This window comes from Pinus tabuliformis, chromosome X (genome assembly GCF_031772625.1).
Source record: "Pinus tabuliformis cultivar Carrire ecotype Pingquan chromosome X, CPIR1, whole genome shotgun sequence".
Classification (NCBI taxonomy): Eukaryota; Viridiplantae; Streptophyta; class Pinopsida; order Pinales; family Pinaceae; genus Pinus; species Pinus tabuliformis.
Genome location: NC_142308.1, coordinates 837,985,760 through 838,274,117, shown reverse-complemented (window position 1 = coordinate 838,274,117; position 288,358 = coordinate 837,985,760). Strand labels below are relative to the sequence as shown.

The following is a 288,358-nucleotide window of genomic DNA, read 5'->3' as shown; positions in this document are numbered from 1 at the left end:
ACACTCTTCTTCATTCTTGATTAATAGAAAGTGTGTTTCTCCCAAACTTGGATATTTGCTGACATCTGTAACTGTCACTACATCTAAAATATCCCTGTCAAAGTTTTCCATAAAAATATCCTTTTCTTCTAGGCCATCTAACCATTACTACTTATATCTTCAAATTCCATAAGGAATTGACATTCTTGATCGGACTCACCTTCTTCACCATTTGAAAGACCAGCATTATATTCATGTGTATAAAAACTTCTCTTGTTTTCAGCCCTTCTCTTACTTATTTTTGTAGTTTCTTTCCCTTTCTCATGATTTTCTCTATAGATACACTTAGCATCATAATGATCAACTCTACCACAAGAAAAGAATTTGAAGGGAAGCTTATCTCTGAATCTTCCAGTAGCCACTTGGAGTTTCTTTACGAATTTTTCCACTTCTTCTTCTTATACATAACCCGATTCTTCCTTTTCTTTTCCCTTTACAGTAGCTTTGAAGGTTGCTTCTCTCATTTCTAAAGGAGCACCTTTCCTCAACTCAAATGTTGTCAATATTCCATGGAGTTGATCAAGTGTGAGACTTTTTAGATCCTACATTTCTTCAATAGTTGAGACTTTGGAATCGAACTTCGAATTTAGTGATCTCAAAATATTTTCAACAACAATAACATCTTTTATTTCTTCACCAAGATTTCTCATGGAATTATCAATTTCATCTACTCTAAGATAAAATGTTGCAATGTTCTCATCATCATGCATTTTGAGTATCTCATATTGTATTCTGAACGTTTGGAGTTTATCACTTTTTACCTTGGTGTCTGTTGCACAAAATATTGTCACCATGACATTCTGCAATCGGTGTGAGTCTATCACCACTCATACTTTCCTCCTTTGCAAGTCTTAAACCTCAGTTCTTCATGTCAAACCTTGAAAATAAGAGAAAGCCCTTAAAATTCTCTAAAACTCTGGTTCCGCACTTTCTCTTAGCATTACTTGCGGTCTCGCACCTACTGGTCATGTCCCTTGCATACCTAACCGCTCTGTCTCTGTGTAATGGGTGCAAACCCCTGTAAAAGTCAAAAAGGCGCAAGTACATTCTTAAAAATTCACTTTGAGTCATTTTTGGAAGCTTCTAGAGGGAATCTTGAGGTGGCAAGTTCGCTCCTTTAAGATTCATGCATCCCATACCTTAAGGAGCTAACCCCTTGATGTGAGGAGCTTATCCCTTTGAAGGAGGACTCTATCCCTTCATAGGTGGACATGTAGCTTCCTTCCTCTGCACTATAAAATGAAGCATTGGGCTGGTTACTGAGGAGGTTGAAAGATCAATATTTTGAGGTGAAATGTTGTTGGAATTTAGTCTTCCTAATTGAGCTTGAGAGGAGAGATTACATACCTTTTTTGATCTCATTGGGAAGAGTGTGAGGCTTGTCAAAGTAGAGGAGATTCCTGTTTGGACCCTGGGAGGAGCTTGTACAATATCAAGGCACCAAAGGTTGTAAAGTTCTTCTATTTTCAAAGTTAATACAATCAACTTTATTTTTCTCAATACGCTGTGTTTTATGGTTTATTTCATGGATTCCTTGATCACCATGATGAATATGATTTATTATATTAGCTATGCAGGTGTTATTTGATGTGTGCTTGTTTGTGATTGCAGGTTCTCAAAAGGAAACTCGTTCGGACGATCGAAGCGTGGCTGCGACAAACTAGCATTAGACTTATGGTAGGGTCTAAAACACCTCTTAGTTTTTATTAATGAATCGCAATATATTTAGAGAAAGGTAGATTTTCTTGTCCTGCTTGTTGCTAGATATCTGTTGATACTAGGGAGATCGGTCTTGTCCGCAAGAACGATTTATCCGGCCGACAAATTGGCGACTCCACTGGGGACTGGAATTTGGTTTTTGCTTTTCCTTTTTCTTTGACTTGAGAAACTTTTTCTTGTTTCTGGTTTTTTCTTGATGTGTATGGGAATTGATAGTTTTTAGGATCTGGAGTATATTTTGTTTTTTCCGAAATTTTGAAGAGGACCACACTTTCTTTTACAAGACAATGCGGACATCCCCACACTGTTCCTTTAGTGCACAGAAAGGTACCGCATCTAGTTCTACTGGAAGCCTGCGGACCCTGTAAAACTTTTTGAAAAACCCAAAATGTGTTCATCCAGTTAAGCTTAGGATTTATTTACGCTTTTTAGTCTCTGCCTAGATCTGCATGTGTCCTGTCAAAAATTTCTTGTATGTAAGTTCCATTGGTATTTTTTGTTTTAGGTGATTTTCTAGAAGTTTTGCATGCCTGGATTGGTCTTCACCTAGTCTTTGTAGTGACTCAGAGATTAGAAGCCTAAGAAACCTTAGATTACCCTGGTTTTTGTGTCTTCTTGATGAGTCTGACTGGTTTGTGAAATCTGACCTTGGTGAGAAATAGATTTCGTTTTCTCTTTGCGAATCTTTGAAAGAACTTGGTTATAAGTTTTGGAATTCATTTTTATAAAAGAAAACACAGCTGGATGTTTTTTTATTGATTTGTTATTCTGAAAAAATTAGTCCTTAGTTTTCTTAATAACTAAGTAAAACGTCCTCAAAAAGATTTCAAGCTTTTATTTCCATTAGGTTTTTAGAAATTTTTAGATCTCAAGCCTAGTTTTTTATAGTTTTGAGTGTTTTCTAGAAATTGTAGAATCTCTTTTGAAGGAATTTGTTTTTTGTAGTTTTTGAGTGTTGAAAAAGAAAGGGATTTTTCGTGAGCATAATTAGTAGTCTCGTTTTGAGTTCATTGAAAAAGACAAAAATATTTTCTTTTCATTTACATGTTGAAGGAAAGATTTGTTTTTCAAAGTATTGCATTCTCAACTATTTCTTTTAGGTAGAAATTCATTGAAGAAAAAGAATTGTTTATCATATTAGGTGCATTTTTAGTGTTTTTGGAGTTGAGTCTTCACACCATAAAGTTTCATCTCCATTCCTATTGACTTAAGAAACAACCCATAAAAATAACGCTTAAATTAAAACTGATCTAGCAATCTTTTTATTTCTAGGGCTCTTATCACCAATATAGCATAGGCTAGTATCTTGGAGTAGGGAGTAATTAACTCTCCAAGATAGTTAAAATAAATAAGTAGTTATATCTTGCAGTAGGAAATAAATCGAATAGTAATTGATATAATCTGGTAAGCTCCTCTTAAAGCAGTCAATCACGAGATCATGTCTGAACCTTTGAGACAATCAAGTCTGTCTCATTGGGAAAGATAGAATATTTGCGTGTATTAAAAACGGTAAACCTCGGATTAACCATTGTCGAGGAGCCTGGGGTCACTTGTTGGTAAACCTCGGATTGATCATGTCGAGGAACCTTCAAGGGGATTGAGCTTTGTTACTCTGCCCTTGCGCATAGACCAGATCGTAGACTATTCCCCCAGTTGTATTTGTTACTGTTGGTATCCTTAGTGACCATAATCTTAAGATTCTTTCCTAAGGTGACGGTGAAGGACGAGTCTCACTGTACCTGGAGCAGACGTTGACTAGATTCGCTTGGACTCACTGGGGGGTTCTCTTCACTCGAGACGGTTTTGTGAAGAAACTTGTGCCAGTCTGTTTCATTAAGCAGGTTGTCGGGGTAACTGTTCCAACCGCCCTTTCTGTATTGAATTCTATGACATTGGATTTCATCACCAACTAGTGTTTTTGGTACGGAAAGTTACTATTTGTGTGTGGTTTGAACTCTTAGATTTTTAGGTGTGCGATTCAATTGTTTGGTTCTTTAGAGACTTTAGGTGGTTTTATTGAGATTTTCTTTATTTGTGTGTGAAGTAATTAAAATATTTAATCGTGGTTGAATTACCGAGACAATCTCGTAGACTTCGGGGGTAACCTCCTGAGTATACACCAAGCTAGCTTGAAGGGCTACGAGCTCTTGTAACACCTAGTGACAGTAGAGTTGGGTCACCGAAAGCTAGAGAGTCTTCTTTAATAGTTCATCCTGATTATCAAGTTCAAGCAACAGAGTATATTTCTGAACCAATTTTGATTTTCCGAAGTTACTGGTAGTATTTCTTCTACTAGTGAATTAGCTAAAGAACCTGAAATTTCCGAGCTTGAAACTTAACCTGCTGCTACTCCATCCTCAGGATTTGCTTCTCCAACTTCTAGTGGTCCTGGTTCACCCAAGGTAGGAAGGACCATTACCCAAAATCTTCTGTTTGGACTTATTTCTATTGAAGAACTTGTTAGTCCGGAAGAAAATATAACTCTCCCTGAAAATCAACCAAATTTAGAACTTAGGGAGCGTGAATCAATTTTCTACAATCCACCTAGGAGGGACGCTTGGTGTGTCTCATTGACCAACTTTTTGGAAAATCCGGGTCTTAGTTTTTTGCCACCTCGAATTCCTTTTCATCCAACACCTAGAGGTTATTATCCTCCATTCAATATGTCGAGACATTCATCCATGTTTTCCCAATCACCGAAAACATTTTTATATGGCGGTCCTTCTGTTCCTTCTGTAAATCAGTCACTCACTGGTACTTTTTCAGGAGCATCTCCCAACCCATTGAACATGGGATATCAACTGGTAATAATGGAACTCAAACGTTGAGCGTAGAAGAAATTCTTATGATGTCTGGTACTATTCCAAATCCGCAACCTCAAGGTAGTCAGTTACCGCCTAGGGGGCAACCTCAAGGTACTTAATTACCGCCTGGGGGGCAACCTCAAAGTAGTCAGTTACCACCTGGGGGGCAACCTCAAGGACAGTACATACCTTCGGGATAGTACATACCTCAAGGTCAACCCCAGACTCAATACATACCTCAAGGTCAACCCCAGTATCAATATATACCTCAAGGTCAACCCCAGTTTTAGTACGTGCCTCAAGGTTATCAACCTCAAGGTCAGTACCCAACCCAAGGTTTCCAACCACCTTCTGCTCAATCATTTGTACAAGGAACTGGAAATGTACCATTTAATTAACAACCCTATGCTCAACCTGGTTATGGTCCTCAATATGCTCAACCTTCTATGGGTCCATACCCCAGAATGAATATGGTGTGGGATCCATCTCAAACTCAACAGATTTTGCAACCTAATGTGCAGTTGTCATCTCAATCTGGACAACCTTTGGTTTCTGGTTCAATCCAGCACCCTGTCCAGCCTACTATTCAAACTTCTGCATCTGGCGTAGCTCATTAGTCCGGGCCTAGTTCGCCTCGAACTCCGCCTCAAACGACTGCTGCAACTACTACAGCTTTTGTTCAATCTACCCCACCTACTTCTGGGGTATCGGCAGCTCCGGTTTCTATTGTTCCTGCATCAACTCCTCAAGCCTCTTTACCTCAGTCGGGACCTACAATTCAAACTTCGATTCAGATGCCTATAGGAAAACCTGGTCCAAGTACGGTTGCCACAAGTCAACCGCAATTCACTTATCAACCGTACCAGGGACAGTACAAATTCAGTCCTGCTGTGCAAAGCCCAGTTTACCAGTATCAACCGTACCCCGGATATACTTATCAGCAACCTCAATAACCCCAGTTTGGTCCGGTTAATCTTGGCTTTCCAGGAGGATAAAATATTCCAAATGCAATTCCAATTCCAAGTTATCCTGGATATCCTCCTCCTGGGGCTGGTCTTATGACCCAAGGTTTCCGTGACCCTAACCGTTAGTTACCGTTTATTGCAACTTTGGACTTGCCTGATTTGTCGCACATTATGAATGATCCGATTAATTATCTTCCATTTTGGCCGCCAATGCCGAATAAGTTGCCCAGTGATATCCCAAAGTTTGAAGGTAAATCAGGAGAGGATCCGTCAAACCATGTGATGACTTATCACCTCTAGTATGCATCTAATTCCATTATTGATGATTCAATTCACTTAAGTTTTTTTCAGCGCACTCTGATTGGTCTTGCAACCAAGTGGTACATTGAGTTACCACGAGCTTATTTTTATAATTTTAGTCAGTTAGCCACTTCTTTCTTAACTCATTTTCAGTTGCCTGTCAGATATGACAATGGAACGGAATTATTAACTTCATTAAATCAGTCAACGTCCACATATATTTCAGATCATATTCATGAATGGCGACGTAGATGACGTTTAGTGAAAGTTTTTATTCCAGATCAAATTTTAGCAGAATGGTTCGTTAAATCATTATTACCTAAAATCACTGAGGATGTAGCTAAGGCAGGATTTGTTACTGAAGAGCAAGTAATTGCTCAAGCTCAGTACCTTGACCTCGTTTATACGGAGTTGGGTACTTTACACGAAAAAATCCCCGACCTTCCGAAACAAAATCAAATAACTGCAGCTCCTTCAGGGTCTCATGCTGTTGATGGTATGATTGGTTCAGTTAGCACCAAAAGTAAGAAGAAATCTTCAAAGAATTCTTCTACTATTATAACTTTACTAGATTCCCCGACAGGAGACTCTTCCGCTGAAATTCCTACCGATATTCATGTCGTAGAATCATCTACGGCCAAATCAAAATCCGGTGGTAAAAAGAAAGGGAAGAAGAAAAATAAAAAAAATCAAAAGAGAAATCAGATAAAACTGAATCTACTGACGAGAAACGTAAACCTCGCTATCCTTGTCTCATTTGTGATGAGGAGCATTTTACAAGATATTTCCCACATCGAGCTGAGGTTGCGAAAAATCGTCAAAGTTTCTCAAACACCTGCTGTCTTGAAGGATCATTTTCCTAGTCAAGATAGTAAGATGATTGGTTCTTCCTCAAATGCCTCAGAAGAACCCATAATGATGATGTCTCATGTCAGGATTGCGACGTGATCGCAAGATTATGGTAATAAAATTCCTGTTGGTGGTAAGGAAGTAGAATCTTCTAATTCAAACCCATCAACTTCAACTCCTTCTGGTTCTGATCCGTTACAGATCGAGAAAGCTAACCCAGACTTAGTAATCAAACCGCCTGCTAAAGGTATACTTTGGAAGTCAGCTTTCAATCCGCATGTGAGAGCTGCTCAGAATTATAACATTTTGAAGACTTAGCTATTTCCCCTTCAGCAATGTCAGCTTTGGAGGTGCTGCAATGACGCCTAGCACAGCATAAATTACTATTGTCGGCTATAGGAGCTGTTGATATTCAGGATTTGAACCTTATAATCTTCGATTTAGAGAATAGTACTATCACACGAAATGAGTCGATCTTGAGGACAAGATAGACCTTCCTAGAATCTAACGATATCTAGTGACAAGCAAGCCAATCAAAAACTATCTTTCTCTAAATATGAATTTATAAACAAAGGCAAACAAGTGTTTAGGCCTACCTTGGGTCCAATGCAAGTTTGTGGAAGCCTCACTCCTTTGATCCAAATGAGGTCCCTTGTTGCAAATCTACAAACACAAACAAGCAAACAAATTAAATAGCACCTGAAAAGCCAATATCATAAAGCATACTTAACATGACGATCAAGGAATTCATGAAACAAATGACATAAGACAATTTGTTAAGAAAAATGAATCTGATTGTATTAATTCAAATCAAAGAAGAACTTTACAACCTGTGCCTTGATGCTGTACAAGCTCCTCCTAGGGTCCAACAAAAAGTCTCCTCTACTTTGACAAGTTTCACTCTCTTCCCAATGAAGCCAAAAAGGTATGTGATCTCTCCTCTCAAGCTTAACTAGGAAGTCTCAATTCCACCAGCATTTACCCTCAAAAATGTTCAGCTTCTAACCTCCCTAGCAACCAACCCAATGCCTTAATTTATAGTGCAATGGAGGGAAGTTAGTAGGTCCTCCTTCAAAGGGATAGCTCCTCTCATCAAGGGATTAGCTCCTTCTCTTTTGGGATGCATGAACCACCTAAGAGTGACCAATCCACGTCAAAATTCCTTCTAGACTCATCTAGAATTAACCCAAAGTGAGTTTTTTAGAATAAACTTGCGCCTTTTTTACTTTCACAGGGTCCCGCACCCACTCCTTTAGGGACAGAGCGGGCAGGTCCGCAGTTTTTGTGAACAGGAGGTGCGGGACCGCAGGAAACAGTGAGAGAAAGTGCGGAACCAGAGCTTTGTTGATTTTCAATGTCTTTCTCTCATTTTCAAAGCTTGACTTGAAGAGCTGAGGTCTGAGACTTGCTTAGGAGGACAGTACAAGTGATGATAGACCCATACTGACTGCAAATAATCATGGTGACGATATTTTTGTGTAACAGATTGCCCCCTAAAGTGCGAAGTCTGTAGTAGATGAGGATTTCATTTATCATTTAGGAAGAGTGAAGTACTTTATCATTTCGAGGATCATCTTGTGGAGAGCCCGGTCGGAACCTGTAAAAGACATTCAATGCAAAATATATATATGAGATCATATCATCGCTGAGGTAGGCATTCCCATTCTCAGATCAAAACTGACTTAGAAAACTAACTACTGCTCTGATATAGGAATGATCTTGTAATACATCACAAGTATAGACACATGTAGACACAGTATGGATGCAGCCATCTGTTTATGAATAGTCCACAATATAATGAATATAAAATTCCTCGCAACCTGGATTGCGGAAACTAGATCCAAGGTCTTCATTTCTACTTCCAGAAACAGTACGATTCTATCCATGCGAATGAATGTGTTGAAGTCGAACATGGTAGAAACCACTTGATTACCAGTCAATGATGTAAACAGTTAACAAGTGTGAGAGAAACCACCAGTGATGTCAATGGCTCTCAAAGCACCCAGTACAATCCATGAGATGTGAATAGATGTGTTGATGTCGAACATGTCACGAAATCCTTTGATCGAAGGTCAATGATGCAACCTGTCGTCAAAGGCGAGAAACCTGCCATTGAGGCATGCAGATCCCAAGGTACTGATGATTTCTAGATCATCTTTCTAGATAATGAGCTGAAGTCGATAGAAAGCGATCCGTCGTAAGCGAGCCCACAACACGAAATCATAGATCAAGTTGAAGAAATTTAGTTGCAAGGACTGACTCAGGGATGGTCAAGATGGATGACAGATATTTTGCAGATGAATGGCTTTATTGGCAGTGACCTCTTGAACACATAACGACACAGCAGATGGTTTGGTGACAATTGACCCAAAGTTAATACCCAGAAACCGACTGAAGACTTTCAAATGTGGTTTGATCAACTGTTAGGCAAAGGATTTCCCAACCCAGGTGAATAAAGTGTCGTGTTCAAGAGTGGTTACAAAGTATGATAAACAGGCTCATTTTTCTCTCTTTTCCGCCACCATTTCTGGCAAGTACCTCTTTATTTTTGACAAGCTTGAGGAGGATAACATTTGCTTGATTATAAGCTCATCCTTCGGATGAGTCCAACTTAGTTTAAATTCAAACCCTAAGAATGAGTGGTTCGTTCCTGTTTGTAATTGAACAGGTCCTTTACTGTTAAATTTTAACGAGTCCAGTATAGGAGAAACTCGTCGTTTTTCAATTTTAGAGAGTCTGAAAAAACTTAAGAAGACTCCAGGGTTGACCTTTTTTGTTAATTTGTGTCTCCCAAGCCCGAAAAAGTATAAAATAATACCTGAGAGAACCGCTTGATCTTTACGACCAAGGAGTACTTTTCGTAATTAGTGCCCCTGATCCGAAAAAGTAAAAAAGAGATCAACGACACATCGTTTTATAACCAATATCGAAATTTGAAATGACAAAAATCTGGCAATCTTTTCATGTTTTTACGGTCAGAAAAGAGCTGTAAGTGGACCGTCTTTTTAATTCCATTTTTAACGAGTTTAAAAAGAAAAACTCGCCGATCTTTTCATGTTTTAGGAGTCAGAAAAGAGCTTAAAGGTGACTCTAAATGTTTTTTTCGTCGAAAATGATCGTTTTCGCCTGAACAATCCGTTATCCTGAACAAAAATTGCAAACATTACTCATACCTATTTGAGATGGATAAAAATGCTGCAAAAGTTACCTTTCTAAAGTGAAACATAAACAAAATTACAATTCATTTATTCAAAAAACTTATAAAAAGGGCTTTCGTCAATTCATTTTTACCGTTTAAGATTTGGGTGAGAAAATAGTGCTTTTGTTCAGAAACTTCCCGTGAAGATTGCGGAAAATCCATCCATCGGAATCGAACGCCGTCTCCTCCAGGTAATCCACATCATCCAACTCTTCAATTTCAACCGTTTCAATTTGTGTTTTAGGGTTTTATTTCATTTTTTAGAGGATTTTTAGGCTAGAAACCCGCGCGCGGGGGCCCGCATGCATAACACTGGCAGCCCGCGGACCCCAACTTTTTCTCAATGGGGAAAAAGTCAGGGGTCCGCACCTTCCATGAAGGCAAGGTGCGGATCCACGCGTTGTCTCTAATAGAGAGGGTGCGGTCCCCGCAGCAAGGGTTTTTAACCCAAAAATTCTCAAAATTGACCCAAACAATTTAATTTCTTGCATTCTAATTTGCCTTTTCGTTGGATGTAGAGCGTACATCATGCTTGATTGGCGAGAATGGGAGCATGAGGACGTAGATCTTGCCGCGTTAAATCACCAACATTCGATCGATGCATTGAAGGCATGCGGCTTGTACAAATTCTGGGCCATACCTGGCATGAGGGCCCAGATGGACTTCTTGCAATGGTTGGTAGACAGGTGGAGCATACAGGACCAGTGTTTATTCATTGGTAGCTACCAGCTCGAAATTGAGCTGGCAGACGTATACTTTTTTATTGGTTTGCCTAAGAGAGGTGAAGACTTGACTCTTTTCGGACTAGACCAGGTGGTCAGTCTGTCGATAGCCTCCGACTAGAGTTCTGCAACAACCAGGCTAGAGACAAAGGGATAGACATTAAAACCATATCCGTCCTGAACTCATGGTGATCGCGTTTACTGTTAGCAAACTTTGCGGGAGTGCCGCACTACATATTGCCACCGGTTCCCAAATGCGGATGGCAGTTGACTGCTTTTGAGGCACCATCTTCAACTGGTGCGATGTTGTGTTGGCTAATGTAAAAGGCAAACTGACCAGAGCCAAGAACGAACAACTGAAGACCTTTGGTTATGGGGCTTTGGTTGTGAGCTTTGGTCTGGAGAGGGTCCCAATGTTGGTCCCGCAACACCTTACTGTTGGAGCTGGGCTTCCTCGAGAGCCCAAACTGATGCGATGGGTTGCAGTTATGGCCCATCATCCTGACGAGGGGGCAGAGGTCGTTCGATTCAAACCTGAGTATTTCCACTGGTTGGAAAACCAGGTTTTTGCTATTCAGGACTTCCCTTACGCTGGGGTAGATTTTCGCGGTGACCCAGACATGGCTCTTCCACCAGGAGAGCAATGGGATGACTCAGGTAAAATCATTTTCAAAATTTTCCTATTTAAATTTCTTTTTTGTTTTTATGTCGTCCCAAAACTGATAGTAAAAGTTTCAATGCAGATGTGGGTCCACAGTGACCAGCCGCTCTCCGGCCTTACGAGAGGAAACAACCAGCTGCAGCGGTGCCAGCCCCACAGGATGAATCAGCAGAGACCTTGGCCGAGTTGGAGAGTCATCTAGAGCGCTTGACAAGGGACATTCCAGAGACCGGCATAGATGACATTCCTCGTCGACTACAGCACTATGTGATTGGGGTCCCAGGACCTTTTAGGAGGTTCCTTTGTAAGGTGGCCCGTACAGTGGTTTCTTATCGAGATCATCACCAGTGATAGGATGATCGCCTATTGTAGACACATATGACATTTTTGCTTTTTGTACTTATCATTTTTTCCGATCATAAGGTGTTTTTCAACCTATGATCGAGGACGATGTATATTTTGACACACTCCTATATATATCACTATTACCGGCTTATTTTGTAAATCATGTTATGGAATGCTTTTAAATTTACATGTATGATTATTGCAAATGTCTACTTAACATTCGAGAAGAAATTGCATCTGCTAATGTATTTAAAGATCTTGGAATATGCTGATATTCAATATAATCAAATTCACGTTCCAAGAGACGCACTCTCAAAAATAATCTCAATAACACTGGATTTCTAATGGCATACACTCTATTAAGCTGTAATACAACGAGTTCAGAATATGACCTCACTATCAAACTCTGAATCCCAAATGAAATAGATTCAGATAATAACTCAATCACTGCACTATACTCGGCAATGTTGTTCGTTGTTTGACCGAGGCTTACCCCATGCATAGATACCAACTCGTCAGAGGGTGAATAGATAACCCAAGCTGCGAAAGTAATGTTCCGTGTATTACGAAAAGCACCATCAGCGAAACCAATGTATGTTTGGAGAGGCATTGACATCTGCAATATCAAGAGTAAAACCAAGATAAGCAGGAATAATGACAAAAAACACTCTCTAAGCTAAGCCAACTTTTTAAACTAAAACACACTAGCTAGAAAGAAAACTATCCTAACTAAAAATCTCCATACCCATTCTTTAAGCATAATACCTCTTCAGGTAAAGACCATTTCTGGGTTTACCTAAAGAGTCCCCGTCAAAGTCTACCAATTCATAGGCCCCTTTTGCTAGCTTTCGCTTGACAACATAGGGACCATGACACATAGGAACGAATTTTCCAACGCCTAATTTATCATTAGCTTGATCGTACAATAAAACTAGATCTCCTTCAGAAAAATTTCGAGGGGTCACATTTCGATCATACTGAGCTTTAATACGTTTTGCGTGAGTTTCGATCGCCAATGCAGCATCACGTCGATTCTCATCTAATTGAGCCAAGTATAACAAACGTTTTTCCTCTTCGGAAGTGGCTGGAAGTAACTTGATGGCCATTTGCAATGACGGGATTTCGCATTCAATGGGTAACACAGCTTTCAGACCATAAACTAGTTGGAAAGGAGTGAACCCTGTTGACGTTTTTACGGAGGTTCGATACGCCCAAAGTGCTGAAAATAGCATGTTATTCCAATTCGACCGATGAATCCCAATGATTTGTCGGATCATGATGACTAAAACTTTGTTGATGGATTCAACCAGACCATTATCTTGTGGATAATAAGGAGTTGAACTATCGTGACGTAAGCCAAGCTGGCTTGTAAGTTCGGTCATCATAACGTGTCGAAAATGATGGCCATGATCAGTGATAATCGCTTGTGGAACACCAAACCTAGAAATTATATGATTGAACACGAAAATTGTAGTTGTTTTGCCGTCTGCCTCAAATGTAGGCATCGCCTCGGCCCACTTGGTAAAATAATCTACCGCAAGGATGATATACGCATACCCCCCGGCCGAGTGAGGGAAATCGATACCCCATTTGGCAAAAGGACCAACGGCAATTATAGGGTGGAGATGAGCAGGTGGAGCGCGCATCTTTCGATAAAAAATTTGGCAGTTGTGGCATTTTCGGACCGCATTAATACAATCTTTAAACAAAGACGGCCAGAAGTAGCCAGCGTGCAATATCTTTTGGGCTGTGGCATACCCAGACATATGACCACCACACGCTCCAGAGTGACAGTCATTTAGAACCCTTTCAGCTTCCTCGTGAGTTAAACAACGTCAAAAAACAGAGTCCGCCCCACGGCGATAAAGAGTATCTCCAATAATTCTGAATTGTTGGGACTGGAATCGTATTTTCGACGTTCTGACCTTGAAATTTTTGGCCGAAAGGATTGGGTCTAGAGATAAACGATGATATCCCCATACCATGGATCTAAAGTGCTGATTAGAAACAAGGATTCGTCCGCAATGGGCTCCTCCGCCACAATTTCCGTGTCAGCATGCGGGAAGTCACACATTAACTCCGCAAAAACTAAAGATTTCTTAGACTTAGATTTTTCAAATTCCAAGTCGAACTCCTGCAGGATTACAATCCATTTGGATTACTTGCCCCCTAGCAATTTCTTGGTCAAAATGTAGATCATAGGGTTGCAATCATAAATTACTGTAGTTTTACGTAGTAAAATGTAGTGACAAAAACGTTGGACAACTTGAACAGCTGCCAATGCCAATTTCTCCACATGTGAGTATTTTAGCTCAGTTGGATTTAAAGTTTGACTAAGGTAATATATCACATGTTTAGTACCGAATTCATCTTCCTGAACTAAGACCATTCCAATGGTGGAATGAGAGGCGGCGAGATACAAGAAGTAGTCCTAGTTGTAGTTGGGAGGATGCAATAACGGTGCATGGGTCAACGCGTGTTTTAGTGCATCAAAAGATTTTTGAGCTATCACATCCCAATAGAATGGAGTATTCTGTTTCAACAACCGGGTAAAACCCTTTGTAACCTCGGCGTAGTTAAGAATGAATCGTCGTAAAAAGTTTTCTTTCCCTTGCAAACTTTGGAGTTGGCGAAGACTCGAAGGAGGAGGCAATTTGATAATAGCTTCAACCTTTGAGGGATCGACGCGAATGCCGACTTTCGAAACAACAATCCCCAACAATCGACCCGTTTCTATATAGAAAATACACTTGTGTGGATTCAACCTAATCTGATAATGCCTACACCTCATAAAGATTGATCGTAAATGGATGAGATGATCAGCTCGATGTAATGAATGAGCAGGAAAATCATCGAGATAGGGTTGCACAATGTGCTTGATGTCATGAAACTCATAAGACATGGCCCTTTGAAAAGTTGCCCCGCCATTCTTGAGCCCAAAAGGTAATTTGCAATAAGAAAATGTCCCCCATGGACAAATGAAAGTTGTTTTTGGTTGATCGGCAGATAGAATATTGATTTGATTGTATCTGGAAAAACCATCCATGAAGGAGAATATTTCACTGCCAGCACAATCATCAATGATTTGATCGATATAGGGAGTTAGGTAATTGTCCTTTGGACAGGCTCGATTAATGTCCCTATAATCGATACATATTCTTATTGTCCCTTGCTTTTTGTTAACCGGAACAATATTCGATACCCAATCCGTTAATGGAATCGGATAAATGAAACCTGCTTTGAGTAATTTTTCAACTTCTACTTTAATAGCAGTAGCTTTTCTTGGGTGAATCTGATGCAAATGTTCCCGGACGGGTTTAGCGTCTGGGTAAGTTTTGATTTCATGAACAACAATTGCGGGGTCAATTCCTGGCATTTCCTCATATGACCAGGCAAACACGTCGCGGAATTCTTGAAATAGGGCCTTATATATTTGAATTTCATCTTCTGTACACGAGGCACCTATATGAATGTTCTCAACAATTCCAGGCTTAACCGAAATGTCAATAGGAATAGTTCGAGAAATGTTTCCCAAATTTAACTCCGAATCAGGATTTTTCATTGGATTCTGAGGTTCCTTGAAATATTCAGTCGTAAAAATTGATGAAAAATCATTTTCAAAGTGATCATTCTCGGATAAAAACGAAGATCGGTGATGGAGATCTTCCCATGGTAAATTTTTCGACACATAGGATTTCACGAATTTGCTCATCAGAGTGAACAAGTTCGGAAGACGTTGTTGAATCCGAGTTTGATGTGAAAAGTGATTCCTCATGGACCACATTCATTAAGTCAATTTTGGTTGAAGATGGGTCGGAAAACGACTGCACGGCCTGATACGCAATTTCATATGGACTCAAAGGCATAACATCACCAAATGAGTATATCTCAGATTCAGAAGGTACGATCCAAGAATCATCATAAACAATGGTGTCTGGCGAAATCATATGAATGGTTGAAAAAGAAGACGATGCGTTGATCGGAGGAAAATGAAAAGTTCCCAGTAAATCGACATCTTTAACTAGTCCTACTCCAACATCCTTATACGGGATAGTCGTTTTACTGACATGATGAATGCTTTCAGAAGAGGTTGGGTTGGACGAAAAGTAAGCCAGCTGGTCTATTGTTATGATCTTTCCATTATGAGGAAACTTTATAACCTGAAAGACCGCTGAAACGACAACTATCATAGCGTAAGACCAACTACGACCCAAGAGAAGGTTGTAATCTAGAGGGGCATCAACCACCTCCACATCTAGATTAACAGTTTTTCCTTCAACCCCTATAGGTAAATCCTGTAGAATGCCAAAAGGATGAAACCCATAGCCATCAAAGGCCTTTAGAATCATCGGGGATTGATTTAGTGAAGGAGAACCAAGCGATCTCCAACACTGTATCGACATAATACACGTTGAGGCTCCCTCATCAATCACAGTCCTATGAATAGGCCTGTTTTTTACTATCACTGGGATCTGGAAAGCCATTTGATGAGGTAAGCGCGGTGTACGATTGTCTTTACATATTTAACGGAGGATAATAACCTCTAGGTGTTGGGTGATAAGGAATACGAGGTGGTGAAAAACTTAGCCCTGGGTTTTCCAAAAAATTAGTCAATGAAAGATATCAAGCACTGCTCCTAGGTGGACTGTAAAAAATTGATTCACGCTCCCTAAGTTCAATAACAGGTTGATTTTCACGGATAGGGATGCCTACTTCTTCTTCTGAAGTAGCAACTTCTTCGATAGCTATAAGTCCAGAAGGAAGATTTTGGGTAATTATTCTTTCTACCCTGGGTGAACCAGGACCACTAGAAGTTGGAGAGGTAAACCCCGATGTTGGGGTAGCAGCAAATTCACTTTCAGGTTCGGATATTTCAAGTTCCTCACCTATATCACTAGTAGATGAAAAGCTACCAGTAATTTCGGAAACGGACACTGATTGTGGATTGTAATCTGCTACTAAAGCTTGAAAATCAGGATGTACCACCAAAGAAGACTCTCCTTCTTCAGGTGACCCAACTCTACTGTCTCTAGGAGTTACGAGGGCTCTTAACCCTTCAGGGTGGCTCGGTGAAAACTCAGGAGGTTGGCCCCGAAGTCTACGGGACTTCCTCGGTAATTCAGCCACAATTAAAAAAATTTAACTACTTCACATGCAAACAAAGTAAAATCTCAATTAAAACCACCTAAAGCCTCTAAATAACCAAACAAATTTGAATCACACGCCTAAAGAATCTAGGAGATCAAACCACACACAAACAGTAACTTTAAGTACCTAAAACACTAGTTGGTGATGAAGCCCAACGTCACAGAGTTCAATACAGAAATGGCGGTTGGAACAGTTACCCCGGCAACCTGCTTAATGAATAGACTGGCACAAGTTCCTCCACTAAACCATCTCAAGTGAAGAGAACCCCCCAGATAATCCAAGTGAGTCTAGCCGACGTCTGCTCCAGGTAAAGTGGGATCTTCCCACCACTGTCACCTTAGGAAGAATCCTATAGAATATGGTCACTAAGGTTACCAACGGAAACAAATGTACCTGGGGGAACAGTCTACGATCCGATACGCACGCAAGGGTAGAGTAACAAGCTCAATCCCCTTGAAGGCTCCTTGACATAATCCAAGGTTTACCAACAAGTGACCCCAGGCTCCTCGACAATGGTTAATCCGAGGTTTACCGTTTTTAATACATGAATATCTGGCGTCGTTCCCAATGAGGAAGGATTGATTCCCACACTGGTTCGGACACGATCTCGTGCTTCTCCTTTAAGAGGAGCTTTCCCAGAGTACAGATGCAACAATTGGATTTTTCTTCTACCACAAGATACAGCTACTTGTTTGTTTTACTGTCTTGGAGAGTTAATTACTCCCTACTCCAAGACACTAGCCTAAGCTATATTGGTGTATCAGAGCCCTAGAAATAAAAATATTACTAGATAGATTTTACTTTAAGCGTTATTTTTATTGGTTTTTGTTTAAGTCAAGAGATGCAGAGATGAAACTCGTGGTGTGAAGACTCGACTCGAAATCACTAAAAAATGCACTTAAGATGATTAAGCAATCTTTTCCCTTCAATGAACTTCTAGCTAGGAAAGAGTTTGAGAATGAAAATACTTGTAAACACAAATCTTTCTTAACAAACAAATTAAAAGAAGAGCTTTTTGTCTTTTCCAATGCACTCAAAATGAGACAACTAGTTATTTTCACAAAGATTTCCCTTTTCTTTCAAAACACTCAAACACTACAAAAACAAACTTTTTCCAAAAGAGATTTTTTATTTTTTATAAAACACTCAAAACCCTGGAAATGACTAATCTTGAGATCTATAAACTATAAAAACCTATTTGAAGTCAAAGCTTACAAGATGTTTTTTTCAAGGATGTTTTACTTAGCTACAAGCAAAATAAGGACTAATTTGTCCAGAATCACAAATCAGTCAAAAAACAACCAATTTTTGTTTTCTTTTCTAAAAATGAAATCCAAACTTTTAACAAAATCTTTTTCGAAGTTTCGTAAAGAGAAAACACAAGGTGGATTCCTCAACAAAGGTAGATTTTGCAAATGGTCAGACTCATAAGAAGGCTAGTAAAAACCAAGGTGATCTGAGGTTTCTACATCTTCTAAGCTCATAGCTACCACAAGACCAAAAGGAAAACCAAACCCATCTATCAAAACTTCTAGGAATTTCACCTAAAACCCTAACACCAATGGAATTAACCTAAGAAAAGCTTCTGACAATTTATATGCAGGTTTGGGCAGGGGATAATAACATCTAAACAAAAACTAAGCTGACTAACAGAGAAAATCTTAGGTTTTCCAAAATTTTGACAGGGTCCACAGGCCCACAGTTAACACAGGTGCGGTACCGCTCTGTGCTAAAAGCAAAAGTGCAGATAGGTCCTCACTGTGTCCCAAGCCGAGGGTGCGATCCTCTCCCAAAGTTATGAAAAAACAAAAAATAATCCTAGATCTACTAAATCTACCCAATTCCACACACAACAAGCCAAAAACAGAAACAAAAACACAATTTCTCAGGTCAAAGTAAAAACAAGGAAAAAATCAAGTTCCCCAGTGGAGTCGCCATTTTGTCACACGGAATGAGTCGATCTTGCGGACAAGATAGACCTTCCTAGAATCTAACGATATCTAGTGACAATCAAGCCAATCAAAAACTATATTTCTCTAAATATGCATTTATAAACAAAGGCAAACAAGTGTTTAGGCCTACCTTGGGTCCAATGCAAGTTTGTGGAAGCCTCGCTCCTTTGATCCAAATGAGCTCCCTTGTTGCGAATCTGCAAACACAAACAAGCAAACAAATTAAATAGCACCTGAAAAGCCAATATCATAAAGCATACTTAACATGATGATCAAGGAATTCATGAAACAAATGACATAAGACAATTTGTTGAGAAAAATGAATTTGATTGTATTAATTCAAATCAAAGAAGAACTTTACAACTTGTGCCTTGATGATGTACAAGCTCCTCCCAAGGTCCAACAAGAAGTCTCCTCTACTTTGACAAGTTTCACTCTCTTCCCAATGAAGCCAAAAAGGTATGTGATCTCTCCTCTCAAGCTTAACTAGGAAGTCTCAATTCCACCAGCATTTACCCTCAAAAATGTTCAGCTTCTAACCTCCCTAGCAACCAGCCCAATGCCTTAATTTATAGTGAAATGGAGGGAAGTTACTAGGTCCTCCTTCAAAGGGATAAAGCCCTCCTACAAAGGGATAGCTCCTCTCATCAAGGGATTAGCTCCTTCTCTTTTGGGATGCATGAACCACCTAAGAGTGACCAATCCACGTCAAAATTCCTTCTAGAATCATCTAGAATTAACCCAAAGTGAGTTTTTTAGAATAAAATTGCGCCTTTTTTACTTTCACAGGGGTCCACACCCACTCCTTTAGGGACAAAGCGGGCAGGTCCGCAGTTTTTGTCAACAAGAGGTGTGGGACCGTAGGAAACAGTGAGAGAAAGTGTGGAACCAGAGCTTTGTTGATTTTCAATGTCTTTCTCTCATTTTCAAAGCTTGACTTGAAGAGCTAAGGTCTGAGACTTGCTTAGGAGGACAGTACAAGTGATGATAGACCCATATTGACTGCAAATAATCATGGTGACGATATTTTTGTGTAACGAGTACACCTCGCCTACCTCATCAAATGGCTTTCCAGATTCCGGTGTTAGTTAAAAACAGACCTCGCTTTAGGAATGTAATTGATGAGGGAGCTTCTACGTGTATTATGTCGATCCAGTGTTGGAGATCGCTTGGTTCTCCTACACTCAATCAATGCCTGACGATTCTAAAGGCTTTTGATGGCCATGGGTTCCATCCTTTTGGAATTCTACAGGATTTACCTATAGGGGTTGAATGCAAAACTGTTAATCTAGATGTGGAAGTGGTTGATGCCCCTCTAGAATACAACCTTCTCTTGGGTCGCAACTGGTCTTATGCTATGACTGTTGTTGTTTCATCGGTCTTTCGACTTATCAAGTTTCCTCATAATGATAAGATCGTAACCATAGACCAGCTGACTTATTTTTCATCCGACCCAGCCTCTTCTGAAAGTATTCAACATGTCGGTAAAACAACTATCCCTTACAAGGATGTTGGGGTAAGATTGATTAAAGATTATGGTTTACTAGGAACTTTTTCCTTTCCTCCTCCTAACATATTGCCTTCTATTGCAACTATTCATATGATTTCATCAAACACTATTGATTTTGATGATCCTTGGATCGTACCTTCCGAGTCTGAGGTGGATTCATTTGGTGATGCGATGCCTTTGAGTCCCTATGAAATTGCATATCATGCTGTACAGTCGTTTTCTGACCCTTGTTCAACCGAAATTGATCTAATGAATGTGGTCCATGGAGAATCACTTTCAATATCAACCTCAGATTCAACAACTTTTTCCGAGCTTGTTCATACTGATGAGCAGATTCGTGAACTTTTGTCTGTTGATGATTTACCATGGGAAGATCTTCATCATCGATCTTCATTTTTACCTGAGCTTGATCATTTTGAAAATGATTTTTCATCTATTTTTACTACTGATTATGTCAAAGAACCACAGAATCCATTGCAACATCCTAATTCTGAGTTAAATTTGGAAAATATTTCTCGAACGGTTCCTATTGACATTTCAGTTAAACCTGGAATTATTGAAAACATTCATATAGGAGCTTCCTGTATGGACAATGAACTCCAAACTTATAAAGCCCTATTTCAAGAATTTCGCGACATGTTTGCCTGGTCATATGAAGAAATGCCAGGAATCGATCCATCAATTGTTGTTCATGAAATTAAAACTTACCCGGATGCCAAACATGTCCGGCAACATTTGTGTTAGATACATCCGCGAAAAGCTGCCGCTATTAAACCTGAAGTTGAGAAATTACTTCAAGCAGGTTTCATTTATCCAATTCCCTTAACGGATTGGGTATCGAATATTGTTCCTGTTAACAAAAAGCAAGGAATGATAAGAATATGTATCGATTATAGGGATATTAATCGAGCTTGTCCTAAAGACAATTATCCAACCCCCTATATCGATCAAATCATTGATGATTGTGCCGGTAGTGAAATTTTCTCCTTTATGGATGGTTTTTCCGGTTACAATCAAATCAACATACTCCCTGCTGATCAACCAAAAACGACTTTCATTTGTCCATGGGGAACATTTTCTTATTGCAAATTACCTTTTGGGTTGAAGAACACTGGAGCAACTTTTCAAAGAGTTATGTCTTACATGTTTCATGACATCAAGCACATTGTGCAGCCTTATCTTGATGATTTACCTGCCCATTCATTATGTAGAGCCGATCATCTCACTCATTTATGAGCAATATTTATGAGATGTAGACATTATCGAATTAGGCTGAATCCACACAAATGTGTTTTCTGTATAGAAACGGGTCGTTTACTGGGATTTGTTGTTTCAAAAGCCGGCATTCGTGTCGATCCCTCGAAGGTTGGAGCTATTTTCAAATTTCCTCCTCCTTCGACTCTTCGTCAACTCCAAAGTTTGCAAGGGAAAGCAAAATTTTTATGTCGTTTCATTCCTAACTACGCCGAGCTAACAAATGGTTTTACCAGGTTGTTGAAACAGAATACTCCATTCTTTTCGGATGAGATAGCTGACAAATCTTTTGATGCACTTAAACACGCGTTGACCCATGCACCGTTATTGCATCCTCCCAACTACAACCAAGATTACTTCTTGTACCTCACCACTTCTCATTCCACAATTGGGATGGTTTTAGTTCAGTAAGACGAAAGTTCAACAGTGAACATGTGATTTACTATCTTAGTCGAACTTTGAATCCGACTGAGCTTAAATATTTGTGTGTGGAGAAATTGGCCTTGGTAGTTGTTCAAGCTGTCCAAAGATTTTGTCATTACATCTTACTACGCAAAACTACAGTAATTTCTGACTGTAAGCCTATGATCTATAGTTTGACCAAACAATTGCTAGGGGGAAAGTATTCCAAATGGATAGTTATCCTGCAGGAATTTGACTTGGAATTTGAAAATCCAAGGCAAAGAAATATTTGGTATTTGCGGAACTGATGTGTGATTTCCCGCGTGCTAATACTGAAACTGTGGCGGAAGAGCCCATTGCAGACGAATCCTTGTTTCTTATCAGTACTCTTGATCCATGGTATGGAGATATCATTGTTTATCTCCAAACCCAATCTTTTCAGCCTGAAATTTCACGATCTCAGCGACGGAAAATATGTTTCCAATCCCAACAATACAAAATCATTAGAGATACACTCTATCGTCGTGGGGCAGATTTTGTTTTCCGACGTTGTTTAACTCATGAAGAAGCTGAAAAGGTTCTAAATGACTATCACTCTGGAGCATGTGGCGGTCATATGTCTGGGTATGCCACAGCCCAAAAGATATTGCTCGCTGGTTATTTCTAGTCGTCTTTATTTAAAGATTGTATCTATGCGGTCCGAAAATGCCACAATTGTCAAAATTTTTATCGTAAGATGCGTGCTCCACTTGCTCCTCTCCACCCTATAATTGCCATCGGTCCTTTTGCAAAGTGGGGTATCGACTTTATTACATGTAACCCTCACTCGGTCGGGGGGCATGCGTATATCATCCCTACGGTAAATTATTTTACTAAGTGGGCCGAGGCGATGCCTACATTTTTGGCAGACGGAAAAACTGCTACAATTTTCGTTTTCAATCATATAATTACTAGATTCGGTGTTCCTCATGCGATCATTACTGATCATGGGAGTCATTTTCGAAACATCATGATGACTGAACTAACAGATCAACTTGGCCTGCGTCACAATAGTTCTACTCCATATTACCCACAGGCTAATGGTCTAGTTGAAGCTATCAACAAAGTTCTAGTCATTATGATCCGATGAATCATTGGCATTCATAGGTTGAATTGGCATAACATGTTATTTTTAGCACTTGGGCGTATCGAACCTCAGTAAAAACATTAACTGGTTTCACTCCTTTTTCACTGGTTTACGGTTTGGAAGCTGTGTTACCCATTGAATGTGAAATTCCGTCATTGCAAATAGCCATAGAATTACTCCCAGCCACTTTTGAAGAGGAGAAACGTTTGTTGTACTTAGCTCAGCTAGATGAGAATCAACGTGATGCTGCATTAGCAATCGAAACTCATGCCAAACGAATTAAAGCTCAATACGATCGAAATGTTACACCTCGTAATTTTTCGGAAGGAGACCTAGTCTTACTATACGATCAAGCAAACGATAAGCTAGGGGCTGGAAAATTTGTACCTATGTGGCATGGTCCTTATGTTGTTAAGCGAAAGCTAGCAAAAGGTGCCTATGAATTGGTAGATTTTGACAGTGTCTCTTTGGGTAAACCCAGAAATGGTCTTTATCTGAAGAGATATTATGCTTAAATCTGGGTGTGGAGATTTTAGTTAGATTAGTTTCTTTCTAGCTAGTGCGTTTTAGATTAGAAAAGTGTGCTTAGTTTAGAGAGTGTTTTTATCATTATTCCTGCTTATCTTGATTTTACTCTTGATATTGGAGATGTCGATGTCTCTTCAAACATACATTAGTTTCACTGATGGTGCTTTTCGTAATACACGGAACATTTCTTTCGCAACTTGGGTTATCTATTCACCCTCTGATGAGTTGGTATCTATGCATGGGGTAAGCCTCGGTCAAACAACGAACAACATTGCAGAGTATAGTGCAGTGATTGAGTTATTATCTGAATCCATCTCATTTGGGATTCGAAGTTTGATTGTTAGGTTAGATTCTGAACTCATTGTATTGCAACTTAATAGAGTTTATGCCATTAGAAATCTAGTGTTATTAAGATTATTTTTGAGAGTTCGTCTCTTGGAACGTGAATTTGACTACATTGAATATCAACATATTCCAAGATATTTAAATACATTAGCAGATGCAATTGCTTCTCGAATGTTAAATAGACATTTGCAATAATCAAGCAGTAAATTTAAAAACATTCCATAACATGTTATACAAGATAGCCAATAATAGTGATATAGCATAGCATAGAAGTGTGTCAAATATACATTGTCTTCGATCATAGGTTGAAAAACACCTTATGATCGGCAAAAATGATAGTACAAAAAGAAAAAATGTCATATGAGTCTACAAAGGTGATCATCCTATCACTAGTGATGATCATGATAAGAAACCACTGCTCGGGCCACCCTACAAAGGAACCTCCTGAAAGGTCCTGGGACCCCAATCACATAGCGTTGTAACCTAAGTGGAATATCATCTATGCTAGTCTCTGGAATATCTGTTGTCAAACGCTCTAGATGATTTTCCAATTCGGTCAGGGTCTTTGTAGATTTGTACCGTGGGGCCAGTACTGCTGCAGCTAGGTGTTTCCTCTCATAGGGTCGGAGAGTGGCTAGTCGCCGTGGACCCACATCTGCATTTGAAACTTTTATTATCAGTTTTGGACGATTTAAAAACAAAAAAAGTTAGTTAAAACTTAGAAAATGTTGAGAATGATTTTGCCTGAATCATCCCACCGCTCTCCTGGTGGAAGAGTCATGTCTAGGTCACCATGATAATCCATCCCAGCATATGGAAAATACTGAATCACGAAAATTTGGTTCTCCAACCAACGAAAATACTCAGGCGGAAATCGAACAACCTCTGAACCCTCCTCAGGATGACGGGCCATAACTGCAACCCAACGCATTAGCTTAGGCTCTCGAGGAAGTCCAAATCCAACGAAAGATGCTATGGGACCAACATCGGAACCCTCTTTAGACCAAAGTTCACAACTAGGAAACCATATCCAAAGTTTTTTAGTTGTTCGTTCTTTGCTCTAGTTAGTTGGCCTTTTACATTTGCCAACACAGCTTCGCACCAGTTGAATATGGTGCCTCGATAACAGTCTATTGCCATTCGCATTTGGGATCCGGTAGCTACATGCAGTGTTGCGCTTCCGCAAAGTCTGGTGATAGTAAATGCAATCACTTTAAGTTCATAATGGGAGATAGTTTTGATATCGATCCCTTTGTCCTTTGTTTGGTCATTACAAAACTCTAGTTGGAGACTATCGACAGACTGGCCACCTGGCCTAGTCCCGAATAGAGATAATTGTTCACTTCTCTTGGGCAAACCAATTAAGAAATAAATGTCCTCTAGCTCGATTTCGAGGCGGTGGCCACCAATAATGAAACACTGGTCCTGTATATTCCACCTGTCTACCATCCATTACAAAAAGTCTACTTGGGCCCTCATGCCGGGTATGGCCCAGAATTTAAATAGTCTGCATGCTCTCTATGCATCCAATGAGGGTTGATGATTTATTACGGTAAGATCCAGATCTTCGTGCTCCCATTCCAACCAAATGAGCATTTTGTATATCCTACATTGCAAAAACGGCAGATTAGAACATTTTAGTTCAAAATGTTTGGGCGGAAATGAAAAAATTGAAGATTTAAAACCTATTTCGCGGGGTCCGCACCCGCTAGTTAGGGACAGTGCGTAGGTCTGCACTCTTCCTTAGCGTTAGGTGCAGAACTCTAGCTCTTTCCTTTGTGGAAAAAAGTCGGGGTCCGTAGATTCCGCATGTTGCGTCTGCAGACCCCCACGAGCGGTTTTTTAAACTAATTTTTCCCTAAAAAATCAAAATGGAAGCCTAAAAACGAAATGCAAATGGTTGAAATGCAAGATAAGGATGATGTGGATTACCTGGAGCTGACGGTTTTCGTTTTCAACGGACGGATTTTCCGCAATCTTCACAGGAAATTTCTTACCCAAAAGCTCTCTTTTCTCACTCTGAAGTCAAACGGTAAAAATGAATTTACAAAAGCCCTTTTTATAAGCTTTTTTTAATAAATGAATTTTCAATTTGTTTATTTTTCACTTTAAAAAGGTAACTTTTTGATGCATTTTTATTTATTTTAAACATGTATAAGTAATGTTTGAGTTTTTGTGCAGAATATTGGATTTTTTAGGAGAAATTGATCATTTTCAAACAAAAAACATTGGAGTCCTCTTTAAGCTCTTTTCTAACTCGTAAAATATGAAAATATTGCTGAGTTTTTCTTTTTAAGCTCGTTAAAACAAAATTAAAAGGATGGTCCACTTACAGCTCTTTTTTGACCTTATAAGCATGAAAAGGTTGCCGGGATTTTCTCGTTTCAAGTTCGATATTGGTTATAAAATGACGTGTCTTTGATCGCTTTTTTACTTTTTCGAATCAGGGACACTAATTATGAAAAGTACTCCTTGATCGTAATGGTCAAGCGGTTCTCTCAAATATTATTTTATACTTTTTCGGGCTTGGGAGACACAAATTTACGAAAAAGGACATCCATGGAGTTTTCTTAAGTTTTTCTTCTATCCCTAAAATTGAAAAACACCGAGTTTCTCCTATACTAGACTCATTAAATTTAATAGTAAAGGACCTGTTCAATTTTAAACAGGAACGAACCACTCCTTCTTATGGTTCGAATTTTAAACTAAGTTGGACTCATCCGAAGGATGAGCTTATAACCAAGTAAATGTTATCCTCCTCAAGCTTGTCAAAAATAAAGAGGTACTTGCCAGAAATGGTGGGGGAAAAGAGAGAAAAATGAAGTTGTTTGTTACACTTTGTGTTTTAGAAAAGCATTTAACCACTCTTGAACACGACACTTTTAGTTCACCTGGGTTGGGAAATCCTTTGCCTAACAGTTAATCAAACCATATTGAATGTCTTCAGCCAGTTTCTGGGTATTAGCTTTGGGTCAATTGTTACCAAACCATCTGCAGTGTCATTATGTGTTCAAGAGGTCAGTTCAAATAAACCATTCATCTGCAAAATATATGTCATCCATCTTGACCATCCCTGAGTTAGTCCTTGCCAAATATATTTCTTCAAACTTGATCTATGATTTCGTGTTGTGGGCTTGCCTACGACGGATCGCTTTCTATCGACTTCAGCTCATTATCTAGAAAGATGACCTAGAAATCATCAGTAACTTGGACTCTACATGCCTCAATGGCAGGTTTATCGCCTTCGACGATAGGTTGCATCATTGACCTTCGATCAAAGGATTCTATGACATGTTCGACATCAACTCATCTATTCACATTTCATGGATTGTACTGAGTACTTTGAGAGCCATTTACAATACTGGTGGTTTCTCTCACACTTGTTAACAGTTCACATCATTGACTAGTAATCAAGTGGTTTCTACCATGTTCGACTTCAACACATTCATTCACATGGATAGAATTGTACTAGTTCGGGAAGCAGAAATCAAGACCCTGGATCTAGTTTCCACCATCCAGGCTGCGAGGAATTTTGTTATTCATTATACAATGCACTATTCATAAACAGATGGTTGCGCCCATACTATGTCTACATATGTCTATACTTGTGATGTATTACAAAATCATTCCTATATCAGAGCAGTTTAGTTAGTTTTCTAGTCAGTTTTGATCTGAGTATGGGAATTCCTACCTCAGTGATGATATGTTCACTTATATATATTTTGTATTGAATGTTTTTACAGGTTCCCACCAAGGTGTCCATAGGATGATCCTTGAAATGATAAATTACTTCACTCTTCTTAGATGACAAATGCTATCCTCATCTATTACAGACTTCGCACTTTAGGGGGCAATCTGTTGCACAAAATATTGTCACCATGACATTCTGCAATCGGTGTGAGTCTATCACCACTCATACTTTCCTCCTTTGCAAGTCTTAAACCTTAGTTCTTCATGTCAAGCCTTAAAAATAAGAGAAAGCCCTTAAAAGTCTCTAAAACTCTGGTTCCGCACTTTCTCTTAGCATTTCCTACAGTCCCGCACCTACTAGTCATGTCCCTGCGTACCTGACCGCTCTGTCTCTGTGTAATGGGTGCGGACCCCTGTAAAAGTAAAAAAGGCACAAGTACATTCTTAAAAATTCACTTTGAGTCATTTCTAGAAGCTTCTAGAGGGAATCTTGAGGTGCCAAGTTCTCTCCTTTAAGATTCATGCATCCCATACCTTAAGGAGCTAACCCCTTGATGTGAGGAGCTTATCCCTTTGAAGGAGGACTCTATCCCTTCATAGGTGGACCTGTAACTTCCTTCCTCTGCACTATAAAATGAAGCATTGGGCTGGTTACTGAGGAGGTTGAAAGCTGAATATTTTTGAGGTGAAATGCTGTTGGAATTTAGTCTTCCTTTTTGAGCTTGAGAGGAGATATTACATACCTTTTTTGATATCATTGGGAAGAGTGTGAGGCTTTTCAAAGTAGGGGAGATTCCTGTCTGGACCTTGGGAGGAGCTTGTACAACATCAAGGCACCAAAGGTTGTAAAGTTCTTCTATTTTCAAAGTTAATACAATCAAGTTTATTTTTCTCAATAAGCTGTGTTTTATGGTTTATTTCATGGATTCCTTGATCACCATGATGAATATGATTTATTATATTAGCTATGCAGGTGTTATTTGATGTGTGCTTGTTTGTGATTGCAGGTTCTCAAAAGGAAACGTGTTCGGACGGTTGAAGCGTGGCTGCCACAAACTAGCGTTAGAATTAAGGTAGGGTCTAAAACACCTCTTAGTTTTTATTAATGAATCGCAATATATTTAGAGAAAGGTAGATTTGCTTGTCCCGTTTGTTGCTAGATATCTGTTGATACTAGGGAGATCGGTCTTGTCCGCAAGAACGATTTATCCGGCCGACAGTGTCGCCCTCATAACTTTGGATAATCTTATCCCACATTCCTTGTGTTGTGTTCAACTGCATTACCTTCACAAACTCGAGCTCGGTCAAACTTCCCAAGATGGAATTTATACCCTTTGCATTGATTTCATATTATTTATTTCCTACAGTATCTGTGGGAATGGAGGTTGGATATTGATATATGCTTTCAATGATTTCCCATACATCATCTCCCAGTGCCTGCAAGTATGCTCTCATCCTAACTTTCCAAAAGACAAAGTTAGTTCGATGAAATAAAGGTGGCCTAATAGAAAATAGTCCTTCTTGACTACTCATCTTGATGGATCTCCTTCAAGCGATCAAGCTTCTGCTGAAGAACCTAATTTGATACCAATTGTTGGGAAAACTGATGGGGGGGAAGGTGAATCATTATTTTCAAATCATTAAAATTTTAATTTCATATCTAGGTTTATGTACGTGACTTTACTGAGAACCCACATATGTATGCAATTGTTACTTAGACAACTAGAGTAAGAACAAAATAAACCATCACACATAAGAAACACATCAACACACATGAACACCGGGATTTTTAGGTGGAAACCCAATGTCGGAAAAAACCACCGTTGTTGTCATCTCTGTCTTCATTTTATTATAACAAAAAATTCTTAAAATATTGTACAAGCGCAAACTCATACAAGCACTCAAGAACTCACCTACAGAAGGCTACAAACTTCACTTGTTCTCCTAGACCCACTGGAAGGGAGCTCCAACCTCTTGATCTCATTTATCGACACCCACTCAAAGGAAGATCTAACCCCCTGATCTGATTTACTAGCTACCACTGGAAGGAAGCTTTGACTTCCTTATTGAAGGCTCCAACCCTCAACACCTTTGTGGACCATGTTTCATAAATTTTCATACTAGATCCACCTGCTACAAAACATCACAAATATTGGTTTGGAAAATCCCCACAACTTTAAGTCATCTTCAAGGATTTCTTGGTTTGACATGATATTATCATAAGTCTGTTAAGAATTATGGGAAAATAGCAACACCTCTAACAACATTACTGAAGAAAGATGCATTTTCTTGGATTCCAGAACCAACTAAGACCTTTGAACATCTTAAAGAGGAAATGTGCCAAGCTTTGGTCTTAGCTACACTAGACTTAACAAAAACCTTTATTGTGAAATGTGATGCCTTAGGAAACAGAATTGATGTTGTTTTAATGCAAGAAATAAGACCCATTTCCTTTGAAAGTTGTCCAATCAAGGGAAAGAATTTACACAAACTCATTTATGATAAACAAATTTTGGAAACTCTATGTGCCCTAAAGTAATGGTGCCCTTACCCTTACAAAAACTATCCTTGAGAAATTGAAAATTATGTCTAATCTAGAGAAGCTCTTGCTAGAAAATTGCAACCAAGAATATAGTCCAGACCTAAAAAATTCCAGTTACTCTGAATACTTGTAAATAAAACACGTAAAGAAATCAGATAATTTGTTTAGAAGGGAAGAAAATGCCGACAAAGTAAATGATTGTAAAAACTTTTGTAAACAAATGAAAATACCTTTAGAATGAACACAAATTGTGGTAATGAGAAACTTTGGCTAGCTACTCTAGAATAAATAGAGGAGTTTACCATAACTAATAATTGAAAACTTCAACAGTAATAGCATACACCAGTCACAAAGGAAATAAAGCACTATCCAAAGATAAGTGAATGAATGAGTTCACTTGTCGTTGGATGAGGTAGTCATTGAAATGGTTAATAACCCTAAAAAATAATCACTGTTGATTTTCTAAGAAACACCAATAACCAATGATTGTAGGGTTTGTTCATAACCCTTGTGTCATATCAACAAGCCAACACGTGGAGTTCTACTTACTCGCCAAGTTTTTGAATAATCTTGAAGGTCTTTATTGTAATATACCACATGTAAGTCACATACAAAGAGTTTGTAATGTATAGTAAGGCCGTTCAGAGTGTAGACATGTATGATGTTTATTGTAAAGGCCTCATAATTAATAAACGTATGTGGTGGTAGTAAACTCCTACACAATCTTAGTTAAATGTTTATATATATATATATATATATATATATATATATATATATATATATATATATATATATATATATATATATATATATATATAACGACATCAATTAACCAATTATAAATTTGGAGACTTAGGACATGCAAGTATACAAATACATTTTTAGGAGTGACATTGAATCAAAGCACAATGGCGTGGAAACAACCTTAAAGATGTTGTTAAAACAATAAAGAGTCCATGAGTTGGGTTCAAATCACATATGCAACTATGAATATATGAAGTATCAAAACATTTTTTGATGGTTGATAATGTAAACAAAAAGGAAATGATAAGTTTCACTAGAAACATTACATGGTTAAAGAAAAATATCAAATTATACAAATGATAGGATCATGAGGTTAAGAGTTGTGATTGGATACCTTTTATAGGATAAAAAAAATAGTTGGCAATTGAAATTATTATGTCTTTTGGAAACTCTGTCTTCATTCCATTACATAAGAATTGGAATTAGAAAGGATTAAACCTAGACGGGAGTAAGATTTAATAATCAAAAGAAGAGTAAAGAAAAAATTCAAGATCTTGTTACATATAATTCGTTGTAAATGGTTGTGAAGTTGTGATTGATGAGAAATAACAAATTATAAGACAAAAATTATGAAAGGTAGGAGCTATGCATACTTTTAGTAAACATTTTTTTATTTTATTATGTTTATTGTATCAATGAGGTGCATTACAAGTGGTATCGGAGTTGTAGGCTACAACATTGGGCCTCTTATGGGTTCTAAACTAAAACAATTATTTTCTTTCTGTCATAATTAGAAAATAAAACAATTGTAGAGCCTCTACTCTACACCTACTTGTCTACCATTTTCCTCAGTTTTTCCTCATCTTTTCTTCACTTTTGCCTCATTTTCACTATAAAACCACCCAGATCATTACATTAGGTGTCATTAAGCATGATCAAGCAAGTTTTGCTAATGGATGACTATTTGTTTAGATTTTGACTTACTTGCAGGAATCCCGCAGCTATCTGATGATCCTGCAGCTATCTGATGATCCTGCAGCCTTTTTGTTAAACGCAATGTTCCATGTGTCAGTTTGCCAGATGAGCCACATGGGCACTTAGGTATCAACGTGCTCGAGGTTCCTGTCCCATTTTTCCAGCCATCCACGTCGTCTTTACCCTTGGTCAAAGCTGGTCAAGATACGGTCAACTAAAGGTTGTTTAACGGTGATTGTGAGCTGCTAGGTCACGTCAGCTTAAACGGTGACTTGTCCATGTTTTGCAGATGGTAGGGGACATGATCCAACATGGGATTCACTCCCCATGACGACAGAAGCACCAGCTCATCCACGCAGCCGTATGATGTGTCCAGGAACCATAATTACGCATTACAGTTAGTTGTTTTTCAGTTAGTAGCTGTACGTGTTAGGCTATCCTAGAAATGTCTATAAATAGTTGCGTCTGCGTACGCTCAATAGACTTTTTATCGGTTGTAATTTCTGAACTTGTGTTAATTTTAAGAGCGTTGTGAACTCTGTTTTTTTAGTGCTATTCTAGCACTCTGTTTTGTACACTTTTGCAAATGGAGGAATAGACATAGTACTGTTTTGAAGCTTCCAGATCTCTGAGTTTTCTTGTGGCTGAATGAATAGAGGGCCCCTGTTCATCTTAACCTCTGTAAAGTATTTTATGTTCAGTATTTACTTATTTTCTCATTCAGCATTCCTTTAAGCATGTATAGTTTCATTTATTTGATTTCTTTTCTTTCACGCTGATCAGTATTACTTCTTTGCAGGTTTCTTTTAGCCCGGGATTTATTTTTATGTGTGTGTGTTTGCTTTACAAACTAATGGTATTTGAAGTTGACAAATTCAAGCTGCTGCCTTTGTTTTTATAGCTGATTTTTAATCTTATTTCTCAAGGAGCTGCTAACACATGAATGATCTTCTATCATAAATTGTTATCTTTTAAGATCAGAATATCACTAACTTGCAGCTGGCTTTGAGTGCTTTTTAGACTATTCTTTCACTACTTTCTAATCATACTTTGCATAGTACATATGGCTGAAGTAGAGAGTTAGAAAGAGCAAAACGTTATCACTAGTCTTTAAAGTAGATTTTTGGTTTTAAGAGCTTTCTAGACTATTCTTTCACTACTTTCTAATCATACTTTGCATAGTACATATGGCTGAAGTAGAGAGTTAGAAAGAGAAAAACGTTATCACTAGTCTTTAAAGCAGATTTTTCCCATTTTTAATCACTTTTCTAATTCAACTTAAGCTACTTTCTTTCCGTGTTTTACACAGTACATGTGTTTGAAGCAGTGAGTTAGAGAGAGATAATCTTTATCTTTGGTTTTAAAAGTGACTTTCTTTTCTTTTATTTGCAGCTGCATGAATGGTGTCTAGTGCCATTGGAAGTGGTCATTTGCTTTCAAAGTTATTTCAAGATCTTTCAAGTCATTTATTTCTTTCAAGCATTTCCTTTCAAGCAAGTAGTTAGAAATCACTAATCACACACTCTCACTCATTTAGGATTCACACTACACACACACCATCACTCACTTGTTTATAAATCATCATTCCATCTTAGGAACATAATTAACCGCAACAACACCCCAACGATAAAAAAAAAACTCTAAGAGGTTACTTAAGTACATATAGTACACCTTCACTTCATCAGCTTACGAGCCCCGGGTTGACAATTAATACTAGCAATTTAGACAACACTAAATTGACTAAACATTTTGGCGTTGTTGCCGGGGAAGTGAAATTAAGTAGCCATATTCTTAGAAGAAAAAAAAAAACATAAAATTTCAAGAAAACAAGTTAATAGCCTATCTAAGTATGCTCTCCTCTTGCACTTTGAAGTGATCTGGAGGATCAGAAAGGAGAAAGTTATTGATTTAATAGTTTCTTGAGTATGCTCTCTTCTTGCACCTAGAGTGAACTGGAAGATCAGAAAAAGAACTATTTAACTTGACTTGAAGATAAAATAAAAAATGACATGCATAGAGCTAGAGATTCTAGGGGAAGGTTTTTAGCTAGAGCTCGAAGTTCAATTTTTACAAGTCTATCTGCTTCAAGAGATAGACAAGAGACACCTCCCTTATCTCCAACCGAAACTCCTAGTCCCAGAATTCCTGAAATTCAAGAGCCAAGAGTTGACTCTCCTACACCTTCTATTGAGTTTGAACTAGGAAGAGACTCTTCTCTTTCTCCTACAAGAAAACCAATTGTAATCGAGGAAATAGACTCACCTGAAGAGGAAGGAGAAATCTCTTCTCATTCACCCTCTGTAGAAGAACCAGAAGATTTTGAAATCCCTAGGAGAATCATCATGGTAGAGGTAGAGGTAGAGGAGGAGGAGGAAATAACAATAACAATGGAGGAGGTAGAGGTCCCATTGGAGGAAATAGAGATGGGGATAACTCATTTGGGTTTCCCATTGTTAATGAGGACTCCCGAGCCACCATGAAAAACATATCACCATCCGTCCTCCCAAATTTTCATGGGTTAAGAACTGAGGACCCTGAAACATTCTTGTTTGAATTTGAAGTTGTGTGTCGAACCTATGACTATCTGGATGATACTCAGAAACTCAAATTGTTCCCATCAACATTAAAAGATCAAGCTTTGAAATGGTTCATGGGGTTACTTACTCAATCCATTAGGACCTGGGATGAAATGAAACAAACCTTTTTGGATAGGTATTTGGACTATTGTATGCCTACTAATCACAAGGACGAGGTTTTTAAAATGATGCAAAAAGAAGATGAGAGCTTAGAAGATTTACTTGAGAGATTTCAATATAATTTAAAAAGAGCAAAAATGAGTACCTTGGATGAAGAGACCTTAAAAGCCCTCTTATTAAAAGCCATTAGGGATGAATGGATAGATATCTTAAACATGATGGGGAAGGGGGATATTTCTCAACTTTCTCTCAATGATATAGCAGAACTTTGTATCCATCTCTCAAGGGGCAAATCAAAAACTCAAAAAGGGCCTAGAGATCCTTCTCTCCTTAGGGCAAATAAATCTGCAACAGGATCAGTGAGTAGGGCTGAAATCGGTAATATGCTAGATGAATTTAAAACTGACATCTTAGGGAGTCTTAGTGAACAAATTGATACCCTTAAGATTCAAAATAAACAAAAAGCAGAAGCCGAGGCTATGACTATCTTTTGCCCGAAGTATAGAAAGAAGCATGCTTTAAGGGAATGTCCCTTGGAAGCACAAGTTGTGGAAACCTGTGTAATTTGCTCAGAAACCCATGAGACCAAGGAATGTCCTTCAATCCCTGGCCTCAAAGCAGTCTTTCAAGAAGATCCAAGTACGCTTGAATCTCTTTGTTTTGTTGCAAGAAGACCTTGGCAGGGGCAGCAAAATCAAGGGTTTAACAACTCTATGAATTTCCAACCCCCACCAAATTGGAATCCTTGGCAACAACCTTGGTCACAACCACAAAATCCTTTCCAAGCATGGTTGCAAAGCATGCAAATGCAAAATCCTTATGGGAGATTTGCCCAATTCTATCAATATCCTCAATCCTTTCAAAATCAGCAAGCTCCCCAACTTCCAAATCAAGGTCAACAATTGTCATTACCATTCCCTCAACAACAACAACCTCCTCCACAAAATCAAAATTCTCAACTCTTGCTACAATCTCAACAGAGGCCAAATCAACTTCCTTCTCAACCTCAACCAAACCCCAATAATAGGAATCCTCAAAGTGCTTATGTGATGGAAGGTCAACCACTCATGGAAGGTCAACCATTCCCTACCTATATGGTTGTTCCTCTCAATGAGGTACAACTCAGATCAGGTAGAATCCTAGACCAACCTTCTACAAGTGCTCAACAACCAAGCATTTCCGAGGAAGAATCTCTCAAAGTCAATAAGGGTTCTGAAGCATCCCTTCAAAACCCAAGCATTCAAGAAAAAGAAAAAGAATCAACTCCCTTAGTAGAGCAACCCACATCTTCAGCTACTCCTCCTTTTCCTGAAAGATTGCAAATTGACAAAGGAGTGGAGAAGCAGATTTGGTTGCCTGACTATAGCTTTCTAGATGAATTGAAAAATGTCTGTATCAAGATTCCCTTGTTAACAGCCATTAAGGAGATTCCCATTCTAGCAAAGACGATAAAGGAGTTGAGTTTGAAAAAAACAATAAAAAGAACCAGAGATACCAAAAGGATACATCTAGTTGGAAAAATTGCAGATATTATGATGGGTAAAATTACCATGCAAAAATATGTGGATCCCGGTAGCCCTATTGTTAAAACTCATATTAATGGGGTTGAAATCCCAAATACCTTGATTGACTTAGGAGCCGCTATCAACATTATGAGTAGACAGACCATGGATCAGTTAAAACTTCCTAACCTTCTCTTTACACCTACTTTGTTGCAACTTGCAGATAGATCAATCATTAAACCTGATGGTGTATTGGAAGATATTCCAGTCTCACTAGACTCTTGGGAATATCCAGTTGATTTTATGATTTTAACTCCCAAGAACAATCTAGGAGGACATCCTCTTATTTTAGGAAGACCTTGGTTGGCCACAGCTGATGCTTTCATAAGTTGTAGGTCTGGAGACATGTATATATCAGATGGTAATTCTACCAAGAAATTCAACTTGTATCCTCCCGCAAAGGCAATAACAGAAATAGGAGAAGATGAGTGGATTGATGATGAGGATACTCTTCAACCTGTTCTAACCATTTCTGAGATTAGTGAGGACAGTCAAATTCTAAATACATTAGAAAATTTTGAGATACCTTTAGAATATGACTCTTCACAGTTTCAGTTAGATGCAGACATTGAATATCTCTCCTCTAGACAGATGTCTCTCTTCTCAATGGAAGAGTTTGGTAGTTCTACAGTTGAAATCTTTCCAGGAAAAACATTAAACATTAACAAGAACTTGGAAAGACTACAACAAGAAGAATTAACTAAACTGTTGCAAAAACATTCCACTGCCTTTGCATGGGAATATACTGACATGAAAGGAATCGACCCTAAGACTTGTATTCATCACATTTATATTGAAGAAAACAGCAGACCTATTAGGCAGCCACAAAGACGGATGAATCCAAATCTTAGGGAAATTGTGAAAGAAGAACTTCAGAAATTGCTCAAGGTAAACTTCATTTACCCCATTTCAGATAGCCAATGGGTTTCTCCCTTGGTTATAGTGCCCAAAAAGAATGGTAAATGGAGAGTTTGCATTGACTATCGAGAATTGAACAAGGCAACCTTAAAGGATCATTTTCCTCTACCTTTTATTGATCAGGTACTAGACACTTTAGCAGGTAAAAAGTATTTCTCATTCTTGGATGGTTTTAGTGGTTACAATCAGATTCAGGTAGCACCTGAAGATCAAGACAAAACCACCTTTACTTGTCCTTGGGGAACTTTTGCCTACCGAGTACTCCCTTTTGGATTGTGCAATGCACCCGCTACATTTCAAAGGGCTGTACTAGGAATCTTCTCAGATCTGATTCATGATTGTGTAGAGGTATACATGGACGATTTCACAGTTTATGGTAATACATTTGAAGAAGCTTTGGCAAATTTGGAAAAAGTACTGGTAAGATGTAAGGAAACAAATCTTTCTTTAAGTCATGAAAAGTGTTTTATGATGTTTACTGAAGGGATTGTTTTAGGACATCATATTTCAGGAGATGGAATCAAAGTTGATAGATCTAAAGTAGAAGTCATCTCTAAGTTACCTGTTCCAAATTGCCAAAGAGATGTTAGAAGTTTTCTTGGGTTTACTGGTTATTACAGAAGATTTATTGAAAACTTCACTAAGATAGCATCCCCTCTTTTCAAACTACTTACTAAAGATTGTGAATTTAAGTGGGATCCTGAATGTCAATCTGCCTTTGAAGCTTTAAAGACTAGAATATCTGAAGCACCCATTCTAAGGGGTCCAAATTGGAAACTCCCTTTCCACATTTCTACTGATGCTTCAGATACAGCTTTAGGAGCTGTTTTGGGACAAAAGGATTTGATCCCTTATGCCATTTATTACACAAGTAAGAATTTGACTCCTACTGAGTTAAATTACACTGTTACTGAAAAGGAATTTCTAGCCGTTGTTCATGCTATAAACAAGTTTAGACACTATATAACCGGCTATGAAACCTTTGTCCACACTGATCACTCTGCCATTAGATACCTCATGAACAAACCAGTCACTAATGGTAGAGTTACAAGATGGCTTTTGCTTTTACAAGAATTCAACATAACTGTGTTAGATAGACCAGGTAAACAGAACACAGTAGCTGATTTCTTGTCTAGAATCCAAAACACTAATGAGGACTCTCCTATAGAGGATAAATTTCCAGATGAGTATTTGTTTGCAGTAACTACCAAAACCCCTTGGTATGCTGATATTGCTAATTATTTAGTTACTGGAAAGTTACCTTTACATTTATTTCCTAATGAGAAAAGGAAAATCATTCAGGATAGTTCACATTATTCTTGGATTTCTAATGAATTGTTCAGAACAGGGCCAGATTTGATGATCAGAAGATGTGTACGGGAGGATGAAATGCCTGACATCCTTAAGGCATGTCATGACGAACCTTGTGGCGGACACTTTGCTGATAAGAGGACTGCTTATAAAATCCTTTCATTAGGATATTATTGGCCTTCTCTCTTTAAGGATGCGAAGCAATATGTTAAAAGGTGTGACAGTTGTCAGAGAGTTGGGAGACCAACTCTTTCAAATGAAATGCCACTACAGCCACAGGTATGCATCGAACCCTTCGAGAAATGGGCTCTAGATTTTGTTGGACCAATTAATCCGCCATCCAAGCAAAACAGATATATATTGGTTTGTACTGATTATGTTACTAAGTGGGTAGAAGCTATAGCATTGACTTCTGCTACTGAAAATTCAGTTGTTCAATTTCTTTTTAAGGATATTTTCACTCGTTTTGGTGTCCCAAGAGAAATTGTAACAGATCAGGGGAGCCAATTTACATCAAGGATGATGGAGAAGCTGATGGAGGAGTATAAGATCAAGCATAGAACATCTACTCCATACCATCCGCAAGCGAATGGTCAAGTAGAATCTACAAATAAAGTTCTTGAAAGCATCATCACAAAGACTGTTCATCTTCATAGAAGAGATTGGGCAGAAAGGCTTCCTGAAGCCTTATGGGCCTATAGAACTACGTGGAGGAACACCACAGGACATTCTCCCTATGAACTTGTTTATGGGAAGGAAGTCCTGTTCCCCATTGAGTTCCAAATCAAGACCTTCAAGACAGCAGTCCAATTGGGGATGAGCTTATCAGAAGCCCAGAAGCACAGAATGGACCAGTTAAATGAACTAGATGAAATGAGACAAGATGCAATTCTAAGGACCGATCTAGTTCAGCACCAAAGAATCAAATGGCATGATCGACATATCAAAGAAAAGAAGTTTCAAAAGGGTGATTGGGCACTCTTGTTTGATTCAAAATTTAAGGACTTCAAAGGAAAATTTCAAACTCATTGGCTTGGGCCATATGAGATTGACGAAATCTTCAATAATGGAGCAGTTAGAGTGAAGACTATTGACGAACTTCAAACTCCCTTTATTGTGAATGGCCACCGGTTGAAAGTTTACCACAAGCCACTTTCAAAAGAGGAGTTTGTTAAGTTGTTCCAAGGCGATTCTGAAATGAGGCTGGTGGAGAAGAATTCTTCTCCTCCATTAGCCTAATCTCTGTTTCTTTCAATTTCAGTTCAATAAATTAAAAAAAAAAAAAAAAGGAAAAAAAGAAAAAAAAAAAAGAGAAAAAAAATAATAAATGTATGAGCCTGAAAACCAATCTCTGATTGGCAGTCTCATGCAGAAAACATGAGGTGAAAATCAGGGTCACCTGACACCTCATGTTTTCCAAAAAAAAAAAAATCGCTCTCTCTCTCTCTCTTTCATCTCACTTCGCCATTCCATCTCACCATCTCATTCCATCTCACCATCCTCACTTCACCTCACTGTTTTCCACCCATTCATCCATTCATTCATTCCATCTCATTTCATTAATAAAAGTTTTTTTTCAGACAACTAAGGTTATTCTATGCAGCTGGAGGACACTATTGCAGTTCCCGCAGCTATTTGGCAATTCTGCAGCCGTTTAGCCTTTCTGCAGCCCCTCTGCACCTGCACAAAGAAATACAGTCTGTTTGAGAAATTTTTCACAGTTCAAAAATCACCAATAACAAGGAGGAAAGAGTCATGAATAAAGTTGACAAAGGGTTAGTGGCAAATTATTAGAAGGCAAATCAAATGCGGATCTGAGGTATGTTTTAAAATCTTAAACCTATAGTTATTTCATTACGCAGAATTTTCTGGGTTATGTCTTTTTGGCCACTAAATGTAATGATTACCCATTTTCTCTACCACGCGACCACATATCCACGAATCCTCCACGTCTATCAGTTCATGATACCCACGATTTTTGAAATCACATATGGCTGTTTTTGTCATTAAGGTTTTTGTACCCTAATGACGTAACCTACCGTATTACGACTCTCTCAGTCCTCATCCCGCAGCCATGTGTTAACCTACAACCAAAATCTGAGAATCTAGCCGTTTCACTCATTATTTCGAAACCCTCTACGCTCATAACACTCCATTTCACGCTGTTCCATTCTCTCATCTCCCTCATTCCGTTTCACTCACTACGATTGCCTCCATAAACCATACTCTGTTTTTCCTCTCTGCTCATCCTGAGAAACAGTGAACACGTATAGCCAGTAAACGTATGTTACGGTTGTATTACGACCGCTAGCCACCGTTTCACTGTGTTAACGTTGTTTATCCACCATTTAACTCTGTTCAAGCCGTGAATTCTCTGTGTCTAAGGCTGTTGCTAAACCCATATATCCTCTGTTCCACAAAGTCTGAACAAGAACCGAGGATTTACTGTGTAAAGCCACCATCAAAGTCGTGTTTTAAACAGAGCTGAGGAGTCAATGGGAAAACTTTTAAGGGCTGAACCAGAAGGTTCGAAATTCTTGGAGGCATACCCTCAAGTTGAGGAGGCATTGCAAAAAGCCAATTGGCTACAGTGCATCAAGAAGTTTAAAGGCTACCACAAAGAAGTAACAAAAGCCTTTGCAAGGTAATTCAAAGATAAAGACAGTCAAGTAGAGGTGGGTGATTTAACATTTGCAGTCAGTGAGGGAAGCATAGCAAAGGCTACATCTCTTCCACAAACCGGGGAACGTTGGTTCAAAAATCGGGCAGTCCAGGATCAACAATGGAAGCGGATTTTTAAAAACCCAGGTATGGATACAAGTGTTTTCACAAAAGGAATTCCTATCTCTCATGTTAAGGAAGAATGGAAAATTCTACTGTTGTTAGTGCAAAAAAATTTCACGTGTGAAGGGAGATTTGGGGTATTATACGTTTATCATGGTAAAATTATGCTGCAATTTCAAGGAGAACATGATATAAATCTTCCCTACTTTCTATTCCAAAGCCTTAGGAAAATGTGTTCCATGGCCCAACGGAATCCACGAAACATTGAAGCATACCTCTGTCATCATAGTCTTGTTAAGTTGTTAGTGGAAGAACAATTAAAAGCAAAACAAGACACATGGGAGAAATTTCTTGTAAGGAATCATTTTGAAGAACCTGGAGAAACTTCTATACCTAGGAAAAGCAGAAGGAAAAGAAAAGAAAGTACCTCTGAGACTGATATCTTAGAGGGAACTGTTCAAGGACAAACTGTAGAGGAAATAGAAGTACATCATCCTGAACCTGAGATTGAGCTTGAACCTACTGAGGACAGTGCTCAAGAGATTATCTCAGAAACCCTCGCTGAACTTGCCAAAGAAGCTGCCAAAAAGAGAAGAGAAGATAAAAAGAAACAAAAGCAAGACAAGGGAAAATCCATAATTCAAGAAACTTATCAGACTCTAGAGCATTCTAGTGATGAAGAAAGAGATAGCCAGCCCTTAGCACAAAGGTTAGCTAAACTCCATGAGAAAATTGCCCTCTCCAAGAAAATAAAAGTACAAAAACCAAGGAAAAAGGCACAAAAAGAAACACAGAGTGTTGCCACTGTAAGAAGGAGTAGCAGATTGCAGAATAAAGGGAAAGCCACAAGGACACTTTTCATTGATCTAAGCACACCTGAGAAGGGTGCTATAAAAACAGACCTTGAGGATAGTCCACAACGTGAGGCAGCTACTCCTCCAAGGGAGGACAGTCCATTCCAGCCGGAGTTTGAAACTGAAATTGAGCATGAATACAGTCCAAGGAAGTCACCAATTGTTGACCCAGTTCAACAAGAGGTGTACAACTATTTTGAAACATTGGAGCAGAACACTGCTGGCCCAAGTAATGTCATACCTCATGAGCAGCAAATAGACTTACTCAAACAAGAGATCTATGAACTTGAGGTGCTAAACCGCCACATTAAGCAAAGAAATGAAGAAATGAAGCAGCAAGCTGATATTGCCAAAGCAATCCAAGATAACACCTTGCTTCACATGGGCATGTGGCAGAAGAAAAACAGCAGACTCAAGAAGAAATGTAGAAGGCTAAACAGAGCCTTAATCAATTTGAAATTCAGATGCATGTTCAAGAGACCAAAAGTTAATGTTTCCACACAAAGGAAGAAGAGGAGATTGGATGTCTTAGCAGAGGCATCCCAGCAGGTGGATTGAGTTGTGTTTTCATTGCATGAGGACATGCAATACCCTCGGAGTGGGGGTATGTAGAGCCTCTACTCTACACCTACTTGTCTACCATTTTCCTTAGTTTTTCCTCATCTTTTCTTCACTTTTGCCTCATTTTCACTATAAAACCACCCAGATCATTACATTAGGTGTCATTAAGCATGATCAAGAAAGTTTTGCTAATGGATGACTATTTGTTTAGATTTTGACTTACTTGCAGGAATCCCGCAGCTATCTGATGATCCTGCAACTATCTGATGATCCTGCAGCCTTTTTGTTAAACGCAATGTTCCACGTGTCAGTTTGCCAGATGAGCCACATGGGCACTTAGGTATCAACGTGCTCGAGGTTCCTGTCCCATTTTTCCAGCCATCCACGTCGTCTTTACCCTTGGTCAAATCTGGTCAAGATACGGTCAACTAAAGGCTGTTTAACGGTGATTGTGAGCTGCTAGGTCACGTCAGCTTAAACGGTGACTTGTCCACATTTTGCAGATGGTAGGGGACATGATCCAACATGGGATTCACTGCCCATGACGACAGAAGCACCAGCTCATCCACGCAGCCGTATGATGTGTCCAGGAACCATAATTACGCATTACAGTTAGTTGTTTTTCAGTTAGTAGCTGTACGTGTTAGGCTATCCTAGAAATGTCTATAAATAGCTGCGTCTGTGTACGCTCAATAGACTTTTTATCGGTTGTAATTTCTGAACTTGTGTTAATTTTAAGAGCGTTGTGAACTCTGTTTTTTTAGTGCTATTCTAGCACTCTGTTTTGTACACTTTTGCAAATGGAGGAATAGACATAGTACTGTTTTGAAGCTTCCAGATCTCTGAGTTTTCTTGTGGCTGAATGAATAGAGGGCCCCTGTTCATCTTAGCCTCTGTAAAGTATTTTATGTTCAGTATTTACTTATTTTCTCATTCAGCATTCCTTTAAGCATGTATAGTTTCATTTATTTGATTTCTTTTCTTTCACGCTGATCAGTATTACTTCTTTGCAGGTTTCTTTTAGCCCGGGATTTATTTTTATGTGTGTGTGTTTGCTTTACAAACTAATGGTATTTGAAGTTGACAAATTCAAGCTGCTGCCTTTGTTTTTATAGCTGATTTTTAATCTTATTTCTCAAGGAGCTTCTAACACATGAATGATCTTCTATCATAAATTGTTATCTTTTAAGATCAGAATATCACTAACTTGCAGCTGGCTTTGAGTGCTTTTTAGACTATTCTTTCACTACTTTCTAATCATACTTTGCATAGTACATATGGCTGAAGTAGAGAGTTAGAAAGAGCAAAACGTTATCACTAGTCTTTAAAGTAGATTTTTGGTTTTAAGAGCTTTCTAGACTATTCTTTCACTACTTTCTAATCATACTTTGCATAGTACATATGGCTGAAGTAGAGAGTTAGAAAGAGCAAAACGTTATCACTAGTCTTTAAAGTAGATTTTTCCCATTTTTAATCACTTTTCTAATTCAACTTAAGCTACTTTCTTTCCGTGTTTTACACAGTACATGTGTTTGAAGTAGCGAGTTAGAGAGAGATAATCTTTATCTTTGGTTTTAAAAGTGACTTTCTTTTCTTTTATTTGCAGCTGCATGAATGGTGTCTAGTGCCATTGGAAGTGGTCATTTGCTTTCAAAGTTATTTCAAGATCTTTCAAGTCATTTATTTCTTTCAAGCATTTCCTTTCAAGCAAGTAGTTAGAAATCACTAATCACACACTCTCACTCATTTAGGATTCACACTACACACACACCATCACTCACTTGTTTATAAATCATCATTCCATCTTAGGAACATAATTAACCGCAACAACACCCCAACGATAAAAAAAAAACTCTAAGAGGTTACTTAAGTACATATAGTACACCTTCACTTCATCAGCTTACGAGCCCCGGGTTGACAATTAATACTAGCAATTTAGACAACACTAAATTGACTAAACAACAATTTTTAGGAAAGGTTGAAGAATAGTTGAAGACAATAATGGACAAACTTTTACGGGAAAGGTTGAAGAATAGTTGAAGACAATAATGGACAAACTTTTACGGGAAAGGTTGAAGAATAGTTGAAGACAATAATGGACAAACTTTTACAGGGTCACCAATGGAAGGTGAGGAGCATAACACTGAGATAGGAATGATGGGAGGAGGAACTGGTAATACAAATAGTCATGAATCTGAAATATTACAAGTAATGTGTAACTTGAAGGAAAATTTAGATAGTATAAAAGTGAATCAAGAAAAATTGTCCAAAGCCAAGGAGGAACAAGAAGAGATTAATGGTTATTTACTCAAAAGAATGGAAGGAAAAAGAGGCAGTAAGAAAGCTGAAGAAACCCATAGGAAAAGGTATAGAAGTGAGCCTATAGAAAGGTTTGATTCTATAACTTCTAGTGAAATCACGGGGGTTTCATAGGGGAATCAATACCATACCATGCGTATTCGTATTAGGGGATATATTGATAAAAAAATGACATAATATATTGAGCATATAAGATGGGATAAAGGGTTTTTATATGTTGTGTACACAAAATTGAGCTCAAATTTAATGAAAAAATATAAAGGGGTATAAAAAATGTTAACGAAAAAATGGATACCAACAATATATAGTGAAAGTAGGGATTTTTTAGATTGGGAAGGTGTATTAGGTTTGTATTGGTAGGGGGTTAAATAAAGTTATTTTTAGAGATATTTTCCAATATGTAGTTAAATTAAGGGTATTATTTGTATTCCACGAATGCACGTGCTATGTTAGAGGTTGATTTAGTGAAGCCCTCGTGAGTGAAAGTAAGACACATGGTTTTGATGAAAGAGAAGAACAAAAATATGATAGTAGTACTTCTATAACAAAAAAGAAAAGGGATACATCTCAATTGCAAGGAGAATTTAAAAAGATCAAACCTCCAAACTTTGATGAAGAATCTGAAGAAGGAGCAAAATCCTGGCTTCTGAATATGTCAAAGTATTTTGAAGTGTACGGAAATCCTAGCAACTTGAAGGCCAGATTGGCTATGTACCAACTAACTAGTAAAGCATCCTTATGGTGGGAGGAAAATAAAGCCATAAAGATGATCATAAGAAAAAATCTAACATGGAAATTGTTTAAAAAATAGTTTAAAAATAAATATCTAACCAAAATGTATTTTGATGAAAAATCTAGAGAATTACATGAACTAAGATTGGGACAATCTACCATGTACAAAGTTGTAAAGAAATTCATGACCTTGTTGAGGTATGTACCTTACAAAAGAGGAAAGGGAGAAAATACAAAGATTTATTAGTTACCTACCTTTTTCATACAAGGAGAATATTGAATTTAACAATCCAAAAACCCTGGATGAAAGACTATAAGGAAGGGAGAATTTTGTTTTAACTAGAACAAACAGAAGAGTGACAATTCTAAGGGTTGGATGGTCAAGAAACAACAAAATTTCAATGCTAAAAAAAAGAGGTTTAAGAAACCTTATTTTTCCAAAATCTTTGAAATTAATCAAGGAGAAAATTACAACAAAGGTCTAAATCAAAAGAAAAATCTAGGATAGAAAGGTGGACAAGGAGCAGAAGCGGGAAATAAGAATTTTGGTGAATCAGCCAGACCACCAATCAAGTGTTGGGGTTGCAATGAGAACCATCTGTGGAGGGTCTGTCCACAAAATCCTATAAACAAAAAGACAACAGTAAATAAACTGCAAGAAGCCTCTACAGTCAATGATATTGCTTGAAATATACCAAGGATTAGTGCGACACTGGATGGGAGACAAGTAGATCACTAGTCCAATATGGTGAAAATACAAGGTTAAATTTCTGAGAAAAATGACACGGTACTAATTGACCTCAGTTCTACTTTAAGTTATATTTTCCCTACTTCAATTGAAAAGTGTGGAATTAAAAAGGAAAAGCAAAGTAAGCAGTGGTTTGTACAATTGGCCATAGGAAAATAAGAGAAAAGTTACAAAAATAAGTAAAAAATGTTCATTAAATTTAAATGGAATGAACACTCATTTAAATCTCAACATTTTACCTTTGGGGTCATATGATTTTCTTATTGGTATGGATAGTTGGAACCACAAAAAGTAATTTTAAATTTCCTTAAAAAAGTATTTCACTTGCATTAATGATGAAGGGGAAGACTATATAGTCAAAGGGGAGCCAAGAGCTATTTCGGTGAAGTAAATTTATGCCTTACAATTAAAGAAACGTGTTTGAAAAGGATTTCATGTGTTTGCAATTCAAATTAAAGACCTTTCTAGTAGCATCATAAACCATCTTTAGAGGGTTACCCTATATTAAAACAATACAAGGATGTTTTTCTTGAAGAAATACTAGGACTTCCTCCAAGAAGAGGTATGGACTTCAACATTTATCTCATTCCTGGAGAATTTCTCGTATCTAAAGCCCCATATAGAATCAGCATTTACGAGTTGATGGATTTAAAAATTTAGTTACAAGAGTTGCTAGATAAGAAGTACATAAAGCCCAGGGTGTTACCTTGGGGTGCACTAATCTTATTCGTTAAGAAGAAAGATGAGACCCTTATAATTAGTATAGATTATAGGAAGATCAATAAAATTGACCATAAAAAACAAATATCCTTTGCCTCAAATTGATGACTTGTTTGACTAAGTTAAAGGATCTTCATTTTTCTCAAAACTTGATTTAAGATCTCGATACCACTAGATCATAATCAAGGATGAAGATATTCACAAAACAAAATTCAAGACAATATATAGACATTATGAGTTCATGGTACTCCCATTTGGACTTAGTAATTTACCAACGAATTTCATGTGCTTGATGAATATTGTGCTTAGTCCATTTATAGACAAATTTGACATTGTATTAATACACGACATTTTGGTTTACTCAAAGAGTAAAGAAGAACATGATCAACACTTGCATATTGTTCTTTAAAAACTTAGAGAGAATGAGTTATATGGTAAGTTTAGAAAATTCTCATTTTACTAGAAAAATATTCAGTATTTGGGACATTTAGTATCAAAGGAAGGGATTTTGTTGATGGTGCTTGATACCGCCAACATACAAGGGGTCTCCTCAATGTGAATTATCAATTAAAACTCACACCATTTGGAGTAGGAGCTGAATCCGGAGTATCGGCTCAACCACCATAACTCAAGGTTTTCCTTGGTTGCAATGAATAACATAAGATACTATGCACATAACCATTGAAATCAAAAAGTAAGTTGACGCTATGAAACACTAATTGTAATGTGTAAAAGGAAGCCTTCATGAGAGGGGAGAAAAGAGTGAGTCTCTAGAAGGAAAGTAATCGTACTACCCTAAGAGAGGCACAAGAGAGTAAGGAAATATTCATTAATTATCTAGCAAAATATTTCACATAGACACAATGATCATTAAAGAAAATACAACACACATTCAACAAGATAAGTGTTACAGATCCATTTGGGCACATCAAATCTCAACATCCAGACCAGTGTTTTAGGGCTCATCAAACCCTAATTTCAGTTGCTTCATGCCCTAAACAAGTCACCCCTTTGAATGCCTCCTTCCCAGAAAGTTTTGTGAGTTGAAGACATCTAGAAATAGCCTCTAGAGGGACCAGCGCAGGTAATCCCTTGTAAAGGTGCGTTGCAGAGTAGTTGAGTCCACTTCCAAGGTGCTCTGCAGAGAACTTAGGCTTCCTTTTACCTGCGATGGGCGAGAATGAGCGAAATTCACATAGGGTTTGGGGAATATTCTTATCTTTTGGATTCATTTAGAAGGTTCCCTCACTTATCAACTCCTATGAGCTCGAAAATGGATGAGGAATGAGTTAAGGTGCATCCTATCCTCTCATCCCTTCCTCCATGGAACTAATTCTAAGTATGGAAGGCCATTCAATGCCACCATTTATGACAAAACCTCCTTCATATTCCTATAAATTTACCACTCATCTAAGTGATCAAGGGCTGGATTATGTTGAATTTTAAGGAGATAATGCTACTATGATATTTGTCTTTGAAGCAAGTATTGTAATGCTACAAGTTTGTCATGCTTTTGATGTGATGTGGATGGGATCCAAGCTGGAGGAATGGCTTTGAATCAGACACCAATGGTTGTAATTCCTTATTCTATCTAATAAAGTGTTTGAACCTTTTTCCCATATGTTTGTATTGTTTCATAATGCTTATATGTGTGAATTGTATCTGATTCCTTTCACTTATATTTAATAGATCATGTGCTTTGATTGGTTATTTGTTTTATGTTGTGTTTGCAGGGTACTTCTAAAGCACATTAAGTATGGGAAGGAGTGACAGGATCGATATAGGGGAGACAAGAGGAAAGCGGTACTCCAAGTAGGTCTTCTTACCTTCTCATCTTATCTATTGCTTATAGGAAAAGTCTAAAACACTTTAAACTGGTGTTCTAGATACAACTACTTATCTAGGGAATTAGTATTTATCCGTAGATACCAAATTCTCCAAAACAAATTGGTGACTCCGTTGGGGAACTATCACCTTTCCTTGTAGCTTATCCACCTCCTAGGACATTCTTGTAGACCCTACTTGTGTTCATTGACTATATTTCAGCTCTTTTGCATTGAATTTTGGTCAAAAATTGAGGTTCGATGACTCTTGAGTGGCCTCTCAAGAATCAGCGCAGGCTTGGTCAGCGGACAGTGCTCTGTAGAGCACCCTTGAGTGAGAGACAATGCTCTGTAGCGTAGTTAGGCCCTATTTGACGTCGTTGATCCACCTTTGGAAATTGTTTTTGCCAACTTTCCTCTGTTTATTTGTTTGTTGATTGATCAATGAATGTTATGTCTCAGAGAATAAGTTTCTATATCCTGGTCTAGCCCAACTTTGATTGGATTGATTAATGTTTATTAATGTTTTCTTTGTCATTATCGATCTATAGTCAAAGTTAGAATATAGTTGGTCAATCTTCATTCGAAAGAAAGTGTCGTAAAGTCTTCTCTTCCTTCGAATCAAAACTATCGTAAAAGTCTTCGTTCTTATGAAAGATTGATTGATTGTATGTGCATATTTCCTTTTTTGTTCATAATAAAATTAAGGGATTCAAAAAGAAATACTTGTATCGTTCATATTGTAGTTTGTGAATGCTTGAAAGGAATAGCTAGGGAAATTGCATTAGAAGTGCTATTTGCTCTTTGTCAAAAATCTGATTGCTCTATCCCTACTAGCTAAGGTTTTCATTATTCAATTGAATGAGAATAATGCTTATCATATTAGTTGCATTCCTAGGAATTTCATAATACATCACGTGGTGAAATTGAAAGGCAAATTCCTAAGAAATATCAACTTAAAATTAACATCAATTTACCTAATGGAGCATTGTCATTAATGATAACATTTAGTGGTTCTATGCTAGAGACGTGTTCTAGCATCGTAAAACAAAGCAGTTGTCACTAATTTGTCTGCAATACATCCCGAGTTTGATACGTCATTCCACGTATGTGAGTATATCGTAGCTCGTTCGCGTACCTTCGGGTATATAGGGTGGTGTTACAATACGTAAAGTATATGGGAATGCTCTCACTGTGCGGTTTTGCATTAGACAACGCTTATACGGATTGCGCCTCCACATACTTTCTGGTATATATGGGAGGAAAACACTAGGTTTCTATCCATCCTTAGGTAACCGAATCGGCCGCCTTGTACACTGTGATACACTAAACAAAACATTTGGGGAGATTGCCTGCCCGTACTTCTTGGTTTGCCGAGAGGTATTATGTAGTTCACAGTTGCTTGGTAAACCTTTTGCCTAGATTATCCTTCTTTTGTTTTGTTATGTTACTTTGATTAAAATAAAATTAATTGACCGCAGATAACATCCTCCACGCTCACTCCTTAGTTGATCTTAGGTTTAAACATATGGTGACAAATCCGAAGTCCACTGATCAAGGAATTCCTTTTGATGGGAATCCTAGTCCTTTTCCTCCTTTTGGAAATATTGGTGCTCCTTATATGGCTACATTGTCCCTTCCGGGACTTACCATTGGCTTGCCAGTATGGTTGTTTTCAGCCTCCTTGGTTCAAAATGTCGTGATTTCTCCACAATCGAGTACTCCTCCAACAGGACAAAATCAACCTCCATTTGATCCTAAAGTTGACCCTTTGCCTTCTTTCTCGGTTGTTTCTTCCTCTTCGCCTAGTGAAAGTATTGGTACTAGTAACCAGGTGGCTAGAAGAAGAAGCAAATTCAGTAGAGGGACAACCAAGCAACCATTGCTTTGAATGCAACATCTGATGAGAAACCGCCTGTCAAGCCTCACAAAGTTCGATATCCATGCAAACTTTGTGCGGGAGACCATCTTCTTCGAAATTGTCCTGATATTCCTCATATCTTAGAAGAATGGTCTTCTCGTTCACATCATCTTGTGCCATCAACTTCTAGAGATCATGCTAGTGACACACCATCAACTAGTGGTAGTAAAGTTCATGGAAATAAGGTTAAAGTTAAGTTTCCCTGTAGGTTATGTGAAGGGAATCACCCCATTCACCTTTCTCCCTATCTAGATGAAGCCAAAAAAGTGTTGGATAATCATCCTGCTTCTCCACAGTGACTTCCATCTGGTTACAGGAAACTCTCCCTAAATCCTTCACTAGTTGATGAATTGACTGACCAAAATCAATCGCTGGTCAAACCCACTCTCTTTGAAAGTGAATCCCATGAGTCTATACCTGACCCAAATCAATAGGTCAAGGAAACAGTTGACTCGATTTCACCTTCAGTTAATCGTACCTTTCCCGAAGAGAGTGAATATGATACCACTCATGTTCTTTTCATTTCTTTAGATTCAAATGATCTTGGGGGAAATCCTCTTGTTCCATCAAGACAAGAGGAAAATCCTCCCGTTCTCGTAACTCAAGGGGTTAATTCTCCCATTTCTACGGTACCCCCTCCAAGTAGTTTGGTCACCTCCTTTGATTGGAATCGAATGACAGGATTCCATCTTCCTTCTTATGTGTCTTTCCAGATCATAGTACAGGTTTGTAATATGATTGTATCTAGCACTATTATAGACAAAGGTGCATCTGTGAGTATCATTTCCTCCACTTCTTGGCAAGCGCTCGGTTCACTGCCGCTTGTGCCTATTACCCAGAATTTGTTAGCTTTTAATAGAGGAACCATTCAACCATTAGGGATCCTTCCTCAATTGCCTATTACTTTGGGAGGAAAAATCATTTATCTGAATGTGATGGTAGTCCCAGGCCCTTTAAATTACAATTTACTTCTTGGGCTTGACTATGTTTATGACATGGAAGCTATTGTTTCAACACTCTTTCGATTGATTTTCTTCCCGCATGAAGGAAGAATTGTCACTGTTGACCAGCTTTCATTTCCTGGTCCAAATATGGCTTCAAGTCAACCATCTTCCCTAAATGGTCCTTTTGTACCAATGGTATCATCCCCGGCATGAGTTAATTATGTGGCAACCCATTCCATGCCTACATAAAATGATGATCAATTCAGTGATGTTATACATTATGTACTGGGGGAATTGAACCAGATCTCTCTAATGGATTCCTTGATATGGATCCCTTCCAGAGCATTGTTCTCCCATCAGATGAGAACCTCTTGGAAGTCATGACATCGTATGGGTTATGATCAAAGAGTATGAGGATAGTTCTTTTACTGTGTCAACCTCATTAAAAAATGAAACAAGTCAATGAGGATAGTTCCTTGTCTTGTGTCAACCTCGTTAAAAAATGAAACCAAGGATATGAGGATAGTTCCTTGTCTTGTGTCAACCTCATTTAAAAATGAAACCAAGGATATGAGGATAGTTCTTTTACTGTGTCAACCTCATTAAAAAATGAAACAAGTCAATGAGGATAGTTCCTTGTCTTGTGTCAACCTCGTTAAAAAATGAAACCAAGGATATGAGGATAGTTCCTTGTCTTGTATCAACCTCTTTAAAAAATGAAACCAAGAGTATGAGGATAGTTCCTTGTCTTGTCTCAACCTCGTTAAAAAATGAAACAAGGAACCAGAGCATAGTTCCTGGCCTTGTGTCAATCTCATTAAAAAAATGAAACAAGGTCCCAAGTTCCAAGTCGAGTCTTTGATTAGATCTCGTAAAATCCCAGTCGAGTCTTTCACTTGATCTCATAAAAGAAGCTCATTCCATCCACTTGATAGCTATGAGTAGTCTACTTAGGTGAATGTAATGAAGCTTGGGGGGCATGCACCTAGTGGTAAAGTTAAGTTTCCTTGTAGGTTATGTGAAGAGAATCACCCCATTCACCTTTGTCCCTATCTGGATGAAGCCAAAAATGTGTTCGATAACCATCCTGCTTCACCGCAACGACTTCCATCTGGTTACAAGAGACTCTCCCTTTCATCATGTTGGGGGCATGTAAACTGAATCCAAGCATAGTTTTTCATTTCAAGCTTGTGTAAACATGAAACTGAATCCAAGCATAGATTTTCATTTCAATCTTGTGTAAACATGAAACTGAATCCAAGCATATTTTCCCATGGTTCAAGCTTGTGTAAAATGAACCCATCTTCATTTTAACCCTCGTGATTGCCATTTTATCAGCCTCTTTCATCAAATGAGTCTTGGTTGTTTTCATCCCAACGCCACCATCCCTTTGGTTGTTCATATGCTTTCACTTGGTTGTTTTATCCTTTTTGAGGAACAATTGCAATGAGTGGACTTATTAGCCAACCTCTTCACATAAATCTGTTTTGAGAAGTTCCAACATCACCGGAACCAGTTGCTACCCTAGACACCACTCGTTCCTCAAAGCAGAGCACACTTATATATCTTTCTCGAGCTCTATTAAAAAAGAAAAAGGAACCCCCTTGGAGTCCTCTTTAAGCTCTTTTCAGAAACATGAAAATATTTCCTAGCGCTTGTCCTTTCCAACTTGTTAACGGATTGGAAACGACATCTCTCTTGTATTATTTTACGATTTTTCGGGCTTGAGAGATTAATTTACAAAAAATAACTTGTGGAGTTTTCTTTTTGTCTTTTCAAACTCTCTAAACATGAAAAGGACCGAGTTATATTTGTCGTTAAACTTGTTAAAACATCAAATAGCGACAAACTTTCCCATCTAGACAAGACCGAGTTTCACCTTCGCTAGACATGTTAAAACATCAAATAGCGATGGATTCGCCTAAAGGGTGAAATTATACAACAAGCATATGTTATCCTCCTCAAGCTTGATAAAAATAAAGAGGTACTAGTTAGTAATGATTAGGGAAAAAGGGGGAAAATGGAAAACCACTGTATGGTAGCAGGTCGCTCTTGAACATGACACTTTCACTTCATCTCTGTGATTATTTGGGTTGGGTTATCTGCTTGACAGTTATCGTACCTATGGTCTATCACACCATCCATCACTTTTGGTTTTGGGTCAATGCTGCCAATTCATTCAGAATATTTGGGTTGGGTTATCTGCTTGATGGTTATCATACCTATGGTCTATCACACCATCCATTACTTTGGTTTTGGATCAATGCTGCCAATTCATTCAGTGTTGCCGATATGTTCAAGAGAAGTCATTCAGTCAAAATTCATCCTTTGCAATACCATAAACCTTCATTTTCATGACCACCATTCCTGAACCTTGTGTCGTTAGTCAAATTCCATCTCTAAAATCACTACACTCGTTTTTTGTCATTGATGTGGGATACATCAAGGCCCTCCTGCGATGAGTCGCTTCTTGTTGACATCAGCACATTATCCAAGAAGTTGATTTATGTTAAAATTGGCAACTAGGGCCAAACTCCATGTGGGTCAAATTATTTATGGCAGCTGATATTTTTATTGGATCCCTCTCATTGAGAGGTGTAGGATTGATCTAAAGATCATCTGATTCCGATAAGTATTTATGAAGTTCTGAATTTATTTATGTTATGGACAAATTGTTAAGTCGGCCAGCAACTTATGTAGGCTCAGAAGCCCAACAGTCATATCTATTCAACCTCTACGTTTTAGTATAAATAGAAAAGGACTTCAAGTCATTTCTACACACACTTGGATCTCTTCCTCTCTCTACTTGTATTTGGGTTTTAGTAGGAGGAGAGATCCTAAGGGAAAACCAAAAAATTCAGAAAAACCAGAAACGCCGGAAAAGCTGGAACTACCGGAAAAGCCAGAAAAGCCGGAAATGTCGGAAAAGTTGGAAAAGCCAGAAAAGCCGGAAATGCCGAAAAATCTGGAAATGCCAGAAAAGCTGGAAAAGCTAGAACTGCCGGAAAAGCCGAAAACGCCGGAAAAGCTAGAAATACCAGAAAAGCCAGAAAAGTCGAAAAAGCCGAAAAAGCCGGAAAATGCCGGAACTGTCGGAACTGCCGAAAAATCCGGAACTTCCGAAAAAGCCGGAACTACCAGGAACTACTGAAATAGTCGGAGCATTTGTCTCCAAAGGAAGGCAGCATGATGTATGAGATCATGGGCAGCATAATAAGCAGCATGATGATATGAGCATGGGCAGCATAATGATGAATGAGATCATGAGCATGGGCATCTTGATGATGAATAAGACCATGGAAGATGCAGCATGAAGATGAGAGCAGCTTAGTCATCAAGGTTCAACACATGTGACAGTACAACAAGGTGTCACATGGTAATGTGCAGCAAATAGATGATATGCAGCACTATGATAGGTGAACGAGTCACCTTAGAGAATCAATTGAAGCGATATGTCTTCAACTGATATCATGTCGATATCAAAAGTCAAAGTGATTGACTTCTATTTTAAATGTACTATCTCTCTCACTTTCTTTGCTAAACTTTGAAGAACATAAAAGAAGAATTGATAAAGGGTTTCCCCACATTAGGGTTTGTCCCTGGCTAGCACCACATCTTGTGTCCTTTTGTCTTGGCTTGCCTTCTGTGATTTATATTTATGTTCTATCTGTAGTTTACTTTATGCTGATGTGATTGCTAATGTGGAAAAGAAATTGAAATAAATTGCTCTAGCATAGAACATACCTAAAATTAACATGGGATTAGAGCTGAGGTGAAGACAATCCCCAAGCAAGAGTGAAAGAGAAATCACCAAAGACAATAGGGACAAGACAAAAGGATCAATGGGTTCCACATATCTCTTCTAAGTTCACAAAGGGTGAAGTCGGAGCATAACATATTATCAGAATGGTGTAGCGAAAGTTTTTGATGGCCCATCTAAAGATCACTTCATTGGGAAGTTCGGATCTAAGGGTGGAAGGAAAGGCGGATGCCTTGGTTGCAAAAAGTTCAGCCATTATGCGAAGGATTGTCCAAAGGTAATGCAGGTCATCAAGGAAATGGTCGACTCTTCAAAGAAAGCAAGGAACCCCGAATCACTTTTATGTACCTGATCGCAAGAAGAACCTGGTATCCATCTCGGAAATGGAAGTCAAAGGCTTCAGGGTGGCACTCATCGATGGAAAGGTACGTGTTTGGAAATAGAATTTTCAAAGATGTTTTTGAGTTCAAGGCTGTATCAAATTGCAAGAAGTCCACTGGGGACCATGTCCATTGTCACGTAGCGCCGAAGGTCTATGAGTCAGATGGTGACAGGGATGCCTGAATTCAAAAGGAGCATGAAAGTACATGTCTAAGATGTACCGAAGGAAAATCTTACAAGGGGACCATTCCCCTCATGTAGCAAGTCGACAGGTCTGGAACAACCCAAGGGGTTTGAGATTGATAATAAGGAATCTCGCATATGCAGGTGGAAGAAAGCCTTTATGGCTTGAAGAAAAACACCCCGGGCATAGTATGAGAGGATTGATAGCTGTCTGATAAAGCTGAGATTCACTAGGAGTGAAACGAATCCAAACCATCCGAAGGTTGTGGATGATGGACCTCTCATACCAGCACCTTATGAGGATGACCTACTTCTAGTAGGTGTAGACCCTCTCATTTACAGAAGTAAGAGGGAGTTGGATTCCAGATGTGGAATGGTGAACTGCAAGCTTGTGACTACCTCGAGGATCTTAACCTTCAGAAGTTATATGGTAGTGATGTCGGACCAGATTTTGGAAATGCCTCTAAATCTCATAAACTCATTTGCGTTGATGTTCTTGGTGAACTTCCGTCTGGACATATGTTTTGCAGTTAGCATGGTGAGCTCATATTTGGTTGAACCTCACTGGATTGGTGCCAAGAATCTTCTAAGATGTCTTCGGGGCACAATCTCTTATGGATTGAGATACACTGCTGGAAATATGAAACTGCATGATTATTTGAATGTTGATTGGGCAGGCAGTGTGGAGGATCATTAGAGCACTTCTTAGTGTTGTTTCTCTTTGGATTCTTCTTCAATATCATGGATGAGCAAGAAGCAAAAGTCGGTTGTTATAAGCACTGCTGAGACCGGATACATATCTACGAGTATGATCTCGTATGAAGCTACATGTTTGGGGAAGCTCTTCAAGTGAGTTGTTTGTACCACTGTGATTCTTTGTGACAACCAGAGGTGGGATTCAATTATTGAGGAATCCCATATTTGATGATTGCTCCAGCAGATAGACATCATATACTACCTTATTTGGGATATGGTAAGTCTATGAGCAAGGAAGCTCCATCGCTATGAGATGATGTACAGGTCACTACACTTTGTCTAAGCCCCAGGGGAAAGATCAAATCTGTGATTTTCCCAAATGACTTGGAGTCGTCAAGAGACCCTTGTACAAGGGTCCTTCATGTTGTATACATTGAGCTTTGGGAGCTCTGGGGGCTTGTGGTTCTTACTGGAGCAACATATGACCACAGGGTGACTCACCCTCCCCTGTTGGTGCGCACTGGGACAGGATGATTCGCTCTCCTGTGGACAGGATGATTCGCTCTCCTGTGGACAAGATGATTCACTCTTTTGTGGGACAAGATGATTCCCTCTCTTGTGGGACAGGATGATTCGCTCTCCTGTGGACATTATGATTCACTCTCTTGTGAACAAGATGATTCGCTCTCTTGTGGGACAAGATGATTCGCTCTCTTATGGGACAGGATGATTCGATCTCCTGTGTAGCAGGATGATTAATTCTCCTGTGAGGTCTCAATGATGTGTTCTCCATGAAGATTGTGTAGTAGGATGATTAATTCTCTTATGAGTTATGGATGATGTGTTCTCCATGACGATTGTGTAGCAGGATGATTAGTTCTCCTGTGAGGTCTAGATGATGTGTTCTCCATGATGATTGTGTAGCAGGATGATTAGTTCTCCTGTGAGGCTTGGATGATGTGTTCTCCATGGCGATTGTGTAGCAGGATGATTAGTTCTCATGTGGGGACAAGATTGATTAAGTTCTCCTATCAAGGCATCCTACCCATGTAGTCTAGGATTCATGGGAAGTACCTCTCATCTGATCAATAAGCAGGGAAATGAGGATAGGGACCATAGTAGTACCGATGGACGCATCGTTGTATCTACCATAATCCCTATGCTAGGATGACCTTCATTGATCTGGGATCAATGATACTGGTCTAGGACCAGTGGTAGGAGTTGTACCCACTATGACACTGACTTCGGGTCGGTTGAGGACTAGTCTGGGACCAGTGGTACATACTCTGAGACTGACTTCAAGTCGGTAGAGTACTGGTCTGGGACCAATGGTAGGAGTTGTACCCACTATGACACTGACTTCGGGTCAGTTGAGGATTAGTCTGGGACCAGTGGTACATACTCTGAGATTGACTTAGAGTCAGTAGAGTACTGGTTTGGGACCAATGGTAGGAGTTGTACCTACTATGACACTGACTTTGGGTCAGTTGAGGACTGGTCTGGGACCAGTGGTACACACTTTGAGACTGACTTTAGGTCAGTGGAGAATGGTATGACACATTCTCGATCAATTATTCTTCTTCATGGTTCAGCAGAGCTAAGTTGAGCATAGCAGAGCCAGCAGAGTTGAGCTGAGCAGAGCCAGCAAAGCTAGAAGAGCTTAGCAGAGTTGAGCAGAGCAGTGCAGGGCACTGATAGCAGAGATAGTACAGTTGGACATATGGATTAGCGGATGGATTTCTCCCTAGTTGAGAGGGAGTGTTAAAATTGGCAACTAGGGCCAAACTCCATGTGGGTCATATTATTTATCGCAACTGATATTTTTATCGGATCCCTCTCATTGAGAAGTGTAGGATTGATCTAAAGATCATCTGATTCCGATAAGTATTTATGAAGTTATGAATTTATTTATGTTATGGACAAATTGTTAAGTCGGCCAACAACTTATGTAGGCTCAGAAGCCCAACAGTCATGTCTATTCAACCTCTACATTTTAGTATAAATAGAAGAGGAATTCAAGTCATTTCTACACACACTTGGATCTCTTCCTCTCTCTACTTGTCTTTTGGTTTTAGTAGGAGGAGAGATCCTAAGGAAAAGCCGGAAAAGCCAAAACTGCCGGAAACGTCGAAACTACCAAAAAAGCTGGAAAAGTCGGAACTGCCAGAAAAGCCGGAACTGTTGGAAAAGCCGGAACTGCCGAAAAATCCAGAAACGCTGGAAAATATGAAAATACAGGAAAATCCAGAAAAGCCGGAAATGTCGGAACTGTCGGAACTGCCGGAAAAGCTAGAACTACCGGGAACTTCTGAAACAGCCGGAGCATCTGTCTCCGAAGGAAGGCAACATGATGTATGAGATCATGGGCAGCATAATAAGCAGCGTGATGATATGAGCATGGGCAGCATAATGATGCATGATGATATGAGCATGGGCAGCATAATGATGAATGAGATCATGAGCATGGGCAGCTTGATGATGAATAAGACCATGGAAGATGCAGCATGAAGATGGGATCAGCCCAGTCATCAAGGTTCAACACATGTGACAGTACAGCAAGGTGTCACACGGTAATGTGTAGCAAATAGACGAGATGCAACACTATGATAGGTGAACGAGTCACCTTAGAGAATCAGTTGAAGCAATATGTCTTCAACTGATCTCATGTCGATATTAAAAGTCAAAGTGATTGACTTCTATTGTAAATGTACTATCTCTCTCACTTTCTCTACTAAACTTTGAAGAACATAAAAGAAGAATTGATCAAGGGTTTCCCCACGTTGGGGTTTGTCCCTGGCTAGCGCCACATATTGTGTCCTCTTGTCTTGGCTTGTCTTCTGCGATTTATATTTATGTTCTATCTGTAATTTAATTTATGCTGATGTTATTGCTAATGTGGAAAAGAAATTGAAATAAATTTCTCTAGCATAGAACATACCTAAAATTAACAACCTAGAAAGACCCTTCCAGTCCCTTGAGGCTTGCATGCATCAATGGCAGGTTTCTTGCTTCTGGCGATAGGCATACATCAATGGCCTTCGACTGAAAGACTTTGTATGGTGTTCGACACCAAATCATCCATTCACACCATGCAGAATGTACTACAGTACCTTGAGGATCATTATCATTATTGGTGATTCCTCTCCCATGTGTTAACAACTTACATCATTGGCTAAGAATCAGATGGTGTCTTCCCATGTTCGACTTCAATCACATGTTCACATGGTTAGACTTGTACTTGAGCAAATGATTGAACGAGATAGAAGACCCCAGATCTAGTTTAATCCATCCGTGCTACTATTTCAGGAGTACTAAATCATATGTACAATGGCTTTGCATTGATAGTCATTCCAATCATGAGTCTATATCTGTAAATGACTGTTTATGTACATGTAATGAAAGTTTATAACCTGAGCATGGGTATGCCTTCCCTCAGCAATTCATCTAAAATCAAATATCATGATATATGTATTGTAATTGATGCAGGTCACCTTCCACTTCGATGCCTCCTCATCACATCGTAAAGCATTTCATTCAACATTGGAATTTTTTCAACTTCATGCTTTAGGGGGCAACTGTACAGATCCATTTGGGCACATCAAGTCCCAACATCTAGACCAGAGTTTTAGGGCTCATCAAACCCTAATTTCAGTTGCTTCATGCCCTAAACAAGTCACCCCTTTGAATGCCTCCTTCCCAGAAATTTTTATGACTTGAATACATCCAGAAATAGCCACTAAAGGGACCCGCGCAGGTAAGCCCTTGTAAAGGTGCACTGCAGAGCAATTGAGTCTACTGTCAGGGTGCTCTGCAGAGCACTTGGGCTTCATTTTACCTGTGTTGGGTGATAATGAGTGAATTCACATAGGGTTTGGGGAATATTCTTATCTTTTGGAGTCATCTAGAAGGTTTCCTCACTTATCAACTCCTATGATCTTGAAAATGGATGAGGAATTGTTATAGACATTTTTGTGCCTTACAGCATAGAGCATGAAATGTCAATAATCTAAGGGATCCAAAGTCCCTAAACATGTTGTTCTTACCCTTAGAGGAACAAGGTCAGCAAACCACAGCACTGCAAATCAGTTCTCCACTGAAAAACACTCAAAAACAGGTCAGTTTTGGATCAAAGCAGCTGCTCCACTAAGCATATGCGCTGAATGTCAAAAGCTCTATGGTGTACCTGCGCTGCATAGAAATTGCAACAAAGGCTACCTGCGCTGGGCGTACTTTGACATGTGGAGGAATCTTTTTCTCAATGTGCCAGTGCCCAGGAAGCTTCCAAAAAGACACTTGATCAAAAGATTCGCCTAATGATGAGTAAAGAGGTTCTAAAACTCCAAGTGGAAGGTAGAAACTCCGAGTGAAGGACTGAAGAACAACTGGAGTTGAAGAGGACAACAAGTCACACATCAAGCTGACTTATCTTCACTCCAAAACTCTATATAAGGATCTCATCCCATGGGATCTAGAGGGCGGAATTCGGTGCAAAGAATTGTTGTTGGTTTACAGTCGAGAGTATTGGGTGATTGCTTGAAGGAGGTGAAGAAGAGATTTCTCTCCGTCGGGAAGGTGATGCTGGATTGGACCTCTTATGGTTGTATCACCGCCTGAACCTTACTTCTATATTAATAAAGCATTTGAGGTTCTTCTATTCGCATGTGTTTCAATGGTGTATTGTCTTACTTGCGTCTTTGATTTATGCTAATCCTTGAATCGATTATGAATGCATGCTTCTTGTAGTTTCCTTTTCTTGTCTTATTTGCAGGATCTCGTGTAGCTGGGCCCGTGAAAAGACTTGGAGCTGGGAGCAAGCGGCAAACAAAGGAGATTGGATCGACCATTTGCGCAAGACATCGGTAAGTGGATCTCTCCCTTTTATCTCTTGCATGTCATAAAGAAGAAACTTTAGATAGCTTTGCTTTCGGCTGTTGCTAAGGAACTGTCACCCTTAGAGTGGGTTAGGGTCATTCCGAGTTGGATACTTTCCCCCACAACAGGAATGAGTTAAGGTGCATCCTATCCTCTCATCCCTTCCTCCATGGAACTAATTCTGAGTATGGAAGGCCATTCAATGCCACCATTTATGACAAAACCTCCTTCATATTCCTATAAATTGACCACTCATATAAGTGATCAAGGGTTGGATTATGTTGAATTGTAAGGAGATAATGCTGCTATGAGATTTGTCTTTGAAGCAAGTATTGTAATGCTACAAGTTTGTCATGCTTTTGATGTGATGTGGATGGGATCCAAGTTGGAGGAATGGCTTTGAATCAGACACCAATGGTTGTAATTCCTTATTCTATCTAATAAAGTGTTTGAACCTTTTTCCCATATGTTTGTATTGTTTCATAATGCTTATATCTGTGAATTGTATTTGATTCCTTTCACTTGTATTCAATAAATCATGTGGTTTGATCAGTTATTTGTTTTTTGTTGTGATTGCAGGGTACTTCTCAAGTGTATTAAGTACAGGAAGGAGCGATAGGATCGATACAAGGGAGATGAGAGGAAAGTGGTACTCCAAGTAGGTATTTTTACCCTCTCATATTATCTATTGCATATAGGAAAAGTCTAAAGCACTTTAAAATGTTGTTCTAGATACAGCTACTTATCTAGGGAATTAGTGTTTATCCGTAGATACAAAATTCTCCAAAACAATAAGAACCAAAGCTAATGAAGTAGTTTAATTGCTTTAGTACACATTAGCATAACATATAACACAAACATCTAAAGAATATTCTTACAACATTCATGATACATGCATGAAAATGTGTTGGTTCAATGAGATTCTAATGATTAAGTGAAAGATCCAAGTACAAAGTTACAGTGGTGAGCCACTAGTTTTAGTAGTGGAACATTAAGTTACTTCTTGCTTCTCCAAAGAATGATATTATCTCCTATGCCAGCTAAAGAAGTCAAGGCTAGCTATCCACAGTATAAGACTACCAAAAGCCCAAATTTTCTTGAGTTATGAGGGTGTATTCATAACAAGAGGAATGACCTTTCATATCCCCATGACTCTTAAGCTTCCCTCATGACTCTTCGACTCCCTAAGTGACCTTCGAACTTGTATTGACTCTTTGGTCCACATGTGACTTTTCATATTCCACATATGAATCTTGGACTTCCACACATTTACATTTTTCCATTTTCTTTAAAATATATAATTACATTCCACATCATGTGGCAAGACACATTGGCATATATGACACTGTGATGACACTTGTACAAGCCATGAATTGGCAATGATGACATGGAACTTCATGATGGTGTGGAAAAATCCAAGCTCTTCTCTTTGTTGTTATGGCTTTAAATTCTCCATGATAGATCTTTGCTTGTTCTTCATTTTCACACTTCAAAGGGTTTGAATCAAAGTTGGAACCTTCCAAGGCAACATGAGATGCCATCACTCTGTCATGATCCAAGATTTCTTCATATCTTCATTATGGTTATTCTTTGTTTCTTCTCCTTGGCATCTTCCTTTAGAATCAACTTTCCCTATGAGGTGGTACACCTGCCAATGAAGTTCACTCATGACAAGGCAAGATTAGTCTGGAAATCATCTATTTTATCCCTACTTTGCTCATGGAAGAAGTTGATTGTGATGGGCCTATGTGAGGGTTGAGAAAGGACGCCTTGTTGGGGATAACACAATTGAGGTCAACAATGACTAGGGAAGGCACTACTGCTCACTAGTAATGCACAATGTTCTATAAGGAGGGGATATTTAGGGCTCATCACAGTGAGTAAGTGCAAGAGATAGGGTTGATGAGGTTATTGACTAAAATTGCATAGTCCTCAATTCTCAAGGGAGAAGGAGACAATGATAGCATAGTTTAGATTCACATTGATTGTGGGAGGACCTAACTGTGCACTAGAACTACACAATTTGTTTAGGGAGACAAGGTAGAACAATTCATGGCACAGTGAGGGGTTCCAATAAGCAAAGGAAGTAAGACAAGGCACTGCAACTATGCAATGCACAATGCTTGAGAGGTAATTTCCTATGCTAGTACAATTGAGGCCTGCATTGGCTCAGGGGTGGACTCACTATCCACTAGAATGCGTATTTCACTAAGGGAAGATATGTACAAGAGAGGATTTTTCAGTTGTCTAAGGCAAGCAATAGAAGGTTAGGTCGCTTTGCATGGAAGGTTCTCATTGTACTGTGAAGGAAAGGGAGCCTATGTATGGAACATTTTTTCATTGCAAGTAGATGGAGAAGGCCTTGCTATCAACTAGAAATGATCCATGCACTACACAGGTCAGAACTAATCAGAGCTTAGTGCAGTGAGTTATTACAAGCAATAGGGTTTAGTGACTATGCTTTGAAGGTGCTCAATGTGAAATCATAGGAGCTGAACTTGAGAAAGACTTAGTGCACAAGTCTGGGAGGGAGATATTTCATTAAAGAGGTTCATGGATAGGAAATTTTCATCACCTAGTGAAAGATTAAAGCCTTCGTAACTTGCACTAGGCAGGAGGACTAGGATCGGTAGAGTAAGAGAGAAAAAACATCCGAATGAGACTCAAACATCGATCAAACACATTATTTCCATCAATACAAGCTAGAGGAATGCATAAGACTCACAATCAACAATCACACCTTGAAACGATAGCAAAGCGACAATTATTTCTAAGCGCGACAGTTGAAACATAGCATTACGACACTTAGAATACAACTTGTGACACAAGTGTCAATTGAAATTAGAAAGTGCTATAATCAGTGGGAGATGTCTAGTGCATGCTATCATGATATATATCGATCAAACACATTATTTCCATCAATACAAGCTAGAGGAATGCATAAGACTCACGATCAACAATCACACCTTGAAATGATAGCAAAGCGACAATTATTTCTAAGCACGACAGTTGAAACATAGCATTACGACACTTAGAATACAACTTGTGACACAAGTGTCAATTGAAATTAGAAAGTGCTATAATCAGTGGGAGATGTCTAGTGCATGTTATTATGATATATAAGATCCACTAACGCTGAAGAGTGTGCTAGTTCCACCTCTAGTGATATGAAAGAGTGCAACACATGCAAGAGTGAAACAATCAAAAGCAACACTTGCAATAGTAAGAACATGTGAAAATGTCACTTGCAAAACCTGCAGAAAGTGAAAGTGACACATGTAAGAGTGAAGCTAAAGTGAAAAAACACTTGTTAAAGTGAAAGCGATAAAAAATAACAATCACAAGAGTGAAAGTGACACTTGTGATAGTGAAGGCGCGCAAAATCGACAATTGAGAAAACTCATTGGAATAGTAGTACAATTGCAACCGAAAGGAGAGAGATTACTAATGGAGAGTGAAAAATAACTGTCAACATATCCTACAAAGTGCATTATTATTTGGAACTATGCAATGTATGCCTTCGAGGATAGAAATTGATTACTAAGCTTTCTAGGAAGAGGTACAATTTTGAATGTTTTGAAGCTACACATATGTAAGCAAGTGGTTTCAATAGTTGGACTCATAGGAAGAAGACTTAAACACTTTGAAAACATGAACCACCCATAAGGTGACTATGATCAATCTGGAATGAAAGATCATAATATCACAAGGGGGCTCTGAAATTCAAGTATAAGAAAAATTTTGGAGGGTGTTTTTCATAGTGACAACACTTGGCGACACACTGGTAGAACTCCAACTTCTCTGTTTAAGTCTTATATTTAAGTGCAAGGTCTCAGTATTTCCAAAAATATTGATTCACCGTGTATATTATCCCAAATTTTCCACTTATCCCAGATAAATATATCGTCTCTTCTATTCCTTTCTCAACTTCGAACACATCGACATAAGACTAGTCACATCCCAATTGTTTCAATAGGGGAGAAAGATAATAAGTATACCAAGATTTTGATAATTAGAGTTAAGAACATTCCCAATGTTTCTTTGTTGCTAGTGAGCTTGTTCAGTGCCCTGGCAAAGTCACTAAAGGAAATACAAGCATCACTTTTCTACCAACAGACCTATTTAGGACCCCAGTGAAGTTTCCGGATTCACCTCTCTGCAAAGAAATCCTTTCTCTTCTTCACCCTTATTTATTTGAAAAATATGATTGAAGCATTTATTGAACATTTGTAACATGGGTGGAAGAGGGATCCCGACTTATTTTACAAGCAAGATAGGTTGTTCCTTGTTTAAGGAAACTGAAAGATAACTAAAGTTAGTATGCTTGTTTTAAGTTTTCTCCTTTCCCTTCTCTACTTGATTGAGTCGATAGGTCAAAACACCATTCAATACAAGGATGACTCAATAATGAAGACCCTAATAAATATACAGGCTTAAGGAATCTGAAAGATAACTAAAGTTAGTATGCTTGTTTTAAGTTTTCTCCTTTCCCTTCACTACTTGATTGAGTCGATAGGTCAAAACACCATTCAATTCAAGGATGAGTCAATAATGAAGACCGTAATAAAGATATGGGCTTTGTATTTTGGCCAAAGGCTTTCCATCTGGAACAAATCGTATTTTCCATTTAGACATCATTTACTTTGAAGAAATGTAAGCCAAAATAAAGAACAAGATAACAGATTAGCCAATCATTGTTTGTCGTCATAATTTCCATTTTCAAGCCTTTCCACATTGTCTTTTGAGCCAAATAAGATAAATTTCATGCACGTCCTTATTAAACAAAATACATAAGAAAGGAAAAGAAAATCAAGAAGGAAACTGTAAAACTAAATGGAAAGCAGGGTGCAAAACTAAATCAAAGACTAAATGGAGAGAAAACTAGAGGGTGGATGCAATGGAAAGGGAAACTAAAATGCAACTAGACCTACTTCTATCCTAACCAACTAGAAGGTCTAAGCTAAGTGCAATGTAATGTACGATGTAACCATCGTAACTAATCCCAACTTGCAAACACAAAGATACAAACAATTAAAAACCATACAAAGCAATGTGAAAAAGTAAACATAACAACTTGAAAATCTCGCACAATGAACTGAAGGTCTTGCTTATTAGAAGAAAGATGTTCCATATTGACTGGTCTGAATCAGGTTTGAATATTACCTTGTTGATTGCAATATCGATCATACAAACCTTGAAGTTTGTTTACAAATGTACATTCATCTGTGCTTTTAGATTTTGCAAACGTTAAGAAAGATTGAAACTCATTATTTGGAGTGGAGCTTACTAGGTAATATTTCTCTAACCATTCAGTGATTGGATCATGATATTCAAATTGATATACATGAAAACCTTTAAACATATTTGAATCACAAAGAGTATCTTGTGAGAAATATTTGATATGATCTTATTTAGAAATCTTGTCAATATGGTGAGGACCTAACATAACCATCAGCTCACCCTAAAGTTCCTTCACTTTCCAACAAGAAACTAAATAGTGAAATGATGAATCATAGAAATCAATGGAGTTAACAAGATCAATCGATGTAAAACAAATATCATTATATACATTGGTGGGAAAATGTGGGAAAATGATACGTTGAAATGAAATTGTTAAAACCAGTGTTATGATCAGATTGGTCAATTAACATATAATATTCTCAATTCTCCATTGGTTCCCTTTGTATCCAATTATATGCAAGACCAACAATATGAAAGTTTAGGGCATTAAAAACAATCACTGGCACTGTAAATTTAGGAACCCAATTGAGGCACTAGGCTGGAAAAATTTTGGAAACAAGTGTCAAATCAAACCAAATATTCATGTCAACACAAGGGTTTTGATTCACCTAATGATTCAAGGATTTGCTAGAACTCAAGAAGATATATTGTGTTAGAAAGATGATTAACTTCAAACATGCATAAGAAAGATAAGAAAATAATCAATCTTAGAAGAGTTTGGTAGGGAGGGATCCTCCAACCAAAGATTACCTTTATCTTAGTGATCAAAATGACATGCTTTAAGGCTATAAGTGTCTGTGAAAAATGTGCTCTCCAATCCCTAGTCTAATAGAAGGGATCCAAATGATGAAAAATTAATCAAGAAAGAGTCCTTTATTTGATCAAAAAGTTTATCTTGAGTATTAGGAGGATTAACTTGAAAACGTTGAAATTTCTTCAAGGATGAGCTCACATCCAATGGATGAATGTTAAGGAAAGAATTATGCATGAAAATCCGGATCCAAATTAGTTCAGAAATATCAATAGGATAACAAGAACCTGACATAACCATTAGTAGGGATTGAAGTGCCTCGACTTCCTGACAAGGCTCTGAAATTTCTAACGATGGATCATCCATTTTGGGTGGCTTAGAAAAATAAACAGGTAGATACACACCACTATCATCATATGTATTAGTGGAAAATTTAGTAATGCCACTGTTTGATCATATTTAATATTAAGCACATTAGACTCTTGACGGATAGATAATTTAGATGCATCATTTGGAAAACTCCCTTGGTCATTTAGAGTTGCAACATATTCCTCCTAACTTATGAAAGATTTATAGTTGAAAAAATCATGAATATTGGATTCAATTTTTTTATCCTTTGGTTGTGGGATCACACCATCCTGTACCTGGTTGCAATCACGACCAACCAAATAAAGGTTTAAAGGATTTAGAGAAATTGTTGGTACAACAAACTTATCAAACATATTGGGGTACAATGAATAGTGTGCTAGAGGTGAGGAAAGATGAAAAGACTCAGGAGGAGAAGCATGTTGAAAAATGTGTAACTAGGTTTGGTCTTCATAAATATGAAATGTACCTTTGATTCTTATATATTGTAAAATGAAAGAAAACTATTATTATTATTTTTTGAGCATGGATTTCATTATCACGATCTTTTATTTTATAGTTCAAGCACCCATTGAGTGCTTCTAGGGTTTTTCCTAGGTCAAGAAGTCAAAAGAGTCATTGTCATAAGTTGAAGACCCCATCGAGCACATTGTAACTTGTAAAGAAAATTATTCTTGCCATTAAAAGTGTCAAAATACCTTTCAAGACCAAGTCGGCCTGGAAGCTAGGAAGTTGGCCTATTTTTAGGAGCCCTGTCCACCTTCTGAATCCTATATAAAAAAGGGAACTCAACCTCCTTGAGACACATTCATCATGTTGGCATTGATGTCAACATACTTATGACTAGACCTAGTGGAGGTGATTTGGAGATGGATTCTACATGTGATGTTGGATTTAGGTTGACATGTTGAGTTGGTTGTAGATGTTGTTACTACAGGTGGTTAGAGTGTTTCTATAGGTGTTACATATGTATCTACATGTCTTGGAGACATTGGAGTTGTTGCTACATGTGTGAGTTGTGGTTGTTTGTGTTGGAGGTACCTCTATCAGTGTTAGAGGTAGTTGTATGACATGATGTTGTCATTGTAGGAGTTGGAGATGTTGCTACAGGTGCAATAGGTGTTTGCACAAGTTGTGGTTGCTGCTTGAGGAGTTGGAGGTGTTGGTCTTGGTGATGAGGTTGGAATATTAGGTCTTGTATTTTATTGAATTGTTGCAGATGTTCTTGGCCTATATCATCAGTTTAATACTTGTTATAGAGGTTCTAGAGGTTTGTCATGGTGTCCCTTACACCCTCCTAAAATTTTGTTCCAAGTGGTGGCCAAAACAAGTTGGAAACTGGGATTTTATAGGGTATATGCTAGTTTCATTCATAGTAACAACATGCATACATAGGTTTCCCTCACAGCAGTAGCGTATGCATTCTGGAAGTGAATTTTCCCTGCATTCCTTGTGTTTCTCAGTTAATTAATGGTTTTTCTAGCTTATCTTTGTCGAATCATGTAAAGGTTAGAAAAGGTTAACTAAATTATAGAATATGGTTAAAGTGAAGAATCTCTCTCATTAAGTGAAGTTAGTGGTTTGATCAAGTAAATGAGCTGAATCCGGATCAAATCAAGCATATGAATAGAGTTTTAGAGCTCAGTAGTTCTTTATAATTATTGAATTGAGCATCTCAGCTCATATATTTATTGGAGATAGCTCAGTGATAGTTGGGTTGATTTTCTGGTTGTTTGGAGTGAGAGTGAGATAGGAGAAGTGTGTCAAGCTATGTGAGGATTATATTTCATATTTTTTGAAGAAGTTTACAGTTGTTACAACAGTTAGCTGAAGTATGTTTCATCCATGATACTTATTTAGTGAGTGAGAAGATGAAGTGTGGATTGGAGTATTGTCTGGTGAGATTGTATTGTTGCTTGTGGTGTATTTGGAGTTTGAAGTTTTGATTCAAATTTTGTTTGAGATTTGATGATATGTTGTTGCAGTGCTCATGTTGAGTAGTTCTCAGTTCCTATATGAAAATGTATGAAATAAGAACCACATAGAAGAGTGGAGTTGGACTCTAGAAAAATCAATATAAGTGAGCATTTTTTCTCAATCCATTAGTGGTTGGATAGTTCGGCAGAAACTGGGAGAGGCTCGTTGGTCATGGTGACTTCCAACAGATCGGAGTCTGTAGAGTCAATTGATAGTTCAGGAGTAACCGAGTTGGGATCATTGATCTTGGTGGCCTTCAACGGATGGTAGTCTGTAGATCTGCATGAGAAACAATATCCATTTTATAGTAGCCATATTTATATCTATATGTAAATAATTGTTTGACATAATAGAATTTGAGCAGTGCAATAGTAGAGGGTGGTTTTTTTCCTAGGAGAGGGTTTTCCACCAGAAATATGTGTGTCTATTGTGTTGATTGCTTTCATGGCTTATGGTTTATGTTGATGCTCTAATCTATGATTATGTGTTTCAATTTATGCATGGTTAAATAATAATTAATTGGAGGAAAACTTTATAAGTACCTTCACTACTGATTCACCCCCCCCTCCCCTCGTCCTCTTAGTGGTGATCTAGTTTCCAACACATCACTCACTAATTCAAGAAAAGAAGAAGAGAAAGAATGCAAGTGAATTATAAAGAGGATGAAGAAAGATTGTTTCTAGGCTAATTCTCTCTCACTCGTACAAAGAAGTGAAACTAGGGTTTGCTACTTCAAGGTCAAAATTATATGTCTGTTGGAAGAGGATCAAAACTGCTAGAAGAAGCGTCTACTATGTCACTTATTAGCCCTAAACAAGGAAAAAAGGAAATAAAAGTGTATAAGAGGCCTTGAAAGGCTAATTTCTATCACACGTGTGGATGCAGTAGCAGTTGCAGGGGGGCTGAAAATTTCAAACTTGTAGTAGAGGCCGAAATTTTGAAGATAGGGGTCAAATTTGTGTTGCTGGAAGAGATTTGTCTTGGTTTGACTTGAACAAGGGAAGCACATCATTAAGAAATGTGGGAGTTTGTCTTGGAGGGTATTAGTATTAGTCTAGAGGTCTTGGAATTTTTCTACGGAAGAATCTATAAGAAGAGAAGAGATTTTGTTGGTTTTCCTCTCAAGTGGAGATGTTTTGGCCCTAGCTTGCAGCCTACAATTTGTGTTCTTGTGTACTATTGTTCTTATTTTTTTGGTATTTGTTTGATGATATTCCAAAATAATAATAAGTGAAGAAGCTAATAAAGTAAGAAAGAGTAAAAATACATCAGAAGCAGTTATCATTGAAAGAGAAATCATCTTAACTATTTCCCTATAGATTTCTCAACATGGTATCAGAGCTAAGGTTGGCAGAGGGCATTGTGAAGATCTCCACTACAATGAAGAAGTTTCTAAAGAAGTGTTCAAAGGTGGAAAGTCATCTCAATAAATACATCAAAGAAGTATGGAATCTCCTATTCACTCCAAAGAAGGAAGTGACCAAGTCAAAGGACGAAGAACTCTTCTCAACACTCACTGGTGAATTTAAAGATGAGAGCATTAGGGGGATCAATAGTTGAGCATCAAGACACATGACCAATCATCACAACAAACTAAAAACATTGTCAAAATGAAAGTTTTCTTACTCTATAGAGCTTAATGGTAATAATATCTGTCCTATGAGAGGAATTGAATTAACCTCAATAGAGTTGGAGAATGGAGGCAATATTCATTTCAACAACATCCTATTTGTTCTAGGTCTTCATAATAACTTATTCTCCATTTCAAGACTAGAAGATAAAGGTGATATATTGGCTTTCATTTATGGAAAGATTGTGGTATGGGTTAAAAAATCAAGCATAGAAAATGCTAGAGTGATTGGGATTTGTGAAGGAGGACTTTACAGGTTGCAATCTCCTATTGCTCAAGCTTTAGTTCACATTGAAATCAGCTCATGTGAACTTTGGCATAGAAGATTCAGTCATCTCCATTTCAAAATACTTCCAACTCTAAATTCAATAGTAGATGGAATCCCCGAATTGAAAGAAGATCATGAAGGAGTATGCAAGGGATGTGCATTGGGTAAGAACACCAAGAGACATTTGGAAGCAATGCTTCACGATCAAAGGATGTCTTGGATATTATTCATTATGATGTTTGTGGTCCTATTACTCCTAAATCACTTGGATGTCATCTATATTATGCCACATTTATAGATGACCATTCAAGGAAAACTTGGGTTTACTTAATGAAATCCAAGGATGAAGTATTTACCAAATTTCAATAATTTAAAGCTAAAGAAGAGAACCTTACAGAAATAAGAATCAAGATATTAAGATATGATAATGGAGGAGAATACACATCTAAGGAAATCATAGATTTTTGTAAGGAATATGGGATTAAGAGGGAGTTGATAGTCCTATATAATCCCAAACAAAATGGAGTTGTAGAATGAGACAATCGATCCATTGAAGAAAGTGTAAAAGAAATGCTACATGATCAATATTTACCAAAATTTATATGGGGTGAAGCTACATATATAGATGTATACATACAAAATCAAACTCCCCACAGGTCACTAGATAATAAGAGTCCTGAAGAAGTGTTCACTAGGAAATAAAAAACCGTATATTATCTCTGAATTTTTGGTTGTCTTGTATATATTCATATACCTAAGGACAAAATGAAGAAGATGGATCCATATGGCATGAAGGGAACATTTGTGGGCTATAGTAACTCTTATAATGCCTATAGGATGTACATAAAGAAAGGACATCGAATAGAAGTCAGTTAAGATATGATATTTGATGAAAGTATTGCATTCAAGAAATCAAAGGATCTCTGTATGGAATCTGATGATGAAGAACTTATGGTATTTGAAGAAGAAGTTACTAGGGAATAATAAGCAAACCATGAATACAAAGGTTCTAGTGAACCTCTACAACCTTCAATAATACCAGAAACTAGAAAAAGGCCTACCTTGTTGAAGTATACACTTGTAGATGCAAAAGGTCATGGAGAAACTCAAGGTACATTTAGGGAAATCAGGAAGCCCAAATGATATTCTAGGTATGCAACATACATGACAAAACTAATAGAAGCAAATCCATCCAATTTTGAAGAAGGTGTCAATCACCAAGAATGGAAGGATGGCATGAATGAAGAATACCAGTCTATAATGAAGAATGGAGTTTTGGAGATCGTACCTAGGCCTCAAGACAAATCTTTGGTAAATTTCCAATGGCTCTGTAAGATCAAACATGCAATAGATGGAAGCATTGAAAAATATAAGGCAAGATTTGTGGCTAGGGGCTTCTCTCAACAGGAAGGCATCAACTATGAAGAGACATTTGCTCCAACAATCAGATATATAGCTATTCGTTCATTGGTCTCTTTGGCAACATCGATGGGATGGAACATCCATCAAATGGATGTCAAGACTGCATTCCAGAATGGTACAATTGATGAGGAATACTATATATAACAACCCTTGGGATTTGAAGTAAAGGATAGAAAGTCATATGTTTTCATATTGAAGAAGGAATTATATGGCCTTAAGGAAGCACCAAGGCCATGGTATGTTAGAATAGATGAATACCTACAGAGATTAGGCTTCACAAAAAGTTCTTCTGATCCGAACCTTTATATTAAGGTTGTGAAGGGAGAGTCAGTAATGATTCTTATATATGTGGATGATCTTCTCTTGACAGGTGTGGAAGGTTGAATTGAAGAATGTAAGAAGCAACTAGAAGAAAAATTTGACATGAAGGATCTAGGGTTGATGCACTACTATTTGGGACTGGAAGTCTAGAAAGGACCTGATGAGATCTATATAAGTCAAGGAAATTATGTGGTCAAGATGTTGAAGAGGTTTGACATGAAAAATTGCAAACTCGTGACAACCCCAATGATCATAAACTTAAAAATACGAAGGAGTGTCGAATTGAGCCATGTGGATCCTTCCAAGTAGAGAAAATTAATTGGCTCACTAATGTACTTGGTGAATACTTGACCAGACATATGTTTTGTTGTAAATTTTCTTAGTCAATTACAAGTAGACTTAAGGCATGATAATTGGATAGTATCAAAACATTTACTGAGGTATCTACAAGGAACCATCCTATATTGCCTGAAATATGATAGAAGGAATGATGTACACTTGATTGAATATATAGATTCTGACTAGGGAGGTAGTGAGAAATATGGAAGGAGCATTACATGAGGATGGTTTAGTTTAGAATCCTCCATGACCTCATGGATGAGCAAAAAGAAAGAAACAATTGCTTTGAGTAGTGTTGGGGCTGAGTATATTTCAACCTTTGAAGTATGCAGAGAAGTTGTTTGGTTAAGGAAGTTGTTATCTGACCTATTTGAAGGACCAATGGACCCTACAGTGATACATTATGATAACACCATTTGTACATGATTGTCTGAAGACCCAATATTCCATGGAAAGACAAATCATATCAACAACAAGTATCACTACATTTGGAAGCTAGTACAAGATGGTGTGCTACACCTACAATACATCTCCACCAATGAAAAGGTAGTTGACATATTGACAAAATAAATTCCTAATAAAAGCTTGTGTATTTGAGAGACAAGCTTGGTTTGGTTGATGTATCCTCCCTAGTTGAGAGGGAGAGACAGACACAACATTCTTGTCTTCACTTGGGAAGACAAAATGGAGGATTGGGTAAGAATCTGGCATCTGATACTCTTTGAGGATGAGGTAGGGCATCCAAGTTAAGAGTAGTCGTGGAACGATATTCTTTGAGGACTAGCTATCCAAGATAAGAATAGTCCAAGGAAGGTCATACCCTGTGAACACCTGGGTGGGGTATGTACCTTGAGAGACAATGATGATGGTGCTTAAAAATCATTGGTCTCACTAGCATTGTGCTTTGATCTTTTGGAGAGATAGAGTTGTTTGTCAAGGAAATTCTATATGACAATGTTGGTTGATATGATGCTAAACAGATGGGTTACCAATTTGACTCCTCTTATGAGATCTCTTCAGATTGAGAATATCTATGTACCATTTATGAATACCTCCCTAGTTAAGAGGGAGTGTTGAAAAATGTGTAACTAGGTTCGGTCTTCATAAATATGAAATGTACTTTTCATTATTTTATATTGTAAAATGAAAGAAAATTATTATTATTATTTTTAGAGCATGGGTTTCATGCTCAAGGTCTTTTATTTTATAGGTCAAGCACCCATTGAGTGCTTCTAGGGTTTGCGAGGTTGGTCTTTGAAAATGTTCAAAGTCAAAGTAACATTTCCATGCATCATATCCTTGCATTAAACATGGGAAGGATTTCACCAAGTCATCTTCAAACACAATGTTAGTATCAACTACATAATTTATAAAATATTCCAAACAATCTTAAGTTAGCCATGAATTTCCATTAAAATTTGGGATACGAATATGAAAATTATTTGTGGGTAAATTTGGATGTCTTGTACAACAAAATATATCCATGGGAACTAACAAATAATCAAAAGATAAATTCTTATTAAAACCCATACTTCATACATTAGGATGATGATCCCTTAAACCCAATAATTTGCCTACCAATCATAAAATTCCCATAGATGTGGAGTCACCAGTATAACTTAATTATTAGCTTTGGAAGGTTTTTTCTTGTACTATACCTCTTTTTTATGTTTTATTCAACTGGAATACTCAAGTGAGACCCTTCAAGTTAGCAATAATAAAAATAATCTCACCAAGATATAAAAAAAGACCAACTTACCAAGATGATGCCATTGGAATACTAGGCCAAATGTTCTTATTTCCTGGCAATAATGCCAAAAAAAATGTTATTGACTGATTTAGTGATCTCAACAAGGTCCTCTCAAGGCACTAACCTGGTACAGCACAAGATAAGTATCCATTGTCACCTTAGCACAAATCCCCTCTTTAAGTTCAACTCAAACTAAAGGCTATGGGAGGCTTCCCTAACATATGCAATAAACTTCACCTAAGGTTAATAGACCAGTGCCTAGAATTCATGTCTAAGGTGAAGGTAGGAGTTAATTATATTATTAACTGACCTAGAAATGAGATTAAATTGCAAAAAAAACATGTCAGCAAGCAAATTTTTGTTCAAACCTTTAATTATTTAAGCTTAATAGAAAAAGAGTGAGTGATGAATACCCTTACCAAGTACAATATGTATTCGTTGTTTTACCCTTGGATGATTGGTTGGAATTGGACAAGTATCTTGTTGTTTTTCACTTTTCAAATTTGCAAAATAAGCAAAAACATATACAATTGATATGCAAATATTATTTTTAAGGCCACCCACAAGATCAATAGATTTGTAGGTAGGAAACTAGGGAAACTAATTAATGATAATGAAAACACACCAACAACTTAAATTTACAAATAAAATGTAGTTTATGACAATCTAGAAATTACTTACAATGACACAGGTTTAAGTCCCCCAATTGTCAAAACCCAACAAAAATTCCAACAAGATATTTGATTAACTACAAGTTGGATAATGCTTACTTCTACCCCAATAAGCTAAATATATTCTCTAGAAACAAATATGGAATAGAACAAAGAGTTATTTGTTATAAAATACTTACTTGATTAAGCCCTTTGTATAAATAATTTTGTTGGACCGATGTAAAATTATGTTATAATAAATTGCATATCGACAAAAATACCTTAAAAATACCTCCGTGAAAAATGTAATTTAAATGCAAAAAATAGATGCATACAAACTCTTATGGTACATGACCATGTGGAAAATACATAGGTGTGCTTAAGACATGGGTTGGACAAGACTTACATAGTGCAATAACCCCTATAAAACCAATGGCTCCCATAAAATGTGTGTCCCAATAAATCCATCTCAAAGCCTCCAATCATATCTAGGACAAAAGGAGCTGAGGGTGGTGACTAAAGGAATCGGGCAAGGTTAGACATAAGAGGGCTAGGATACCATATACATATTCATCACATCGCCTACAGACCGTTGGGACTTTCATCTTATTAGTCTTACAATGGTGTCATCATGAAAAACATAAAGTGCCTCCTCAAAGGTAACAATACCTCCTTTTAGAATCTGTACGACGACAACTTTATACAATCAAAAAGCTACTTGTTTAATTAGTTTTTGCATGCTTTATATCCCCTCTGGAAGGAATGCTCACTCGCATTTATTTTTGTAATTTTGTTAAAATTATTTAACTTTTTTTTAAATGTTAAAAATATCAAATTTTAAGCTTAAAAAAACGATACCACTAACATATACCAAATGAAATAAAAATAAGAAAAAACATTATTAACCAAAAAACACTTTGGAAAAAAGTGAAACTATGATAATTTATAACTAAAAAGATTTTGAACGTCAAAAAATTACCTTGAAAAAAAGGTAATTTTGAAGGAAGATTTTTTGAAAAGGAAAAAAAAAAAAAAGCAAATGCAAACTTCTAAAAACTAAGAATCCTAGATGGCTCTCATCAAGTAGGTAACTATGATTTTACACATCCAACAATGTTATTCCATATATGGCATGAGCATAACATACCAATGGGGTAGGTAACTATGATTTTACACATCCAACAATGTTATTCCATATAGGACATGACATGGTTGTAGAAAAAGGTGTGAGGCATCTTTGACATCGATAGAGAGATTGACTAGATACCTTCGTGGATGGAGGTGGACCCACGCATAGTTTTCCAATCTTAAAATTTTGCAATGCAATGATCTAAAATTATCTTAAGGCTTGTAAAACTCAACACTCACGTTAACGTTAAAATGGCCATTCTTAATGTTAATGATGGCTATTGACTATTAATGTTAGTATTAAATGTATAAAACAAGTCCACGTTGATGAATACAATGACCACATTAATAAATAAGTAATACTTTCCCATATATCAATTTATTTTCTCTTATAACTTCCAATAATGATATTAGGGTACCACTATATCTTGGTATATAAAATTTATGGGAACGAAGATTACGTCTATAAAATTTAACCATGCAAGTCAATATGAGCTAGCATTTCTCTGTTTTATTACAGCATGCTTTCAATTATCATTCTGACAAGAATACCCTTCTCGCTCTTGGGAGTATTATAATGGAATGTTTTTTTCTTATTCACTCACGAAATATTCATTTCACTAAAATGTCACGAGTGCAAAGCTTTTGTTTAATCAAATTTGTTTGAATGTGTACCTAGTGTTAATCAGCAAATTTGAAAAGAGGCGATTTTCTATGTTACCACAAAATCTAATAGTTTAATGCAAAGCCTTACTAGGCACTAGTTAAGCACAAAAATAAGATCAGTGATCATTATCACCTTAGTTGTTGTTGCATTGTTGTTTTGTTGATGGATATTATCCCCACAAGGGAGACTTCCCCAACAGGCCTTGGAGATTAACTAACTAAAGAATTCCCACTCTAAATACCCTCTAAGGACTTTGTTAATTAGACAGGCCAAAATAATATTCAATAAAATAAGGCTCTGATTGAATGAAGTAGCAAGTTCAATGAACCTATCGCTAAGTATAGAGGGTCAAGATAAGTCCTGCAGATGCTCAAATATATTTCACCACATGCTATCTTAAATAAATGATTGTTGTCATAAATTAGGGTTTAAAAGTAGGACAACTTATAGCATGCAAAATTTATGACAGCAATACAAAAAACAATCCACAATTGATTATAAATAGTAAACCATCAAAGACTATTTAAAGGGAAAACAAAGGAAAACATTACAACATTTTTTAATGGCTAAGAATGCAAAAAACATCTATTAAACCCTATACGTCGACCCCAGAATTACTATTGAAAATGCATAAAAATTATACTTTTCCTTTTTCATTTTGAGAGATGCATAGCCTAACCCTAGTACCATAATAGTTAAGGTGATTTATGTTATCCAGTGTAAAATTTATCATAAAATAAACTTTAATTTACCATTTAAAATAGACGAAAATTTTAAATATTCACACACAAGGACTAATGTCTTATCAATCTTGGATATATGGAGTCAAATAAATGGGGTGAGGTCAAAGGTGGAAGACCTTGGTTAGAACAAATAATAAATAACATCTCAATCAAACCTTAGCAATTTTCAATCAATTAGAGATTTAAGGTCAAGGAAAACTATTCCAAGTTTCCTTGATGGGTTCTAAGTGACAAACCCTGCAAAGGATACTTTAGAGCCATAAAATATTCAACATACCATGAAAACTTCAAATAGTCCCTAATTCTACAATGTTGCAACATGGAAGAACATACAACAAAATAGAAAAATCCACCATAGCATCACTTCATCAATCCAAGTAAAAGTCCTCCAAGCAATTTCATCCTCCACAAGACAATTAGTTATTCTTTAGTGATTCATTGCATCCAAGAGACAAGAGAACAAGTATGCACTCTCTAACAAGAAAAATAATGTGTGTGACAATGATCCTCCCAAATCAAGTTCCCTATGTTTATATGAGGGCAAACAAGTCAACTTAGGGAAAAATTAGACTAAAATCCTTAAAATAATATTTTAAGTGTTTCAAGTAGGTCACAAGTCAACCTAAAATGTAACTATCCCAATGATAAAACATACCAAAAGGCCTCAATTTATCCCATGTGTTAGCAAAGGCTATCCAAGGGTTGTGTCATCCTCTAATGGTGAATATCTCCATCAAAAATGTGTTACGGATAAGTCAAAATAGTGCTTCGTACTCCAAGCCATTTCCTCAATATCAAATGTGCATCATCAAGCAAAACGCTCCTCATCATCAATCAATCCCTATGTAATCACTCTAGGCCTCATGAAGGTGAGGTCCCAAACCTAGGTGATCCAAATGGATATTGGTGGTCACCCACCTATTCCCCTTGGACCCCCACTATTGTTTCTTTCAGTTTTTCAGTTTCCTTAATTGTAGCACAGTTTACGATTTTTGGTAGTTTTTCAGGTCTTGAACTTTCGGAGCCGTTTTGAGGCCCTAAAAAAGGTTTTTTTGGAAAACAAGAAAATGGGAGTGCTTAACTCTCATTTGCAGTTAAAAGTTGTAGTACTTGGATATATCTTTTTAACAATATATCATGCGCGTCAAACAGAGATCGTATGCCAAAGTTATGACCTTGAGAAGCTGATGTACCAATTTACCCCAATAGGGACCACAATTTTGGCTTCATATCCTATGGTTAAGTTTTTGGATGTTTAGGGTTTTCCATTGTTTCTCAATAATAAATAAGCCTTTAAACCTCATTGTAACACAATTCATAGTCATGTAGCTGCCACATCTCTTCTCAGAGATAAGCTACCATCGCCCGAGCTAGTTTATTTCCATTATGTATGTAAGCATATTTCTGTTCTTTGAGGTTAATGAAATGAAGTTTTATTGTTGTAGCATCTTTGTGTTTATGTTTATATTTGTGTTCTATTGCATTCCTGCATAAGTCTAGATCAATGGTATAAGAGAAGTTTTCTCTTTCTCTATTTTTATTTGTAGGTCCCCAATGAGGTCAGGGTATAAGGAGTTAGGGCTCGAACTGGTTGAACCTTTACAAGACCAGCCTCGCAAACCCTATGGCCTCCCATGGCGAAAGAAAAGAAAGACGAGGGAGTAGGAGATCCTTTCAAATATTGTTCGAAGAATCCCTTGAGCGACAAAGGAACTCGATGATGGACAACTTTGCCCAAATCCTTCAGTGGCTACCCACAGGCGATGCATCTTCATCCAGCAGCCACTCTGGAGGCACCACTCCCTTTAAGGTACAGGTCAACTTTGACATTCCCGTATTTGAAGGTAAGATAGATGTAGACTCCGTAGATAGATGTTAAATTTTCTAGAATGATATTTTTTTATTCATGAATTTTCCAATCGGGAAAAGACTTCTTTTGCACTCCTCAAAGTCGCACCCCGTGTAAAGGACTGGTGGGAAACCTACATGAACAGAAGGATGAGAGGGAACCCTCACTCTTTTCAAACACACCCACATGGAATTATTTTCGAGGAGCCATAGAGAAACAATATTACCCTGTCGAGAGAAATGAAGATAAATACATAAAGTGGACCACGCTGAGGCATCGAAGGGACCATGACGTGTTGGACTTCATAAATATTTTTCATACCCTTCGCACGAAGTTGGGTATCAAGGATTTTGGGTGGAATTTGGTACTCAAGTACTGAGGTTGTCTACAAAAGTACATCTAGGAAGAGATGGAATTCGTGGACATATCCTCTCTTGGCGTCACTTATCAATACATGGTCAAGATTGAGAAGAAATTTAAACAAAAGAAGCGAGACATTGGATCTATGAATCTGAAGCAAGGGAAAGGTGCCCCAAAACCATAGATAAAAGGAAAAATCCAAGGAGGGGCGACCCAGGACAACCCATTGAAGCCTCAAGCAAATAAAAACACCATGAAGACAAAGAAGGACACACAAAAATGGTGTGAGTTCCATAAGATCCCCACTCACAACACAAGTGAGTGTCGAGCCAAGAAGACATTAGTGGTCGAGATAGGGAATGACAAAGGGAAGCAGATTACTGATGTGGATCTCAGTGCCACCATTTCCACCACCAAGATCCAGAAGATTGAGCCCGAAGATCTAGAGGAGGGGGAGTGATTCTTCCACTCATAGATGTGAGTGAAGGGTTCTACACTGCAGTTCATTGTCGACAGTGGAAGCCAAAATAACCTCATTTTAGAAGAGGTTGTGAAGCAGTTGGGCCTACCAACTATACCACACCCGCAGTAGTACACCATTCGGTGGCTTCACCAAGGACAAGATCTTCATGTCATCGAGTAGTATCGCCTTCCCTACAGCATCAAGCCCTTCACATATGAGTTAATATGTGATGTTGCATCTCTTGAAGTTTTTTATGTATTATTAGGCCAACCATACTTGTGGAAGCGTCATGTTATGTATGAGTCTAGGCCTCGCACTGTTACTATTACCTTGGGAAATAATTTATACAAGATATCGTAGGTAGCACTACCTACCACCATCTCTTTGATCTCTGCAAAGAAATGCAGTAATATCATTTCCCAGACTAGGCAATTTGTCTTCCTTATGATTCACCCTCAAGGAAAGAAGAATATTGTGTTCACATGCATGGCCTCTAGACAGGTCTCCTTTGCATGGCAGCAGCAGATGGACAAAGTCATGGAGGAGTACAGGGACATCTTCACCTCACCCGCAAGGGTAACCCTACACTATCAGGTTAAGAACTCCATCGATTTGACACTGGACGCGCCGCAACCCAATGGATTGATCTATCGACACTCAGTTCTGGAGAACGATGAAATCAAGAGGCAGATTCAGGAGTTATTGCAGAAAGGGCACATCAGGCCAAGTTCTTCACCCTATGGGAGTCTGATCGTGTTGATACAGAAGAAGGACAGACCCTAGAGACTCTGTATTGCCTATTGGGCATTGAATAAGATCACTATATGGAATAGGTATCCAATCCCATGGATTGATGAACTTCTAGACCAGCTCAAGGGGGGAAAATATTTCAGAAAATTGACATAAATTCCGGTTATCACCAAGTACCAATTGAACCCTTTGATGTATGGAAGACTACCTTCAAATCCAAGGAGGGCCTTTTCAAATGGTTGGTCATGCCTTTTGGGTTGACGAATGCGCTCGCAACCTTTATGAGGCTAATGGACAACATCTTGCGGCCCTTCACCAACTCATTCGTGGAGTGTGTTTGGATGGCATCTTGATCTTCAACCAGATTTGGGAAGAGAACCTTCACCATATTCAGCAGGTCCTCCAGACTCTGTGTAAACACAAGTTGTGTGCCAATTCGGAGAAGTGAAATTTTTTTATTACCCAGGTTCAATATCTAAGGTACATCATTGATGAGAAGGGTGTGCATGTGGACCCAGCCAAGATACAAGTTATTTGGGATTGGCCAGCCCCAACCACTCTAACAGAGCTCTGCATCTTTCCAGGTCTACTGTAGGTTTGTGTTGGGTTTCTCTCTATCACTTGGCCTTTGAGTCAAGTCACCAAGGGTGGAGCGAAAGAAAATTTATTTTGGTCCAAATCCCAACAAAAGGTGTTTCCCAAGTTGAAGCATCATCTCTTCTCTGCACCTGTGCTCACATTACTAAACCTACAGCAACCATTTGAGATTGAGACAAATGTCTCCGACTATGCGATCGATGTAGTTCTTACTCAATAGGGGTATCCGGTGGCATATCACAGTGAGACACTTTCAGAAAAAGTCTGAGAGTATCCCACCTATGACAAAGAGATGTGTTCCATTATGCAAGCCTACTGACAATGGAAGAATTACATTCTGGGGAAGGAAACAGTCATCCACATAGACCACCAACCCCTATAGTTCATACAGACACAAGGAAAGTTGCAGAACGATTGCCATTAGAAATGGTCCACATATTTGCAACAGTTCCATTTGAGCATTACTTACAAGAAAGAAAAAACCAATAATATCGCAAATTTCATCAATTGACTGTCGGTTATGGCGTTGACCACTATGCTCGACTCTTGTGGACACGAGACTTCGGGATAGCCACATCTTTACAAGAGTGATCCAGAATTTGGCACCACATACCGAATGCTCCTGGAAGGCAAGCAAGTTCCATACTTTCACTTCCAATATGCATTGTTATGCTAGCTGGGACACCTTTGTGTTCCTTCAAGCAAGCCTGCCAAGAGGATTTGGGCAACACACTATAGTCAGGTCGCTATAAATTTTGGTTTAGAAAAGACAGTTCTAGTGTTGCAAAAGTATTTTTATTAACCGAACCTTTGACAGGATGTTTGGAAGTACATTGGATCCGCATTGCCTATGTCATTTCCAAACCTAAAATCAAGAATCAAGGCATGTATACTCCTCTGACTACCCCTATCCAGCCCTGGGAATCCATATCCATGGATAAACTATCGGGTCTTCCTTCTACCAAGCATTGCAACGACTGTATTTTTGTGGTCATTGATAGATTCTCTAAGATGGGAATTTTTGCGGCTTGCAAGAAGAGTATCACAGCATAATCCAATGCTAAACTCTTCTTTGAATGAGTATGGGTACACTTTGGGGTCCCACAATCCATTATCTCAAATCAAGACAGTAGGTTCCTAAGTACATTCTGGCCAAACCTCTGGTGGTTGTTGGATACCAAGCTCACTATGTCCACAATCTTCCACCCAGAAACTGATGGCCAAACAGAGGTCATCAACAGGATAACCGTGCACATCCTACACATGTATAACTTGAAGAATCCACACACATGGGATTAAATCTTACCCTATTTCCAGCAAAACTAAAACAAATCTCTCCACAGCTCAACTATTCATAGCCATTTTCACGTGGGATTGGGATTCCAACCACTATATCTCATTGATGTTTCCATAGCACTTTCAGCTACTCAAGAAGATTCGACTCATGTCTAGTTTGAAGCTGACAGAGCTAACAACTTCATTGAGTGCATTAAGCACATCTGCTAGAAGGTCCATGACATATTGGACAGAGAACATGCTAAGTACAAATAGCGTTATGACCAACATCAGGCGCCACACAAGTTTTAGGTGGGTGACAAAGTTTGGTTACATTTACAAAAGGAACAACTCATTAGGGCCTACTGCAAGCTTCAGCTGCTATGATATGGGCCTTACACCATCACTACGGCTATAGGGGACAATGCTTTCGAGCTCATCATTACACCATTCCTTGGACTGCACCTAGTGTTCAATGTGCACTGCCTTCGACCATACTTTCCAACATCATTGGACACATCAGACATTGCAGAACAACTCACACCAACAAAGCTAAACCCATATTGCATGGAACAGGCCACAACAAATCGGATCATGGACACGTAGATCAAGAACACTCGCCAGCAGAAGATCCAACTGTATCGGGTTGTCAAATTCAGCCAACTCCTGCACCAAGGCAAGTGGCTCACCAGGGACAAAGTTCAGTAGAAGTTCTCCATCACATGGAGGCACTCAACGCAATGAGTACCATTGCTTCCTAAGGAGCGAGAACAGATCTAGGCAGATACTGGTGGCCACCCGCCTATTCCACTTGGACCCCCACCATTGTTTCTCTCAGTTTTTCAATTTCCTTAATTGTAGCACACTTTACTATTTTTGGTAGTTTTCGGGTCATGAACTTATGGAGCCGTTTTGAGGCCCTAAACGATGCTTTTATGAAAAATGGACAAACATGAGCAAACAAATCATGTTTGTAGTTAAAATTTGTAGAGCTCAGATAGTTCTTTCTAATGAGGTATTGTGTGTGTCAAACAGAGATCGTATGCCAAAGTTACGACGCAAGGAAGTTAATGTACCAATTTACCCCAATGGGGCTCGCAGTTTTGGCGCTTCATCTTCTAGTGTTAGGTTTTGGATATTTAGGGTTTTCCATTGTCTCTCAATAATAAATAGGCCTTTAAGCCTTATTGTAACACAGTTCAGAGTCATGTAGCTACCATGTCTCTTCTCAGAGATAAGATACCATCGCCCGAGCTAGTTTATTTCCATTCTATATGTAAGCATATTTCAGTGCTTTTATGTTAATGAAATGAAGTTTTATTTTTGTTGCATCTTTGTGTTTATGTTTATATTTGTGTTATGTTGCGTTCTTGCATAAGTTTGGATTAGTGGTATCAATGCAGTCTACTCTTTCTTTGTTTTTCTTTGCAGGTCCCCAATGAGGTCAGGGTATAAGGAGTTAGGGCTTGAACTATTTGAACCTTTGCAAGACCAGCCTCGCAAACCCCGACGGCCTCCCATGGCCGAAGAAAATAAATATGAGGGGGGAGGAGATCCTTTCAAAATATTGCTCGAAGAATCCCTTAAGTGACAAAGGAACGCAATGATGGGAAACTTTGCCCAAATCCTTCGGCAGCTACCCACAGGTGATGGATCTTCATCCAGCAGCCACTTTGAAGGCACCACTCTCTTTAAGGTACAAGTCAACTTTGACATTCTCGTATTTGAAGGTCAGAGAGATGCAGATGTCATAGATAGATGGTTAAATCTGTTGGAAGTATATTTTTCGGTTCATGACTTTTCCAATCGAGGAAATATTACTTTTTCACTCCTCAAAGTCAACCCCCATGTCAAGGACTGGTGGGAAACCTACTGTGAATAGAAGGACGAGAGGGAACCCTCACTATTTTCAGCCACACCCACTTGGAATTATTTCCACGGTGCCATCGAGGAACAATATTACCCTATCGGGAGCTATGAAGATAAATACATAAAGTAGGCCACGCTATGGCAAGGAAGGGACCAAGAAGTGTCGGAGTTCACAAATATGTTTCATATCCTTCACATGAATTTGGGTATCAAGGATTCTGAGCAGCATTTGGTACTCAAATGTTGTGGTTATCTATACAAGTACATCCAAGACAAGATGGAGTTCCTGGACATATCCTCTCTTAGATTCGCCTGTCAATACGTTGTCAAGGCTGAGTAGAAATTTAAATGGAAGAAGCGAGACTTTGGATCTGTGAATCTGAAGCACGGGAAAGGTGCCCCGAAATTGAAAAACAAAGGGCAAAGCCAAGGCAAGGTGACCCAGGAAAAACCACTGAAGTTGTAGGCAAATAACAACACCATGAAGATAAATAAGGACATAGGAAAATGGTTTGAGTTCCATAAGATCCCCACTCACAACACAAGTGAGTGTCGAGCCAAGCAATCACTAGTGGCCAAGTTGAAGGCTTCCGAATCAGATGCATATTCTGACTCGAATTCAGAACCTGACTAGGGGAATGACAAAGCGAATCAGATTATTGATGCGGAGCCCAGTGCCATTGTTGCCACCACCAAGATCCAGAAGATTGAGCCCGACGATCCAGAGGAGGGGGAGCGACTCTTCCACACAAATGTTGGTGAAGGGTTGTTAGTTGCAGTTCATTGTCGACAATAGAAGCCAAAAGAACCTCATTTCAGTAGAGGCTTTGAAGTGGTTGGGCCTACCAACCACACCATACCCACAGTGGTACACCATCAAGTGGCTTCACCAAAGACGATATCTTCACGTTAGCCAGCAGTGTCGCCTTCCCTACAGCATCAAGCCCTTCACAGATGAGGTATTGTGTGATGTTGACCCTCTTGAAGTTTGTGATGTATTATTAGGCCAACCATACTTGTGGAAGCATCATGTTATGTATGAGTCTAGGAATCACACTATTATTATTACTTTAGGAAATAATTTATGCATGATGCATTCAGATCATTTCCCATACCGGGAAATTTGTCTTCCTTCTGATTCACCCTCAGGGAAAGAAGAAGATTGTGGCCACATCCACGACCTCTAGACAGGGATCCTTCGCACGGAAGCAGTAGATGGACAAGGTCATGGAGGTGTACAGTGACATCTTCACCTCACCAACGGGGTTACCCTTACACTGTCAGGTCAAGCACTCCATTGATCTCACCCCGGGCGCGCCGCTACCCAACGGACTGATCTATCGATGCACCGTTCTGGAGAACGATGAAATCAAGAGGCGGATTCAAGATTTGTTGCAAAAAAGGCACATCAGGCCAAGTTCATCACCCTGTGGGAGTTTGATTGTGTTGGTACAAAAGAAGGACGAGACCTGGAGACTCTGTATTGACTATCGGGTGTTGAATAAGATCATTGTACAAAATAGGTATCCAATCCCATGGATTGATGACCTTCTGGACTAGCTCAAGGTCACCAAATATTTTAGCAAGATTGAATTCTAGTTTGGTTATCACCATGTACCAATCGAACCCTTCAATGTATGGAAGACTTCCTTCAAATCCAAGGAGAGCCTTTTCAAATGGTTGGTCATGCCTTTCGAGTTGATTAATGCACCCACAACCTTCATGAAACTAATGGATGGCATCTTGCAACTCGTAACCAACTCATTTGTTGTAGTGTATTTGGAACACATCATGTCCTTCAGACAGAGTTAGGAAGAGAACCTTCACCATATTTGACAAGTCCTCCAAACCTTGCATCAACACAATTTGTGTGCCAATTTAGAGAAGTACACTTTTTCTATGACCCAGATTCAATATCTGGGGTACATCATTGATGAGTAGGGTGTGCATGTGGACCCAGCCAAGATACAAGTTATTCTCGATTGGCCAGCCCAAGCCACTCTAACATGGCTCCACATCTTTCTGGGTAATTCCAATTTCTACCATAGGTTCATGTTGGGTTTCTCTCATATCACTTGGCCTTTGAGTCAAGTCACCAAGGGCGGAGAAAAAGAAAAATTCTTTTGGTCTAAATCCCAACCGAAGGCATTTGTCGAGTTGAAGCATTGCCTTTTCTCTACACCAATGTTCACATTACCAGACCTGCAACAACCATTTGAGATTGAGACAGATGCCTATGATTGTGTTATTGGTGTAGTTCTTACTCACCAGGGGCATTCGATGGAATATCACATTGAGACACTTTCAGACACAGTAAGAAAGTATCCCACCTACGAAAAAGAGATGTATTCCATTGTGCAGGCCTGCCGACAATGGAAGCATTACATTATAGAGAAGGAAACGGTCATCCACATAGACCACAGACCCTTGCAACTCATACAAACACAAAGAAAGTTGCAGAACGATCACCATCAGAAATGGTCCACATATCTTCAACAATTCCATTTGAACATTAACTACAAGAAGGGCAACACCAATAATGTTGCAGACTACTTCAGTCAACTTTCGGTTATGGCGTTGACCACGGTGCTTGACTCTTGTGGACATGAGACTTTGGGATGGTCGCATCTTTACAAGAGTGATCCAAAATTTGGCACCACATACTAGATGCTCCTAGAAAGCAAGAAAGTTCCATACTTTCACCTCCAAGATGCACTTTTATGCCACTTGGGACACCTCTTTGGTCCTTCAAGCAAGCATGCCAATATGATTTGGGAGGCACACTACAGTCGGGTCATTGGAAATTTTGGTGTAGAAAAGACAGTGGTAGTGTTGCAAAAGTATTTTTATTGGTTGAAACTTCGATAGCATGTTGGGAAGTACATCAAATCCTACATTGTCTGTGTCATTGCCAAACCTACAATTAAGAAGAAAGGCTTGTATACTCCTCTTCCCACTCCTATCCGGCCCTGGGAATCCATATCCATGGATTACCTATTGGGTATTCCTTCTACCAAGCATGGAAACGAGTGTGTTTTCGTGGTCGTCGACAAATTCTCTAAGATGGTCATTCTGGCGGCCTACATGAAGAGTATCACAGCAGAAGCCACTGCCAAACTCTTCTTTGAACAAGTATGGGTACACATTGGGATTCCACATTTTGTTATCTCAAATCGAGACAGGAGGTTCCTAAGTACATTTTTGTCAAGCCTCTGGCCGTTGTTGGATACCAAGCTCACTAATTCCACACCCTTCCACCCCCAAATTGACGGCCAAACAGAGGTCGTCAACAGGATCATGCACATCCTGCGCATAAACAACTCGAAGCATCCATGCACATGGGATGAAATCCTCCCCTATGTCATGCACAACTATAATGGAGCTCTCCACATCTCAATTATCCATAGCCCCTTTCAGGTGGAATTGTGATTCTAGCCACTATGTCCCACTGATGTTGCCATACCACTTGTAGCTACTTAGGAAAATTAGTCTCATGTCTAGTATGAAGTCCATAGAGCCAACAAATTCATTGAGTGCATTCAGCACATCCACCAACAGGTCCATGACATATTGGATAGAGAAAATGCTAAGTACAAACAGTGTCATGACCAATATCGGGTGCCACACAAGTTTCAGGTGGGCGACAATGTTTGGTTACATTTGTAGAAGAAGTGCCTTGTTGGGGCCTACTGCAAGTTGTGCCCACTCTGATATGGGCCTTACACCATCACTGAGGCTATAGGGGACAATTATTTTTAGTTTAGCATTCCACCGTTACTTGGCCTACACCTAGTGTTCAATGTGGACCACCTTCGACCATACTTTCCACCATTATTGGACACTTCAGACATTGCAGAATAACTCACACCAACAGAGCTAAAACCATACTACATGGAACATGCCACAACTAATCGGATCATGGACATGTAGATAAGGAACACTCACCAACAGAAGATCCAACTGTAACAGGTTCCCAAAGTTGGCCAAATTCTGCACCAAGGCAAGTGGCTCAGCAGAAGTTTCCCCATCTCATGGAGGCACCCAACACAATGGGGACCATTGCTTCCTAAGGCAGGAGGGCCAATCCAGGTGGATATTGGTGGCCACCTGCCTATTTCACTTGGACCCCCACCATTTCTTCATTCAGTTTTTTAGTTTCCTTAATTGTAGCACAGTTTACTATTTTTGGCATTTCTTCGGGTCTTGAACTTCCAGAGCCATTTTGAGGCCATAAAAAACATTTTATGGAAAATGGGAAAACTTAAGTTTTAAAATCACATTTGCATTCAAAATCTGTAGTCTTTAGATAGATATTTCTAACAAGGTATCGTACGCGTCAAATGGAGATCGTATGCCAAAGTTACGACCCCAAGAAGTTGATGAACCAATTTACCCCAATGGGGCCCACAGTTTTGGTGCTTCATCTCCCAGGGTTAGGTTTTTGGATGTTTAGGGTTTTCCATTGTTTCTCAATAATAATTAGGCATTTGAGCTCCATTGTAACATATTTAAGAGACATGTAGCTGCCACATCTCTTCTCAGAGATAAGCTACCATTGCCCGAGCTAGTTTATTTCCATTCTGTATGTAAGCATATTTCAGTTCTTTAATGTTAATGAAATTAAGTTTTATTTATGTTGCATCTTTGTGATTATGTTTATATTTTTGTTCTATTGCATTCATGCATAAGTCCGGATCACTAGGACATGACATCATCATCCAAAGCGGTGTACCATCCCCTCCAATCAAGCCAGCATCATCATCAAATTGGTATAGGAACAAGGAAACGTCCATTAAGAATGTGTAAAGCTAGCCTATGGGCTTCTTGTGGTCTCTGGGGTATATCCTTTTTCTAATCAAAATCATGGACTTAATAATCATCGTTTCAAGCTTTGGAGGGAGAGGAGGTGTTCATCCTCAATGATGGATCCATCACAAGGTTAAAGATCTTCAATGTCCTATTTATAGTTCCATGAGGTGTCAATAAGTGGGGTTGGATGTCCTTTATGAACTATTGGAAAAGTCTCAATCAATCTATTAAGGGACAGCAGTTGCACTTGGGAGAAAACATTTGAAACATACCCTCAAATTCAAGTAAGATAATCATCGTAGATAAATAAATCATAAGAGTATCACATTGGACCAGATTTAAAGTAAAAGGCACAAGAGTACTTCACACAAGCATCACCTTCAAAGTTATTTCTAGCTTACAGTTTGTAAACAAGTTACCATGCTTAAACATGGGATGGTCCTATCCAACGGTCCTAATAGGTGCACTCAACCCTATGGAAGAAACAATTCCTAGGTTGACACATAAATCAATAGGTGCAAATAAATAATGGTGTGGTGGGGGTTTACTTCGGAATATGTCGCCATCTACATATCAGTTATGAAATACGATCATTTTTTAGCACTATAATGTGAAAAGGAAGCAATCATGGGACCTAAGTTACCCCTTTCCTCTACCTATTTTTGCCACCCTTATTGTGCGTATTTTTTCCATGATGATTTTACTTTCCTGGAATAACTCTGATCACAAGATTTTATTTATGCATAAATTAACCATTAAATATGAATCAATTTATTTCTTATCAGAGTTGGGATATCAAAGTTCCTATCATTTTGATTTTCCCATGCATTAGCAAGGAACTGGATGAGGGCTAATGAGGGGGGTAGAGCTCAAGCTAGGATTTTTTCCACATATTTTATTATATCCCAACCAATATTTTGCATTTTATCGTAATGGATTACACTTGTTCATTCCTTTCTACTACATCAACCTCTTATGGAAAATTTTCCAGCTCGCTAATCAAGAATGAGGAAAACATGGAACCAATACTAGTGATAGGCAGAAATCAACCCGAAGATTGGGATTGTAATACTAAGTGTTAAATATGGATTACCATGAACATGAAACATCAATCAATGTCTCCTATGTGTGCCCCTCCTAGACAATGGAAAGAAAGGTCTCAAAGAAGTCCACACTAGACTATGGGCTACATACAACCACCAAGATGAAGCATGGGAATAAGAATACAACAAGAAGAATTCAATCATCCAATTCAACCTATGATCCATACCAATGTGCTCTTAAACATTAAATGAAAGCATTTGATGACCAAAAGGGTTAATATACCTTATCATTTATGACCCACCTTCATCTGAAAAGTAAGTTACATGTCACAAAGCACTGACTGGAGCATAAATGGAGGGCCTTTAAGGTTTTCTGTATAGATCACATAGCGTTGTTGGTTGGAAAACTCAACAGAATGGGAGAAAAAAAATTCTCCTGAGGGTCACCTCATTGGGTGGGTAACAATTCCCAATGGGTGAAACGTGTCTCTAGGGGATTTGGAACTTAGTGATTTGAAATTTGGTGGGAGGCATGAAACACCCTCACTTTACCATCAAACAAAGACCCCATTGAATACACTTATATTTTATAGTATTGATTTTATTTCAAAGAATTTAATATAATATGAAAATATGAAAATAAGGAAATAGGGAAAGAACAAATAATATAAGAGAACCTAGACATACATGGAGGAGTAATCGGTGTGACTACAACATATATAGAGGAACATGCAGAAACTAGAGTATCCTAGCATGACATACATAAATAACTATAAAAATAAATGAAAAAGTAAATTGGCAATTGTTGAGTATGTGTTATATTCTTTGCACGACTACCTCTGGTAGTTATATGTTGGGTTGGACACTAGCGGGAGAGAGAGAGAGATGAATATATTAAAAAAACTTTATGGGGGTGACTGCAACATATATAGCAACAACCAAATTGTGCTAACATGACATACACAAATAGCCATAAAAAAAGTAAATGAAAAAGAAAATTGGAAATATTGAGAGGGTGAATCAGTATTTCCTATAAACTAGTTAATTTTTAACTTCATAAAGCATTAATTAACATCAGAATTAGATCAAAAATATAAATAAACAACACCATTCAACAATGCACAATATCAAAGACAGTAGACACAAGATTTTTAAGTGTAAACCCTTCCGAGAGGAAAACCACTGAACACTTCTTAATGTAGTTCTTCAAAATTTACATCAATTAGGAAGCTCCAACTTCCAAGATTTATAGCTTCAACTGAGGGAGGCTCAACCTCCAAGTTTACAGGCTCTAACTTGAAGGACTCTTCAGTGCCCTGATTTACCATATCTAACTAGAAGGAAACTCCAATGCCCTGGTTTATAGGTTCCAACCTGAAGGAAGCTCCAACTCCCTGATTTTCCACCTTCGACCGGAAGGATGCTTCAATGCCCTGCACAGGCTCCAACCTATCCCAACACCATCCTGATGTCCTAAAGTGTTCTTAGGCTCCAACCTGAAGGAGACTCCACTCTCTTGCCTTACACCTTCCTGCCACCCTATTCAACAAGCAAACGACATTTCAAAAGTTTCAAAATGGATCCACCTATGCTAAAAAACAATACAAAAGAAACTGCAACATAATATTTGGTCAATCAAATCTATTTATGCTCAATCTATAGATCAATCCCTAGATTATGCCAAACATATTTCTACACCAAACCCTAGCTAGACAACCTCAACAACTTTGTCTTCTCTCTGCTCTTTGTCAACAATATTCTCTACTCATCAAGTTTTCAAATTATAACTCATCAGACATGCATCAATGTCAAACTTCTCTGTAATGCACATACACAATACCAATTTTCCTCAATTAGGAAGCAATACATGTCAAACCCTAGTTGCTTCTAACCAACAATAATTTATCAAATTTTGTCAATGGCATGTGATGATGGCAATTGTCAACAAGACAACTTCACTACATGTATTCAATCAATCAAAACAGAACCTATGGAATACTGATGTAGGCTTAAAATATGCAATGGTGAGTCAACCTTCCTTGACTCTTCAAAACCTTAGAATTTTCTCTTTTTTTATTGCAATAATGTAAATCCTTCAAACATCAATATTTATTTCAACAATTATTTAACATGTTTCATACCTCAGGATGTGTCATTTTTATACCTGGAGATGACTATTGATGCAAGGTATCTTCAATATTGATCTGACCTTCACAGCCATTATCTCCTACAAACTTCACGTTTACAGCTTGACTTTATGTCTCATAACTGTGAGCCACAAATGTTGCTTCAAAATTGTATCCTATGCAATCTCCTATATAGATCTTAAGATTGAGACAATAGAAATGTCACAATTATAGCTACCACAACTTTTGAAGGTTCCTTGAATATTGTCAAGTTACTTCTGATTAGGGCACGAATCTACCTTTTGAAAAGCAACCAACTAATAAGCAATGATGATATAATGAAGGACTAATAATCTAGTGACTTTGGCTTCAAATGATATATGAAAACAAACTTCAGAAACATGATTGTCTAATCAAACCACTGGAGGAGAACTAAATACTTGTCTCAAATATAATGTGTTTAGGAGTCTCCAAATTCTCCTTTCGATAACACAGAATAGGGCTTACAGTAGTGTCAAAACCCTATATATTTTATCATAAAAATGTGTCATGAATCAGTTGTGAAGAGAGGGATCCAAAGGTTTATGTACCACGGTTTATACTACTGAATGAATCCTCAAAAGGCTTGAATGAAACATATGGGTGTATGCCCTTATAAAATTCCAAATTTACCACATAAGATACTACGAGAAGATCAACAAGTCTTACCAAAGTGTGAAGTCAAGCTTTCCATTTAATGTCTGAAGAATGTCACTATAAGTCTAATCAAGTGAGATGGTGAAATCACACCTTAGAGGAGCTTGGATGGATGTCTTCAAGATGCATCTACTACTTGCATGAGGGCTCAAATTACATTGATTTATCTCAGTCGAAGCCTTCCAAATATTATGCAAGGGTTTTACTCCAATTGTATAGTGATCAGTCTGAAAAGCATGTAATAACTAATTCCATGACTAATCTAAGATAGTTCGAGCAGTGCTTAGATTTTTATCTTGAGAAGGCATGAATATGGTAGGGCTACTTGTGAAAATATGTCAAGATATAGTAGGAAAAACTTATCCACAGTTAACCTCGGGTATGTGCATGAATGTGCACTCAAACTGCTTCAGATGAATCCAAAAGGGTCTCAAGAAAACATCATATAACTTCCACTTACAAAAACAAAATATGTGCTTCATTTTGATCCCTAATTAACCCATAAAGGAAGTCAGGTGACCTCAAAAACCAGTGAATCTCATGACCATAAAATGAAGAATGTGCTAACACCCACTGTAATTTTGGGCCATCCGTAAGATCAAAAGTTACTCCACATGGTTAAAATAATCTCTGAAAATGATTCTCAAAAGGTCAAGACAATGCATAGGTGGTCAAACAAGAAACCTCGGGTGACAAATTAGATTAAATGCAGAAGGGACCATTTTTTTAGATAAGCATGCCTCAAAATTTCCTCAGAAATAAGCCTAGACTTAGGTTGAATAGCCTCTAAACCCAATGAATCCCTTTATCCAAATTAGAAACAAAAAAAACCCAAAAATTCCTTCAAGTTGGCCTCTTCGTCAGGTTTAACTTTATTCCTCAAGGTCGCAAGCTATAACAGATATTAGACGTTGAATTTTTCTTGAGTTTTGAGGAGAAAATGAGATCTTTTAATAGTGAAGAGAATAGGCCCTTACTGAAGTTGACTTATTCAATTAGGAGGGAAAAATTTTAAATCAAATTTTAAAATTAGAGCCAAAACAAACTCCCTTGTAGATTGACTTCTACATGGAAGAAACCATTGAATTTTGAATCGACTTGGAGCCAAAACCCCACAACCAATAGGATGATAATATTTTGACCACAAAATTTTTAAATTAATTCTTCAATGAAGGTCCTTCTTGGCCTCATAATTTGAGTAATTTTCTAGCTAATGATAAGTTGCCACATCATCTCTTTTTGGGTACTTTGACCACAGGAAGGGGGCTTTTGACCTTTCAAGAGGTATATCTCTCAAATTGTGAGGAGCCTCGTGGCATGATACATACCATTGGAATCGAGTGCCAGGTCGAGAGCGTGTACCAGTTTACCTACCGGTCGAATCAACAGTGGCGGCTGACCAATACCAATATGAAGTAAGGAAGGGATAGGTTACTCCAATGCCCTTTAAGGCTAGATTGAGTTACTATTCTGATTTTCATTACATACGTCATTATGGATGGAGATCGCTCTATCTGTCAAACGAAAACACTTAATAAATCACGTTGACCAGTCGAAGAACCAGTCTGGCGGCTCTACGGTGTATGCCGTGCAGCAAGACCAGCAGTGGCCGTGGGGGTCTATCTATACGACTACATATCACCAATCGGGCTCTACTAAGTATCGTAAGTATCGCTCGTCTACGAATCATAATAAGTATCGGAAGGTTAATAAGCGTATGGCTCATCAGTAGAAGTATCGGCAGGCGTGAGGCTCAGTCAAAGGCAAAGCGTAAGTCGGCTACGAAGCAGAACTACTCAAACTCTCACTTCAACGGCAGCTAATGGGTTTAAGCGTCTCGTATTAACACAAATCACAACTCAAACCAAACCAAAACAACCACTGGCTTAACGCGGCTACCTCACACTGGCTTACCAATGACCAAAGAAAAAGAAATCGACTGGCTGTGCCGCTACCAGCAGAAGCTGTGCAACAAACAGTTTTGAAAGGCTAAGAATCTAACTCACTCAATCAATCTGAAGAGTCAGAATAAGTAGTATGGCTACTCTCGCTCTCGTACTGGTCGCTATACGACTCACTGTGGCACAGTCGTCACATCGAATCTCCGATGGTGCACTGAGGCTTCTTCTTCTTCTTCGAAAGTGGGGCCACATGGGTAATTTATTCTTCGAAGTGATATGGCTCAGTTGCCAATCCGAAAGGTTACGTACGCTTGCAATTAAAAGAGGCTCGCTTGCCACACAAATGCGGTAGCTGCTTCTTCGAATGGGAGGCTCATCAGTCTGACTTCAGGCTACAGTGTATTATTTACAAAGTGGTTCGAGTGGCACGCTAGTGGTGCTTTTATTGCGATGTGGGGCAGCTTCTTTAGGGTAGGGCACCAATCTTTATTTCTGCTAAGCTCGAAGCCTTCAGCCTGTTCTTTGGTGTGTGTAGGGTGGCCTTTCCTTCAGTTAAGTTACTCTATATATGATTCCGCACTTCGGGCAGTAACCTCCAGCTACCCTAAGCCCCAGTGAATGAATCTATCCAGTCACTCTCACCGCTGTTGCCCCAGTAGATCTGGTGATTTAGGGCTTCGGGTGCTATACCAATAGCTCTGGGAGCTGTCTTTACAGGTCCAGGTCCAGAAGAGATAAGAGATAAGCCAGCCAATAAGATACATGTAACGTATTCTAATATAGTGCTATTAACGCGGCTATTCAGGAGAGTATAGCAGGAGAGCAGGAGTAGCTTCAGTATTACCGGTTCGAATCCGGCCGATCTCGAGTAAAGAAGGTCATTGCCATCCCCGATATTTGAGATTGTGGCACTATCCATCACTCACTTACTTACCTAGTGGGTCATCCCATCCCACCCACCTACCTTAACTCAGGGAGTCTAGGCACGAACTAAAGCTCACCTACCCTGATTCAGGGATGGTAGGGACCTATCTTCACTCACTCACCTATCCCCTTTCCTTCCCCTAACTCACCTGCCTTAACTCACCACCAGGTTATTCTACCTGGCCGGACCCGGGCTTCTACCTGTGCTTGCTTCTGCCGCTGGTTCCTCCTATGCTTCTACCTGGTTTCTACCAGCTGGCCTGCTTGCTTGCCTGCTTGGCGGATTATAAGAACCCATTACTTCTACCTCCTAATCGGTTAATGCTTCTACCTTGCTTGGCTTGCTTGTTCGGCTGGTTGAGTGAGTGCTTTCCGATTCATGGATCTCTTCTGGATTCGATTCCCCCTCCAGCAACTACCTTCCTGGTCGGGGACCTCCCTACTCCTATAAGGCTGCCTGCCTGCCTGCTAAGGGGAGTTGATCTCACCACCTTTCTCCGGGACCTATGACCTTTAGTTAGCGCCTTTCTCCAAGCCCCCTACCTATGCTCCGCTGCTAACCATTACTGCTCGCCCCCTAGAACTGCCCCTATCAATCAACAGACATAATATTGATGCCCTTCGAACTGTCTGTAGAAGAAGAGCAACTCTCACGCCGTATTTCCTGAATTACTATTTGGTATACTTATTATATAGGGGCCATATAAGAAGTAAAAATAGCGGGAAAGAGCTAACGCACCTTCATAATTCCCTGCGAAGAAGTGAAAAGACTGGGTGCTGGGGGCATGCTGGGGGGCCCAACAATAAGGCGCTTATTCACCCTCCCCTAAGATTCACCCTCCCCTAATAAAATACTCGACGGAATAGAACTACCCCAATGATATACTTGAATGATGATTTCAACTATATCATTTCCGATACCGGGCAGAGGAGACTACCTTATTTCTGGGTGGGTTGGGCAATGAGACGACTGACTAGCTAGCGGGGGAAGAAGAACTAAAAAGAGTCCCCTGCCTTATTCTTTTTGACTGGGAAAAAGAGCGGAAAATGAAAGGGCCTTCAACCCCGAACAAACAAATGGGTAGAAACAATAAGTAGAATAATATCTCCGTTAGCCGCATTCCGTCTAGTTCCATTCTGGATTGTTTCTCATTAAGAGCATTAAGAGAATGAATCAAACAATCAATTCATTTCATAAGCTGTGCGTTCTTCCTTTTCCTATTGGTAAACGACACATTTCCTTCCAGCCGGTTGGAATCCTGCCGTCCTCCTCATTATAGTACTATAAAATGGTGATGGTCTTAGGATAAAAAAAATTATACTCTACATCCACTTTCCTCAACCAATGTTGTAAATCTAGGGCTTCCCATCCTTTATTCCATGATTCTTGTCATTTGGAGCTTCCAACTAATGCAATCCAAACAAATATTAAGAGCATTCATGGACCAACATTGGCATCAATGACAACACCATTCAACAATCAACCCCTTTTTCATTGATGGAAACACACATAGTCCCTTGTGATCATTGCTCCCCCTGACTCTAATCTTCTTTAACTGATTTCTCTCCCCCTTTGACACTAATCACAAAGGTTACTTCCCTTAATGAAATATCTTCCTCTATCTACCTGCAAAAATAACCTGACTCATTTTGACTATTTTTCTCCCCTGACATGTTATGCTTCTCATGGCTTGCCACAGTTGATTATATTTGTCAATATGCATCAACGACAATGAGTCCTTTTGCAATTTTGTCAATGAATTTTCCTACCAAAATTTCTACTCCACTAAAACTACCCCTAATTTTGAATGTTGCTCTAACGACTTTTGTCATATTCAAATGTGCACCTATTGCTACATAGACTCGCCCTCTTCTAGAATTCATACAACAAGGATTCATCAAGCTCAATCATTTAGAATGATACATGAACCTATGTTGCTTCAGGATCATCATCGTGAACCTCAATTTCTTCACCACCTATAGATTCATCATGGTCTTCTATATTTTCAACTCCTTAAAGCATGGTCTTTGATATTTCTTCATTTTCCTATTATTCATGTCCAATTTTTCTTTTCCAAACATTTTTGTTCCTAAAATTAGTGTTTTCTTTCATGGAAGTCTTCATCATGCTCCTACAGTCATGAGCCATATGTCCATAGTTATGGAATTTGAAGAATTCAATGTTGAACATGAATGATGGTGCAACTCAATAACTGCCTTGTGTTCCTGTGAACTTGCTTCTAGTATTTTCATAATGACTTTGATAGGAATTACTTTCATAAGCTCTGTAATCCCTATTTATGTGCCCAAATTTAGTACATGAATAAAAATAACCAAGAAATATTCTAGAGTACCTGGATGGGGGAAATATTCTTAGTCGTGCAACTCTTTTGTAATCTTCATCTTGAGTCTTCTCTACTGCAGATTGTTGATTTTGATTTCTCTAATTTTCTTTTGAAAGCATGTGATATTCCTTTTTGATGGAACCCTTGATGACAGTTGCATAACTTTTCTTCTCTGCTTCTTTTCCTGTTGTCATGGATCTTGAGCCCTTCTCAACATGAGAGGGTTTGTAACCTAGTCTAGATTTATCGTTGCATGGTCTTTGATTGTTAATGATTTCATACAACACTTTGGAGTTTCTCACAAAGTTCTGCTAGACATTCCTGTTTTTCACTTCCTTTCGTAGAGAGACAATTTCTACTTCCGGGCCTTCTTTTGACTTGATGTTATCTTCCAACTCTTTCTTGAGTGATTCTTTTATTTTGTTTGCCTCTTCCAACTGCACTTTGAGACTAATAATAATATTTTTTTACTCTTCCATCCTTTTTTATACCTTTAACATTTTTCTTTAGGTTACTCAATTTGGCTTCCAGTGTCTCGACATTCCTTCTTTCTATTTTTATATATTTAAGAGAACTAATCAATTCTCTTTCAATATCTACCTCGCCTTTTTCTTCATCCTCTTTATCATATTCTTTTTTATTATGCTTTGCCATGAATAACACTCTTCCTATGTCATTTTCACTATGGGTGTTGAATTCTTCATTGGAGGATCGGTTATCTTCTTTTGAATAAAATATTTCTTGAGGGCTTTCTTTTTACCTTGTTTCTTAGATTTATTTTGATTATTCTTTACTTTCCTAGGAGCTTCCTCTTCATCGTCATTATCTTAATTCTTTTCATAAGGAAAATTTGAAGCAAAATGAGTAATTTCGCCACAATTAAAACACTTTAAGGGAAGCTTACCCTTGTACTTTCTAGTTCCTCTCTTCAACTTCCTCACAATAGTGGCAATCTCTTCATATGAAATATCGTTGTAGCTGCAACTAGTGCTTGGATTTGATTTTTGCTTGTTTTTCCATGTATTCTTAGATGTTGTAAACGTTGCTTTTCTTTTCTATGGATTCTCCTACTTTGTTCTCATTTAGTAGGCTATAAGTATTCCATGTAGCTCATCCATGTTGACATTCTCTAAATCTTATCTTTCTTCTAGTACTAAAACTTTAGCATTGAATCTCATTGGGAGAGATCTCATTATATTTCAGACAATCACCTTATTTTCCATTGGTTCTCCAAATCCTTGGATGGCATTTACTACTTCATCAACCCAGAGAAAATAAGTTGCAATATTTTCGTCTTCTTTCATTCTTAGCTACTTAAATTTTCCTCTGAAGGTTTGAAGTTTGGCCTCCTTGACCTTCTTGTCCCATTCATATATATTTTGTAGCTTATCCCAAACATCTTTTGTTGACTTTAAATGCGTTACTTTAACATATACCAACTCTGTTAGACCACTCAAAATAGCATTCATGGATTTAGCATTACTATCATAAATATTTTTACCTGTGTCATCAAATGGAGGAGTTGAGGGTTCTATATATCTAGTCATTACAGAGCACCTAAAATCATATCCCTATGCTTGCAAATATGATTTCATCCTTCCACTCCAAAGCACATATTTTTGTCCATTAAATATTGCAACTCTGGCCTTTGTGCACTCCATGGTCTCCCTTCTAGTAGTTAAACTACTTGTGAAGGAACCTGCTCTGATACCAATTGTTGGAAATACTAAGAGGGGGTGAATCAATATTTCCTACAGAGCATTAATTAACATTAACATCAGATAAAAAACATAAATCAACAATAACATTCAACAATGCAAAATATCAAAGATAGTAGACACAATATTTTTAGGTGGAAACCCTTTCGGGAGAAAAGACATCAAATTATTCTTTAATATAGGTCTTCAAAATTTGCATCAATTAGGAAGCTCCAACTTCTAATATTTACATATTTAACTAAAGGAGGCTCCAACCTAAAGGACACTCCAACGCCCCGATTTACTAGCTCCAACTGTAAGGATGCTCCAACATCCTGGTTTACAGGCTCCAACTCCCTGATTTTCCAGCTCCACCTAGAAGGAGGCTCCAATGCCCTATACAGAATCCAAACTACCATAACCCTGCCACTTTGAAGTGTACATAGGCTCTAATCTGAAGGAGACTCCACTCTCCTACCTTGCACCACCCTACCACCCTATTCAGCAAGCATATTGTGTTTAACAAATTTTAAAATGGATCCATTTGTGTTAAAAAACAACACAAAACAACCTATAATATAATCTTAGGTCAATCAAATATGTTTCTACTCAATCTGTACATCAAACCCTAGCTTCAGTTAAATCTGCTTCTGCACCAAACCCTAGATGGACAACCTCAACAACTTTGCCTTCTTTCTTCCTTTTGTCAACAATATTCTCTGCGCATCAAGTTGTCAAATTCTAACTCATCAAAAATGCATCAATGCAAGACTTCTCTGCAATGCACATATTCAATACCAATTCTGCTCAACTAGTCAGTAGTATCATATCAAATCCTAGTTGCTTCTAAGAAACAACAATTTATCAAATTCCTTCAATGTCATATGATGATGGCAATGGGAAACAAGACAACTTCACTATACATGTTCAATCAATCAAAAAATACCCTCTCGAAAATTGATGTAGGCTTCAAAGATGCAATGGTTAGTTGACCTTCCTTGACTCTTCAAAACCTCAGAACTTTCTCTCTTTTTATTGCAACAATATAAAGCCTTAGTCAACAATATTTATTTCAACAACTATTGAACATGTTTTATACCTCAAGATGTTTCATTATTGTACCTGGAGATGTTTGTTGATATAAGATGTTTGCAATATTGATCTTACCTTCACGGTCCTTATCTCTTGCAAACTTCACCTTTACATCTTGAATTTATGTCTCAAAACTATGAGCCATAAATGTTGCTTCAGAATTGCATCTTTTTCATTCTCCTAGGCAAATCTTAAGATTGAGACAATAGCAATGTCCCAATTATATTCTACCACAAGTTCTAAAGGTGCCTTGAATATTGTCAAGTTACTTCTAATTAGGGTAGGAATCTACCTTTTGAAAAACAAGCAACTAACAAGAAATGATGCTCTAATGAAGGACAAATAAGCCAACAACTTCAGCTTCAAATGATCTACAAAAAGAAACTTCATAAACATGAATGTCTTATCAAACCACAGGAGAAGAACTGAATACGTATCTCAAAGATGATGTGTTTAGGAGTCTCCAATTCTCCTTCAAGGATAAATATTAGGGCTTACAGTAATTTCAAAACCCCATAGATTTCATCATAAAAATGTGTCATTGATTGGTTTTCAAGAGAGGGATCCAAAGGTTTCAGTGTACCACAGTTTATACTACTGAATGAATCCTCAAAAGGCCTTAATGCAACATTAGGATGTATGCCCTTATAACATTCTAGATTTACCACACAAGATTATACAAGATGATCAATAAATCTTACCAAGGTGTTGAGTCAAACTTTCCATTTAATGCCTAAAGAATGTCATTGTAAATCTCATCAAGTGAGATAGTGAAATAAAACCTCAAAGGAGCTTGGACAGATGTCTTGAATATGCATCTACTACTTGCATGAGGGCTTGAATTGCATTGATTTAGCTTAGTCAAAACCTTCCAACAATATGCAAGGGTTCTACTCTAGTTGTACAATGATCAGTCCGAAAAGCATGTAATAACCAAGTCTGTGACTGATCTAAGATATTTCAAGCAATGCTTAGATTTTTATCTTGAGAAGGCCTAAAGAGGATAGGGCTACTTGTGCAATATGTCAAGATATATGTGTAGGCAAAACTGATCCACAATTAATCTCATGTATGTGCATGAATGTGCACTCAAACTAATTTAGATGAATTCAAAAGGGCCTCAATACAACATCATAGATTTGCCACTTATAACCTCAAAATTTGTTTCAACTTGATCCCGAATTTACCCATAAAGGAGGTTGAGTAACCTAAGAAACCAGTGAATCTCATGACTAGAAACGGAAGAAGAATCTGCCAACACCAACTGTAATTTTGGGCCACCCTTAAGATTAGACGTTACTCCACAGGGCTAAAATAATATTTGAAAATGATTCTCAAAAGAACAGTGCACATGATGTCTCTTTTGGAGGGCTAAAATTATTTTAGAGAAGAGGCCAAGACAATGCGCAGGTGGCCAAACAAGAAATCTAAGATGACAAATCAGATTAGCTGCAGAAGGGGTTGATTTTTGTGATAAGCATGCCTCGAAATTTCCTCAAAAATAAGCCCAAACTTAGGTTGAATAACATTTGAACCCAACAAATCCCTTTAACTAGATTAAACACAAAAAGCAACCCAAAAATTTCTTCAAGTTGGCCTCTTCGTTAGGTTTAGCATTACTCCACAAGGCTGCAGGGTATAACAGAGATTAGATGTTGAATTTTGCTTGAGTTTTGAGGAGAAATCAACCTCCTTTTATAACGAAGATAATATGCCCTTATTGAAGCCAACTTAGGCAATTAGGTGGGAAAAATTAAAAATCAAAATTTTTAAATTGGAGCCAAAACGAATTCCCTTTTAAGCCGACTTTTACATGGAAGAAACCATTGCATTTTGAATTGACATGGAGCCAAAACCTCACAACCAATAGGATAATAATATTTTGACCACAAAATATTTAAATTAATTCTTCAACGTAGGTCCTTCTTGGCCTCATAATTTGAGTAATTTTCTATCTAATGATAAACTACCACATCATCTCCTTTTGGGGACTTCGACCACAGGTAGGGGGATTTGACCTTCTGATAGGTATATCTTTCAAATTGTGAGGAGCCTCATCATGTGCCACACACCGTTGGAATCATAACGACGAGGACTCTCAAATGGTGATGGTATTACGATCAAAATCATTGTCCTATAAACCCATTTTCCTCAACCAATGCGGTGAATCTAAGCTTCCCATCCTTTCTTCTAGGATTCTTGCCATTTGGAGCTTCCAACCGATGCAATTCAGATAAATATTAAGAGTGTTCATGGACCGGCGTTGGAATCAATGATAACACCATTCAACAAAAATACCTTGACAATTGTTGAGTATGTGTTATGTTCTTTGCATGACTACCTCCACTCACTATATGTTGTGTTGGGCACTAGTGTGGAGGGGAGCGGGTGGTCATAGGGAGGGTGGAATTCCCCCTTATTCATAGGGGTCATAGGGGGAGGGGGAAGCGCCTAACATGGAAACTTAGAGGCGAAAAAAATGGGTGATTTTTCATCTGTTTTCGGTGGTTTTCAGCACATGGTTTTCACTTTTAGTGGTTTTGTGGCAAATGTTTTTGTAGTTCTGATTAAGAAACTTTGATTGTATTCTAATCCAGATAAATGGATTAGCAGTTTATTATTTCGACAGGATATATATATATATATATATACACTCTAAAGATGAATATATTGAAAAATATGTATGGTTTTCCCGGTTTGGATTTCCAAGGTAAAATCTCTATGCTAGTATGTGTGTGCCATTCCATATCTTCTGTATTATTAAGAAACTATTTGTAGAAATTAATTATATCGGGTTAAAACCTATAATTGAAATTAGAGCAGTTTTGATTTCAATGGAATGCCTTTGTGGTCAGGAGGCTTGGCTCGAGCCTATGGTAAACATTATTACAATGGCATATCTGTAAAATTTGTTCTTGCGGTTAAAGGAAATGGTGAGTACTTCAAAGATAAAGATTGAGAAATTTAATGAGCATATTTTTGAGTTGTGGAAGTTCAAAATTAAAGATATTTTGGTGAAAAAAAATTATTGGATCACTGTAGATCTAAGTACTGCACCAACAAGGATGTCGACGAAATACTAAACCAAGTTAGATTGAAAGGTAAAAAGCACAACGCAGTTGTGCCTCTCGGATTTAGTATTAATGGATGTCTTAAGAGAAGCTACTATGAAGGCATTGTGGAGAAAGTTAGGGACTTTGTATTAAACAAAGTCCCTTGTGAACAAATTGTTCCTACATAAAATGTTGTATTAACCTGTGGATGAAGTATGGAGACTTAGAAGAAAAACATCTACACACCCTCAATATTGTGGTAAATTAGTGATTATTTGTTGATATTAAGGATTTGGATAAAGATAAGTGTATTAGTTTGTTGTGTTCTTTACCAGACTTGTGAAATAGTTTGTTTGTTGTCATAGGTAGTAATGCAACTACTTTAAGGTTTGACAATACAGTCTCATCCTTGATATAGAAGGAAATGAAATGGAAAAAACATGGAAAGTCAAAACACAGATGGCTTCTCTATAAGAGGACCCTCCTATAATAAAAATAAAAATAAGTCCTCAAGTGGGAAATCTAAATTTAACAGAAAATATAAATCTTCAGGGAAATCCATAAAGATATGTTGGAGATGTGAAGAAAAAGGGCATTACAAGAAAGATTGTAAATTCAAAATTACAGAGAAAGGGAAGTGACCTAATAATGCTCCTTCTACATAAGCAAAAACCTCTTTAGATGAAAGATGGGATGTGTAGTTGTGCTTCTACAAATGCACACATAAATTACGACCCATGGTTGGTCAACTCAAGGGTGCCCTTTCAAATGACTCCTTACAAGGAGTAGTTTTACGAGTACAAAAGATATAATGGTAGTGATGTTTTCCTAGAAGATGAATCGACATCTAAAATCATAGGATGAGAGAAAAATCAAGTTGAAGCTTGTGGGTGGAAGGATTAGAACACTCCATGGTGTTCTATACATCCCAAGATTGGTTGTAAATTTGAATTCTATAAGAAAGATAAGAAATGCAAGTGTAACAACAATGTTTGAAAAGGATACTTGCAAGATGGTTTGAGGAGTGATGGTATTGCTGAGGGGATTTCAATTTGGAACTTTGTATAAGTTGTTAGGAAGCATTATTAGTGATGGGCACAATAGTTCCATTATTCCTAAGAGTGGAACTAAACAATGAAAAAATACCATAGCCTCTATAAAAAAAAAGACTTTTATGGCATCAAACATTGGGACATATTAGAGAGAAGGCCCTTCGAGAGTTGTATGGTAATGATATGGTAGAAGGTATTTCTAATTGATCTATGGGTTTTTATTTATGTGAATATTGTTTATATAGGAAGAAAAATCGCCTAAGATTATCCTTTAATGGTGCTACAAGCGCAGAGGGGATAATGATGTGATTGGACCTATGATGGTTCCATCATTGGGTAAACCAGTGTACCTATGTCTTATTTATCAATGACTCCTCAAGGAATAAATTGATTTATTTCCTCGGAAAGAAATTTGAAGCCTTTAACAAATTCAAAGAACTTAAGACCCTGTGGGAAATCAAATAGAGAAGAAAAACAAGGTGTTGAGAACAAATAGTGGTGAAGAATTTTGTGGAAAATAATTTGCAGAATTTTGTAAGTGTGATATAGAAACGAAAAAACTACTCCATACGCACCTCAACAAAATGGAGTTGCAGAAAGAACAAATAAAAGGTTGATGGAGAAAGCAAAGAGCATGCTCAATGGTGCTCTGTTGGGATGAGATATCTAGGCAAAGGCAATGGACATTACATGTTACCTAGTAAATAGATCACATTCATCAGCATTGGATGGCAAGACTCCACAAGAGGCATGGACTAATAAGAAACCCTCTCTTAAACATCTCAAGGTATTTGTTTGTGATGTTTATGTTCACATCCGAAAGAAGAATAAAAGTAACCTATAGATAATAATAAATAAACAAATGTGTATTTTTATTAGATACAAAGATGGTATGAAAGGTTATAAACTTTAGAACCCATAAAATAAGAAGGTTGTGTATAATTAAAATATGATATTTAAGGAAATCAAAGATGTTGTCAAAGAGGAATTCCTAGCAATGGAGAAAGACCCAGAAAATATAGAGTTGGAATTGAAAGATGATGAATTAAAGCCTACAAAAGAAGAAGAACCATATACTTTGGTATTGAGAAGATAGGTTCAAGAAAGAAGTTAACCAGAAAGATATACTCCACCTCATTTATGTTCAAAATTTGCTTTATTTATTACTAATGATGATCCTAAAACTATTAGGGAGAATGAATTCAAAGGATGGCAAACTCTAGAAAAGGGCCATGGTTGAAGAAATGGAATCTTTGGATAAGAATGAGGCTTGGAATCTAGTGGAGTTTCTTGCTAAAAGAAAACCCATTGGCAACAAATGGGTGTTCAAAAAGTTCAATACATAAGGAAAAGTAGAGAAATACAAAGTTTAATTAGTAGCAAAAAGTTATTCCCAAGTAGAGAGAATTGACTTTGGTGAAATATTTTCTCCTATTGTCTAGTTAATTTCCATTAGATTTCTTTATTTGTTGCTATTGCTTTTTATTTGAAGTAAAATTGATGCACATGGAGACAACATTCTTACATGGGGATTTGGAAGAAGAAATAGACATGAACCAACCCAAGGGCTTTATGGTGAAGGAAAAGAAATAGTTGGTATGCAAGCTAAAAAATGTTTTTATGGATTAAAGCAATCACCAAGAATGTGGTATCAAAAATTTGATACTTACATATCGAAACTTAGCTTTACAAGGAGCAAAGTGGATCATTATGTATTTCAAATTACTTGGTAATCATTTTATTTATTTGGTGTTGTAAGTGGATGATATGTTGTTCATTGAAAATAATAAGGAAATCATTCAAAAAGTGAATAATCAATTGTTCTCAAAATTTGACGTGAAAGACCTTGGTGTTGTAAATTTCATTTTGGGCATAGAAATTAAAAGAGAACGAGCATACAAAAAGCTCTATTTGAATTAGAGAAAATATGTCTAGACAATATTACAAAAGTTTAATATGCAAGGATGTAAATCGGTAAAAGACCATATCCCTATAGATGTAAAGTTATCTATCAAATAGTGTCCCAATACATAGGAAGAGGAAAAGAATTTTCCCATGTACCATATATCAATGGAGTTGGAAATTTGATGTATGCAATGGTGTATACTAGACAAGACATTGCACATGCAATGGGAGTATTAAACAAGAATATGTCAAAACCAAGTAAAGAACATTGGATAGCAATGAAGATAGTTTTCAAGTATTTTGTAGCACTACTAGTTATGAATTGTGCTACCAAGGAAGACTAAGATTAGACAATGTTGGAGATACATCATTTTGTTGATGCAAACAGGGGATTACGGAATTGGATCATAAATATCTACAAGTGGGTATGTGTTTGACCTATTTGGAGGATCAATCATTTGGATGAGCAAGAAACAATCTATAGTGGCACTCTCAACTACAGAAGTTGAATACATGGCAACCACTCATGCAAGCAAGAAAGTAGTATGGTTATTACACTTTGTTTAGGTATTGGGTTGGTATAGTGAGCTACAAGGATAGATTGTGACAGTGATAGTGCAATCTTCTTGGTGAAAAGCCCAGTGCATCATTCTAAGAAAAAACACATTGATATTCAGTATCACTTTGTGAAAGATATGATTGAAGATAAGAAGGTGCTACCGATGAAGATAGACACTTTAAAGATTTGTAGATTCATTAACAAAATTTGTAAGCATTGAGTTCTCTTGGTATATAGAAACAATGGGCATTATTGCCATGGATTGTTGATCATGTACTCTAGTGCATCCCTGTGTGCAAAGAAAACAAGTGTGAAAATGTTGGGAATGTATTATATTATTTTCATGACTACCTCTATGCATTGTGTGTTGCATTAAGTAAAATGAGGGGGTTACAGGGGGGCAGCAACCCCTCTGTTCAGACTGAGGTTGTAAGGGGGTGAATCCCCCATACTCAGGTAGTTCACATGAGGGCAAAAGGCCCCCGTATGGGGTTCAGTGGTAGCACCCCAAGAAAACAAATTGGTTGGTTTTGTGTTTGTTTCTCGCATTTGTCAGCTCACAATTTTCATTTTTAGCAGGTTTTTGGTACATGGTGGTTTAGAACATGGTTTTATAGTTTCAATTAAGGAACTATGTATTTTAATCCAAGGTAAATGGATTGGTGGTTTATGGATGCCACGGGATATATATTGTATTGTAATATTGTAAAGATGAAATATTGAAAAATCATTCTGGTTTTTTTTGTTTGGGTTTCCAAGATAAAATAGTTGTGTCATTGTCTGCACACCATTGTATTTTTTTGTATTATTAAAAATATATTTGCAACCATTAATTGTACAAAGTTAAAGCCTAAAACAACAAGCCATATGAGAGAATAACAACATATGTAGACATACCCAATAGTGCATTGTCCAAACTGAAATGTAGAGAAGACAATTTTCAATTGCATGCAACCAACAAAAAGCAAATTTTGCATATATATTGAGGGATGTTACAAAAGAAGGGTAAGCATTCCACACATGTTTCATAGTAAATACAACAGCAAATATATTTAACACACAGATCAACTTATAGATAAATCTTATAATAAGGAGAAGAATAAAAGCATTAACCATCTCAAAATGATCATAGACATTGCAACAATGGCTTCTTCTAAAATTGGAGATGGCAATAACAACAAAACATAACCAAAAGAAAAATAGATTCCTACACATACAAATGAAGGTTTATAAAGCCAAAAAATAGATTTCTACACATACAATTGAAAGTTTTTTTCAACCTACTTTCTAAGAGATTTAGCACAATACTTCTAAATTTTCTATTGAAATGGAATTCCCTCGAGAAAATTTAATGGACATGACTTCCATGCTTAGAAGGTTAAAACCCTATCACACCGAATGTACAAAGACCTTCACATGACAGTGAGTGGATTTCATTGATCTAAGCCAAAGCAAGAAGACAAAATTGTAGAGTGTTAAAATAGGGATGATAGAGAATACATTTTCATCGTTATTATAGGCGACATTGAGTTACACCATCTTGACATATCAAAATTGTCAAAAAAAAAACTTGTGATGAGTTGAATGGATTGTTGGAGTCAAAGGAACCGAATATCAATGTCTTTGAAACAACAATGTTTTAGATTCAGACCAGCTAATGGAGTAACTATCTCAAGTCATACAAATGACTTGAAATCCTTGATAATGTAACTAGAAATAGCCATCAATGTTAAAGAACAAGACGCAAAAGTTGTACTTAACCAATTAGTAATCAACTTTTAGCAATTGGTGTTCACACATAGTATATTGCCTTGCAATCTTTGAAAACCTAAATTTTATCTTATGGTCATCATTAACAAATTGATTTAAAATATAAAAATATAAAACTCGAAAATATGCACATCTTACTAAAAATAAACACGCAATAAAGCAAGGTAGGAAACAAAGCATTAAATTGTGACCGCTATGGAAAAACAAGCCACACACCTTAGAATTGTTAAACATAACAAGACAAAGAAAGGAACAATCTTGATATTGATGATATTGTTGACAAGGATGAGGACAATTATGCCATAATTCGCAATGATTTTTTCTAACGCCATATCTTTAAGATGAGAATAGCAGAAGGTTTTATCAATGTGGATCTCTATCTAAGGGAATTTGAAAATTTGAATCCAAGAATTTGAAAACTCTACCTTGGTCCTTTATGAGGGTCACCACATCTTGATGAAGCATCTATAAGCATTGAGATCTATTAGAAAGGAGCTACAATTGAAATTTGTGTGAAATTTTAAAATTCATTACTAAGAATTCGTTAACATCCTTTTAAAATATATTCTAAGCAAAATTTAGCTTATGTATTTAAAAAACCTAAAATTACAAATAGTGGTTCTTATTAAATGGGTGTGTATGTTCTCAATAAAGTGTCAAAGAGTTTTGTGTTATATGTGTTGTAAATAATGTTATTGACCACATTAAACTATACAATAGTTAACAAAGTTATTGAATAAGTTATTACATGGTGTTTAAAAGAAATTTGAAATGATGTATTTGGTAACTCTTTTATTGATGAATAATATGTTCTTTATATATTTGTTTTTCTCTCATGATCATGCATATCTCATTACTAATTATTTTGACATACAAAAAATTAAGTTTGTATTAAGAAGAGAAAAATATTTGAGGAAAATAAATGTGTATGAGGTCGGAATATGTATTGACACAATATTTAAAATAAAATGAAATTAAGCAACCTAATATTTAGATTCTAAAGTTAGATACTAGGTGGTTAAACTACCCTAATCACTTAAAGGTATTATAGATTGTAATGGGACATGATATAGAAGTGTGAAAAAATTATATCAACTACAACATTAATGTTAAAAATTTATTTCTTATTTTCTCTCCACCAATTTCTTCATCAACGTCTGCTCCCCTTTGGCTGTGGGTAAAATTTAAAACTACTTTTAATTTGCTAAGGGTTTGTCTTTCTCGGACACAAAGAAATAAGACGGCAACCCAAAATGAAGAGGCATTTGGCAGGAGTTAAAGTCTGCCCCATACAAAACACCAATAAATTATTTTACGCAACAAGGTTTTCTTTGAATAACAATAGTGCATCGGCCCATATGCAAAAATAGCAACCATTACCTATTAACAACAAAGATGTGATAAATTTTGACAACTCTAAAAAAAAATGATGTATCTTATAATATATTCATGTTATTTTTTATTTCCGAGACTATTTTGAGAGAAATGGAGATTATTTTAATGAGAAGAAAATCAGCTTTGATGGAAAAACACATTGGCTAATTTTCATCAAATGATCCCGCAATCTAGGTAGCGTTGTTGATTAGTGTCCATGCACGAATCATTTAATTAATGAACAATGCTATGAGAATTAAGCCATTAAGAGAGATGGATGCAAATACACAATAGCACCGACACGTCGTTTGGCAAGATATTCAAAATAAACGCAAGAGGCAGCTACAGAAGGTGGATAATAAAAACACGTCGCATGCCACATGGAAAAGAAACAAAGATGCAACAATGTAAATGTGCTTCAAAAATTACATGCATTCCTAACAGTCTATAGTATGTCAGATAAATGAATCTAGTAACAGAATAAAACTTTCATTTTGATTCGTGCTGGTAACTCGGACACTGACATAATCATACACTATATGGAGGTGCCATATGAGGACGAATGCACACTTAAGGGAATCTACTGAACTGCAGCTCATCTCACATATATAGTTAACAACGTGATGCCATTGTTTCATTCTGAATTTATGAGCTACTCTACAAGAAATTTGAAAATCACCAGACCAAGTGACTTGACAAAGGCCGCATTGTGCACTTTGGCAAAAGTAATGGAATTCCCTGGCTGTCATATAAAAAGCATCTTGACCTATACTGGAGATGATCTGCTGCATTGATTTAGAAAACCTAATCTACAAAATGGAGAAAAACTCTGAATCTTCTGATTATGGTACAGTGGAACGGAATCTCTGTCTTCAACCCTTTTACCCCGCTGCTATTTAACAAGATACCTCAAGGTTCTTGACTGTGCACGCGACTGTGAAGCTCCATAATTTCCTGATGATTTGGGTCCACAGAAAGTGCTGCACGACAGTCCCTCAAAGCCCCAGCCACATCCCCAATACATTCATGAAAAGCAGCACGGAGATGAAGAAGATGCAAGTCAGCTTTGAATGCAATAGCCCTGGAAAGTTCCGCAATAGCCTCTTCCTCTTGGTGACTATCCATCAGAACTGTTCGCCCAGAACATCAATACGCATGTTAGCCTTGCTTTAACAATGAGGAGATTCTCTCACAATTGGACTGTACAGCAAACTAAGCTATGTTCTGATGAGATATCTAAATACCGGTTAAAAACAGACAATATGTTTACTCAAGAAAACAATCACCTTTAGTATTTCAAGGATCTCTACAAATCAGAAATATCCCTCATCATCAGAATGAGATGTAGATTCAATGATCAAGGCTTGATTTTCACAAAACATTACTATTGTTAGAATCTTTGATGCTGGAAAGTTAAAATTGCTCTCTTTCAATATGATTTGCATGTTGTGTCACTCAAGGTGTGGATCACGCCAAGAGGGAAGGTCGAGGTTCTGTGAAGTTCATTTCAGTTTGTCCTTTTCCTTTTCTTCACCCTTTTTGGATGGCCTACGATTGAGTAAGCACTTGATATTGGTTACTGTTTATCACAGAGCTTCTTCAAGCCCTTGAGAAAAAAGGATTGTCCAAAATCATAATTGGACAGGCTTCGAACAAAATGTCAACATCTCACAAATAAAAAAGTCAGCAGTATGTGTTTTGCTTTTTTGTAAAACAAAACCCCAAAGACCAAGCGCAGAAATATGCACAGTGATCATCTCTCTAATATACATGGTGATTGTAAGAAAGTGGAAACCGCTGCCAGTTTCTAAAGTTCATGGAAACCACTAAGAAACAGCCTCAGCAGTTTCCCGAAAAGAATGGAAACTGATGAGTTGTTTCTGGCCTTTTAGAAACGTTTTTTGAAGTTGTTTATGGCATCCAGGGACGTTTCTGGTATTGAAAATGCATCCCAAAGCAGCTATAAAGCTTTCTAGATTCACAGATTAAAATGTGCCATGCTTGATCTGATTTCTAGTAAGTTTATCAAAAAAGACAATTTCCAGCAACAATTTCACTTCCACACTTAGCCTCGTGATCTGATTTGAAATCTTGAGCCAAGCGTGTAAGGCTTGGACACGGATAATATTTAATATAGAAGGCAATCCCAGCCAGTCTCTCATCACTGGCTTTATGAACTGCTCTACCAACCAAAACCAACCCTGTCTAAATGACAGAATTCTGTATTGGTCACCACCCTATTAACAGGTGAGACAAAATTCGAAGAAAATTATGAATGTTTCTAGGATTACCTTCAAAATCATTAAAATGACTAACCAGACTTCATGAATATTAAGTTTTATTGAGTACCATGCGTGTTTCTAGAAAAAACAACTAGTCCTATGGCAACAAATTAGTTACTATAACAAGGAAAATATGAGTATTTGTGGTACTAATACGTCAAAAGAATTAAGTGGAGAATGCTTGCTTACATGCAAAAGAAGAGTCCATTTGTAAAATTAGTTTGTAAGTTAACAAAGGTGGAGATTACAACACAAATGTGAAGAAGAAAAAGGAAATCCCATAATCTTTTGCATTCCTTAGTCAGATAGCCCAAAGGGTTACCTCAACCAGTTGTCACTAATTTTGCTGGGCATTTGACTAATTCCATGTTGGCATGTGCCCAGTTCAAATCCCCCAGGCTGAGGCACACTAATTTATGCCAACAAGTTTAATACAGATGCCATCCACAAATATGGAGAATCATCCCTTGGGTTTTCCCACAAGGTTTTCCCTGAAAAAAAGAGATATAGACAACCATGTGTTCAAGACTGAGAGTTCCAAGTAGTCTTTATATCTTATTACTTTCATTTGCATCTTTTAATGGTTTCACGTGAGCTCCAAATGTATGGATCAAACTTGAACAAAAATATACAAGCACACAAATGGGGTAGCTACAAGCACACAAACTTGCTCAAATGGCTTATTTAAAGTTGTACCATATTCCTTGTACACATTTGTACTTTCACAATTTCTATGCTATAATTGATAAGTACATTAGTTGCAAATCACGCTATTAAACTTTGTAGTAGGAGTCGATCATTTTGTCCCATATCGGACAGGTTTTCAGTAAAATTGTCTTTCAGTGTTTCCAATTAGACTTGTAACTCCCATATAGGAATTTCAGCTTTTTCTTGGCGACTTGCGCTAGGTATCAAAACATATGAATGGTTCCTTTCTCTATCCAAGGATGCTCACTTCTTTTGTACAGCATGCTAGATTTTTTAAATGAGTGTAATTTTATGTTTTCTTCAAGCCAATCCTGTGCAAATTTCATCCCTATCCATCTTGCTTCCATCTCGACTGATAGCAGTTAGTATCATCAGTTACACTCCTTCACAGCAAGGCATGAAGTATCCACTTCCCATCTAACTTCCATCTCAACTCATAGCAGTTGGTAACAGAAGATACATTCCTTCACACCATGTCATGGACTCCTAGACGGGGCCAAGTGACAATCTCTCTGGTTAGCAAGAATGGAAGCCAACCTTCACAAACAAAGTATAATTTACAGGCTATTTTCGAGCAGCAATTTACCCTTATGTGCTGGGGGCAATTTGAAGCAGGGTCCAGGGAGGAAATAATAACAACCTTGACTGAGAATTCATTCAACCCATTATACGTCAAAGACGAGTGTCTGAGTATGATTGTCTTGTAGAAGGAGTGGGTGTTCCCATCCCATAGCAACTTGTCTCCAGCACATTTTGTTGTTTTAGTGCTTGTGCTTTAGTGCATCCAACCAGAATTGTAACACCCATCTAGGAATTAGAGCAGTCTTTTGGTGGGTTATGTTAGGTGTCACAGATATGAAAAGGCTCACTCTTTTACAGGACCCTTACACATTTTGTACAGTTAGCTGACTTTTCTGAGTTAATTCAATTCTGTATTTTCTGAGAGTAAGTGCTGCATCCTTGTTACCCCCTCACACAAAGGTAGCTAGAGGAGATTTTTCAATGATCCACATTGCAGACAGTGGTCCCAGTGATGAGTTTCAGCACTCTCCATAGACAGCAGCCCAAAGATGCCTCACATATCATGCTCAACTCACTCATCCGACAATGATGGTGAACCAACATACATGAGGTACATTAGCCATTATTTCATACAAAGTGTTTAGATTTAAGGCATTTGGCATTAAGTAGGGATTGTTACCCACCAAAAAGTGGGTAACCCATAGAAAACTTTTCTCCTCCTCGGACAGCCAGCCAACTAGCAGCCCTATTTCATCAGCTCATAACATGATGCCAGGATACTCCACTTCTTGCTCCGGTCAGCTCTCTCTCTCCCATTCGGCATTCCTTCTTGAAGGAAGGTGGGTTATCCATTGGCTGGTACTTTAACCATTTTGTAATTATGTGCTTTCATTTAATGTTATGGGCATACTAATAATGATCAAGGGGAACAATGGATGATTGACCAATCTTGACTGTATTCTTGTTCCCTCACTTCACCTGGGAGGTTAGTCTTTGATTTTAGTCGAGTGGGACCTCTCTGACTCTCCACAACTACACTGATGCCTCCATTCAATTGGGCAATGGAGTCAATTAGGGTGATTTCAATGGTGGAAGGACTTGGATAGAGAGGGTGGAAGCCTAATTTACTTCTCTTAGAAACCCTAGCAACTTCTTTCATAGGAGATTTAAAGTCAAAGGATGCATGAAAACAAGTTCCTTTGATGGATTCTTGAATGACAAATTTTTCATAATTGCATAGAAACAAGAGTTCGTGAAGGATATTGCACTTGGCACAAGATACATCCTAATTTCAGAAAATATTATGTAAAATGGAAGAAAATAAACATTAAACTTACACAATTCAAGCAAGAATCAGTTCGTCAATCCATAAGATAGTCTCTCCATGCAAAAATATCTTCCCCAAGACAATTCACACCATCATTTAGCATCCAAGAGAAAACGAGAAAAGAGCTAGTGTGCACTCACTCAAGAGGAGAGATAAGTGTGCTATCATGATTCAATGAAAATGACTTATCTCTATTTATATGAATGAAACTAAGTCAGTTTTCATTAATTTACAATGAAAAACCCTAAAAGTTTGCTTGAAGCATTAAGCTAGGCCAATAGGCCACAAGCCAACTTAAAGATAGCTTTACAAATGATAAATCATAACAAAAACATCATCAATTCTCCACACTTGTCAGAGAAAAGGTCCTCCAACATGACATCATCCTCCAAAAATGGGTATCTCCATCAAGCGACAAAGTGGGTCCAAGAGTGATCCTCTCTCCAATGGACATAATCAAAGTGCATGGGTAGATCTCCAAGTAACATCTCCTCCACCAAGACATCATCATCAAGAACACTTACGTCACCCTCCTAAGGCATGCATGGGTGACGTGGCAGGCCCTAGGATCAAACTTTTGTATCAAAATAAGGTGTTCTTGATCCGAACTTAAACAGGAACTCAACAAATCACAGCTATAACCATAAATACAAAGATGCAGCAGAAATAACACTTCATTTCATTAATATCAAATACTGAAATATGCTTACAAACAGAATAGAAATAAACTAGCTCAGGCGATGGTAGCTTATTTCTGAGAAGAGATGTGGCGGCTACATGCCTCTGAACTGTGTTAAAATGAGGCTTGAAGGCCTATTTATTATTGAGAAACAATGGAAAACCCTAAACATCCAAAAACACAACCCTAGGAGATGAAGCGCCAAAACTATGGGTCCCGTTGGGGTAAATTGGTACATCAACTTCCCGGGGTCGTAACTTTGGCATATGATCTTCATTTGATGCACACAATACCTTGTTAGAAAGATCTATCCGATGACTACAACTTTTGAGAGGCAAACATCAGTCAAAAACTCATGTTTGCCGCAGTTTTTTCCAAAAAAAACGTTGTTTAGGGCCTCAAAACGGCTCTAGAAGTTCAGGACCTGAAAAACTGCCAAAAATAGTAAATTGTGCTACAATTAAGGAAACTAAAAAACTGAAAGAGACAGTGGTGGGGGTCCAAGTGGAATAGGCGGGTGGCCACCAACATCCACTTGCATCAGTCCTTCCCCCTTAGGTAGCAATGGTCCCCATTGCGTTGAGTGCCTCCATGAGATGGGGAAACTTTTGCTGAACTTGGTCCCTGGTGACGTGAGCCACTTGCCTTGGTGCAAGAGTTGGCCAACTTTGACACCCCGATATAGTTGGATCTTCTACTAGCGAGTGTTATTGATCTGTGTATCCATGATCCGATCAATTGTGGCCTGTTCCATGCAGTCTGGGTTTAGCTCAATTGGTATGAGTTGTTTTGCAATGTCGGATGTCTCCAACAAACGTGGAAAGTATGGCCGAAGGCAATCTGCATTGAACACTGGGTGTAGACCAAGGAACAATGGAATGTTGAGCTCGAAGGCATTGTCCCTTACAACCTTGGTGATGGTGTACAGCCCATATCGAAGCGGGTGAAGCTTGCAGTGGGGTCCAGCGAGACGCTCCCTCAGCAAATGTAGCCAAACTTTGTCGCACACCTAGAACTTATGTGGCACCCGATGTTGATCATGGCGTTGCTTGTACTTAGCATTGGCTATGTCCAATATATCATGGACCTGCTGGCGGATGTGTTGAACGTGCTCAATGAAGTTGTTAACCCTGTCGGCTTCGGAACTGGACATGAGCCGAATCTGCCTGAGTAGTTGCAAATGGTATGGCCACATCAATGGGACATAATGGATGAAATCCCAGCCTTACCTGAAAGGGGTTGTGGCCGTTGAGTTGTGGAGAGCTCTGTTGTAGTTGTGTTGGACATAGGGGAGGATTTCATCCCATGTACATGCGTAGAATATGTACGATCATCTTGTTGATGACCTCTGTTTGGCCATAAGTTTGGGGATGGAAAGTCGTGGACTTAGTGAGTTTGGTATCCAGCATCGACCAAAGACTTGACCAAAATGCACTTAAGAATTTGTTGTCCCGATTTGAGACAATGGACTGTGGGATCCCAAAGTGTACCCACACTTGCTCAAAGAAGAGCTTAGCAATGCCCTTTGTTGTGATACTCTTCTTGCAGGCCGCCATAATGGCCATCTTAGAGAATTTGTCGATGTCCACGAAAATGAAGTCATTGTCGTGCTTAGTAGAAGGAAGGCTCGACATGTAATCCATGAAGATGGATTCCCAAGGTCGACTAGGAGTAGGCTGAGGAGTATATAGGCTTTGCTTCTTGACGGTTGGTTTGGCAATGGCGCAGGTAGTGCAGGATTTAATGTACCTCCCAACATCATGACAAAGGTTCGACCAATAATACTTTTGCAGTACTGTCACTATTTTCTTTACGCCGAAATGTCCAGTGACCCGACTGTAGTGCACCTCCCAAATCATCTTGGCACGCTCGCTTGAAGGAACACAGATGTGTCCCAAGTGGCATAACAGTGCATCCTAGAGGTGAAAATTTGGAACTTGCTTACCTTCCAGGAGTGTTTGGTATGTGCTGCTGAATTTTGGATCGCTCTCGTAAAGACGGCCACCCTGAAGTCTCGTGCCCATAAGAGTCAAGCATAGTGATCAGCGCCATGACTGGTGGTCGGTTGAGGCAGTCTGCAACATTATTGGTGCTGCCCTTCTTGTACTTAATGTTCAAATGGAATTGTTGTAGGTATGTGGACCATTTCTGATGGCGATCGTTTTGTAACTTCCATTGCGTCTATATGAACTGCAGGGGTCGGTGGTCTGTGTGAATGATCGTTTCCTTCCCCAGAGTGTAATGCTTCCATTGATGGTAGGCCTGTACAATGGAATGCATTTCATCATAGGTGGGATATTTTCAGACTGTGTCTAAAAGTGTCTCACTATGGTAAGCCACTGAATGCCCCTGCTGAGTAAGAACTGCACCAATAGCATAGTCGGAGGCATCTATCTCAATCTCAAATGGTTATTGCAGGTTTGGTAATGTGAGCACAGGTGCTGCTTCAACTCGGCAAACGCCTTTTGTTGGGTTTCAGACCAAAAGAAATTTGCTTTCGCTTTGCCCTTAGTGACTTGACTTAAAAGCCAAGTAATATGAGAGAACCCCAACACGAACCTGCGATAGAAATTGGCAAGGCCCAGAAAGTTGCAGAGCTCTGTTAGAGTGGTTGGGGCTGGCCAATCACGAATGACTTGTATCTTGGCTAGGTCCACATGCACATCCTACCCATCAATGATGTACCCCAGATATTGAACCTAAGTCATGCCAAAAATGCATTTTTTCAGATTGGCACACAACTTGTGTTGACGCAGGGTTTAGAGGACTTGTCAAATATGGTGGAGATGCTCTTCCCAACTCTGGCTAAAGATCAAGATGTCATCTAAATACACCACCATGAATGCATTGGTGAAGGGTTGCAAGATGTCGTCCATCAATCTCATGAAGGTTGCGGGGACATTCGTCAACCGAAAGGCATGACCAACAATTTGAAAAGGCCCTCCTTGGATTTGAAGGCAGACTTCCACACATCAGAGGGTTCGATAGGCACTTAGTGATAACCAGACTTCAAGTCAATCTTGCTAAAATATTTGCCCCCCTTGAGCTGGTCTAAAAGGTCATCAATCTGTGGGATTGGGTACCTATTCCGGACAGTGATCTTGTTCAGCACCCGATAGTCAATACAAAGTCTCCAAGTCCCGTCCTTCTTTTGTACCAATACAATCAGGCTCACACAAGGTGATGAGCTTAGCCTGATGTGCCTTTTCTGCAACATCTCTTGAATTTGCCTCTTAATCTCATCGTTCTCCACAACAGAGCGTCGATTGATCAATCCATTGGGTAGAGGCGTGCTCGGGGTCAGATCAATGGAGTGCTTGACCTGACAGTGCAGAGGCACCCCCGTAGGTGAGGCGAAAATGTCCCTATACTCCTCCACGACCATATCCATATGTTCTTGTTGTGCAGAGGAGCCATGTTTGGAAGTCGTGGTCACAATCTTCTTCTTGCCCCTAAGGGCGAATCATAAGGAAAACAAATTTCCTAGTCTATGAAATGATCTCACTGCATTGCTTTGCAGAGATCAACGCGATGACAGTAGGCGGGGCTACCTCCGATATCCTGTACAACTTATTGCCTAAAGTAATAATCACAGAGCGAGGTCTAGACTCATATACAGCATGCCGCTTCCACAAGTATGGGTGTCCTAATAATACATCATAAACTTCAAGAGGAGCAACATCACACTGTACCTCATCCGTGAAGGGCTTGATGTTGTAGGGAATGCGGCACTGTTGGCTGATGCAGAGATCACGTCCTTGGTGAATCCACCCAATGGTGTACGGTTGCGGATGTGTTGTAGTCGGTAGACCCAGCCGCTTCACGACCTCTGCTGAAATGAGGTTCTTTTGGCTCCCGCTGTCAACAATGAACTGCAGCGGAGAACCTTTCACCCACATTTGTGAGTGGAAGAAGCGTTCCCCCTCCTCTGGTTCTTCAGGCTCATTCTTCTGGATCTTGGTGGTGGCCATGGTGGCACTGGGCTCCGCATCAATGATCTACTTCCCTTTGTCATTCCCCTTGTCGAGTTCTGACTCAGAGTTAGAACATGCATCTAACTCGGAAGCCTTCGGCTCGGCCACCAGTGACTGCTTTGCTCGACACTCACTTGTGTTGAGAGTGGAGCTCTTAAGGAACTCACACATTTTCCCGTGTCCTTCTTTGTCTTCGGGGTGTTGTTCTTTGCTTGCAGTTTCGTCGGGTTTTCCTGGGTCACTCCGCCTTGGCTTTGTCCTTTGCTCTACAATTTGGGGTCGCCTTTCCCTTGCTTCGAATTCACAGATCCAAAGTCTCGCTTCTTTTGTTTAAACTTGTGCTCAATCTTGACAGCGTATCGGTACGTCATGTCAAGCGAGGAGATGTCCAGGAACTCCATCTCGTCCTGGATGTATCTGTGTAGGCAGTTGTCGTACTTAAGTACCAAATGTCGCTCTGATACCACTGATTTGAACTTAAAGAGGAACGCAACAAATCACAGATATAACCATAAATACAGAGATGCAGCAAAAATAGCACTCCATTTCATTAATATCAAACATTGAAATATGTTACAAACAGAATGGAAATAAACTAGCTCGGGCGATGGTAGCTTATCTCTGAGAAGAGATGCGGCGGCTACATCCCTTTGAACAGTGTTACAACGAGGCTCGAAGGCATATTTATTATTAAGAAACAATGGAAAACCCTAAACATCCAAAAACCTAACCCTAAGAGATGAAGCGCCAAAACTATGGCCCAGTTTGGGTAAACTGGTACATCAACTTCCCGAGGTCGTAACTTTGGCATACGATCTCCATTTGACGTGCACAATACCTCGTTAGAAAGATCTATCTGAGGACTACAACTTTTGAGTGGCAACCATTTGTCGAAGACTCATGTCTGCCCTGGTTTTCCAAAAAAATGTCATTTAGGGCTTCAAAACAGTTCTAGAAGTTCAGGACCCAAAAAATTGCCAAAAATAGTAAATTGTGCTACAATTAAGGAAACTGGAAAACTGAAAGAGACAGTGGTGGGGGTCCAAGCGGAATAGGCAAGTGGCCACCAACATCCACCGGGATCAGTGCTAGACTCGCCCAAACCCTCTCACGTGGTCTCCATCATCATCTGGCCTTTGGAATAGGGCAAAGTCCATCAAGAAAGATAAGGGTCAGTTTGGGGGCGTCCTAAATCGATCTGGGCACATCATCAATCAAACCAATGCCTTGGCTTCTTGGCTCAATAGTTCAACATCTGGAGGCGTTGCAAGGGGCATACAACCATGTAGAGGCTCCTTAAAGCCCAATGCTCATTTCAAGAAGGGCAACATCATGGCTAGAGTGTCAATGTGTTCTCAAAGCTAGGCTAGATGTCCTCTTCACTGTGTTGGAAAGGTGTCAAGCCATCCCTCAAGGGATCTTTGTTGCATGTGTGACAAACCACCTCAAAAATACCCTCAAGGTCAATCGAGATCAACATCATTAGGGATCAAAACCATTGAACTATCATAGTGGACCATAGCCAGTGTTAGGGGCACAAAAATACTTCACAAAAACCTTTCCTTCAAATGTCTTTCTAGTTCATCATTTGTAAGCAAGTTATCATACTTATGTTAGGAATGATTTTGCAATTAACCCTATTAGGTGTTTCCATCCCCGAAGGGGAGGGACAATTCCTAGGTAGGCCCATCAATCCATAGATGCATTTGATAAATGTGGCAATAGAATAGGAAAGACTTCAAGGAAGATGCCACAGCCATGGTACCAACGAAAGGAGGTCCAACATCTTGAGTATAATGACGATAAGAGGGAGCAATCATGGAGGCATGAGTTACCCCTTTCCTCGGCCTACTTTTTCCACCACATTGGTGCACCTTTTGCTTTAATGATTTTCTTTCTTTCTCGCAAAGCTTAGGTGACCCAGCTTGCTTTATGCTTTTTTGACACCCCTTAAAGATGTAGTAGTTTATCACTCATCGAAGTTGGGACATTCATAAGTTTATTTATTCAGATAACACATGAAATGCTTAGAAATTGGGTGATGGCTAATGAGCAGGGTAGATCTCGTGCTAGGCTTTTACCCACACACGCTATTACATGTCCAAGCGATCTTTTGCATTTTTCATTTTTTTTTCATTTGTGGCTTCATATGCTTTTATCTTTCTTTCAGCTGCATCAACCTCTTAGGGAAAATTTCCAAGCCCTAACTCAAAGATGAGGATATAGGGTGCTAGTCCCAATGACCAATGACAATCAACCCAAATAATGGAAGTGGATATAAGGGAGAGGTGGAAGGTGATAAGTATGGATGATGTTGGGCATGCTATATCAATTAGTGCCTCCTAATAGTGCCCCTCCTAACAGTGGAGGAAAAGGGTCTCAGGGGAGGTGACATTGGACTAGGGGCAATGAATAATCTCACACGTTAAGTATGGAAACAAGGGTACAATCAAGAGCAGTTAATCATCCACCTTGGTCTGTGATCCATATTAGTATGCCCCAAACATTAAATGTAAGCACATCATTACAGAAATGCTTAGTGTACCTTTAGATGGATGACCCACCTTGCTTTGAGAAGTATGCTAGATGGAAGAGAGCATTGACTGAAGCATAGGTTGAGAGCTCTAAAGTAAAGCTATATGTGGATCATCATAGGGTTGTTGGTTGGTTGCCTAACCAATGGGGAGAAAAAAATTCTCCAAAGGGTTACCGACTTTTGGGGGGTAACAGAGAAACTTCTTACTATTCTTAGAGGTGTATATGTATTTATTTCATGGAGCTTTGGCATGGTCAAAATCATAATTCGCCCTTACCTCCCTAGATTTGTTTTGTTGGATGTTGTCCACTTACTATTTTTGGGTTTGAATACTTCATCTTGCACATTCATCCATGGAGGTAGTTACCTAAGGGTTTGCACATGTGGATTGGTTGTATGCATCTTGTGGACAACTTTATATTTTTAGAGGTTGGTTATGGAGCATTCTCCTAGGAGGAATATTTTTATTTTTATATATCTAATACACCTTGGAAGACACACTTTGTGAGCCCTTCTATGTGGACCCTTGAGTACATCTCCTTGACTAAAGAGTATTTTATTATATTTTGCATGCATCCATTCTTGGAGGGAAAAATTTATGTGGATTTGACTCAAAATCCTTATATAGGATTTGACTTGGAATGATACTTATGGTGCATCCTCTCTTGGAGGCTATTGTTGCTTATTATTTCCTATTTTTGGATGACGACAACCTCTCATGAAGAGGGTAGTGTCCACATGCCTTGATATTGTCAACCATGGACTTAAATACTTCATTTTTACAATTTGTTTATTTTTCATGGGATTAGAAAGATAATATATTTTATTGTATGAAAAACTTAACTCATTCTATATAAAGAAGAGATTTCCTCCATTTCATTTGTAATTAGCAATTGGAAATTTGGGGATTAGAATGGCAAAGTATCAAGATTAGGAATTGAAGTTTGATGGAGCTCCTTCGCACTACAATTATTGAAGATTAATGGAAGATTGAGGTATTGATCCACTTTGAAATATGCTTTATTTTGCCCCTCAATTTGTTGTTCATGTTATTGCAGATTCTTCTTCTTGTTATTCTTTTATAAAGGCTTAGGAATGAACTTATTTTATATTGCACTTGTTCTCCTATCTTCTATCAACTAAGTTTCAGATTTGGAAGCACATCTCAGCCATAAAAACAACACCTTTATAATTTGACTAACAAATGGCGATCTAAGCCCTCCAATACTACTTTTCTACAACACATCTCAAGAAAATACTTGGTTCAAATGTATCAAATTAGGCCCCTTCTACCTTAAGTATACAAATTGAATGTATCAAATAGTTTCTTCATCTAATAATTAATGGAAGAAGGTAATCAACTAGCAATCCTTTCTGCCATATGACATGCTTGAAAGTAGTTGTTTGTGACACATTAGTTCTTTCATCCATCCAATACCTTATGACTCCATTGGCCCATGATTGATAGGCACTATTAGTTTTTCCACAAACCCAACATACGGTATTTAATTCCAAGCAATAAAATTACTGAATAAACACACAACTAGATTCCTAACAAAAAATATTTAGTAGAAGTTGTTAATAAATCTAAGGCATTGAGATTAGGTGATTTCTCTTAGTTAGGTCACTGCTTGTGAATGCTTTTTACTTCTTGATTAGGATCTTCTTTTACTTATGTTATTATAATGTTATTCTTCATCAAACAGCGACCAAGCATAAACCATAAAGAGACAAGAGACACAGAATATATGCTATCAGCCAGGACCAAAACCTCTCACACTTTAGAGGAAAACCAAAACAAATTCTTCTTCTTATAGAGATTCCATTTGACAAATACCAAGACCAAGATTCTTGACCTCTTTTCCACTCCAAGACCAAGACACAAGTTCCTTCGATGAGATCCTTAGTCAATGTTAGTCAACCCTCTGCTCCCTCCTTCTCGGTTCCTCTTCAACTTCGGCTTCCTTTCGCTTCAGACTTTCAGCCTCCTTGAATTAGGTCTACAATCCTTACCCTAATTCAGAAACCCTAACTTATGCATAATACCTTTTCTTATGCCTTGATTTCCTTCACTTGGATAGGGTCTCCTTCTAGCTTGTCTCGGCCTCCCTTTTGACTTGTACTTATCCCAATTCGGTTACCTTGGATGATTGTAACCTATTCAGCCTTACTGCAGCAGATGATCTCCTTCTTCTTCACACGTATGACAGTAAAACCACTCTAAAACAGACCCAAAAATGAAGCTAAGAACTTCGCTCTACTTCCCTCTCCTTCGCTGAAGATTAGGCTTCCTTCTAAGCGATCCTCACACTTCTAGATTTCAGAATTGCTTCACCAAAAATCTAATCCTGAAATGGGGCCGAGTTGCCCTATTTATAGTTGTTTCTTCATCAAATAAGCCGACTTGTTGGAGGGTGAGCCGACATGTCATTTGGAGGAGATCATTTATTCTATTTTGAAGTCGACTTGAAGGAGAGGTCTTGTGCTTGTCTTGGAGGTTTTTCGTACTTATTTAATGACATACAAAATGTAACATGCCCAAGAAGGGTCCTTCATACATGACATTGACTCAATTTGACTTTTATGACTAGATGACAAAACCTAAAGGCTCACAATGGGAGCCATTATTAAAAATAAAATTCCTTGCTCATGAAACCCATTAGACAAGCATTACAATAATAATTTTCTTTTCTTTTCTTTTCATCAATTACATAAAATCACAATTACACATGTCATTATGAAGACCGAACATAGTTACACTTTTCAACACTCCCTCTTAACTAGGGAGGTATTCATAATGGTACTTGGTCATTCTCAATTTGAAGAATTTCTCATAAGAAGAGTCAGATTGGTAACGCATCTGTTTAGCATCATATCAACCAACATTGTCACATAGCAAGGCCTTGACTAACAACTCTATCTCTCCACAAGATCTGAGCACAACTCTGGCGAGACAAATGATGTATAGACATCCTCATCATTGTCTCTCTCGGAACATACCCCACTCGGGTTCTCAAGGTGTGTTCCACCAGGACTATTCATATCTTGGATTCCCAGACCTCAAAGAATATCGATCCTCTACAACTACTCTTATCTTGGATGCCCTAACTCATCCTCAAAGAGCATTGAATGTCGGATTGGGAACCCATCTGTTTAGCATCATATCAACCAGCATTGTCACATAGCAAGGACTTAACTAACAGCTCTATCCCTCCACGAGATCTGAGCACAATGTTGGCGAGATCAATGATGTATAGACACCCTCCTCATTGTCTCTTTCGGAACATACCCCACTCAGGTTCTCAGGGTGTGTTCTACCAGGATTATTCTTATCTTGGATTCCTAGTCCTCAAAGAATATCGGTCCTCCACGACTACTCTTATCTTGGATGCCCTAACTCATCCTCAAAGAGCATCGAATGCCAGGTGTTTACCCAATCCTCCATTTTGTCTTCCCAAGTGAAGACAAGAATGATGTGTCTATCTCTCCCTCTTAATTAGGGAGGACATATCTATTCCAATAAAGGAATGTACTCATTCCTACAAAAGGAATGTACTCATTCCTACAGAAGGAATGTACTCATTCCTACAGAAGGAATGTACTCATTCCTACAGAAGGAATGTACCTAAGCTCCCTCTTGGCTTAGGAATTTTGCTTCCAAGTTTCTACCAAGTAAGAAACTTGTTTCCAAGCTCCCTCTTAATTAGAGACCTACAGCAGCTCCTTGGGTGGAGATGATGGGACAACCAGCTGCTTGAAGAACTCCTCATGATGTCATGAACTTCTTATTTTCGTTATTCAGGAATCTTCATGTTTTTGGGACTTCTTTGTAGGGCACAGACCATCCATCACTTTTATCCATGAGTCAGTCATGTCATCATTAGAAAGTGATCTATCTGTTCATATTTGGCCTTCCTTCATGCCATGTTGCCTTCTTCATGCCATGCTTCCATCAGGATCTTTCATCCTACTACATGGGCATCAATGATGGAATATATATCCATAGATTTTCCCTTGGAATCCCTACATAAGCCCATCTAGATATTTGTTCAAAAATAAGAAATGAACATTTAAATCAAAATTACCTTTGTGATGGTCTTTCATCATGACATCTTCTAGTTTGCATCAGCATCCTGCATACATATCGACACATCTCCCAAAGATATATATATTGTCAAGGGTCTCTTTCTTTTTCCAGATTCCATTAGAATCTTCATATCTTTCATGGAGATATCCTAGTCAAATATTCTTGGTCTATGGATGTTGATTTCCTTTTTCCATGGTTGCATATCCCACGATCTCTTCCTTCCTTTCTTCACACATTTCATTCTCAGGAACTTCCAATCAAAGTTCCTCCAATTAATGTCAACCACCTCATACTTCATATGAGGACATATTATGTTGATTTCATCTAGTGAATGTGTGACCCATGCATTCTTGCATTCCTTTGAGGGAGGAGATCTTTCCTTTTGATTATGCTCTCAATATAGAGCATTGATCCATGTTACCTACAACCATATGACTCTACAATATTGAATGTAAGCATACATACCTTATTTTTCTTTGGGTCATCCAAACTTCCTATAGCATCTCCCTTGATTGAAAAAGCTCCAATCCCTTGCTTTGCTTCTTTTATGTCACGATACCATCATTCCCATGAATTCCACAAGTTTGGAATTCTTGATGAAACACTTGCTTCCTCTCTTGATCGTTGAACCTTTCAATGAAAATTCAATCAAAGAATCTTGAGGATCTAGAGTATCCTCATCTAGCAGATGTTTCCTTTTGATAGATGTATGATGAGCCTTGTACTAGATGACCCTTTTCTTTCTTTTCCATAAGCTCCACTTATGTTACAAATGACATTTCCAAGAGCCATATCCTTCCATAGTTGACTGCCATGCTTCAACCATCTTTCATGCTTCTCTATGATGAAGTCACGAGCTCTGTTTTCAATGCTTCTATGATGCCTTGATGTATCCCAGTATTTTCCTTAGTGAATCATGATATCCATATCTTACAACACAAGACTTAGGAGGTTGAAAAGAACTTATGTGAGGAATACTATCTCGGTCATAATAGAGATCTCTTACTTCCTCTTTCTTGGACTTCTTCTTTTCAGATTCCTCCATTTCTTCAATTATATGGCCTTCTTCTCTTCCTCTTTTGTTATCACCCTTCTTGATCTTCGGACAGTCTCTTTTGTAGTGCCCATATTCTTGACACCCATAGCATTGAATCTTAGCCATGTCCCTTTTCTTTTTTCGAGAACCAGACTTCCCAAATTTTTCCTTTCTTCTTGTCATGGTAGCATAAGCTTGATTTTGCTCACCTACTCCCACATCAGATTTGGCCTTTAGTCTAGATTCTTCAATCTTGCACAGAGACCATAGATCCTGGAATGGAGTAGCTTCTTTCTTCCCATAAATACTTTAAGTAAAGTTACCCCACTCCTCCAGTAGTGCATTTAGTACAACTATAGTCATTTCTCTATCAGACATGACTTCTCCCAGATCTTGAAGTTGATCTCGAATCTCAGATATCCTCATAAAGTATGAGGCTATTCCACCTTCCCTTGACATCTTTAGCTTGTAGAGTTCTTGCCTTAATGAGATGACTTCTTCAGCAGTGCTTACGAAATACAACTATACCAGTTTGTCATAGATTTCTTTTGAAGTTTCGAGTTTGGATACATATGGGGTGAGGGGATCTTTGATGGATTCTATGAGAATCCTTTAAGCCCTAACTTCCCCTTTCATATATTTTGCAAGAGCTTGTGCATCTTCCTTTCCTGGTTTTGTGATAGATCCCTTGACATGTTCCATCACCTCATTTTCAATGCAATTCAAATTTGTCTTTTTCTTCCATGCAAGATAGTTTGAAGCCCCAACCAGTTTGTTGCTTTCCTTGCAAAAAAACATTTTGACAGATTCAGATGTGGACATAAATATACTTACTTGATAGGATGCTCCTTGTTGCTCCCTTGATGTTGATAATGATATAGAGAATAGAAAACTTATTCCTACAGAAGATAGTTTTCTTCAATAATGATCCTCGATCTCACAAAGAGAGAGATCCTTTAGACCCTTTTATGGTGGTGTCTTTGTTCATAAAGATCTTCAACGGTAAGGATCTAGCTTCAACAAGAGAGAGATCACCTTATAATCTTGATGACAACGCCTTTTTATCTAGCTTCCTTTGAACAGTCTTCAAAACACTTCAACTTCAAAGTGATTGAGAGCAGATCTCAGGAATGGTTCTTTGATTGATGATAATATGATCTTGATTTTGAAATGTTTTTGTTGGATGAATAAACTTTTAGCTTACCTTGATTCGTAGATCTCTTCAACTTGAGTAGATGTAGGGTTTTTATTGATGATGAGGCCAATACTTATTTGTAGACTTATTTGATCTAGCATTATGATGCTTCCTTTGTAGATCTTGACTTCTAGATGATCTTCGCTTTGATGCCCTCCTCGAGATTTGATCCTTGAGTGTCCCTTGATAAAATGCCCTTCCTTGATTTAGTCACCTTAACTCTGATACCATGTTGAGAAATCTAGGGCATTGAGATGAGGTGATTTCCCTTAGTTAGATAGTTGCTTGTGAATGCTTTTTACTTCTCAATTAGGATCTTCTTTTACTTATGTTATCATAATGTTATTCTTCATCAAACAGCTACCAAGCATAAACCATAAAGAGACAAGAGACGGAATATAGGCTATCATCCAGGACCAAAACCTCTCACAATTGAGAAGAAAACCCAAACAGATTCTTCTTCTTATAGAGATTCCAATCAATGAATACCAAGACCAAGATCCTTGACCTATTTTCCACTCCAAGACGAAGACACAAGTTCCCTTGATGAGATCCTTAGTCAACATTAGTCAACCTTCTGCTCCATCCTCCTTCTCAACTCCTCTTCAACTTCGGCTTCCTTATGCTTCAGACTTCCGACCTCCTTGAATTAGGTCTGCAATCCTTGACCCTAATTCATAAACCCTAACTTATGCATAAGACCTTTTCTTATCCCTTGATTTCCTTCGCTTTGGATAGGGTCTCCTTCTAGTTTGTCTCAGCGTCCCCTTTTGACTTGTACTTGTTCCAATTCAATTACCTTGGATAACTATAACCTTTTCAGCACATGTGACAACAAAACCACCCTAACACAGATCCAAAAATGAAGCTAAGAACTTCTCTCTACTTCCTTCTTCTTTCGTTGATGATTAGGCTTCCTTCTAAGTGATCCTCACACTTCTAGATTTCATAATTGCTTGACCAAAAATTTGATCTTGAAATGGGGCCAAACTGCCCTATTTATAATTGTTTCTTCATCAAATAAGACAACTTGTTGGAGGGTGAGCTGACGTGTCATTTGGAGGAGATTATTTATTCTGTTTTGAAGTCGACTTGAAGGAGAGGTCGTGTGCTTGTCTTGGAGGACTTTCATACTTATTTAATGACTCAGACAAAATGTAACATGACCAAGAAGGGTCCTTCATACATGACATTGACTCAATTTGACTTTTATGACTAGATGACAAAACCTAAAGGCTCACAATGGGAGCCATTACTAAAAATAAAATTCCTTGCTCATGAAACCCATGAGACAAGCATTACGTTAATTATTTTTCTTCTTTTCATCAATTACATAAAATCACAATTACACATGTCATTATGAAGACCGAACCTAGTTACACTTTTCAACAGAAGCAAATTACGATCTAAATCACAATCAGATATTTGCTCAATAAATCAGTTCATCATTAATAAACTCAGAAATTACTTGGGCTCCCGTCTTGGGATAATGACCCAACTGAGAAAATACAGATTACAATGCTCTGGATCTGATACAGCAAATCTACTCTCTCTTGCAGATCTGGATCTCCAGCCCCTCTGCACTCTCTCAGACCCAACACACGCTCACTGAGATGTCGCTCTCAATCTTGTGTTGTTGTGCATCTTCTCCTCACCTTAGCCTTGCCTTTATAACTTTTACACTGAGCCAAAACCCTAATCCTAACCCTCACCCTAATCTCAGTGATTAACAGTCGAGATTAGATCTCGCATCACTTGAGATCAATGGTTAAGATTAAAACCTATTCACGAAAGTAAATAATTTATTTTATCTAATTTTTTATTTTAGCTCAATGAGCCAACATATTAATATGTGTTTTTTTCCTAAGTTAAGCTTCAGCTAAGTTACAACAACAACTTGCTCAACCTAGAGCAAGTGTTCTAAGGTGATGTGGGTGACTTCTACATGCCTAGACACAAGGCCTATGCAAAAGTACCTGACCGAGCTACAATCTTCAACACTCCCTCTTAGCAAGGGAGGTACCTCTGGAAGAACCTCCTCCACCTAGATCTGTCTCGAAGCCCATCTTAGTATCTATAGGTGCTCCCTCTAACTCTAAAGCTTGTCTTGCTACCTAACCTAAAACTTGAGCTAAGAACCTATCACAACTAGTCATGATCTGAGGAGTACTATCACACTCCTAAGCATCTATCAATGTCATATTATACCAACTGAGTCTCCTGGAACTACCTGAAGAATCACGCTTCCTAGTCAGTCGTCCCCTCAGTAACTAAAATTGATCCTGTATCCAAGATCCCTTTGGATACACCCACAGGATGTCCTAGCAACCTATATGACTACCCTTGTTTGATACCAAGCACTAATGCTTCATCCAAGGTCGCTCCCTCTAAATATAGAAGCACCTATCCATCCCGAAATAAAACTTTATATCCATTATCCTCCAAGGCTGATACTAAGAGAATGTGTACCATCAGCCCTGGAACAAATAACATCCTTGTCACCTCCAGAAATCCTCCTAACTCTAGCTGGAATCTGACACATCCAACCCCCTTCATTGCATGCATGGTACTAGTCCCAAATATCACACTGTAGTCTGAGCCTGTCTCTGAAATACTATGGAAGACTGACCTCATCCCCATCATGTGACTCGATGCTCTATTGTCCACTAGCCATAACCCACTATCCTCATACAAAACAGTCCTATCGTCTGAAATACAGGTAGCAAGAGAAAACTCTTTCTCAAATTTCTCTGCAAAGTCATCAATCTCAGTTGATGTTGTTGTAGCCACCTGAGTCTCTTTCTTCTTCTTGTATGGACATTGGCTCACATAGTGACCAACCTTGTTACATGCAAAGCATTTCACTTTGCTCATGTCCTTCACAGAAGCAGATCCCCCACTTCCCTTTGCTTTGGCCTTTTGCAACAAGAGAAACATTTTGCTTATCATCCCCACCATCATGTTGGCCTACATTTTTGGAACGTCTCCTTGTCTCTTTTGTACGAAATCATCCCACAATCTATCCCAACTGGGCAGATTTTCCCGTGCAATAATCCCATCAACAAAGTCATCCCATTTCGAAGGAAAGCCACTCAAGCTTGATCTAACCAACTCTTCTCTATCAATAGTTTCCCCTATTGTTGCCAAATCCTCTTTAATCTGAGTAATCTTGGTTAGGTATGATGCAACTATGTCAGTTCCATACATCCTGGTGTTTCTCAATTTGTCTTCCAACACAATTTTTCTATTTTGGTTTGCACTCTGGTATAACTTGGTTAAGGATGCCCACATCTCAAAGGCATTCTTCTTCCTTGTTACATGACGTAAAATATGGTCTTTTAATGGAATCCATGATTATTCTTTTGGCCTTATGTTCCTCTTATTAAGCTCATCCAACTGAGTAGGCTCTATATGAATAGTGACAACCTTCTCTACAATGTCACACAACTCCTGCTCAAACAACAGAACAATCCACTCCTTCCATGGGATGAAGTTTTGGCCAATCCAACCTATCCTCAAAATGTAACGCAGTAGCCATCACAAACCCCACTGACCAGTGCTGCCTTGTTTAGGCGTTGACCTCTACAACATTCCCCGGACTGTGCCCTCACAAGATCAGTGTTCCAATGTTGTTGCACATCTTGGCTGCAGTTTGATGACAATCTTGTTGCCTCTTCTCTATCAACCCACAGCACCCTCACTTTGTTCACACAGTTGATCTGCCCCACCACTTCGTTTTCCTCGACTCATCTGGTCTATTATGCCCAAGTCCGACTCTTTTGTTGTTGTGCGGACTTTCTATGGTGGCCAGCCTGCTCAAATCTTCTCTCATGCAACGGCCCGTAAGACCCGCTCCTGCCGTCACTGTGTGTGATCTGCCTATCGATTTCTCCACCTCCGTCTCTGCTTCTGGAGCCACAAACCTTCACTTGTTCGCCACCAAACTTTCTTCCTCTCTGTAGTTGTGTTGACCCCCAACTGGCAATATTGCGCGATTCCTCTCCGCTGCAACCCACATGCTCGAAGCATGTCACAACTGGCGATGGCATTGTTTGGTTTTAGCGTCTAGCAGCTCAACTGTCACTGCCTCGATCTCCTCTTGCTCTCAGTCAGTGGCAACTTACAAAGTCAAGGTCGTCATTAAAGTGGCAACACTGACTCAACAGACAAATCAAAACTTGATAGTTGTTTTCTTATTGATCCGTATCAACGAATCTGTTTTAATTAAAAAACTTGAGTCTTCTTTACCCTAAAATCCGACTTTATCTAAGTTTTTATTTTAGCTCAATAAGCTTGTTACCACACAATCTCGCAAGGCCCTAAGGAAGGGAAAACTTAAAGGGCGACTACTAGAATAAGTGACAACAATGGGACAATGACCCATTGTCACCTCAGTCAAGGTCCCCTGCATTTTACGAACTTTCACTGAAGGGAGGAGTCCTGGTAAGAAGGAAATCACATGGAATGAATACATCAATAATTTAGGTGTGAAGTGATTCTACCAAGCCCATTCAATGAGAGACACAACAATGGCTCAATGCTTCAAGGAAGCTAACACACTCTCCAAGAAAAGATTTAAAATGAAGAAATCAAGACCTAGGGTTTTAGATATGATGATGATAATAAGTATTCCTAAGGTCAAGATTCTAGGAGATAAGGCAGGACCTCTCAAAGAGGATCTATGTAATGATTTAACACCTCTAAAAGACTCTTCGCTCTCTTTGAGAGATCTAAGAAAGACTTGCGCTAAACCTAGGGTTTTATGAATAATTGTGGGAAGAAAAGCTTCCAAGGTACTCACTAGGTCAAAGCAAGGGAGGAGAAAGGGTCTCTTGAGATTTATTCCAACAAATATTATACTCTTACAACCCTCAAGAAAGTCACCTATCCTAGGAAATACAAGTTAGGTATCCCTTCTAGGTCACTCTTAGGGAACAAGAATTTATAGATGGATTACCGTGAGAAATCCACCAAAACTGGAGGATCCTTTAGGCGAGACACCAAGGAAGTGTTTTATCTGCACAGAATCAAAAATTCTCCCCTAGCTAGTCGAGACACCAAGGAAGAGTTTTATCTGCACGAAATCCAAATATTTCGCTTGATGCCCTAGCTAATCGTCCTAGGAAAGAGAGGTCGAAAATTGAAGAAGGAGAAAAGATGGAGAAGAGAAGCGTTGATCACCAAACGACTTATTTCAGTGCCTTCTCCCTTGGGTTTATGAAGTCCTAGATGCGTTAGATAAGCAAAATTTGTCTTCAAGGAGGTCAAAAGAGGATGCCCCTAGGTACCACCTTTCAACAATTACCTACTATTAGAATATGGAGTTTCATGAAGAAAAATAACATCCCATCACTAAGAACATTCATCGTATGCCATACCATGAATAACATATGCAAGAGCCAACCAAACAAAATCATTTTCAACAAAATTAAGGCACAATAGCATTTACTCTAGTTGCAACAATGACATGCATTAGAAAATTTGCAAAGAAAGCTTTCATTCAATAAGAGAACTTACAAAATAGCCATGCAATATATCCATTCATATTCAAGATGTAGCTCCAAGACAAGAACAAAAATCAGCTCCAAATATCATAGTGCATCCAAGATACTCCAAAAGATCCAAGAGAAAAAATGTGAAATAGCCTAAGAGGGTCGAAAATCCCAAGTGATGATGATGATTCAAAACAAATGAGGCTTAGTTCAATTTATATAAGCCTCTCTCTCTAAATCAAATTAGCCTAATTAGCCCCAAAACATTAAAATAATGGGCAGGAAACCAATGTTGCAAACATCACGATTTTATTGTCCGATTATATCAGCGATTTTTTAAACTTAAAAAAAAAATCATGAAAAAATCACGATTTTTTGGTAAAAATAGCAAGTCGATCCATAAAAATTGTGGGGGCGTAAAACAACACGGTTTAAAAGGCTAAATTCAGTCTTTTTTTTTTTTGGTCTCATTTTGTAGATAGAGAGCAAGAGTGAAAGCTAAGGAGGAGGAGAACTCATCTACAAGGACAAGAGAGGAGAAAAGTGAAGGAATTTAGCATCCCAAGCAAAAAAAATTCAAGTTTGCACCAAGTTTCTTCAGCAAAGAGTGGTTTTCAGGAATGGGCATCAACTTTGGCCCTCTTTTTGTTTTTTTCTTGTTTTTCCTTGGGTTTCTATCACCCATTTATTTTCCATGAATTTTGTTTGGATTTGAGTGTGTTTTTTTGTCATTTTTGTTGCATTTAGTGGAGAGGGTTTTTTTTGTCAAAAATGCAAAATCTTGATTGTTAGTTTTATTTGTTTAATTTCTTCTTGTGCCCTAGTTTTTTTCCATCATTTTTGTTTGGTTTTGAATGTGTATTTTTTTCCATTATTGTTGCATTGAGTTGAGAATTTTTTTTGTCAAAAACTCAAAATGTTGTATGTAAATTTTAATTTCATTTGTTTAACTTGCAATTCTTCTTGTGCCCTAGGTTCAAACTTCAATCTCACATTAAAACTCAAGATTCAACAAAGTTACAAACATGCCAAAGAAATTGGATCCTCTATGGGAATTTGGTAAACCTGATCGAAGATTTGAAAGATCAAATTTGACTTGCAAGTTATGCAGGCATCATATGACAGGGGGGTATACAGATTGAAGTATCACCTTGCACAAGTTCCTAGACATGATGTAGGGCCTTGCTCAAAAGCAAATCCAGAAATCATCCGAAAAGCCCTCAAATCATTGGAAGAAATAGAGACAACCAAATTTTCCAAGGTAACTCTAAAGAGTCAAATAGCAGGGAGTAGAGTGTCAGGATTGGGAGGTGACCATGAGAGTGGCACTGGTTCTACTTCACCATCAGCATCTACACCCAACCCTGTAGCTACCTCATCATTTTTGTTTCCTAGAACCACGCCTGGTGTACAACCATCTATCTCGTCAATTATTAAAAAAAGGGAGAAGGAAGACGCTGACAAGTTGTTGGGCAAGTTTCTTCTTTGGAGTGATATTCTTTCAGTGTTTCCAGGGACAATCCATTTTTCGAGCTAGTTGTTGATGCTAATGCTATTGTTGACCCAAGGTATAAAGTCCCTTCATATGATGACTTTAGAGGGTGCGCTCTTCAAAATGAAAAGGTTGACTGCACTAAGAGATTGGAAGAGTTTAGGGAATCATGGGCACACATAGGATGCACTGTGATGTTAGATGGTTGGACCGATCAAAAGGGTAGAAGCCTTATTAACTTCTTGGTTAATTGTCCCAAGGGGACAATGTTTATGAAATCTGTTGATGCATTGGCACATATCAAAGATGTGTGGTTATTATGTGATTTGTTGGATGTGTTCATTCAGGAGGTGGGTCCACAACATGTTGTTCAAGTCATAACGGACAATGCTGCAAATTATGTTGATGCTAGCAAGATGCTTATGGAAAAGCATCCTAACTTATTTTGGACACCTTGTGCTACACACCGCATTGATTTGATGTTGGAGGACATATGAAAATTTCTTTTTGTCAAGGATATGGTTGAATCATCAAAAAGCATTACAAAATTTATATATAATCATGCATCTGTGCTTCATTTGATGAGAACATTCACCAACAAAAAAGAGTTGGTGCGCCCTGCCATTACACGATTTGCCACAAGTTTTATATCTCTTCAATCCCTCTTGAATTCTATGTGGGATGTGAAGAGAATGTTTCTTTCAGAAGAGCGGTGTGCTTTGTCATATAGTCGCAAACCAGAGAGAGAGGTCATATGCAGGTTAGTTTCATACCAGGAAAGCTTTTGGGCGGGAGTGCAGGAAAAATGTAGCATTACTGAACCTTTGGTAAAGGTTCTTGGATTAGTTAATGAAAACAAGCCCGCAATGGGCTACTTGTATGAGGCCATGGATAGGGCCAAAGAATCCATCCAGAGCTACTATGATGATGAGGGGGTGAGGGGTTTGAGAAATAACAACTCCTATGGGAGGAAGTGATTGATGAGCGATGGAACAATACACTCCATCGTCCCATTCATGTTGCAGGGATCTACCTGAACACCGCATTTTCTTACCGTTGTGGTTTCTTATTTGATGCTGAGGTCATGGATGGAATCTTCACCTGTGTTCAGAGGATGGTGCCATCTCCAGTAGAACGTGCAGAAATCCCCAAAGAAATGGAGATATACAGGATGGCAGGTGGCACATTTAGCTTTGACATGGTTGTTGTGGATAGGAAGACTAAAATGCCAGGAAAGCTTTAGTTTGTTTCAAATTTCATTGTCTCTTCAAGTTCGTACTTTGATTCAACTTTCAAATTTTATCTTTTTTCTTATGTTTATCTTATTTGTTGTAGATGCATGGTGGAGAAGCTATGGTGGTAGAGTACCCAATCTCCAAAGGCTTGCCATTCGAGTGCTCGGCCAAACATATAGCTCCTCAGGATGCAAGCGCAACTGGAGTGTATTTGAAAAAATACACACCAAGAAGCACAATAGATTAAAATATTCTAAATTTCCAATTAATTTATTGAATTCATTAAATAATTATTTTTTATAGTTATTAATTTATTATTTATAATTTATTAATTTATGACCCTTTTGTACAGGTTGGAGTCCCAGCGACTTAATGGCATGCTCTATGTCTACTACAATCTTCGATTGTGGGTGAGGCTTGAGAGGACATCTAATGTGGAGGCCATCTCATTGGATGGGATTGACACCATTGCTGCATGAAGGGTTGAGGGCCAATAGGCCTATCATGGAGTCTGCCCCTGATTGGTTAGAGCAGAAGGTAGTGGAGGGGGCAGAGGAGGAGGAGGAGGAGGTGAGACCACCTATCCCTATCACTAGTAGAGGACATGGCTACCTCCTATAGCTCCTAGTTCTTCAACTTCTAGAGCACAGCAGCGTCCACTGCTAGCCCCATTGCCTTCTTCATCTAGAGGGAAAGGTATTACATTTTCTCACAAGAGGGGCAGAGGAAATCAATAGTATTAGTTATTTGGTTCATTTCATTGCATATGACATTATGATTCATGATATGAGATACATTATTATATTTTTTGTTTATATTTTGAGGAAGAGTTGGGACTCAGCACTTAGTATTCACTGATTCGGGACATGATTCACTGTTATGTGTGATGTAGCACTAGACATGATATTACACATCTTATATATTGGTTCTCTTTTGATATTTATGTGTCAATGCATTTATTTTATGTGGTGGATGCTTTAGATATTAAAAAAATTGAAAAAAATGAATATTTTTGTATTTACCGATTTTTTTGCCGATGTTTACAGAGTTTTTCCCAATTTTTACTATTTTTCCCGATTTCATACCCTCGCCAATTTAATCTCGATCTTGATGTTCACAAAATTGCAAGAAACTAGCCTTGGTCACAAACCGACCAAGTAGCTTTGATAAATTATCAATTAACCATCCAAGAGCTAGCCGAAATGGTGATATCATGTTGATACAAGGTTCATTGGAGGACCACATTGAGTCCTCCTTGTGCCAAGATGTGAGGCTCTATAAATCTCAAACAAGGGGATGGCCCCTTGGTCTCCATGCAATACACCATATGGGGCCCCAAAGTGGGTTTGGGGCACAAATACTGGTCTCATGGGTCTCTGGATGAAAGAAAAGCTTGTACATTGCTCCAAATGAGGGCTTTGATGATGGTTCATTCCCTCCCAAGCCTCTAAAGGTGAGATAAACCTCCTCTAAACCTTGGATCAGTTGTCATGATCATGCTAAGTCGATTGGGCCACACTAGTCCAAGTGCATCATCTCGCGAATAATGTGGGGAAATGAACAAATTGTTGAAGGTGCTGAGGGTGCCCATGGCATGAAATGATGCTCTAACACATGATGGAGTCCCATGGCTCTCAACGCATCCCCTAGGGGTGTCAATATGATCCTCTAGTGGGCTTGGGCCCCAGTTAAGTTGCCCAGCCCATGATGAAACCACCTACCAATTACATATAAGATCCAATGTGCTTCCTCACCATCAAGTACAATAATTCATTAGTGCATCTAAGTGAACCAAGTTTGTTAATCAAGGGCACATTGAGACTTCATAATGGGCTTCCCTTCCAAATTTGGGGCTTTAAGCTTGTAATAGTGTTACCTCCCTAGGTAGGAGTGGCTAATAAACAACCCTATTAGGTGTTCCCAACCCCTAAAGGGAAAGACAGGTCCAAGGTACATCCTTCAATTGATAGGGGTCATGTGAATAATGATGAGATGGATAGGGACATAGGGGTCTCAAAGCCAAATGCCATGGGTTCAAAGATGGTAATGATGAGGGAGCAATCGTGGATACATGAGTTACCCCAGCCTTTGTTTTTCCACCATTCTTCATTTTCCTTTTGCCTTTTCTTCATTTTTCTTTGTATCACTGCTCGGGGCTCCAAGAGATGAGATCATGTTGTGTATGATATAAGCAGTTATTACCCCCTTATGGTGGGTCAGTTCATCGCCCACCAGGGGTTGGGACGTGCATGGGTTCCTTAATGATGCGGGGGCACTCACGCGGCCTGTTGACCATGTACATGTCAACAATCCCAAGAAGCAGAGTATAAAGCAGTGGATAAAATTTTTGAGTCATTATCATTATTGTAATCCCAAATTCTGCAAATTATTGAAAAAGATATTCTAGTATGACTATTAAGCCATGTAACAACACCTAAGTAAGCCTATGATTCTTCTCAAAGGGTTTCACCCTAGGGAGTTTTTTAACCTCCCCAAATTATTTGTGTTTGTAAACACGAATAATTGGCAGAGCTTTTCTCCCAAACATACCGCAAAGCTAGGGTGGAACTTATTTATAAAGTCTTAGATGAGTCCTAGTGTTATTGAGTCAATATATTTTCATCATACTAGATCATGTGTCTTGTGTCGCAGAATTTGGTTGTGTCTAAAGAGGTTGTGTCTATGTAAAATTCCCCTTCTAAGGGATGTTTATTATAATATCGTGATGTAAAAGTGTGTCGAAAAATATTTTTGGTGAATGGTTCCTCATAATTAGAACGCCATTACCAAAATATTTTTTAGACCCACTTAGAGGGTGGAAAAATATTTGTAATTCCCTTTGAATCTATTAATTAAATTTCTGGCAAAAATAGAAATAAAATTAGTCAGAAATTGTCAACAAATAAAATGAAGGGAAAAATTAATTACCCTACTAGTGGAAAAATCATTCAAAGAGTTATTGAGGCTATTTTCAAAGGAAGAAATTCAAGTCAAAAATAAAAAGCCTCATTTCCAAGGCAGGATGGCCCACTCAAAAAATTCGTTGAACCCAGGGAGGTTATTTTCCCAGCAATTCGAACTTTTTAGACCAAGTAGTTTATTATTTTGCTCAAGTAATGATAATTCTAATTTTTGAAGATTCTCTGGTGGTCCAAAAGTCAAAGTTTGATCCCGCCAACCTAGTAAACAAGGAAGATCGAATTCTTTTGGAGATTTGTGCCAACTTAACAGGGTTCAAAATTTTTTGACAAGGATCAAGACATGGATCGAGCTACTAGCCATTATTTTCCACTTGGAGGGGTTTATCCCTCTAGTTTTCTATATAAGGAAGCTTTCTAGCTTCTCATTGTAATAGGGACTTCATTTGTTGATGATGTACTGAGCTAAGCTTTGTTGGATTTCTTTTGATAATAAAGCATAAGTCTTTGGGGTTTCAATACAAGGTGTCTCTCTCTCAATGATTTATGGTATGTGTTGAATTTTCTTAATGATCTAATTATGTAATATGGAATATTTTTGTTTCAATAGCCAGCAGTTGGATCGTCTATTAGCACAGGTATCTTGCTTTAGGTGTTGGGTTCTAGAGAAACATTTTCTACTCACTCTGTCTAGCAGGTATCTCTATATCTTAAGGGATTTTAATGTGTATCTAAACCCCTTTTGAAGCTAACAATTTATCTATCAAAGTGTGCAATGATCTTCAGGTGATTCAGAGCTTGGGCAACCCCCAAGTACATAGATTTTGAGGTGACCACACCTTGTTTGGCTTCTTGGCTTGATCTAACGATTTATGGTGCAGGATTTGGCCAGTATATTAAAATAAAAATATTTATCTAACTTATCAAAATCTACTTGGGCTATAAAGATCTATTTGCTAATTAGAGCATGAATTTTATTGTAGATATTGTAAATAATTTGTAAATATAACCCTACTAACCCTTGTATTTTTTATTTTTCATTTCGCAAATAACTACTTGGGGTTTTATTTTCAAATTTCTTTTAGATCTTGGGATTGGCTCTATTTATCTCTACTTGCAGGTGCCAAAGACTAGGTTTTCAAGGACACATCTGAAGCAAGTGGGTTTAAGCCCTCAACTAGCCTAGACGTCTAGGGTTTGGGCACGCATTCACCTTTGGAAGACTCGTCCAACCTAAGGGAAGAAGGCATTCAACTTTTAGAGGAGGATCTAGGGTCTACAAGCCCTAATCTACCAAACCCAAATCATCAAATCTCAACGCCAAGCCTTAAAGGAGCCACTAGCCCTAGAGGGCCTAATCCACTACGGAATCAGCGTTTATTGGCAAATAATTATCATCTAAGGGTTTTGCAAGCAAGTTTCTTGAATATAATTATATTTTGTGGCTAACATCTAATTTTGTGACTCATTAAAGGTATTCGTAGGGGTTTTCATCCTCGTTAGGCTTAGCCACAGGCCTAATAGGCCTTTTCTACCCTAGTCGCGGGCCTAAAAGGGCTAGGAACCCTAGCCGCATCCCTTGGAGGCTTAAGAATTTCACTACAATTGATATTTGACACTAATATCTTGTGTTTGCAGGCAGGCCTAAACACCATCTTGGCAAGGGTTTTGAAATGGTTTTCCATCATTAACTTGTCAAAGCACTTTCTTGATATCCTAGGGCTTGGAATCTTGTGTTTTGTGCGCTAATTCTCTTGTTTGCAGGCTTAGCATTCACTTGAGGAAGGAATACAAGGGATTATCTATGATTTTTCCATCACATTACCCCTTCTAGCCCTGGCTGCAAGCCCTAGGGCCTCTATCTCACTAGGCCGCAAGCTCTAGGAGGCCTATTATGCCTAGCCACAGCCTCTTGAGGGCTTGATTCATCACTGTAAATTGTCTTTGGCTAACATCTTGTGGTTGCAAAGGTTTCAAGAAGTTTTGGTGCTTGAATGAAGGCTAGATCTCAACATTTTAGGGCTTGAACTTGTCACATTTACTCTTTGGCCTTAGTCACAGGCTTAAGAGGCCTAGTCAACCCCAGTCGTGAGGGTTTGAAGGCCTTCTCCTTCTGTTTTCAGACTAATACTTTGTGGTTGCAGGTGTTGGGAGGCCTAAATATTTCCATTTAGTGCTTCAAACATCCAAATTTTCCATTGGACTAAGGCCTCTAGGCCTAAGGGGTTTGCTCTCATCCTATTTCCTTTCTTTCCTTCATTGTCATAAGCAATCGGATCTAAAGTCATTCATAACAGTGGCATAATCACCTTAAAGAGATCCTAAAACTAATCTTAATAAGCCTAAGACACTTAAAGAATATTGCATATTAACTTAAGGGCGTAAATCTAGCTAGTTTGCAAGAGATTTTTGGCACTGTTTTCATAGTGACAGTGGGCTGATCTGATTGGCATAAGTATTTATTGAAGTCTAGTGCATATTATTAATGGTCATTGAATGATAAAAGCATTGGTTGAATAGTTGCATTAGTCTCTCTTTAATTTTGAGGATAAAGCATACCACTTTTGCATTACTCATTTTGCATTTTTCGCATCTTTACATAGCATCTCAATGTTAGTTTAATGCATTTGTTAGTCTTTTCTTACCTCACTTATCACTATTAGCAATCTCATTGCTCTATTGGTGCTTGTTTCTATTGTGCTTGAAGAACATTAAAGTTGCTCTAATGTTTCTAATTGTCTCATAATATAAGTGATAAGAAGATATTGCTTTCATTATTGTGCTCTAAGTTTCTCTTGCTCCTAACCGTTGCATTATAAATAAGAGAAATTCTAATAAGCACTTTGGATCATTAAGTAGTTAACATTGCTAATATTGTTTCATTGGGATGATCTCTAAGTGCTTCGTGTAACCTTGTGTTGATAAGCATATCTTGCTTTCAAGTGGTTTGATATTGTCATCTTGGAGCATTTCACATATTTGTAATCTCATTGGAGCAATCCAACATCATTTGCATATTCATTCTAAGTTAGAAGTGCATTTTTTAAATTTACCTCCAAGCATAAGCTTGGTTGTAAGAGAGATAGGACCACCTTCTTCACCCAATTTGAAAAATCTATACCTCATTCACAGTTAACACAGGTGACCTTGTAGTTCTCTTGTGGGCAATCCCTTGTAGGAACGGAGGCATCTAGGTGTTTGGAAATATAGGGAAGGTATCATTAATGAGGCATTAGCCTCCTTCCCGTGGACTTCTCTCTACAACTTGAGTTCGAGAGTAGCTTCAAAATAATTGAGAGGAAGGATTCACCTAGATTAGGCATTTAACTAAAATTGACCAAGATCTTGCATCTCACATTAGATTAGGTCCTGCACTTCATTTAGGATAGATTTTGCATCTTGCAGCAACTGTTCATCCGGTAGCTTGATATATTAATCTCTATTGTGCAATTACTTCCTAATTTCAAGGCACTGCTCTATCATTTGCATCTTAAGAATCTAATTGATTGTGCTTAATAATCTTACTTGTGACATAATTCTAATTCAAGTTGCTAGGACATTTAGTTGTATCTCCTAAAATTGTTGGTTTCCACTGGATTTCTCATCATTCCATTTGTAGGGATTACCCCCCTCAGTCTGCACTTAGGAGATAGCTTAAACAGAGTGGGCACAGATAAGAGTGACAGCCCCTGCTCTGAGCGTTGTCACTTTGGGTGTACAATTCGGGTGACAATAGAGCCCTAGGAACCAGTGTGATGACCATAATGATAAGGGGTAGAGCTCATGTTTGGCTTTTGCCCACGTACTATTTTAATTTCCCAGTCATTTTTTGCATTTTATAATGTTCTTTTCTTTTGTTTCGTGCTTGTGCCCATGATATGCTTTTAATGTTCTTTTAGCTGCATCAACCTCTGGGGCAACATTTCCAAGCCCAACCCAAACGTGTGGACAAGGGGAGGGGGGATACCAGTGACTTGTGGACTAAGTGGTCATGTGCAACCAGAGAAGGAAGATTAGGGCTTGTAATGTGCGGAGGGGAGTGAAAAATGTGAAATGGGAAAACAAGACCATGTTAAATCGGGGTTTCCCAAGTAGTGCCCTTCCTAAAGCTATACAACAATAAGGGATATCCTACAAGACTAGGATTGAGGATTAACCCCGATTTAAGGTGAGAGAACAAAACTACAGCCGAAACCCTTCCTTCTTCCAAGTCACACAATAATCCATGACCAAAGTGCCCAAGGAAAAACAAGCATAAGCACCCAATTGCATAATTAAAAACATACCTTTAGGATTGAATTTCCCACCTTCAAACATATGCTCTCGACAGATGGGTAAGGGGACATATGACTAGTTTAGGGAGCGAAGATCAAATGGCACGACATCTCAGCTACACTGGTGGCTATCAAGCGTTGTTGGTTGTCGACTGCGTTATCCTCTACAATGTCCCAGGCTGAGGAGGAGATCAAAAGAGGTAACTTCAAACCACTTGCAATTCAGCAGCTAGCCCTGCTAAACCAGAGAGGGATCTCTCTAAGGATTTCACAGTCAATGACTGGAAGAGAAATGGATTTTAGGCTAGATGTAAAAGTTTTAGATGAGTTTTTGAAAATTTAGGGTTTTTGGGTTGCTGGACCAGGGATGAGAAAAAGCAATTAGGTCAAGGTCTCAAAGGGTTGCAGTAGCAAGCATAAGGAGGAGCAAGATAGCAGTGCCTTGTGATGAATCTGAGAATTTGGTCAATGTAGTGTAGGGTCTGAAAAGCTTAGAAGGTCATAATGAGCATGTATTGCCATGAATTCATTAATCTAGAAGAAGAAATACATAGAAATGATTTTCCACATAAACAAAGCTTTGAATATAAAGAATTATGCCTATATAACTGTAAGGAAAATCACTTGAGGAAAGCAAAACATGTTAAGAAAGATGGATTCATTCATAAGAAACTGACATAGAAAGAAAACAACATCACAAACTCACTGCACATGTATTCTTGAAAAATAGTTGCAACTGCTCCTGTGATTAACTGAGTGAAAGCATAAGATACAAATTCTCTCCTCTGAAGTCCAACCCTTCTCTCTGAATGAGAAATGATACATATAGACTAAAACAAACAGCTTCCCCACCTTCAGGGGTCAAATCCCTAAGTGGTGGAACAGTTTCCAAGAATCTCTCAACCAACAAGTGAGAGTGAGAAGGTCAAAAACAAACTCTTCTCTTAGACTTTGATTTGAGTTTTGCTTCATTTATGAGGCCTAATTAACCATAAAAACAACCTATCATACTAATTTATTCATGATTACATCATCTAGACTTCAAACTACTAAAGTTACATCATCAAGTTACCTTTCACCAAGTCAAACTAGAAATCTGAGAAATTACACAGTGAAATTTTAATTAAAATCTCAGAAAATTTCAAAAGCACAGCGCCAACTTTAAGGCCACTTTTAGGTGCCTCCCTGAAGTCAAATTTGAAATCTAGAGGAACGTAAACTAGCCTTGCATGTCTAGTTTCCAGAACATCTTGAATTTTTGAAAATCACGCATGGGAAGGCCTTCAAAAACTGATTTTCCCAAGGTGTCTCCAAAAGCATAGCGTCTGTCAAAAAGAGGAGCAGAATGTTGATTTTTGACCCATTTTTCTCATTTATCTCAAAATTTGAGCCCTGTCTGGAAAATCCGAGGAAATGGGTTTTGAGAGGAGGGCATAAGCTTTCCAAAAATGCAAGCCACTTGTCATTTGGAGCTCTGAGGAAAAAGCGCAATGCCCTATAACTAGTGCAATTTCTGAGTTTTGCACCAAATTTCACCAAAAACCAAAAATGCTCGGAAAACTCCCAAAATTGGTCCATAAGTGCCAAATGAGGTATATTATGCTCTCATGGATGCTTTAGCAAGCATCTCCAAGTTGTTCATCTCATCTTTGCCTTTTAGGGTTTCCTTCAGCTTGTTTTGCATTTGCTTGACCTTGATGTTGCAAATCATGTTTCTGGTTTGGTAGTGATGGGCCATGTGCCTCAGCAGCTGGTTGCCCCTATTAGCCTTGTCAAGAAGCTACTCTAGATGGCCACTAACTTTGCCTAGCCAATATTCTTTGTCTTCATTGATTTCCATAGCAATCTTGTGTTCAATATCCAAGTCCTCATCCAGTAGTTCTTTTTCCTTCTGCAATGCTCTTTTGAGACCCTTTGTCCTAGGCTTCTTCTTTCCAACTTGTTTTTCCTGTTCATCATGCTCATCATGCTTTAACACTGTTTTACCTTTGACCTCTTGCTTCAACATCTTGGATTGTTCTTTTTCCATGATCAGTTGTTTGGCTTTGAGTTGATTGTTTTCTTGCTCAAGGAAAGAAATGATAAATCTAGCCCTTGCCAAATTGTCCATGAGCTCTTTGATTTGGGAATCCTTCTCCTTGATAACTTGTTGCAAGGTTGAATGCTCATCTTCTGCCTCCAAGTCAACTAGTTCAAAATCATGCTCAATTAGCTCCTCATCCTGTAAATGTGATCCTTGTTGTGTTGATGTAAAAGGCTTGGCCCTTTTCTCAACTTGAGAAGTAAACACAAGTCTTTTTCCTCTCTGATATATTTTGGTCACCTCAGGTCTAGGTGCCTTGGGAACCTCCTCTAATTTGCTTGATGACCCTACCTCCATAGGTTGTGCTGATGTGTCTTGGTGATGGCTTGATGAAGTAGTTTCATGCCATTGCAAGGCTGTTTCAATGAAGGTATCCCATGCCATTTTCTTTTCTGCCAACTAAAGGAGGACTACAACCTTTATCAAACTGTGATGGAAAAGGCTAGGATAATGCTCTTTGTTTTTCATTTGCACCTTTTCAGACATTTTGATGAGACTTCTATACAAGTAGTTACACAAGTTAAGATGTTTCACAGCTGTGAAATGCATTAGCAGCCTAATGTGGTATTGATATAGTCTGGAAAATCTCCCCTCACAGGTGAAAACTTCATTACAACCTTCATCAGTGGTGCATACTTTTCCAACAAGTATCTGAATGGAATGATGTGTGAATGAGCCTCTTTGTAGGGTGATTTCAAGAAAGGTTTCTATTGCTCAAGGTCTAGGCTCATGCCTTCGAACCAATACTCCCCGTGATTTGGTATCCCTGTGGCAAGAGAGATGGTAGCAACTGAGAATGTAAAATCAATCGCTACTATGGTGGCTTTTTCTCCCTTTAGATTGGTGGCAATCCAATCAATGCGCTGCGCATGAAAACCTACTTCACCCACTCTTTGACAAAAAACCCTAGGTAGTTAACATATTCAAAGCACTGTCTAATGAATGGTGAAGGGTTGATCTCATTGCAGTTTCTGGACTCATACCTCAGAATCCTCCCTCCTTTATGATGTTTTCTCTTTTCTGATGGTGAAGAATCTCCCTCCACCCTAGATGACAGGAAAATGGAAAAAAACAGTGAGGAATGAGTGAAGTGGTGAAATGAGGGAGTTAGGGAAGGGAAATGGTGATAGGGAAATTTTGGGAGATGGACAGGGGTTTTAGAAATCTTTAGGAAGTTAAATGGGGGGAAATGAATGAGGGAAAATGAGCAAGAAAATTTAAAAATAGTCCTAGCTAGGGAAACTGCTCAATTTGATAGGTAAGAGCTAGGGTTTGTAAGAAGGTGAAGTAAACTGAAGGGAAATGATTTGTTTGGTGGATGGGATGGTGATTTGTATGCAAACAAAGGTATGGGATAGCAATTTCTAGGGTTTGAATGTTCCAGCTAACTAAACTCACCATTTGCAAGCTTTAAAACATGAAATTCATACAAACCCTAGATGACTAAACTCACCATCATTTATTTGTTTTGCCAAAGGAAAAGAGGGAGTGAAATGAGTGTACTTACTTGCTAAATGGCTTAGAGCAATAAGAAACTGGAATGCAAGCTTAAATTTTGAATTTGGGTGATTTTCTATGAGTTTCGGGATACTTTGTCCTGTGTGAAATGCAGTTCACAGAAGCGCAACGCAATTCACAGAAGCGCAGCGCCTCTCCCAGAAACGCAACATAGTTCACAGAAGCGCAACGCCAAGGAATTTTTGCCAATTTGAGCTGAAAAACCCGTGTTTTTTCACCTAAGGAGGAAAGAGCTCGATAACCAAATGAGGTAAGGATGCAAATGAAATGTGTATGAGACTTTTGGGCTTTTATAGACATGGAATGATTCTATTTTGAGTGAAAATGGGCCCCACGTATATTTTTCAAACATGACTGTCATTCTTTTTGAACTTGACAACCTTGAAGATTTGTAACCTGGAATTCTTTTTATCTTTTTGAATAGTGAACCTTCTTCCTTTTGGAACCTTGAAACTGTAACCATGAAGTACTTATGAAATTACATCAGAATTTATTGAAAAGAGTTGCTTATCACAACTCATCCTATGTCGGATTTTTATGCATGAAATGAAAGTATTGGTGACCTTGAAACCCTAATGACCTAATGGAGACATTAGACTAAGTGGAATCATGATGGTGATGACTGACATGATGATGATATTCTCTTTATGATGAAACACACATCTGAGTGATGTAAGCGACTAGCATGTGAAATTTTTGAGAGAATAGAGATAATCCTAGACAAACTAACCCGTGACCAAATTTTATTATGAAACCCTAGTGACATGATAAAATTTGACCTCGAGACCCCTAACAAAACTTGGTAAAAGAATATTTGATCACTGGTGACAAGCAGAAATGACTGACACTAATAGGCTGAAAACAAATCTAGGAGAAAAATTCTCCTATTGGGTCACCCACTCTTGGTGGGTAACAAAGCCAACATATTAATGTGTGTTTTCCTAAGTTAAACTTATGCCAAGTTACATCAACAACTTGCTCAACCTAGAGCAAGTGTTTTAAGGTGATGTGGGCGAATTTTGCATGCTTAAACACAAGGCCAGTGTAGAAGTCCTTGTCCGAGCCACAAACTTCAACAGGCAATGGTTTCCTTCCATCACTTTTTACCCCTTGCTTTTGTCTTTCATTTCCTATCTTGTCCTTATCCCATTTCCATCTCATTTCATATACTCCTACAACCATACATTTTGTTAAAGCTTACTCTTCCTACATCGCCTAAGACCGCCACTCCATAGCCTTAGAAATCTTATTTAGAGTAGCCCCCCTTGAGTCGGACAACAACTAACCAAAAGAGAGAGGAAGAGCTACTAAGGTAACAGTGAGTAACCTTCCTAGGTTGCACAAAACTAACACCTTTGTGATTAGGGCTTTACACTTTATGTGGGTGTTAGATTTTATTACAAGAGGGAGCAGCACCAAAGTTGCATTATTTCATGTTTTTCCCAATTTATCTTGCCATAGCACCTCATAGTTTTGGTTGTGGCTTATACCACACTTTCTCATATGCTATATTTTATCTGCTAGAACCTGGCATGCTTCCATTTGCTGCTCGATGACTTCCTTCCGATCAAATGTCTAATTTGTGTTTATTGTTGTCCCCCATAACCAACTCATCAGAACCAACCCAGATCAACAGTTATGTTTTATGTGGAACTTGAGTGAGATATACCTCTAATATCCATGTTAAGAGATTGATTCAACTTTGTGCAGCTGACCTGAAATGAATCTTATACAATAAAGCTGGAACAACCCAACATCTAAGCCTGAAGCCATCACAAATAATAGAAAAGTTCAGTACCTTCTACACAAAATATTTGAGGTGTCTCCTAGGCCTGCTCCCCAACTTCCTCTAACTTAGGTTACAATCATTTTGTTTATTAAGTAACCCATACCAAATCACTAGAAAACAAATTACAAAACAAGACCACCTTTTAATTGATAGAAAGAGATTGAAACAAAATATGAACGGCAAATGCAAATCAAACTATTAATTTTACGACTTGACTCAAGAATGAAACAAGATATGGATTATCTCACCAGCTGCACGGTATCTGTACGGGTAAACTCGGAGTGGATCGAGTTCAGTGACCATCTGCAAGTCGGCCATTGTCATCTCACGATCACAATATTCAGATCTCTTCTCATATGCCGAGGCCTTATTCCTAGCTTTCTCTATCAGCTTGGTCATTTCTTCATAAGCAGCAGCCTTATCATTTTTCAAATAGTACACGCGAGCAAGGCCTTGGTGAGCCCTAGTGTGACGAATTTTAAGAGCATTCACATAGCAATCTGCTGCTAGATCCAACTTGCCACAATCCACATAAACGCTACCAAGATTATTCAATGCCTGCAGTATCTCAACAAGAATATTCAACAGGAAATTTAAAAACAAGTCAGAATGGTGCCTTCAATAGCAGCAAAGCTTTCATGATTTATCCTATTGTTGAATAATGATGATGTCACCATCAAGCATTTCAAAACATTTCTGATTTATCCTATCAATGAATAATGATGATAGCACCACCAAGCATCTATCAGAATATTATAAACTTACGAAAGACATGTTCAATCAACAAAAACACTGGAATGTATGGCATATGGGATGCTAGGCGCAGAGAGCAGTAGACGGCAATTGAAGTTACTATCACGAGAGGAGGAAAAATGGGGAAGGATAACTAGAGAGGAAGAAAAAAAACATGCAAGGAAACAAACAGGTATGGAAAGAAGGGAAGCATATAAAGGAGAAATAAATCAGCAAAGGGGTCAAATAAAACACTCTGAAGATATTCTAGGAGGAGAGTATTAATGTGGAACAAAATCCCAGCATAGGGACAAGTTGAGTGAATATTGCTCTTGAGTACAAATCAAAACAAAAAGAAAAAGTAGCTGAGCAACTCTCCCAGGGAACCAAAAAGTGAAAAACATTGAAGGACCCAGCTGAATTTTTTAAAAATGGGTGTGAATATCATCAAGGATTTTCTTTGTCTCATTAGAGAAGACCTAAAAAACTAGACAGAGAAGCTGATTATTCCTCTTTTTGAGAACAGAGATGAATGTAGTCCATCAAACTATCACACAACTCTAATAAGTCCAGAAATGGCCAAGCTGTACAAGGCCATATAACAAGAAAAAACAATTATTTTACTGATAAGCATAAGAAAGAGCTAACAACAGATGGGTTTCAAACCATCCAGCTCAACATTAAACCATTTCGTCACATTAAAAACAAGTACAGAATGCAGAATACAATCAGCAACCATAAAATCCAAAATATAACAAGTAAAATGTGTGCTGCTGCGTATATTTTTGGAAGGCATTCAGCAGATTCCCAAATTGCCATCTATGGAGAAGAATGGATGAATTAAGGAAAACCCACAACCTAAAAGTTGCTATTGCAGGTTATACTGAAAGGCAATGTTGCATACTGTGTCATTAGCAGACACTAATATAACTTCCTTCTTTCTTGCTTTCTAACTCATTGAACAAAATACTTATTAAAACTTGTTATTTTCGGCATGCTCAAAGCTTTTGAAAAACAATCAGCATGAAAATGAACACAATATAAACATGTGCATATATAAAGCATATACGAGCCATTCACCTTTGCAGAAACCAAAAGAGAGATAAAACATAAAATATAATTTAAACATATTGGTGATGTGACCGATCAGGGAGAAGAACTACAGAAAACTGTGGCATAGCATGGTGGGAGATGGACATCACACAATTAAGACTCTAGTGGAAGAAGACACTTTCAATCATGATGAGAGTGAGACCGGATAGACAGCTACAGACAGATCCCAAAGCGATAACAGAGATTGACAAGATGAAGAAAAGACCAGGTGCCAGTGCAGCAAGGAGAGGTGAGGACAGGAGTGATGAATCACAGATGGCAGCCACCTCACCTACCAGAGAGGACATCCCATACATGACTAGGCAGGCAAAGGCATGTCAATTTTAATGTCACAACCACCTCACAGTACACCATGATAAAGTGGACAGAAGCCGAATGGCCGATTGGGAGGTGAGTTAAGGTGGTACTGCCCAGAATCCCATCCAATCCTCATGGCAGAGAGTAGCAGTGGAGGCACAAAAGGCAAGGGAAAGAAAACATGATTACAAACAGTGGGATAAAACCTCAATCATGGCAAAAAATAGACAGAACAAATAAGATTTGCCTCAGATTAATATGAGAAGAAAGTTCAATATTGCATGCAAATGCAGTAAGCCTCGACCCATCTCAGACTTGAGCATCTCACCCACTTTGGCTTTGTAAATGAAACCAGTTTGTCAAAGGGTGAGGTCGATGGTTGGTTCAGGACTTCAATAGTGTATTGAGGAAGAAAAATGTAGAACCACCTCCTATAGATTTGATAATGAAACAAGATGGCAGCAGTTGAGAGAGTGGGAAGAACCAAAGAGTAGATGGAACTCAATCACAAAAGCAGAGGCAAAGGGGGTGTTATTTGCCCAAATTGCATCTACATGATGAAATCCCCATTCCACAATGCACAATCTGATGGGAAGGAAGGGCACCCACTATCACTTTTGCAACCTGTCCCCTCGCTTTAGGTCAGCTCTCCTCTGACTCAAGGGGGTTTTCCCTACTAGGATCACCAAGGCAAAGTCAATTAGCACAAGGTGATGTCAATAGCCTCAGGGAAACATATTTTCTTGGAGATTTTTAGGTACTTCTGTTAAAAAGGGGAAAAAGGAGTGATGGGGGATATGAAGATCAATGCCAATATCCTATTAGGGTTATGGAATCAAGTGGCAAGATGAGATCAAGAAGAAAACTGAAAACCCTCTTAAGTCAGCCATCGGGTACTTTGTGGACTGGGTCAAAAGGTTAGAACCCAACAAAAATTAACCACATGGCTAATCAAGGAAAATTATGAATCCACGGCCCCACTAGAAGGGAACCCTCTAATGTTATATAAAAATAATTATTTTGTAACTATTAGTCTAAATAAGGCAAAGGGCATGATCATGCCCATTCACCAAGAGGTACTTTAGGTTGTATTTAAGCCAGGGCCTCTCACTCTGTAAACCATCCATTCATTCATTATTAATAAAATATATATCTTTGTTGATAAGTGTTGAGTTATTCTACTCCATTTGGTATCAGAGCGAGTTCATCCCATCACCCAGGGTCATCAAGATCGTGTTAATCGGTTCCGTGAAGTTGTCTTCTGGTCTTCCACTACACTGATCGTCGGTACCTCAGTCGCTGATGAACCTGCCTACCCCTGATAAAACCGTCGCCCCTCTCCGTTGTGCCCCCGCCCTCGATTTCCGTCATAGTGCTTCCCCGACAGTGCCTCCCCATTTGTGCTCCCTATCATTGTCTTCCTCTCCGTTGGCTTACCTCCACGACCACCACCTATCCCTTTCCACCGGAACCACCATTATCAATCTGTTCCACCTCGATTGTCTGCCATTCCCCACCTCATCACCTCTGTCATCGTTCCGTCGATCCCTCGTGTCACCCTGTCCGTTTTCAATACGTTGTCTGCCCACTCTCATCCGCGACGACAACATCCACTATGAATTCATCGACATCGCCATTAACCATTGAGTTATCGATTCAACGCATTAATTCAAAGTTACATTTATAATCATATTCATTAATATATAAAGTGATTATAAATAAAAGTCCATTTATTTATATTAATTATAAATTAAAGTCACATTTATTTATATTAATTATAAATAAAGTGGTTTAAAAAAATATATATATATATATATATATATATAAATTAAAGTCACATTTATTTATAGTAATTATAAATAAAGTGATTTAATAAATAAAATAAAAATAAAAATAAAAAATTATTATTAAAGTCAAATTACGATGGATAAGTATACTATGTCACATACCAGATCAATGGCTGCATCAATGTCGATGGTCGATTTCAATAAAAAATTGATAGATCTTGAGGCTAAGGTGACTGGACATGGTGAAACAATCGAAGCGCTCCAAGACACAACGAAGAGAATAGAGAGTCAGCTCGAGGAGAACAAGAATGAAATTAAAAAGGAGCAGGCAAACCTTTCAGTTAAAGTGGATAAAGCGATGGTGATGTTGACCTGTATTTGTAACACTATGAAGATTACACCCGATCAAATACCCCAGAATAATGAAGCTACTCAACATCTCAATTCTCCAGATTCGTCAAACTCACATGAGAAGCCCGAGTCTCCAAAGACATCTTCCACACCTAATCAAGGAAATAGTAACACGAATTTTGAAAATAGGCAGCTCTGGAATCCATACACCAATATGTCATTTTCAAATCAATACCCCTTCTTCGCTCCGCCGATAGCGACATATCAACAAAGAGAAAAACTTGAGCTATCCAAATTTGACAGTAATGAAAAATGCAGCGTTGCTTGGTTCAATAAAGCAGAAGAATATTTCGAGATTTACGGTATTGACAATGATGACAAAAAGATTAGGCATGCTTCCATGAAAATGGAAGGCGAAGCATATAATTGGTATATGTGGTGGAAAAAGATGACACTTGCTATCAGTTGGAGGAAATTCAAAAATGTGTTCTTTAAAAGGTTCCAAGGTGTCAAGGAAGAAGAGTTCTTCTCAGCACTCACCAGATTGCAACAAAAAGGAGATGTGGACGAATACACTCAAGAATGGGAAACTTTGGCCACACGAGTACCTGGGTTATCAGAAACTCGTCTGATTCAATCATACATCACGGGACTTAAACCCTATATTCAGGTTGAACTTGAGCTTCATGACATCACGTCTATAGAGGTAGCCAGACAGAAGGCAAAAGTTGTTGAAAAGAAGCACGAAAAAATGCAGTGGCCGAAGGTTGAAAGAGTATATTCAAGACAAAGATTTTCCCAAGCCGCGAACATGGATAACACAAAATATGTTCCACCACATCTTCGTGAAGGAGAAAAAACTAACGTGGAAATGCAAAGGATGAAAGAGGGCAAGTGCAAACATTGTGGCAAAAAATGGGACCCTAAACATAGGTGTGCTAAAGGAAAAGAGACCAAAAACCTGTATAAATGCGAAGCAACTAATGATTCAGACAGTGATGAATCAGATGTAGAAGAAATCGAAGATTCCCCGAAATTCTCTCCAGAACTAGATGACGAGAGCATTCTGCAAGTATCATTATTGGCCATGACAAGTATATCACAGCCCCAGACATTAAAATTAAAAGGACATATCAAGAAGAACAATGTAATGGTTCTGAGCAATACCGGTAGCACCTACAATTTTATGGACTCAACCATGGCGAAGAGACTCAACATTTTCTCATTTCCCATGCCCAGCATGAAGGTTGTGGTAGCTAACGGTAAGAAAATTGAAAAGGTAGCGAAATGTCATAAAGTCAAATTGCAAATTCAAGACTTTAATTTAAAATCTTCGTTCTACACGGTACCATTAGGAGGAGTGGATGTAGTCTTAGGTATCCAATGGCTACAAATCCACCATACTTACTCTGCCAACCATCAAAAACAATTTATAAAATTTAAATGGAAAGGGCAGAAATACAAATTATATGGGTTCCAGCCACCTGAGAACCAAATTGTATTATCATCCCTGATGATGAAAATGGTTCGGAAGGGAGCGCCAACCTATGTAGTACAGTCTCATCAATTAGAAATGATAACTTTGAATCTAGTCAATGAAAAAGCACTAGAATTCCAAGAGCTAATTCGAAAGCACGAAAAAGTATTCCAAGACCTTCTGATGAAGATGTCGCCTAAAAGAGATATCAAGCATACATTAGAAGTTAAAGCAGGATCAAATCCCATCAACATCAAACCATATCAATATCCACATCATCAGGAAACTGAAATTGAGAGATTAGTCCAAGATCTTTTAAAGTGTGGCATCATCTCAAAAAGTAAAAGTTTGTATGCTGCCCCAGTTGTATTAGTTCGAAAGAAAGATGGATCGTTCAGATTATGCGTCGATTATCGAGGACTAAACAAAATAACAATTAAAAAAAAGTTTCCAATACCTTTTATCGATGAAATGTTGGATGAACTACATGGCGCTAAATATTTCTCAAAATTGGACCTAAAGTCAAGATATTACCAAATCAGAATAAGATTGGAAGATGTAGCAAAAACTGCGTTCCAAACACATGAAGGTCATTACGAGTTTAAAGTAATACCTTTCAGTTTAACCAATGCACCATGTTGACCACTCCATATCAACTACCCCATAGTTATACATCCTTTTGCGCATGGCTTTCCATCATGTCCGAGCACTCAGATGATCCACAGATTCATCATTATCAACTATATGTACACTGGAGTTTTGTAAACCCATTCTGCATTTTGCAATGTAAATGATACTAATAAGACAAATGTATGTAACAACCTAGGTAAATTTATTTTTATGATGATGATTTCTATCCTAGGAGGCTTTTAGTCTCACCGATTCATGTGTGTTTCTAAACACAGATGATCGGCAGAGTTTTTCCCTCCAACCTCACCCCAAAGCTAAGATGGATTTTGTCATTGGGATTTTAAATGAATCCTAGTGTTATTTATCGAGTCTTTGTAAAAGTGATTTGGGAATAATTCTAACTATTTGGTTAGATTATTTTATTACAAGTCACTTAGTCTACTAGATCATATTTGTGTCGCAAAAACGGGTAATTATTGAGCTTCTATAACGAATGGGTGCTCCCCCTTTATGGGTTAGAAATGTAATATTTCATGTAAAAAATATATAGTGTATGGTCCCTCATAGTTAGACACCATGGCTAAATATTAGAGGGTTGGAAAAATTAATAATCCCCTCATGAATCAATTAATTAAAATTTCTGGCTAAAATAAATTAAAATGTTAAATCCAGAAATTTAACTAATTTAGGTCCTAGGAAAAATTAAATTCTCCAACATTTAAAATTCGTGGGTTTTAAAGTTCTTAATTTTTGGAGGTCCCCGGCCAAGGGAATATTGAAAATTTTAAGATATTTTGAACCCTTGAGCCATAGTAGTTAAGTCAAAGTCAACTTTTTTCGGCAATTAACTGAAAATAATCATTTTTGAGTTAATTAAAAGTGAAATTCGAATTTCCTCAAAAAGTAACTTTATTTCAACGATGATGATTAAAAGATCATTTGATTTTCATCAACAGCTGAAATTGCTTTAACGAGGATCAAGCCAACTAGCTGTTGGAGAATTTTTATATTAATGAGAGGTCTCTCTCCATTATTTGGATCCGATTTCTGAATTGTGTACTTGCTCTAAGAAAGCTCTTGCAACTTTTTCTGGTTAATAAAATGCAAAGAATTTGGGGTTTCAAATCGTGGTGTTTCTCTTTCAAATTTATGTGGTAATATTGTTCTTAATACTTTGTTGCTTTTATTTACATTTGCTGGTTATAGTCTTTGAGGATTGATCTGTGTACAGATATATTGCACAGATTTCTGAGTTTTTAGAATATCATTTTGATTTGATAGAAATAGCAGGTATTTCTATTTCTTGATGATTTTATGATCATTTTTAAATCTCTATTAATCTAACAATCAGATGTAAGTGTACAAAAGTTATCATTCAAGATTTGGGCGTTCAAGGAAGTCCTCAGCTAGACCCACTGACTCTCAGTTTGCAAAATCTAAAAGATCCCACTGTCTTTTTAATTTCTAAAGTCATTTTATAAAATATCTTACTTAAAAGGTTTTTCTTGGGCTTGTGCCTCTTTAAAATTTCAAATTTATTTCTAAATATTGTGCAAAATTTGTTTAAATCTGGCTAATAGAGGGCTTTGATCTGCTAGATCTGTAGAATATTATTGTAGATTTGTAAATAGCAAATTTTTAATTCATTGGGGTTCTGGGTATTTCATATTTTTGTATATACATGCTTTGGGATTTTTTGTCTTTTATTTGTGCAAGAAAAAAATACGAAAATTACAAGTGTTTTTTTGTGGATTCCGGAGAGAGATCTAAGCCCCGGAAGACATCTCCATTTTGTTTGCAAGTTGAAGAAAAATTGCAAGAAGATCGTGGGAAAAAAATTTTAGGGCCTTGAGGCCTTATGCTGACCATCTCCCACCTCCTTACGGCCTCCCATCATTCTCATTTCAAACTCCCTTTCTTCACCCTCCTTCATCATTAAATTTTCTTCATAAATTTCCCTAAAAAATTTATGAGTTTGGCATTTGCATTGGCGAATTTTCAGTGACTTGGGCAGCCCATCTTCAAGTGTCTTCAAGCCCCTAGGGGCTGACTGGTGCACATCATCTAAACCCTTACCTCTTTGATTTATCTAATTGAAAGCAAGATTAATACTGGCATAAAATTTTGGTTATCTAAAATTTAGCAGCAAATTAGTTTGCATATTCCACTGCATTACATTTCAGAAATATAATTACTTTCAGAAACTTTTCATGTTATTTTCTGAATATTATTTTACTATTTCTTTTCAATAATTTTCTGAGTTTTTTAGATCAAATACATCAATAGATCATAAATAATTAAACTCGAAAATTTTCTGAATTTAGCAGCAGATTTAATTTACATTTTTATTGTTGTATAATTGCATAAATAGAAGTTAGCTTCAGTAACTTTTGCAAACAAATTTCTGAAAATTGTTTTACTATTGTTCAGTAGTTTATTTCCGAGTTTTTTAGATCAAATACATCAATAGATCAGAAATAATTGAACTCAGAAATTTTCTGAATTGTAGTTATCAGTTTGTCATTTAAAACTTTCTGTTGTTATACGTAGAAATTTCTGAATATTGCATGGTTACAGGGCTGTTGTTTTAAAATAAATTGTTGGTTTAACATTTGATGTAAAAGCAAATTACTACACTGATATTTCATTAATGTGATCTGAGTTTAAAACATTTAGTTTAATTTATGAAGTTCATTTTTTTTACATGCTTATGCAAGTAGAACTAATCTAGTTTTACTTATGCATCTAATGATCTTGATTGAGTATTTCATACAAATGAATTTTTGTATTTAAAGGTGTTTTATTCCACAATTTTACATTTCAGTCCATTGTGCATTTTAGTTATTATTTGTGCAGATTTTACATTTTGCAGTGTTGGTATAAGTATCTGCTTTCACATTTAGATCACCACCTTTTTGAGCCTTAAGTTAAGTAACATTTAAGACATATTTCAGAAATAATTTTAGGCCCTCATTTAATTAAAATTAACCAAATCCCTGCATTTCACATGGTTTTAAATTTTTGCATATGAGACAGTGGAGTTTTTTCGGCAACAGTTTCTCATCCTTTACTTGAACCTTATTTTCTTCGCAAGATAGTTGACTCCACAAGGAACTGGGATCCACTTTCTTCAAATCATTTTGATTTCTTAAAATCTTGCGCAATCTTAAACAAGTATTGGTTGCTTAGTTGTGTCTCCTAGGTTGGTTGGTTCCCAACTAATATTTCATTTTTCCATTTCCATAGGGTCTATCACCCTTAGTCTACTATTGGGAGACAACTCAAACAGAGTGATTGGGGATCAGTGTGGCAGCCCCCAATCTGAACCGTTGTCGCGGTGCTTAGACATTTTGTGTAACAACACACCGGCAACATCCCAAGCTACTGTGAACAAGCTATTCCATCCATATCTAAGGAAGTTTGTGTTAGTGTTCTTTGATGACATTTTAATTTACAGTAAAACTTGGAAGGAGCACCTACAACATTTGGAGAAAGTTCTTACTGTGTTGGAAGAGCATCAATTCTATGCCAAGAAGTCCAAATGCACTTTTGGGAAGGAAGAAGTAGAATATCTCGGACATGTAATATCCAAGGAAGGAGTAAAAGTAGATCCTAATAAGATCAAGGCTATAAGGGAATGGCCCAAACCAATTAATATCTCCAAGCTAAGAGGATTCTTAGGGTTGACCGAGTATTATCGAAAATTTATTAAAAACTATGCCCATATAATCGCACCCTTATTGAACCTTCTAAAAAAGAACTCATTTCGATAGAATCATGAAGCAAAAAAGTGTTTTGAAGACTTGAAGGAAGTTATGTCTAATGCCCTTGTATTGGCAACTCCAAACTTCTCAAAACAATTTGTAATTGAATGTGATGCTTCGGGTTTTGGCATAGGAGTAGTACTAACGCAGGATGGTCACCCAATCGCGTTTGAAAAAAGAAAGCTCAATAAGCACGAACGTCTCAAGTCTACATACAACAAGGAAATGCTTTCTATTATGCACGCATTAGCCAAATGGAGACAATATCGCTTGGGAAGTAAGTTCTTAATATGAACAGATCATAACAGTCTTCAGCATCTCCTCCAGTAGAAAATGCTATCTACAAAACAACAAAAATGGATAGAAAAAATCGCTACCTTTGACATGGATATATTACATAAGGAAGGGAAAGATAGCGTAGTAGCTGATGCATTGTCAAGGAAAGACGAAGAACCATCATTACTTGCAGTTTCAGTGGATGTGCCTGAATGGCTTAATGAGATTCGAAATGAATATGCAAAAGACCCATAAACAAGTTATAATCAATAATTTTCCTCAAAATTTGAAATGAAGAACGATATTCTATGGTACAAGGGAAGAATTTATCTGAATGCAGATTCCAAATTTAAAGCCAAGGTTCTCAAAGAATCGCATGATTCATTGTTAGTCAGACATGTAGGATGCTTTAAAACCTACTATAACGCACGCCAGTTATTCTTTTGGAAGGGAATGAGCAATGATTTTCAAAAATATGTAGCCAAATGCGATAAATGCTAGAGGAATAAAAATGAAAATATTATGACACCCGGACTACTTCATCCCTTAAACATTCCGAATCAAAAATGGGAGGAAATATCAATGGACTTTATTAAAGGTTTACCTGTGTCTGATGGTAAGGATAAAATTCTTGTAGTAGTCGACAAACTCACCAAGTATGCTCACTTTATTGCAATGAGGAAATCAGACTCAACAAAACAAACGGCTGAAATATTTTGCAAAAATTTTTACAAATTACATGGATTTCCCAAAGTCATTGTGGGTGATAAAGATGCCAAATTTAAGGGTAATTTTTGGAAGGAATTTTTCAAACATATAGGAACCTACCTCAACATGAGTTTAGCTTACCATCCTCAAACGGATGGCCAAACAGAGGTTGTCAATAAATGTTTAGAAGCCTACTTACGTTGTTATGCCACAGACAAACAAAATAAGTGGGTTCAGTGGTTACATCTCGCTGAATGGTGGTACAATTCCACTTACCACACGTCAGCGAAAATGACTCATTTTCAAGCTCTGTACGGTTACGAACCTCCAAAATGGAAGGACCTTGCTATCATGGAGACAAAGCTCCCAGTTGTTAAAACCCAGTTAGAAGAAACCCAAAAAGTCGTCCAAACTCTAAAAGAAAATCTAAATAATTCAAGGAATTGTATGAAGTAGCAAGCTGACCGAAATAGAACCGAGAGAGAATTTGAAGTTGAAGATTGGGTATTTGTTAAACTCCAACCTTACATGTAGTGTCCTTAAAACAAAGGGGAAAAAACAAATTGGCACCAAGGTTTTATGGACCCTACTAGATCAACAAAAAGATCAACCAAGTAGCATACAGTTTAAGCCTTCCTAATAAAAGTCGTGTTCACAAAGTTTTCCATGTATCCTGCCTTGAAAGGGCAATTGGTAAACATCAATCAGCACAAACAAGACATCCAACTTTAGATGACAAAGGAAGGGTTATTCTAGATCCAGAAGGTATCATATCCAGCAGGGAAAGGAAGTTGTGATCATGAGTAATCAAAGAATAATTGATCAAGTGGAAGGACTTACCAGAAGAAGAAGCTTCTTGGGAGACTGAAGTGTTTCGTCAACAACATCCATCGTTACATATGCTTTGAGGACAAAGCATCTTTTTGGGAGGAAGGCAATGTTATATAAAAAATTAATTATTCTGTAACTATTAGTTTAATTAAGGCAAAGGGCATGATCAAAGATCATAACCATTTACCAAGAGGCACTTTAGGTTGTATTTAAGTCAGGGCCTCTCACTCTGTAAACTATCCATTCATTCATTATTAATAAAATATATATCTTTGCTAATAAGTGCGGATTTATTCTACTCCATCTAAGGGGAAAACCTCCAACCACAAAATCAATTATGGAATGAAGTGGAATCAAAACCCTTTCTAAGGAACTTGAGAGTATTGTTGATTTGGTGTAGCACCGGATGTGCTCTAGCCATGAAAACTGGTGGAGACGCTAAAGCACATGAGATCTCCAAGACCCAAAAATGGTTTGGGGAAATTCCACCAAGTTAGAGAGATATTAAAATAATTAATATTTTTAAATGGGTTCGTCAGTCTAAACTTAGGAAAATAAAAATATTAATGGGTATTGATATAAAACTAGGTGAGAATGTGCTAAAAGACATGGATCAAGCCAAATCTAATTTTAGCCGCTGATTAAAGATTTAATCTTGGCCGTTGAAGACTCAACAGAAAAGTATAAGAGGAGGCTTGAGGGTCAGTTGGAGACACACCAAGATTGATCAGTGAGTTCGATTTTCTGGAGTGGGGTTCCTGAGAAAATTCAAACAAGTGATCTGAGTTGCAGCGAGGGGAATTGAGTGCATAGCAGAGAGGCATAGATAGTGTCGGAGAGTCAGCGCAGTGACAGAGGAGGCTACGCAGAGCTAGCAGAAGCCACGCAGAGGCCCAGAGAGACTAAGCAAAGGCTAGCAAGGCCTACGTGGGTGACGTAGAAGGCCAGAGAGCTAGTGCAAAGCAGTAGAGGGCTGACGCAAAGGGTTTCAGAGCTAAACAGAAGCTAGGACGGCTAATGCAGAGCCTCAAAGAAGCGTTGGAAGGAATTTTGTGGAGCAAACTTGCTGAATATCTGCTTCCGAAGAGAGGTATTACTGCCAAATAGATATCTCTGTTGGGTGAGCCAGTTTGGCACCCTAGTTGTACTCAAGAAAGCTACTTAATAATAAAACCCTCAGAACTGTTGCACCGGTTTTTCGAAGTTGGGTTTTTCCGAGGACGATTGTCCAAAAATAACGGTGTCCCTTGTGTGTTTGTCTGTTATTTCAGTTGTTGATTTGTAGATGGTTGAGACTGCATTTGTGTTTATTTTCAGTGTTTATATGGTTAAATAACTTGTTGAGTAATAAACAAGTAGGTGAAATAAACTAGATAATGCAGTAGGAATTTCTGATGTGTTAGATTCAGAAAAATTCAACATGGTATCAGAGGGTTGCAGATCACAGGAGCGCTGAAGGCACCAGCGAAATCAGAGAATTTGCAGCAGAAACAGTGGTCCCGAGAGACAGAAGTTGTTCCTAAGCAGAAAGCATCAGAGGAGGAGTGACACAGAGGGCCTGCGTCATCATTTCGAGCCAGAGAAAGGGCCAGCGCAGAGGCAAATGAAGGTAGAAGAGGCTCACAAGGAGCCACGTCATCCTACTCAGTCAGGTAGGCTTGACGTAGTTGGTCAAAGGAGCGATTCAGCCTTGCCGGGATTGCGTAGAGCTAAGAGGCTCAGTTTCTTCAACTACTGGGGCCTAGAAAGCTGTGGGCAGATTGTGGATTGAGAAGCTGGTGGGGTGTTGTTGTTGTCAAAACAAAACAGTACCTAACATGACAGAACCAAGGTAGAGGGAGTCGCTACCTTGAGGGATTTCTAGCTAAGAAACCCAGATCCGAGTTTTGCAGTTGCAAAGAGGATCGGAGAGGAGCAGTTCGATGGTTGGCAGAGGATTTCCAGGAGGGAAATCGAGACTCAGAGGGAGATTAGGAGAGAACTTCCAAGAGGGAAGTCGAGACTCAAAGGGAATCCAGTAGAAGAGCGAAGATGGCAACAAACGGACTAAGGGATCAGGACAGGTTAGATGGGGCGTCCAACTTTGTCATTTGGAAGGCCAGGATCCTATCTGTTCTGGATAGACATTGCATCAAGGGCTTCACCTTGAGAACAGTGGCTATCCCATTTGACCCAGTTGATAATGAAAGGTATGAGGATACAATGTCGAAGGCAATGTGCATAATCCTTAATGGGGTCAAGGATTATGTGATACCGCATATTGCCGAGAAGAACACGGCAAAGGAAATGTGGGATACCTTGACGACATTGTATTAGGGCACTTCCATGCAGAGGAAGATGTTGTTGGAGAATCAACTGTGGACGTATCAGATGCAGAAGGGGGAGTAGATAGATCTATACCTCAGCAGGTTGCAAGAGATTCGGGACCAAATTACTTCCATAAGGGCCACACCGGATCAAGAGTTCATGGTGGGGATCGCCCTGAATGTAGTCTCTGAGCATTGGGAGACATTTGTCCAAAGCATTTTGGGCAGAGCTAATCTTCCAGGTTGGGAAGAGATGTGGGCAGCTCTTTGCCAAGAAGAGATCAGACAGTCGACCAAGGCGGGAAGTAGCAGCAAAGGAGGTCGAATCAAGAAAGAGGAGGAGGAGGATGCAGCTCTAGCATCTACGAGACAATAGGGGAAGAGGAAGAAGAAGGACATCTCCAAGGTGAAGTGCTTCCATTGTGGGGAGTTGGGTCAATATGCAACCCAGTGTCCTAAGAAGAAGAATAAAGGAGAGGCTTCTGACTCCAAGGCAACTCCGATTAAGACGAAGAAAGAAGTCAAGACAAATGACAACTGTGCCATGAGTGCTCATGCACCTCTAGAGAAGAGGTGGGGAGACATTGAGTTGTAGTCAAGAGGACTACAGAAGATGTAGGGGCAGGATCCTTGAGATACCCAAACTCTTGGATCATATCCGGCTACGGGAGCCCCGAGTGATAGTAGCAGGATGACGGATATCGGTAGAAGCAAAATGCAGATGGAGCGACAAGGCAGTGCTAGAGTACAGTGGTCTGTGGCAGCATAGTGGGGTTGCAGTAGTGCGAGAGGCACAGAGGAGGTTGCAGCAATGCAGAAAGGCATAGAGGTGGTTGCAGGAGGCATAAATGTGTTGCAGCAGCGCAGAGGGAGCAGAGGGAGCACAGGATAGCAGCAGTTGGGTAGATTAGTTACTTCACAGTAACTGAGTTACAGTGCAGCAATTAGCAGTGGTAGTGCTATGGGCAGCACGATGCGGCATGATGAGAGAGAGCTACAGTGCAAATACAGTGTTGGGAGTAAGGACCAGCAGCAGCACATTTGCAGAGGGAGATGCAGTACAAATGTAGTAGTCGCAGTGATAGAGCCATGGGTAGCAGTACAAGAGGCAGCAGTGCAGAGGATGTTGGGCAGCAAGCCAAGCATCAGCACAGGTACTGGCGTCGAATGATCAAGGTGATGTTCAGTGGTGGAGCATTACTAGAGCACATTCCTCGTTAAGAGGGAGTGTTTAGTTGGGGTAGCATCGGATGTGCTCTAGCCATGAAAAATGGTGGAGAGGCTAAAACACATGAGATCTCCAAGAGCCAAAAATGGTTTGGCGAGATTCCACCCGGTTAGAGAGATATTAAAATAATTAATATTTTTAAATGGGTTCCTAAGTCTAAACTTAGCAAAATAAAAATATTAATGGGTATTAATATAAAACTAGGTGATAATGTTTTAAAAGACATGGATCAAGCCAAATCTAATCTTAGTCATTGATTAGAGATTTAATCTCGGTCGTTGAAGACTCAACAGAAAAGTATAAGAGGAGGCTTGAGGATCAGTTGGAGACACACCAAGACTGATCAGTCAGTTCGATTTTTTGCAGCAGGGTTTCTGAGAAAATTCGAACAAGTGATCTGAGTTGCATTGAGGGGCAGTGAGTGCATAGCAGAAAGGCATAGATAGTGTCAGAGAGCTAGCGAAGTGACAGAGGAGGCTACGCAAAGCTAGCAGAAGCCACACAGAGGCCTAGAGAGACTAAGCAGAGGCTAGCAGGGCCTGCGTGGGTGACGCAGAAGCCCAAAGAGCCAACGCAGAGCAATAGAGGGCTGACGCAAGGGTTTCAGAGCTACGCAAAGGCCAGGAGAGCTGACGCAGAGGGTTTCAGAGCTACATAGAGGCCATGAGGGCTGACACAGAGCCTCAGAGAAGCATTGGAAGGAATTTTGTGGAGCAAACTTGCTGAATATCTGCATCCAACAAGAGGTATTAATGCCAGATAGATCTCTGTTGGGTGAGCCAGTTTGGCACCCTAGTTGTACTCAAGAAAGCTGCTTAATAATAAAACCCTCAGAACTGTTGCACCGGTTTTCCCAAGTTGGGTTTTTCCGAGGACGATTGTCCAAAAATAACGATGTCCCTTGTGTGTTTGAATTGATTTGGGGTAGCATCAGATGTGCTCTAGCCACAAAAATTGGTGGAGAGACTAAAGCACATGAGATCTCCAATACCCAGAAATGGTTTGGGCAGATTCTAAACAATTTGGGAGATATTAAAATAATTATTATTTTTAATGTGAATTAATATAAAACTGTGTTAGAAGGGTACAAAAGTCATGGATCAAGCCAGAGTTAATCTTAGTCATTGATTAGGGACTTAATCTCGGTCGTTGATTTGTCAACGAGAAAAGCATATAAGGAGGCTTGAGGATCACTTGGAGAACACACCGAGTTGATCAAGATTTCGATTTTTTGGGGCAGGGTTTGCTGAGGAAGTCGAAAGAGTGATCAGAGTCGCAGCTGAGGGGCAGTGAATATAGAAGCAGAGAGGCAGAGAGGGTACCAGGAAAATCAGCGCAGAAGCCGAGAGAGAGGGACGCAAAGCCAGCTAGAGGCCACACAAAGCCAGCTAGGGCCCACACAGAGGCAGCCAGGAGCTCCACAATGCTTCAGAGAGCCAGCGTGGGTGACGCAGAGACTCTAGAGGCTGACATAGTACCTCTAGAGGTTGACGCAGGGGTTATTGGGCTGACGTTGGGCCAGGAAGGGCTGATGCAATCCCTAGAGGCAGACGTTGGGGCTTTCGTGGGGCAGATTGGAGCTGGGAGCTATCGAAGTGTTCGTCCGGGGTTTTAGCCGGAATACCTACTTCCAAGTAGAGAGGTACTACTGCCGAAATTATTCTTTGTTGGCTGAGCCAGTTTTGGCACTCAGATTGTATTCAGAAACTGCATAATAATAAAACCCTCAGATAGCTGCACTGGTTTTCCCGCATTGGGTTTTTCCGGAGACATTGGTCCAAAAACAATGGTGTCACTTGTGTGCTTGTTTTTGTTTCCTTCAGTTGATGATCTGTAATGTGTTGAGCATGTACTTGTATTTATTTTCAGTATTTACATGGTAAATAACTTGTTAATTAATCAAAACAAGTAGGCAGAAATAAATCAGAAAGTACATGAAGGGTTTCTAACAGGTTAGACTTAGAAATTTCTACATGGTATCAGAGCGTGGTTGCAGATCACAAGAGAACTGAGGACATCAGCCGAGCAGAGCAGTAGCAGCAGAAAACAGTTGACTCGAGTGACAGAAGTTGTTCCTAGCAAAAAAGCAACAAGGAAGGGGTGACGCAGTGCCTACGTCATCAAGTTTGAGTCGGGAAGAGGATCAGCGCAGTGGCAGAGGGGAACAGAGTCTACCTACGCAGTGCCCGATCATCTTTCTCAGTCAGGAAGGATTGACACCCGTGGCCAGGAGGTGCAGATTTTGTTGGTGCCAAGATTGCGCAGAGCTTAGAAGCTCTAACCTTCAGTTTTTCTGGGACTTAGGAGGTTGTGGGTAAGTTGCAGAGTAAAGCTGGTGGGGTACTGTAGTCAGAACAGTACCTAACATGGCAAGACCAAGGAGGAGGGAGTTGCTACCAAGGGTTTCTAGCCAAGAAATCTGGATCAGTGGTGCAACGGCACTAAGGATCAGAGTGGGGGCATCTCGACATTGGCAGAAGGGTTTCCAGGAGGGAAATCGAGGCTCAGAGGGAGTCACACCGAGAACTTCCAGAAGGGAAGTACAGGAGCAGCGAGATGGCAGTGAACGAGGTAAGAGACCGGGACAGACTGGACGGAGCCTCAAACTTCGTAGTTTGGAAGGCCAAAATCTTATCCATTCTAGACAGGAACCATCTCAAGTAATTCGCCTCAAGGACAATAGCAGTCACAATTGACTTGGTTGATAACGATAAGTACGAGGATGCAATGGCGAAGGCCAAGAGCATCATCCTTGATGGGGTCAAGGACCATGTAGTACCACACATTACCGAGAAGAATACGGCAAATGAGATGTGGGAGGCCCTAAAGAAGTTGTATCAGCATACTTCCATGCAGAGGAAGATGCTACTAGAAAATCAACTGCGGTCATACCATATGCAAAAGAGAGAATAGATTGACCCCTTCCTCAGTCGATTGAAGGAGATCCGGGATCAGCTGACTTCCATAGGAGCCACATCGAATCAAGAATTGATGGTGAGAACAACCCTGAACGCAGTCTCAGAAAACTAAGAGGTATTTGTCCAAAGCATACTGGGCAGGGCGACCCTTCCAGATTGGGAGGAAATGTGGGCTGCTCTTCGCCAAGAAGAGATCAGAAGGCTAAGCAAGGCGAGAAGCAGCGGCAAGGGGATCAGAATCAAGAAGGAGGAAGAGGAGGATGTTGCCCTAGCATCTGAGGGAAAGCAGGAGAAACGGAAGAAGGACCTCTCCAAGGTCAAATGCTTCAACTGTGGGGAACTGGGTCACTATGCGAACTAGTGTCCGAGGAAGAAGAGCAAAGGAGAGGCTTCTGAGACCAAGGCTACGCAACAAGGGCGGAGAAGGAATTGGAGACAGATGATGATTGTGCCATGAGTGCTCACACGCCACTTGAGCGGAAGTGGGGAGACATCGAGCTGTAGTCAGACAGACTACAGGTGATGAGGGGCAGGATCCTTGAGGTACCTAGCCTCTTGGATTATACCTTGCTACGGGAGCCCCGAAGAGGAGTAGCAAGATTGGCATGTGTCGGTAGAGACGGATGCAAATGGAGCGACAGAGGGAGCTACAATGCAGGAGTCCCAGGACAGCGTGAGGCAGCAGTGCGAGATGCACAGTTGTTGCAGCAGTGCGAGGTCAGAGAGGGAGCACTTGTCAGTGACAGAGGGAGCTCAGCATCAGAAGTGTTTCTAGCCTGACGGAGATGTCAGAGTTGGGAGATCAGTTACTTACTTCTCAGTAATTGAGTTGCAATGCAGCAGTTAGCAGTGGCAGTGCTATGGGAAGCACGATGCAACACAATGAGAGGTGTTGCAGTGCAAATGCAGCAGTGGCAGTGGCAGGGCCATGGGCAACAGCAGGGATGCAAGGGGAGCTACAGTACAGATGCAGCAGTGGCAGTAACAAAGCCATGGGCAGCAATGCAGAGGATGTTGGGCAGGGAGGCTTAGCATCAGCACAGGGACCGATGGCGGATGATCAGGGTGATACCCAGTGAAAAGTATTACTAGAGCAAAGTCCTCGCTAAGAGGAGGTGTTGATTTGGGGTAGCATCGAATGTGCTCTAGCCACGAAATTGGTGGAGAGGCTAAAGCACATGAGATCTCCAATACCCAAAAATGGTTTGGGCAGATTCTAAACAGTTTGGGAGATATTAAAATACTTATTATTTTTAATGGAGTCCCTAAGTCTAAACTTAGGGAAAATAAAATATTAATGTGAATTAATACAAAACTGTGTTAGAAGGGTCCAAAAGTCATGGATCAAGCCAGAGTTAATCTTAGCCGTTGATTAGGGACTTAATCTCGGTCGTTGATTTGTCAACGAGAAAAGTATATAAGAAGGCTTGAGGGTCACTTGGAGAACACACCGAGTTGATCAATATTTCGATTTTCTGGGACAGGGTTTGCTAAGGAAGTCGGAAGAGTGATCATAGTTGCAGCTGAGGGGCAGTGAATACAGAAGCAGAGAGGCAAAGAGGGTACTGGGAGAATAAGCGCAGAAGCCGGGAGAGAGGGACGCAAAGCCAGCTAGAGGCCACACAGAGCCAGCTAGGGCCCACGCAGAGCCAGCCAGGAGCTGCACAGTGCCTCAGAGAGCCAACGTGGGTGACAGAGAGGCTCTAGAGGCTGATGTAGAGCCTCCATAGGTTGACGCAAGGGTTATTGGGTTGACGCTAGGCCAGGAAGGGTTGACGCAGTCCCTAGAGGCAAACGTTGGGAGCTTTCATGGGGCAGATTGGTGCTGGGAACTGTCGTAGTGTCCGGGGTTTCAGACAGAATATCTGCTTTCGAGTAGAGAGGTACTACTACCGAGATTATTCTCTGTGGGTGAGCTAGTTTTGGCACCCAGATTGTATTCAGAAACTGCATAGTAATAAAACCCTCAGATAGTTGCACCGGTTTTCCCGCATTGGGTTTTTCCGGGGACATTGGTCCAAAAACAACGGTGTCACTTGTGTGCTTGTTTTTGTTTCCTTCAATTGATGATCTGTAATGTGTTGAGCATGTACTTCTATTTATTTTCAGTATTTACATGGTAAATAACTTGTTAATTAATCAGAACAAGTAGGCAGAAATAAATCAGAAAGTACATGAAGGGTTTCTAACGGGTTAGACTTAGAAATTCCAACAGTTTGTCTGTTATTTCAGTTGTTCATATGTATATGGTTGAGACTGCATTTGTGTTTATTTCCAGTATTTATATGGTTAATTAACTTGTTGAGTAATAAACAAGTAAGTGAAATAAACTAGATAATGCATTAGGAATTTCCGATGTGAGAGATTTAGAAATATTCAACAAGTATGGCCTAGCAAAGCAGTGTTGAAGGAACCGTCCCCCCCCCCGCAAGGATCTGGAGGCAAATCTGCATCTCGTACGGATCCGCCACTGATCCTTCGGCGGAACCACTGATCAGAAAATCAGATCCGCGGTTTCGCCTTTTTTGGCGACTCTTGGAAAATTGGATCTTGTGGGGGCCCAATCCGCGGTTCCCACTGCCTAATCCGCGGATCCAGAAAGGATCGCGTGCGGATATGTGGAGGTTTGGGCATGTATCCATCGTGGATCGCGAGCAGATCTGAGAGAAGGTGGACAGTTCTGCTGGGCTTTTTTTGTTTTGTTTTTTTTTTGAAATTTCGAACTGTTATGTGAGGAACTACACTTTTCGAATACTCCTAAGGTGCCCCTTGATGCTCCCTAGACACTTCCTAGATGCTCCCTAATGGTAATGTTAAATTCTTAAAGTAAAGTGGCATTCTCCTTTATCTTTCATTTCCATCATTTTACTTAAATTTTTAACATTACCATGAAATGACTCGGGATGTTTGAGAGTGGTTCCAACCTCATCAGACTTCATATGGAGAAAATAGAATTTCATATCCCATTCAAAACTCAACAAACTTAATATTTTTCAGGATCAATAGAATTCTAGCGTTTCATAGATTATATCATGTATGAGGGCATGTGATTGGCATTTAATCAAGAGCACTAAGCCCTATATGTACCCCAGTTTTGGTGTTATTGATTGTTGAACTCCTTTGTCATGGCCTTAGCAATTATGTACCCTTCACTCAAGTCAAAATCATTGATCAGGCATGTTAAGCTTTCTCTACCATATTATAAGGCTTGGATTAAGTTATTTGATCAAAATTAGGCAATGTTGACTAAAATCCCTATAGAATTGAAATAGAGGCAAAGGCTAGACAAGAGAAGAGGAATCTAGATTGTAGATGGTTGATGTTGGAATAATTAATCATTGATGTACAATGGATGCCATATCTATCTTGATTTATGTAAAAATATGCATGTTTTCTTGTCTTCTGAACCAATTTGGTATTTTGGAGGATTTTTTTAATACAAATGCAAAAAAATATATATATATATATATAGTAGACGCTTTTGAGACGCTTCGCTTCCTAGATTTTTGGGAAATAACGCTTCCACGTCCCCGCTTCATCCCTGCTTCGTGCAACGTTGTAGCAAACAAAGTTAAAACTTATTACCCCAAAACAACAAAGGAGGGCATGTCAGAAGACCCTCTAGACATCCTCCCTCCAAGTAGTAACAATGTCCTTTAACTGAGTCGATTTTCGCAGCCTTGTAGTAGTCTTGAACAACCACAATAATGCCTTTAATGATATAGAAGAAATAACCAAGAAAGAAAAGCTTCAAAGTCAAAAACATTCACCACATAGATAAGCCCTTAACACCAAAATACCTCCCACAAATACTTCCATTAAGATCCAAGGAGAGCAGTGCTCTCACAACCCAACCACGAGTATAAATGAGGAAGCTCTCCTCCATTTATAGAGTGAGATCTACTCCTTTTACAATAAAATAGCATTATTTGATCTAATTCCTTAGATCTAGCCTAATGAAAGTTCTAAATCTAACTCCTAAATCAAGTAAACTATCACAACATAAAAATAAAGTGGTCAAGCCACATGTACAATGATTTGATTAGTAAAACCCTCAAAAAAAGGGGTCAATCCCCCCAGGAAGAGAACAAATGGTTCAAGATGCCAATGTCTAACCTCCAAAGGCCCCTTGAATGGTGCGAGTGGTCAACACTCACTTGAATATGCCCTGAGAATGGTCCATGGTCAAACCTCAAAGTATGGTGAAGTGTCTTCACAAGTCAGAGGGCTCCAACAACCTCCCTCCTTTAGTGCAATGACCTCAAAAAATTGTGCCAATATTCCATCAATAGGGCGGCATCATGCTAACAACTCCAAAAATCAAGTGAAATAACGGTCAAACTCCAATTTGGCTCCAAATGAAGGCCCAAGGTCATACCTTGGGTCAAGGAACCGCCATGATGCATGCAAATGACTCTTTAAGACAAATTTGGGTCATAAAACCCCAAATATAATGCAATTAATCCTTATTCCAAGTCACTTGTTTTTCAAGATATCTTGCCCAAGCAACATCCAAGCACACTAAGAGAGTGACACAGTGTCCACATCACCCTTCCAAGTCATCCAGATTCCAGAGGCTTCAATAAAACCACACAACTTCCATGTGTACAAATCGGCCCTCAAACTATGTGAAAATCTGCTCCAAAATGACCAATAAGGACAGTGCTCCAACAATTTCCATGTGGCATGCATAGGACGTGTCCAAGTGTCCACAAACAACCCCAAAACTGCCTCTAGAGGTGTGACCAATGCCTCGGAATACATAAGTTCCTAGAACAATGTGATTTGCCTTGGGAAACATGAAAATACCAATGTTCCACCAAGTTTCCGGGACGTGGGGGGAAGTTGGGGTCTTAAAAACTTATAAATATAAAAATATATGATATATCATTGAAATTTTAATATTTATAATGTAACTGTCTTTATCATTATATAATATATAACACTTACATCCTGAAGGATAAATGATGAATCGATGAATCATATAACTGAAGTCTAAAACAAATTTAAAACGAAAAGCATGATATAATATAATCATAAATCATACATGTAAGTTTGTAACTACTAATCATGCATGTACAGTGTAACTAGTAACAATGTACAATGAAAATAAATGTTTAAAGTTTTAAAGTTTAAACCATATTGAAGTTCCAAGTTCCAACTATGAATACTAAATATTGAAATAAAAGTCAAGACTGATACATCAAGGGTCAAATTTTTATAGAGTCAAGAATCAAGTCTAATATATCATATATCAAGATTCAAAATAAACTGAAGTCTAAAACAGAAAAGCAAATAAGTTAATGACATAAGAACATATCAAATGATAAATCATAAATGAGGACGAGAGGACCACTGAGCAGAGTGATATCATGAAAAGATGAAACAATGTGAAATGAACATTGAAAATAAAGTTTAAACCCTTCGCGATTCATAAAAAATAGGATTTTTTGTTTCATTAAAAAAAATTGCGCTTTTTGTCTAGGGAAACGACCCCACATGACCCCTTTCGCCTAGGAAACAACCCCATTTGGAGGATTCGACCCCAAAAATCGAGGAAACGCCTCCTTACAAGTTTCCGTGCGTACCCTGCTTTTTGGGAGCATGGGGAAACGGCCCCCTGTCGTCCCCAATTCCCAGGAGCGCGAGGGAGCTAGGAAACTCGACCCCCATGTGAGTGGACATGACCCCGTGGAACACTAGAAATTACCCTAACATTAGAATGCAACCTGACCATAGAGGAGAGCAACCATGCCAAAAACTACATTGTTCATCAAAAATTTTACTATGGATACTGCTGCTAAATGGAGTGCGAACAGGGGGCATCCAGCTTGAAGAAGTAAGCCCCCCAGTATGAAGGAATGGTGGGAGCTTAGGTTGTTGAAGGTTACTTTGAGCAAATTGAGCAACACAAATATGCCTTTATCATGTGTCACCCCTTGCCAATCCAAGACAAAGTTGAGGAGCTTAGATGCATAGGGGCAAAGGAGAGAACCATGACAAGAGGGGAAAACGCAGTGGGTCCTTTCATCTTCTCCTCTTCCCATCCCAAACATATGCACAGCAGATTTGAAACGTTTTAAAAGCAGTAGTCGACACAAATGTTGTGACAAGGGTCATGAAAGAAAATATTGAAAGCATGGAGGAAAGAGGAGAGAAAGTAGCCACTTTGGGACCTATGTTTTAGCAAAAATTTGAAAAATCCATGACAAGAGGGGAAAATGTTGTGGGTCATTTCATCCTCTCTCCTCATCCCAAACATATGCACAGAAAATTTTCAAATGTTTTAAAAGCAGTAGTCGACACAGAGGTTGTGACAAGGGTCATAAAAGAAAACACTGAAAGCATGGACGAAAGAGGAGAGAAAGTGGCCACTTTGGGACATCTTCTAGCAAAAATTTGAAGAAGACAATAAGAAATGGAAAATGTTCCCTGGCATGGCTACAGGAATGAATGCTCTCGTGCAGTAGAACAATGAAGCTACACCCACTGGGGGGCTATCTCACAGAAGGGAACCCATGAGGGCAAGCAAACTGCATTGTGATCCATCAAATGTATCAAAGAAGACACCAGGATAATCACACAGTACATCCTAGCCAAAGTTGGGGTCAATTGCACCTTAGGAATGGGTCATTGAGTCATGGATCCCATGGAGATGGCAAGCCAAAAGCTTGGAGAACCTACACGCTTAAGCTTTCTAAATCTATGTAATCGAGTGTACTTTAGGAAGTTTTTCTTTGTTTTTGTTGCTTTAATACATGGTAACAAAGGAGTTAAAACTGAAAATCTCACAGGAATCATCTATTAGACAACAAATTACACCAAAACCATCAATGATGTTCATACCATAATGAGGGGAGATGTTATCAGTTCAACCCACGAACTCACAATGCAAAGCCAACAATCTAGATTGGAAAAGCTTGTGGTGTTAGTGATGCCTTATAAACCATGTACTTCTCACAATTATTATGCATTTGAAATTATTCACAACATACACACAAATGGCAATGTTAATACACACAAAATTTAGAAGACTATTAATGTGAAACAAAATCTCAACAAAGAGATATGCCATTGTTGTAAGATATCCTAGAACATCACAAAAGCAACAACAACAAGACAAAACATGACCCACAAGGCTTTACACTTGAATCATTAATGATGTTAGAACTAGACTGAAGGAGGATTTTATCACATCAACTCAAGGGCTTCACCCCAAAGCCAACATCCAAATTGGCAAAGGTTTTGGTGCAGTAATCCCTTATAAACCATCTTTTTCTATTCTTATGAATGTGGGATTATTCACAGAATACACAGACAAGGCAATGTTAACATACACACACACAATTTATAAGACAAGATTAATGTGGAATGAAATCCCAACATAGGAATATTCCAATGCGTTATGTAGCAAGATAGCATGTAACATCACATAAATGACAACCAACAAGGCATGATACCAAAACTACTAGTGATGTTAGTACCAAAGTGAGGGAGAATGTATCACATCATCCCTAGTCCTTACACCCCTAAGCTAGCTTTCAAACTGGGAAAGTTGTTGGCGCACATAATGCCTTATAAATGTGTTGATTTGGGGTAGCATCGGATATGCTTTAGCCACGAAATTTGGTGGAGAGGTTGGGGCACATGAGATCTCCAATAGCCAGAAAGGTTTTGGGCAGATTCTAAACAGATCAGGAGATATTAAAATAATTAATATTTTTAATGGAGTCCCTAAGTCTAAACTTAGGGAAAATAAAATGTTAATGTGTATAAATATAAATCTGTGTTAGAATGGTCCAAAAGACATGGATCAAGCCAGATCTAATCTTAGCCGTTGATTAGGGACTTAATCTCGGCCGTTGAGATGTCAACACAAAAAGTATAAGAGGAGGCTTGAGGGTCACTTGGAGAACACACCAGATGATTAGTCATTCTATTCTCTAGAGCAGGGTTTGCTAAGAGAGATAGAATCAGTGATCGGGAGAGCAGCTGACGGGCATTAAGTACAGAGAAACAAAGAAGGCAGAGATTGTGCAGGAAGAGCAGCGCAACAGCCAAGGAGGTTGACGCAGAGCCAGCAAGGGCTCACGCAGGGCCATGCAGAGGCAGCCATGTGCTACGCAGAGCACCAGAGGGGTCCAGCGCAGCTGACGCAGAGGCTCCCAGAGCTGACGCAAGGCCTCCTGGGGCTGACACAGGGTCAGCGTAAGCCAGAGAGGGGTAACGCAGTCCAAATTGGGTAGACGCTAGGGTTGCAGGAGCAATTTGTGCTAAGGAACTGCCAAAAGGATTTTCCAAGGTTTCAGCCAGGAGATTTCTCTCAAACTGTGAGTTATAGCTACTAAGGAAATTCTCTATTGGATAGGCCAGTTTCGGCAGCCAGATTGTACTTTGATATTGCTTAATAAGAAAACCCTCAGATAGCTACACCGGTTTTCTCGCATTGGGTTTTTCCGGGGACACTCGTCCAAAAATAATGGTTTCATGTGGTGTGTTTGTTCTTGTTTCTTTTAGTTGTTGATCTGTAATATGTTGAGCATGCACTAGTGTTTATTTTCAGTATTTACTTTGTAAATAACTTGTTAAAGAAAAAAATAACAAGTAGGTAGGAATAAATTAGAAAAAGTACATGAAGGGTTTCTAAACTAAGTAAACTTAGAAACTTCAACAAAATGATCCCTTCTCATAAGTGTTTTGTATGTCAAATTATTCACAACACATGCACACCCATCACAACGTTAACACACACAAGATTTGCCAACATCCAAAGCTGCACTAGATGACGATTAGACACATAGGGATTTTGGCATTTCCTAAAATTAGATATATGACATCGGCATGATGTGAACTCGTAAAGTTATAAATAATATAAAACAAACCTAGAATGGCTTGCTGGGAGCAAGAGGTTGGCTATGATGCTACAAAAGGTGGAGATGGTGAAAGGGATAGTGTCCATGCAATGTGTCAATCAATAAACATTCTTCCCATGATTAAAGATGTATATACCATATAACAACTTTAGAATTACTATGATAGCATATCTTCTATGCACATATTGCCATTTATCTTCTTCCACCACTTAGTTTATTATTTGACATTGTTTGCATTGGTACAACCAAAGTTTGTGGATTGATGTGAACAAGAGAGCCAATTTTCTATCCCGTGTTGAGTCTTGATCTTCATGAGCTAATACATTGCTCAAAGCCCCACCAATGGAGGTTCAATGTTGGGGTTCTTGGTTGAGTAAAGTTCATCTTAGCATAATGCCCCACTTACTAGACTTGTAGCTTAATTGGCATTTTCATACCAAATATTATGTAGGCATGGATATTTTGCTTAGGTGTCTGACGATGTGGGCTTTGTGTACCTATGATGTATTTTAGAACATATATCTTGAAGTTTCCTTGTGGGATTCAAATTCCAAAGCCCCACTAGAGAATGATTAGACACACAAAGATTTTGGCTTATCCTAAGTTTAGACATGTGACATCAACATGATGGAAACTCGTAAAGTTGTAATTAATATAAAATAAACATGGAATGGCTAGCTAGGGGCAAGAGGGTGGCTTTGATATTACAAGAGGTGGAGGTGGTGAAAGGGAAGTGCCCATGTCATGCGTCAATCTATAAACTTTCCTTTGATGATTGAAGGAGAATATGCCATATAACAACTTTCAACGTATTTTAATAGTGCATCTCCCATGCACGACTCACCATAATACCCATTTTGTCATTAGGAAGCTTCTTCTAATTCCACTGCTTTGTTTGTGACCTAACGTTATTCACTCCAACCCCTAAATGTTAAAGTGAGCATGCCGTTTGTAAGCCAAATGAGCATTGGTACATGCAAAGGTTGTAGACTATTGTAAGCATGTGACCCAAGGAAGGATGTTGCAAATTTGCCAACCCATGTTGAGTCATGATCTTCATGAGTCGATAAACAATGCAAACCCACACCAATAGGAGGTCCAAGGTTGGGATTTTTAGTTGCGCAAAATATATCTTAACAAATCCATTACTAGTCTTGTAGCTTAGTTGGGATTTTTGTACCAAATATTGTGTACCAATTTTTGCTTGGGTGTCAAATCTTGTGGGTTTTGTGCAAAAAACACCATGTGATGTATCTTTGTACATATATCGTAAAGGTTCCTTGCACGAAAGTCCAAGAACCCAGTAGAGAATGATTAGATACTTAAGAATTTTGCTCATAAGTTTGGACATATAACTATGTATGGAATTGGTACCAACATCGCCGAAAATTTAGGTTGAAGCATTAGTTGACTACAAAATATGTAAAATATGCACATGTTAATAAATAAATAATATATATTATATCCATGTGCATCAATGTAAAGCCAAACCAATGGACACCAAAGATGCAAATTTTGCTCATGTATATAGTATTTAAGGGTGAATATAGCAAAATGGCACCAAGTGCAATATATATCCAAAATAAAATACATAAAAATTGAGATTTTAAATGGCCTCTAGAATCCAAAAAACACCATGCTAGAACAACTAACTACATATCATCAAAATCATCCCCTATAATATGCTCCTCATCATCACTCTCTACCTCATTCTTTGACATCATCATATAATGATGAATCCGGGTTTGGAGGGAGTGACACAATTTCTTTCTTATTATCTTGTTTTTTCCTATTTTTTGGTCATGATGGCATGCAGGTTGGCCTGAGTTCATTGAAGTGCAGTCCAGATCATCTCCCTTCCAATATGAACCGTTCCAAACAAACTAATTCTAATCCTGTCCAATGGTGACAACATTTATTGAGTATTACCACTTTAACTGTAGAAATTTCTGGCAAAATGGCTTTTAATGCAAAACAGAAATTTCACCTCTTCACTAGAAGTTTTCCAAATCTTGACCCTATGAATTTCAGCCTTAGGGATGTTACGAAATAATGTATACAACAGCAGTGGAGAAGATAACAATTCACTCCAACAAGCCAATCGTCTAGGCAACCAAAGGAGAAAACATGCCAAACTGTCTAGACTCCAAATAAGTTTTCAGCTCTCAAGGACAACTTATTATACATAAATCAGATCTGAAAATTCACGTTTACAGACGAAAAACAGTCCCTAAATTCTTCAATGATAATGTCAAATCAATCAAGAAATTGTCCTTTTACTTATGCTAAATCAGCCAGATATATATAGCTGTAGATAACAATACATGAAGAGCATATATGACTGACAATCAAATCTGGAAATTGTACGAGTTTTAAAAAGCTGAGAACATCATTAATATACTCAAGATGAAGTTCATGTGCATATCATTACTTTCCCTCAAGGTTGGTACAAACCACTAGCTCTTCAAAATCCTAGCTAGGGAAAACAATGAAAACCATAGCTCAACCAAGGAGATCCAACAAGTATGAATCACTCAAGCTAATATTCCAAGGTAAGATGTCTCCTCTTCTTCTTCTTCACCAACTACAATTTAAGGTCCTGTTACCCCTCCTAGCAGGGATACATATAATTAAATTCTTCACTTTTATTCAGCAGGGCAGATTGGATATAGGACTACTGTTGACCATTTTCATGTCCCCTGAGGCAGTTCACAGATCCCAATGCACAGGGCTGCGAGGACCAAAATACAAAAGTGACTCAAATGTTCATCAAGAGGCATACTTGACATGCCAAATTGAAATATTGACAAAAAGAAGTTATTTCAAGCAAAATGACTCCTCTAAGGTGGCCGTACTCTCTTGAGTCTCTCCTAGCCATATGTGGGGTAAAAATGGCCAAAGAAGGTCATCCCTTGACATGCATGGGAAAATTTTATGGCAAAGTTGAAGAAAATCACACTCGAAACAAAACCCAAACGCTAGAACCCATCAATCAAGCAACGCGTCACCCATGCAAGCAAAAAACAACAGTTTCCAGCTCACATGTGTGACTTATTCAAGTGGGGCCTGTTACCCACCATTTTGTGGGTGATATCCCTAGGAGAAAAATTATCTCCAAGATGGTCCTCCGTCGGCAGCCCCTTGCAGCCCCCAAATAGCTCGTCGTGCCATTTCTCCACCACCTGAGCCAGCCATGTAGTCCATCACCCATCTATTATGATCATATGTTTGAAGGTGGGCCTCTCGAACCTAAAGGTATGCCTTGTCATTTGGTAATAGAACGATAGAATGATTTTATCGCGATATTTTCGCAATTAGTGCAACACTGGTATGAAAGACCACCTTCAAATTCAAGGAGGGACTTTTTGAGTGGTTGGTCATGCCCTCTGGGTTGACAAATGCCCTTGCAACTTTTATGAGGCTAATGGATGACATTTTTCAGCCTTTCACTGACTAGTTCGTGGTTGTGTATCTCAGTGACATCCTCATCTTCAGCGAGAGTTGGGAAGAGCACTTGCAACATATTCGGCAAGTCCTTCAAACCCTGCGGCAGCACAAACTATGTGCCAACTTGGAGAAATGCTCCTTTGGCATGAACCAGATCCAATATCTGGGCTACATCATTGATGAACAAGGCATGCATGTGGATCCGGCTAAGAAACAAGTCATTCGGGATTAGCCAACCCCGACAACGCTAATAGAGTTTCACAACTTTTTAGGCCTTGCCAATTTCTATTGAAGGTTCATGTTCAGATTCTCTCATATCACTTGACCTTTGAGTCAAGTTACCAAGGGAGAAGCGAAAGCAAAGTTTTTTGGTCTAAGTCCCAATAGAAGGAATTCATTGAGCTTAAACACCACCTTTGCTCTACGTTAGTACTCACATTGCCAGATCTGCAACAACCATTTGAAATTGAGATAGATGCCTCCAATTATGCTATTGGTGCAGTTCTCACCCAGCAAGGGCATTTGGTGGCCTATCATAGTGAGACACTCTGATAAGATTCGAAAATACCCTACCTATGATAAGGAGATGTATTCCATCGTGCAGGCTTGCTGGCAGTGGAAACATTACATTCTAGGGAGGGAGACGTGTTGAACAGGTTGTCGTTGATGTCAAAGCGAGAGTAGTTGCAGGATGATTGCGTAGGTGTGCAGCAGGTCATTGATGTCATAGCATGAGCAGGCATGCAGGGGATGATACAGTTGGATGAAACCCTAGCCCTAGGGTTTGAGTTCCTTGGACAGTGATGACACCCCATCTTTGTTGATGTTTTTGGCACAACAAATCAGTGAGCTTGCCTCGAAGACCTTCGCCATTATATTCTTCTCGGCTTGTTGATTCCTGTGGTATGTGGAGCATCCCATGGGCCCTCATAGTTTGTAGGATATGCCCATTTGAAATTAAGGCCCCAGGGTTTGGTCCCAAAGCCCCAAAAGGTTGATGAGTTGGCCCATAAAAATGATGTGGCATCATTTGTGATTAAATGCTATTAAGTCAATTTATTTTTTATTTTTTATTTTTTTTTAAAAGAGGGGGATCAAATTTCAAATTTTAATTTTAAAATTTTAATCTTATTTTAAAAAATTCAAATGAGCCCCCAAATTATCTAGAGACATCCATTCGACTCTCTAGAGACATCCATTCCGCTCATGTGAAGTGTATATAAACCAAGGATCTAATTTGAGCAAAACAACAAGAAGGAATGTATCAAAGGAGCTTGGGTGCGTGAAATTGTTTGAAAGCAAGGAAGCAGAGGAATGAAATAATTTCTCTGCAGCCAAGAATAGTGCCCATTGATTTTCAGCACTGTGGAGAAACATTTTATCTGCGGCTATCAGTCAGGTCAAGAATGCTTCGCTCCGCTCTTCCATCAGAGGAATAGAAAAAGCTATGAGAACCTGCGGCCATAGGGTTTTGACTTATGTTTTCTTTTGTGAGGAGATTCATTTTATTTTTTGCGCCAAGGTTTTGCTTTTATCTTTGGCAAGTAGCATTGAAGGAGACATAACATTTAATGACTGCGTTCTTCTCATGCGTGCGAGGGTGGTCGATGCATTTTCTTTGACGTGCATATAGGTCGTGGCATGTTAAAAGGAAATACGGAGCTGTCTAAATACAACCTGTGCACTGTAAAGGTGGCCGCGGTTTCATTTCAATGATCTTTCACATGCATTTTTTCTCTGTCTGGCGGACCTATACCCTGTGCACTGTAATGGTGGCCGCGGTTTCATTTCGATGACCTTTCAGATGCAATTTTTCTTTGTCTGGCAGACCTGCATTCCCATCCTCACGAGGACGCTCAAATCCGAGCGCTACGTTGTTTGTCGAGGTGGTCTGTCCATGCAAAATACCGGATAGCGTTAGATGGATTGCAATGAATCTACTGAACTTAATTTTTAGCAATGATTGTTAAGTGTTATTCTCTGAGTTTCAAATATCAGTGGACAGAGAACGAGTTTCCTATGACAGAATGCGAGCGTTGTAGAGCAATCCTTTGAACATGAAGCTCCCGAGACATAGTTCTGTGGGTAATGTGATTCATTTGATTGATCCTGTACTTAATTCCACCAGGGGTAGTCACGGAGACTTGGAGAGGTCGCCTTTTGTTTTGAGCAATCGCTTGGTTTTGTTATGTTTCTTTCTGGCAAGGGATTTGTTGAAAATTTCTGTTGCTATTCGAAATTTGAAGCAGGTCTGAAGTTTGTCCAGGAAGCTCGCATGACAATCAAGGGCTAACTCGGTGAAAGTTTTGCTCCTTTGAAACTGATACTAAGGTGGTTTGCTGAAGGACTTATTTGGCCTAGTCTTCTCTCACAGAATCTTGAGGAATTCACAAATCTGAAGTTGTGTTTTGTGCCTAAGGGTTTAACACTTCTTATGACTTTCAGCCCTCTGTTAGGGATAGCTACGGAGTAGTTTTGGTTCCACTATTTATACAGACCTAAGACTCTAACGGTGGCCTAATAATATATGCTTGCAGCTTAGTATAACCATGCGTGTTTTTGCCAAGAAAATTAATTTAAAGGAGTTACGTTTGGTGGATCTGAGGTAGGGCAGTTTGATCTGAAGTGTAAATCAAACATTTGTGGTAATGCTATCTTCCAAAGTACTTATATTGTGGTGAATTTTGTGCCAATTTACTAAGGGCTGGTCTGTAAGTTAACTTAAGCCTAAACTCTGTGCAAGAATTCCTCACCAGGCAGCTTGAATCGGTCCCTCTCAAGGCATGCACTAGTGGCACTTGTTGGCAGCTGTACTGTTAGTGATCAAGGCTCCTTATTGATAAAAGAAGCACCAAAATCTGAAGATGTCTGGAGAATTTTGGCCCCATAAATTGTTGCAGACCTGAGGTAACTTCTCTGGAAAGTTTCAACCTGTTAGGGCCAGTGTTGCGAACATCTCGATAACATCCCGATTTTATCTCGAAATCACGATTTTTTGGCCTAGCCGATGTTTGCCGATTTTAATAAACAAACAAACAAAAAAAAATTATGGTATCTTAATTTTACTGATGTCTGCCGATTTTTTACCAATATTTTCCCGATTTTTACGATTTCTTGGTTTTGAGGACCCTTGCCGATTTTATCCCAATGCCGATGTTCGCAACATTGGTTACGGCACATGATAATGTTACAGACCCCAGGTGTCTTTTGTTGAAGAATATTTTGGTACTTTACTCCAACAACTACATGCACTTCTTGTCGTGTCTGATGGAAGTGTCCAAGTGATTTGGCAAATGCATTTGATATGACAGTAAGATTGTATCAAGGGAGCAGCAGTACGCAATATGTCAGTGTAATAGCAGCAGAGGTAGAACAGAGTTGGAGCAGAGGCCGCAGGTGACCATAGTGGTGCAGCAGAAGGAGAGGCAGCAGTTGAAGGCTTGAAGTAGAGAGTGCGGCAGCAGCAAAAGAAGCAGAGTGTGGAAGTGGACAATAGATACAGCAGGAGCAAATATGGGCTTACAACAAAGGTAGATTAATTACAGCAGCAGAGGCAAGCAGTGGACAGTTTTAGTGTGGCAGCAGTCAAAGCAGATGTAACAGTGGCAACAATTGAAGTAGATGTGACAGTGGCAGCAAGAGCAGCACGTGTTTGTAGCAGCAGTTAATTGATTCATTGTAACTGGGCCATTATCCCTAGTACGGGAGCCCAACCATTAGGGAGCCTTGCTTCCTTCCAGATTGCTGGAAAACTCTTTGGAGTGTTTCACTTCCTTCCAGGTCCTCCTGGTAAAGTATTGTATGTACATTTTACACTACATAATACAACACTTGTTAAAGCTAAGTTCCTTGTGTACTGTTCTTCATGTGTTATGATTTATGGTTTTATAATGATGCTCAGAATTGTCTTTAAGAATTAACCAACTTTGAAAAATAATAGGAAACAATGATTCACCCCCCTCTCAGTGTTTCCAACAAGACGATCATCCACACAGATCACCGCCCTCTTCAGTTTACACAGACACAAGGGAAGTTGCAAAACGATCACCATTAGAAATGGTCCACATATCTGCAACAATTTCATTTGAACATTAAATACAAGAAAGGGAAACACCAACAACATTGTAGATTGCCTCAGTCGGCCCCTAGTTGTGGCACTGACCATTGTTCTCAACTCTTATGAGAACAAGATTTCTGATGGCTGCAACTGTATAAAAATGATCCTGAATTCACCACCACATACCAGATGTTGATGGATGGAAAGCAAGTACCAGACTTCAAACTCCATGAGACATTGTTATGCTACCTGCGACACCTTTGTGTTCCTTCAAGCGAGCACCAAGTTGATTTGAGAAACACACTATAGTCAGGTTGCAGGGCACTTTGGTCTAAACAAAACAGTGGCATTGCTACAGAAGTATTTTTATTGGCCAAAACTCCAATAGGATGTTGGAAGATATATCAGACCATGCATTGTCTGTGCCATCCCCAAGCCAACCATTAAGACTCTAGGTCTATACACTCCTCTGCCTACTCCTAGCTAGCCTTGGGAATCCATCTCCATGGATTGTATCTCTGGGCTTCCTTCTACAAAGCATGGTAATGACTGTGTATTTGTGGTCATTGATAGATTTTCTAAGATGGTTGTATTAGTTGCTTGCAAGAAGAGTATCATAGCAGAAGACACTACCAAACTCTTTTTCGAACGTGTGGGTATATTTCGGGATCCTACAGACTATTATATCGTATCGGAACAGCAAGTTCCTGAGCGCATTCTGGTCGTGCCTCTAGTCGTTGTTGGATACCAAGCTCATCAAATCGACAACATTCCATCCCCAGACTAATGGCCAGACAGAGGTCATCAATAGGATGATAGTTCACATACTACGCATATACAACTCCAAGCATCCATGGACATGGGATGAGAGTCTTCCCTTTGTACAACACAACTATAATAGAGCTCTCCATAGTTCGACTAGCCACAGCCCCTTTCAAGTGGAACTGGGATTTCAACCATTGTGCCCGATTGATGTTGCTATGCCTCTTATGGCTACACAAACAGAGTCTGCACATGTACAGTCAGAAGTTGATAAAGCCACCAGGGTTATTGAACACATCCATCACATCCACTAGAAGGTTCGTGATATTCTGGATAGAGCCAATGCCAAGTATAAACAACGTCATGATCAACATCGAGTGCCACATAAGTTTCAAGTGCGAAACAAGGTGTGGTTGCATCTACTAAAGGAAGGCCTTTCCGGAGCCCAATGGAAGCTTTGAACACTTCGATACGAGCCTTACACCATCACTAAAGCCATGGGTGCCAATGCTTTCGAGCTAAGTATCGCTACATTCCTTGGCCTACACCCTGTATTCAATGTGGATCGCTTTCGGCCATACTTTCCACCATTGTTGGACACATCAGACATTGTTGAGTAGTTGACACCAACAGAGCTCACTCCTAAATTGCATCGAAAAGGTCACAACTGACCGGATCATGGACACACAGGTTAAAAAAACCCATCAATAGAGGATCCAGTTGTATCGGGTTGTCAAAGATGGCCAGCTCCTGCACCAAGGCAAGTGGCTCACCAGGGACCAAATTCAGTAGAAGTTTCCCCATCTCATGGAGGCACTCAACGCAATGGGGGACCATTGCTTCCTAAGGGGGGAGGACTGATCCTAGTGGATATTGGTGGCCACCTGCCTATTCCAATTTGACCCCCAACACTATTTTCTTTCAGTTTCCCAATTTCCAGCATAGTTTCCTATTTCAACAATTTTCTATTTCTGGCAGTTTTTCAGGTCCCGAACTTCTGGATTCGTTTTGAGGCCCTAAACGCAATTTTTTGGTAAACGGGCAAACGAGAGGTTTGTTGGCCTATCATTTATAGTCAAAAGTTGTTTTCCTCTAATAGATCTTTCTATCGAGGTATCATGCACGCCAAACGGAGATCATATGCCAAAGTTACGACCGTGAGAAGTTTACGTTCCAACTAACCCTAGCAAGGCCCACAAGTTTTTGGCTCTTCATCTCCTAGTGTTAGGTTTTTGGATGTTTAGGGCTTTCCATTGTTTTTTTTGATAAAAAGTCCTTCGAGCCTCATTGTAACACAGTTCAGAAGGTATGTATCCATCACATCTCTTCTCAAAGATAAGCTACCATCGCCCAAGCTAGTTTGTTTATTTTCTACATGTAAACAGTTTTCAGCGGTTTCTATTTATTAATTGAAGTTTTGTTTCTCTGTATCTTTGTCTGTTTGTTTAAATTTGTATTTCATTTCGTTCCTTCATAAATCTGGATCACTCGGGGCTTCCTGGGTCCATCAAGGCACACCATCAAGCGGCCCAACGTGCAGGATTTCAAGCTCAAAATGTTAGCATCTAAAGGCACATCAAGAGGTTTAAAAGCATGTGGAAGTTGCTCAAGGCCCAATGTTCATCTCTAGAGGGGGCAACATTAGGGCCACAAAGTCATATCTGCTCTCAAAACAGGGCAAAGTACCCCCTAGAAGGTGCTAAAAAGGAGTCAAGTTATCCCTCAAGGGATCTTTGTTGCATGTGTGATATCGAACAAACCTCTCAAGATCAAGTGAGATGAACTTCATTGGGTACATAAAAGCCTTAAAGCATCATAATGGACCATATCTAATGCTAGGGGCATAGAAATACTTCAAAAAAAACTCACCTTCAAATCTCTAATTATCTCAGGACTTGTCAACAAGTTACCTCACTTACGTTAGGGATGATTAGGTTGACAACCCTATTAGGTGTTTCCCAAAGGAAGTGACATGTTCCAGGTTGACCTTGTTAACCACCAAAAGTGGGTACCCCTAGGAGAGCTTTTCTCCTATTCATCTTCTTCCAGCCAGCAGCCCCTGACAACCACCGTGTAGCCGATATGATGTGCCATTTTATCTCTGCCACCTGCATCAGTGGTATGTTTCCTCACCCATTTGTCAAGAGCACATGTTAGAAGGTGGGCAATCCGACCCAAAAGGTATGTTTTTCATTATGCAATTGGGTGCTTATGCTTGTTTTTCATTTGGACATTTTGGCATGGATTATTGGGTGACTTGGAAGAAGGAAGGGCTTTGACTGTGGATATGTTCCCTCGCCTTAAATGGGGGTTAATCTTCAATCCTAGTCCTGTGGGATCTCCCCTATTGACCTATGGCTTTGGGAAGGGCACTACTTGGAAAACCCTGATTTTGGTAGCATGGTCTCGTTTTCCCATTCCATATTTATCACTTCCCTCCACACATTACAAGCCCTATTCACTATTTCCCTTCTCTGGGTCCACAGGACGCTGGCACACCCACTCCCCTTGTCCACATATCTGGGTCGGGCCTAGAAACATTGCCCAAGAGGTTGATGCAGCTAAAAGAACGTTAAAAGCATATCATGGCCAGAAGCAAGAAACAAAAAGGACAAAGAAGAATCATAAAATGCAAAAGATGGTCGGGACATTAACTATAGCACATGGGCAAAAGCAAAGCATGAGCTCTACCTCTTATTAGAATGGCCATTACCTTGGTCCCTAGGGCCACTGATTGCCCCATCACATCATAATAAGAACCCATGCACGACCCAACCCCTAGTGGGCAATGAACAACCCCACCTTTATGAGGGTAATAATTGTTATACATCATTCACAGCTTGCTCTCATTTCCTAGAGCTTCGAGTAGTAATATAAAGAAAAAGCAAAAGGCAAATAAAGAGGCGTGGGAAAACAAATGTTGGGGTAACTCATGCAACCATGATTGCTCCCTCCTCACATCTGTACACCTAATATGTGGGCTTCCTCATTATTGCTACCCCTTTGCCCATATGGCATTTTGCCTTGAAACCCCTTCACCCCCATTTTGTTCCATCATTATTTACATGCCACCTATTAATTGAAGGATGTACTAGAGACATGTCTTTCCCCTTGGGGGCTGGGAGCACCTAATAGGGTTGTCTATTAGCCACTCCTACCTAGGGTATTAACACTATTACATGATCAATAGGTCCAAATTTGGAAGAGAAGCCCTATATGAAGTGTCAATTTGCCCTTGATTAACAAGCTTGGTTCACTTAGATGCATTAATGATCAATTGTATGTAGAGGTGAAGATGCAGCAGTGAAGATGCGGCACTAGACATTGTGTGTGATTGGCAGGTGGTTTTCAACATGGTCTAGGCAATTTAACTGGGGCCCAGGTCCAGTAGAGGAGCATTATGACACCCTACAGGTGAAGCATTGAGAGCCATGGGACTCATATCACTTGCAAAGCATCATTCCATTCCATATGCACCTACAGCACACGGGTAGTATGTGTTTTGCCCACGGGGGCTTCACTCAATTAACCCCTGACATATCACGTGTTCGTGGAATATTAAACAATACCCTTAATTTGACTACATATTGGAAAATACCTCTAAAAATCACATTATTGAACCCCCTACCAATGCAAACCTAATACACCTTCCCAATTTAAAAACCCCTTATTTCACTAGATATTGTAGGTATCCATTTTTTCATTAACATTTTTTATACCCCTTTATATTTTTTCATTAAATTTGGGCTCCATTTTTTATACCTAGCAATATAAAAACCCTCTGCCCTCTATATATCCCCTAATATATTATGTCATTTTTTCCTCAATAAATATCCCCCAATATGAACCCACGTGCTATGATATTGCTCCCCCAATGAAGCCCCTGTGGTTTTGCCCCACATTTTTCATGAGATGATGCACTTGGACTATCATGCCCCTAGCCAACTTAGCAGTATATACGGGTTTTGGCAGTTGATTTGAGGCTCGGATGAGGTTTGTCTCACCCAATGTTACACGAAGCGCGCCCCCCCCCCCGAGCGGATCCAAGCCACAAAGCGTGTCCCGTACGGAAGCGCCTAGGAAGCGTGGCCCGAAGCGGCGCTTCCGAATTCTGTTTTTTAGCCGCTTCCTGGAATTTTGGAAGCGCGGTACGGAAGCGCCGCTTCCAGGCCTCCGAAGCGCGCATCGTACGGCGCTTCGGAGGAGGAAGCGTACGCTTCGGAAAGGAGGCCGCGCACAAGGCAAAAAAACAATTTTTTTTTTTATTTATGTTAACTTAACATAAAGAGGGTGGGTTAGGGTGAGGTTAGAGTGAGATTAAGGTGTGGAATGAAAAGAATAAAGCCCCCATTCATTCCTCATTTTCTCACTTTGAGTTTATGAGAGTTGGAGAAGAGAAGAGAGGAGAGGAGAAGAGAAGAGAAGAGAGGAAAGGAGAGGAGAAGAGAGGAGAGCTTGGAGGAGTGAAGGAGGAGGAGCTTGGAGCAAGAGCTTGGAGGACTTCATCTACAAGAGCTAAAGAGGTAAGTTCAAACCCCAAACTCCCTTATTTTTTAACAATTTTTTTGTATTTTTCTCCTCCCTCTCCTACTCTTTCCCATTGTTTTTACTTGCTCCTTTACTTACAGATTGTCCACCACCTATATCCATATTCCAAGATGGTGTTCTTTTGACTTCTATGTATCATTCCACTCTTGGTTTTAATGATGGCAAGGAGGAATAGAAATAGAAGGGATGAAACACAAGCGGACAGTGGTCCCAATATGAGTGACCCAATGTATGATGAGGAGGAAGGGTTTGATGAGGAAGGGGATGAACCTAAAGAGGACACTGAGTCTGAAACACAAGATGGGAAAGCTACATCAACACCCTTGTGGAACTATGTGACCAAACTTGATGGGGGAAAGGGTGGTGGATCTTACAAATTTGTGTGCCCTCATGGTTGTCATGAAGGAAAACCATATTGTGGTTCATATACCCGTTTGAGGAATCTTTGTGGGGTGCTAGACAGTGATGGAAAAAAGGGTCCTGTGGGGGTACAAATTTGCCCAAACATTTCAGCTAAAGAAAGAAGAAAATACATCCAAATAGAGATGGCTGCACAACAAAAAAACAAGAAACAAAGAACTCATTCTGAATCAAGTGCAACCTCTAAATTTGGTAGCTGCTCATGTCCTCATGGTACTTCTGCAAGCTCTGGAGGTAGAAGAACAATAGAGGATTTCCTTAATGTTGCTGGGAGGGATGATGTGGATGGAAAGATAGTCCGTTTTCTTTGTGCTTGCGGTGTACCATTCAATGTGCTTCGCTCTCCCTATTGGCATGAAATGGTAAAGGCCATCAATGAAGCCCCAAAAGGATACAAGGCCCCCAACTATGACAAAGTTAGAACAGTGTTATTAGAAAGAGAAAAAGCTAAGGTTCAAAGAGCTTTGACACGTTTTACAAATGAGTGGGTAGATTCTGGGGTATCCATTGTATCAGATGGGTGGACAAATATTAGAAACCAACATTTGATAAATGTTCTTGGTGTTTCTTCTAGTGGTGCAGTATTTATTACATGTCATGACTCCTCCTCCATCACGGCATCTGCACAAAACATTGCAGATCTCCTATTGAAATCAATCAAAGATGTTGGTCCGAATAATGTGGTTCAAGTGATCACAAATAATGCAGCAAATTGTAAGGCAGCAGGAAAAATTATTGAGCGTACTCATCCACACATCTTTTGGTCTGGGTGCCTGGTTCACACATTGAACCTTTTGATGCATGATATTGTGAAGCACAAAGAATGTGGGTGGATTATTGAGCTTTATAGGAGAGGGAAGCAGCTCATTAAATTCATCACAGGGCATACAAGGGTAAACTACTTCTATGGCACTTACTCCAAGTTGCAGTTGCTTAAAATTGCAAAGACAAGATTTGCTAGTTATTACCTCACCTTTAGGCGGCTAGTGAAGGTGAGACAAGCTTTAACTAATCTGGGGTGTGCTGAAACATGGGATGAAATTAACACTGACATAGATGGTGCTAATGCAGTCAAGGACACTGTTCTTGACAGTTACTTTTGGTCACAGGTTAAATATGTTTTGCAATTCACCAAACCAATTTATTACATGATCAAGTTTGCAGATTCAGATCGACCAGTAATTGGGGAGGTGTATGAGCAAATGGGTAGCATGTTGGGGCAGATTAAAGACATTGTTGAGCCTAGAGATACCACCTTGTACAATTATATTCGTGTAGAGGTGCAAAACCGATGGGAAATGCTAAATGTTCCATTGCATGCATTAGCATATGTTTTGACACCTAAATACTATCATCCATCATGGCTTTCAACACCAGCACCTGGGGGGGGAAGCAGGAGAAAACCACACCATGATCAAGAGGTTCACAGAAAATATATGGCTGCATTGAGTAAATTAATCCCTGATGAGGAGGAGGCTGCATTGGTATGGAGACAGGTGAGCAACTATATGCTTAACACTGGTCCATTTGGGAGCATGCATGCAATTAAAGATCGAGAGACTTTTTCTTCTCTCGAGTGGTGGAACATGCATGGAGGGGGTACTCCACTTCTACAGGCTTTGGCATTGCGGGTGCTATCACAGGTGGTAAACACTTCTTCTGCAGAGAGGTGTTGGAGCTCTTATTCTTTCATCCACAGTGTTAAAAGGAACAGGTTGAGTTTAGACCGGGCAGAGAGCTTGGTTTATGTTCATTACAACTTGCGATTGTCGTCCCATTACTGTGAAGATGCGAAGTCTAATAAAGAGCTCTTGATTTGGGACAAGAATCCAGAGGAGCCCAATTTGGAGGATGGAGTGTTGCGATTAGAGCAATTAGAGGATGCTCTTATCCAGGTATGTCCATTGTGGTATGAATTTTCTAATTTTTCCTTATAAAGCATTTCTCTAATTCATGTTTTTAATTTTTTTGTTACCTAGTGTTTGTTTTTTTGCATGAATTTTTTGAGCGATTCCAGGATGATGATGATCCCATCTGGTCCCCTTGGTTCCTAGGTTCCATGGTTCAACACCAATAGCAGGGGGTTCTTCTTCATCAGTTTCAGTGCCACTTCCACAACTTCCACCGGCACCATCTTCTTATTGCCACCACGTGGAGGCCCCCGCCCGCCGACACGTTCTGTTCGTGGTGGAAGGAGGAGAGATTAGTAGATATATTCACAGTCTACTACTTTTTGTCATAGATTACTCATTAGACTTGTAGGCTTGTGAATTTGAATTTTGAACCTTTTTTGTCTTGGCGGTGACCAAGTGACATATTTTGTAAACATTATTATTTGAATTTTGGACATGACAAATGTTGACAGTTGCTCACTTGCTAGATAAGTCATAATATGCTCTATGTTTTATGTTTTATAATATGCTTAAATGTTTTATGTTTTATAATATGCTTGAAAATTTGATGTATGTTTGTAATAGCTAGAATATAGATGATTGTTGTACATACTCGTAACTACAATGGAATCATGGATGCCATATCTATCTTGATTTATACAAAAATATGCATGTTTTCATGTCTTCTACAATTAATTTGCTATTTGGGATGTTTGTTTCGAGTATAAATGCAAAAAAATATAAAAGAAAAAAAAAAAAAAAAATATATATATATATATATATAGCAGACGCTTCCGCTTCCAAAAAACGCTTCCGCTTTGCTCCCGCTTCGTGCAACATTGGTCTCACCCCTTGAGACATGGGAGGGCTAGCACCATCCTCTAATCCCTCAACATTGGAGCAAAACTGACCTATTCTATCACCAGGAGACCCATGATACCCATTTTGTGCCTCAAACACAAAATTGGGGTCCACAGGATGATTTGCACAGAGATTTATGGGCCAACCCCTAGATCTGGATTTTTGGAGCCCTCTACACTCGACTTGGCACTGGAGGAGCCCAACGCATGCCCTAGAAGGGCCTACGCATGTATGGCGTCACCATTTCGGCCTCTTTTATGGGTTAATTTTTATGTTTTACATTAGCTATGAGGTTGGCTTGTAATCTCACCTAGTTTTGCCCATTGTTTTAAAACTCGAGGGGCTTTTAGGCTAAATTAGAGATCATTTGACATGTATAAATTGGAGAGAGATAATTCTATTATCTCATCATCATCACTTGGAGAATTCGAACCTTCGTTAGAGAATTCACACTTGTTCCTTCTTGGCTATTAGAGATCTCTTAGATGCTTGTTGTTGATGAATTTATCTTGAAATTGTCCAATGTATGGAATTGTTGCTTCTAGATTATGCTAATTTGTGCCCTAATTGTTGAAAAAAAAAAATTTGAAAGGCTATCTAGTTGAGAATTACATATGTTATTCATGGTATAACTTGTAATGAATGTTCCTCGTGGAGGAATCCTTTAAACTCTCCATCAAATTTCATTCTCCTTGGAAGTGGGTAAATGCTAAGAGTTGTTACCTAGGGCATCAATTTTTAGCCTCCTTAGAAACGATTTAGCTTATCTTGAGCCTCCTAGACCATATGCCCAAAGGACAAGGCACTAATCCAAGTCCATGGTGATCATTCTCCCTTTTCATCCATAAATCTTCTTCTTAAAGCTTTGATCCTCTTAAGGAAGGACGTCTAACTAGGGCTTAGATCGAATTGCCTTGGGAGAGGTTTTGTGGAAACTTGAGAGCCTAAACATCAAGCTAAGGGTCTCAGTCACTTAACCTCCAAGTTCGGTGGGAATCCACTCAAGTTTTCTCCATAAATCTCTTGCCCTAAGAGGGAAACCTTATTATTCTTCCTCAACTTGGGGACTTCCTTGAAGGTTGTATGAGTTTAGTACTTGTTGAAATATATCACAAGAATCCTTTTCTCCTTATTGCCTTCATCTCAGGAGTACCTAAAACCTTGGGGACTTCCTTAAAGGTTGTATGAGCTTAGTACTTGTTGAAGTATATCACAAGAATCCTTTTCTCCTTATTGCCTTGATCTCGGGAGTACCTAAAACCAAGCGAAATCACAAAACCCTAGGTCTTATGCATTTTATTTCTAGGTCTCTTCTAGAAGGCATATTGTCTTTTGAAGCCTTATACCATAAGTTTGAGCCTTTCTTGAGAGATTCTAGCCTATCACCTAATACCTCAACCTTAGAATATCTTTCATAGGTGATCATATCCTATCGGGACTCCTCCAATCAGGGTGAAAATTCGTAAAGAGCAGGGGACCTTCGTTGTGGTGACAGTGGGCCATTGTCCCATTGTTAACACTTGGTCTAGCTATTTGCCTTGTAGGGTTTCCCTCTCCAAGGCCTGCTAGATTTTATGGTAGCAAACCCATCAATCCATAGGTGTATGTGATATGGTGGTCATGGAGTGAGAGAGACTTCAAAGAAGATGTCACAGCCATGAGACCAGTTAATGGGGGTCCAATATCCAAAATGTAAAGATGTAAGAAGGGAGCAATTGTGGTGGTATGATTTACCCCTTTCCTCAACATATTTTTTCCACCCCTCTGTTGCGCCTTTAACTATTTATCTTTCATGGGTGCATAGCTCAGGAGCCCAAGCTTGCTTTGCTTGTCCAATACCCCTTTAAGATGCAATAGTTTCTCGCTCATAGGGGTTGGGACATTCAAGAGTTCCTTTATTTTAGATGAAGCATTGAATGCATTAGGAACTAGATGATGGCTAATGAGGGGGTAAAACTCATGTTAGGCTTTTTCCCACATGCTAAATATGTCCCAGCCATCTTTCCATTGTGGCTTTATATGCTTTTATCGTTCTTTCAGTTGCATCAACCTCAGGGGCCATGATTTTGAGCCCTGACTCAAGGATGTTGATTTAGGGTGTCAATCCCCATGGCCAATGACTTTCAACCCAAAGAATAGAGATGGATAATCGAGAAAGATGGAAAGTGGTAAGTATGGATTATCCTAGACAATCTATATGAATATGTGCCTCCCCAATAATGCCCTTCCTAAACATAAGGCCTCAAAGGAGGTCTCGTTGGACTAGAGTCAAGGACTAGCCTCTTAGGTGAAGTGTGGGAACAAGGATACATCGAGAGTGATCAATCATCCAATTTGCCCCATGATTCATATTAATATGCCCATAACATTAAATGCGAGCACATGGTTGCTAGAATGGTTAAAGTACCTGCAAATATACGATGCACCTTCCATCAAGAAGAATGCAAAATGGGTGAGAGCACTGGATGGAGCAATCAGTAGAGAACTTTGGCATTATGCTATATATTGACCATCATAGTGTTGATGGTTGGTTGGTCGTCAAATGAGGAGAAAATTTTGTTCCTATGGGTTACCCACTTTTAGTGGGTGATAGTCCCCCTTGATAAATTTCTGAAGTTTGGGACAACAAGAAAAGGGTTAGTATCACTTGTATTGTGTGAAATTTTTGATTTACTGGAAGGTGTTATTAATCCAATTAATTATTTCTTGTTACTTATTAGCGACAAATTAATTCTTCTGCAAGAAGTAACATAATAACATAAACAACACCAATCACAAAATAAACAAGAAACCAATCACACAATTTACACCAGTGTTTTTGGACAAAAACATCCCTAGAAAAACCCTAATGTGGGGAAAACCAATTTTCAGATCTAAAGGTTTTTATTAATATCTTCAGCACAAGCTATTATTGAGAAATTACAACTACTTGCTTGACACTAGCTAAGCTATGGTAGCATTTTTATCTCCACTTCTGAACAAATCGAATTAGGAAACTTCATTGTCTCCCTTTGTGATATTCCTAATTAGCTATGGCTAATTGGAATATTCGATTTTGTTCAATTTTTGCCTTCTATAGTTATTTGTAAATAAAAAGTGAGGAAGGGGGACATAACTCACTTTAGAATAAAAAGTCACTTCCTAGGTAGCACAACGTTGTGACTTAAAGGGGAGCCAAGGGGGCCAAAGGGGGGACGCAGAAATGGAGCCCATGCAGACACATGGAGAGACTGCGCAGGAGGGAAGAACACATGGCAAGAGGAGAAGCACGCAGGAGGAGGTGAGCCTAGGGATTGTGAGAGGCAGAGGCTATAAGATAGAGAGGAGCCCCCTCATTTTGGATCATTCAGTTAAGTGCATTTTGAGCTAGTCGTTTCGACTTCTAAGCACGCTCGCTGTTTAGCTGGTCTGCAGCACTGTTTAGTGCATTGAGTGTCTCCGTTCGGAGATCTCACCCTTAGCCCCGGGGGACTTCGAGTGCCTGCTCGGGCAAGGTATTTCCATCGGTATTTCAGTAGTAGTTTTATCAGCATTTCAGCGGCAGTTTCATCAGCATTTTTGGAGGACTGCGCAGTACTTGGAGAGGGACGCAGTTCTTTTTGGTTGTAGTGTTGGATTGGGGTTTTGCAGGTGGATTTATGCTGGGAGATTGAGCAGGGGTCCAGATCTTGTCTCATTGGAGGATTTTTGGCAAGGTTTCAGGCAGTGTTTCAAGCAGAGTTTAGAGGGGTTTCCTTCAGTGGCAGCGCAGGGCATTGAGGAACTGCGCAGAACCCCAAGAGGGTGTTTTTCGGGGGTCGGCCATTCCAGGAAAGCTTTCTGGGTTTTTCTGGGTTTCTTGAGTAGAGCCCGAATCCAAAGTTTCAGCTTTTTCCGAGGAGGGGAGCAACCCCAAATCATCATTTGTTTCCTAGCAGCAGCAGCAACACAACAGCAGCATCCACGCAGAGAGGACATTCTTGTCATTCTGAGAGTATTTCTTCGCTTGCCTTGTGCAAGTCGAGGTGCCATCTGTTTAATCACCTCTTGTACTCATTTTATTGCTCAGTATAATAAAATGGCTTAGCCTTTCTCGCTGCATTTCTTGTGTATCTGCTTATATTTCTAGTTTACATTATTATATGAGGTTCCACTGTTATTCTATCACCTTTGGGTTATTATATCATTTGCATATATTTGGTTGGAGTTTTTGCTAGGGTTTGAGGAATATTCTAGGTTAGGAATATTACACCCTTTGCAGATCAACTCAGCCCTTTCCTGCAATTTGCATCAAATTGGGAAACTTCATTGTCTCCCTTTGCAGATCAACTCAGCCTTTTCCTACAATTTGCACTCCCTCCCTGCAATCATGTTGGCTCACTGGGAACTCGCATTGCCCTTCCCAACAATTCGAATTGCCTCGAGGAAATTGATCTAACAAGTTATACTACCTCCAGCAACTTGATCTAGACCTCTAGCAACTCGCACTGGTGAACTAGCAAACTCAAACTACCAAACTCAGCCTCCTTCTACAAAAATAATTCAGCCTTGATAAACTCCTCAAAAACTAGAAATCTATCTGATGAAGAACAATCCTGGAAGTATCTCTCCTTTAATCATTGTTGTTGAAATCCTCTAGTGTCTTCTAAAAGTAACCCACTCGAATGATCTATATGATTTGATCTATCTCCATTGTTTCCCATATATCTTCCTTTATAATCTTTCAATTATTAAAAAATGGTCAAGACTAGAAGTTCACAAGATCCAATCAATAGCTAAGATCATCTTAGAAACTTTCTACAAGCTTCTAGAGGCAAATCAATCTTATCCCAACTAATGTCAATTAATTATTCACTTTCCCTAAGTTAGACTTAGGAAATAATTAAAAAAATCATTAATTCACATATTTAACATATTTCACTTCGGAAAAATTACATGGGCTTGGAGATAATTAATTTCTCCATGTTCTTAGCCTTAATGACACCTCTCAAGACTAGAAAACCTGTCTGAGCTACAAAATTTAACACCCCCTCTTAGCGAGGAAGGTGTTCTACACAATACCCAACTTATCCCTGAAGAAAAAAAACTTTCCTTTATCCAAGGCCTTCGTCAAAATGTCTACAACTTGTTGATTTATGGGAACATATTGTAGTTGAACTAATCCACGTTGTACACAGCCCCTGATGAAATAGTATCTATTGTCAATGTGCTTCGAACTATGATCAAACACTAGCTTCTCAAATAGCTTGACACAACTTTGATTATCACAATAGATACTAGTCAACTCCATCCTCTGACCAAAAAGTGCCACTAGCAGCTTCTGAAGCCATATGGCCTCACATGTATCCATGCTCCCTGCCATGTATTCTGCCTCTATAGAACTTAATGCAACTGAATTTTGCTTCTTGCTATACCAAGAGACAACCCCTAATCCCAAGTTGAAGCAACACCCTGAACAACTTTTCTTGTCCACTGCATTACCTGCCCAGTCTGCATCAGTATATCCCATCAATTTGATACCATCTCCCTGAGTATATCTCAACCCATACTCAATTGTACCTCATAGATACCACAACACATGCTTTGTTGTTGTCCAATGCACTCTCTTTGGTTCCACCATGAACTGACAAAGAGTGTTAACCGCAAAGCAAATGTCCAGCCTTGTGTTGACCAAATACATGAGAGAGCCAATAAGTTGTCTATACAAGGTAGGATCCACTGCCTCCTACTTAGACAAATCAATCTTCTTCCAGTTTGTCATCATAGGCATAGACATGGGTCTACAGTCTAGCATCCAGAATTTCTTCAAGATCTCCATAGCATATCTCCCTTGATCAAGAAAGATCTCCCATCTGTCTGCCACGCCTCTAAACCTAGAAAATAATGCATCAACCCCAAATCCTCATCTCGAACTCTACTACTAAGTCCTCTTGTAGTCTTCTATGAGCCCTGATGACCCAATCAAAAATAGATCATCCACATATAACACGAGAATGAGTGGCTTACCTCCAACCATAAGATAGTAGAGGTTCGAATCTGTCTCACTCTTCACAATGCCCATTTCCTGCAAGTAGATATCAATCCAACCATACCATACTCTAAGAGCTTGCTTGAATCCGTATAGCGCTCTCTTCAACCTACATACATGGCTCTCCCTCGCATGCATCTCAAAACCCTCTGGTTGTTCGATGTACCCTCCTCCTATATAACTTCATTTAGGAATGTCGTCTTGACATCCATCTAATGGATTTTCCATCCCATTTGTGCTGCAAGTGAGATCACAACCCTAATGGAAGTATACCTGGCCACTGGAGCAAACGTCTCCTCATAATATATTCCCTTCTTCTACAAGAACCCCTTGGCCATAAACCTTGCCTTGAACTTCTCTACACTACCATCTGTAGCGTGATTGATCTTATAGATCCAACGAGAACCAACCATTGCCCTATCCAATGGTCTAACCACCACCTCTCAAACATCATTCTACATGATGGAGTTGTACTCCTCCAACATTGCATCATGCCACACTTGATGTTGTGCAGCCTCTTGATAGCTGGAAGGCTCACTGTCAATGAGCTCACTCATCAATGCCTTGTACCCTGAATATCTCTTTGGTTGTCTCTTGTCCCTGGTGCTCGATCTAGGAGCTCCCACAAACTCCTGCACATCTCTCAACTTATGAAGCACCTCTCAATTCCTTCTCCCACTAGTAGCAGCTAGAGTTTCAAGTTCCTCATCCTGTTGTTGCTGCTCCATATGTTATGAACTCTCCTATGCACCTGTACCTACTAGTCATTGTACTCGTACTAGTGCCCTGCGCTTGAGATCCGTGTTCATCCCTTGGAGCTTCTACTGGCTGACTCGTATCAATAGTTGGCAACTCGCAAGATCACCTGGAGGCTTTCTTCTCTTGGAACTTTACATCCCATCTCACGATGATCTTCATGCTACCTAGAATGTAGATCATGTATGCCTTTGTGGTTTCATTTTAACCAACGAAATACCCCTCCTCTACAGTCGAATCTAGCTTGGCATGCTTCTCATCTGAAACGTAACAATATGTGATACTGCCAAAAATTCTGAAATGACAGATTTATGGCTTCTTCCCTATAAATGCCTCCTTACGTGTCACCTTTCCCAACAACTTGTGCGGCACCCTATTCTGAATGTGTAGGAACTTGGCTAGGAATCTGCCTCGACAGCAACTTCCTCTACCTTGGTCTTGCCCTGTTAGGTATTGTTCTGACTACAGTACCCCACCAGCATCGCTCCCGCAAACTGCCCACAACTTACTTCACCCTAGCGATTAAAGGATTGAGCCTCTAGGCTGTGCACAATCCCGGCTACAGCAAAAATAGCTCCCTCAACCACTGCGTCAACCCTCCTAGTCTCTGCGTGAGCCTCTCTCTGCCCTCCTCAGCCTCTGCGCTCGCCCGGATTGATGACGCAGTCCCTTTGAGTCAACCCTTCCTCTGTTGCTTCTGCAAGGATTAGCTACTGTCACTCGGGACAGCTGATTCTGCTGCAAATGCTCTGCTTAGTTGATGCCTTCAGCTCTCCTGTGATCTGCAACTACCCTCTGATACCATGTTGAATTTTCTAAGTCTATCCATTAGAAAATTAATCTGTATTCTGTTGGTTTATTTCTTCTACTTGTAAATTCTGAACAAGTTATTTAAAACTTTTAAATACCGAAATAAACACAATATAGTCACAACATCTATAGATCATCAACTGAAAGAAAACAAGCACACAAGTGACACTGTTATTTTTGGACAAATGTCCCCAGAAAAACCCAATGCGGGAAAACCGGTGCAGCTATTCTGAGGGTTTATTATTATGCAGTATTTCCTTGAGTACAATTGGGTGCCTAATCAGCTCACCCGACAGAGAAAAATACACAGCATCAATACCTCTATATTCGGAAACAGGTATTTAGAAAACCTATCCCACGAAAACCTCTCCGGCGACTCTGAAGCACAGCGCTGGCCCTTCTGAGCTCTACATCAGCCTCCTACTGACCTGCATCAGCCCCAGGACCCTCTGAGGAACTGTGCAACCTTTGGGACCCTCTATGTCACTCCAGCAGCCTCTGCGTGGATGACGCAGTCCCTCTGGCCTCTGCGTTGTCTTTACTGGGCTCTGCGTGGCCTGAACTGGTTGTTGCTCTCGCTCTCCCTGCTTCTCCGCTGGTCTCTCAATGTTGTCTCTGCCTCTCTGTCCAATACTCACTGCCCCTCGCTGCTAATCACTGAATCACTTTTTCTTTGCAACCCCACTCTAGCAAAAGGAATGATTGATCACTTCGGTGTGTTCTCCAACTGACCCTCAAGCGTCTTCTTATACTTTTCTTCTTGGTCCTTCAACGGTCGAGATTAAATCTCTAATCAACAGCTAAGATTAGATTTGGCTTGATCCATGACTTTTGGAACCTTCTAACCCAATTTTGTATTAATACCCATTAATATTTTATTTTTCCTAAGTTTAAACTTAGGAACTCCATTAAAAATATTAATTATTTTAACATCTCCCAAACCGGGTACAATCTATCCAAACCATTTCTGGGTCTTGCATATCTCATGTTCTTTAGCCTCTCCACCAATTTTCATGGCTAGAGCACATCCGATGCTACCCCAAATCAACAGCTACTTCTCACTAGTGCCTTTGGAGCGTCCAACTGCAACGTGTACAACTTGTTGCTTCTTACTCCAATTTCCTTCACTTAATTCCAATCCTAGTGTTTTATGTACACCTTTTTTCCTTAAAAGTACACGTCATACACCTTTTCTTGAAGAGCAAAAACTGAAATCAAGTTCATTCCTAACCCTCACACATGCAACACATTTGTAACATGAGTACTTTTTCTGACTCCCTCTGAAATGTAATTGTTCCTTTCCCAACTGGAGTACACTTGGACTTATTTCCCATTTGAATATGGAAGTCTGTCTCCTTTGCTTTGTAACTAGAGAAATATTCTCTAACTCCTATCACGTGACATGATGCCCCACTGTCAATATAGCAAAACCCTTGTGGTGGTTGAGCTAGATAAACAAGCTATGAGAGTGAACTCATCTTCAAGTCTTGAAGATAACTCATCAATATTCATTGAAGCTATTATTTGTTGTTGTTGCTTCTTCTCACCCTTCTTTTTGTTCGAACATTGACTTGCATTGTGTCCATGTTGACTGCATCCAAAACACTTGATTTTACTCAAGCCCTTCTTTTTCTTCTCTCCCTTAGGAGTTAGGCCTTTTGCTTGAGACCTTATTGGCTTTACCCTTTCCAGCAAGAGCAACATTCTCATCATCCTCATTCTTTTGGCTTTTGATGTTGTTGCCACTAACAAGGCTCAACCTAAGCTCTTCCTAAGTGAAATCGCTCCACAAACAATCCCATTCAAGTAGGTCCTATCGTCCATTAATCACGTGGCCAAACAAGTCCCATTGCTTTGAGAACCTATTTAGAGTTGTTCTCACGAGCTCATCTTCATCTATCTTCTCTCCAACAACTACTAACTTGTCATTGACAAGTCTGATCCTGGTGAGGTAATTGACTATGCCTTGTCCCTTGTTCATTCTAGTGTTTCTTAGCTTCTCTCTAAGGATCAACTTTTTGTTTACAATAGCATTCTGGAACAACTTTAGGATGGCATCCCACATCTTCTTGGTTGTATCCAATTCTACAATATAGGGAACAATGTGATCTTTAACCCTGTCTTGGATTATACAACTAGCCTTGGTATCCTCCTCACAGTAGGTTGCTAATTGCGCTAGAGTTGTCAGTACGACAACAACTGTCATAGCATACTCTTTCAATCCATGCTCCTCCAACCATAATAAAATTATGGATTCTAGATACAAAAGTTTGATGCACCTTCAAGTCTATCATGATCTCCCAATCCAGCTAAAGCCATTTTGAAACCCTCGAACAATAAACCCCAATAAATTTGAATAGATAAGAGAAAATCTATGTGGAAACCTTTGATTTCCCCTGCGAAACCCTCGCACTCAGATCATCGATAACCTTAGCGCTTCATTGCTCTAATACCATGTGAAATTGTTGGCTCCCCAGAAGGTGCTATTAACCTAGTTAATTATTTCTTGTTACTTATTCACGATAAATTAATTCTTCTGCGAGAAGTAACAAATAATAACATAAACACCACCAATCACAAAATAAAATTACAAGAAATATACGAGAAACCAATCACACAATTTACACCAGTATTTTTGGACAAAAATGTCCCTGGAAAAACCCTAATGTGGGGAAAACCAGTTTTCAGATCTAAGGGTTTTTATTAATATCTTCAGCCAAAACTGCTATTGAGAAATTACCACTGCTTGCCTAACACTGGCTAAGCTCCAACAATATATCTCCACCTCTAAACAAATCAAACTAGGAAACTACATTGTCTCCCTCTGCAAATCAACTCAGCCCTTTCCTGCAATTTGCATTGCCTCAAATCAATCTAGCAAGTTATATTGCCTCCAGCAACTCGCACAAGCCACTTGCAAGTTGCACTATCTCTAGCAACTCACACTAGCAACTAGCAACTCAATCTGGAGCTTTGACAACTTGCCTGGTGAACTGACAAACTCACACTACCAAACTCGGCCTCCTTCTGTAGAAATAATTCGGCCCTGATAAACTCTCTTTGGAACTCAAAAACTAGAAATTTATCTGATGAATAATCCCGGAAATATCTCTCCTCGATCACTGTTGTTGAAACCCTCTAGTGTCTTCTGAAAATAACCCACTAGAATGATCTGTATGATCTGATCTATCTCCAATGTTGCCCATCGATCTCCCTTTATAACCTCTCATTGACCAATGAATGGCCACAATTAGAAGTTCACTAGATCCAATCGATGGCTAAAGATCATCTTAGAAACTTTCTACAAGCTTCTAAAGGCAAATCGATCTTATCCCAACTAATCTCAATTAATTATTCACTTTCCCTAAGTTAGACTTAGGAAATAATTAAAAAATCATTAATTGACATAATTAAGATATTTCCGTCAGGAAAAATTACATGGGCTTGGATATAATTAATTCCCCCGTGTTCTTAGCCTTAATGACACCTTTCAAGACTAGAACACATGTCCATGCTACAAAATCTAACATTTTGCATCCATGTTATTCCTATTTTCCTCAATAGGACAACCTTCCATTGAACCTTGAATTATCCCCATTTCCTAGGGGAAAGATACATAACATTAAATGTTAAATGGTTGAAGTACCTACTAATAGATGACTGACCTTCCTTCAAGAAGAATGTCAAATGGATGAGAGCAAAGATAAGATCAATAGGTGGAGAACTCTTGCATTATGCTATCTGTCAACCATCATAGTGTTGCTAGTTGTTTGGCTATCAAATGAGGAGAAAAAAAAATTCCTATGGGTTACCCACTTTTGGTGGGTAATAGTCCCCCTTGATAAATTTCTGAAATTTGGGACAGCAAGGAAAGCGTTAGTATTACTTGTATTTTGCAGCCATATTATTCTTCTTTTCCTTAATAGGACAACCTTCCATTGAACCTTGACTTAATTCCATTGCCCAAGGGAAAGACTCTAGCCTTTGGCCCATCCATCCACTTTATTTTCTTCAACTCATAAAAACTAATTTGCTAGAGTCGTCTCTTCATTTCACCTTGAACTTTCTCATACACGCTGTAGCAATTCTATACTAGGGAACCCCTTTTGAGCTAAAGGAGAGCTAGCCTAATGTGCAGAAGAGGGTTGGTGCAGTGACAATGGCCTCCCTCTTAATTGCACCAAATACTTGCTCAAGCTTAAGAAATTTATCTCAAGAAGTGTGGTTTGTGTGATAACCAATGTTCCACCAAGACTCCGGGGCGGGAGACGCACAAGGTGGACGTGTGGGACAACCCTCAAATTTTAGGGAAATTTAGGGGGACAGGGGGGCGTCAGAATATATATATATATTTTTTCCTTTTTAATATATATATATATATATATATATATATATATATATATATATTCAAATTCAAATTCAATAATGAAAGCATAAATACAATGATACATACATAATTGAATTAAATAATGAAATACATTGATCCATACTCATCATCCTTATTAATACATACATGATTCATCCATAGGCAACGAGATTCAATAATGAAATACTCCAATCTATATTCATTATTCATTATTCACCATTCTAGAATTTACATTGATTTAAAAATTAAATTCTGTAGGAATTTACAGGGTAAGTTCCTCAGAAAGAACACCAAAAGGGCACTGCTCACAACCAGATCACATATCAATACACCAGTATTTTTGACGTGGTTAAAACCCTCAAAGAGGGAAACAGTCCACGGCCTGCGCCAACGTGGCTACTACAGACAATTTATTAATCAAAGAATGAAAATTTACATAAGCTTCTCTCATGCACGGATTACCCGAACAATGACCCTCCATGCGCTTTAAATAGAACTCATGGACCAATCGGGTGTCAAGCCACGGATCAAGTGTCGGTAATACCGAGGAGAGAGTGAACCGTCGGATCACTACATATCGTGACCGTCGGATTGTAAGTTACAAAATGAACAGCAGTTCCTTTTTCAAAAGGAACAACAATTTGAGTTTTTTCTGTTCCTTTTTCAAAAGGAACAGCAGTGCGTGTTTTTGCTGTTCCTTTTTCAAAAGGAACAGCAGTGCGTGTTTTTGCTGTTCCTTTTTCAAAAAGGAACAACATTTGGTGTGTTTTTGCTGTTCCTTTTTCAAAAGGAACAGCAGTTTGAGTTTTTTTGGTGTTCCTTTTTCAAAAGGAACAGCAGTTTGAGTTTTTTGCTGTTCCTTTTTCAAAAGGAACAGCAGTTTGAGTTTTTTGTTCCTTTTTCAAAAGGAACAGCAGTTTGAGTTTTTACTGTTCCTTTTTCAAAAGGAACAGCAATTTGAGTTTTTTTCTGTTCCTTTTTCAAAAGGAACAGCAGTTTGAGTTTTTGCTGTTCCTTTTGAAAAAGGAACAGCAGTTTGAGTTTTTTTGCTGTTCCTTTTTCAAAAGGAACAGCAGTTTGAGTTTTTGTTGTTCGAGTTTTTGCTTGCATGGATTCTTTTCTTTCAAAAGGAACGACATTTGCATTTTCACGTTTTCTGTGTGTATTTTTGTTTTTTGGTGTGCATTTTCTTTGATGTTCCCTACACGGAACACCACTTTTTGAGTGTTTTTGCTGTTCATTCAAAAGAGCAACACTTTGGGAATATTTTTGAGGGCAACCCTTTCCTTTCTCTTGTGGGATTATTCATAGTTCAGCTCAACCACATTCTCCTGATTCTCTTTCATGACATGAAGTACACTACTTTTATGAAGACAGGAATTATGGATTCTTTTGAAGCAAAGTTAATATTATTCACGTTATGATCTTTAAAAGGACAGCTCCTTGATGATAGATTCTTTTTAAAAGGGACACAATTATTTATATATTCCTTTACTGCATTGTTCTCTGTTGTACATGATACTGATTGATCATCTTAATACCATGCTGGTTCCACCCTTCCTGGTTATAATCTTCTCTGTCTGTAATAAATGAGATTATGGGTATATTTTTTTATATTGACATGTTCAACTTCTTCCGCCATCCCTGCTCTTAAGGAGTACTGAGTCTCCCTCTTTTTATCATAAAAATGTGTACTAACAACAAAATTTTGTTCGCAGATGGAGGATAGGGGGTCTCATTACGAGCCAGCCTACCATGTTCATAAGGCTGTAACAAAGTGACATTCCCATTATGGCCACCACACCAGGGTTATGATCCATTGGATAGCCAAATTATCCTTGGAACAGGAGGTCTCATCACGAGCCGGCCTGATCACTTTTGCTACCTCCTAGTGAATGGCAGTGTGGTTATCTGGTTACCACGCCAGCACACTGATCTCTTCTGTAGAACAACACTAAAACTCTCCATTTATAAATTGAGGATCCTGGCTCATATGGGTTAAAAAGCAACCCTGCCGAGGCTATGGACGCCTGCTGGCAGCAGAGGCTCTGCTTATGGTATTGAAGTTATCTCTTTTCGTCAATTATTATTATAATACCCTTTTCTTATTTTCTTTTTATCAGAGAAGTTATTTCCTTAACTTTTTCCCTGTTTGAACCTTTATGCATGAGAAAGTGTTTTATGATCAATCACATCATTTTCAGCTAGAATACCGTCAGCAAAGCATCTTTCTAGCATATTGTTGTCCTTTTTCGTTTTGTATAAACTATCATCAATCTAAAGCGTCCTATCTCTTATTCATAACTATCTTTACACACTTTGCTCTCAATTTTCACTGTCCTATCATTGATAAGTGTACTCTGCTTCACTTACTGATATATTGTTCATTCCATTGCCTTGCCGTCAGCACCACCCCTTTCATATGCTTTATGGTTATGGAACCCATTTTCCAATTGGAGGGGGGAATGTATGCATTATGGGATTGCATGCGATATGCACTTTGCCATACCTTGTTGATTTGAGTTTTTCTAATTGCAATTTTGCATGCATCTTATCTGTTGATATTCAAAGCTAACACTATGGATTCAAGCACATTGTATGCAAAATAGTGCTTTGTTTACAGGAGAACAACAAGTATGGGCAAAATTCTATTCACAGCATGACAACACTATTGCACTTCACAGTAGAGGCTCGTGAACGTGAACAATTCTTCAGATATGATGTGCTTCCCTGGATTCCACCTTTTGCATCACTTTTAGCACCAACTCTGCCTACATCAGCTTCAACAACTGCTAGTCCATATATGTCATTCCACATTTTTGGAGGTAAAACTTGAGGTAAAATTGCATAGTTTTCTAATTTATTATAAATTTAGGAGAATCTAATGAAAATCCATTTTGAGCATTATTTACCATCCTTCATTTCTACCACTTCCCATTTTTTCAGCAGCATATCATTTCCGAGTATGGGGGAGTGTTCCTTCATTTTTTTCTTATCACCACGCCATTTATATTTTTTTATCATCCATTGTTATTCTTATTCACTCTCAACACCTCCCTTATTCCATTTTGTTTTACACCAAGCATAGAATTCAACAGCTGGTAGCAACCACCTTTATTTGTTTTCTAGCATCGCATGAGGACATGCTAATTTTTCAGAGAGGGGGAGGAATTGCTATGCATGATGGATATTTTCTACTTTCTTCCTTATTTAAGGCATACAATTTCATTTTTTGATTTCCACATATTTTTAAAAACTATGAACCCAATTCTTGTAATTTTTGGAAAACACATACCTATCATTAATACAAACCCACACAATTTCAAGAAATAGTGGTTCATAAAATTTCGGAAATCATGCACTCTCACCTACAGCCATTTTGTTTATATCTCATGATCCGTGCATCAAAACAATCTGATTTTTGGATCATAAAGGCATTCATATATTATAAATTTCAACAAAAGCTGGTTTGTAAGTTTTTGAGAAAATGGTTCATGAAGTTTGCTGTTATATATATCATATTTTGTTGCAACTTCATATATACATATAATTGAATGTCAATGTAAAAATTGTTATGCCTTCATCAAGATTGCTAAGATTGAATATTCATTAATTAGAGAAGCATTCAGTTATTCTCAAATTTTTATTGCTTGGTTAACACATGGTTTTTGTCTTTGGGTTGCATGAGGACATGCAATATATTCAGTTTTCGTTGCATGAGGACATGCAACATATTGAGTGTGGGGGTGTGTGGGGTCGTTAATATGCCATGATTATTCTCACTTGTGAAGGTTTATTCCACCCATTTCCACCATTCTTCATCATGACATTTATTATAATTTATCATTTAAATCCATTTTATAAATAATTTATGCTCTCATGGATGAATGTTATTTATTCTCTTTTATTTTTAATAAATTGATTATTATGCATTAATTTATCAATGATAGTTCTAATAAGTTGGTTGTAACATCATTCGCCATTCTTAGCCTCCAAAGTAACTTCCAGATTGAAGATTTGATTTTTAAATCAGCCAACTCAGAAATTCGCTGGTTTAAGGAGTGACAGTTTTGCGGTTAAGATTCTGAGCAAATGAAGACGAATTTGGAAAATCCGGAACATGGGTTTTGTCCAGAACGGGCCCAATTATCTTCAAAAAGAACAGTTTTCCCAAATTCGGCTCGTACAGGGAGAAACGCAGGGTTCTTTGAACACGATTTTCTGGGATTTGCTGTTGCGGCCGCCCTCCAAATCTTAGCTGCAAACCCAAATCCGCCTTGTTCTTGTTGATCAATGGGTTGGAATCAACCTAAATTTGTAAGAGAAATCATGATTGTAATTATCTATACTCTGATCTTTCTCTATTTAATGAAACCCAAGATCAGAGACGGAGGCAGATTGGAGAGAGACGTGATGATGGAAGAATGATAGAGAAATGATGGACAATGGTGGTGGATTATTCATGCTGTAGCTTTTGCTGTTGTAATGATTCCAATTGGCTGATTAATAAATGAATTGGGAATTGTTGTTCATTCTTCTTATTCTGAAGTGATCCCGCAGCATCCGCTGGCTGCTAAGGGCCCAGCCTATGGCGGAATACGCTGCTGCTGCTGTATATTATCTTTTTGATTTATGCGTGGTTTGTATTATCAGTTTGAATTGGTAATCTGGTGTGATTTATTATCTTATATTGCAGTTCTGTTATATTTCATATATCGCTCTCTGCAACAAGAAAGTCGTTAATGTAACATTGATGTTCTCTACAGAATGATTTAATTGCGGAGTAATCAAGCTGCAACCTTCTTAAGCTGGTATTATTATGTTTGTCCATGGTTTATACTTCATACGATTGTTGTTCAATTGACATCGTGGTTCCATTATGAATTGCAGTCGCTACCCTTTCTAACCATGATTAATATTTGCGTATCGGACTCAGATTACCATTTCTTAATATCGCTATGCACTGTGTGCATTATTTATTTCAGCACCGTAGGCTGCTCCATATTTCATTTCCAATTAGTTGCCATTTTATTTCCTTTTGTTTTCTAATTTATTTGATTTGGCTTGGTTGTTGTTTGCTTCCATTAAATTAGAGTTTGCCGTTCAGTTCTTTTAATTCCAGTTGCTATTCCATTTACGGCCGTTCCATTTTAGACTTGCTATTTCATTTTCTGAATTGCCATTCCATTCTGCTTTCTTGCTGTTCCATTTCCTTTTTCTTGCATTTATTGCTTTGGTGTGAGAGGAGGATCAAGGCTGTCGTGAGACACAGCAGACGCTATTATGCTCCCAGATCCATGATCCATACTCTAATTCCTTTTTCCTTCATCAATTTCTAGAGGACTGAGTTATTGCTACCATATCCTCGATTGATGGTTATTTGAATGAATGATTTAGTTTAGAACATTTCAGTTTCTTGCTTTAGATTTTGTTTCAAGCATTCATTTACTTGCGGGTTTTAATCTCTATACTGCAAAACATTACTCCTAAGTAAATAGCCGCCTCAGACAGAGTACACTCTTGAAATAAAAAGTCGTCCCTGGGTTGATAATTAATGTGAGGTAATTAGGAGTTCACAAGACACCTTTTTATCGCTGCGATAAAAAGGTGTCTTGTGAACTCCTAATTACCTCACATTAATTATCAACCCAGGGACGACTTTTTATTTCAAGAGTGTACTCTGTCTGAGGCGGCTGCAGCGATAAAAAGGTGTCTTGTGAACTCCTAATTACCTCACATTAATTATCAACCCAGGGACGACTTTTTATTTCAAGAGTGTACTCTGTCTGAGGCGGCTATTTACTTAAGAGTAATGTTTTGCAGTATAGAGATTAAAACCCGCAAGTAAATGAATGCTTGAAACAAAATCTAAAGCAAGAAACTGAAATGTTCTAAACTAAATCATTCATTCAAATAACCATCAATCGAGGATATGGTAGCAATAACTCAGTCCTCTAGAAATTGATGAAGGAAAAAGGAATTAGAGTATGGATCATGGATCTGGGAGCATAATAGCGTCTGCTGTGTCTCACGACAGCCTTGATCCTCCTCTCACACCAAAGCAATAAATGCAAGAAAAAGGAAATGGAACAGCAAGAAAGCAGAATGGAATGGCAATTCAGAAAATGAAATAGCAAGTCTAAAATGGAACGGCCGTAAATGGAATAGCAACTGGAATTAAAAGAACTGAACGGCAAACTCTAATTTAATGGAAGCAAACAACAACCAAGCCAAATCAAATAAATTAGAAAACAAAAGGAAATAAAATGGCAACTAATTGGAAATGAAATATGGAGCAGCCTACGGTGCTGAAATAAATAATGCACACAGCGCACAGCGATATTAAGAAATGGTAATCTGAGTCCGATACGCAAATATTAATCCTGGTTAGAAAGGGTAGCGACTGCAATTCATAATGGAACCACGATGTCAATTGAACAACAATCGTATGAAGTATAAACCATGGACAAACATAATAATACCAGCTTAAGAAGGTTGCAGCTTGATTACTCCGCAATTAAATCATTCTGTAGAGAACATCAATGTTACATTAACGACTTTCTTGTTGCAGAGAGCGATATATGAAATATAACAGAACTGCAATATAAGATAATAAATCACACCAGATTACCAATTCAAACTGATAATACAAACCACGCATAAATCAAAAAGATAATATACAGCGGCAGCAGCGTATTCCGCCATAGGCTGGGCCCTTAGCCGCCAGCGGATGCTGCGGGATCACTTCAGAATAAGAAGAATGAACAGCAATTCCCAATTCATTTATTAATCAGCCAATTGGAATCATTACAACAGCAAAAGCTACAGCATGAATAATCCACCACCGTTGTCCATCATTTCTCTATCATTCTTCCATCATCACGTCTCTCTCCAATCTGCCTCCGTCTCTGATCTTGGGTTTCATTAAATAGAGAAAGATCAGAGTATAGATAATTACAATCATGATTTCTCTTACAAATTTAGGTTGATTCCAACCCATTGATCAACAAGAACAAGGCGGATTTGGGTTTGCAGCTAAGATTTGGAGGGCGGCCGCAACAGCAAATCCCAGAAAATCGTGTTCAAAGAACCCTGCGTTTCTCCCTGTACAAGCCGAATTTGGGAAAACTGTTCTTTTTGAAGATAATTGGGCCCGTTCTGGACAAAACCCATGTTCCGGATTTTCCAAATTCGTCTTCATTTGCTCAGAATCTTAACCGCAAAACTGTCACTCCTTAAACCAGCGAATTTCTGAGTTGGCTGATTTAAAAATCAAATCTTCAATCTGGAAGTTACTTTGGAGGCTAAGAATGGCGAATGATGTTACAACCAACTTATTAGAACTATCATTGATAAATTAATGCATAATAATCAATTTATTAAAAATAAAAGAGAATAAATAACATTCATCCATGAGAGCATAAATTATTTATAAAATGGATTTAAATGATAAATTATAATAAATGTCATGATGAAGAATGGTGGAAATGGGTGGAATAAACCTTCACAAGTGAGAATAATCATGGCATATTAACGACCCCACACTCATCATCCTTACTAATACATACATGATTCATCCATAGGCAACGAGATTCAATAATGAAATACTCCAATCTATATTCATTATTCATTATTCACCATTCTAGAATCTACATTGATTTAAAAATTAAATTCTGTAGGAATTTACAGGGTAAGTTCCTCAGAAAGAACACCAAAAGGACACTGCTCACAACCAGATCACAGATCAATACACCAGTATTTTTGACGTGGTTAAAACCCTTAAAGAGGGAAACAGTCCACGGCCTGCGCCAACGTGGCTACTACAGGCAATTTATTAATCAAAGAATGAAAATTTACATAAGCTTCTCTCATGCACAGATTACCCGAACAATGACCCTCCATGCGCTTTAAATAGAACTCATGGACCAATCGGGTGTCAAGCCACGGATCAAGTGTCGGTAATACCGAGGAGAGAGTGAACCGTCGGATTGTAAGTTACAAAATGTACAATGGTAAAGAAACACACTTTACCTAACTCTATACCTAACTCTACACTAGACCAAGTTGAACTTAACTATATCCTATGTGTCGGAATATCCTAACATCCCCCCTTAAGAACAACTTGGGATAGGATTGAAGGATTTACAAATATGACACAATAGGAGAAGGAAGGAGGTACTAGAGCCTATCCCCCCTTAGTGACAACTTCCTGAACTCCAAGCATATATCGAAGTTTAGTGAACTTCGCCTCTGTGAGAGCCTTTGTGAAGATGTCTGCAACCTGATCATCTGTTGAACAATATTGCACTTCAAGAACATGGTCATGAATGAGCTTTCTGATGAAGTGCATGCGTAGTTCAATGTGTTTGCTGCGCTGATGCTGGACTGGATCTTTGCATAGCTGAATGGCACTTTGATTATCACACCAAAGTGTGGTTGGATGCTGCTGCTCAAAGCCAAACTCTGATAGGATCTGACGAAGCCACAAGGCTTCCTTACTGGCTTCCACGGCACCACGATACTCTGCTTCTGCTGACGAAAGAGAGATGGCAGCCTGTTTCTTACAAGCCCATGTAATAGGTCCTGAACCAAGAGTGAAGACATAACCGGCAGTAGACTTCCGATCATCAGGGTCACCAGCCCAATCAGAATCAGTGAAACCAACTAATAGAGGAGCTGCTTTGGCATTGTAATGAATCCCAAACTGTATTGTACCTCGAACATAACGAAGTATTCTTTTAGCTGCTTTCCAATGACTTTCACGGGGGTTTTGCATAAAACGAGCAACAAGGCCAACAGCAAAGGAAAGGTCAGGACGAGTATGGGTTAAATACAAGAGTTTTCCTACAAGTTGACAGTATAAGGTAGCATCAACTTCAAGAGAAGTACAAGAGACTGAAAGTTTGACTCCAGACTGAAAGGGAGAAGGGGCTGGCTTACAGTCTTCCATGTGAAAATGACGAAGAATATCACAAGCATACTTGGACTGGGAAAGGGAAATACCCTCCTTGGATTGCAAGACTTGAAGACCGAGAAAATAGTGTAAGTGTCCTAAGTCTGTCATTTCAAATTTCTTTTTAAGGCTGGACTTCACATGGTTTATAAGGTTGGGATCACTACCAATAAGAATAAGATCATCAACATAAAGAACAAGGATGATAAGAGAGTTGCCCACTTTCTTGGTGTAGACAGTATTGTCAGAATAACACCTAGAAAAGCCAAATTCTAAAAGAAAGCTATCCATTTTGGCATACCAAGCCCGAGGAGCTTGCTTGAGACCATAAAGAGATTTCTTAAGTCGACATACAAGGCTGGAGTCTGTTTGGATGAAGCCAATGGGTTGTTCCATATAGATTTCTTCATGCAAGTCCCCATGCAAGAAGGCAGATTTAACATCCATCTGATGGACTTCCCATTTTAAAGAGGCAGCAAGGGAAAGAACAAGGCGGATAGAGTTCATTTTGGCAACAGGGGAGAAGGTTTCAGTGTAGTCAATGCCTTCAACCTGTGAAAAGCCCTAAGCAACAAGACGAGCTTTATGTTTATCAATTTTCCCATCTGGTCCATACTTGGTTCTGTAAACCCATTTACATCTAACAAGTTTGCGTCCCTTTGGTAGAGGAACAAGATCCCATGTATCATTTTCCAATAATGAATGATATTCTTCATTCATAGCTGCTTCCCAATGTGGATGGCCTGAAGCTTCTGCAAAAGTGTCAGGATCATGATTTACTGGAGCTTGAGCCAGTAAAGAAGAGGCTCTTTCAAACTGAGAACGTGTACGTCGCTGATCTGTAGGATCACCGGCAAGATCACCTGCTGCATCCTGAGTAGCACGGACCCATCTTGGAAGTTGAGGATCCTGAGAAGGTGGGGGAGGATTATTATCCTCACTTTCATCATCTGAAGAAGAAATGTTTTCAAAAGTAGAAGAGATAGGAAGAGGTGGCACATCCGCCGGACTAGGCTCGCGGGCCGATTTATTTTCATCAAATTTTACATCTCTTCTAATGATAACATTTTTGGACTTAAATGCAATGTTCCACCAAGGCTCCGGTGCGGGGAGACGCACAGGGGGGACGTGTGGGAGTACCCTCAAATTTTAGGGAAATTTCGAGGGTGCGGGGAGTCGTCGAGGTATATATATATATATATATATATATATATATATATATATATATAAAATTCAAGTTCATATTCATTGTTCACTGTTCAATAATGAAAGCATAACAATACTAAATAGACAATTGAAATTTGAATCATTGATCCATCCTCATCATTCATTTTGATACATACATCATTCATATGACATACTCAAGTGACAAGTCTCATTATTGAATTAATTTTATTCATACATACCATGAGATTCGAAAAGCAAAAATAAAAATCAATAATAAAATATTCAAATGCATTGATTGATATCATTCATCATTCAATGGTTCATCATTCTACAATCTACATTGATTTAAAAACTAAATTCATCATGCATCATTCTAGAATCTAAATTGAAAGCAAAACATACTAGTATATTTTCAAAGTTTGAACACTAAATCTATATAACTCAAAGTTTCAAAGTTCAAACTCAAAAATAGTTAAGAGTGAAATGGAAATTACTTTGGGTTGAAATGAAATGAGCTTTTAACTTTAAGGTTTAGGCTTTTAAGTTTTAGTTATTTAGTTTTAATTTTAATTTTTTTTTAGACTTTTAAGTTTTAATTTTAGTTTTAAAAAAAAAAAATTAATGGTTTTGATTTTTGAATTTTTGATTTTTAATTTTTAATTTTTAAGTCTCATTAGACAAATTTAAAGGGGGACGCCCAGGCGCACCCTTTTTGGGGAGTCTAGACTCCCACACTGAAGGGGGACGCCCAGAAGCACCCTTTTTGGGGAGTCTTGGGGAGTCTAGACTCCCACACTGGGGAAACGCACCCCCTTGCGTCTCCCCAAGACTCCCCAAAAAGGGTGCGTGGGGAAACGCACCCCCAAGAGACTCCCCGTCCCAGGTGCGAGGGGTGCGCGCACCCGACCCTGGGGGACGCGTCCCCGTGGAACACTGCTTAAATGGAATAAGTCTATAACTTTTTACATCTTCAGAATATCCAACAAAAGTACATTTCTCACTCTTAGGTTCTAAAGCTTTATGCTTTTCATCTGGAATATGGGCCCATGCTTCACTTCCAAAAACACGAAAGTGACTTACATCTGGTTTAATGGAACTCCAAGCTTCTTCTGGAGTGATATTCTTTAGAACCTTAGTAGGAGTGCGATGGATTATATAATTTGCACAATTAATTGCTTCTGCCCAAAAACTAAGACTGAGTCCTTTAGATTGCAGCATACAATTAGCCATTTCCTTTCAGGTGCGATTTTTCCTTTCAGCTACACCATTTTGTTGTGGAGTGTATGGAATAGTATGTTGCATTTGAATTCCATTTTCGGCGCAAAAGTTGATGAATGTGTTTTTAACATATTCTCCACCATTATCAGTTCTTAGCTTAAGAATTTGATGTCCAGATTGTTTTTCAACAAAGGCTTTGAAGGCCAAAAATGTGTTAAATACTTCGCTCTTGAGTTTTAAGAAGTATACCCAAGTGCGTCTGGAGAAATCATCAATGAAAGTTAAGAAATATTTGCAGCCAGAGAATGAAGCAACAGGAAGTGGACCACATAAATCACTGTGCACAAGCTGTAAAGGGGTTGAGGCGTGCCAAGAGGCACGTTTTTCAAAACTGTCCCGAGGATGTTTTCCGAGTACACATCCGGAACAAACACCATCTCTGCAAGATACCATAGGAAGACCTGTCACCATATTTTCTTTACATAGATGCTGAAGGGAGCGATAGTTTAAGTGACCAAATCGTTCATGCCAAAGTTTGCTCACTTCATCATTATGAGCAACAAATACTGAGGGAAGATTTGATGACCCAAAGTTGTGAAACTTATACAACCTTGTGGAATCATCAGCAATGCCAGTAGCTAGAATCTGTTTAGGATCTCTCAGATCCTTGATTACAACATCATGAGGTGAAAATTCAGCAATTTTACCTTCACCTGAATGAGTTATCTGATATACAGATAGAAGGTTGCAGGATAAGGTTGGAACACATAATACATCATTAAACTGACCATTGTCTAGATGAACAATTTCAGTTCCTACAACATTAAGAGATCTATCATCACCAACATATATATTTTTGGTCTTACAATCATTTAAAGAAGAAAACATGGCTTGGTTTTTGGCCATGTGATAAGAGGCTCCAGAATCAATGAGCCACTCATGAGAATGAGAAGAAGAAGATACATTTAATGCATAACCAGACTGAGATGATTGACAGCGACATGCAGAAAGTGCCATTCCTGAAGATGAAGTTGAAGAATGTTCCACATGGATGTTATGTTTCTTCATTGCGGCTTCCAAGGCTTTCATCTTCTTAAAGCATTTAGATTCTAAGTGGCCATCTCGATTACAAAAGTTACAATGTCTATCAGTCTTCTTCCATTTGTTTTTATTGGTCCTATCATTTTGCTGAAATGATCTTTCATTTTGAGGCTGAGTTTGCTTAGGACCCTTGTTTGGTTTAGGACCATTCTTTTTAGGAAATGACTTCTTAGGATTCTTTGAATTTGGTTGCTGCTGGGCGGCTAATGCTTTCTTGGAAGAGTTTCCAAGATTAAGAAGACCAAGGTGTAAGAGTTTTTCTTGTTCTCTTATTAAAGAATCACAAAAAGAGTCAAAGGAAGGGGCCTTGTAGTCGTTTCCCTGACAAATGAAAGCTTCCCTTGTAGAATGGAAGGTGGAAACAAATACAGAGTAGGCTGGTCCCAACTTAGTAAGGATGGAATAAATAAGGTTACTATCTTCTTTCTTAACCTTAACACCTTCCAAGAGATATCTAAGGGTATTGAATTTGGACAAGAAATCTTCAATGCAAGAAAAATTATTAAGATCCAATGTAAGCAACTCATTTTCAAGTTGATGGGCTCTAATTTCATTTTTAATCCCAAAAACTTTAGTGAGTTGTTCCAATGCTTCATGAGGAGTCTCAAGTTCTGCAATATGGAATCTAAGATCAGGAGAAATAGACATCCCTATCAAACCACGTGCTTGATCTTGTCTATTTTCCCATTTTGCAGCCTTGTCTTCATCTTTTGGTTTCTTCTCTTGGTATGTGGCTATTCTGTAGAGACCTTTACTTCTAAGTAAATCTTCGATATAGGATATCCATTGGAAGTAGTTAGTGCTGTCAAGAATGACTTGGCATGGACTTTCCATTTTAAAAAAACTGAAGCTGAAGATGCTGAAAGTAAGTGTTCCAATGGATAGATCTCGAAAAATTAGGCGGTTTAAAAAAAACGGCTCTGAAAAAGGCTTCCGGATGAAGAAGTTATGGCTTTTTGAAAAAAATTGTTGAAGTTGCCAGAAAAGTGCGCGAATGTGCGGAAATGAAAAAATCCGCGCCCACAAAATGGAGACTTGAACCCAAGACCTCTACTCTCTTAAAATAGCTTTGAACCAATTGATCTATACAAAAAAATTGAGAGAGAGAGAGAGGGGGGGGGGCCTTGGTTTGCGTGCTTGTCTTGAGAAAGCTCTTTTTCCCTACAAAACACAAAACACAAAACCCAACACGGACATGCAAAGAAAACGAACCTTATGGCTCGAAGTTAGCTTTAGCCAAAAAACTAGATATTTTAAAAAATGAACCTTTCGGCTCAAAGTTAGCTTTAGCCGAAAAACTAAATATTTTTCTCAATGTTTCTGATTTTCCGAGATCACACTAAGGTGCAGGGAAAAGAGCATACGCATGAGAAAAATCCTTCCTTTCTGTTTCTGATTTGCCTAGATCGCACAGAGTCGCAGGGCAAAGAGCATACGCAGAAATGAAAGGTATAGATCCGGTTAAAAAAAACTAAATAAACCGAGACCGAAATAAGCAGAGAGAAAATAACAATAAACTGCAAATAAAGACTGTATACCTCCAGATCTTAAAAATGACGCAGATAGGGCTACCGGAAACCTTTTCGCGTGAAACGAAAGGAGTTCCTCACTGGAACAGATGCTCCGAACACAACAGAGCAGTCCTCTCGGCCCGAAAGCAGTCAGAAACAGCAAATCTAGGAAACGGCAGCCGCATGCAGTTCTACCGGCTTCAGATTTGGATCACCAACGGACGCGGCCCTCAAATAGCTTTGATACCATGTACGAATTTACAGGGTAAGTTCCTCAGAAAGAACACCAAAAGGACACTGCTCACAACCAGATCACAGATCAATACACCAGTATTTTTGACGTGGTTAAAACCCTCAAAGAGGGAAACAGTCCACGGCCTGCGCCAACGTGGCTACTACATGCAATTTATTAATCAAAGAATGAAAATTTACATAAGCTTCTCTCATGCACGGATTACCCGAACAATGACCCTCCATGCGCTTTAAATAGAACTCATGGACCAATCGGGTGTCAAGCCACGGATCAAGTGTCGATAATACCGAGGAGAGAGTGAACCGTCGGATCACTATATATCGTGACCGTCGGATTGTAAGTTACAAAATGTACAACGGTAAAGAAACACACTTTACCTAACTCTATACCTAACTCTACACTAGACCAAGTTGAACTTAACTATATCCTATGTGTCGGAATATCCTAACAAATTCATCATTCATCATTCTAAATTCTAAATTGATTTAAAATTAAAATTCAGCATTCATCATTCTAGAATCTAATTAGTACTAAGCAAAATAGACTACAATAGATACTGAAATCTGAATACTAGAATAGTAAATTGATATAACTAAAACTCAAAAATAGTGGAGTGATGAGTCTAAAAGTCACTCTAAAGTACAAAGAGGGCTTGGTGCTCTTGATTAAATACTAATTCCATACCCTTGTACATGACAAAATGCAATGGAAACATTGCAATCCATCGAATCCTGAATTCCTGAAAAATTGTTAAGTCTGCTGGATTTTGAGTGAGATCTAAAATTCTACTTTCTCCATATGAAATCCAATGAGGTCGGAACCACTCTCAAACATCCTGAGTCATTTCATGGTAATGTTAAAAATTTAAGTAAAAGGATGAAAATGAAAGATAAAGGAGAATGTCACTTTTACTTTAAGAATTTAACATTACCATGAATTGCATAGCATTAGTAGGGAAATATGGTCAAATAATAGGTTTTCCCTGTCATAAATCATTGTTTACAAGAAAATTTAACAGGGGACGCATAGCGCATATTGAGGGGGGACGCCCAGGCGTCCCCCTTTTGGGGAGTCGCATCCCCCACACTGAAGAAGCGTCCCCCCCTGCGTCTCCCGCATCTCCCCAAAAGGGGAACGTGGGGAAACGTTTCCCCAGAGGTCCCCCCATCCCAGGTGCGTGGGGTGCGCAACCAACCCTGGGGGACGTGTCCCTGTGGAACACTGGTGATAACAAGCTAAATCTAAAATATGGATTACAATGGTATATATTTCAAAGCTTACAAGATATATAGATGCCATAGCTAGTTTTCACGACCTCCAACAATTCATAATCTACCCTGATAAAACCAAGGTTATGATCTTGAAAGCATCAAAGAGCTTTCTCACCACCCTGAATTTCTTCTTGCAAGGGTTGCAAGGGTAGGAAGATTGAGATCGTGATATCATACACCTACTTAGGGGTCCAGCTTGTGGGGCCTCATTTTGGCAAGTGACAGGGCCTCCAAGCCTAACTCAACAAATGGTACAACTCCCTAACCCTCCTAGAGCAATAATGTTTCTAGAACCAATTTTAAGACATCTCATCCAAGCTTCATTTCATGGAGACAATTATCAAACTACGATTTTATGTGATTCATGTTGGGTGTGTGTTATATTCTTTCCACGACTAGTCGCACACGTGGGGGGGTCACAATGGGAGCGTAACCCCCCCTGTTGGGGGGTTTCAGGGGAGTAGTAGCCCCCCTGTACAGGGTCCGGGGGCAACGCCCTGGGAAAAAAGTTTTGGATCCTATATTAGGTGGGCGGACCTACCTATGGTTTTGGGCATGATGGTTTTCTGCCCATGGTATTTTGTAGATCTGGTCAAGGGAACTACAGTTACGTTCTAATCTAGGGTTAATGGATTACGATTTATGAATGCTTCGGCATGTATATATATGTATTGTAACGTTGAAAGGAACATAATGAAAAATCAATCTGGTAGTCCCGGTTTTGGGATCCAGAGGAAAATCTTTGTGCATTTGTTTTGTGTGTCTTGCCATTTGTATATTTTATGTTTTTAAGAATTTGTTTTGCAGGTAATTTTTGTACAAGGTTAAAACCTACAATTCAAATGGTACAACTCCCTAACCCTCCTAGAGCAATAATGTTTCTAGAACCAATTTTAAGACATCTCATCCAAGCTTCATTTCATGGAGACAATTATCAAACTATGATTTTATGTGATTCATGTTGGGTGTGTGTTATATTCTTTCCACGACTAGTCGCACGCGTGGGGGGGTCACAATGGGAGCGTAACCCCCCCTGTTGGGGGGTTTCAGGGGAGTAGTAGCCCCCCTGTACAGGGTCCGGGGGCAACGCCCTAGGAAAAAAGTTTTGGATCCTATATTAGGTGGGCGGACCTACCTATGGTTTTGGGCATGATGGTTTTCTGCCCATGGTATTTTGTAGATCTGGTCAAGGGAACTACAGTTACGTTCTAATCCAGGGTTAATGGATTGCAATTTATGAATGCATCGGCATGTATATATATGTATTGTAACGTTGAAAGGAACATAATGAAAAATCAATCTGGTAGTCCCGATTTTGGGATCCAGGGGAAAATCTCTGTGCATTTGTTTTGTGTGTCTCGCCATTGTATAGTTTATGTTTTTAAGAATTCGTTTTGCAGGTAATTTCTGTACAGGGTTAAAACCTACAATTCAGAGATCTAAGGACCAAATTTGCTACAAATTGGTTGTGCTTGGACTAAGAGAGTCCAAACATTGCTTCTTTAGTGCATCAATGGATGCAAATGTACAGTCCCCTAACCCATTGTTCAAGCAAAGTTCAATGTCCACCCTTTTCACCTTGAGGTCATCTTCCATCTAACCTCCTTCCTACATAAATTTTGGGCTTTTATAGACTTGTCCTTCGCAAGAAAAAGATACCCATAACTAAGCAATATGCTCCTCTAAGGCCCTGTCCTCAACCTAACCCATAGGTTGTACATGAGTTTGATACTCAAAGGCTTCTCAGTTTCTCCAATTGACGAGCATCTTCCAAGAGCACCTGCCCCACTTTGGATACTCTTTATGTACACCAAGACTCCTCCTATAGACTAAATAGGAACTACATCAGGTCATTAGAGAGGAGATCTATAGATTGTACATCCATGCTACTTGGTCTACAACCCTAGAGAGCCTTGGGTCGAAGATGGATTTTTATCAAGAGTACTTCTTAAAGTTAAAGGAGGGCCACATTGTTCGTCCCTCATACAATATAGACATCAAATGCACCTGCTCAAAACCCTCCTAGATCAATTTCAAATAGGATCAAACTCTTAATTGAGAAAGACTAGCATATCCCATGGCCAAATAATATCTACCAAATGTACCAGTTATAAGAGTCAAAACAAATATGTATCTTATTTTCAAATGCACCTTCTATGAAATAGAGGACGATATTACTGTCTATATAGGGACTCAGGGAGCTCCCTTTCCACTTTCTTTTAGTATCGCTATGAGAGATGCCTAGCTCTCCTCATGAGAGATACACGGCCACATATCTTCAAACCACACCTTACCCTTTGGCTACCAGGAGACTCATCTCAAACATTCAAGTTTCCCCATCATATCAAAGCAACAAGAGACCACCAAAAATCATCAAAGTACTTCAAACCATAGAACCATGAGACCACAAGCCTCCTCTCAACCTCCCCTCACAAGGCAGTCAACCAACATCTCTGAGGCCAATGAACCATTGTTGGACTAGGTCATAGATCATACTTCACTAGACTGACAAATGGACCAGTTCTAGACCGATATAGAGCAGGGTAACCCGCCACCTACTACATTGCCCCCCAAACCCAATCGAACATCCAAAGTTATTTCTAAAGCTTCTTTCCTTTGACTTGGGATAATAGGAGAGAAGGGCTTCCCCACTCATATGCCCTCCTCCACCCCAAATTTTGTAGTCGGATCCCTTCATGGTACCAAAAGACTATTTAGCAATCCAATACTTTGATCACCTTTTGTTGCCCTTAGTCATTAGGTCCAAGTGGACTTGACATCATATCATCTCTCTCTCTCTCTCTTTTGTTGAGTACCAATATCTCCAATAATGGACCATCCCTTTGTATCTTTGCACTTATACCACTACTATACCTTTTGGGTTTCTTTGACTAGACTTAGAGACTCGCTTAGATAGATGCTTATGAAGTATTATTTTTGTTTTCTTCCTTTTTGTTCTTAGAATTTATTGGAGTTTCTTTTGCACTCCTACAGTGTACCCACACTAGACATATTTTTTAATCCCATTAACCTTATCTTGCAGTGAGTTATTGGACATTATTAAAATTATCTTATCTTAATCTTACATTTGTCCAACCAAATACATTAGGGGGGCCAAGAAACTAAATATCAAACATTTCTACTTATCATGGCAACTATGTTTCCAAGCCTTAGGACATAATCCCCAACATATGACATATATGAAACTAACTTATTAAAAGCAGATTTGTCACAACTACAAATCTGCCCCCTTAGCTTCTATATACTTGTTAAATCACTCAACAAAATTTTCTAATTGTTCATGATAAATTAGGATACAAAACACCCCTTGCAACTACTCATTCACCATATATTTGCAAGTATACAAAGTTTGAACTTTGAACAACAAAGTACATTTCATATATCCATAACAATGAAGTTACAAGTACATACCAACAACTTATCACAAGTTGGTAGAAGATAGTCCTTCAAGCTTATCACAAGATAGGACTTTTTATTGCTTTCAAATCTTAGCTAGTATATCCACTATCAATAGCAAACCTTAACCACAAAGACAATGACCTAACAAGGCATTCCACCAAGTTGTCCAACCAAAACATAGGTTCCACCATAGACTAGCATCAAGACTAATAAGTTCATCCTTGATCTTTCTCCAATCTTGCCTCACACAAGCTCTCCAAGCAAAGCACTCCAAGTCTTCTATAAGGTTTCTTTGCCACAAACCCTAGGTCATTCTCACATAAGGATTCAAACCTTCATGCTTCAAGTCTCCTTTAAGTTTTGCCTCTCACATAACCTAACGCCTTCCTCCCTTGCATAAAAACAAATACAAAGAACGAGACAAGTTCATCTTCAAGATAAAAATTATCTAATGAATTATTGCATGATTACTACATGACAAATAAAGACTCTCTCCTCCCTTTATATAGAATTGATAAGGGATGTCAAAAATAGTAAAGTGTACCAGGTCCACAAACAACCTAATCTAATCCTTAAGATAAGGTCTCCAAGTGAAGTGCTCTCTCTCTAGGGTGTACAAATATCAAGACAAGGCTCCTCAAGTGGTGTACTCTCTAAGAACGAGCTCCAAGTGTTAAGCACTACTCATTACAAGGCTACTCACTCTCCGCAACAAGCATCCAATGCTCCAATACTCTACCTCAACATATATGTCATAGGTACACATACAATATGCCCTCAACCCAAGCATTCTCCAGTTAGCACTACTCATTACAAGGCTACTCACTTTCCACAACAAGCATCCAATGCTCCAATACTCTACCTCAACATATAAATCATAGGTACACATACAATGTGCCCTCAACCCAAGCATTCTCCAGTCAAGTGCTCATCCTCCTAAGGCATGCTAAGTGTGCCCAACACTCCTAGGGCTAAGTGCCCTCCCTCCTAGTGCCCAACACTCCTCCCCCAATGTAGATCCAACACCCATGCAAGCACCATCCTCAACATGCGCATCATGTAGAAGATATCAATGAAACATAAGATGACCATCTAATCAAAGAGTGTGTCACATCTAGCACGAAGTCCAAGGTCAAGCAACCACCTATAGAATGCTCTCAAAATGTCCTCAACCAAAAGGTCTATGATATAGCTAAGGGGATAGGGTTTCACCATGCACCACACATCACATAAAAGCACCCCTAGCATGGTCTAAAGTTGTAAACACTTTTAAAGTAACCCAAAAGCTAAAACTCGCTCTTTGTGAGGGAGATATCTTCACCAACACATGTCCTCTCCCTCTCAATCTCAACTAAACTTGCAATATAAATATCTGAATCCACCACAATTTTAGAATCAATTGCCAACCCCTCAACAAACAAAAAAAAACCATCATGCAAACATCATTCTCCTTTATCAAGGTATTACACCTCACTTCCTCAAACAACTATAAGACTCACAAATGGAAGCAACTAATTCAATATGCTCTCTTAAAAACAATTAATTCAATATGGAGAGTGTATCTCCTAGGAAGTATTCTTACCCTCATTAAATATTTAGGTGTTCCTTAATGCTCCTACGTATCGTGCAATGTCTAACTAAGCCATATTGGTTTCCTATGCATTGAAGTAGGGGGTAAAGACATATCTCTCCCTAAACTCTCCTCATCTACACCTTGACCTAACTCCTCTTTCCACCAAATCGAAATTTGGTACAATGACCTCCTCATTACAATCAATCACCAAGTAAGATACCAATGATTTAGAGGACCACACATCCTCATCAAACTTTACATCTTAACTCTCAACAAGTTTTCATTGCATTGAAATGTAAAAACCTGTAAGCTTCGGAAATATTCCTCCTTGAACCTCCCCTTTGCTAGGGGGTTGACCACCTATGAATATGAAGGAGCATAATCCTAAACCATCAAGAACTTGCCAAACTCCAACATGCTTCATATCAAATTCACTTGTGAATTTCTATTTGCACCACATAGTGAACTTTTCTAAACTACTTGTAATGATCAATTCATCTACATATAGAATCAAGATAACCAAATCAGCATTATAATATAAGTAATAAAAATTTGAATCGCCACTAGTCTTGGTAAACGCCAAGTTTAGTAGGAACTCATCAATCCTAGAGTAACTAGCTTGTGGTGTCTGCTTTAACCCATAATAGGATTTCTTCAACTTGCAAAAATGGGTATCATGCCCATGGACATCAAAGGCTCTAATTTAATTTATGTACATTTTTTCATCAATCACAACAATTTAAAAAAGTCATGTTTACATCCATCTAATATAAGCACCTTCCAAAACATACTACTAATGTAAGAATGGTACAAATAAAAGTATACTTGGCAATTGGGGAAAATGTCTCATCATAATCGACTCCCTCTTTCTATGAGAACCCTCTTACAACAAACCTTCCCTTGTACTTTTTAGTACTCTTGCCAACACATGTTTGATCCTAAGTTACATTGAAACGGATACGGGAACGGATACAAATACAGGGTTTGAAACGGATATGGCAAATTTTCAAAAAAATTGGATACGATACATGAAGCAAACGACATATATATATATATATATATATATATATATATGATAAAATAAAAATTTCATTTTATCATTCATCTTTTAGTCTTTTGAATCTAGATTCTATATTTAAATATACATAATCATCATCATGAATTCAACATAAACAAATCATCATCATCAATTCAGTATAAAAATTGTCATCATCATCATCATCAATGATTATTATAACATTCAAGTTGGCACATTAAAATGTCAATACCCACTCATAGTTTAAAGGAATAAGAGATTGTTTTTAGAGTCACATCATACTTCATGAAATTATATATTTTTCTAATGAATTTGACAGCACTAACACAGAGGCAACATAGTGAATTTGACTTTATAAATAGTATGTTGCACAGTGTATTGGTCTAGACTCTAAAGGAGTCATGACATAGAAATATTGTTTAGTATCACCAAATATAATGTAAGTTTAATCATTGTAAATAACTGCGTCTACACATTATAAATTGGACTGTATTCCAGTAGCTACAATAGGAGATGCTAAGATGGATTTATTTATTCACAACCTAAGATCATATGACTAAGAATCAAGATGCCACAATTTAAGCAATTAAGTATTGTGAAGTATGATACTAGTAAAGAAATGCTAATAAATTTAACCTAATGCAAAGAAAGTGCTTCCAGCAGCCAACTTTGTGGGTAACAACTTTCCTTCTTGATTTCATAGATACCTTATGAGTTTCTATTACAAATTTCATGTTTCCATCCTTTAGATCTGGCATTGTTGAAAACTTGTAAGCAAATACCTCTATCATGTCATTAATCCTTTTTCAAAATAAATGTTCACTTTCAGATGAGTTGTAATCAGTGGATATAAGGTTTGCAAAGAATTCAGCTACATTTACATGCTCTGGACAAACAAACCTCGAATATATTCTTGCAATAAAGTGCCTAGAACATTAGAAACTTGGAAAACTGTGTAATATTCCTAATTAGTCATGGCTAATTGGAATATTCGATTTTGTTCAATTTTTGTCTTCTATAGTTATTTGTAAATAAAAAGTGAGGACGGGGGACATAACTCACTTTTAGAATCAAAATTCACTTCCTAGTAGCACAACATTGTGACTTAAGGGGGAGCCAAGGGGCCAAAGGGGGACGCAGAAATGGAGCCCACGCAGACACATGGAGGAATTGCGCAGGAGGGAAGAAATACGTGGCAAGAGAGGAATCACGCAGGAGGAGGTGAGCCTTGGGATTGAGAGAGGCAAAGGCTATAAAGGAGAGAGGAGCCCCCTCATTTTGAGCATTCAGTTATGAGTATTTGTGATAGTCGTTTCGACTTAGAGCCCGCTAGCTATTTAGCTAGTCTGTAGCACTATTTAGTGCATTGAGTGTCTCCTCCTTTCAGAGATCTCACCCTTAGCCCCGGGGGACTTCGAGTGCCTACTCGGGCAAGGTATTTCCATTGGCATTTCAGCAGTAGTTTTATCAGCATTTCAACAATAGTTTCATCAGCGTTTTGGAGGACTGCGCAGCACTAAGAGGGATGACACAGTTCTTTCTGGCAGGAGTCTGAGTTGAGGGTTTGCAGTAGGATTTGTGCTGAGAGAGAGAGAGCAGGGGATCAGCCCTTGCATATTGGAGAGTTCTGGCAGAGGTTTCAGGCAGATTTTTGGAGGGTATCATTCAGTGGCAGCGCAGAGCATTAGGGGACTGCACAGAACCCCAAGGGGGTGATTTTTCGGGAGTCGGCCATTCTAGGAGAGCTTTCTGGGTTTTTCTGGGTTTCTTGAGTAGAGTCCAATTCAAGAGTTTCGGCCTTTTCTGAGGAGGGGAGCAACCCCAAATCCTCATTTGATTTCTAGCAGCACGGCAGTTCTCCAGTAGCTAGGACGCAGTTCAGAGAGGGGCCATTCCTTTGTTATTCTAAGTGTATATCTTCACTTGCCTTGTGCAAGTCGAGGTGCCATCTTTCTGATCACCTCCTGTACTCATTCTATTACTCAGTATAATAAAATGGCTTAACATTTCTCTCTGCATTTCTTGAGTATCTGCCTATGGTTATATTGTTATATGTTGCACCATTGTTATTTGCATCTATTTGAGCATTCTCGGCTATTATACCACTTGTGTGTTCTCCTATACTCTTAGACAGAGTCTGGAAAGGGACAGGTAGCCTCCGGATCTCGTCCTCTTTTCAGAGGCGACATATCTGGTAAAAGCCCTCCCAGTCCATCTCTGGTTGGAGTTTGCTTGTGTTTGAGGAATATTCCTGATAAGGGATATCACAGTGGTATCAGAGCATAGATCTGGCTCAGCCTGTGGAGCTAGCAATCTATGACATCGGGGGAAAAACCCTATATCTGTTACAGAGGTCGGAGATACAGAGACACTGGGCGTTGGTTGGAGAACACTTACAGAGAGGGAGATTGTGTTCCGGTGGTGGGCGCAGAACAGGAGGAGCCTGTGGTGGACGCAAAACGGAGGGAGCCTGTGGTGGGCGCAGAACAAAGGGAGCCTGTGGTGGGCGCAGAACAAAGGGAGCCTGTGGTGGGCGCAGAGTGGGAGGCTCCGATGGCAGATGATGACGGGAAGAGATTTGCGAATATGCTCCTCAAATCAGTGCAGGATCTATTGAGGCAGATTGAGGTGATGGGGCAGAGATTCACGGCAGTAGAGGCCAGATAGCGTAAGAGCCCACGAGTTTTCCAGGTTGGTGAGGGATCGGGCGCATCCCACCATTTGCCAGAGCAGCGTGATACTGCGCAGCAGGTAGCCTCACATGCCCCTACACGCTCTACCATGCCCACTTTCTTAGGAGCAAACACGGGTGTCGTAGCCCAGCAGGAGGCAAAGCTCGGACATATGGACGATTATTTTGCAGAGTACCAGGCCTATGGGCAAGAGTTCAGGGAAGCCCTCTCATTCAGAGATTTTGTTCAGCTCCAGCGGGATAGTAGACCCCGCAACCATCACAGAGGGTACCAGCATTACCATGATGGTGACACCCACCGTGCAGCGAATAGATTCCACTTGCCTACGTTTGATGGTTCATCAAACAGTTCGGCAAAGTCTTGGGTGGAGAAGCTAGACATTTATTTCCAGCTTAACCAGATGTCAGAGACAGAGGCCATCAAGGTGGCAACATTGCATTTGGATGGTGAGGCCCAGGATTGGTGGTTTCATGGGATGGTTACACTCGGGCACTCTACAGTGACGACATATGTGGAGTTTACCAGGAGATTGATGGAGCGATTTGATCGGAGGGATCCAGAGCAGCATTTTGTTGAGTTGACGAGGCTCAAACAGACAGGGAGCCCAGAGACCTACATTGCAGATTTCTTGAGGGTCTCCGTGATGGTGCCAGACCTATCCACGGCGAGGAGGGTCTATATGTATGTTGACGGGTTAGCAGAGTCACTTCGGGGTCTAGTCCAGTGCACTAGACCAGCCACACTCCAGGACGCTATCAGCAGGACCCGGGACTTACAGGATGTCTTACCCAGGACCCGGACACCATACCCCCAGAGACAGACTTTTCAGTCCAAGGGGAAGGATGTGAGGATTCCACCTCCAAAGGGGAATCCAGGACGAGTACAGATTAAGACGATATCAGGAGGGAGCTGAAGAAGAAGCGATTGTGCTTCACATGTCAGGAGCCGTGGGCACCGGGACATAGATGTGCTGCTGGCAAAGCACATTTTATTGAGGTCTTCTCCGAGAGCAGTGGAGAAGAGGATGACGAGGATGATGTGGAGGCAGGAGATAGCCATGTCGTAAAGGGACCTTTGCCACCTCCACCACCAGCAGCAGGTGGTGCATCTTTTGCACCCACCAGAAGGGCCCTTACAGCATTGCGAGGAGTTCCCAAGTATCTGACGTTACGTGTACGAGGGACAGTACGTGGCCAGCGAGTATCAGTTTTGGTTGACAGTGGGGCGACCCACAACTTCATCGATGCACAGATGGTTGAGCGGAGAGGGATACAGACAGAGAGCTTCGATGGGTTTTCAGTCTTGGTCCCAGGAGATTAGACCATGACATGTGCTCGTTATATTCCAGAGCTTTCAGTGACGATGGGCACCTACACATTGACTGACCACTTTTTCGTGGTCAATATTCCGGACACTGACATGATACTGGGTGTTCAGTGGCTTATCACTCTAGGGAAGGTCACAACGGATTGGAAGACCTTAGAGATGGAGTGGGATGATGAGAAGACAGGGAGGCATGAGAAGATACGGGGACAGCACACATATCTGCCTCAGACTATTTCGGCTCATCGGATGGAGGTGATTACCACCCCCTATAGGCACCCCAAGGCCTATCTGGATGAGATTGAGCGGGCTATCCAGGAGTTGCTGGCTCTTCGGCACATTCGACTGAACATGAGTCCTTTTGCTTCTTCCGTGGTGTTGGTGAAGAAGAAGGACGATACATTGAGGATGTGCATTGATTACAGGGCCTTGAACAAGAAGACCCTGAAGAACAGGTACCCCACACCCAAGATCGATGAGTTGATGGACGATTTGAGAGGAGCACGGTTCTTCTCAAAGATCGATTTGAGATCTGGGTACCATCAGATTCGCATGAGGGAGCAGGACATTCCCAAGACCGCCTTCAGGTGTCACTATGGGCACTTTGAGTTCTTGGTGATGCCTTTTGGGCTAACCAACGCCCCCGCTACATTTCAGTCCTGCATGAATCACATCTTCCATAGTCACTTGAGGAAGTTTGTGTTGGTATTCTTTGATGATATTATAATTTACAGCAGGACTTGGGAGGAGCATCTCCAGCACATTGAGACAGTATTGCGTATCTTATAGGAGCAACAGTTCTATGCCAAACTCTCCAAGTGTGAGTTTGGGTTGACGGAGATGTTGTATCTGGGACACATCATAGGGGTGAACAGAGTGAGAGTCCACGAGGAGAAGATCAGGGCCATCAGAGAATGGCCGAAGCCAAGAAACGTGACGGAACTACGAGGATTCATTAGCATTTGTACTTACTACCGGAAGTTCGTCAAGGGTTTCTCACAGCTTGCTGCACCCCTGACAGATTTGATGAGGAAGGGGGCATTCAGTTGGTCGGATACAGCGCAACGAGCTTTTGACGGGCTCAAGGAGGTTATGAGCAACTACCCAGTGCTTGCGTTGCCAGATTTTACGCAGCCTTTTGTTTTGGAGTGTGATGCGTGGGGAGAGGGAATCGGCGCAGTGTTGATGCAGGGAGGTCACCCTATAGCCTTTAAAATCCGGAAGCTCCTTCCGCACAAGAGGTTGTATTCTATATACGACAAGGAGATGCTGGCCATCATGCATGCATTGGCTAAGTACCGGCAGTATTTGGTGGGTAACAAGTTCAGGGTGAGGACTGATCACAACAGCATCAAGTTCTTTTTGGAGCAGAAGTAACTACAGGAGAGGCAACAGAAGTGGATCAGTAAGATCCAAGCATATGACTTTGACATTGAGTATGTCAAGGGTAAGAACAATGTGGTAGCAAATGCCCTTTCACGTAGACCAGCCACGTTGTCTCTTATGAGCTTGGATACAGACTGGAGGGCTCGACTCTTAGTAGAGTACTCCAAGGACAGTTTTGCATGTGAGATACTGGATGGGCAGGTGGCAGATGACAGGTACAGGGTGGTCGATGAGATCATCTATTACAGGGACCGGATCTTCTTGAATGAGGGGTCTCAGCTCAAGAAGAAGATACTCCAGGCATCACATGATTCACCATTGGCAGGACATCAAGGGTTTACCAAAACCTACAGGGCCATTAGAGAGAGGTTCTCCTGGAAGGGCCTCAAGGAGGACGTACTCCAGCACATCCGGGAGTGCAATGTTTGCCAGAGGAACAAAGGAGAAATGAGCCATCCCGTGGGTTTATTGCAACCTCTTCCCATTCTGGAGGGGAAATGGGAAAGTATTTCAATGGACTTCATCACAGGGTTGCCCATGGCACAGGGCAAGGATTGTATCTTTGTCGTCGTTGATCGACTGACGAAGTATGCACATTTTTTTGCCATATCCACACACTATACAGTAGCACAGGTGGTCGAGCTGTTCTTTAGAGAGATCTTCAGGCTACATGGTCTTCCTAAGACCATCGTCAGTGATAGGGACAGTCGTTTCATGGGCAAGTTTTGGTAGGAGCTTTTCCGGTTGGTGGAGACGGAGTTGACACTGAGTACCAGTTATCACCCACAAACGGATTAGGCAGACAGAGATAGTTAACAAGTGGCTGGAGGGCTACTTGCGTAACTATGACAGTGGGCAGCAGCGAGCATGGCTGAAGTGGTTGCATCTAGGGGAGTACTACTACAATACTTCACATCACATGTCCATTGGTATGTCACCATTCTATGCCTTATATGGGTATCATGATTCATCCTTTATCTTTTGCTGACGTGATGTTTGGTGATAGCAAGGCTCCTAGAGCCAAGATTTGGATCCAAGAGAGTCAGGATATCCTCCGAGCTCTCAAGGACAACATGGCTACAGCATAGAACCAACAGAAGTTGTATGCCAACAGGGGTCGGGTGGAGAGACAGTTCGAGGTAGGGGACATGGTCTACCTACGATAACAGCCATACCGACAGTCGTCACTGAAGCAGAAGGGGGCTGAGAAGCTAAAGCCCTGCTTTTATGGGCCATACAGGGTGATACGCAGGATTGGACAGGTTGCATATGAGTTGGAGCTACCCCAAGGCAGCAAGATTCATAACGTTTTTCATGTATCATGCCTGAAAAAGGCATTGGAGCAGCAGGTGACCGTGACAGATGAGCTACCACCCATGGATGATGAGGGGCATTTGGTTTTACAGCCGGAGGCTATCATTGATACCAGGGAGAGGCAGCTGCGGAGCAGGACGGTCCGAGAATTCTTGGTGAGGTGGAAGAATTTGCCGGATGAGGATGCCACTTGGGAGAGTGAGAAGATCTTGCGGCATCCATCACTTCAGTTGCTCGAGGACAAACAACATTTCGTCGGGGGAGACTGTAATATTCCTAATTAGCCATGGCTAATTGGAATATTCGATTTTGTTCAATTTTTGTCTTCTATAGTTATTTGTAAATAAAAAGTGAGGACGGGGGACATAACTCACTTTTAGAATAAAAAGTCACTTCCTAGTAGCACAACGTTGTGACTTAAGGGGGAGCCAAGGGGACCAAAGGGGGACGCAGAAATAGAGCCCACACAGACACATGGAGGGACTGCGCAGGAGGGAAGAAACACGTGGCAAGAGAGGAATCACGCAGGAGGAGGTGAGCCTTGGGATTGAGAGAGGCAAAGGCTATAAAGGAGAGAGGAGTCCCCTCATTTTGAGCATTCAGTTATGAGCATTTGTGATAGTCATTTCAACTTAGAGCACGCTGGTTGTTTAGCTAGTTTGCAGCGCTGTTTAGTGCATTGAGTGTCTCCGTTTGGAGATCTCACCCTTAGCCCGGGGGACTTCGAGTGCCTGCTCGGGCAAGGTATTTCCATTGGCACTTTAGCAATAGTTTTATCAGCATTTCATTAGTAGTTTCATCAGAGTTTTGGAGGACTGCCAGCACTGAGAGGGATGACGCAGTTCTTTCTGGCAGGAATCTGAGTTGAGGGTTTGCAGTAGGATTTGTGCTGAGAGAGAGAGAGCAGGGGATCAACCCTTTGCATATTGGAGAGTTCCAACAGAGGTTTCAGGCAGATTTCTGGAGGGTATCATTCGGTGGCAGCGCAAAGCATTGAGGGACTGCACAGAACCCCAAGGGGGTGATTTTCTGGGGGTCGGCCATTCTAGGAGAGCTTTTTGGGTTTTTCTGGGTTTCTTGAGTAGAGTCTGATTCCAGAGTTTCAGCCCTTTCTGAGGAGGGGAGCAGCCCCAAATCCTCATTTGATTTCTAGCAGCAACAGTAGCACAATAGTTCTCTAGCGGCTAGGACGCAGTTCAAAGAGGGGCCATTCCTTTGCTATTCTGAGTGTATATCTTCACTTGCCTTGTGCAAGTCGAGGTGCCATCTTTCTGATCACCTCCTGTACTCATTCTATTACTCAGTATAATAAAATGGCTTAACATTTCTCTCTGCATTTCTTGAGTATCTACTTATGGTTATATTGTTATATGTTGCACCATTGTTGTTTGCATCTCTTTGAGCATTCTCGGCTATTATACCACTTGTGTGTTCTCCTATACTCTTAGACAGAGTCTGGAAAGGGCCAGGTAGCCTCCGGATCTCGTCCTCTTTTCAGAGGCGACATATCTGGTAAAAGCCCTCCCAGTCCATCTCTGGTTGGAGTTTGCTTGTGTTTGAGGAATATTCCTGATAAGAGATATTACAAACTGGAAACTTGGAAACGTATCCATGTTTTATGGAAACCTATCCAATTTTTTTGGAAACGTATCAAATTTTCTTGAAACTCCTTTGAAACGTTTCCAATCTTAGGCTAATCGTTTCCAAAAAGTGAAACGTGGCGGAAACGTTTCCATGTCGTTTGCAAGTCGTTTTGTACATGTTTCTGTATCCAAAACGCCGAACGGCATTTCCGAGAGTTGGGGGTGGCATTTCCGAGAGTTGGGGGTAGCATTTCCGGTAACTTAGGTTTGATCTTGTACCATCACCTAGAATCAACCAATGATTTCCCCATGGGCCTCAATACAATCTCCCAAACATCATTTTGTGGAATGGAGTTAAACTCCTCAATCATGGCATCCTAACACTCCTTTTCATGGGCCTCCTCAAAGCTAGAAGGCTCACCCAACTTTTCATTAGCATGTACAAGTGCCACATGATCGGTAAGCGACCAATAAAGTCCACCATCTCATGCACCTCTAGCCAAATTCCTCAAACTTGCTAGACTACAATCGTCGATAGTGCATCATTGTCCTTCAAATGCAACTCTACGTTGGAAATCTATCATACAAGAACCCGAAAGAAGATTTTTTTCAAACCATGAACAAACAAAACATCATTCAACTCAAGAACATCACTTGATGAAATCTAGAAGAAGATGAAGCCCAATCCTTTCACAATATAAGTACCAGTATCACCCAACTCCACACTCATTCCTCCTACTTGCACTTGAAGCTTGTTAAAGAATTTGCTATCATATGTTTTGATGCTCCATTGTCCACATAGCACCCAACACACCACACTGTTAGAAGATGAACAATAAACCATGAAGACAATCTCAAGATAGGGTGCTAGCTCATCCACTCTTGCTACAGTGCCTACTCATTGCAACCTAATTTTGTGTCAAGAAAATGGATAAAGAAATGTCCCCTTTGTTGACACCTAAAACATTTCACATCACTCAAATCCTTCTTACTTTGGCTTGATTCTTCCTTCTTACCGTTCTTGTGTCTTTTATTGTTTCCCTTTCTTATCCTCTAGATGAGGATTGTGTCTCTTTGCTTTTGATTAAGATTCTAAGATTATCTCTTCCTAGACAAAGTCAACCCAAACCTTATCAAAAGTAGGTAACCTCTGATGAGCACAAACACCTTTGACAAAAGGTTTCTAAGATGAAAAAATTTGGGCACATGTTATATTCTTTGCAGGCTAAAAACCCACGCACGATTTAGATGCATTGGGTACAACAAAGAGGCAACCCCCACCATCTAGGGGCTTGCCCCCTACCCTAGGGTTCAATGGTGTAACCCCCGGAGCCAAAAATAAAAGCGCAGTTTTTGTGTATGTTTTGACAGTTTTCGACATACGATTTTCACATTTAGCAGTTTTGTAGCACATGGTGTTTCAACCGATGGTTTTCTAATTTTGGTTAAAGAATTGACATTGTAATCTAATCTGGCTTAATGGATTAGGGGTTTTTGATGAAGCAGAATCCCATATATTGTAATGAAAACAATGGAGTTGATTGATGATAAAGTTACTAGTGCAACTCTAAACAATTTGCTAGTTTTCCTAGTTTGGCTTTCCAAGGTAAATCTCTATGTAATATGCTATTGCCAATGGTTTTACTTTTATGTTTATTAAGAATATGTATAGCTATGGCATCGAACTAACCTTTGAACTCTATAATCATAACTAGGCAGTTAACCACCATCTCTACGTCACTCATCGCTAAAAGCTTGTTTCTTAAGAGCATCTTCTTAGAGACACTCGCACTCTAGTATAATGCAATGAAAACATTCATTAATCTCCTTGTTCATCTTATTCTCTAGAAGTGAGTGACCAAATTACCACTCACCAATAGAAGATCAAATTTCTTTGCCTTGGCATTCTTTTTTTATGCTCGACCAATAGTTTTGGATCATTATGTGCAACGATATTTGTCTCAACATACTCCTAGGGATTGATCTCTTTGGCATTTACAATTTGCTCTTCTAAGGTGTAAAAATGGGAGCCCCTTCCAACCTATCACACTCTCGAAGACTAAAGAGTAATCATCCTTGCAAACTAAGCTTCAAAATCTTCTTCCGAAGAACACCAGGATTTCACACCTGGCAACCTATAATAGGTCAAGCACCTCTCCAAGTACAGGACAACTAAAATACACAACTCCCTTTTCACAAAGAGAGTGATCCTAGTTAAATCAGCTCTAATACCATGTGAAAATTTTGAGAAAACATGCTCGATGCAATTTCAGAAATTTCACATCAACCTTGAGGTTCCTTGGATCTATTTCTTGTGAAATGTCAACCTTAGAACTGAGTATGAAATATATATTACAGTTGCATATATTTCACTAATGCTCAATCAAAAATACACAAGGCCACCAAAAACATAAACACCAAACAATTGTAATGAGGAGAACTATATTTCTATCCATCAGAGCATCCCCAACATATAACAAATTTGTTGCAACCACAAATCTGCCCTCTTAGCTTCTTTATACTTATTAACTCAACAAAATATGCTAACTGTTCATCATAAATCAGCATATCAAACAACCTAGAAACTATTCATTAACCATGACTATAATATATAAGCCGAAAAATCAGGTTTGCAAGTACACAGAAGTTTGGACAGAAAAGCACACTTCATCTAGACATAAGAATGGAGTTACAAATCAATGTGGAAAAAGTCGAAGTTGGGATTAAATCGGCAAGGGTCCAGAAATTGAAAAAGTCGTTAAAGTCGGGAGTTTTTGAAAAAGTTGGCAAAATTAAAAAAATACAAAAATATTCATTTTTTTTAAATCCTGACTTTTTCAATAAAATTCCGATTTTTCAAAAACAAAAATAAAAAATCGTTAAAGAAACTACCTCATTCACGATTATTTGGAAAAAGTCCCAATTTAATCCCGACTTTTTCAACTGGGAAAAAATCGGCCGATTTAATCGGCCAGCCAAAAAAATCACGTTTTGGGGATTTAATCCTGACTTTTTCCACACTAACAGCTTATCACAAGCTGGTACAAAATAGTCCTTCAAGCTTATCACAAGCTGGTACAAAATAGTCCTTCAAGCTTATCACAAGCTGGTACAAAATAGTCCTTCAAGCTTATCACAAGCTAGGACTCTTCAACACTTCAGAACCCTAGTTAGGGCATCCACCATTAATAGCAAGCTGCAAACCTTAACCAGCAATACAAAATCCTAACTGTTCATCATAAATCAGCATATCAAACAGCCTGGAAACTACTCATTCACCATGAGAATATAAGCCAAAAAATCATGTTTGCAAGTACACAGAGGTTGGACAGCAAAGCACATTTCATATAGACATACGAATGGAGTTGCAAGTACATACCAACAGCTTATCACAAGTTGGTTCAAGATAGTCCTTCAAGCTTATCAAGGGCTAGGATTCTTCAACACTTCCAAACCCTAGCTAGGGCATCCACCATCAATAGTAAATCCTAACCAGCAATACAAAGTCCTAATAAGACATCCCACCAACCTATCTAGCCACACCAAGGAATCTTCAACAAGCCAGCATCAACACCATCAAATCCATCCTTATGTTTCTCCAAGCTTGCCACAAATCATAGGTCAATCTCACACAAGGACTCAAATCCTAGCACGCCAAGTCTCCTCTAGGTTCTGCCTATCACAAACACTAGCACCTTCCTCCCTTGAATGAAAACAAGTACAAAGAATCAAGACAATTTTATCTTCAAGATATAAATCATCTAATGAACTCTTACATGCTTGCTACATGAATGCTACAACAAAAGACTCTCTCCTCACTTTATATGGAAAGGGTTGCCAACAATAGTAGCATGGACTAGGTTTCACAAGCAACATAATCTAATCCTCAGGATAAGGTCTCCAAGTGAAGTGATCTCTCCTTATCACAAGTCTCCTCACTCTTCAAGACAAGCAACCAATGCTCCAACACTCCTCCTCAACATTTGTGTCCTAAGTCCATATACAACAGCAAGAAATGCACCCTCAAGTCAAGTGCTCATCCTCCAAAGGCATGCCCAGTAGTCCTAACATGCCTTAGGCTAAGCACCCTTCCCACTATTGCCTAGTACTTGTCCTCCAAGATAGATCCAACACCCATGCAAGCAACCATCCTCCTCAACACAAGTACCATGTCTATGGAAGATATCAATGCCACATAAGATAACCACCTCATCAAGGAGTGCACCACATCTAGCACCAAGTCCAAGGTCAAGCTACGAGATATAGAAAGCTCTCCAAATGTCATCAACCAAAAGGTCTGAGATACAACTAAAAGGCTAGGCTTTCGCCATGCAAAAGAAGTCACATGAAGGCACCCCTAACATGGTGTAAACACTTTTAGAGCAACGCAAATGCTAACACACAAGACATGTGATCAAAAAAATAATTTGAAATATGGTGGATAGGGAATCCTGCTCAGTACCTGATCTGACTCAAAAAATGTCCCATACAGACATTTGGATCATCTTAGTGAATGAAATAATGGAAGAGAAAAATAGTAAAATATAAATCCAGAATTAATGCTCAATCTGCACAGAACAAAATTACATTCCAAGGCATTTGCTGTTAGGAATAAATGCAAACCTGACCCTTGCGAAGCCCATCAGAAGGACACTTTAAAGCTTCTGCCAGTAGTGATACAATGACAACAGAAGATGCTGGATCTATGCTGGAATCTGCCAAAGCATATGCTTTAAGAAAAAAGGCCTCAAATGACCTTTGGATGGCAATTGATTCCTCTGCTTTCCGCAGTCCCTCTTCACAATGACCTGTATCATAAAGGATCCATCCCTCATAAACCAGACGCTCATGCTCACAGGTTGCATGTTGGCGGGCCAACTGAAGACTGTGCATTGCTGCTTCGGGGCAATTTAACCTAGTCAATAAATAACACCCAATACTCAACATTTTATCGATCAATATTGCAATTCTAGAAAGAAAATCAGCATGATTAAAACCAACTTTTAATAGTCACTTGCAACTATATTTTATATATCATCCAAAAAATATTCGCTTCCAATGTGACAAACAAACCTGAGCAGAAGAAGTGACTGTCTGAAGAAAAGTAGACTCTTTCCAGAATCTGACTCCAACATTTGGTAAATTACAGCGAGTGACCCAATATCATCCACAGAAGACCATCGATCATACAACTGCATCCAGCAGTCTGCAGTTGTCCAATGCTCCACGTGTGGAATCAATAGACTACGCAATTGAGAAGCCCCCACACGACCCCCATACATCATATAGTTTGGATTTAAAGTTAAGATTGCTTGAATATCAGACAATGCACCCCTATAATCTTGAAGGGCCAAGTAAAAGCAAGTTCGAAGCTCCAGGCAATCAAGTGTCAACTTGAAACTTAGAACACGATTGATTTCTATCAGTGCAGCATGTGCACTCTGCTCTCTCATTAATACTGCAGCTCGGTACATAAAAGGATAGGTAAGAGTTGGATCCAATGCTGTTGCTCTTTCCAAGTCTAACCATTTTTCTTTCCCATCACAATACAAAGACCTTTCTTGATACATCCAACCTAACTGCTTGCAAGAAGATAATAAAGTACTGATTTCATCATAGGCTGCATGCTTATATCCTCTCTTATACTTTGCTCTTGCTAGACCTGCATGAGAGTAAACGTGGCCTTCATTTACAGCTGCATCGAATAACCTTTCAGCCTTATCATACTCTCTTCTTGCAAGCATCACACAACCCAGCTGATGGACAGCCAATGATTTTTGTCTGCTAGTTGTTGCACACTCTCTTAAGCATTCTAGGAAAAAGGCTGATTTATCTGATTTCAGATCATCCTTCATAGCAACATCACTTAATAAAGAATATAAAGCAAATGAAGCACTGCCCGCCATTATTGACCTCTTCCGCATGTCAGTGTTGTAAAAGAGTTTTGCAACTTGTTCATGTTGTAAAGAATAAGGAAGTTCACGCAAGATCACCTGTAGGCAGGAAGCCACTAGCACCTGAGAACCCTCCTCCAAGCCATATTCCATAAAAGTTATTGCATCCTGTTCAGTATGAATTAAAGATGCTAGATTTCTGTCACAAGCATCCTTTAATTGCTCACAACAAAACTTGTTTGCAAAAGCCAGGATATCTAACAAGACATCTGGTGACAGATCATCACTTAGTTTACCTGTCTCACTAAATTTACAAATGGCACGCATGCCTCTTGCAGAAATACCATTATCAGAAAAATCTATGTCTCTTTTCCGTGCTTCTGTGAAACAACCATTCAGCATGGCATGAAAGGGAGCAGACATTGTGGCAACTTTCTGCCGATTACAAACTATTTCATCCTCTCCGATGTGGAAAACAACAATATCTGAAGAAGGATCTGACATAGAGCCACATTGAAGTAGAGGTTCCTGGTTTTTTGAAATGGGAGAATATGAGAAATCATTTGAAGCTGCTTTTGGTGAAAATTCTGAAATAATATCCAAGGGAGTAAATTCCTGCAGGCATTTGCTACACTGAGAGAGCAGGTCACTGATCATCTCCTCCCCTTGTTTCTCGTGTTTCAGCCAGGCTGCATATACAAGCTTCTCATGAACAGTACTAGCATGTTTCCAGGCAGATTGGAGACTCCGCCGGAGCAGTTTCACTTCACCAAGGCCCCTGAAAACTTGAGATTGCAATAAATAAAGGTCTGACTTTCCATGGTTGGGAGAAGCTTCAAGTTCTTCATGAATCTGAGCCAGCACTTCTACATAATCTAGTGGTTTGAAATTCGGCTCTATGGGAGGTTCTGCAAGTTTGATAAGTGATGAACTGCATGTCAAAGTTTCACAAAAATAAATACAAAATAACTTCTTAACAACTGCCTATGCTAAGGACACAAACTGCCTATACCAAGCACATAAACTGAAATGATTAGTGCAGTAGGTATTCCCCTGAATACTTCTAGTACTTATGCTTTGAAGTTTGAACACAAACAATCAGCGATAATCATAAAGCAGGTAATATTCATCTGAATCATTTCCAGTGTCTTTATTTCACTTCTAAAAAGAATTCCTACTTAAATAAATTACGTTCTCAGACCATAAGCAGTAAACATTATTAGCATGCAGGTTTCAGTTTAAGAAGAGCATGTTCAAACAGAGATGGTGTGTTATGTAGATGGGAGACCAACATTATGCTGGATTCAACATTGTTATGACAGCTTGCAACATGGCTTGGACTAAACACACAACTGTCTGGTGAAGGGAAAAGGCTTCATAACTGGAGAGGTTACATTAAGAGGACAATTTTACAGCATTTACAAAAATAAAAGCAATCTTACTGTATTCACGTCAGATTGTCATAAAATAGGATGCTTACAAAATAGGATATATAATGGTAACACAAGTTAGCCATCCCAGCCTGCGCAGCATAATAATAAGTTCCCTATGCTCAAGGTTAGCATCTCTGAGGCTGAGTAGACACCAGAACCCCACAATGATGGCTGGGTACCAATTGTCACCAACCCTGAGGCTTCTGCTACTGGTTAGGCCCCAACCCCCAAGGACACGACGACCAGCTGCCCAATGTTGGGACCCCTTCCTGCTGCTCCCAGAATATGATGGGCTGATGCTTGTTTCGGAAGATTTGGCCGTTTAATTATACTTTTATTTATTCACTCTATGCACCTTATACACTTCTATTATATGTCCAAGGGGCCTATAGTAGTGCAGTGTGCACTTTTGGTTTGTAACCAGCCCAATTTTGCCCTTAGCTAGCCTTCTGGCGGGTGCGATGGCCTTGTTATAAAAGGCCTATGTACTGTTGTCTATGTTAGTCGTCAAAGAAAACATTTTATAAAGATATATACTGGTAAAGGTCCTGAATTAGCAGCTAAATTTGACGTTTATTCTATTTTTAGAGAGTTTCATCTCCACTCTCCCTGTTATGTTTTATTTCGCGTGGATTAAGGCAAAGTCTAGCTTCAAACCCGAATGTTTCAGAAAAGTTATGACTTTTAGTTTCTATTTCAGGGGACCAAGCACACCCTCAAAATCAAATCTCACACTAACCACAACTCTACACAGCATAAATATGAGCAAGCTAGAAAGAGCTTCCTGTCAAAGAAATCACCGTTATACAAATCGGACAGAGATTAGTAGAGACATACTTGTAAAAGGAGGAAGGATCGGAGCAAGACATTTTCGCAAGCTTTCCTCTTTCGACTTGGAGCCAGGACTGGGGAGTCCTTTCAATGGGGTTGAGGGCATGAACCTGGCTATCTTTGCACGAATCTGTAAGCCACAAGCTTCTCATCTTACAAAACAAACACTTCACAGATCCCGAAAGGCCCTGCGTACGCCCAGTATTCTCCCATGCCTTGCCTTTCTGGGCCGCTAATCCATCACCAGTTTATGTTTCAAACAGCTGCCACCGCCAAGAGATAAGCTTTCACAGAGAAAGGGGGAAGTGAGGGAAGGCGGCAGGGTTGTGCTCCGCTAATGTCCTGCTGGTGTAGGTACACCACCATCTATCAGAAGTTACATTGAAGGCACAGAGTACGAAAGCTTTATTATCTTAAAAGTCTGTCTTTCTATATCTAAATAAATTATGCCCACCTGAGTTGAGATTGAGATAATCAATGGAGGAAACAAAGATTGATTAAGGTTTAATATTGTCGAGTAAGGATGAAATGATTGCAATGGCAGGGCAGAATACACTGTGAAGAAAATGGAGTGCTGCTTGACTATTGGGAATTGGAAGAAAAGCTGTAAATAGTTGGGACACAAACAAACACACATGCAAATGCCAAGAAAAAGAGAGTTGGATCCCAGTGCCTGCTGAGTGATGCAGACCTGACAGGATGGTGCACTCTGTGACCCTTCCCTTAAAAGTGAATATAACACAACATGCCAATTAATATATTATTATTATTATTGCTGCTTTTCACACATACCAACACAGTAAAGTGTTGCCCAGTGACCATAATGCCCGGGTAGGAGATAATTTGGAGCCCATAACTCACTTAATTATAGACCACTGAGAAAAAAGGCTGATCTTTCCTGATTGAATTTCATATGATACTAAGCTGCCATCACAGACCCACACGATGAACGAACAATTTCTTGGATGATAAAGCTATCATGGATTGGGTAGGCCACATAATAAATAGACATATACACAGATCCGAGCTGTGACAAGATCATTGAAGATTATCTGGTTAAGTGCCCACCTTAACAAAGGAGTTTTCCTTTTAGTTTGCTCAAGGCCCACGTGATTGAGCTTGGCCTCTTGGCCTTGGAACCGGGTCTTTTAACCTAAATGTCATAAAAAAAAGGCTACATCTGGTCAATTCCATTGATTGTATAGCCTTTTCCAACGTACAAACTTACTTCCTCCAACCTGGCCACGTAAGCAAGCACGCTGGACACGAGGGTCTCTTCAATCTTGTCCTCTTTACTAACATCCTTTTCTTACCCACACACATTGCGATTACCCTATTATACTTTTCTTGATAATGACTTTTTTTTCCAATAGAGAGGACAACTCTCACGGTAAATAAAAAACTGGTAAAGTTGTTAAGTCGTTTTTGTTGTTGAACGTCGATGGCAAAAGCACGACTGCTCTGTTAAATTATTTTTGAATGGGATTAAAAATAATAAAGAGTGAAATAAAAATAGTGAATAATAATTTTTCAATGGCGTAGTTCAAATATTTTATAAAAATACTGAAGAGAAAGAGAATGGTTAACCATTTTACCTTTAAAAAACATATACTTACCCATAAATTATTTTAAAAAAATTTAATCAATATATATAAAAACAGAACATATATTTACTTATGGATTACTTTAAAAAATTATAATCAAATTATATATATATATATAAAAACAGAGTTTATAAAAGATTTTTCCGCATAAATTACATGATATTTCATTTGATTACATATATGGAAATAAAATATAGAATTAAAGATATAAAGAATTTACTATCTAAAATTTCATTTATTTATCTATCCATAAAAGAAAAAGAAAATGATACTAGGAAATGTTTAAAGAGAATGATAAGGAGATGAGAAGACCCAATTATTGTATTTTTCACAAATATATATTCATCAATAAATTATATAGTAAATTTATAATCAAATAAAATAATGTGAAAATAGTTATGGATTAGGAGATAAAAAATATAAATCACCAAACTATATGAACATCTTTGATTCATAACCATAAAATCAAAATTTAATAAAAATATATATCCACATAATTATAATATATTCTTTCATTATTAAATATTTATTAATTATTCATTATTAAATATTTATTAATTTTATAATTAATAATTATATATGAAATTTTAAAATCAAATTGAAATTTATAATAATTTTTTAATTATAAATTTATTATTTTTAAACATAAATCCATTTTTAATTTAATTTTATAATAATTTCTTTGAATTGTAAATTTATTATTTTTAAACTTAAATCAATTTTTAATTAATTATAAAAATAAATTAGTGATTTTTAAAATTTATAGAAAAAAATAAATTTATCAAATAAAAAGAGTGGAGATTTTGTAAAGTTTATATAAAAAGTAAATTTATGAGAAAGTGATAAGACTGACTTCATACTTCGTAGGCCTATTTCTAAAAGATACTTTTGTTATGATTCGATTTTTAATACAAATCTCGTAACAAATTCAATACTAAACATGGCGGTTAACCTAATCTTTCGTTTTCATCACTGATCATTACTAGTCATGCATATCGCTTAAACGCGCCTTATATAAATTAAGTTTTTTTGGCTTGTTCATAATCTTGTCCTTTATTATTTTCAAATAACTGAATAGACGAAAAAGTCGTTGTCACTGGTTTACTATTTTATTTGTCCATTTTTAATTATGAGCATAGACGTGTAATAATATTTTATGTATGTTATAAATTTAATATAGGTTATGGTTTAAATTTTTTACGCTGTGGTTTTTTTCATAGTAATTTTGATGTAAATTTTGTAAAAAAAATCGCATTATAAATTTGAAAGAGAGGTTTTTTTTTAAGAAGTTGAATATATTTATGTATTTAAGTTTTTGTGATCCATAATGAATTAAACAAAGTCTTTTGGTAGAAATTATACTAGAGAATTTTTTTTGCCGACGCGTTTCGAACCAACAAGTGTGGTTCATCATCAGGACCAGATGAAGAGGCAAACCATGGCAAAGGCTTTAATAGAGAGCAATGTAGAGACATAATTTCAAGTAACTACTCTATTTGAACAATAATGTTTAAATTATAATATTAGTTTATTAATATATTAAAAACAAATATTAGTAAGTAAAGGTTAAACCAACAAGTGTGGTTCATCATCAGGACCAGATGAAGAGGCAAACCATGGCAAAGGGTTAAATAGAGAGCAATGTAGAGACATAATTTCAAGTAACTACTATATTTGAACAATAATGTTTAAATTATAATATTAGTTTATTAATATATTAAAAACAAATATTATTAAGTAAAGGTTATATTAAATTGTTAATTTTTGAAAAAAAAGTTTAAATAATGATATTATTTCATTAATTTATTTAATAATAAATTAATGAAACAATATCATTATAACATATATATATATAATGATATTGTTTCATTAATTTATTATTAAATAAATTAATGAAATAATATCATTATTTAAACTTTTTTTTCAAAAATTAACAATTTAATATAACTGTTACTTAATAATATTTGTTTTTAATATATTAATAAACTAATATTATAATTTAAACATCATTGTTCAAATATAGTCGTTACTTGAAATTGTGCCTCTACATTGCTCTCTATTTAAGCTTTTGCCATGGTCTGCCTCTTCATCTATTCCTGATGATGAACCACACTTGTTGGTTCGAAAAGCTTTGGCCAAAAAAATTCTCTCATGTGATTTCTACCAAAAGACTTTATTTAAGATATATTTAAAAATAAGTTTTGAAAAATAAAAAATCATAATCAAATCAAATCAAAAAAATTTATTATAATATTTAATTTAAACTATATTATAATATTTAAACTATATTATTATTATAATATTTAATTTAGACTTCGATATTCAAAGATATCATAGTCACACATTGCTTCTCATTTTTGAAGATGTTTTCCAGTGAAAACATGCTTTTAATTTCACACCTACATGGAAAGGAATTTTAAAGCAAATTTTATGGTCCAAGAAAGTTACTAGATAAATTATGGGGAATGGTTGGTCACAGAACATCTAGATAGAGTTGATCAAAATTTCCACCAGCAACCTTTTACTTATGTATAATGTATATAAGATGCTTAAATTTCTCATTTTTTTTTTTTTTTAATGTAAATGCTTTCAACAACGGTTCATAAAATGTAAAATGATTTGGTTAATATGGGAAAGAACCATATATGGCTATAAACAATTTTATTTTAATAGCTATTGGTTTTTTTTTTCCAGCTAGTCTCTTTTGTTCCTACTAGTTTTTTTAGGAATTTAACTTAATGCATTTTATGCATATGCTAATGTAACTTTGTATTTCCTTAATAGAAAGTTATGATTTTTCTTCCGATATATATATATATATATATATATATACACACACTAATTTAGACCTTGTTTTGGAGTTTTTGGTCAAAGTTTGGTGAAACATAAAATTTTGTTATTTAAAATATGGTTTTCACTATATATATGGATTCAACGCCCTAAAAAACCTTGGAGCACCTGGATTAGGGAGAGTTCACTTAGAAATAATGCTTACATTAGTAAATAGGTAGGATTGGGTTGTTGGTTGTTGGAGCACCTAGATTAAGGAGAGTTACATTAGTAAATAGGTCAGATTGGGTTGTTGGTTGTTGGATTTTTGTTGATATATTTTCTCAACAATATTCTCCTTGTTTGGAATCTGTTGGATCTCATGAGTATTATTTATGTGGGTTGCGATTGGGCTTTGAATGAAGAATACAAATTGATTGGTGAGTGAATTTGTGCACAATGTCTGCTCCTCCAAATTTATTGTTGGTATCAGAGCCTGTACGGGCTTGACTCCCTCAAGGGAGCACCCAGAAAGATGGGAGAGATGTGAGATTTAATTATCTGTACATAAATTAGAGTAGATAAATGAGTGTGGAGGTGTGTTTGAGTGTTTTGTGTGGATCTACACAACTGTTTATTCTTTTTGCTTTTATGTGATGTTGTAATTAGATTTGCGAGTGAGAATTTGTCATGGTGGACAGTGTTTTCCCCCAAGAAAATATGGTGAAAATGGCATCGGAAAATCAACTTAAACTAGAAGAGACACGCGGCGGTCTCTGCGATCCCCGCCGTCTTCATGGCCCGAGGTCAAATGATCGAATCCATCCCAGAGTTGTTGCTCGTTCTCAGTGATGGCATCGAAGGGGTCGAGAAAACCTCGACTGCTTTGAAGGTTTTGAAGAAGGTTGGTGCTTTTGCGGACGTGGAAAAGGTCAAGAAAAGTCAAAGTATTTATGTCGATAAGGGTAAGATGAGGAACAGACGATATGTTTCACGCAAGGATCCTTTGATTGTTTTTGCCGCTAAATGGGCTAAACGTGTTAAGGCTTTCAAGAATATTTTGGGTGTGGAGATCGCGTGCTTTGATAGATTGAATTTTTTGAAGCTTGATCCAAGTCGGCATTTGGGTCGTTTTATTATATGGACAAAGTCTGCTTTTAAGAAGCTTGATAGTACTTTTGGGGGCTTTGAGAAGGAGTCTGTGTAGAAGAAGGGATATGTTCTGCCTCGTGCGAAGATGGTCAATTCGGATCTGGCAAGGATCGTAAATTTTGATGAAATCCAGTCTGTTGTGAAACCCATCAACAGGGAAATTAAGTGGAAGCCACTGAAGATCCAGATTATTTGTTTCAATTAATTTTCACCAACGAACCAGTTTTGAAGAGCTTTGTTCGCATTGTGCAGGGTGGAATAGAGGAGAGTAGTTATGGAGTGTGATTGGTTTTGTTGTCTTCTTTGTTAAATTGTTGGTTTGTTTGTAAAAAGTGCAAAACCAATTAATGAATAGAAGAATATAATTAAACTAGTGGTTCTCGACGTTCTTCAGTGCCGAGAGAATGTATTGCTAGTTTGATTGTGTGAATATGTTATATATTGATGGATCTTGTTGTGCTTCGGGCTTCAAGAGCATCAATTACATGTTAATTTTATGAGATCCATGTGTGTAGAAAGGTCAGTTACATAATTGATTGTTGAATATAGTCCGGTATTGAGATTGTCCTTTGGGAGATCGAGAAGCGTCAATTATACAAAGTTCATCAAAGATGGTGAGATGTGATTATGTCTTAAATGAGTTGAATGAGAGACTCGAAGATTGTGGTGGTGAAAAGACCATTGTCCTGGAGACTTCAAAGTGGGGGTGAGTGTCGAGGAAGACCAGTTAGGCAGATGTGACATGTGAACTGTCATTTGTCATTTTTGTATTAATCTGTGTAATGATGTAATGTAAACATTAAAGGGGGGACTTGGAAATAATGCTTACATTAGTAAATAGCTAGGATTGGGTTGTTGGTTGTTGGAGTTTTGTTGAGAGATTTTCTCAACAATATTCTCCTTGTTTGAAATTTGTTGGATCTCATGAGTAGTATTTATGTGGGTTGTAATTTGGCTTTGAATAAATAATATGAATTGATTGGTGAGTGAATTTGTGCACAATGTCTACTCCTCCAAATTTCTTGTAGTTCACAACTTGAGCACCTGGGTTAGGAGAGTTCACAACTCAAATATGTGATTCCAACAAATCCCTACTAAATTATGGACAAATTCTACAAAAAATATGACCAAAAAACTCCAAAACATTTACAAGATAAACTATAAACTTAATTATTGAAACCAATTAAATATTAAAACATACCTTTATTTTAAATTTATATTAATTTTTTAAATAATAAAATTTTAATTAATATTATAATTATTAAACATTTCCATATTAAATTATAAAATATTATTTTTTCATATATTATATTTAACCATCATTTTAATTAATTTTATATATATATATAAATTAATTAATTAACTTTTTTGAGTAATTTTTTTAACTTAAATGCTACTCACCACTGCTCAAACCACACCTAAACTAACCAATAAAAAGTTAAAATTTTAATTAATTTTATAATTATTAAACACTTCCATATCTATTTATTAAAATATAAAACATTTTAATCTTTAACCTATAATTATTATATTATATTTAATAATCATTTTAATTAAAAAAAAATGTGTACCGTCTTTACATTTACAGCTATAGAATGCAGCGACAAACACCTCAGTTGATATGATTTTTCTTTCTTATTTTATTTTATTAATGGTACAACACCGACAAAGAATTAATGTGGTTACTTCTTTCAATGCAATTACTTTTCTATTTAATACGACGCCATCACGTTTAAAAGCTTACACGTAAAATGTAATAAATGGGATGAATGATATAAGAAAACAAATGGTTACGACAACTAACCTCTAAGTCAGGATATGAAAGAACCAATATATTTGTGACTTTTCGTATGTGATATCAATATTTATTATGCTCAACATGTTTATGACGTTCTTTTATATGTGAAATTGACGTTTGCGATGCTATTTTATGAGAATTGTTTATCCATGATAAGGCGAGAATGAGAGTTCTTTTCCGAGTAAAAAACTCGTATTTCTGTTCATATTCATATTGACATGGATAAAAATATATTCGGTATATATATTATTAGGTGCTTTTAACTATATACAAATATATCATAATTTAAGGAACTACGAAAACAATGTCGAGTCTTAAAAAAAATGAACCAAGAGAGAATACAATACTAAACCGATATACATATTTGTATCTTATCAAAAAACAGTTAATCTACTCATTTCAGCGTGTTAAAAGATCGTAGTAAAAGACTTGTTCAAGACGGGAAAAACAAAAATGAATTAGCAAAACTAGGGAAAACAATAAACAAATTAGCTAAAGTATGCATGCACAAACACCATTCTCTAAGGTCTAAAAATGGGCCCTATTAATTTGAAGGTGAAACTCCAATAGTTTATCATTGATTTTCTCTGCAATAATATAATGGTCCTTCTCCCCCTGGTCGGGGTGAGAAGGAGAACAGGTGAGGGCAGCGGGAAAAATTATGAGCGCGGCAAGACAGAGAGACCACCTTCTGCCGGTAGCCGCCCATCATGCCATGGTAGAGTACTGCATGTCAGCGCGAATTTTGAGAAAACAGAGTGGAAAGAGTGGGATGAGAGAGAAATGCAGAATTGGCGACGGTAGTGAGATAGGAAGTGGGACAGGTGGGATGTATTATTTGAAGGTGGTGAAGTGGAGAACGATAGGTAAGGCGCGTTGAGAGGAAGAGGAGCAGGGAGCAGCGCAACCGGTGGGAGCCTCGACGGGAAATTGTGATTTCGGGTATGTCATCTCTGGACCTTCTTCTGATTTTCTCTCTGTTTTGAATGGTATGATGGAAGAAAGAGGGCTGCTGGCTACCTCCGGGGAGGAAGAGAGTAGGCGCGGGGTTGCCTTTTACTCTGCCATGCACTGTATAGAAGAAATGGGGTTCAAGCAGGGAGTGGCACAAGAAGGGTGGAGGATGTGTGGTCCAGAAGATAGTCTGGGGAGAAATACTGAGGACCAGACCGCTCACCCCATGACGAATGGTAAGAGGGAGGTAGAGAGGCAAGACATGAAAACTCTGCACCTGGCTCAGGCGTTGGTTAGTATGACAGAAGGTTTACTTACCTTCCTGCATCCGAGAGAAGATAATCACCGGAAACCTCAGACAAATGAAGATGACTGGAGCAGGGGAGGTGGGATAAGAGATAAGGAAGTTAAGGAGGAGGGCAAGTTTGTAAATCCTCAAAATCTAACTTCTGCTGATGAAAATTGTAAACAGGCAATAATAAAAGGAAAGATGGCACGCCTGGTCCAAGGAAGGGAGCGTGGAGGCAGAGGACATCCAAGCCATCATAATAGAGTTGACCCGTCAACCGCAATGCCTGCTAGCCAACGGAGGGGGAGGAGATCCATGATGACTGTTGTCCAGGAAGCTGCGAGAGCCTACAGAGAGGGTACAAATGAAGACATCCGCCAACTAATACAAGAAATGGAGGCGAATGTGATGGAAGAGCAGTCAGACCCTGAGATAGAGGAATGGGCAGACATAATCCAAGACCTTGGCAACACTCGAGGACAGGTGACGCTCTACAGGCAAGCTCTTCATGTCTATTGGGTTTTAAAACGACTACTTGTGAAGGTGCTGGAGCAGGTGGTAGGAGAAGTGGCCGAAATTGCCCAAGGGATGCCAAACCTCAAAAAGGAAATGAAGAATTTGCAAGTGATTATGATTATGCAGGATAACAAGTTGGATGAGATCCAACAGAGGTTGGCTCAGATGACCCAAGCTCCCACGGAACCTATGGCAACCCCTACCAACGCTGATCTAATTACTGATGACCGGAAGGAATAATCCTTCAATGTTTCTACTGCTTCTAGCGTACACCTCTCTTTTCAGATGTTTATATGATAGTTCTTAGTTTGTTAAGTACTTTCAATTACTTAGTGCATATAGCCTGGATGGAAAGACTGGTGAAATTTTTTTTTTGGACTACTTATAGCAAACTCAGGTGGCCAACAGACTTGGTTTCCCTTCGGGGCAGGTTGAGGACACCAAAACGTTGTATTTGGTTTCATTGGATATTATAAATAGAAAAGGAAGGCACCACCTACACTTAAATATATATATATATATAGTGGTCCTTCTCCAGACGCAGGCCATCCTTTGATAAACCATCAGCCTCCTGATTCTTTCCCTGTAGTTGTGCAAACATGTGAAAGAAATCAAAGATAATGCAATTCTCGAAATCTCTTCTAATATAGGCAAAAGAAATATGTTTATGCGTGAGTAAATGTCATTAATCCAGTTGATAATGAGCGTGGAGTCTCCAAAAATGTTAATCCTTGTACAACCCTTCTCTTTAGCAAACAATAACAAATATTTGCAGGCTAGGAGCTCAGCTTTGTTGTTAGATCCAGGGCCCAACCCCATCTTAACTTTATAAGAATGATTTGGAGAAAGGAATTGAATAAAACCACCTCCACATTGTTGATCGTTACCAGACGAAGCATTGTCAAAGTATCCACAAGTATTGGATGTATCAATGATCTCAGGAACAACCACTCTAGGGGCCCCAAATTCTTTGTCCTGGGGAAAATGACTAAGTATAGCCATAGCCTCCTCAAATGTATGAAAAGGGTCTGGAATCTTATCTTGAAAAATCATCTTGTTACGAGCACACCATACCCCCCAACATATGATGAGGGGAAGAGCCTTGTGAGGACAACACAAAGGATTAAAATGCCACGAGTTCCAAGCCTGCTCAAGCTTAGCTCCTTCCCAGAGAATAGACTAACCCAAAACAGAACTGCAATGCTCCCCAACATTATGAAAAAAAGAACACTCCATAAAAACATGTTGTGTTGTCTCACTGTCACTTTTGCAAAGGGAACACCGGTCGGAACCACATTTGAATCTCTTTTGGAGGATATCCCATGTAGCTACTTTATTCATCATAAGGCACCACATGAATATTTTTTATTTTGAAGGACAATTGGACTTCCACAAAGACTTCCACCACCATTTGATCTCATTATCCATCAAGTTAGCAATAAGATAAACATAACCCGACTTTGGAGAATAAATACCATATGGATAAAAACACCAGATCAATACATTGGGTCTATTTGACAATTGAATATGACCATCCACGAGGGATTTGATATAATCCTTCCATACATCCTTGAATTCCTTCGTAATGCTTAGATCCTCAGAAGATAACCATCCTTGGTGTCTAAAAGTTGATTGAATAGGATTTGCAATATGAACCATTTTACTAACACCATGGTCCCTTAACCTTTCAATCAAGCGAAGGGAGAAAATAACGAAGACTGATTCCAGGCCAAGGGTCTAGTCCCACTCAAAGTTTTTACCCTTTTCCAACTCTCCACACTAAACCATTCTCAATCAGATAAAAAAAATTAATACAACGCGTCAAATAATTGAAACATTTGATCTAGCTTTGTTCGATTTGCAAATCCAATCCTTAATTGAAGATGGAATAATATATTTTTGGGAAACAACCAAAGTCCAGAGGTCTACTGAGGAAATTAAGAAGCAACCCGACTTAGTTGCCAAAGCTTTAACAAAAGAGAAAGATCCTTCACACCCCAAACACCAGACCTTTGGGTCGCGCTATAATTTCCCATTGAACCCATGATAGGGCACCCTTTTCTTTTTTGCCAAACCAAAGGAAAAAAGAACTAAGCTTCCTGATATTTTCCATTACATTATTTTGGAACCCAAGAGGGAGAATCCCAAAAGGCCGAAGTGGCCTCAATAACAAATTTGATAAGAACTAACCTACCAGCTCTGGAAAGTCATCGATGGCACCAACAATTTAACAGGTTGCAACCTTAGTGATCAACTATGCCCAATTCTTCTTACTAAAACTGTTAGGCTTCAAATAAAAGCCTAAATATTTGATGCCCTACCCCAAAGGTTTTAAAATATAAGGAAGAAAAAACATAAATTTGACAAAGATCCTCAAAAAAAATATTGTGATGTAAAATGGTGGATGTTTGAAAAGTAATTAACATTCAAGTGGCTTAACCAAATAATGAGAGTAATTTTGCCAACATTGAAATTCCCTTGACATCACGAGAGATGAAAATCAATATGTCATCTACGAATAACAAATGGGTGACAACCAAATTCTTTGCCACAATAATACCATGGAAAAACTCTCAACATTTTGCATTTGATATTAGCCTACTCAAACCTTCCACTTCTAATAAAAAGAGTAAAGGAGATAGTGGGCACCCCTGACGAAGCCCCCTTTTAGCATTGAAGAATGGAGAAGCAACACCATTAATTAGCACTGCAAATGATATTGACTTTATACATGACATAACCCAAATTATGAAATCAATACTTTAACCCAGATGAGTGAGAAAAAACCTAATATAAATCCAATTAACCCTATCATATGCCTAAAAAGATTAATTTTAATTGCAACTCCTTTTATTTTTTGAATTTTCATGTTGTGCATAACTTCCTGAGCTACACCTACAACTTTCATGAATTTGCCTACCATCAAGGAAAGCAAATTATTCAGAAGAAATATATTTAGAAAAGAATGGCTTGAGTCTGAAAGCAATAATCTTACAAATGGTGTTGCATAACGAAATGGGGCAAAAATAAGAAAAAGTGAGGGGCTGGTTGGACTTCGGAATAAAAGTTATGAATGTGTAATTGAAAGCAGGGTATATGCAACCCCAATCAGGGTGTGAGCTGGCGGACAGAGCCATTAATCCTTTCATAATGAAAAGGACACCAAGGAATGGTGCCACCACCTCCCACATGCTTGAAGCGCATGGCGCGATGGTCGTCGGCATGTCTAAAGCAAACAGGACGAGGGAAGGTGGCAATTGCATGCAACTGAGTTTATTGACAGTAGAGAAGGATAACAGTTCAAAGGTTGTAAGAACAGAGGTGACAACGGCGAAAGTGGAGCAGAGGCTTCGGGAAGGCAAGGTGATCCAACGACTCCAAATGTAGGTTACCAGGTATGTTAATTGGTTTTGCCTACAATCCATTATGCTTCCCTATGCCTGGTCTGTTAATTGGGGTTTGCATGGGGGCACGGGGTTTGTGGGGGAGAGAAATTGGCGTGGCGTGATTAGCCTGGTGGTAGAGCTCTATGGGAATAATCCCAGTTCCATGGGTTTTGCATGTGTGTCATTCCGTTTTGGCATTCTACTCTCTCGCATGGGGATTATTGGGTTGGGTCAGGAGGGAGTTTGCCCGAGCGAACTCCAATTTCTTGTTTTCCTGGCAAACCCAGGGGTCGAGGGTAGGGAAGCTGCAATTGTCTTTGTGTTAAGGCCAATTTGGTCCCTGGAATGCTCTGAGAAGACTAGGGAAATTTCGAAGTCATGGGCCCCGAGGGCAGACGCCAAGCCCCTAAAGGGAGCTAGTAGGGGGAGGTTATCGCAGGACGAAGTCTTATGAAATTGGGGAATTGACATGATTGGAATATTGGCCAAGTCAGCCTCGGCCGACCGAAGGGAACGGGGGTGGATAGCAATGAGTGGGTTGGATGCCTCGTGGGGGGTAGGGTTCAGATGTCGGGATGCCAAGAGGACTAGAGTCAAGCCAAGCTGAGGCTAAGTCAGGGGGAATGGGGGTAGGGGCAGTCAACGAGGGCCAAAGGAGATGAGGGGTGTGGTTCCTGTAGGCTTGGCCTCCGGGCTACAGGCTCTATAGGTGGCCATGCACCTCGCTTCTAAGATCACTGTCAAAGCGTGAGTAAGGCAGGGATCATGCAAGGGCATCTTGGGAGTCACGAGTGGGGGCTCCTTACACTCGGGGGTTATGCACATAAATCATGGGTGGCAGATTTGATGCATTGGCAGAACCTTTGGATGACAGCAATACATAAAATAATGTTTTGGAAATTATGGTTTCTTTTTCCTGTAACAGGTCCACTGAGAGGTAACTTTCCTTGGACGAGAAGAGCACAGAGGCTAGTTTCTGGCCAGCGACAAAACTTCACTGGAAGGTACAGGGACATAGAGGCAATGGGTCAAGCAACGAAAGGTAAGGACTGAGGGAAGAGATTGCGGGGGAGTGAGACCGAGGCCGAGCCGAGCACTGCAGGTAAATGACGAGGCAGAAAGCCCGTGGCCAACTTGATCCAGGAAGCGGTGGCTGCTTATGTGGATGGCACCAAAGAGGAAATCAAACGGCTCATAACAGAATGGGAGGAAGATATAAATCACCAAGTGAGCGTGGAGGCAGTTGACATGGAGGATTGGAAACTCCTGGTTCCATATTCGGGACACACCAGAGGTAAAGAGACACAATACAAGCAAACCTTATATCTATATTTTCTTATGAAATGCCTCCTGGGCAAGGCCATTGAACAAATCTAGACGACTGCTCTCTAGGACTTTCCAAATTACAAACAGGACTTCCAAAAGACGCAATTTCAATTGCAGAAATAGGATGGCCACTTGGGCCTTATTGAGAAACATTTCCCATGCTTTTTCTTTCCGAATGAGCTGCCAGGCTCCAACGCGAAAGATCTGGCCCTGGTTACATTGGCATCTGTCGAGCAGGAGGACTAGAATGTTGGCTCTTAGTCATTTTTTGATTAGTTTTCATGCAGATAGCTTTTAATTACAATTTGCAGTCGTATATATATATATATATATATAGAGAGAGAGAGAGAGAGATATATATATATATATATATATATATATAGTTGTGGACATGACAATCAAGTTTATATAGCTTGGATAGATAGACTAAGTATTTTTTGCTACTGGATTTCTTATAATGTAGTTAGGTGGTCAACAGAATTGGTTTCCCAATGGGCAAGGTGAGACCACCCAACCAGACTCTATGTGGTTGTAACTTGCTTTCTTATTTTATAATGAAAAATAAGGATCTACTAAGCTTAACAAAAAAACACAGGGTATATGCTGCCATTATTCCACAATTCTTCAATGAAAACCTCTAAATCATGACCAAGAACATCAAAGAGTTCAAGAAAAAATTCAATACCCCACCCATCCGCCCCAGGGCTTTTGTCTCTTTGAAAACTCTACAACACAAATTTTATCTCATCCATAGAAACTTCCTCCATTAAACCATTGTTTGCCTCATCCTCAATCATTCTTAGAAAAAACTGACCAATTTTTACAATTGCAAAAATAGAAATATCCTTATGCGACAAGAAAAGGTTTTCAAAACAATGTTTTCCCAAATTCTCTAAACCATCAAAAGAGGAAATATCAACCCCATGATCATCCTAAAGACTCCATATAGTATTCATAACTTTCTGTTTTTTAGCATAAGCCTGAAAATACTTTGTATTCTCATCTACAATTTTGAGCGAAATAGCTCTATTCTTAAGGTGCCATTGCTCCTCATTTACTTTTAAGAGATGTATCCTTTGCTTCTCCAAACTTGTGCGATAAGTATAGGATTCCTAAGAAGAAAAACCTTCCCCATGAGAGTTTGAGATAACCTCTAATTCATGTTCAATGTCTATCAACTCCTGAGACTCCAATGTTTTCTTTGTCTTAGCCTACTCTTTGATTTTTAATTTAGTCCTTTTTAGATTCTCTTCAAAATGAGCAGATGCCAATATATCTAAAGAAGGAGAGAAAGGTACTATTGAGGATTTAACGAGATAAAGGAAACCTTCACCATTCAACCAGTCTGATTTTAGCTTAAAAATATAGTTATAATTAAATAGTTTATTTTATTTTATTTTATTTTCCATAGAAAAAAATGGTATTTCTATTATTGAAAATAAAAATTACATTTTTTGGACACACATAGTGTGTATGCATATATGATCAGTCAGTACATGACGGGGACAAAAAGTGAGTTAAAATTGTACATGGAGGTCCATAAGAAAGCAAGGGGCCTCAGAAAAATAACAAGAAAAACCTATAAAAACCATGAAGAAATTATGGTTGATTAGCTGCAAATCTTTTATCTTTTTCCTTTATGCCTTTGTGCTTTTTTCCAGCCATCTAGATTTGGATCGACTAAGACCAGAGCTAGTTCTTATCCCACGTGATGGACTTCTTTGTTTGAATCGGAGCTATCTATTACATGAACTCTTTTTTAGCCCCTGGATCCATCCAGTGCCAAAGAGTCTACGAGTTCCTTTTCTTCCTGTTGTACAATGTCAGTGATCGATTGAAGCCCAATGTCCTCGTCTTGCACAACTCCATGTGGGTCTATGCCATTCATTTCTTCTTGATTAAGATGACTTTCTTTATTGTCATCTTCCTTGTCCTCATATGGATATTGTTTTGTGAAATTCCATCTGCTCGGTCTATTTGATTGCTTCTTCTTCTTCTTGGGGTTCTTTCTTGCCTACGAGCATGCATGTTATAAATTACCTATCTGAAAACAAATATGACATCTAAATGTCATGTTTTCATAGTTAAGAACTTGTGACCATTAAAAAGTTTGGTGTTTGGAATTTATATAGTCGGGAAGTCCTTTGCTAAGATCAATCTTAACACATATCTTGACATAAGTGTATATACCATTTTCTGTTCTTTCCAAATCCACTTTTTTAAATTTATCCAATGTGTTGCCTATATCTTCAAGGAATTTATGATGCCAGAATGGTAGAAGAAGTTTTAGGAGCCTCACCCAAACAGGCATGGTAGAAATCACCATAATGTTGGCATCGAATTCTAGGAACCAAGGCGTGATAAAAAGCCCATCCCTACCCCAAAACCAGGGACCTGCATTTAGAGCGTAATCCAACTCCTTCTGTGTTTCAAATTGTACTATAAAAAATCCTTTTGAGCATAAGAAAATTTCAAAATTTGGGCCCAAGTGGAGACAATCCAATGACCGAGAACTTCCAGTTTAGACCAAAAACCGTTAAATCTACAGATGACTGCTTTTGAATGCAAAACAAAAAATAGTGAAGAAACCTCCAAGTTTTATATCTCCATGGATGGAGCTTGCTCCATTTTTTCCAGTATATAAGGCCTTGGAATGTTTTGGTTCAGATTTGCAGGGGTAGTAGCTTTCCCTTCGATTGTTGCCTTGAAGGATACTGGAGCTCCCTTTCCATGAGCAACCCACGCAATTTGGAATTCAAAATAATAGTTGAGTTCCTTGTTATGTTGTAGCCTTTAATATGAAATGTGCCTTGTAGAACTTTTCCACTATATTGCAAGCATTGTAAAGTGTAGGGAATACCAAATTTGTCCTTGATGTTTTCCATAAAGGAGGAAACAATGTCTAAGCCTTTGATTCAAAGGGTTGGTGTCTTCCCTATGATATTTCTAATAAAAACTTGGAAAGAATCCCCCCATGGCCAACTATGTCTGAGTATCTGGATTCTCAGTTCAAGGTAAGCGAAAAGGGACCTGAATTCCCGAGTGCACCCCAGCACCCCCGTGAGGCCGATCCACCCAACCATCGTTATCTGTGAACAGAGCATGCCGGAAATGGAAACCCTTTCCGATAAATAGCATTTTTTTTATAATGTGTAATGATATGTTTTATTATTAATTATTATCAAAGGTGAAGATAAAGGTAGGGATTGATTTTACTTAAAATTTACTTAGAATTTGTTAAAATTATATATTTGAGTTATTGAATTTATATAATATATGTAATAAGAATTATTTAAAAATTTAAAAATTTAAATTAGATAAGGTAAATGATATATAATTTTTTAATACGAATGAGTATTTATATATTATTAAATCTAGTATTTATATATTATTGAATCTATGTGTGGTCCCACCAAGTACACATGGAATGCCTTGTATTCTTTTTCCTTCTCCATCATATCTCTTTGAGTGGTTTTGACCACTGATTCTTTTGAGGGACTGCATAAGTTTCCAAAATTCATTATATTCTTGTAGGGATACACCTGCAAAAACTTCCCAATAAAAGACAAAATTGCAACAATACATAAGGTAAATAACATATTTACAGTCAATTATTGTGAATCATATTTTAAGCCAATTTTTACATTAAAAAATGAATAGGAATCATATGTAAATAAATATACTTACTAGGAGTTATGGGGCACTATTATTTATGTGTTCCACAACGCTTTCATAAGAGGGAGTAAAACTGTAAATGTGCATGCTACCAACCAACATTGATACAAGTCCTTGCGTGTGAATAGGTAATTCATTTCTCCACTTCAAATATGAATTTATTAGTCCTTCCTAAGCAAGACTATAACAATGGATTTGCACGCTGACCGCTTAAATTTAGCATTTACCAATGCAAGTTACAATGTTTATCTTTGAAAAATAAATAGGCAATATAATCTAAAACTATCCGAATTATAATTAACACAACCATTTTATATTTTTAGTCTTTTATAAATGTCCATTTCCCCTTACTTTATCAAACTCATATCAATTACACCTCAAACTTAAATATGACATATACCTAAAATAACTTTAAATTAATTTAAACACAATAATCTTATTTATAATTAAGATAATTTTTAACTTAAATCACATTATATTATTGAATTCGATTATTAAATTTTATTATATATATATATATATATAAAAGTTAGGAAGGCGTTCTCTTTGATAACAATCTCTCTCATCATTGAAAGTTCGGAAGATCGCAAGAAGTATCAGATACACCCAACCCCATTGAGAATCGCCTTAAAAAGTACCATGAACACATTCGTTGTTTTTTCCGGTGATGAACACATTCGTTGTTGTTGGGAGATTAGAGGTTGGAGTAGTGTATTAACATGAAAAAATTCTCCGGAAAAATAAAGAAGTATGCAAATATCATCATAATTTTTAAAAGGGGGTACGAAACCAGCTTTATTTAAATGATTCAAGTCTAATGAAAATGATGATGGAGAAAGGTGTGATTAATCCTATAGTATTAGAGATCACGCCACGCCAATCCGCCTAAATGATGTTGAGGGAGTAGAGCCTCCTTCCAATGGTCTAAGTCACATCAACAAAATGGATAGTAAGAGGTGAGGGGCTCCTTCCATTAATGTGTGTTTATGCGTTCGTTCTGAAATATAATTGATATTTCAATATTAAATTAGTATATATATATATATATATATATATATATATATATAGGTGAGGTAGTTAAAAAACAAAAATCTCCTTCACTGTGGCTTGTACTCTCCCCGTTCACCCACCTCCATTAGGGTTATATATATAATTGAGATTTTTATTTAATATGTACCAAATAAATATTATTAAATTTATAAATATTTACACTAGGTTTATTATTATAATTTTTTTTAATTAGTGCGTGTTTTTTTATGTGTTAGTTTAAAATATTGAGAATGCTTTATGTACTTACATAAAATCTAATTTTAAAAGAGTTATACTTGGTTTATGTATATATGGTGCATATGTGTTGAGATAGATTTTAGTAAAGGGTTTTAGGTAAAATGGTTTTAAAGTGAAAAAGTTATGAATACACACATCTTGGATTATGAGAACACGACATTTATATGGAGGATATATTATCTTCCATGTTATATACAAGGTACTTGCCTCATTCTCACATTCACTCTTCCAATAAAAAGGGGACAAAATGAAAATAAAAAAGATGAAATTTCATGAATGAATCGAGTTTAGTCACTGATATTAATCCAAATAAGGTAAATCGACAATGTCTACTAACATTAGTCAAAATGAAGAAAATCAACGACCAAATGTGTCTATTGAGGAATCCACTCCTTTCTCAAGAGATGGAGTTAATAAAACGGATACAAGGCTTTCCTTTTCAAGGGAGGTTGTGGTAGTTGAAAGTCTTATGTGTAGCATGAAAAAGACATCATGAAACTAATACCTCTAATTCAGATACGGAACTAAATACTTATAAGAATCTCTATATTTCGGCTTCTAATGCATAGTGAATTATCATCGCTCCTTCAACACAATTGCAACTAGTTAAAAAGAAGAAGGAGAAAAAGAGAAAGAGAATGAATTGTTCTTTTAAGGATGAGAAATAACATTTACATCACTTTTGTAGTTTTATCCTTTTAAGTGGAGAAATTGAGTCTTAAACCTCTTCTTAAGGTATGGAAAGAGATAGAAACCCTCAAGAGTTGCATCCCATGCACATGGTTGAGATCGTAGTGACGGCTAAGGCTTTTCCCTAACTATATGTGTAGGTTATTCCCCAGCCCCTCTAAGTTGCATGTTCACAAAGATGACCTCTTCTCTATCTCTTCAATCTCTTGAAATATAGATTCAATGGTAGCGACTTCATCCCTAACCATAAGCATCTCTCCCTCCTCCAGTGTTCTAGGTTTTAGCATCACGATGGCTCCCTCAACTTTGTTTTAGTCTTCATCTAGTAGCATGCCATGAGTGCTCGCTCAAAGGGATGTGGGCCTTGCTCCCCCCCCTCTAATGGGTCTCTGGTGGCAATTACATCCTCATTCCCTAATGATTCTACTATAATATGAATGCCACACGTGGGCATTCCATGGGAGCTTGCATCCCACCTCCTTCCAAAAAAAATCTAAGGTAGGCTTCTTTTAGAGCTATTGTTAATAATTCTCTTAACATTTTGTTGGTTTCACTATTCCATTAGGTAAATATGTTGTCTCTAAGATAGCCCATTACAACATAAATACACTCGTATGTTGTTCTAACGGTCTTTGGTCATGCCTATTCAATCTGCGTTTCAAATTTGTCACAACTTGAGATAAAAGATGAAGCTTTTATTTTCTCTTATGCAAGGGATTTTTTCATTATGGTGTTCAATATTACAGAAGATGTGGATTTCATATTAAAATCAAGTCCATAGTTGAGGTGAAATCTAGATTATGCATGAAACTGATGATCCCATCGCTTGATATAATGATAAATACTCTATCCTTAGCTTAAGTATGGCTTTGACATGTAAATCTACCTCTGCATCTTTTGGGTTTACCCTTTCTCCAAGCCATTGGCAATGCTCTTGGAAAATTTTATTATTAACGCGAGGAAATAAATAACTACAATATCTCTACATTTTCTTTTCGATGTAACAAAGCACCGAACACTCTAGCCTGTAGGCAAGGGTAAGATATTGTTTAAGGCTGGAAGCCATTGTAACAATATACTTGATATGATCTCATCATGTCACTTGTTGGAATTGAACATGAGATCAACCCAATTAACACAATATCACTACATATGCTTGAATATGTGTAGAAATTGACTTCGACAAAGGGTTTCTGACAAAAGTAAACTTAATAGGTGAAAAGTTCAAATGATCTTAAAAGTTGGATTATGAAAAGTATATTTTCGCTATAAAGCTTTTTTTTGGAAGAGATTATATGGCAATTCATTACTCGAAAAAAGGCTAAAACAAGATTAGAAGCTCCAATGTAAGTTAACCTAGTGGGTTAGTCACAATATAGAACATCAAATGATTAGCAAGGATGGGCCAAATGACTTGAAACTACCCATGGATGAGCCAAAAAATAGAACCAAAAGAAATGAGGGTTCATACCATCAAAAGAGTAAGATGTGGTACTATGGATTTGATGAAAGAAGAAACTCTTGTTATGCCAAATATGGAATAGAGAGTAGAAGTCTCACTTAGTCATCGAACAAAGTGAGTTGTGCAAATTAGGTGAAAATGAAGCAGACTCTAGAACAATCACATTCTCTAAATCAACGAAAACTAGGGTTGGAGGGAGAAACACTCAATTCGTCGAAAACAAGTAGCAAAGAAGAAAGGACATCCTTTAAAAGCCAAACACAAAATCTGATTTAAACATGTGATGTTCATGTATTTTGTTATGTAAACAATTTGTCAAAATTTTCTCATGCAAGAATTTCAAAATATAATTTTGATAGATACAAGATTTCTCATAAAACAAGTGCTTGCAAATTTTGTAGAAATATAAAAGTGCTCTATAAACTAGCATTATATAATTCATTGCTTGCCTCAATTTTGCTTTTTTATATTTAATAATAATAATAACCAACTTGTATAAATTTTGAACCTATACTATACATGTGTATAGGTGAAATACTTAATTGTACTTGCTTTACCATGTATTGTGATTTGAAAACTTTGAATATTACAATGGAATAAAAACTTTATTTTTTTCTTGGAAAAATATGTAATGTTACTTGGTATGTATTAAATAAGAGTTGTCTTATTAAAAAAATTCATAAATATAAGAGGAAGTGTGTTAAGAGAGCATTTTAGAGATGGAAAGAAGGAGAAATTTAATTTTAAAATAATAGGGATTCTAGGTAAGAGGTAGTGTATTTTTTGCTTCATTGAAAAGAGGTAGTGTATTTCTTGCTTCATTGAAATACAGAATGCTATATGGAAAAAAAACATAGAAGAAGTCAAGTGAAGGGTATATATTAAATAAGAGTTGTCTTATAAAGAGAAATACACAAATATAAGAGGAAGTGTGTAGTGTGGGGACAGAGAGAGAAAAATAACACTTTATAGATGGAAAGAAGGAGAAATTTAATTTTAAAATTCTAAGTTTCTAGGCAAGGGGTAGTGTATTTTATTGTTCCATTGAAATGTGAAATGCTATTTGAAAATAAAAATAAAAAATGAAGTGCATTTAATGTGTAGATTAAAAACTTTTCAATACAAAATTTAAATAAAAGAAAAATATTAAATATTTTTGAAGTAATTCTATCTTAATTTTTTTTAAGAAATCAAAATCTCTTTTAAATAATTTTATAATTAAAATTATTTAAAAACAAAAATATTAAATATAATTTCTGTTAAGAAAATGAATCTATTAATTATTGAAATTTGTATAACTTACAATTTGTTAGGATCTAAATAATATAACTTGTATTCAATTTTTTATAAGATGCCTAAAATTCAAACTAGTTGTGTCATGGGACTCTCTACACCCTTAGGACAAAGATAATGTGATATGGTCAAAATAATAATAACAATAAAACATTATATATATTCCATTTATATGCATCATCAATGTGATAAACCAATAAAATTTTAAAAAATTGTAAACCATATCAAAGAAAAATGTTGCATATATATGTAACTATATGTATTATCAAGATTGTAATAAAATTAAAAATAAGAATATTTATAGAGAGAACCAACATAGATTTACTTAACTTTGCATCTACCAAGTGTCAAGAGGAATCAAATATGTCGAGGTGAAAACATTTTCTCAAGTTTTGAGCTAAAAAAGATTTGATCCCTCTTGGTGCTTGGTAGATCCTAAGTTAAAATGGATCTATGCTAGTAGTAATAGAGAAGATGGAGCCTTCTTAGTGCTTGGTAGATCCTAAATTAAAATGGATCTATGCTAGTAGTAATAGAGAAGATGACACCCTCTTGATGCTTGGTAGATCCTAAGTTAAAGTGAATCTATGCTAGTAATAATAAAGAAAATTATAATAAAGCGTAAAAAAAAAACAATCATGTTAAAAATTAATATGAACCAAATTGTATACCATCTACAAATAATTTTGAAAACTTAATATTCATGAAATGCAATTTCTTAAACTACAAATTAATTTTACAAGTAAAAAAAATAATAAACTGAAAAAAAATTAAACTAAAATAAAATATATTTTCAGTTTTCAATTTTTCTTTGATGTAATAATAATTCCATATTTATATTAATAATTTTAAACTTAAAAAGATTAAATGAGTGTTATTTAAATAATAGTAATATTAATTATACATCATTATGTGGATTTTGACCATGGAAGTGAAATGCTACTTTTTAAATGTCTTCCGTCACGCGTTCTATTGGTCACTTAAAATATATATATTATCTTAATATTGGGGATAATTTAATTTAAAATCAATTTTTTGGGTGAGTAGTTCATGCTTCTAAAATCTCTTCAAGATTAGATTTTATTAGAAAAATATAAATTTAGGTGGATGTTTATTTTTATATTTATATTATATTATATTGTTCAGTTTTTTTTTAATAATTTAGTAATTTAATTTTGGGTTAGGTTATAATTTTTTGTTTTTAAAATAAAAAAATCTATTATAATTTAAATTAGTGATGAAGATAATGATTTATAGCTACTATTTATGAATACACATTATTTATATTTTTATTCAAAGAAAACTATTATAGTTAGAATAATTTGAACCTAACAAAAATTATGTTTTAATTATTTTAAAACATATTTAGACTTATTTTTTATTAAAATATATTTTTTAACCTAACAAAAATTATGTTTTAATTATTTTAAAATATATTTAGACTTATTTTTTTATTAAAATATATTTTTTAATATATAAATAAATTTAAATTTGATCAAATATTAATAATGTAATTTTTTTCCGAAAATCTTCATAAATTAAATTTAATCTTCTTAAAAAAACAAAAATAAATTATACATAAAACTTATAAATCTAACTAACCTCTACTATCTATATTTAAAACTTATAAATCTAACTAACCTCTACTATCTATATATAACTGCAACTATTTATATCACCTATAAAATGTTATGTGTAGCATGTTTATATTACCTACAAACCTTTGCAACTATTTATATCACCTATAAAATGTTATGTGTAGCATGTTTATATTACCTACAAACCTTTGCATAGGCTTGACTTGTGTGTGCCGTTTACTCGCTAACAAGTTTGGAAAAGTGTAACCCACATGCCAAAAACTTATGTTATCTTACGTTCTTGTCTTTAGCCCCAGAGTTGCACGGAAGTTTATAAGATCTTAATCATTACGATCCCAGTTTTATAAAGACCACATGCATAATCGATTATTTTTTAGTACATTAATTATGATTTTACAGAATCTTTTACTTTTTATCTATATCTATATAAAAATACGAGATTGTATCATAAGGTCATGACTTTATAGAATCTTAAATATATTTGAAAGGAATAAGATAAATTATAGGGAGGGATAATGAGCATTATCGTTATGGTTGAGTTTTTCGTTGCACTAACATTCGAGTTAGGTGTAAATTTTAAATGAATTTTTATATTTATAAAAAAGGTATTTGTTAATGATTCTTATCTTGAAAGTTACTTTGAATCACAAAAACATGCCACTTGTTCTGTTTGACTTTTAGTGTAAATTTTGAAGAAGTATATAAATATTATATTTAATGGCCTTATAAATTATTTTTAGTTTGGTAGATTTTAAAATATCATTTTATTTCATATATAGAAATGGGAAAGTTTTTTATAAGAATGAATTTTAATAATCTTTTTCACTTGTATTATGTTTTAATGATTTATTATACGTGCTTGTATGGTATAGCGCGCATTCAGTTTTGTCTTTGATTGGGTATTAGTTTACTTTTGACCAAAAAATTATGGCCGTTTATCTATAATTTAACATTGGGAATTCAATTTATGTTATTTATTATTATTATTTAAATTGATTTATTTGTAAGATGATTGCTTGAGGTCTTATTATGAGTTGTTCAGTAACTTCCATTTCTAATAGTTACTAATTTTTAGTTTTTCTTTTTTCTATTATTTCCATTTTCATGACTTTTAGTGCTTTTCTCCATATTTTCAATTTAAGATGACTTATTAGCATATTAAAACATATTTTAATAAATTTAATTATAAAAAATTATATATATTAATAAAAAATAAAACACATAAATATATATTAAAATAATATATTTAAAGTGTATAATTGTTAATATAGACAATATTAGTTAATCAAATTTCTTAATTTTTTGTGATGACATTCAACAATATACTATTTTATTAGTTGTTTTATTTTGGTGATAAAGTTTTTATGTCTGTTTTTTTTTTAAATTAGTACAAAATTTTATTAATACGAAGAGCTTCGGCATAAATCACATAAAAAAAGACATTTGTCATAATTACAAAATTTTATATTAATAATTACAAAATTTTACATAAATAAATCTTTATGTCTTTATTATTTTTTAGTTTAATCATGCTATATTTAAACTAAACAAGACAAATACTAACTATTTTTTTTTTTCAAAAGAAAAAACGAACTTTTTTTTATAAGAAGTAAAAAAAGTTACATGCCGATGAGTTAACATTCTGAAATGTCTGCCTAATAAAAGACCAGCCTCCTCTAGAGAGGATCCTCAGCACAACTACCTCGTTCTGCCCAAGAGTAAAGACACAAGCACACGGCCTAGACAGCCGAAACCAAAAGATGAAAAACATAATCCAGATGACCCAGGTCCAGCTGGGCCTCCTTTTAAAAGGAAAACAACCCAGCTGATCCATACACCAGAATCATAAACACAACAGCTCAACAGAAAACGAGCATCAATGTATCTGAAAGAAGTAATAAAAACTGATATTTTAACTAGTGCTACTAGAATTTCATGAAAAAACAACCTTAAGAACTCTAGAGCAGCTAGCAAAAAGAGAAACTATGCATATGGGGGGAGATCCGACACACGGATCTGTTCCTGAATCTGCTCAGTTATTCTCCACGAGCCCAGATCTTGTTGTAGACCAAGACAAAAACTAACTATTATATAACTCTTTGTTTATAATAATAAATAAAGTTATTGAAATAAAAAATAATAACCATTTTTTTATTAATTTAATAAGCAAATAATTATAAAATATATATAATATTTGGAATTTAAAATTTTTTTAAAATCTCATCACCGCTATCTAAATTTAAGACATTTGTCGTTACGTGGACCAGCGGTGATTATATGGATAGGAAGAAAACTCGGGTTTGGGTGGGTTCAAAAAGTTTAATATGAATTAAAGAAACATAATTCAATGATAATTGAAAGTCAAATACCTCGAATCAAATTAATTAATTAATAATATTGTATGATTATCTAATTCGACTTTACCTTGTCAAAACGAACTCATTCGTAGTACGTAGGAGGAGCATAGGTATTATATTTTCTCACCCTTCAATGGAGGGAGGGAATGATCTGAGGTATTATTATTCCATGAAGGCATCATACCATATCAAATGTATAAGATTTGCTTGCGTAAGACCCTCGTAATCTCTTTAAAATAAGGATGGAGTGACTATCGATCAATTGTACATGACAAATGGAATAAAATAGTATATTTGAATTATTATTATTATTATTAGTTTTTATTTTTAATAGATGTTAAGAGGATTAAAAAATTTGATGTTGTAATTTTTCATTAATTTTATATTTAAAAAAAATTGACTTTTTTTTATACATAATAGATCTCCAAGTAAAATAGATTTATATTAGTCTTTAAATACCGACTTGATATATATACTTTGTGTCAACTCCATTTTGAACACAAAAATAATTACATATCTCATTCATACTTAGTAACACATCATTAAAATGTTTTAACTATTATAATAAGTGTTTTTCACTCTCTATGTCTAACATAAAAAGAATTACATGTTTACACAAACAATTATATATTGCTTTTATAGTACACCATTAAAATGTTTTAAACATATTCTCTCTCTCCCTTAGAATGCAAAAAATTTACATATATGCCTCATAATTAGTAAAATACCACTAATATGTTTAACCATAAAAAATCTCTATCTTTTGTTGAAAATGCAACAAGAAAATTATGATTTAATTTTGTCCTTGAATTAAACTAGGAGTAAAATTGTAATTCCACATCACAAGACAACTTGTACGAGTTAACCAAGTTAATTTGACTTAGTTGGCTTAGTTAATTCAAGTTGAGGGTCTAACTCGAGTCATGTAGAGCGTCTCTTACTTTATAGGAGCTCTGGTTGAGTTTATGTTGAGTTGTAATTAATTAATTTAGTTTAACTTAGTTAAAGTGAGTTAAACTAGTTCCAACTGATGGAGGAACTGGTAGGAGGTTAGGTAGTGGGGTGTTGCTTCATGTGTTCAACTAGTTAACTTATGATTCACTCATAAATAACTTGTGCATGTCAGATCTGAGAGTTACCTAGTTGAGATTGGAGTTTAAGGGCAATGTACTATCATTTGTATAATCATTTAAATTGTACATGTGGTGCATGTAGTCAGAGGAAGGCCTATGAGTATTGCAGAATTCCAATTGATGAATTTCCCTAATTAATAGGGGGCTAATTCCCAAGGAAACAATGCAAGGAAATAGGGACTTGGGCAAGCCAAAATTTGGTTAAGTATTGGCCTAGGCTTCTCTAGGAAGCTGTGAGACAGATATAGATAGTGCAGAGGTTGCTCGGGCTTGAGCAAAGCATTGTAATCTTCTCATATTTTGTAACTAATGCAATATATAGATAACATGGGTTTTTAGCTATGGATTTCCCTAGGAAATCATTGTGTAATGTGTTGATTGAATTCTTTCTCTTAAATGTTTCATGATTCCTTGATCGATTAATGTTTTCGCTGATGAGTCAAGGAGATTCAAGTATTTTGTTTTAGCAAATCACATAAGCAGTTTGAATCTACAAGGAATTTCTAGATGGTATCAGAGCGGAAATCACACTAGAAGAGGAGAATACAAGTTTTTCTTTGCAGGTTAAATCAAATTTGCAGGATCATTCTTTAGAGCCAGCACGATGTCGTTCTATGGATTGAGACTCGAATATACCCTTGAGGGTAGTTCGAATTATATTGCTTGGAAGGACAGGATGGAGGCAGTGTTGGAAGATAACAGGTTGAAGGCATCCATAGACAATGACATTCCTAAGCCTCCAATAACAAATGCTCAAGATCTGGTAGAGTGGAAGAAATGTGCTGCAAAGGCGAGAAGGATCATACTAGAAGGAGTTCGAGATCATATTGTCTTGAACCTCCATGGGAAGGATACACCATATGTAATGTGGCAAGCCTTGATCGACTGGTTTCAAAATAGAAGTGACGACAGGAAGCTGGCACTGAAGGACAAGCTTCGAAAGATCAAGATGGAGAAGGGTGACACAATACCACAATACTTGAGCAGGTTCACCCAATGTCGGGATGAGCTTGGGAGAGTCGGTATTACATTTGTTGAAGATTATATGGTCAGCCTAGCACTTCATGCCTTTCCAGGAGTTGGCACAACTACCAAGATTCGGTAAATAGGAGGGAGAATATACCAAAGTGGGAGCATTTGTGGTCTGACTTGGTGCAAGAAGAGATAAGGTGGAGCACTAGAGATGGAACCTCATCCAAGCATGATGATGAGGAGAAATATGCCTTAGCTGGAAAGGCGAAGAAAATGAAAGGAAAGAAATTCCAATCCAAAGGAGATTCTAGGCAGGGCGGCAAGAAGAAGGACTTGTCAAAGATTAAATGTTTTCACTGTCATGAGCTGGGACATTATGCCATGAAGTGTCTGCACAAGAAGGTCGGTAAGAAGCCCTCAAGAGGAGTGGTAGGTGAAGCTCTTGCTTCACAATTCAAGTTGGATTTCACCCTCATTGCATGAATGATGACATTAATGATGGGTAGTCTGTGGTATTTGGATAGTGGAGCCTCGTTCCATATGATTGACAACAAAGAATTTTTCAGTGAATTGGAGGAGAAGGACCTCCAGATGCACATCGAGATGGGAGATGATGGAAGGTATAACACAACCAATATTGGTTTTGTTACTTTTCATAGGGAGTTTGGTTCTCCCCTCACATTAAAAGATGTCATGTATGTTCTAGGTCTAAAGAATAATTTAGTTGCAGTTGCTATGTTGGAGGACCGTGGCTACGATGTGATATTTCACAAAGGAAATGATTTCCTTCGTAACATAGCCACAGGACAAATGAAGCAGATTGGGGTTCGGGTGAAGAAACTATACAAATTGGATGTAAAAGATTGTGCTGCTTTGAGCACAAAAGAAGAGAAGGTGCAAATCTAAGACATCGGTGAATTATGGCATAGAAGATTGGGCCACTTTCACCATGGAGCTATGAAGATCATTCAACATATTTCTACAGGAATTACCAAGGGTGCACTAGAGCAGAGAGATACATGCAAAGGGTGTACTTTGGGGAAATACACTAAAGCCACCTTTCATGATAAAGATATTCGAGCACAAGCGATCCTTGAAAGAGTTCATTCAGATGTGTGTGGACCATTCTCGACAACCTCCACATCCAAACACAAGTATTATGTAATATTTGTAGATGATTTCTTACGTAAGTGTTGGATTTTCTTCATGCAAAAGAAAGATCAGATGTTCTCTCAATTTTGTGAATTTAAAGCACTTGTTGAGAGAGATACTAGCAAGAAAGTGAAGGATCTCAAGAGTGATAATGGTGGAGAATATGTGTCGAATGAATTCAAGAACTTCTGTGCATTAGAAAGAATTCGACAGGAGTTAATAGCACCCCATAACCCACAATAAAATGGGGTGGATGAAAGGAAGAATAAAATTATTGTGGGAGTTGCACGGGCCTATCGTTGCACTTGTGGGTTGAAGCATGCAACACAACTGTATATTTGCAGAACAAGATTTATCATTTGATTCTCGGGATGAGTACACCAGAAGAATTAAGAAACCATATGTGGCACACTTTATGATCTTTAGTTCATCAATTTGCTGTCATGTTACCAAGGATGCAAGGAAAAAGCTAGAGCCAATAGCTGAGTTGGGCATATTTGTGGGGTACACTAATACACCTCACAACTATCAGGTGTATCTGCCATCTCAAAGGATGACAGTGGTTCGTAGAGAGGTGAAGTACGATGAAGAGAAGGCCATGAGAGGTTCCCTTGAGAGGGATCTTCATTTACATGCAGATGATCATGAGATTTTAGCTCCAAAGGAAGAACCTCAGGTTGATGTGGAGCAGCCACATGTAGAGGAGTTGATAGTGGAAGCACCCACTCATGTAGAGACATCCAGAGATGGAAGTAAGTGCACCACAGAAGCTGACAGATTGATGCATGATGCTAGAGAGAATGTGGGATAACCCAAATCACAACGTAGGCAGAGGAGGTCACCAGATTGGTACACTGGCTACATGACTCTGATGAGCGAGAGTGTAGAAACTGAGCCTTCCTCATTCGAGGAAGCAGTGCAACAACCAATATGGGTTGATGCCATGGTAGAGGAGTATGACTCCATTATCAAAAAAAATGTTTCGGAAGTGGTCCCAAGACTAGGAAACAAGTGAGTGATGAGTTCCATATGACTTTACAAGGTATAGAAAGCAACAGATGGGAGTGTCAAGAAACACAAGGCTAGATTTGTGGCCAGAGGGTTCTCTCAGTTGGAGGGAAATGATTACATGGATACCTTTTCTCCATTAGCAAGGTACTCTTCAATTAGATCTATTCTAGCACTTTCAACGCATATGGGATGGAAGATACATCAGATGGATGTGAAGGAAACATTCCTCAACTGATTGATTGAGGAAGAGGTCTACAATGAGTAGCCAGAGGGATTTGAGACATTTAACAGAGAGTCACATGTGTGTAGACTCAAGCGAGCGTTGTCTGGATTGAAACAAGCATCCTATGCTTGGTATACTAGGATCGACCACTATTTCATCTGGTTGGGCTTCACCAAAAGTGAAGCGGATGTAAACCTTTACCATATTTTGGTTGAAGGTAAATTATGGATTATAGTATTATATGTCGATAATTTAATTCTAACAGGTGATGAAAGCTGGTCAAATATTGCAAAGAGGATCTTGCAAGAGAATCGAGATGAAGCACCTGGGGCTCATGTATTATTTCCTTAGTATAGAAGTATGGCAAGGAGATGAGGAACTGCTCATCTCTCAAGGAAAGTATGCCAACGAGATATTGAAGAAGTTCCACCTGGAGAGAAGAAAACCCAAGGAAACTCCTCTAGCAGGAAATTGGAGGAAGGAAAATGTTACTTCAGGTGAAGTTGTGGAGGCTACTATTTACAAGTAGCTTGTGGGTTCACTTATGTATTTGGTGAACACACAACCAAACATATGTTTTGCAGTTAACCAGCTTAGTCAATGGTTAAGCCAACAAAAATCTATTGGAAGGTAGCTAAACATGTGTTGAGATACCTCAGAGGCACCACTCAGTTTGGTCTTTGGTACAGACAGATAGAGGGAGTGAAGCTGCAAGGCTTCACATATGCAGATTGGGCAGGTAGTCCATCCAAAATGGAGAGCACATCAGGGGAATCTTTAGTGTTGGTTCAACAATAGTGTCTTGGTACAAAAGGAAGCAAATATTAGTTGCACTTAGTTCGATAGAAGCATAGTACATGGCTGCTAGTCAAGTAACTTGTGAAGATATTTGGATAAGGAAGATCCTTGTTGGGCTATTTGGTCAGCAGATGGATCCTACAGTGATTTACCGTGACGATCAGAGTTGCATCAAACTCTCTGAGAATCCAGTTTTTCATGATCGATCCAAGCATATTGACATCCGTTGTCACCATCTACGAGATTGTGTGCAGAGGAGAATCATGTTGCTGTAGTGCATTCCTACAGAGGGACATGATGTAGGCATCTTGACTAAGGCACTGCCAAGAGGCAAATTCGAGTTCCTTGGAGGCAGGATTGGGGTATCTGATAATCCCTTTCTTGTTGTGAGGGAGTGTTGAAAATGAAACAAGAAAATCATGATTTAATTTTGTCCTTGAATTAAATAAGGAATAAAATTATAATTCCACATCACAAGATAACTTGTACGAGTTAACTAAGTTTATTTGACTTAGCTGACTTGGTTAATTCGAGTTGAGGGTTTAACTTGAGACACATATAGTGTCTCCTACTTTATAGGAGCCCTAGTTGAGTTTATTTTGAGTTGTAATTAATTAATTTAGTTTAACTGAGTTAAAGTTAGTTAAACTAGTTCCAACTGATGGAGGAACTAGTAGGAGGTCAAACATTGGGGTGCTACTTCATGTGTTCAACTAGTTAACTTGTGATTCACTCATAAATAACTCATGCATGTCAGATATGAGAGTTACCTATTTGAGATTGGAGTTTAAGGGCAGTGTACTATCAGTTGTATAATCATCTGAATTGTACAGGTGGTGCATGAAGTCAGAGGGAGGCCCATGAGGATTGCGCAATTCCAATTGAGGAATTTCCCTAATTAATAGGGGGATAATTCCCAAGGAACGAGTGCAAGGAAATAGGGACTTGGGCAAGCCAAAATTTGGTTAATTATTGACCTAGGCTTGTCTATAAAGCTATGAGATAGATAAAGATAGTGCAGAGGTTGCTCGGGCTTGAGCAAAGCATTGTAATCTTCTCATATTTTCTGACTAATGAAATATATAGGTATCAAGGGTTTTTAGTTGTGGCTTTCCTGAGGAAATCATTGTGTAATGTGTTGATTGAATTCTTTCTCTTGTATGTTTCATGATTTCTCGATCGATTAATGTTTCCGTTGATGAGTCGAGTAGATTCAAGTCTTTTGTTTTAGCAAATGACATAAGCAGTTTGAATCTACAAGGGATTTCTATATCTTTCTCTCTCGTTGAAACATTTTAGTTCAGGTGGACATTTAAATATTTTATTTATGATCGGCATGGTACATTTAGATTCTTCATAGCAAGGATGATACACATTATGAAGTAAGCATATCATTTGAGAATTGAACCTCAGTGAGAAGGATAACAATTATTCCTCAAAGATCACTAGACATAATCCAATTAACGCTTTATATATATACAACATATATATATATATATATACAAACAACAATTAAAAGTTAAAAACAAATTTGTAATTCCATATATAGAAAGTCCAATATAAATAAATTTGCAATTTCTATTTCTATATATAGAAAATATTAAAATTAATATTGAAATATTTTGTTTATAATTTGTTAGGCCCCTATACTACTAGTGTAACCTTTTATTGTTATTAGTACAACCCCCTTATTATATTGTTGTAAACATGTAGTCCCCATATTGTTACTATTTTGCCCCATAGAAGCCCACTATTGTTATTATTGTGCCCTTACATTATTATTGTTATGTCGGCTTTGATTATATTATGACCCCTTAGACTCCTATATATAGAAAGGAGCTCTTGTAATTTGAATCAACCAATAATTGTTCATTTGTGTAATGTAGAGGAGGTTGTCCCCTCGAAGAGGCTGAATTCTAAGGCGTTCAACTATCTTTTCTATATTTTTGTGAGTTGGTTTCATAACATTTGGTATCAGAGCTTTGGATTCTAGGGTTTCGCTCCTCCAAACAGGTAATTGTGGCATTTGCGCTATAATTTTTTTTTTTTTTGCGACGTTTCAGACGATAAAAAAAAAACCCATTTGGATTCAAATCGTTCTGAACCTTGGGTCCGAAATTTAGAGCTTTTCGCACTATATTTGAGGAATTTGGCCTTTTTGCAGAATCCCGAATTTCATTCCAAACAGGTGACCTGGGGAAAATCATCATAACCTCTGCTTTGAGCATCATATTGAAATTTCGTAAGAAGTTGCAGAAAGAGGACGAGCTGTAGTTTCCTGTGTATATTTTTTAGACCCGAAGGTCAAAATAATGACACGTGGCACTTCATACAAGTTCGCTCTTCTAAAAATTTATAAAATCAGGTCATCTTGGGTGATTGTGTAAACTATTTCTTGAAGAATCTAAATTCGATCAGACTGGTGGCATTGGAAAGAGGACGCAGAGGGCTACTGCAGGTCGCAATTTCAGAACTAGAAGAACCAAAATTACAGAGTTATAGTCATTTCAAGATCGAGCTCCTAAAATCAAGAAAAGGTGATATGAGGAAGTTTGATGGCAAGGATCTGGTAAATTGGATACTTCAGATGGAGCAATATTTTGATCTACATGGTGTACCACTATCACAAAAGGTATGTATTGCATCTTCATATTTAGAATTGGATCAATTTTTATGGTATAAAGGGCTTTGTTCTCGTAAACCACTTGTTACGTGGTCAATTTTCACGGAGGAAATGATAGCACATTATGAGGATACAAAGAGAAACTCCTTCTTTAGCTAATTGATAAATCTCAAACAAAAGGGTTCAATGGAAGAGCACATTGAGGACTTTCAAAAATTGAATAGAAGGGTAAATTATATTCCAGTGAAGCAAAGGATTGATGTCTTCATTGGGACTTTAAAGGATAACGTTCAACATGAGGTACGTTTTTGGGAACCTGATTCATTGGAGGAGGCATTCGAGTTGGCAAGAAAAATTGAAAATTAAATTATGGAAACAAGGAATCCCACCACTCATGACTATAATTATGGAAGTGTTTCTTCTCCTAGCCTTCCACAACCTACAAGGCTTACACCACAACAATTGGAAGAAAAAAGAGAAAAAGGACTTTGTTACAATTGTGGTAGAAAATGCACTAAAGGTCATCAGTGTGCTGAGAAGAAATTATTTTACATAGAGTATGAAGAGGAGGAAGAAAATGATTAAGAAACATCAAAAAAGAGGATATACACCAGGACCCAACCCTAGATAAAGAAGAAATGAATCCGACCATATCTTGTAAAGCATTGGCAATAATTACCACTTAAACTCTCATGATAGAAGGACATATCAAGAAGAAAAAGGTTCAAGAAGTGAAAGATCACATCGAGAAAGAAGAAATGAATCCAACCATATCTTGAAATGCATTGGCCGAAATTACTACTCCTCAAACTATCAAGATAGAAGGACATATGAAGAAGAAAAATGTTCAAGAAGTGAAAGATCACATCGAGCATCAAGAAATGAATCCGACCATATCTTGTAAAGCATTGGAAGAAATTACCACTCCTCAAACTCTCAAGATAGAAGGAAATATCAAGAAGAAAAAGGTTCAAGCGGTGAAAGATCACATCGAGCATCAACAACAAGTTCTCCAACTTTTAAAGGATAATGCCACTTTGGTGCAAAATCGAATGAAACAATAGGTAGATCAACATCACAGTGAAAAAAGTTTTGATGTAGGCGATTGGGTATTTTTACGGCTACATCTCAAGCAAGCTATTTATGGGAAGGAAATGTTGGCAATACTACATGCACTTAAGAAATGATGACCTTACCCAATGGGAAGACACTTCATGGTAAAAATGGATCATGATAGTTTCAAATACGTTTTAGAACAAATATTATCTTTAGAAGAACATAAAAATGGGTCACAAGTATGTTGGGTTATGACTTTGACATCATCTGTAGAAAAGGGAAGAATTTTTTTGTTGCAAATGCACTCTCAAGAAAGGATGAGGATGTGGAAGCATTGATTTGCGCTATTTCTATTATCCAACTAGATTGGATAAACGAAGCAAGGGATGAATGGAAGAAGGACGAAGAAGTATGGTCACTCATTCAAAAGTTGTAGAAGATCCTAATTCAAACAATATTGCCAGAACTTGAAGAGGAAGGAAAAATCATATTGGAACCTGGAGCAATCACAGAAAAAAGAACCCGAAAGCTATGAAATCGATCAATTTCAGATTATCTCATCAAGTGCAAGAACTTACCCGCTGAAGATTCCACATGGGAGGACAAGAATTTTATACAGAAGCATCAAGAACTACTCAAGCGTTGAGGACAACACTTTTTGAAGGAGAGGGGCATGCTAGGCCCCTATACTACTAGTGTAACCCCTTATTGTTATTAGTACAACCCCCTTATTATATTGTTGTACCCATGTAGTCCCCATATTGTTTCTATTGTGTAGAAGCCCCATTATTGTGAAGCCCACTATTGTTATTATTGTGCCCTTACATTATTATTGTTATGTCGGCTCTGATTATATTATGACCCCTTAGACTCCTATATATAGAAAGGAGGTCTTGTCATTTGAATCATCCAAGGATTGTTCATTTGTGTAATGTAGAGGAGGTTTCCCCCTCGAAGAGGCTAAATTCTAAGGCGTTCAACTATCTTTTCTATCTTTTTATGAGTTGGTTTCATAACATAATTTATATTTTTTTATTATTTTTTATAAATATTATATATTAGGTAAAATCCACATCATTCTCATAAAAAACACCTCATACTAAAAACACCTATTTATTGAGTAATTTTTTATTATTATATATAAAATTAATAATAATTTATTATTATTATTATTATTATTTTATGTTATTGTCCTATATTTTTAAATAACACCTATTTATTAAGTAATTTTTTATTATTATATATAAAATTAATAATAATTTTTTATTATTATTAATTTTTATTTTATTGTCATATCATTTTTAAATACCACTTAATAACTTCATACTAAATTATACAATTAAGTTGTAGAAAGCACCTTTCCCTACCATAAACAAATATGAAACAACATATTATTGTAAGGTACTTTATTAAACAAGGAATAAACAAATATGAATACAACCTATTATGAAATCACATATTTAAATATGACACATTAAACGAGAGTTAAGTTGCACAATTAAATGTGACTATGTGTTCTTGGGTAGTTCATTTATAAGTGGTCGGGTTCTTTCTTTCATGGTGGTATTGGTAAAGAGTTATGTTTTGAAAATTAAGTTTTTTAATTTTTAATTTTTCCCTGTTTGATATATATTTTTATTATGTTTGATTTTGTCTGTGTAGTAAATTGCATTTTTCTCAAAATCAGGAGCTACAAAATAGTACTAAAAGTTTTAGGGTACTTTTTTACAAGTATACTCAAATCAAAGCTAAAAATGAATTCTCTGTACAGAGATATAAGATAAATGAGTGGTGGATGATAATAAATTTAGGAAGAGTAGCAGGTCTAATTAGTCGGAAACAGATAGTAACAATAAAAACCAATATAACAAAACCATGACATATTATTAACCAGATGGGTCAGATTCCGTAGTAGTGACTTGGGTGATCTTTATCATCTCCAACAGTGCCCCCCATTTAGGGAGGTATTATGAGATGTTTCTCTATGCACTCTATCTATTGGTCAATGTCCTTCATATATCAGTGCAGATGCTCAAGAGAATGGAGAATGCTTGCTTGATGCTCATGTCAGTCCAAGAGAATTATAGCCAAGAGGAACTTCATATGCCAGTCAAGGTCAACCATTTGGATCTACTTATTAAATTTCCCATGAGTTTGTTCACTATTTAATACCTAATCTTCCAACTCAACTAGAACCTTCGCGTTCGAGAGGTGAAGTCTATGTGAGGATCCTTCTCCCTCGACATGGGTTATCTCTTCTTAGATGGGCCTTGGAGTGAGGTCATGATAATAGGATGCTACTTCCTCTAGGTAATTATGCATATGCATGCTACCCCTATGGGCCCTCTCTTGATAATACATCGCTCCCTTGTGCATCAGGGCTCACTGACGAGCCATGGGGGGAGGGACAGAGAAGCTAAAAGAATTCAACACTAGAGAAGGGGAGATGTAACAACCTTTTTTCAGAACATCTCATTATGTAAACCCAACTATGAAAATTATAGATGTGTATAAATATATGTGGAAATAAATAGATGACTAGCTTGAAGGCTGGGACATATAGATCCAAAGATTTGGAGGGGAAGACTATTGAGTGTATTTTGTGTGTTAGTTGGTCTTACTATGGCATGTCATGAGTAGGCCCATACCAAACTCACTCAAATTATCATGACTACCTACCTAATGACAAACTAGCTTGTGCTAACAAGCATTGAAGTCAGAGTTGGCAGCATGGGTGAAGGACGATGTCATATTTCCCCCTCTCCTTGTGGAACGTGGAGAGAAATATAGGGAGACAAACCAAAAGGTTGTGAGTGGCGAAGCAAGAGAGAGATGAGAGTCTAGAGACTTTAGTCTTTTATTAGTTGTGTAGAGCAGTAAAGTGATTAGCGCATAAGCTTACTGCGTAGGGAGCATGCAGAGCATCATATCTCGCGAAACAAGGGAGTTCTGGGTGAATACACTAGAGAGTTGCTCTATTCGAAGCTACTGGTGTGAAGATTGGAAGGAGAGAAGGTGGGCGAAGATTGAACCCTGGATTCTGAGAGTCGGGAAAGTGTTCCCTGTGAATGTGTTGAGGTCGTTGGATGGTGTTTCTATGTCTGATTGATCAATGAGGAGCTCAATGGAGAATAGGGCAAATTTGGTTCTTGCCTTGGAACTTTGAAACCACTTGGTTCTTGTTGTTTGGCTGTTAAACCATTGAGATAGGGCAATCTAGGTCAGTGTGGTGCTTGCCCCAGGGCTATGAAACCACCTTGGCAGTGAACTATATACCCATGCAGTTCTTTCCATAAGAGGTGATTGATAAACCACTAAAAGTAGTTTATTCCATCTTCTGAAACTGAGACATAACTCATTTTATCTTGGGTAAATCCATGTGTTTTAACCAAAGAGCAAGTGAGCCACTGTGGTGCTTTCCTTAGGGTTATGAAACCACCTCGATAGTGGACTCCTTCTCCTGGTTATGTGATTAAGCCTTAGGCATGGAATTCCTTGAAGACACTTCCCCTTATACTTTAGATCTAGCTAAGGGCTGGTTAGCTACAAGAAATAATTTAAGTGTGGATGGCCTATGGTTGGGTGGAGAGTTGAAGTCCCTCCTTCAATTGTCATACGTCTTTAAACATATAGATAAGTGTACATTGATAATGTTAAATGTCTTATGGATCGAGATGATTTTTATTATGTTTTTAACAATGTAATATCATGTGTGTTATAAATATGAATTATTACATGAGTTGTGAATCTCACTGATATGACCATGATGGAATGATGTCCTATAAATTTGTAGTTTTTTGTATGCCTGGACTATGTTTTTTATTGTCACGGTCATGAAGAATGTATAGTTATGTGTTCATGGTTGCGTTGATGCACTATGATAGTACATAAATGAATACATAATTCCAAATACTTCCATTTTTTGTGTTGCTTAAATAGAGTTTAAGACCTCAAGCTTTGGGCCACAACTCCCATGGGTTGACTTGCATTAAGACTGTGAGTAGCTAGGCACAAGCGAGGCGATTGTCCTCGACTTTTTCAAACATTACCCTAGGATCACTAGCTTCTATAACATATGGTATGCCATCGACACTTATAGGTGGCAATGTTTATGCTCAAAAGAATTATGGTGAACCATATCGAGCGAGCACTAGTGGAACTACGTTGTGTGTGAATAAACACCAACCATTGCCTATCGATGGTAGTGGCCAAGTTTAAGGAAATGGAAGGGGAAAATACACTCAATCAAACATAGTTTGATAGTGGGTGAGAGAGTTAGTGGTGGGGTTCAGATGTAACTTTAAGGGAATAACTCACCTTACCACCCATCACTCACCGTTTGTCACCGAAATCATTGCACAATACAATGCGTGCAACTGTATGACGTGGGCCTTACAATATGAACCACACAGTTGACCTGTCAAAGCTATGTGGAGGCGACATGGGAACCACATGGTCAATATGCTGGTGTGGCCTCTTCTAACAGGTTGAACTTTAAATGAGTGTAACTTATGATCCAAAAATTAGATCAGAGTATAGTTAGTGTAATTGGAAAGTTCTTGACAAGTTGAACACAATGGCGATACTAGAAGTTAATTCCACAGACTGGAAAAGCAAGATTTTTTTTTCTAATTCCATCTTTATAACAAACCTTAGGTGTTGGGTTAAACAATAAGTAACACCTCTCGCAGACCAAGAAAGTTTAAGTGGGTGGGAGGATTTGTGATGGGAGAAAGAAGACAAGCTGGCTCTAGGGGGATGCCACATCACAAGAGCATGAAGAGGGGGGTCAACACTATGAGAATGACCACCACAGGGAGTTACCAGCCATGCCCACTAGTGACAGGGAGGAGGACGATAGGGGAGTGACAAATTCTAGTTGTGATGGGCATGGGGAGAGTGCATCGAATGAGCACATAGATGCGATGGGGATGCTAGGAAAGGAAGTGAATGGTGGTAAAAATGGATTCAAAGGGCAAGTGAAGGAGCGAAGAGTTAGAGGAGGCTGAGTTGCCAGGAGGAAACCAACAAGAGAACTCCTAGGTACTTGTTACTATGACGCAACAAAGGCCTTACAAAGAGGAAGATCCTTAGCACTGGAGTATATTGAAACCTTAACAATATGCAAAAGAAGAGTGAACTAAAAAAGGAAAAAAAATAAAGGTGGGAAAGAAATAAATTATTTATGTTGTGTTACAGATGAGACCAAGGCCAAACCCTTCCTTAAGATAATGAATGTCCATTCGAGGAAATTTTTATTTCCCAAACTAGAGCACTGAGTAACTAGGCAAAGGCAGCTTGCTAATAGAAATGTTATAGGTCCCAGTTGTCTCCAAAGGTAAATTAAAAGCCTTGCCATGTGAAGTAATGATAAATATAAACTAGACAGAGAGCCCCAGGGCCATGGATAAATGTTTCCTCCACTAGAGAGCACAATCGAGCAACCAAATGATAACTGAATCATTTGAAACTCCACTAAGGGTTGACTGCATGCTAATCTGAGTGATTGATGACATTCTTGGCTAAGTGCTATAAAGACTATCATGGGGACATGTTTCCATGCCCCTTCGTCCTTTGGTTAGGTGGTACGGCGATAACCGACCCCCCCCCCCGCCCTCTTTTAGCTCTGGAAACACCTCATTTAGGGTTGAAAGGTCTCTCTGAACACATTTTCAACACATATTTTTGAGTGGGGAATCTAGAAATAAGCTCCAATTGGAGGATACGGGGGAGGACGGGTCTAGGAAACTATTTTTTTTGTCATTCAAAAATTTTCATTAGTTCGTCAAAAATATACAATAGATATACATGAATCCCACTGCTCTCCTAGCTTCACTTCGAGTGGATTTGTTAGCAAGGAGAGTGGTGCAAAAACTAAGAAGAAAATTCCACTTTTTGCATGATCCCCATAGACAAAAAAATCCAAATAGCCCAAAAAACATGAAGAAAAAGAAGACAACCAACATTAAACATAGATCAAGGGTGAAAATCCAATGCATGAGTGTTGGGACAGGGTCCCCTAGGGTCAGTTTTGTGGCAAAAAGCCCAAGTTTTTGGGGCAAAAATCCCAAGTTTTGTTGTATAGAAGGTAAAGTCTTCGTAAGTTGTGGTCGCGGAGTGCATAGATAGTAAAGTGTCATAAGGGGTTTCACCGTTCTTTTATGTAAGATGTGTCGGCTTTTATGGATTGTATAAGTAGGAGAGTCTTAGAGAGTCTAAGGCATCACGATAGATGACGAAGATGAATGTAATGGGTCAATAGAGAAAAGAGCGAAGAAGTCTTAGAGTAGAAGAGAGGCTCTGCAGCTGTGTGCGTAGAGGCCTAGAGTAGAGTCTGCAGCTGAGTGCACAGACCCCTGCAGCTGAGTGCGCAGGGAAGTATTGAGTCTGTAAGCAGAACTAAAGTATTAATAAAGAGATTATTCCAAAAATTTATGTGTTTTGTCCATTTACTTTTGTTATGAATGAATGCACTTTTATGTTGTAATGAATGATGGGTAATGAAGTAATACTGTATTGATGCGCGATTTTACATAATTGATGTTGTTATATGAACACACTCAATATTAACTGTTTGCACGAAGTATATCTTATTGCATGTTAAATTTCTCAATACTTAGGCTAATACAGGTAAAACACAGGATTAAGAGTAATCATAGAGGCGCGTAAGTGGTTGATTCACATGTTTAGGGTCCGCGAAAGATAGTTGTGAACATGCACGGAGGTATCAGTGCTGATTAAGGGTAGTTATATCGATAAGACCTAAGGGCTTATCAATCTGCGCGAAGGCAGGTTTAGGGCATAAAATGACATTAAACTAATCTTTGGGTGTGAAAACTTGGTTCCAGCATCCCCCCATACTGCTTCAGGTGAGACTTTAGTCTACGCTACGTGGATTTATGCCAAAAGGGCCAGTAGTGTAGGGATTTGTTTGGCAAAACTAACTCTGGACCTGGGTCAGGACCCACTAAGCCAACAAATGGTTCTGTTGCCGGGACAGGGATCTACATAAAGAGATGTGTGATGCCGCATCATTGGAATTAAACTAAGAACAAAATTGAGGAGTGGTTGGATAAAAAGATCCACGAATTCACGGCGCAAGAAAACAAAAATCCATGCTTGACAAAAGAACAGTGGTTGGATAGATATCTATACACAGAGATACACAAAATTTTCTTATGTTCCTTCCCGATCGAACTATACGAGTGGATCGCTAAATTGGCAGACGACCAAGGAAGGTGGAGGCTTGATGGTCCAATTGTGTGGACCCCAGAGCTAGTGCGGATATTGGAAGCCTATGAGGATAAGATCGTGCACACTATCAATCACTAGCTTGATCGTGTCATAGGAGGCTTTGTGACAGAATTCGCGGTCGATACCTCAGTCAGCTACAATGAAGAAGAGTGACGCTTCTTTAAGGGACCATGTGGTAAGTATTTAAGATCTTTGAATACTTGGATTAATATTCTCTTGTGTGAAAATCTATTTATGCCATTACCTTGACGACTGTTTGGAGCTACGTGAAGTGGAAAGTTATTCAGGTATAGAAGGAGAGTAGGCCCTGAATATAGCCCGCTGATTGAGCCTCCTCTGAGTGACGATTTCCGCGAATACCTCACCCACCCACACCACCTCCACCTTCACCTCCACAACATACACCTTCACCCACACCACCACCATCTCTGCCACCATTCAATATGTCAAATACAATGAAGTTGCCCATTTTCAAGGGCTTGGGAAATGAGGACCCGGACCAATTTTGGTTCATTGCAAATGCTGTGTGGACAACCCAAAATATTATAGATGATCATATGAAGAAAGCACAGTTGGTTACTGCTCTAGAGGATCACACGCTAACATGGTACATTAAGTACTGCACTGAAAGCCCGATGGCTTCGTTAGCGGACACTCAGACTGCGCTAAATAAGGAATTCAGTAGGCCCAAACCTGAATTGCAATTAGTCATTAGATTCAAGGAAATCATGATGAGGCATGGCGAAACAACCTAGGAGATGAATCAGAGATTGAAATCCCAGATCCGCGAAGCTAACATGAATCTTACGGATGGGCAGGACTGCGAATGGTTTGTAGCTTTGCTCTTACCCCATCTAAGGGTTGCTTTATCGCAACAAAAAATTGGGACCCAAGCGGATGCTCTGGAAATTGCTATGAGGTTACATGAGACACCAATTCAAGACGCTATTTTGGGAGTTAAACAGATTCACGCGGAGTTGAGAATATTTGCCTAGAGTTTCAAAGCCTGAAGAAGGATAAAGCGGATTGGCCAGAGGTGTGCGAAGAAGTTTTGTGTCTGAAATCTAAGGGTCAAAGGCATGATAAATATCACTGCCTTGTCTTTGCGAATTATGTTGCAGGAGGAGGGCCAATGTCTCTGAGGCCGGAAGCTCAAGGAGGGCCAAGCATAGGTCCTGCACTGTGGTGTGCTATCTGTCAGGTAGCTGGAAAACATGTAACATACAATTGTCACTTGCTGTAGAAATTTGTGCAGACACCGCAACATCTCTTTTGCAACTTCTACAAATC

General features: G+C 38.5%; 1 protein-coding gene and 1 pseudogene across 3 annotated transcripts; one reads left to right on the top strand and one right to left on the bottom strand.

Annotated features, from left to right (window-relative positions):
• Nucleotides 1–112,836: 112,836 nt before the first annotated feature.
• Nucleotides 112,837–245,751, bottom strand: EOL1 (ETO1-like 1). 3 transcript variants are annotated; one of them, XM_089448841.1, is made up of 5 exons: nucleotides 244,697–245,738; nucleotides 241,606–243,334; nucleotides 241,156–241,447; nucleotides 151,762–152,071; nucleotides 112,837–113,496 (listed from the first exon to the last, which is right to left on the bottom strand). In XM_089448841.1, exons 1-5 carry the CDS (start codon nucleotides 244,794–244,796, stop codon nucleotides 113,276–113,278), a joined length of 2,652 nt encoding a protein of 883 aa, XP_089304967.1. In that variant the 5' UTR covers nucleotides 244,797–245,738; the 3' UTR covers nucleotides 112,837–113,275. The 3 variants fall into 3 exon arrangements, with proteins under 3 accessions (XP_089304967.1, XP_089304966.1, XP_089304968.1); XM_089448840.1 differs by having other exon boundaries at nucleotides 241,606–243,357; nucleotides 244,697–245,734; XM_089448842.1 differs by lacking the exon at nucleotides 151,762–152,071 and having other exon boundaries at nucleotides 113,260–113,496; nucleotides 241,606–243,357; nucleotides 244,697–245,751.
• Nucleotides 245,752–249,598: 3,847 nt separating this feature from the next.
• On the top strand, nucleotides 249,599–250,420 carry LOC149142354 (large ribosomal subunit protein uL4 pseudogene; annotated as a pseudogene).
• Nucleotides 250,421–288,358: the final 37,938 nt, after the last annotated feature.

Coding starts and splice junctions, on each gene's coding strand:
- EOL1 (XM_089448840.1), bottom strand. CDS start 244,842: ATGAGAAGCTTGTGGCTTACAGATTCGTGCAAAGATAGCCAGGTTCAT. Junction 243,358..244,696: donor GATCCTTCCTCCTTTTACAA/GTATGTCTCTAC, acceptor TTTGACATGCAG/TTCATCACTTATCAAACTTG. Junction 241,448..241,605: donor CAGTCACTTCTTCTGCTCAG/GTTTGTTTGTCA, acceptor TTTATTGACTAG/GTTAAATTGCCCCGAAGCAG.